The sequence below is a fragment of the Styela clava genome, chromosome 2 (genome assembly GCF_964204865.1).
Source record: "Styela clava chromosome 2, kaStyClav1.hap1.2, whole genome shotgun sequence".
Classification (NCBI taxonomy): domain Eukaryota; kingdom Metazoa; phylum Chordata; class Ascidiacea; order Stolidobranchia; family Styelidae; genus Styela; species Styela clava.
In genome coordinates, this window is record NC_135251.1 from 808,311 (window position 1) to 1,052,103 (window position 243,793).

A 243,793-nucleotide genomic window follows, 5' to 3' on the forward strand; every position below is an offset into this window, starting at 1 on the left:
TATTTTATATTTGTCCACCAAATTCACTGTATTAATGAATTGGATAAGAAAATATTATTTCCTGCATAAATGACGCTTTAACTGAGTTATATTGACAATTTCTTAAAAATTTTCCTTTAATTGGGGGGTATTTCCCAACTTTCCGCATAGTGGAATTGTTTTAAAATTTAATATATGTTTTATATATCTTCACCAAATTCACTGTATTAATGAATTGGATGAGAAAAAGTTATTTCTTGCATAAATTACGCTTCAACTCAGTTGAATTTTAGATTTTGTAGATAAATGAGCTTCTGAGCAATAATTCATTTTATCGAGGAAAAAATGTGTTGTTTCAATCCTTTTTGTTTTTTATTATGTTTCAGGTCTGTCGTCAGTTTCTAAAAGGGAGAATCACCTAATTTTTTGCATCCATGTAGCCGCAATTAAGTGAATTCGCGACAACTGTCGTGGAACATGGCGGGTTCAAATTTGGAAAAATTGGTAACTGTCCGCTGTAAGTGGCCGCTAGCTTTACCTAAGTCAGTTACCCCTAGTATGGCCTGACAAAAACGAGTGTGGGCTGGCGTTCTGACAATCTTATACGGTACGTTAAGGCATCCTGAACGTTCACAGATCACTAAATCACATATATATATATCCATGTTTAACTCAGCACCAGAACCTCTCAAAGTCCGGCAATTGATAGCACAAAATGGCCACAATCGCAGGGAAAATGAATCAAAATGGTTCCATTACATTTGAACCCACGTACATTTGAACCCATGACATTTTCACCTGTATGCTATTGCACCTATGGAATTTTTATTGTTTCACGGATAGTTAAACCCATACTAACCCTAACCCATGGGTTTTAGCACCCGCATATAGATTGAACCCGTGGATATACGCATGGGTTCAAATGTACGGTCACCAATCAAAATCATCTGAACAATAATATGTCTATACAGTGTTGCCAGATATGATGGTAAACAAGCATGAAATTCAACGTCGCGAAAACAAGAAAATTAAAATCTAAGCTAAATATCACAACTGTTCTTTTCATGAATAAAAAGTAAACCATATCTGATTTGCACGAATACATCATGTAAAATGAAATATAAACATGATAAAATTATTTCACCAGCGAGATACATTGTGGAAATTCAGGGATATACCCTAGAAAAAAAAACTAGACCTGATAGAGAAAAAGTAACATCATTTCTGAAATCAGCGTCCTCAAATTTGTTAAAAACGGTTAAAACATCTTAGGCATCATAAAAAAAAAAAATTGTCGGCCAGTGGTATTTTTCATGAATTTTGTGCAAAAACACAATTCCCTGCTGCTCCAGCCAGCCTCGATAATTTTTCTATTTTCTTTCACATTCTCGCTGAAATTATATCTCAACTCACTTCAATTTATTTATTAGTAGGGCTGGGTTTATTTTCCATTTTCAACTTCTTGCAACTTAGCTGCTGTTCTAAATTAGGCCGCAAGCCGAGGCCATTTATCTATCAGTTTCGTAGCGCACATAAGATAACTACCTGAAAATGATTTTAAAATGTTCCTTAGAAATTTAGTAACAAAAATTGCCTTGATCCCACTTCCAAAAGTTGTATGTTTTACAGAAAATACGCTTTTACTACAATAAATATGTGTTACCATCTGCTCTATTTTCTCTGCTTTTCCGGTATCATGGGCCAATGAACGCAGACTTCTGCATGACGTAACAATCAAATTAGTCAGCTGTAGGTGGATCCTCAGTGGTCGGATTAATATCAGACCTACTACTACTGCTCGCTTTTGAGTTGAGTAGCCTTTCCATATTTTTTTTTTTTTTCAGATACTATTAGTTCAGTTATTCTAAGGAGGTGTTGAAAAGTATACGTAAGTTATTAAACACTTGTATATGCTTACCATAAATAGCAATTTTAGTTGAGCACTAGCTCATAAGACGTTGTTAAATAGGTACGGTGCGGTAACTCCAAGGAAGGCTAGACCTAGAATAATATGTCACAAACAAAAATATTTTCTGGCTTGCATGAAATGTTTATGAATAATTTAATGGCTCTTCTTGACTATTCAGCAGACTTAAACTACTATATAGGCCACAGCATATTTTGAGATAGAAATTAATGGCTGTTTCTGTAATGCACGGTTGTGTGAAAGAGAAGAAAATAATCAATTTCACTAATGTCGGTTGGTCTAGATCTAAATTCATAGAGTCGACAAGAACCTGAGAAGCAATGATAAGTTATACCGGAGTGGAAAGAAAGTAGCATTGGAAACGATTGAGAGGTGAGAAATCAAGTTGTAGACAGACATTTGATGTTTTAAAATATAGTCTATACTCATACTGTTGAGACGACCACGTCTATAACTCTGTTTTGTTCTGTGTCCCCATATTTGTTCTTACCACTTGAGTCACTAGTGAGCAGCTGTGTAACTTTCTCTTTCAGCTGGTTTGTCAGACCAATGACATTAAACAACATGATGCGCAACTCCGCATTTTTGTCCGAAGATCGTATTCGATAGCACGCTCCAATGCACATACTTGACGAGACGAAAACGAGCGGATGTGTGCTGCTTTCAAGGCGTAGCACGAATGGTGTTCGTGCCTGCTTTGACAGTTGTTGTCGATTTTAATGATATTTTTGAAAGTTGGGGTAAAAAGAAATCGGTAAAAGGTAAGGTGAATACTATTGTTGAATATCACACCCGGGCATCGCACTGTTAAGTACATGTGTGGAAGCCAGCCTTTGTCAAATACTACGAAGTTATTAATTCAGTACGGTACGTAGTTGCCCATTTGCCGAAATTACATATTTACTTACCCCTTATGGTTTCAAATAGTTCATGTACCTCCAGTTAGATTTTTTTAACCAGTGAGGATATATACTCATTGTTGATTGCTGCTCATTGTAACATACTATTACGCATTCACTTTTATTTGCGTATTGAATCAAAGTGTTCAATCAAGTTCACCTAACATTTCACTCATACCGGTCTATATTGTATAGTCTGATTTCTCAAGTATTTGGAGCCACGAATGCTTGTAATTTTCTGACTAAAGCCTTTTATTAGTTGGTTTATATACCAAATTCAGTAAAATATTTTTTAAATAAAACATGAGATATTGGATTTATTAGCTTTTCCATTCTGAATCATATAGACTGCTTTATTTATTCTTAACGAAAATTAATAAATCTCCTCTCTTTCTTCAGATGTGAAAGTTGTGGACAAACCTGTCTAAGCATTGTGAGACTCTTGCAGCACAAGAGGCAATAGCAGAAATAGTAAGTATATCAATCAAGAAATTAAGCCGACATAAAGCAAAACTTTCAACTATTCGTCTAATCTCAATTTCCTATTATTTATTCACAAGACAACTATAGCAGACGGGGAGATATCAGAAGTCTGGCGACATATCAGTGACAGTGTGATTCCAAGAAATATAATGCAATTGAAAATAGAAATTGCAATAGAAAAACAACCTATGGAGGCATGCAAAGACATTTGACCCTCCGGTAGAGTTGTGTATGGCCCCCACATCCTGCAGGGCTTGAGGAAAATAACTAAAAATTCCAAAGCGTAAGATTGCATAAGCGGTCTTATTTGTAAAAAGGCACAAAACACGCCAGACATACTTAAAACAGCTTTGGAAATGAGGATTACGGGTACCTCACTGCACCTGTGTTATATTTGGTTCATCAACTTTTGGTAGTACTATAGAAGAAATTCCGGAAAGGGTATAATCATCATTCATGATAAAATACTATCATATATTTTTTGAACAACTTCAATCTAGACCAGGGATCTCAAACTCGCGGCCCCAGAGAACTTCCAGTGCGGCCCTCGAACGTTTAACAATAATTGTAATAGTATTTTGGAAGTTTTTTTTTTTTTTATCTAGATGTAATAGATTTTTCAAACCTTCTAAAGTGAAATTGATTATTCGCACAGAAAACAATTTACTGAAAGTAGTTTTGGAATATTGATTTTTTTTGTCCACATTTTGACCCAATTAAGAATACACATCAAGCTAGCAAAAGAATACTGAATAAAACACTTGAGTAATTAAATTAAACGCAAAGTACATGAAGATGGTGGCATTTTCGAAGAAAATGGGAGTTGTAACATTTCTGCTCTTCACAAAATTATGAAGTACATTGTTTAATTTGTCATATTTCCATCAATACAATCAAAAAACACAATAAGCTCAGCAGTCAATATGACAAATTCGAAGACCAACTTCGAACAGAAAATTTCCATGTGTTTGTATATTAATATAATTATACAACGACTTAGTTACTAAAAATCAATATCAATAATAATTCAAGCAATCCTATGCCACGCAATGTAGTGCGAAATGTCTCGTAAAGATCCAGATAAACCCATGATCATGTGGCCTCGTTAGTTAGAGTTGGTACTATAAAATCATTTCAGACTGGCCTTAGTATGCTGGTGACACAAAAAAGATGCCAAACGCCAGGACAAATGTAATTATTAAAACATTGAGTTTATACTGTAGTATTTTTGTTAATTTTAGGTTCATATATTTAGAATAAGTTATTTTTGGTGTATGTATTATTCTTTCCTTATTCAAAGCTTGTTCAAAAATGATTTTGATGGTTGTACATAGAATTTTACGATTTTTTATAATAAATACTGTAACTTGCAAATGTTGCAATAATAGTGGAATGCAAATATTAATATGTAATTGCATTTGAAATTGAAGAAAATAATAAAACTTAATCCAACTGTTTAGTTGCATCACAATATATGTCACAAACTAAAACTATCTTAAAAATATCTTTTAAGTATACATTATCAAAAACTGTTTGCGGCTCTTTTTACAATTTTCAAAATGCAATGCGGCTCTCGAAAACCCATGAGTTTGACACCACTGATCTATTCTAGACGATTCAAGCATTGCTTTGGGAAATTATATCACTTCAATTAAATTGAAATAATCTCGCTATATTAAATACAAAATCGTTGCTATCATAAAGGTAAACCAATTCAGCCACTCGAAATATACTGGCCTTCACAAAGCAATGGAGGCAAAATTGAGAGTTCATGAGCTATGAACATTTGTTCTTTTCTTTGTCTTGAACTTTCCATACTCCACAGCCCCTATTAATTTTTTTAATTTTAATTACCATGTGTTGGTCATACATATCTTTAACTTGTATTTTCTGTCATGATGTATTATCTCAATGTGCCAAACTATTAATTAGTGTGCATATTTTGCTTCCAGATGACATAAATGTATTGTCATGTTTATTACCTCAGCTTGGAGTATTGACAAGAAAAAGGTGCCAGTAAATTAGGTAAAAAATTTTCAACTCATTGTTATAATCAGAATTCACAATCAATAGGAATTATAAACAGCCAACAATCAGTGAGAATTATATGCGAAATCCCTCAGAATAAATTTGTCTAAAATCGGAGGAAGGCAAAAAATATAGGTAGTTTCCATCCACACAAGCATTTCAAGAAGACTTGCTCGAGCCAAACTAAATGAGCATCGTCAGGTGATCGGTAAGGCTGCAAGTTGAATTCAGCCCTGCAACCTCCTGCATAGAAGATAATATTAATTAGTGGGCTATGAGCTAAATTCCTAAATTTAAACAAACCTATCTACGATGCATTATGTACCAGCAATGTTACCTACGATTAACTGAATATGTAATATGTCTAATAAATTCACCTACAAAAGTAAGTTCGATAGGTGCAAACTTTGTGTTATGGAATTGTATCGCAGCACAGTTTTGTATGACACCCTCTTTAAATGAAGTTCAATGATTAAGCGCAAACAATGAAATTACTAACTTTGAACTTTGTCATTATCTGCAAAATGTTCCACACAAATCTTTCCGCTATCGCGTTTGTAATCTTCTCTGATAAAAAAAAAACGTCTATGATGTCCAGAATTGCTCTTTACAGCTTGCCAGTTATTCCAGCTTTCCAAGTAAGCAAAACTTCTTAGATATAGAGATTATTTTGTTTCGTTACAGGCGCAAAAAGGCAGGTACTATACGTAAAAAAGACGCCGAGTAGCAAGAGCGAGCGGAAAACGGACGCGAAAGGCGACGAGAAATATGTGCATTGGAGCGTATCATAAAATACAATGTTTTGCCTGTAGTCTTATGGAGTGACGTCAGAGTTGCCTATCATGTTGTTTAATGTCATTGGTCAGACTGCCGGCAGTGTAGATATTTCCTCTGTGTATTAGGTTAATATTATAGTGTTTTAATGCCGTAAATCTATGTAATTCTTGTTGTAAAATGATATTAGTAGTACAGGTTTACTATTTCTCCAGTTTGGCATAGCTCTGTTCACTAGTTAGCTTGTATTTAACACTTCCGTAACTATTCTATTTTCGCAGTTTATTTCCTGTGTGATTTCTATGCGTATTTCCATGTATATTACGTGTTTGTCGATAAGATAGGATTTGTGTTGTATCTTTAGTGTCATACTAGTTATTCCTATGTATATCTAGGTATGTTTTACCCGGTTTTTAGTATCCCATTATAAGTAAATAGTTAATGACTGTGACGTCATAGACCAATTCCGTATCTTGTGTTACGTATGTATCCTACGGTATTTGTATTGTGTTTTATTTGTTTATTGTATTTCTGATTGGAGTTTTTGGTTGTATTAAGGTGTATAATTAATCTAGTTAGTTAACTTAGTTACTCTGCTGTGGTTGGAACCGCAAGAAGATTATTTTGTGATCGACATCTATTGCAACTTCAGTGTCCAAGAAGCTGGCAGAAAGAACCTGAGTGGTGATATCAATTTTGGTACGCCACATATACGAATTTTTGGCGAGCACACGCCAGGATATATTATTTGACACAGGGACTATTAAGACTAAGCCGATTAGGTAGGCTAGTCTGTGACGGATAATATTTGGACAATATTGGACATTTGAGGTTGCCGAATTTTTTTTCAATTGCGGTTGCCTGATATTTTGGAAAAATGGTTAAGAGAAGAAAGATTGTACCGGCACCAAAGGAAGCCAAAGAGGAGAATGAACTTTTGCATCTGCAAATACAGGTATTGAAGGCGAAATTGAGGGAGTCAGAGGAAAAGCAAGAGGAGACTGACAGCCGTTTGCAACTGATAGACAGTCGTGTGCAACAGATTGGAAGTCAACTAGAATCAGTTGAACTCCAGAATGCGAAAATTGGCTCATCTTTTGAACATGTTTACAACATGCTGCAAGATATTTCTGGCGTGGTTAAAACAGGAAAAGTTGCTGATTCTGAAGAAACTCAGCCCATGTCACATGTCCCAGATGTCAGCTTGATCACTTCAACACCCGCAACGGTTGTTCCAAAAGCAGCGCCTGTTCTCAAGCATGATGAAATTTCTGATTTTGGATCAGAAGATGGACAGCCAGAAGGGAAGCGGAACGCGTTCTCACAGACATTAGAAGTGAAATTTTTGGAGAATGGTCATGTGAGTAACCTTGCACCTACAATTCCTTTTTTGAATGATAATGGTAATGAGGGCACAAATGTCAGAAGGCAACTTAGTACTAGGCCGAAAATGGTTACAGTGGCTACACAATCAGCTCCTCCAGTGAGCGCTAGTAGTGTCTCAAATGCCAATGTTAGCCGTAGTGTTCTCAATAGCACAGCTAATGCTACGATGATGGCAAGAAATGCCAAAAAGCCAATGTATTTCGATGGATCCACTGTCATGACGTGGCCCAGTTATTTATGCCATTTTGAATTGGTTACCAGTTATAATCAGTGGGATGACGACACTGCAGTATTAGAATTGGCTACTTGCATGACAGGTCAAGCTCTAAATGTGTTGAAAGATTTACCAGATATGAAACGTACTAGCTATCGTGATATTGTGGCTCATTTTAATCATTATTTCAAACCTGCCGGAAATGCGAGCTCATATCGTACTACATTTCATTGTCGTAGGATTAAGCCAAATGAAGCGCCACGGAATTATGGTGACAAATTGAAAGAGCTTGTTATTCTTGCTTACCCAAATCTTGATATTGCTGGTCAAGATGATATTTTGAAATCGCAGTTTCTCGCCGGTTTAACCGATGAAAGCATGATCAAACATGTTACCATGCAACAGCCTGATACTTTTGAAAGTGCACTGTCTCTTGCAACACTGTATTACTCTGTTGATACATACCACTCTGAGAGAAGAGACATGCCTAAACCCCGCATTGCCGCAGTGAAACAGAGTAACACTGGTGATGCAGCTAATCAGCAAACCGACCTTTTTCAGTTTCTCGAGAGCAGTTTTGAGCGACTTGTAGCCAAACTGGATGAGATCATAGGATATGTTAAGCCACGCGCTAACAACAATCGCAATTTTGATGGTGTACCACGCAACCCGTGTCCTCGATGTGGTAAACATGGTCATTGGGGCAGAGATTGCAAGGCATGTTTTAATTGCAAGCAGACTGGTCATCTTAAACGGGATTGTCCACATCTTCAGAATCCCGCTGATCCTGCAACAGCTGCTTCCTCTTCGACCGCAAATTTAAACGACACTCAGCGGGCTTGGGGTCCTCAGTGTCCGCTGAATTATTACTTGATGACGGACCAACGAACCAGAATATAGACCTGAATATTTGTTCCTTGCAATATGACAATAGTTGGCATGCGAAGGTACTTGTAAACAATCAACCGTTCAATTTTCTTGTAGATAGTGGTGCTATGACTACTCTGATCGACATTTCCATCTTTGAGGCTATAGGTGGGAAAGAAGCACAATTAGCACCGGTCGAAGAATCTCTTGTTGCAGTGGGAGGACATGATTTATTACCACTGGGTACTTTGGAAGTTGATTTGTCTATTGATTCTGTTGCATCGCGACGCACTGTTGTTGTTGCCAACCTAGGTATGTCTAATGGTATTTTGGGCATGGACTATCTCCAAGAACATGATTGCGTTCTTTACTTATCATCTGGACACATGATGATAGAGGGTCATGAAATCAAACTGTTTACTGAAAAGTCTGTACCGTGTTGTCGTGTAACTGTTCGAGAAGATATTACTATACCGCCATATTCTAAGGTTGTTATCCCTGCACAACTTAGTCGTCCTTGGCCGAAAAGCAATTTGTCTGACGTTGCTGCTCTTGTTGAACCGCTGAATTCTTCTTTCCTTGTTGATGGCGTTCAGCTGATTTCTTCTGTAGTGGATCCAGGAAAGTCCACTGTTCCTGTTCTAGCGGTGAACCAAAAAGGCAGACAACTTAAGATCAGGGCTGGATCTTTGATTGGTATTGCACATCCTCAACTTGTAGCACAAATTCAAGTTGACGAATCCGATAATCGGGTTATAGCTTCTGAATTACCAGAACATCTACATGACATGGTCAATTCCGTTGAGGATCTAACCCCGAGTCAACGTGAACAGTCGGTCAATTTGGTTTGTGAATTTCATGATGTATTTGTAGGACCAGATGGTGAACTTGGCCGTACTTCAGCAGCAAAGCATAGGATCATCACAACCACACCACAGCCGATTCGGCAGGCTCCTCGTCGAATGGGGTGGGCGCGTAGGAAGATAGCCGAAGAAGCTGTTGATAATATGCTGGCTCAGGGTGTCATAGAACCCAGCGATTCCCCATATTCTTCTCCCATTGTCCTAGTTCCCAAAACGGATGGTTCTACCAGATTTTGCGTGGATTTTAGATTGCTTAATGACGTCACATACAAGGACGCATATCCCTTGCCGCGTATTGAGGATATCATTGAGTCCTTAAACGGAGCACAATGGTTCTCAACTCTTGATCTCGCTAGCGGATATTGGCAAGTGGAGGTTGATCCTGCAGACCGTGAAAAGACAGCATTCAGCATCCCAGGCCGTGGTCATTTTCACTTTGTAGTGATGCCTTTCGGTTTGGCGAATGCTCCCGCAACATTCGAACGGATGATGGACAATATCCTTGGTGATCTCCTGTGGAACGGGTGTTTCAATTTTCTTGATGATGTTTTGGCTCATGGTAGTGATTTCTCAATGGCACTCTCCAATCTTCGGGAAGTTTTTATAAGACTTCGCCGTGCCGGTTTACGCTTGAAGCCCTCGAAATGTAAACTTTTCCGTCGAAGCACCTCTTATCTTGGTTATCTTATTTCATCTGACGGTGTCTGTTGCGACCCTGGAAATGTTGCGGCTATTAAAGAATGGAAGACGCCAAATTCTGTCAGCGATATTCGTAGTTTTCTAGGCACAGCGAACTACTACCGAAAGTTTGTTCAAGATTATTCAACAATTGCTGGACCTCTTATTCGATTGACCAGGAAGAATATTTCCTTTGTATGGAGTACTGAATGTCAAAAGGCTTTTGAAACTTTGAAGCATTGTCTGACATCTGCCCCAATTCTTAGCTTTCCGAGGACAATCGGCGAATTTGTATTGGATACTGATGCCAGTGGTTTTGGGATTGGTGCAGTGTTATCTCAAGTTCAGGACGACAATGAACGTGTACTTTCTTATGCCAGTAAGACTATGTCCAAGTCTCAACGTAGATACTGTGCTACACACAGAAAACTATTAGCTGTGGTGTGGGCTGTTCGTCACTTCAGTCATTTTCTTCTCGGGAGACCGTTCAGAATTCGCACAGATCATGCTGCTCTGAAATGGTTGATCAATTTTCGTGAACCTCAAGGAATGTTAGCAAGATGGATATTAACACTTGGCGCTTATGACTTTAAGATTGAACACAGACCTGGCGTGAAACATGGTAATGCTGATGGATTGTCACGCCAAGTTCGCAAATGCAAGCGAGAAGATTGTTCTGATTGTGGTACCAATGGTGATGTGGCTGTGAGTAATGTTATTGTAAGTGCAAAATCAAAACAGTCCGGTCAATCATCGTCAGACGGTTCCGATTGTAATTGGCTAAATACCTACACGGATGAGCAAATTAAATCTTGGCAAAGTGAAGATCCAGATATTTCTGCTGTTTTGAAATGGAAACAATTTACTGCTCAGAAACCTGACATTCAAGAATACATGCCTGAATCAACAGTGACCAAACGTTTAATGTCGCAGTGGGACTTGATTTTTGTAGATAATGGACTTCTCTATCGTCGTTGGATTCCTGATTGTAAATCGGAGGAATCGCATATCCAATTGATTGTTCCATCAAATTTGAGGCAGGATTTGTTCCATAAGCTACATTTTTTGCGCACTGCAGGTCATCTTGGTGCTAATCGGACTTTCAAGAGTATAAGGCGCAGATTTTATTGGCCCGGTTTCAAAAGGGACATTCTCAAATGGTGCAAATTTTGCAAGTCTTGTGCTTCGACCAAGATGCTTTACGGAAGAAGACAGGGAGATTTGAAACAACTTATATCTGGAGCTCCTATGGAAAGGATTGCCATTGATTTTCTTGGACCATTGCCTGTAACTGAAAATGGAAATGAACACATTTTGGTTTTGTCGGACTATTTCTCTAAATGGGTGGAATGTTTTGCTTTACCAAATCAGCGAGCTGACACCACTGCTGATGCATTGGTTACTCAATTCTTTTCGAGATTTGGAGTACCAAGAATTCTCCACTCAGATCAAGGAAGAGACTTTGAATCAAAATTATTTTCAGAAATGTGTCAATTGTACGGGATTCAAAAGACTCGAACAACTCCATATCATCCTCGTTCAGATGGACAAGTTGAACGTTTCAACAGGACCATACAGCAGATGTTGAAAGCTTTTGTAAATGAGAATCGAAATGATTGGGACGACCATCTCCCATATCTTTGCATGGCATATCGCTCCACTGTGCATGATAGTACAGGATATTCACCGAACAAGTTAATGCTTGGACGAGAGATCGAGATGCCTGTTGATGTTATGTTTGGCAAACCAGAGTCATCTACTCATTCTTGTTACACTGAGATTGTCGAATGGTTTTCCTGTGCAACCGAAAAAGCTTTTCTTCATGCTAGGCAACATCTAAATGCTGCTGCAACCAGACAAAAGCGAAATTTTGATCTGGGTGTTAAACCACTTACATTCCAGAGAGATGAATTGGTGTGGTACTATTACCCACCTAAGCTTCGCAAGCTGAGTATTCCTTGGATTGGACCTTATCGAATTGTGGATTGTTTACCTAATCACTTGTATAGGATTCAGAAGAATTCGGGGACACGTTCTCGAGTTGTACATGTTGACAAGTTAAGACCTTACCTTCATGAAGACGAAGAAGACAACGACATTGACTTAACCGGATTTGACATTTTACCTGATGTGGAACCTATTATGGAAAATAATGAGCAGGCTGCTCATGATATATTTGATGAATTACCTTTCTCTTCAAGGCCAGACACTGTACCAGAAGAAGTTACAGTTGATGCGAACTCTGATAATGGCCAACGTACTAGGCGAAGGCCTGGATATTTGGATGATTATATTTAATTTGACTTTGATAATGCTTTTATCAAGCTTTTACCAATTTATTGTTTTGATTTTAGATAGACATTTCATTTGAGTGTACAGTTCTTCACATTTTCTTCATATTTTTATGGATTTTCAATTTTGAAGATGGAAAATTTATTTGTCATTTCCCATCTGAAAAAGGGGGGAGTAATGAGACGACCACGTCTATAACTCTGTTTTGTTCTGTGGGCCCATATTCGTTCTTACCACTTGAGTCACTAGTGAGCAGCTGTGTAACTTTCTCTTTCAGCTGGTTTGTCAGACTGCCGGCAGTGTAGATATTTCCTCTGTGTATTAGGTTAATATTATAGTGTTTTAATGCCGTAAATCTATGTAATTCTTGTTGTAAAATGATATTAGTAGTACAGGTTTACTATTTCTCCAGTTTGGCATAGCTCTGTTCACTAGTTAGCTTGTATTTAACACTTCCGTAACTATTCTATTTTCGCAGTTTATTTCCTGTGTGATTTCTATGCGTATTTCCATGTATATTACGTGTTTGTCGATAAGATAGGATTTGTGTTGTATCTTTAGTGTCATACTAGTTATTCCTATGTATATCTAGGTATGTTTTACCCGGTTTTTAGTATCCCATTATAAGTAAATAGTTCATGACTGTGACGTCATAGACCAATTCCGTATCTTGTGTTACGTATGTATCCTACGGTATTTGTATTGTGTTTTATTTGTTTATTGTATTTCTGATTGGAGTATTTGGTTGTATTAAGGTGTATAATTAATCTAGTTAGTTAACTTAGTTACTCTGCTGTGGTTGGAACCGCAAGAAGATTATTTTGTGATCGACATCTATTGCAACTTCAGTGTCCAAGAAGCTGGCAGAAAGAACCTGAGTGGTGATATCAATTTTGGTACGCCACACTGTCATAGGGCATTTCAGACTGTGATATATCAAAATTTAGTGTAGATATAGTCTAGTAATGGTATGCAAACACTGCTGGACTGTAGTACATGCAATGAGCATATATACGCTCATTGAGTACATCAGATAAAATGCATTATGTATTCAAGGTATTAGTTAGTATTTAGTGGTATTTTTACACTCATGCTGTTCCAAATATGATTTTCCTCCTCATTTTAGATACTGTGCTACAAAAGAAAACGGCAATGTTCCGCCAATCCGACCTAACGCATGCTCTAATCCCTGCTGCTATCAGTGCTATAAAATGGATTAAACAAGAAGTCTTGAAGCGTAAAAATATATGTGAATAATAATAGTTGCAAACAGCTTAGATGGGCTATTCATATCGAAATACTTTAGCACTTTTCTGCAATTGGAACTGCTCATCAAACTCATGTTGGAGACTTCATTGAGGTTTTCAATTCATTTTTTTTTAAACTATGAAGATCTTTTGAGGTTAACAATGCAATAAATAAAGCTGAGGAATTTGTTTGTTCACTGTATGAAGAGGATATGAAGAATGTAAATGATACCAGGGCACGTCTATTTAACACTGGCAAACATAAGGATTATACTCTTCACACCCAACAATGATTCACTGAAGAAGCATGTGGCCCTCAAATATTCTTGAGTTGGCAAGTTGAGTTGAGTATAAAAAAAATAGCAAAAAATTTATGCAAGTGTGCCAAAATCAACTTAAATTGCACAGATTTTTGTATTGACTGCAAAAATCACAGTACACTTATAAAGGAAAAGTCGATTTCGAGATAGTGGATTTCGAAAACAATTAAGAAGAAAGTGAATTAGATATTGCAGTTGATTTATTAAGTATCATTTAATTGTTTTTTTTCGGACATTTGTTAGTGTCGTAGTCCTGTTTCTAGAAATAATATTGCCTTCGTTCAAATACATAACCACATAAACTAAGAAAAGACTAATTGTATTATTTCTGTTCACCATGTTATGTACATATTGTACATTCATTTAATTTTCTTGACTTTTCCGGTAAATTTCTAAGTGAGAAATAACTGATTTATTTGTGTTTTCGTGCTCACGATGTTAATTTGTGACTTCATTTCTTAAAAATAAATACGTTTGATAGCTTCTATAAAATGGATGTAGCTTTTTATGCTGTTCTTGTTGTAAACTGCTTGTGGTTATTACATAAAATTTATTTGCTAATGTGAATCAGCGTTGTTGGTGTCGCTGCTTTCGAGGTCACTCGCGACTCCTGTTACACAATTAAAGTATTTTTTGTTGTTGGTTACATGTATGCCATATTTTTCGTAATCTACCTAATAAATTATGATTGACTGAGGAAGTCCGGTTTGGTCAGGCAAAACATTACAGGAATACAATTGTGTTAGTGTGCTGTAGAGCTCTCGAATTGCATAGTTCTCATGTATGTGTTGTAAACTTATGGTTATTGAATTTCCGGGAACCTCTTATATTCAATTTCGTATCAGGATTGTGGAACAAGCTGTAATGCGTTCGGTATGTTCATTTTCACACAAAACTGAAGAATTTATTTAGTTACCAGATGTGCGCTACGAAACTCATTTTCTGGGCGTTTTTCAGGCCTCGGCTCGCGGCCTACATGGTTTTTCTATTTCATTTCATCTCTATTTTATATTCCCTTGACTTTCGTTTTCTATTCTCATTGAATCTTAATTTTGCTCCTGGCCTATTTTATTTTGCTTTTTTCATAATTCCTTTTTTTTTAGGTTTTTTAGCTCTTTCCTTTTTACAGACTTTTTTTTTACAATCCGATATTCACTCTCGCGCTCATTATCAACTTTTTCGCTATTTCCCGCTTCTATTCTTCTCTTTCCCTTGGGGCTTTCTCTCTCCTCTCGCCTGCCCCCTCTTTTCTGTGGGTGTTTGAAACACCTCTTCTTGTCTTAGCTTTTTTATATTGGCTGCTAGCTTAGTTAGCTTTTCTTTCTTTCTCTCTCGCCTTGCCCCCCTTTCTGTGATGTTTGAAACACCTCTCTTACACGCTCTCGTCTTAGCTGACAGCTGATATTTTATATTATCGATGCTGGCCTTTTTTCTTTACTCCCTTGGCTGCTTGCTTGCTGCTACTTGACAGCTGATATTATTTTGGCCTTTTTTTTTTATTTACTCTCTTGGGCTGCTTGCTGATATTAATATATATTTATATTATCGATGCTGCTGCACTGCTAGCTTAGCTCTTCTTTCTTGACATATTTTTTATCGATGCTGCTGCTAGCTTACTTAGTCCTCTCGCCTGCCCCCCTTTTTTGGTATTTTTTCTTTACTCCCTTGGCTGCTTGCTTGCTGCTAGCTGACAGCTGATATTATTATTTATAATATCGATGCTGGCCTTTTTCCTTTACTCCCTTAGCTGCTTCCTTGCGCTCTCTCCTCTCGCCTGCCCCCTTTCTGTGATGTTTGAAACACCTCTGGCACGTCACGCTGGCCTTTTTTCTTCAGTACCTTGGCTGCTTGCTGCTGCTCTCCCACGCTAATAATTTTCCTTTATATACTGCTGGCTTTTTGTGGTGTTTGAAACACCTCCTTCATTCTTTTAATCCGTTTCTGGTGTGTCTCCTCCCTTTATTCCTAATTTTCACTCTCGCACGTTATCTTAGCCTCGCTGATTTCACTGTCACTTGTCTACTCGCTTCATTTTTACCCCGCCCTGATCACTTGGCCTTCCCGCTGGTATATTTTTCGCTTACTCCCATGCTGGGTTCTTCCCATCTCTGCTCTCTTTGGCTGCTGCTTTCAACTGCCCCTACCCCCCTCTACCGTCTGCCCAGGTCAACATCTACGACTCAATCTACCATGTGGGATTCGAATCATGGTACTAATGTTTGACCATATCTCTACGCTTCCCCTGAGCTACAGCTACTGGCAAAGATCGGGTTGATTAGATTCTTACTTAATTAACGACGTCACGCTTGGCAGCCTATGACGAGGCTAGTTACTCTCGAAAAAATACATTAAACATGCTTCGTTGATTCGATGCAGGTGTATTCATAATTCAATTGAAAGCGTTCATCTGGGACTATGAGGTGCGTTGCTTTAACTATTTAGTGTGTGAATATCCGTTTTAAGGTTGTGGTTCATTTTGGTTTAGTTTTTAATGAAAATGCTAAGATAATTCAAATTAGTGAATGTGCAAACCAAATTTCTGACTCTCAGTGGAGGAATACGAATTTGATCCTTTTTGTCTCTTCTACTAACTGGCCATCGTATTTCTGGTTTACTTTTCTGAATTTATAAAACATCTCAAATCAAAATTGGCGCGACGTTATGCCCTGTTATACATTGAAATGGTATCATTCACACTGAAAAACACCGTAAATTTTGTCTGAAGAGCCCCGCAACAGGTAAAACGTGCTACCCCATGCACTAAAGATGAAATGTAGTAAACTGCGCGTGCTATGTATCTTTCTATTCATTCGAATCCGACGAAATATCAGCTAATCAATGTGAAGGCTGTGGTCAATTAGTCTTCCATTCTATTATAAATGCATTCATTGCGGTTCGTATATGGTAATTTCTGTAGTACCCCATTATCCTTGGTTTCTTGGGCACGTGCTTATTTTGCCTAATGGACAATCCAGCACATCACAAGTAACAATGTGTTGTTTTGCTTGTTTCATTTTTAAAATTTAATATGGGCTCCGTGAATAATAATCAACCTCTTCAACGGCTCTGTAACACCAAAAGTTTGAGAACCCCTGTCCTATATGATAAAATTCCTCATACGAAAATATCAGCCCCGAAAAAGAAAGCATTTATATTATTAAAGGATTTGGCATAAAAAATACGAGAAAAACTGCTGATTTAAATTAGCAGTCAGCAAATTTAAAGTCAAATAGAAATGCTTACACGAAAATAAGTCTACGAATTGAGGATGTTAAAAATCGATTTCTCTAATAATAGAACTAAAATGAGTAATGTCAAAATACAAACCTTGTCAACAATGCTTCCGCACAAGCGAATTAAAATTTTATTAGCGGAAATTAATCAGATATATCAACCAAACATATATACGAGATTCTGAGTTGTTGGAGATAAATGCAATTGGGTGTAACTGATTGTCGAAAATAATTAACATCATAAAACTCGGTATAAGCATATAATTTGCAAACCCCCAGCAGCAATTCCTCTCGATTAAAAGGAGAGCCACTCTCTCTTGACCCACTCGTTAGGACTTGTAGATGGGGTCCTATCTAGGCTTACCATAAATCTGAAACAAAAAACCGGGACGGAGCGATTTGGCAAACATTCGGTCAATTGCCAGTCTTGATAATATTGGAACGTCTACCATGCTATTGCGGATATATACGGCTGTAAATCTCTACTGATCATTGAATTAGAAAAAACACAAAAAATTAGTTTGTATTATTCATTTAGACCAAAAGTATTTGTCCGCAGATGGAACCTTTCTCAAAAATTCTTGTTTTGATTTTGTCATAAAACTGATAACAAGTGACATCACCATTAAATTTGCAGGTTACGGAGTGGTTTTATATTTTCTTCTGGCATTCTGCACCTGCTTTCGGACCAAAATTTTTTAACAATGAGAAAAATCCTTTCAACAGATGCCGATGTTCCGAAAAACAAAATCAACCAATTTGCTGCAAATTCGAAATGCTAATATTTCTGTTAGAAAAAACGTTAAACATCTCTGTCCACTTAATTTCAACCGGCAAAGTAAGTCAAATTGCATTTGAACCATGCTCAGATAAATATCTCTTTATCAGTATTCGTCGAAAAGTGCATCGCTATTCAAAACCTGATCAGCTAACCAAACATATCATTTATCAATTTTGCAGACCAAACACTTCAATCCAGTTTATTTCACTCTTCAAATTTGTCCATATGTGTGGCCTGGCACCATTGTAGGCTTCATCGTGCAGCTCTATATACGATAGACATTTCTCGTAAAAATCGCAAACATTCTTTTTAAATACAAATTTTTTCCCTGCAAATTTAGCTTCACCTCTGACAGAATATTTGCAACATCTACGGCAGGGATCGGCAACCTTTTGTCGCCCGCGGGCCAAAATTAAGGGTTGCGAGTCATTGGCGGGCCGCACATATTTTTAGAAAGTTGAAACTGAACGGATGATACTTTTTATATTAAAAATCAAGCAGTGATACATCTCTCGAATAGAATATAGATTTATTTCCTCATTGCATCTCAAAAAATTCCATTTGAATATTTTCAGCGCCATTGAACCCTTTGCACTTAGCATCAACTTTTCTGCGTTTTGTTGCCATTCGAGCTTGAAATAAATCATCATTAAATTCAGAGGAGAACAGCGGAGCAATGCACCAACTCTCATTTATTTCTGGCTAAACGTGCAAAATCAGCGAATCCGCTTATCAGACAGCGGAAATCAGAAATTCTAACTGTGTATATTTACAAGTTAATGCAAATTTAGCCTCAAAAAAATTTGAAATTAATTTAGAGGTGCAGTCAAAACTTTGGTCATGAATAGCAGTGTGATAGGTAAATGTCGGCTCCCAACGACACAGAATCATCCGAATTTGTTATCGCAAAATTGGTCAGTCGAGTCGATGCCTCAATGTTTTGTGCTTCCTGCTTTGGATATGATCATTGACATCTGAACGTCCGCCATGACTAATAGAAAATCAGATCTGCAATGCGTACAGTGTACCTTTCCTCCTTCAGTTTGCTTCAAATAAGGAAAATCTTTCTTCAACTCATCAGAAAACTTGTACTTTCTTTTTCTTAACGACATTGCAGTTAACGCCAGAAAACACATTAAGACATATACCAATTGTGACATACCAATAGAGCGATTTCTCTCTCTGAACTAGCAAAGTGTGTCGCAAAACAGTGGTAAATGGGCTGTCACCGTTAAAAAGAAATTTGTAATAATAATGAATTTGAATTTTTTACCCATGAAAACCGTGCTGACAAACCAGGACATTTGAGTCAACCGGCCGGGACGCCGGGACAGCTTGTCAAATCCGGGACTGTTCCGGCTAAACCGGGACGTATGGTAAGCCTAGACTCCTATCGAGCTCCAGAAAACTCTGAAACGCCCTATGCCCATTCTTTAGAGCCGAACAAATACAACTATCCTAGGGAATTTGGCAAGCAGGAATCTGGCAGTAAGAGCAGCCCGGATAATCAAAAAGTTTGATTGCCAACAAAAAGAGGCTGGTCAAATACGCCCTACAAATTTTGTTATATTTGAATTTGTACACGAAAAGACTATTCTCATGAATATAACAATTCGGATAGTAGATCGCAACAACATTTAATAACGAGAATATCGGTCAGAGACCGAAGACTTATCGATCGAAAGTTAGGGGATCCCCAAATTAGCGCTCTTACTCCATAGTGACACCTTGTGTCCCATCACTAATTGATTAATAACTCGCTAATTATACGACAATATGCTTCTGATCCGAGATAAAATGAATGCACATGCAAAATCTGGAGCAGATTCAATCTCGCTTTCGTGAGATATCGTGGCATCTAACAGACAGACAGACAAATACCTATATACTTACCGATTAAAATCGATAAGTAATCAGTATTAAAATTAAAACTATGAAAATACATTTTGATGAAATATTTTAGAAAATTAGATATCAAACAAGAGAGCTACGCACAAATATATGGACACGTTAGACCAGAGCGAATCAGTCTCTACCGGTACCTTTGACGCTACCGGTACCCTCAAAAAAGTTCTGGATTTCCAGTAGCAAGAATTTTGCAGAATCAAAACGTACAGCCAGTCATGACACTGACTAAAATCCGTGTTCCCATGGATAAAAAATAATACAGCAAAATTTTAGACGAAATATCAAATTTCATAGAATTCACGCAAAATTTTGAAATAAATAAAAGTAATAGCCTTCTAGCGAAGAAATTAATCTTTAACCACTGAAAATTTCAAAGCAATTGGTCCAGTATTCGAAGAGAAAAGCGATTTTTTAATAACGTGTTTTTGGTTTGGAATTTTGGTCATGTAAGTACAAAGCGCAAGGTAAAGCAAAATTTCTATAATGTCATCACTAGTCACTATCCAAGGTGATTTTTCATTCATCATGAATATGAAAAATGAGATCGCCTAATGGGAACAGCATATTATAGAAAATGGTTTCATTTTGAAAGCCAAACGAATGTTACTATTTTGGTAAATTTGGAGTTTAGGACCACAGAATTAGGGCAACCAACATGGAGAATCAAAAAGTTTAACAACCAACAACTAGCGGTTTGTCAAACACACCCTAGGAATTTAGATATATTGAAATTTGCATACGAAAAGAGCCTACTCTGGGAGATATAACACATCGGCAAGGTTGATTTAACATCAATTCACAATCAGAAATATTAACTTTATCCATATACATGGAGAGGATTCGCCAGAATAATAGTAATTGAATTAAAACCAAGACGAATTTTGGTCATGTAAGTACAAAACGCAACGTGGAGCAAAATTTCTAAAATGACATCACTAGTCACCGGCCGGGGTGGTTAATCATTCATCATGAATGTTACAAATGAGGGTGATATTTAACATCAATAGATAGCCTAATGTAGAAAGCATATTATAGGAAATTGTATCATTTTGAATGCCAAACGAATGTTCCTATTTCAGGGGATTTGGAATTTAGGACCGCAGCATTAGGGTAACCAACATGGAGAGTGAAAAACATCAACAACCAACAAATAGTGGTTTATCAAATACACCCTAAATATTTAGTTATATTGAAATTTGAATACGAAAAGAGCCTACTCTGGGAGATATAACACATCGGCAAGGTTGATTCAACATCATTTCACACGCAAAAATATAAACTTTGTGCATATATTTGGAGAGGATTTGATAGAAAAATGGTAATTGAATTGGAATCAAGACGAATTTTGGTCATGGAAGTACAAAGAGCAACATAAAGCAAAAGGTGATTAATCATTCATCATGAATATTAAAAGTGAGATAGCCAAATGGAGACAGCATAAAATAGAAATTTGTTTTATTTTGAGTGCCAAACGAAATTTTCTATTTTGGGTAATTTGAAATTTAGAACTGCAGCATTAGGGCTACCCACATGGAGAGTCAAAATGTTTAACAACCAACAAATAGTAGTTTGTCAAACACACCCTACAAATTTAGGTATATTTGAATTGGTACACAAAGAGACTAATCTGGGAGGTAGGCGAGGGTGATTTAACATCATCTTCACAATCAATATCAAAAATATAAACTCTGTGCATATATTTGGATAGAATTACGGTGACGTCATCATATTTTTTTTGTATAATTTTTATTTCGCTACAAGGTCAATTTTATTCGTATGAATATTTCAAAGCTTAAAAATAAACATAGAATCTGTTGCTAGTTGAAAACGAAGTATTTTGAACGCGCAAGCAACGTTCTCCGGCTCATAATGAACAAACAAACATACCAGACAGCACGCGATCAAATGCTTTTCGATAAAACGAATATCACTTCACTTCAAAATCCCACTCTTGTTTTATTTTGAAGGTGACGTGAAACTCGTCCAAAAGAAAACTCTTTCTCTCGCATATCAATCACGTGTTGACCACAGCGTTAAAGTGAGAAACTTTTTCCCGAAATTTTTTGAAATTTCTCTCTTCTTACCGGCACATGGTCGGACGCATTTACGCTACGTAATTTGGGCGCGTTTTAGTGGAAAGCGACGAAAATAAGCTTTTTAAAGATATATTGGGAAATGTACTAGCGTGTTTGATTAACTATTTATGTCATAATATAAAAGGAGTATAAAAAGTCGATTGGGACCAATGCATATAAAGGTTTTTAAGTAAAATGTATGTAATGACATTACTAGTCACTATCCAAGGTCAGAAATATAATCATGAATATGACGAATAGGATGGTCAAATGGAGACAGCATATTATAGATAATGGTTTCATTTTGAAAGCCAAACGAATGTTTCTATATTAGGCAATTTGGAATTTAGGACCGCAGCACTAGTGCTATCAACATGGAGATTCAAAAAGATCAACAATCAACAAATACTGGTTTGTCAAATACACCATACAAATTTAGATATATTGGAATTTGCATACGAAGAGAGACTACTCTGGGAAATATAACACATCGGCAAGGGTGATTCAACATCATTTCACACGCAAAAATATAAACTCTGTGCATAAACTTGGATAGGATTTGGCAGAATTATGATAATTGAATTAGAATCAATACGAATTTTGGTCATGGAGGTACAAAGGGCAACGTAGAGCAAAATTTCTACAATGACATTTCTAGTCACTGTCCGAGGGTATTTATCATTCATCAAAAATATGACGAATGAGGTAGCCAAATGTTTAAAGCATATTATTGAAAAATATTTCATTTCAAGTGCCATACGAATGTTCCTATTTTAGGCAATTTGGAATACATGAGTGCAGCGAAAGGAGAAAAAGACGATTGACAACCAACAATCAAACACACTCTACAAATTTATGTATATTCGTAATAATACACAAAAAAATATTACTCTGGGAGGTATGGAGGTTTTCATTAAATAAAATAATATATATGGGTGGGATTCGTCATAAAATTTGTTATCAAACAAGAATAAAGACAAATTTTGGCCATGGAAGTACAACGTGAAACAATATTTCTATTTGACAAAACTAGTCACGTTCCGAGAGGATTCATTATTCACCATAAATATGGCAAATGGGATAGCCAAATGTAGACAGCATATTATAGAAAAATGTTTCGTTTTTAGTGCCAAACGAATGTTCCCATTTTAGCCAATTTTGGATATATAACCGCAGCAGTAATGATACCAGCATGGAGAGTCAAAAAGATAGGCAATCAACAAATGGTGGCATGCCAAACAGATCCTACAAATTTGGTATAATCGAATTTGTACATGAAAAAAGAAATGTAACATCATTTCACGATTAGTAATAAAATAAAAAAATCTGCATATATTTCGGTAAGATTCGTTAGAAAACTAGTTATCAATTAAATGAACTTGGGGATGGTCATGGGAAGCGCACTTATCTGACATACTAGTCACTGTCCGAGAAGATTTGTCATTCATCATGAATATAGCAAATGGGATAGCCAAACTTAGACAGTATATTATTTATTTTGAGTGCCAAACGAATGTCTCGTTTTAGGCAATTTGGAATATAGGTCCATGGCAGTAATGCTACCAGCCAACAAATAGTGACTTGTCAAACACACCCTACAAATTAAGGTATATTCGAATTTGCCGAGGAAAAAGACTACTCTGTGAGCTATAACACGCAGCATATATATAATTATAACATTGCAGCATAATTATATTATCCGTGATGCAATCCAAGATAAAACAAGAACTATGTGTATATATTCTGGTAAAATTCGTCAAAGAGTAGTTATCAAATAATCAAATTACAATTTCTTTAACATGACTAGTTACTGTCTGAGGGGATGCATCATGAATATGGCAAATGGGATAGCCAAATGTGGAACTTTTTATAACTTTGGAAATCAGGAAGCTAAATTGATATATTCAAAGCGTTGGCAACACAAGTTATTAACATGTGAGACTTCAAATAACAATCAATTGCGCATAAAAGGTTTGTTTTAAAATCCAATGGTAGGTAAATTTTATATATTACTGGGCCAAATAAACATATATATTCACAGTAGCGTGCGGTCCCCATCAATTTTTGCCTCTAAACAATCGTCAAATTAGATTTCAAATTATGGCTGGTTTGACTGATCAAGCAAACAGGTTTTGAATAATTCTCACCAAAGAAATATTTCTCAAATCACCCATGACGGGAAGGTGATTTCGTTGTTTCAATAGTAAGAGTGTCACGGATAAAAACGCCTCCTCAACCATATTACAGGTCGAAAATAAGAGAATCCAGGGTTCTACCTCCTCACAAATCGTCGGGTACATGCCTGATCCGTTTTGTCGCTATGATTCAAGGAAGCGTCGCGGGCCGGATCATTTTACTCCGTGTGCCGCAGGTTGTTGACCCCTGGGCTACGCTAACTACCTTGCGCCGTGGAATCCTTCCACGTGTGATAACGCCCACAGCGTTCAAACCTGCATTAATTAGCGTATATTTTTCATAAGAATCTGAGGAAATGTGACGTATGGCTTAAGAATGAATAGAAAGGTACATCCCAGGCGCAATTTATTGTGTTTCATCTTTACTGGCTGCGGTAGCACCTTCACCTGTCGCGGAGCTTTTAAGACAAAATTTACGGTGTTTTTCGTTTTATTTCTAATGTGTATAATATTGTTTCAATGTGTAAAGGAGCATGACGCCGCGACAATTTCAAACTGAGATGTTAGTAAACCAGCGATCAGACAGAAAAGATCAAATTGATGAACCGTCTTCCGGTCTTATTATTCCTTCATTCAAAGTCAGAAATTTGGTTTGCGGATTTACAGTGTGTTCAATGTAATTTTCGCGGGACAGTCTAGTCGTGGGCTGCCAAGCGTGACGTCGTTAATTAAGTAATATTCCAATTAACGCGATCCTCGTCAGTAGCGGTGGCGCAGGGGAAGCGTAGGGACATGATCAAACACCAGGCCAGGGATTCGAATCTCACAAGGTAGACTGAGGTATGAGGATAAGTCAGCAGGCGAGCCAGGAGTTCTATAGATAAGCAAGCGGTTGAAGGGGGGATAGCGGCGGAAGAGCAAGTCAGAGAGTGCAGGAAAGGCAGTCGACGATCAAGTGAAGACCAGCCAACAGAGAGTAGTAAGCAGCAGACCGCTGAGCTGTAACGATGGGGCGTGGAGGGGGGAAAGGCAGACGGCTAGAGTGTGTGTGTGCAAGTTGAGAGTCGTGGAGGAGGATAAGCAAACGGCGGGCAAAGTTGAAAGTCGTGGAGAAAGGCAGACGGCGGGCAATGTGTGCAAAGTTGAAAGTCGTGGAGAAGGAACGGCGGGCAATGTTGTGGAAAGTTGAAGGTCGTGGAGAAGTAAATGAAAGTCGTGGAGAAGTGGAGGCAGACGGCGGGCAATGGTGTGCAGAGCTAAAGTCGTGGAAAGGCAGACGGCGGGCAATGTGTGCAAAGTGAAAGACGTGGAGAGGCAGACGGCGGGCAATGTGTGCAAAGTTAAAAACGTGGAGAAGGAAAGGCAGACGGCGTGCAAAGTTGATAAGTCGTTGAGAAGAAAAGGCAGACGGCGGGCAATGTGTGCAAAGTTAAAGTCGTGGAGAAGGAAAGGCAGACGGCGGGCCAATGTGTGCAAAGTTAAAGTCGTTGAGAAGGAAAGGCAGACGGCGGGCAATGTGTGCAAAGTTAAAGTCGTGGAGAAGGAAAGGCAGACGGCGGGCCAATATGTGCAAAGTGAAAGACGTGGAGAAGTAAAGGCAGACGGCGGGCAATGTGTGCAAAGTTAAAATCGTGGAGAAGGAAAGGCAGACGGCGGGCCAATGTGTGCAAAGTGAAAGACGTGGAGAAGTAAAGGCAGACGGCGGGCAATGTGTGCAAAGTTAAAGTCGTGGAGAAAGATAGGCGCAAAGTGAAAGTCGTGGAGAAAAAAGGAAAGACAGACGGCGGGCAATGTTGTGCAGAGTGGAAAGTCAGACGGCTGGCAATGTGTGCAAAGCATGGGGCGTGGCGGAGGGAAGCAAGTGAGACCAGCCAACAGTGCGAGTAGCTGGCAAGTAAACCAACCGCTGAGCTGTAATGAAATGGGGGTTTGTGGGTCGGCGAAAGTGCAGCAAGCAATCTTCAGTAGACCGCGCTATATGAGGATGGGGGCGCAGAGGGGCGAGCAAGTGAGATTTCAGCTGAGCACCAATAACACCAAAAAAAAAAAAATACCAACCAAAAAAAAAAAAAAGCCGTAGCGAGCAAGTGAAAACAACGTCGGCGAGCAAGCGAGGAGAAAGAAGCAAAAAGACTGAAAATTCTTGCCCCTTTCGTTGATAAACAAGCGCGTGGTTAATTCTGACACAGCCTTAACGCACAGGAGACGTAACTTCAGTAGACCGCGCTATATGAGGATGGGGGCGCAGAGGGGCGAGCAAGTGAGATTTCAGCTGAGCACCAAAAACACCAAAAAAAAAAAAAAACCAACAAAAAAAAAAAAAAAGCCGTAGCGAGCAAGTGAAAACAACGTCGGCGAGCAAGCGAGGAGAAAGAAGCAAAAAGACTGAAAATTCTTGCCCCTTTCGTTGATAAACAAGCGCGTGGTTAATTCTGACACAGCCTTAACGCACAGGAGACGTAACTTTTATTTCAAAAACTAATATATATTCATGAGAGAAATTCTTCGATATCCATGAAAGGTTTTTTTTGATATCCGAAGAGTAAGAATTTTGAAACTACTCGATACAAGTCAGAGAATGCAGGAAAAGCAGTCGACGAGCAAGTGAAGACCAGCCAACAGAGAGTAGTAAGCAGCAGACCGCTGAGCTGTAAAGATGGGGCGTGGAGGGGGGGAAGGCAGACGGCTAGAGTCGTGAAGGAGAGGATAGTCAGTCAGTCGGCAAGTAAAAGCAGTGTGCAAGTGAGAGTCGTTGAGAAGGAAAAGGCAGACGGCGAGCAGTGTGTGCAAAGTGAAAGACGTGGAGAAAGAAAGGCAGACGGCGAGCAGTGTGTGCAAAGTGAAAGACGTGGAGAAGGAAAGGCAGACGGCGAGCAGTGTGTGCAAGTGAGAGACGTGGAGGCAAAACGGCTAGCAGTAAGTGTGACTGACAGTAGTCAAGTGACTGAGAGACGTGGAAGGAGGAGAGAGGCAGGCGAACAGCAAGCAAGTTTGAAGGTCGTGGAGGAGGAAAAGGCAGACGGCGTGGATGAGGATAGGCAGTCAAGTCGGTAAGTGAAAGCTGAAACCATGTGAGTGCGTGCAGCTGAGTTCCGAAGAAGTAGACCGCTGCAACAGAATGAGCCCGTAGCGAGCAAGTAAGACCAGTGGGGCGTGGAGGAGGAAAGGCAAGTCCGATGAGCAAATGAGACCAGCCAACAGTGTGAATGCAGCTAGCAAGTAGACCTGCTGAACTGTAAAAAAATGGGGTTTGTGGGTCGCGCTAGCTAAAATGGGGTTTGTGGGTCGCGCTAGCTAGACCGCTGAAATGGGGTTGTGGGTCGGCGAGCAACCACATCCACCCACAGTGGAGGGGGGAAAGGCAAACAGACGGCTAGAGTGTGCGCAAGTTGAGAGTCGTGCAGGAGGATATAGGCAGAGTCGGCAAGTAAAGCAGTGTGTGCAAGAGACGAAGGAGGGGAAAGGCAGACAGGCGAGCAGTGTGTGCAGGTGAGAGACGTTGAGGAGGGTAGCCGCAAGACGACAGTCGTGAAAGAGGAAGAAGGCAAGTGAGAGGCGGCGAGCAGTGTGTGCAAGTGAAGAGTCGTGGAGTAAGAAAGGCAGGCGGCGAGCAATGTGTGCAAGTTGAAAGTCGTGGAGGAAGAAAGGCAGGCGGCGAGCAATGTGTGCAAGTTGAAAGTCGTGGAGGAGGAAAGGCAGACGGCGTTGAGAGTCGGAACAGGATAAGCCGTAGCGAGCAAGCAAGACCAATATGGGGCGTTGAGGAGGGAAGGCAGTCCGATGAGCAAGTTGAGACCAGCCAACAGTGTGAGTGCAGCTAGCAAGTAGACCGCTGAGCTGTAAAGAATGGGGCAAGCAACATCCCCCACAGTGTGTGTAAGTGAAAGTGCGACGAAGCCAGTAGAACCCGCTGTGCAAGGATGGGCCGTAGCGAGCAAGGAAGAAAGGGCGACATTCACAGTGTGTGAAGTTGCAGCGAAGGATGAGCCGTAGGAGGAAAGGCAGTCAGTCGGCGAGCAAGCGAAAACACAGTAGAACCGCTGAGCTGCAAGGATGGGCCGTAGCGAGCAAGGAGGAAGGGCAGTCGACGAGCAAGTGAGGAGAGAGTACAGCTGATTACCAAAGCAGTAGAACCGCTGAGCTGTAAGTATAATAAAGTTAAGTAAATATAAGTTTATTTCGACTCCATAATCAGCATAACAATAAAATGATTGGTAAAAAAAATAATAATAAAAACTGATTATGAAAAGGTAAGGTTTAAAACGTACAGAATGTTATTATACAAGATGGAAGGTTTTGCCAAGAAGAAGTGGTACGTGTTCACTCACCTAAAATAATGGAAATATCTCACACACGCACCCACACACACAGCCATACAGAAGTTATAAATTTCATACGGGTAGTTAAAAAATAATAAATAAATGAAAATTACTTGCCACGCCATATTAATAAATTTATAACGTTTGCCACTGCCGAATTGATAGATTTTATAAATGTAAGTGAACAGTAGAGATAAACTTTTATGAAAAATATATTGCCAAGCTGATTATAGTTGGAGTCAATTGCCAAAAATGCCCAACCAAAGTTGCCAGAATTGGGTGCATGAAGAGGTGGGCTAGACCACTTCATTCCCCAAACTAGAGCCTATTATTGCCAAATTATAGTCCAGATTGTAATAAGTATTTAAAGTCACAAGTAACAGTATAAGTAATTATAACTAATTAAGGTAGGACAACGGGCCGTAGCGAGCAAGGAGGAAAGGGCAACATCCACAGTGTGTGAAAGTGCAGCGAAGGATGGGCTGTAGGAGGAAAGGCAGTCGGCGAGCAAGCGAAAACACCACCGTGGAGCAGGAAAGGCGAGCAAGTGAGGAGAGTGCAGCTGTATGTATAGACCGGAAACCGCTGAGTTAGCTGTAAGGTATTTGAAAAAGGAAAAACAAGCGAATTACATTTACAATAAATATTTTGGCATAAAAGTAAGTATTCATATCCGAAGAGTTTGAATTTATCAGACGGATCTACTTGAAAGTGATGGTACTGCCAGACTGGATTCCTAAGCAATGGATTTTCTCATTGCACAGGAGTACACCGAGCACGCAACAGCAGACTGGCATGCAACAGAATTAAAAAAGAAACAGTTTCTTTATTCAAATTTGAACACAATAATATTTTGCTTCATTTAGAATTCCCAGCATATGTAGGTTCAAAATATATTGCAACAACATGAGAACATAATTCCCAACCAAGCATGCTTAGAAAGGGTACACTTTGTTTGAACTTTACCACAGCTCTTTTCGTGATTGTATCATAACCATCTGAAATATCTTGAGAAAAACATACATGATAAATAAAGTTCAATGCAAAGTTTTGAATATAATATCTATGTAGAACAGCGAACGACAGAAGATTTTAGAGTCGTGATGGACTGATTTTGCTCTATCAAATAGGATATACCTCAAGCAGCTCATTCTAAATTTTCTATCACTTATGTAATCACCTTTAGACTTATAAAGCTTGAATATGTTTCTGTTCCCTGGATTTTTGATGGCACGCAATGGCCCGGCTGACATTTGTTGGTAGGTGGCAATAAGTTCACTGAGACTATTTTCCTATTTTACAGTCAAATTTAAACCTCATCATAGTTTATGTTTTTAATGTAAATATTATATAGGTAATATATAAAATTAAAAACGGCAATGAACATTATATATGCTAGACAGCCATGTCATATCGGCATTAAAGAAACTTTGTGTCATTTCACCTTGCCATTGTACATATTGAAATATATACTATAATATATCTTATTTGTATCGCAACCACCGGAGTTAATGAATTTTATGGATAAAACATTTGATTTAAAGTTAAATGGTGAACGATCTGTTACGGATATATTGCGAGGTTTCGATCCTTTCATGAATCTAGTTGTGGATGATGTAACAGAGCGCAGAAAAGATGGGACCACTGCACCTGTTTGAATGGTGGTCGTTCGTGGAAATTCGATATTAATGTTGGAAGCATTGGAACGGATACAATGATTCTGCCCTGGGATAGTGGATTTCATTTTCTAAAATATGGTAGACCAGAAAATTCTTAAGATAGGACTCTTTCAATTCTTGATAATTTCAACTTCAGTGCAAGCAGGGCTGGAGAGCTGGTTCGAAACCATATTGGCTCCATCTCACATTATACTCAAACTGTTGCCCCAGTTCAGGCGCTTCATTTTTCTATGTTTAGATGCAGTGGCGGCGCGTGGTCATTTTGACAACCGGGGCAAGCTACTGCGGGACCAAGTCACCCCCATCTACGGGGGCAGGATGAGCGCTGTAAGTTCTCCCATCATTTTATGAGTATAAAAACCATTCCATCGGTAACAACCAATCGGCAAAAGCGACAATTTTTAACGATAAGAAAGTGTCTTTAAAACCGGTCCAAGTCAAGGGATTAATAAATATAAACATAGTTTATTTTATCCAAAAATACCCCTCTATTAGAAGAGCCAGCCCGTTCATCGTGCTCACGGAGGGACAGCTCGTGACAATCAATGAACTTCAAAACATCTATCAATCGAATCAATCGACCGAGAACATGGCGGTTTTTCTCGACGTTTTGGTTGTGCCGACGAATAGAAACCGCGCGTCCTTCATCCAACTGTGCTGCAATATTAACATTTCCGAATGTTCGGTATTTTACTGCATTGTCCAGATGCTCCATAGAAGATTGATGATCCCTGGCACGCTCGGAAAGATGTTTAAGATCTCCAAAACCAAATTTACACCAACGTGAGTCACGGGCGGTAGCAAAAAGTAGGCAATAAAAACAAAAAAGTGCATTTTTGTCCTCGCTGTAACACAACCATTCGTGTTTTTTATACCAAGTTTCTGCGCAGAATGTACGCCGACGCTTTCCTCCGTCATGGGATTGTTCCAGTGAACAATTTTTTGGTTGATAAGGCCCAAGACGTTGTACCTCTAATTTTTGTTCCAGCGGCAGCTGCGAAAACGGAGTGCGAAGTAGTGCATCAACCTTATTCATTATGAGGTCTAAGGCTAAGAAATGCGAAGCCGGAAAGAAGTGAGGAGCTCAAAAGGAATGTGGAAAATCGAAATGGACTAAAGGTCTCTAACTGATTCAAATAGCGAAACAAGCGACAAAAACGAAGGCGAGGAAACTATCAACTCTTCAAGCAACCAACGAACGAGAAGGAATGCGTGAATATGTCAACACGTTGTTGTAAGAACGTCGGCATTGTGTCGTCATAATTTCGGGGCTAGCCCCGATCGGCCCCGATGATTTAGTAAAAGAAACAGAAAACAAACGAGACAAACGCGGCGAGTGGAAGATAAAAGAGAAAATACGATATACAATGAGCAACCGGGGCAAAATCGGAGTCGCCCCGTCGACGTTCGGCGAAGGCTTTGCGAGCGAAAAATGAACCATGTCGGGAGAATATGGCTAGTGTAGACAGTCTGTGCAACCGATATTGAGGTATTTTTCGAATATTTTTTATTATACCGAAAAAACAACCGGGACAAGGCCCTATTGACGCGCCGCCACTGTTTAGATGACTCTTTAACATTAAAAGGATCCACTGAAAGGCACTGAATAGCTTTCCAGTTCGCCTAAGATTTTAACATAGTTTATTATAAACACCTGCCATCACAGCACTATTTTTTTAGTTGGTCAACACCCAAAAGCACCTCTTTCAACAATTTTTATCAGTCATTTAATGTTCGAACAAAGTCTTCATTCAAGCGGCCTGTTTATTCTAATCACAATTTTCCTTTACCATTTGCAGTGTTATTCCTACAATCACTTCATTTTCTTGTTACACATAAGGAGGATAGGAGGGATAGGATTTACATATTTATCCCGGGGGAGAGGAAAGCCGATAAGACGGCTTATCCATATGGCGAACCACAGCCTCTCGTCCGGTTACCATTCCAAGTCGGGTATGGGATTAGTTTTTTACTGTATTGTTTGTTTTTTTCGGACTTGTGAACGATGTTTTTTTTTATCTGTATGACCCCTCTTTAAAATAAATTCATTGTTGTCACTGTTATTCACAAATTTATTTATTTGAAGTTATTGCCCGATTTTGTATCGTGTATTTTTGTTTTATTGAGTTATTTGACTGTTTTTGGTGGACGGGCGCGTATTTTCACGTTTTTAACTTTTCTTTAAGTTATGCCCGTCCTCCAGGTTCTCTGTGTTTTGTGTTTGTTCGTTTGTTATTGTTTTTGTTGTGTTTTATACCAGAGCGACCGAAATAAAATTGATTGATTGATTGATTGAATATATGATTGTTTGAAATCAACATGTTTTGTTATCTCATCATTGGAGTCTTTTGGATTTCATCATTGGAGCCCAATGCTATATTTCAAAGGTTTGTCACACTCTATTTTGTGAGGTTTCCGATTACAATTTATATTCACCTTGTGTAGTCAGGTCAGCAACAGCAAAACACATGTCTTTCAGTCTGTGATTTTGCTCCACAAATTTGCCACCTAAGTTACAATCTCTTCTAATTTAGGCTATGGAGTATGGACTGATCCCATCTTAAAGGGATGGCTTATATTACAATAATTTTTCTAATTCAGACTAGGTCCTGTTTTCAGGGAAACGCGGTGGTGCCGGTACTGGATAGGATAGGATTTACATATTTATCCCGGGGGAGAGGAAAGCCAATAAGACGGCTTATCCATATGGCGAACCACGGCCTCTCGTCCGGTTACCATTCCAAGTCGGGTATGGGATTAGTTTTTACTGTATTGTTTGTTTTTGGAAGCATGGACTTGGTGGTGGAGGAAGCCGTAACCGACCAGCGGTTACGTGAACCACCCAACGACGGCGAGGAGTCCAGCAATCCTCTCGCACATAACCATCCCTGCATGGGATTCGAACATGCGAACCCACGCAGAGTAATTAGAGGTGCGGTGGCGAGCGTATTCCTAACGCTTAGCCTGTTGAGCCACACCGCCGCGCGGTACTGGTAGACAGACTAACTAACACAAATCAATCAATACCCAAGAATGAAAAACCTCACTTACACCCTTTGTAATCAATTTATTTCCACATCCTACTTTACTTAATTATAGTAATTTTACTGTTACCGGTCACTTTAATTACTTATTACAATCTGGACTATAATTTGGCAATAATAGGCTCTAATTTGGGGAATGAAATGGTCTCGCCCACCTCTCCATGCACCCAATTCTGGCAACTTGGCATTTGTCTCCAACTATAATCAGCTTGGCAATATGTTTTCAATAGAATCTTCCTTTTATATCTTAATTAACGATTAGAAGATCGATCAATTTGGATCGTTACCATTACAAAAATATCAATATGGTGTGGCAGATAATTTTCTTTTCTAGTATTTATTTATTTTTTTTTTGTTTACTGTATAGTATACCCTAAATTTATCGCGTTTTATTCTTACTTAAATAACTTCTCAGTGGTTGTGTGTGTGTGTGGCTGGTGGGTGCATGTGAGCGTGTGTGAAATAACTTAATAATTTTAGGTGAGTAAACACGTACCACTTCCTCTTGGCAAAACCTTCCATCTTATATTTTGTACGTTATAAACCTTATCTAAGGTTTTGTTTGCTCCCCTGATTTCATAATCAGTTTTTATTTATTTGTTTTTATCTGTCAAATGTATTGTTATGCTGATTATGGAGTCGAAATAAACTTATACTTATACTTATTATACAACTTGAAAAACTGTATGACTGTATCAGTGTACCTGATCCAGTACACTGCGGTGCAACATTGGCAATCAATGAAGCAACAGATCAAACTTGCGAATGAAAAGCGAAACCGACACGTCCCCTCAAAGTGAGGTAAAAATAGTGTCAGGCAGCAGCCGTCACGCTCCGATGGTTCGTATGAAAGTTGGTAATGGATTTTCTATTCGTTGTGAAGTGATCAATGCTTGCACATAACTGTCCCCCACGGGGTTCGAATCTGCAAACCCACACAGGGTAATCAGAGGCGCGATGGTATGCGTATCTAGCACGAAGCCTCATACCGCCGAGTCAACTCGGAGAAAATCGACAAATGGCGGGTTTGATTTTTGAAAAACGGGAAATTGTCCCCTGCTGCAACTGTCGCCAATGCTTTGCCCACATAGCGGTATAGGCAACGCGTATTTCTGTATTTAAAGCTTCGAATAGGTTAACACCACCAACATGTTGCATAATTTCATAAATATATTGGACCACCAGTTCCAAGTAAATATCATCTTGTTGGACTAGTCTTTGAATATTACAAAACATTGTAGTTTGATGAACAAACACCAAGGCAACACCCTTTCATTCAGATTGCAGGATTGTGACGTTTTAAACCTTACTTGAAGGTCTTTGCTTTCCTGATTCGCAATCCGTTTTTGTTTGTTTTAATCTAACGTTATTCAGTGTATGTCGTGCAGATTATGGAAGGAAAATTACCATGTTACTGCAAGTAATGTGCTGATAAAGATAAAAATCATTAAAGCTGGACTGGGTCCAGATTTTTTTCAATAAGGTCGGTCAATACAGCAGTCTTTATTAAGATTTTATCTTAAACTGAAAATAATATCCAAATTTCACAAGTTTTCACCTAAATCAGTAAAAGTAGGCAGATTAGTGAGAACCTTGAACAGTTGAAGCTCATTGCAGCTATTCCAGCAATATTCAGATATTAGAATAGATCAAAAACAAATATGAGAGTCCTGATTAGGTACCGGTACCAGTTACATTTCATACATGATACTGTTATACTTGAATGCTGGTCATCCATTGTGCATAAGTTTGCTTTATTTCAGAATTCAGTAATTATCATTAAACTTCAAATTTTGCATTTTCAGATCTTTGTAGCACATCAATTATAGGATACTACTAGTACTGTAAGCTGTTAGGCTAAAACCCAAAAAGACAAAGAACTGAAGATAAATTTCTTCTGGAAAATATTGCAGGATTATCTGAGCATACTTTTCAATTCAACTGTACAATGGGGAAACCAAGAAAAAGAACAACGGCTAAAGGTACGTTTAGTATAAGATTATTTCGATAATATAATAGAGTCCCCTCCCCGTTATGCGATCATTTATACCAAAATGCTTCTAATATGCTTTGTATTCACAGAAAACACTTCATTTTTTCATTAACATACTCTACAAATCCATCTCAATCACTTCCCTTAAAACCATGCCGGTACCGTGACCGGAAAACCGTTTATACCGCCTCTACTTTCACCATGTCAGTGGGGCAATTGCGATCAACAACGTATATTTGGGATCACTAAAAATCTCGCCAATCGGAGCGCCGACGTTCCTGTTTTAGACCCTACATAGGTATGGAAAATGTTGCGAAATCATCTTTTGGGTGTGCTAACGCGAATACTGTCATCCGACAAGCTTATTACAAACGTTTTTTTCAATCGAATCTCACCAACCCAACCCGATTACTGTATTTGATTCTACACGGGACAAATAAAATTGAATAGCATAGCGACTCAACCTTGTCCATTCGATAAACCGATAATAATACCCCTACTTTTTTTTATTAGTGATTACAATAGGTAGGTACTTAGGACGATGGTTTGTATTCAATCAACATGTGTATACATTAGCAGTATGGCGAATAGATTCCGTGGGTGACTGGAAAAACAGCCTTGTCTTGTCATATGATTAATTACGCACATCTCTTCACCCCATCACGGCGATGTGTACAAAAATCTTAATCTTTCGGTAGAAAGCCGGTATGTTTACATTGCAGATAACAATGTTATCAAATTTATTTCTGCGCTCAAAATTATCGCTTTACAAATGCCAAGAAGTAGTGTTTTTATACAATTCAATGTAATCAAAGCCACAAAGATATACTATTTTTGGCTCCGCCGGAAACGCATTGCTGTTCAATATAATGAGATGCAAAACCTATATTTTCGATGACTCCCAATGTGCTCTGCAAGTAGTCTATGTCAACTCCTAAACTGATGAATTTAAATAATTACAAATGGTGCTCGTAAAAAAATTAATAATTAATAATAAACAATAATAAAATTTGACATTGGCGCTAATACATTAAGAATCATGAGGTCGGTCAAAAACATTTAAATCAACAAGAAACATTCAGAGCAGACATTTCGGAAATCTACATGTCATGCAATATTTTTAAAACGAATAATGAGAAGAATAAGAGCTTTATTATATTTTGGAGTTTTCTTGATACGTTGTCTAGGCACACCATTCGAAGTAAATGGGCTTTCACTCGGGTCTCGATCTTACATTTTTACTTGATCGCAAATGTGACCAAAGTGGAAATCGCGAGCGCCCTTTTTCACACGTGGAATTATCTACGATGCAATAAAGATAGAGACTCATTACTCCGGCGACGAATAGGAGAGAATATAAGTTGTTCCCACTCCAATTTTCACGGCTCTATCTTTATTTTAACCTCCCCATATGCTTCCGTTCTTCCTGAAATAGAAAAAGAGGTTTCGTGCTCTAAAATTGGTCATTTTCGACCACTAGTGGCGTTTTGACCCAGAAAAATTTTGGACGAAATTTGACGAGAAGCAAGCTGTGGGTAGGCGAGTAGGTATGGATTATGTATACCGAGCGGGAATCTATCACTATTTCTAGTTTGGCCAAAAGGGTGCTGAAAGGTAGTGATCGTAAATGTGACGTGAACGCATATCGGGGAGGGGACTCTATAATGAGCATAGCAATAAAAAATGATTGATAAAAACTGATTATGAAATCAGGATAGAAAAAAAACCTTAGATAAGGTTCAGGACTTTATATTTTACCAGGTGGGATAGTATTTCAGTAGGGCACCGTTCTCCGATTCCAAGATGTCTCGACATTTGCTTCATGAAAACAGAACCCCTATTTGTCTCTGGAACAAGGGTGTCTGTCACGGCATGCATGACCAAAATTGCATTTCTTATCAAAAGGAATGCTACATTATTAAATCTTTTCCTCTGGTAAATTGGATTTTTTCCCCGAGAAATCCAATGATGGTGTTTTTATATTGCACTTCTTTTTATTTTATTGCACCATATATCAGCTTGCCAATTTTTGCTGTTATGGATGCATGTACTGTCATGTAAAGAAGGGTTTGCACTCACTGTTATATTTACTGTCCTTTATGTGGCGACTATTCTTTGAAATGGAAAACTGTATCGTACTGCTAGGACTGGTCCTAACATTGCAAGTCCCATTTCAAAATGCCATACCCAACTTAGACTGGTAAGCGAACTAGAGGTCGTGGTTTGCCGTATGACGGGCACACTATACAAATCGGGTGACATTGTCCCGTTTCAGAGAAACCCATTTTTCGGATGATCAGACACCTCTCCTTTGGGAGACGTCTGGACATTGTTGTCCCTCAATATCAGTTATTATTCCGGATAACGAAGTTGCGCAACCTACTACAAAAAAGCACAATCTAGTAACGTCATTATTGAATTCCTTGGGAAAAAATAATCGGATTTACCGAAGGAAAAAAATTTTACCATAGCAGTCGAGAGTTTTTAGCAAAAAACGGCAATTTTGGTCATGTGACCGCCGCGATTAACTCAGATTATTATTGAAACAAGCATGGCGTGATATGACGCATCTGACGTGGTCCCTGACGCCCCTCGTTTGTGAGACACGTAGAGTGTTTGTTTTATAGAGCCAAATGGAGGGGAATTCTTGGAATTTGGATAGTGTGTTTTACTCTATGATTAAGGTGCATTATCAGTTTTCCTCTCTCCGGGAATAAATATGTAAATCCCATCATATCACAGGTCCTAGTCCAATAGTCCTTGTAGTCTGGATTTAAATAAGCTTAATAACAAAATTAAGATTTTGGAATAGGAAATGAATTAATCTTTACATTGTATTAGTTTTCAACCCAGCACAAAATCATGACTGAATTTATTTGGGTATACAGAGTAAACTCACTGACCTTATGCACCATTATATTTAATATGATTAAATTGGGGTACAGGTTGCAGTAGCCAAAAGACAGCCTTGCATATAATATGATAATCAGTTTCGGAGGGGTAGGTTACCGTTGCTGTACCCTAATTTTATTTATAAGTCAACAGGCACAAGATTGTTTTGAAAATTTTTGAAAGCATTGAATGATTCGCAGCTTATTACTTATCGATTTTAATCTGTAAGTATGTTGATAGGTATTCGTATGTCTGTCTGTCTGTCTATCTGTCAGATGCACGCGATATTTCACGAAAGCGATGTTGAATCTGCTCCAGATTTTGCATGTGCATTCAACATATCGACACCTCAAAACCAAACAGTGCTAAGTCCACTTTTCCACAAAATGACATTTTTCAATTGCTGATTTTCCTGGACTTAGCTCTACATTTTGGTCTATTTGCCCTATCTCTAGGTGCTCTAGATCTCAAGACAGCTATGGACATAACCCTGCTTTTTTTAGGGCATTTGAGAACTAAACAGAGCTGTGTCTACTATAGTGGACTTAGTTCTGGATAACTGCATTGTAAGTTGGAGCTAAGTCCCTTTTTTGGACATAGCTCCTCTCAAAAAATATAATACAAAGCGCTAAGTTCATACCAGCCTCTATAATAACATAATAAAGGGGCCCTAAGTCCAATAAAATTTTTTCTGGTCCAGAAAATTGAGAGCCAAAAAGGGTCAAGTCCAAAAAAAACCCCCCCAAAAAAAATTGGGGCGGAGCACAAATTTTTTTATACCATCTAAATATGGCCTTCATTGTAACTTTGGTGGACCATAAAAACTAGACATCCTCGATGTAAGGTATTAGAGAAATAAAAAAAAGAAACAAAAAAAAAACGTTTTTTGCGTTTTTCTCAAAACTAGAAAAATGGACTTAGCCCAATTTGGATTTCATGCGTCGATATGTCGGACCAGACGCCTATTGATTTTGGATGAATTATGTCGTATAATTAGCGAGTTATTAATTAATTAGTGATGGGACACAAGGTGTCACTATGGAGTAAGAGCACTGTTTTGGGAGATCCCCTAACTTTGGATCGATAAGTCTTCGGTCTCTGACCGATATTCTCATTCTATTTTCGGTAACATTTTGTCTGTAAAACCAGGGCTGGCGAGCTGTGTCATTTTGTTGTACTGGTGCCAAGCTTCCCATACCGAATAGCGATGGAGCTACCAGAAATTTTGTTAGCCCAAGCCTCGCTCTTTCTCATTTTGTTTTCACATTTTTTATTTTCTAATATTTCATATGAATAATAATTCTGTCTAGCTTATATTTTAGTTATTTCAAGTTTTGAGTTAGATTTGAGATTAGTTTTAATATTTGTTCTTCATGTCTATTTGTTTTAGCATTGCTCTCCTATTTTTACAAGTTTCAGACAGAGAGCTGAGTGGGAAGATATTGTCAGTGAAACCTGAGTTAGTTTATGTCAAGTATTTCAGAAGGGAGACCATTTTTGATTGACAAGGGATAAACACCCTGGGAAAAAACATATCCGGCAATGAAACTAGGAGGAAAGGGAATTTTCTAGTGAAAGTCAAATCAGTGAGTGAGTGCCCGTAACTTTGCTCTGAGTTGAGTCTCCTGTACTTCTGAGTGAGTGCCTGTAACTTTGCTCAGAGTTGAGTCTCCTGTACTTCTGAGTGAGTGCTCGTAACTTTGCTCAGAGATGATTCTCCTTTACTTCTGAGTGAGTGCAACAGTGACCTTGTTTTGAGCAAATTTCCTTATTGAGAGAAGGCAACTATTGAGTTATACACAAATAAACAGGCATGAAGTACCTCAGCATATGCACAACATGGCCAATGTTCCCTTGGGAATCCTGGGAAAATTACAGAAGATATATATAATCTTCAGGGAGACGCTTACTTTTTTCTGTTTATACAACGCTCATTTGTGCCTTTTGATACGAAGAAAGCCATGTACAAGCCACTGAAATCTCACAATTTTAATTAGTATCTTTTGGGCAAATCGTTGTTCGCTTGTGTACCCCCATAATCACCTTGCGTGCTGTATTTATTAACACAAAATAAGACACAGGAACTGCAAATATGTACTGTAGTTGTAGTTAAAGCTTGAAAATGTCTCTTTCTAAAGAGTTTTAAACTAAGGTCTTCAAATTTAATTAACATCGAGGGAATATATTATTTCAAGGCAGATTTGAAGCTGTGAAAAGAATTTCTTTATTTAATCTAATGTACCCCTTGAAAAATTTGTACATGTACCTCAGTTTGGGAACACCCTCTCGGCACTATGCCATCATGTGCGTACCTTAACAAATGAATTTATATCAGACATCCCTCCTTAGTACTTACTGAACCTTCAATGCAAGTTAATGCTCATGGCATGCCTTTCTATTTCTGTTAATGACATCACACGTCTGCCTTCTCTCTCTCTCTGACGCGAGCGTGATTATCTTGAATAGCAATTAACCACTGCAGCTGTGTCAAATAATCCCCAGATCGTCTCTGTGCTTTCATCAACAAAGAAGTAGTTTTAGTATGAAGCTGGACGAGTTTATGAGCAGGGATGAACAAAGGAATATTTGAGCTGTGCAATATTTTAATAGTGGGGGGGGGGGGGTTGTTCAGGGCAGAAATACAGAAATATTATTATTCTTTAGTTATTTAGTACAGGGTGGTCCAAAATAAATAAAACTCAATAATTCAATTAGCAATTTTGTAGGGCTTCATTTAATTTGGGACAACTTTATTATCATAATATATAAAATGTACCGGTATAATATAAACTATCAAAAATGTGCTTACAAAGGGGGAATTTTGTTGTTTTTTGGAAGGAAATCTTTTGTTGTGGCACTAATAATATTGTTACTTATCTATTTTAATCGGTAAGTATGTTGATAGGTATTTGTCAGTTTGTCTTTCTGTTAGATGCACGCGATATCTCACGTAAGCGAGATTGGATCTGCTGCAGATTTTGTATGTGCATTCATCATATCTCGGACCAGAAGCCTATTAATTTTGGGCGAATTATGTCGTATAATTAGCGAGTTATCAATTAATTAGTGATGGGACACAAGGTGTCACTATGGAATAAGAGCGCTGTTTTGGGGGATCCCCTAACTTTCGATCGATAAGTCCTCGGCCTCTGACTGATATACTCGTTTCATAATTGTTATGTAATGAAATTGCCACAAATTCCCACAAAATTTTTTGTTGTGGCATTAATAATATTGTTTAGGTATTTGGTATGTTGTAATATATATTAATGTATACATTATACACGATCCAAACTTTGCTCTGTTTCTGGGTTACAAGGATGCTGAAGCAAAAGTACAGATACCTATTCTATTTAATTCTTGGGTCACAATAACACAATTATATTCCTGTAATGTTTTGTCTGAGAAAGGTCAATCCTCCTCGAAAGTAGAAATGCAATCTGTGCTCTAGTTAGGGTTCTTTCTAAGATTATACAAAATAATCGAAACATAGTTTTTCTAAACAAAGTAAGGTGGAATAAAGAACTACAAAATATGGTAAAAGGCTTTGAAAACTTAAATTATAAAGTTGGAATAAGTACAGAAGCTGGAATGGTCAGAACTGAGTAGTCTACTATTCTGAACACATATTTTAGAATTTGGAATACCAGATTTATTGAACATGAATTGTACATATTATGGATCATTATTACTTATCGATCTTTAGATCGGTATAGAGTCATGAATCGAAACCGCAGTTTCGATCGATAAGTATTTGGTCTCCGACCGATATTCTCGTTTTGTTGTTGTTGGAATTGTTATTGTTAAAAAGTCGCTTTTTCATTAACAACTGGACCAATTGCTTTGAAATTATCAGTGCTTAATAATATTTTTTGCTTGAAGGCTGTTTCCTTTGATATCAAAAATTCCAGTGAACTCTATGGGATTTGTTTTTTGTGTGCAATGACAATAAAATTGCGAACCATTTGGCATTTCTGTTGCTATCTTGCGATCAGTCGAAGTCATGAGGACTGCAGTACTTCGAGTTTGCCTTCATATTCATATATTTGAGCATCGCTTTCTTGTTTTAAAAATCGAATATCCCCCGCATATAACCCGAGCTCAAACTCAAAAAAAGGGGGTTGGCTTTTAACGCATAACTCTGATCGCACAATAGCAGCCATTTTCTGTGTTAGGTGTGCAGTGCGTGTTATGATTTGTAGGGTCGGCATATACGCAAATATTTCTGAATTCATCGTTTTAGGACCGTTTTCAGAGGAGGGGGGGTCATTTTTGCCTTGTATGAGAAATCGGCTTATATACATATGTAACTAAGAATTCCCAGAATCGAACAATTAGGGAATAGCTTTATGGTAGTGGCCAATCCGCTTCACCAGGTATCCCTATGGTCAAATAATTAACTTTCCGAATACAAACTGGAATAATGTTTTTGAATTCATCATGCTAAACAGAAAACATGTAGAAATTGATTACAGGGTGTCCATAAAGTCCCTTCATAATTTCAATTCTCTTATGAAGTCAGTTCTCAATATATCTTAACCAGGTTTGTTGTTTTTTAATCAGTAATTATTTAAGTATTTTTACTTCATTTAATACATTTGTGAAAGTCAAAACAATATATGGTATCAATAAATTCCCTTTGCAATTGGTCATAGCTTGGGGTTGATCTACATTTAATGAGTTTTAATTTTGAAATGTAAGTAAGTTGAAATAAACAGTGGCTTCATTGGTTTAGGGTTAATCCACATTTAATGAGTTTTAATTTTGAAATGTAAGTAAATTGAAATAAACATTGACTTCATTGGTTTTCTACTAGAAATTGAAACAAGTTATTTTTGATTATCTTTTTCGACTGCAATCCCAAATATGAAGTTTTGAATCGATTCTAATCCAGGAAAAACTAGAATAATTTCAGATTATTTTATTTTGACGGCGTAATTATACACCTTATTTTTTACTTCCTGGACAATCAGCTACTGTTCATTAACACAAATATTATATCTGTAACGTTTGGCTTTCCAAATTTGAAAGTTCATTATGTTCGTATGAGGAAGGTAACTATCTATAGTCAGACGAAACTTTACAAAAAAGTATTTATGTTAGTGTACGTACAGCAAAAGCAGATATTGCCAAAACCAAATATGGGATATTCGATGCATTCTAAATTTGGGTCACGTCACGTTCATGTGGAAAATTCATAAATCCCTATATAAACATAAAAACCCAAAAGTCATTTTTTCTCTTTGATTTTTGTCGTCAGCTGAGATATTGTACTTTTGACTTGCTTGTCTGACTGCTTGAAGTCTCTAGTTTTTGAATAAAAAAATAAAAACTTTCCATATCGAAAAAATGTATTCAAATATTCGACTCATTTTGGACATCCCTGCGCAAGACTTATTATGTAAATTAAAAAAATTATTTTACGAATTTTGTAGCTTACTTGATCCCCTCCCCTTACAGTTATTATTCACTTGTGCTTAAAATTTCCTCCCTCTGATTGGGAGATGGTTTTTAATATTATGACATAACAATGACTTCAATTCATCCTGGAAATCTTCACGGGACAGGGGATCGTACGAACAAGTCACGATACCACTATGCGCGCCAGAGAGTGCAAGGTTTGAAATAATTTTGATATGAAATATCTTTTAATTAAGGTAGACCCCCTTGGCAGGGTGAAGTTTTTCCGCGACCCAGCGGAACTAAAATTAAAATGAATTACCGTATTTCCCGGCGAATAAGTCGCTTTTCTAGACCCAAATTTTTGGCGAGTATGATCATTTTCATATGGTGGTGTTGGTGTCGCCTTATTATTGAATCCGGACAATAAAATACCTTCATTTTTTAGGCCTAAAAACGGGCCTTGTCTTATTCGCAGGGTAGACTTATTCGCCAGGAAATACGGTAAATTTGATAAAACGGAAAATATGGAATAAAACTTTGATTTTTGATCAAAAATACCGTAGTTTAAAATTTATTTGCAGAAGAATAAATAATTCCTGATCGTTGTCCATCTTTTATAAAAATTACATGAGAAATGCTACTGGAGGTAATTCAAATTATAGTGATGTATCACACGCACTGACTAAGAAGTAAAGTGGACTTATAAAGGAAGTAAAGTATCAGATGACCACTGTCGAGAGTTACTTCTGAGTCTATTTAAAACAGACATGGGCAAAGTACGGCCCACAAGCCGAATCCGACGCGTTGAGTAATTCAAGTTCGCCCACCTGATGCTGCCACAACCAAACTGAAATCAAATTTAGACATTTTAGCTAAAATTATCTCAAGCTATCCATTGAGATTGCAGTTAAATTTAAATTCGGCTTAAGGCTTATTGCTTTCCACTTCTGCTTTGTAATATTGTAAATATTCTTCATAAAATGTAACTTGTTACATCACACTTCATGGCCCGTTAGTCTTAAGTGGGCAAACATTTTGGCCCCCGGTTTGAAAACCCCTGTTTTAAAATAAACGCACAAGATTATGCGGCAGTAATGCCAATTGACGCAGAGGTTTTGGGCGAATCATGTCGATATGATCAAAATTTGTTTAAACTTTGTTTTCAGAAGCCCAGAAATCAAAGATGGAAGAGTCAGATGGTGCAAGAAGAGAGGAAACTGCGCGGAAGCAAACAAATAATGGATTGATTGTCATCCTCATATTAATGATTGTACTGACATGGGGCATCGCAGCAACTGCATATTTTGGAGTTATCGACTATAAAGGCTTAGTGGGTGAGTTACCGCTAGCTAGATAGGACTTGGATGAAATTTACAATTGTTTTTTTTGTTGTCTTAGAGTGGTTTATGCGCAGCCACGAGTCTGTTATGTTTTACTCAACCATTTAGTCCAGTGATTTACAAAGGGTGGGCCACGCCGCACAGGGGGGGAGGGATCATAGACAATATTTCGAGAGGGTGTGACGCTAAATTAAAATATAAGTTAGATTTAATCTTACTCGCCATATTTTGGATATTTACATTCCATCCACGTATTTTCAACGTGTTTTTGGAATAAAACATTTTTTCGCCTTACTAACTGTTATTTGTAGCTTATAGTTAGCTAGTTATTTTTGAAAGGGGCGTGAGACAAATTCTAAAAAGGGGCGTGGCTTAAAAAGTTTCAGATCCACTAATTTAGTCTTTTCTGTATCTGACTGGTAACTGAAAGAGAGGCCATGGTTTGATTATGATTAGGCCGTCGTATTGGTTTCTCACTCTCTCAGGATAATTATGAAAAGCATGATCTGATCTGTATTGCAGTTTAATTCAATCTAAACTGGGTAGGGAATACTGATTCTGTAAAATTCTGGTATTTTAAAACAAGGAATTCCCTCGAATACTGTGAGATATTCGTGACTGCTTGCATAGGTCCCTATTTTGAACGAAATACATAAACTAAGCCATACCAGTTCCGAGACTGTGCTATTTCTATGCGTTATTTTATCTTTATCTTATTTCTGAAGTCTTTTCTCTCTCTCTCTCTCTCTCAGTCCGGGGTTCTCGAATCAAAGTAACAGATGCTGCTGGATATGCATCAGCGCTCCATCCTTTCCAGTATGATTCTGCCAGACATTCGTTGAAAGGGTCCCTATTTTGAACGAAATACATAAACTAAGCCATACCAGTTCCAAGACTGTGCTATTTCCATGCGTTATTTTATCTTTATCTTATTTCTGAAGTCTTTTCTCTCTCTCTCTCTCTCTCTCTCAGTCCGGGGTTCTCGAATCAAAGTAACAGATGCTGCTGGATATGCATCAGCGCTCTATCCTTTCCAGTATGATTCTGCCAGACATCCGTTGAAAGCCATCGGAAAATTTTTAACAAGCATAGATGATTACATCACAAACTTCTTATTTTCATCTGAAGGTCAGAAAAGTCATTTGATCATTCTCAAGGTCGCTTAGCCTTTTCCAAGGTCGTTTGGCCATTTCCGAAGTCGAGTAACTATTCACAAAGTCACTTGACTGTTTTCAAGGTTACTTTCATTCTCTAAGTTGCTTCGCTATTCTCAATGTCACTTGGCCATTCTCAGGGTCATTTGGCTATTCTCAAGGTCGCTTCAATATTCCCAAGGTCACTTGGCCATTTTCAAGGGCATTTGATTCAAAGGTCATCTGGCCATATTCAAGGTCATTTTACTATTCTCAAAGTCACTGAAAATACATGGAAGGATTTATAAACTTTTGATAATTGTAAATCCCTAGATTATGCAACGCGAGGGAGCCAGGGTCATTTTGGAATGCCTTTGGTATTAACTCCCCAATCTCCACTCCTCTGGATAGCAATTGGCATTACTCCAGAAGTATATGCACCAAGAGAGCGGACACCAGAACGTAGTATGTGTACCAGGTTAGGGTTAGGCCATAATTTCAGGTACAAATACTACGGGAGTCACTTGGCTAGTCCCAAAACTCGTAATAAAACTAAGATAAAGAAAATTGAAATGAAATTTTGGCCTAATTGGCCAAACATACGATGGTACACATACAATGTTCCGGTGTCCGCCTTCTTGGTGCACATACTTCTAGAGTGCCCAATTGACTTGATACTATCCAACTCAATACTGTCAGGGAAACAGAATCCCACTTATTGATAGGTATTGAATTTCATCCTATTCTTCTAATTTCTTTTCTATTCTTTATTCTTCTCTTTCCTTCCTTCAGTTTCTACAAATTCTCTGAAAAAGCATCGGCCAATCGTGCGGACTATTCCTCTCAATAAAGAATCAAGTATGGAGTTATTGCTAAACGAAAATAGTTTCATAGACCAGGGGTGCACAACTCAAATAAAAACACGTGCCAAATTTCGCAAAATAATCTTGTCGAGTGCCACGCACAATCGTTGGTATTGCAACTCCCGTAAAACACACATCAAACAAATTTTAAAAATAATACATAATAATGAATATGTATTTATTGAAACAATTTAATGTCCTGAAAAACTGCTGATTTTGATATAAGCGTGAGATTTTAATAATGTATATCATAAAATTTTTTTTATACAAATCCGTTCGTGTGCCACGTTTGAGCATATGGCGTGCCAAATTTGGCACGCGTGCCCCGTGTTGTGCACTCCTGTCATAGACATTATCAAAATTAGCTTCATGTTTTTTTTCACTCTGAGCAGGGCTTTGTATAAACAGACAAGTAGCTAGTTGCCTCAAGTTTAGAACGGACTGGGCTTAACTAAGTTACATATCTCGGTTTTAAATCCCATTTTTTTGTCATTTTTTTTTTTCAAGAGTGACGCTGCTTGATTAGCTGTGTTGGTTTTCCTCCGCCTTTCACCCTGAAGTACTCACCTATTCGTGCATATTTTTAGCATGGTGAAAGCATAAACTAGTATTGATTACTGCAGTGGTTCCCAACATTTTTTGTTAAATTCCCCCCTTGTCTATTTTGGCACCCTTTATTTCTCCTTTGTTGCGCATGAAAAATACTTTATTTATTTACTCATTAAATCATTGATGGATCTTGAGTTATTGTCATGGGCAGGTTGCAATTCAGTTTTATGAGTTTATGATATGCGCACAAATAAGTATCAAAGTAATGTGTGATAAAAAATTTGAGAATATTAGTAATGCTACAGCAAATATGAAGCTGAACCCCCCAAAAAAAATCAAAAAAAATCTGGTACTTTCGAAGTATTTGAACCAAGGTTAGGTTTAGACCATGATTTTATTCCAATTTTCCTCATTTTGGTTCTATTACGAGTTCGGGGACTATCCAAGTAACTCACCTTGTATTTGTATCTTAATTTATGGCCAAATCCTAACCAGGTACACATAACACATTCCGGTGTTTGCCATCTTGGTGCACATACTTCTGGAGTACCAAATTTTGGATGCCCATTTTGAGATTCATTTTGGAGAATTCCACCCACGCCACTTCTGTGTTTGTACAGTTCCAGTAGTTAGGAGTTCTATTATTAATGAAGAATTAAATCATAATTACTGATACAGAGCAATATTTCTTTCCAAGAATGAAAAAGGTCCTCCCTTGTTTGGAAACGTGGAATTGGTTATATTTATTATTATTTTTTCTCTAGATATAGTGAAGCGAGATACATCGAAGTCAGAATCTGTCGTCTCAGATGATCCCAACCCCACAAAAAAGCCAGCGGAAGAAAAGGATGTAGGTAAGGCATGAAAGTATACATGTTCAATAATTTGTCAAGAAATGTTATTTTTTTGCTTGAAATTAATTCGAAGCAAGTTCACAATTAAAGTTACGGGCACTCACAGGATCACTTAGAAATAAAAGAGACTAATGTCCGAGTATAGTTATGGACACTTATTGAGAACTCACTCATAAGTGAATGAGACTCATCGATGGCGTCCATCGCGTCCGGCAATCCTTGTAGACACAAAACAATTATAGCTAATGTAAATTCACAAATGACGAGAGAAAATTTCAAAGTTCTCAATAATGTCTTTGCAATGAGGGCATGTCTTGTATGATAAGCATGTGTGCAACCACTTGCATGTGCGATATTTAGCATGACAACCATACCCAACGTCTTCTTACTCAGCTTTCTAGGGTTTCCATCCTGAACAAGGATCTGTACAGGCAGCCACTGATAATGTAGAGATTATTTGGAACAAAATCTTACTCGTTCAGCATTATCTGTTCAAATACTTTACACCCTGGTTGTGGTAGTGGGCACAGGATTTGGACCTAAGATTATTAGAATCGAAAGGGTGTTCGCGGGCCGGAAGAGTGTAGTGCCCGAAAGTGTGCAACGGTTTAGCTGGGGTTCTGTGGATTCACATTTGACATTTTTTTAAACAAGTTTGTTTGATTCATAATGGCGCTTTATGTCGTATTGTTTTATAACTTGAATAGTTCTTTGGCAAAGTGGACAAATCGCTGAAGTGTGATTCTTTTCAATACAGAAATACGAACGATGCCATTTATCGGAGTAACATCTGTTTTCAGAGTCTTGTATATTATTTGACATCTCTAACCTTACTTATACGGCTGATAACTAAATTACTGCCCTATGTAATCCTAATACGGTACGTATAATTGAGATACCGGCATAATCAAATTGTTACCATGAACACGAGCTTAAACTGCGATAATGACATAACAATTGGCGGTTTCTAGATTGTAAAAAGGTAGAAACAAAATATATTTCATTGTTTCACTTAAGCTTGGTGGGCCATTTTAAATCGTTACGCGGGCCGGAGTTGGGAACCCCTGATCTACAGGGTGTCCATAAAGTCCCTTTACAATTTCAATTGTGTTATGAAGTCAGTTCATAATATATCTTCACCAGGTTTGTTGTTTTTTAAAAAGTTAGTAGTTACTTCTGTTACCCACTAGGCCAAATGTATTCGGAACAGTAGAATATTCAGTTTTGGCTATATGGCATTTTACTCACAATCACCACAATTTATGTCATAAATTAACCCGTCATCCTTTTGTGAATCGTAAGCGTTTGGAAGTCACTCATCCATGACTTTTTATTCGAATAGCTCGTTAAAATTTTATGGTTTCCATTTGGCTGATTGGCCACGTCATTGAACCAATGAAATGTATAGTTCAGGCATGAGTGAAGCTGAAAATAAAAAAACAAACACGTTCAGAGAAAATTTTAACGAGTTTTATGAAATATAAACTGATATGTTCAAGTATGTGAACCAAGATGGCGGACACCTGAACATATTACGTTTACCAGGTTTAGAGTTACGCCATAATTTTATTCCAATTTTCCTTATTTTAGTTCTATTAAGAGTTCGGGGACTAGCTAGGTGACTTCCATAGTATTTGTACCTCAAATTATGGCCTAACCATGACCTGGTACACATACTACGTTCCGGTGTCCGCCATCTTGGTTCACATATTTTGGGAGCTCCCAAATTTATGTTTTGTCTTTCACTCTTAACAAGACTCATGCATGCATCATCTGATATTTAGGGTGGCTTTATTTTGGCAAAAAAATTCCCAAAATATTATATAATGACACCTATTTGGTATCTTGGTACGCATACTTCTGGAGGTCCAATGGGCCATATTACCAAATTCAGTCATCTAGCTGGGCCACACAAAAAATCTCAGTTTTTGGTACTTCCAACGTATGTGTACCAGGTTACGGTTAGGCCATAATTCCAGGTACAAATACTACGAGAGTCACTTGACTAGTCCCTGAACTCGTAATAGAACTGAAATAATGAAAATTGGAATAAAATTATGGCCTAACCCTAACCTGGTACACATACTTCGTTCCAGTGTCCGCCATCTTGGTACGCGTACTTCAGGAGCACCAAAAAACCTTATGTATTTTTATTCACGTGAACGCCTCTTTAAATATAAACTGTTGGATTGGGATTTTATGCTTGATGGGGAAACATTTAAGTGTTGACAAGGGTCACACTTGGTGAGAGCTGGTTGTGGCCCACTAGCACACCTCTGCACTAGATTATCACATATATTTTTCATATGGTGCTTATTCATGGCTTTTTAAAGAGTCAATATTAGAAATTTTTTGTTCCCTTTTCTATTTGAGAGCAATGCTGATGCATTGCCAGCAACCCTGCCCTATTCAAGGAAAAAACAGCATTATTACACTCAAGTACAAAATTAAACATTTCTACCCAAAAACAGTAAATTCCTAACTGGTTAGGAAACATCTGCAAACTGAATCTGTTTATATTTATCGCAGTTCACCATCCCACCCCTTCATAACTGACTGAAAGTGAAATATTTTCATTAATTTTATTCATTCGTTTTTCAGCCAAAGCAAGTGATCCATCTAACGATAAAGATAAACCAAGAAAAGCAAAGGTAAGGGATATGATTTTCATAATCAGAAGGTGGCAGTGTGGCTCAACGTGCTACGCTACGCGTTAGGAATACGTCACCACAACTCTGCATTGGTTCGCAGGTTCGAATATTGCTGGACTCCTCGCCACTGTAGGGTGATTCACGTAACCACTTGTCGGTTACGGCTTCATCCACCATCAAGTCCATGCTTCCGAAAACAAATACCTAATCCCAGGGTTGTCCAAAACGAATCGAATATTCGAATATCAAGGTATTCGAATACCTTTTCGGCTGATTTTCGAATAATTCCGAATAGTAGCCACTTTTCGCCGTAAACGTGGTGTTTCGTTTTTTTTTATTTTTTTTTTACGGGAATCTTTAAACGACTTTTTAAATCGGCACTTTGATTGTTTATATTCTGTGCGACCGTACGTCGCATAGTGTTGCGACACATTTGTACGTTTGCGTGGGTGGACATTGCCGACATTCGTGTACGAGGCTTTTAATTTACAAATTCATTTCCATTACGTCGAAAAATTGAGAAAGTATGTTTCTTTTATTTCTATGTGGCCTGCTTATTATTCGCACGAGTCTTCTCAAGCATGATTTGTGTAACTTTATATTTGGGTCTTAGGGTCTGCCAATCATGATATTTAATCGCAGGCTGGTTATCGTTACTTTAAAGAGGAACACGGCCACCAAGATAAAGTGATTTGTGACCCTTTCGTTTTGCCGATTCAGCAAAACACGACAGGGACAGGAAAACACAGCTGTGAAATAACCCGTGGACGTACAGTGTAGTACTTATCACATTCCAAAATTATTTCAACATTCGGGTTAATGGGTTGTCCAAAATGATTGCCGCTTTACAATTTAAATTTACCGCTCAATTGTTAAAAATAGTTAATTCTGTGAGTATGATTCTACCAAACTAACATGATCTGGTTCTAAACATATAAAATTATTAGCGAATTTTTCTACCCGGCTTATTGGAGGCCTATATGGAAAAACCCCTTTTTTGAGTGCTAAAAATAGACATCGTCCTATTTGCCATGTGGACTTATTAGCCGGGAAATACGGTATTCATAGCCGTAATTGTTACGATATCCAATAAATTGTCACAAGTTGGAAAAACAAGTCGATTTATTAGAAAATAATTTCTGGCAAATAATTCAGATAACGATAGTTAAAAGTATCGATCCTTTTCAGGATGATTTTTTATAGCGCAAAATAATCCAATCCATGACTGGTACCAGCATTTAAAATGTCATGCCGTATTAATTTAATTCTGTTCAACGTAACTCATGGTTGTATCGACAATCTGTGGACATAAAATGTGTAGTAAACTGACCGATATTATTAAATATTGATTCCTATTTTTATATTGATAAAATAATGAAAGTATTAATGCCAAATACAACGGGTATTTGTGGACATGAAATACGTGGTAAACTGCCCAATTATAATTAATTTCGGATTCGTGTTTACAAAATAATAAAACTAATAATTCTAAAATGCAACGGCGATCTGTGGCCTTCAAATGTGTGGTAAACTGCCCGATTTACCAACATTTGAGTTATGATAATAGAATTAAATTAACACGGTAAGGCATTTTAAGTAGTAGTGTCGGTCATGGATTCGAATATTTTGCGCAGCACAAAATCATCCTAGTAAAAAGTCCATACTTTTAAATACAAACCAATGGCAACCATTATACAAATTAGTTCCCAAGAGCGGGATGAAATATAAATTCTTTTTCCGACTTGTGACAATTTTTCGTGAGTACGAAAATAAGAATCAAAACTAATTATATTCGGCATAATATCACGGCAATCTGTGGACATAAATTGTGTGGCAAACTCGCGATTAATATTAATTTTTGATTCCTATTTTCGTATTTACAAAATACAAGGCGATCTGTGGACTTACAATGTGTGGTAAACTACCCGATTATAAATAGTTTCTGATTCCCATTTTCATATTTATGAAATAATAAAAGTATTATTACTCAAACATACAACGGCGATCTGCGGACTTAAAATGTGTGGTAAAGTTCCCAAATATAATTAATTTTTTATTCGTATTTTTGTACTCACGAAAAAATTGTCACAAGTCGGAAAAATACCTCATACTTTATCCGGCTTTTCGACAAATAATTTGGATAATAGTTGGTATTTAAAAGTATTGGCGTTTTACTAGGGTGATTTTGTGTTGCGCAAATATTCAAATCCATCATCGATACCACTATTGTCGTATTAATTTAATTCTGTTAACATGACTCATTGTATATAAAATATATACTGCAATAATCTGCAAATATGAAATGCCTGGTAATATAGCTAGGTTGTAACTTGTAGATAGCAGTTATTCCATTGCTTATTGTATGGAAATTCCTACATACATTTAGATAAGCTTCAATTAGTGGATTTTATTTTCGAAGTATTTGAAATTTCATATTCGAAAAAAATAATTTCGAATGTATTCGAAATAGTGAACTATTCGGTATTGGCCATCCCTGCAGGCATACCCGACATGGAATAGTAACCGGACAAGAGGCCGTGGTTTGCTATATGGTTGAGCGGTCGTATGGACTTTCCTCGCCCCCGGGATAAATATGTAAATCCTATTCTAAGTGAAAGGGACTCATCTCTAAAGTAGTCTCTTTCCTTAGCCGAAGTTGAAGAGACTCATCTCAAAGAAAAGTTATGGTATTCACTCAGGTGTAAAAGAGACTCATCTCTGAGCTAAGTTACAGCACTCACTCGGGGATAAAGAAGACTCATTCCTAAGCAAAGTGGTGGCCACTTGGGCGGAAAGAATTTTAGGGGTCTTGATACCAGGGATTGCACAAATTTATACACTGAGTACTATTTAGACCTCTGATTCGAAACACAATTATTAAAACTTATACAAAACATAAATTTCACGATTTCTAGAGAATACATAGAATTGGAAAAGCGATGCGCTTGCCTAATAATGCCGACGCAACAGGGGATCGTGGAAAATTTTAATATATTTTACGGGGTCGCGAGTTTAAGTTTGGGAAGCCCTGAGTTAGTGAACTCCATAACTGAAATTCTTGAAAAATTTTTACGTATCCCCCCATCTTTTATTTTTCTGAATAAAATATGGAGGATGGAAAGACGGACAACTTACCAGACCTCTCTGTATTCGAGTTGTCGGACTTTTATTTTCACCTGATTACTGTTAGACAAAGTGTATTTACATTATGGTGAAAAAATAAAATATTGATTACTGCCTCTGATGAGTTTTCGAGTTGTCCGTCAGCCCTAAAAACGCTTCAAATTTATCCCTAGAAAGCTTTAATTCTTCATGCATCCACTATTTTTTATTTTTCAGTCTCCCCAACCCAAGCAGCCTAAGGATTCAAGTACAAAGAAAACAAAACAAGAAACTGTAAAAACAAATGGTAAGCATTATTTTATACTTTTTTTACGCGAACACTGATTTTAACTTGTTTCAAGCGGTTCCACAATTAATAAATAAGACCGGATTGATGATATAATATTTTGTTTTGCCCTACATGTCCATATCGTATATTAAATGTAGTCTTAGTGACTTGTGGGCCACAATAACATGAAACCTTCATACTGAGGAGGGGGGAATGCACAAACTATCCGCAAATAATAGTCGACCTCGTCAAGGGCTCCATAGCAACAAATGATTAAGAACCCCTAGAGTGGAGAATTACTCCCAAATAGGTACTCCCGTAGTATGTGAACCAAGATGGCGGACACCGAAACGTAGTATGTGTACTAGGTTAGGGTTAGGCCATAATTTTATTCCAATTTTCCTTATTTTAGTTTTATTACAAGTTCGGAGACTAGCCAAGTGACTCCCGTAGTATTTGTACCTGAAATTAATGGCCTAACCCTAACCTGGTACACATGCTACGTTCCCGTGTCCCCCATCTTGGTTCACATACTACACGAGTACCGAGTTTCTACCTGTGTGCGTTGTCATTAGATACATGGTGACCACCAAAACTCCAACAAAAATGAAAGAGTTTTATTCAACACTTGAACTTCTGTTTGTGAATGATTGTACCCAGAAGTTCCAGTAATCTAGGCAGGGCAGGGCATTTGCGGATCGAATAGTAAATTATTGGAATCGGTTCAGAGCAAAGTTTTGAATCGCCGCTATCGTTTTTTTTCTTAACGACAATGGTCTAGGTGAATTTCCTAATTTTTTTTTGTTGAAGCTATATTTTTTCAATGCAATTCAGACATATGACTATTTTCTGTAGTGTGTTATTGATAAAATGTGTTTGTTATTCTGTGTGAACGCTCAGTAATCTATCTGTGTGATGTAATCTACGTTTTCAGTAATTCATTCGTTGAACGGACCAATTACAATAAAAAAATTGCATACCATCACCGTAAGTATTTGAGATTCGATTAGATTCTGAAATCATCAGGTATTCAAAAATGCCCAGCAGTAAATCTAGGAGAGTGTTTCCAAACCTATGGGTTGGCTCAAAATTTTTTTGGGTCGCTTGTCCAAGTAAAGCCAGGCCATGTTTTTAAAAATTCTTATGGCAAATAAGCGCAGCTTTCTCACCTAATTAAGGTTAATCATTGGAAGAATGAACTTTTGTAGAAATGGCTGTTTTATACTAGTCACTTAGTTAATTTTGTGATTTCATACCGCCTAGTATTTGAGCATATCATTGGGTCGCGAAATTTCACAAACTTTAATTTTCATAAAATTTGAACCTTTTCAAAAAAGATTGGGACACTGCTAGGACATTTTGAACAAAAGTTTGATCTAGGATAGCTCCGATGAGGGGTTGGGTCCTGTTTGGGGCGTCACCCCGTAGTTCTTGCACGAGAGTTGAAACAATTCAAATCATTACTGCCAGGAAAACAGTTATGTTGAACAATAATCTTTCTAACACTTCATTTTATTCTTATTTCTATTTTCTTTTTCATATTCTTCTCCTTGTGATGTCACAACTACATCCTGCTGTACTTTTTTCTACATTCTCTCCTTCTTGCTTGAATGTGATGTCACAATCCTTCTACTGAATGTTCTCTCCTTCGATGCTGAAATATCTCCTTATGATGCAACAATTCTAACACTTTCTTGTCTCCATCTCGTTGTTACACCACAGATGTCGCTATAACCCTAAATATCCAATTGTACGTCGGCGACCAACCGGCGTTCACGGAACGACATCTTATAGCTGACAACGGAACTACTTTGAGAATTGAACGAGTGATGAATGAAAATGAACAAAAAAATTCAAAAAACAAATGCATTTCGAAACCAGAAAAAGCATTTTTCTTATCAAATTTGCCCATAAATAAAGCGAAAACCCAATTTTCCGGCGCGAATCACGAGAAATCCCAGATTAAAAATTTGAAAAAAGTCAAAAGGTCTGAAGAGAAAATAACACCAGTAAAGGAAAACTCTAAATCAGGAAAAGATTCGAACTCTGCCAAGAAATCAAATTCTCCATCAAAACTGGACACAAAGGTAAATAAAAACCCCAACAATAATAAAGAAGATGGGTCTTCAGTAAGAAAGCACCAAGCTCCACATTCGCCACTTTCAGCAAGGAAAACTCTTCGAAGCATTACTGATGGTTATATCACAAATAACGGTGGCAAAAATGTTGCGGCTCGATTAAAGTTTTTAAGGAAACATATCATGAAAATTGATTTTCCACGAGACGAGGCGAAAAATAACAAAATGGAAAAGTTTGCGCGACTTACTTTCTTTTCAAAGTTTAATGCTCTCGAGAAAATAATCGCGGAAGAGAAATCAAAAATAAGGATTCTTTCACAAAAAATTGCTTTGACAACTCCGATACCAAAACATTCTGCAAATAATCAAAAAAATGACGAAGTTAAAACTTTCAAAACAAATACAAAAATTGTATTGCAACCTCCTAATAGTAAAGGAAATTCAGGAAAGAGAATGAATAAACAAAATAAGTTTGAAGTAAACAAAATTAAAAGTGAAGAAAAAATTCTGACACCTGTACCTATGGATAAAGCTTCTACTATCAATCGAGGGGATTCGACAGAGAAAATTTCAAAGGATGAGGGGAGGGGAAAGTTAAGCAGCAAAATTACAATTTTGAAGGTTCATGACAAAGAAGGCTTTAAAAGATTGAAGACAAATAACGAATTTCAAACGAATTCACAAACAGGGCGCAAAAATATCATCTCCGCTCCGTTGAATAAACCTACCAAAAGAGTTATAGTTTTTGGAAAATTGAATCGGGTCATTTTGAGGATAGCGCCAATAAACAAACAAAAGGAATTTGTGTATAAAAGAGAGGAACAGAGGAGTTCTAATAAGAATCTCTCGGATGGTGAAAAATCGGAATCGAAAAATAGAAAATTAGTTGAAGAAAAAATAGTTCGAAATGTGGACAAAATTCCTGTGGAAAAAGATAGCTTGTTGAAGTCGTCACATGAGAATGTCGTCCGAAAAACGAGAGAAACGTTTGTTCATGAGAAAATAGTTGTGAATTCACAATTCAATAAGCTGACTACAAAAAGTAGTCGTGTATCTGATGTGGAGACCGTCTCGAGAAACGATAAAGTGTCAAAGGTCAAATCTACCAGGAAGGATAGAGCTGTGGGGGCAAAGGTTGCAAAGCACAATAAAGTTATTAAAACTGCCCCAGTATGGAAACTATCCAAGCATGTCCGAGATGTAAAACAAGTGAGAAGAGATTCTGGTACGAGAAAACAGATTGCAAAACATAACAAAGGAATAAAAACTGCCCCGCTATCGAAAGTATTCAGAGATAGTCGAGATATTCATATGAAATCTCCAACGCCAAGTACTGCGATCGTCTCACACAAATCTCCAATGAATAAAAAAGAAGTGGAATTTGATTCGAAAAGGAAAATAATTTCCGATGATGAAGAACCAAGGACGCCAAAAGCAAAATTGAAGAAAAAGCTTTCTCGAATGTTCGATCGTACTTTCGATCTCATTTCTTTTGTCGGATCGTTTTTCCAGCGTTTCAAAATCACCGATGATTTTTATGAAAATTTACCGGAATCTGTGAAAAAATTCATCACTAAAGCTAAAAATACAAAAATTGGATCCAAAATCTTGGATGTTACTGTAAATACTACGTTATTCGATGCATATCAGTTTGCAAAACGAAACGGACTAAAAACTTTCCGCATTTGTAAGGAAAAGTGGAACAATTTCTACGAGTTCATCCAGAAAAAGCCGTCGTACAAAGCATTTATGAATAATATGTCAAAATTCAGTATAAAAATGCAGAAAAAATTTGACAAATTATCGACGCTGATCGAAAAACATTTCTTGAAATTGCAGGATAACCAGAAACTATTAACGTCCGTTTTGATAACTCTGTCTGTGATTGGCCTGTATTCTATATTGAGATCATGTTTTCATGCTGTTCTGCGCCCAAGAAGGTGATTTTACCGAAAGAAATCTGGACATTTTCCCTTTTTTCATGCGAATTCATCCACTTTCAGTAAATTTCTTTTTTAATTAAATTCCACCTTTTAAGCCAAGCCACCTTTTTCATGCCGTCCTGCGCCCAAGAAGATGATTTTGAAATAAACTGGAAATCCAAGGTTTCCTTTCTCGTTTCGGTTGAAGATCGCTCTCAGTTTTTTTTTTTTTTGATCAGATACATTCTTTGTATTTCAGCATTCATTCATGCATTTTCACTTATCAATTCAGTGAACTTCCGTCTTTTTGCGTCAAACTCCCAACTTTTCAGCGGAAAGTGGTCTTCAGTCTTATTGAACTTACTTTTTTCTCCTTTTCTTGTTAAATTTCCACTTCCATTGATAAATTATTTTCAGATTCAGATATTACTGATTTGAAAATTGAAATCTCACTTCATTTGAATTCATTCTCTTTCAGTTAAATTCCTTTCTCTTCAGTAAAATTATTCCTATTTCATCTGAATTTCTTTCTCATATTGCAACCATAGTTGTATGTTTTCTTGTTTTCTAGTGAAAATCCGTATTTTTCTGTCAAATTCTTTTCATTCAGCAGATTTTATCATCAAATTTAGCTCGATCATAATTTTTTTCGAAACTAAAAAGAAAAATCCTTTTTAGTTGAATTCATTCACTTTCAGTTAGTTTCTTCTCTTTTCAGCAAAATTCTTTTTTTCTCTCGTCTAAATTTATTTTCTGGTTTATTGTCTTGCAGGTATATCCCCTTTATCAGTTAAAATCTACCTTTCCTCTCAAATTCTCATCTTTCCAGCTAACTTTTTCCCCCTTTTCAGCATTAAATTTTTTTTTTGTTGAATTTTTTTTTATCGAGCATGCCTTGTTGCTAAAACCTCCTCATTATCATCAGATTAAGTCACCCTAGTTTACGTTCTGAAATATAAATTCATTTTCACTTTCAGTTAATTCTTTTCTTGTCAGCTAAATTCTTTTTATTCATGTTATAACGCTTTTATAAATAAAAATTTGGTGTAAATGTGGCATCCTTCACCACAAATCACCCTATTTCACAATATTATATAACTATTAATCTTTTGTTATATCACAAAAGTGTGATAAAAATATATGTTTATGTCATCATAAAATATATTTGCCAGCTGTTAATAATAGCTTGTTTTGTCACAATGTTTGATTTCCATTTGCTTGATAATTAATAAAACCTGAATATAGAAAAATTTATTAGTGAGAGAATATTCAACTTGATCCCCCTTCAGATTCTAAGTCAATTTGAAAATTTTAGGGCCTTTGTGGTCTGGGGCTATATCGCCCCCTAGAGTTGAAAAGATATATTAGAAGGGCAAAAACCAAGACTGGTGACTGAGGGGAATAGCGCGTTCTTGAAAAGTCAGAGTTGTCGCAAAACTTTGCTCTTCTCTGATTTTGAGTCAACCTATGGCCTTCAAGATCAAAGTCAGTCGTTTTCGAGTGGACAATATCGCCCCCTAGAGGACGAAAGATACATTATATTGGTAAAAAATCCAGAGGGTGGCAGGAAAGGAGTAGTGCATTTTTGAAAAAATCAGAGTTATCGCAAAACTTACTTTCGTCCAATTTTAAGGGCCTTCACGGTCAGGCAGTCGTTCTCAAAGTGGGCAATATCAATTCCTGTCGCAGTTTTTCTTGAATTTTTTTAGCTGCGCCCCCTTTTTAAAAGTTGTCAAGTCTCGCGCCCCACCTCAAAAATAACTAGCAAGCAATAAGTTACAAATAACAGATAGTAATGGAATGTGAATGGAATCCCAATCTCTAAACAATGAAAAAATGTAAATATACGAAAAAAGGGGGGAGTCAATTTTTAAATTAGCTTCACGCTTCTTAAAAAATTGTTTGCCCCCCCCCCCCCTTTGTGGGACTGCCCAACCATTTGAGAATCACGGCCCTAGAGGACAAAGCTGTATTATAGGCAGGGTTGCCATCTACCCAGAGCCAAAAATAAGCACGGGCGTAAAAATGTTATTTTTCAAGGGGAGGGGTCTTAACAACCGCAGAAACGCAGAATAAGAATGAGATCATACACGAGTCTCCTACTTTTTATCATTAGAAGTCGCTTCGAACATGGTTGTACGCAGCTCCAAAATTGCAAAAAGCTATGGAAAGACACGTAGTCACTGCAACACGCAATCTCTAAGACAAGGGTCGGCAACTTTTGTCGCTCCCGGGCCAAAACCAAGTGTTACGAATCTTGGCGGGTCGCACATATTTTTTCAAGAAAGTTAAAAACTGAACGGGTGGCTGATGAGCCATATTATTTATACAGATTAGAAATTCAAATTTCGGACTTTAATAGCGAGCGAACACTGCTACAACTCGTGGACTCAAGTCGTCGTGTTATACAAAATATTTACAAATAACATTTAATGCGACACTAGGTGACACACTAAATAAAATCAAAATTTTCTAAATGTCTATCACTAATCCTAGTTCTTCGCAAAGAAAATTTCATTTTGGTTAAGTAATGAAAACAAAAGCGATTTTTTTCATAAAGATTGGAAAACGAATTATTAATGAAGAACAAGAATAACATAATAACGATCCGTAGGTTTAAGTGAAGCACTGTGGGCCGGATTATTTTACTCCGTGTGCCGGATATGGCCCGCAGGTGGCCGACCTCTAATCTAAAGTCCTCATACTTTGGTTTCCCGCAATACTTATTGTGTTTTTATGGTAGTATTGTGGGCACCGATTACTGTTTTCCACCTTTCTCGATGTCGCAATAGCAGTAGTTAATAGAAAATTTCTTTTCATGTTCGAAACAGAACTCATGGTTACGCTTACTCTAAATTGCAGTTTGTCCCTAAAAACAGTATTCCTAAAAACTAGCAGCAACTATTGTGTGTGTCACAGTTTGCTTGGAAATATCGCAAGCCCCACCGTTGACAGAAAAAGTTCGTCCCTCGTTTCCACGCAAGCTTTGTACGCAAAGCAAGTACTGGTCATCCATGTTTCTAAGACCAAATAAGCACAAATCTTAGAAATAGGCACGGTATGGCAACCCTGATTATAGGACATTGATCTTCAAACCCTTTTCGAGACCGATTGAATCTTGGTTTTATTTCGGTTATTATGGTTCTCACTCCAAATCCTTTAAATTTGCTCAATTTTTAACTCCAGCTCAATAGATATAGCTAGTTCTGGCAATATTGGGATTCACGACCCCCACTTGAGAAATTTTGTAACCCGCCAGGGGATGGGGACCCCAGTTTGAAGACCCCTGTTATATTCGGTAAAAAAAACACAGGAGTGACAGGTGGGCAGTAGCGCATTCTTGGAAAATTCAGAATTAAGGAGTTATCGCAAAACTATCAACCCAAATCTTAGATCCTTATGATCTGAATCAGTTAGGTAGACAATATTGCCCTCTAGAGCAGACAACTTAACTGGCTGATAGCAGTCAGAATCACGATCTTGCGAGTGTTCGATTCGGAACGCACCTCTTTATGTTGGATCATTGTCCCTGATAACTTCGGATCTGTGGAGGTATCTTTTTATCAATAGTATTGTGTACATTTGTGCTTAACCATATACAAAAAGCTGTGGACATCGTTATGAATGAAACGTCCATTTTTCTGAATACTCGTTTTTGTGCTAACTCTTTCACCTCAAAGTTAGAGGCACTGTGAGGTACCGGGCCCAAGCAGTTGTCAAGTTTTTCATACAGATCTTTGATAAAAATAGTTTGAAGTTGATAGATATAAAACAGAGGCCGAAAAACTCAAGAGGGGTTGTGTTGCGCAGTGTTTTTCAACCTTTTCCGAGCCAAGGCACATTTTTTTTCAGTGAGGAAAACCCGCGGCACACCACCAGCTGAAAATGTGGGGAAAAAGACCTGATGTTCACAATATAAGTGTTATATTGTTAATATAAGCTTTCTTAACATTGAAGAAAGATGTTGAATCGGACATCTTGAATAGTAATCAAATAAAAACAAACAAAAAGGCAAATCGCCATTTGCTGCTGTCACCTTCTGGTATAGAACAGTACTACATGATTACTCTGCCGGGCGCTACACCGCATAGACATACAACTTGAAGAATTTTCCATGCTCCTGACAATATTTTACGGCACACCGGTGTGCTGCGGCACCCCGGTTGAAAAACACTGGTGTAGCGCATTCTCAAAAAAAGTCAGAATTATCACAAAACCAAAAAAATTCTATAAAAGATAAGCATGATATATTTTGGTGCAAGCCAGTACATGGAAATATTACGAGTTCCTCTTGCTTGGTTTTACAGAGTCTACCAAAAAGAAGAAACCTAGTACCGTCTCAGAGGAAGACAAAAAAATATTGAATAAATTGAAAGAAGGTGAGCGTTTACTAGAGAAGAAAAAAGGCACTGAAGCATGGAAATATTTCAAAAAATTATCCGCGGACTATCCGGAAAGTCCAAAAGCCAGGTGAGATAAATGTTTTTCGAAATGGACTATAAGGAGAGAAGGGTGGACCCATTACATTACGATGACAAAGTCGTCAAAGCCTTAGACTTAACTGCGTGGGCAATGGAAGTTAGGTTCTCCCGTAGTATGTGTACCGGGTTAAAGTTGGTCCATAATTTGATTCTGATTTCCCCTATTTTGGTTCTATTACGAGATCGGGCACTGTCTGTGTTAGCTAAGTGAATGTACGAATATGCGCCTATAGTTTCAGTCCCTTTACACAACTTGATGTAAAGTAGGCGAACAAAATTAGTTACCTCCATATTGGTACACATACTTCTGGAGTGCCACAAGGTAGCTATCACGTGGCCCCCATCTTACCCAGGACGTATAACCAGAAGTTAACAACAGGTTATTTTTGTACAGTGTTTCAAATTTATTTTGGTGCTTATGTCACATTATACTAGCAGTTCCCACAAATGGGCCAATATAGAGGTAACTAATTCTGTTCGTCTACTTTACATCAAGTTGTGTAAAGGGACTGAAACCTATGGGCAGAGGGTATATTCATTTTGCTAACACAAACAGTCAATGAACTCGTAATAGAACTAAAATAAGGAAAATCGGAATAAAATTATGGCCTAACCCTAACCTGATACACATTGCGTGAGTACCGACAAATATATAGACTGCACTGTGTGTAGCCATAATCCTTGCGCTGACTTGTAGTTCGTATTAATTTGCCCATCATATTAAGAGATCTGATTTGGTGATGCTTTGGTATGCGATTTCATCGTTTATGTGGTCTCAATGATTTTGGTATTAACCTATCCCTAACCCAGAAATAGCAGGGTAGAATCTTGTCTTTATGAGATTGTGATTAAGTTAGCAAGCAAGTTAGATCGCATAGCTAATGTCACCTTTGATACTTTACGCTTCCTACCTACATTGCTCGGAGCAAATTTTTACCATAAAAAAACTTTTACTTTAAGATTCTACAGAGGGAAATCGGAGGCAATGGTGGCTGAGCAGCAGAAAAGCAATCCAATGCTAACCCAGGCCATCACAACATTCACTGAGGTAGGTCATGGAATTTAGCAGAAAATATTGGTACTGCGATGTTGCGGTCTTAGATTAATTGTCTAGATCAGGGATGTGCAAACTGCGGCTTGAAAAAAAAGATTTTGCGACCCGCTGAGAAGTTCCAATTTTGAATGGTGTGCCCGTGAAACAAGTTTTTAGTCTAGTCAATCTAGTACGAGCGAGCAATTCTAATCTCTTTGCGTCGCAAAGCCTATTCCTGAGTGCCACTGTCATATTAGTAAAACTAGCTAGCAAAATCCACAAAAACGTGTTTCGAACTGAATTCGTCGGTGTGACAATAAATTTGAATAACAGTTTACTTCAAAATGCATGCGTTTAACCATTTCTGCAAAGAAACAATTTTTTTGTGCCTGTAACTACTAGAAATGCTATTTTAAATGAATGTGCGGCCTGCGGTTTCAGCCAGTCACTTGTATCTGAACCTCCTGTAATAAAGGTTGCACGCCCCTGGTCTACCAGCGCTTCCTGTCCAGTGGGTCACATCCCATAAGCCAGGGGTGTGCAACCTTTATTACAGGCGGGCCAAATACAAGTATCTGGGTGAAGTCGAGGGCCGCACCTTCATTTAAGATAGCCTTTCTAGTAGTTGTAGGCACAAAATATTGTTTCTTTTTATCATGTATCTTACGCTTTGTTAGGGTTAGGGGTCCTTGCGAAAATGGTGAGTAAAAACGTATAAATTTCTAAAGAAAACAGCTATCGAAATTTATTGCCACACCGACTTTAAACGAATTCAGTGAGAAACACGTTTTTATAACATTGTGTATTTTGCAAGCTAGTTCTGCTGATATGACAGTGGCACTGGGTGCGACGCAAAGGGATTGGAATTACTCTCACGTACCAAATTAACTAAACTAAAAAACGTTTCGCGGGCTCAACATTCAAAATTGGTCTCCGCGGGCCGCACAATTTTTCCTTGGGGGCCGCATTTGGCCCGCGGCCGCAGTTTGCACACCCCTGCCATAAGCTATTCAGGGCGGTCACAGAGTATTTTCAAATGTTTCCTACACATTTCGATTAGTTTGGGAAATTGTGGCATTATCATTACTTAACAATCATGAATCTAGATAGCAATCAGAAACCGCCGACTTATGGATCTGCAGTTCGATTCCTCTGCTCTGACTCAATAACGGCACCGCGTCTTCCATCACTAGTTAATTAATACCTCACTAATTATACGACATATTTTATTGAAAATCAATAGGCTTCTGATCCGAGCTATGAAGAATGCACATGCAAAATTTGGAGCAGATTCAACCTTGCTTTTCTGAGATATCGTTGTATTTGAAATATGTCGGTGGTGAAAGGAGTCAAACTATTTGATAAAAAAAAAGTCATTTTTAGAAGATTTACAATTATTATATTATACACTAGGTGTCAGAAATGAGCAACTGTCCGAAGGAACTTCAAAAACAAGCGCTGATCGCCAAAGGAGAAAGGGAGAGTTTTCTAGGTGCGTTGTTTGATAATTATTTAACGAAAACAGGAATTTACAGAAATGATTTGAAAACCACTATTTTATAGACCAATTCCTACATTGATGGAAGGTCGAATGAAACTTTTAACCTTGAGTAATTTTTTCAAGGTCGAATGAAACTTTCAACCTTGAGTAATCTTTTTAAGGTTGAATGAAACTTTTAACCTTGAGTAATCTTTTCAAGGTCGAATGAAACTTTCAACCTTGAGTAATCTTTTTAAGGTTGAATGAAACTTTTAACCTTGAGTAATCTTTTCAAGGTCGAATGAAACTTTCAACCTTGAGTAATCTTTTTAAGGTTGAATGAAACTTTTAACCTTGAGTAATCTTTTCAAGGTCGAATGAAACTTTCAACCTTGAGTAATCTTTTTAAGGTTGAATGAAACTTTTAACCTTGAGTAATTTTTTCAAGGTCGAATGAAACTTTCAACCTTGAGTAATCTTTTTAAGGTTGAATGAAACTTTTAACCTTGAGTAATCTTTTCAAGGTCGAATGAAACTTTTAACCTTGACTTATCTTTTCAAGGTCGAATAAAACTTTTAGCCTCGAGTAATCTTTCAAGGTCGAATGAAACTTTTAACCTTGAATAATCTTTTCCAGGTCGAATGAAACCAGCGTTACAAACGCAGATCGAGCTCGCCAAACTTTATCCGAAAGACATCGGAATCTTGAACAAACTCGGAGTTCGTTACTTGATGCTCGGAAAAAACACAGCTGCGAAGAAAGTTTATGCCGAAGTGAGATGGATTATATTATCACTTTTTTGTGAAATTAACAGGGCTCTGCACGAACTATCGCTATTATGTAAGAGTATATACACGAGTCTTTTTCACTCTGAACAAGTCTCTGTACAGGTGTGCTAAGTTATCAAATTATTACTTAGCGATTTTAATCGGTAAGTATGTTGATAGGTATTTGTCTGTCTGTCTGTTAGATGCACGCGATATCTCACGAAAGCGAGATTGAATCTGCTCCAGATTTTGCATGTGCATTCATCATATGTCGGACCAGAAGCCTATTGATTTTGGCGAATTATGTCGTATAATTAGCGAGTTATTAATTAATTGGTGATGGGACACAAGGTGTCACTATGTAAGTAAGGGTGCTGTTTTGGAGGATCCCCTAACTTTCGATCGATAAGTCTTCGGTCTCTGACCGATATTCTCGTTTTATAGTTTGCTCATATTTGACCTGACCATGTATGGAAAAAAACTGTAACACTGAGAAAGTGCGCGTCGAAATATAATTTCTGGAATGACTGTACCTCAGTAACTTTTGTTTACGGATCTTTGGTAAAAATAGTTGAGAAGCCCTGACTTATACCATGTCATACCACTCTCTTATCAGTGCATTGATCTCTTTCAATTGTGTGCTTGGGGCCTTGCTACTAACAAACTTATTTTTTAAGTTAATATTATTTGTTACAGGTGTTAAGGCTTTCACCTAACGATGGTTTTGCTTTGGTTCACATGGGATTTATCTTAAAGAACGCAGGAGAGTGGGCAGAGTCTGTCCCTTACCTGATGCGGGGAACGGAATCTAACGAGCAAGGCACTCAGGAAGGAAAGTTTTATTTCCATCTCGGGGATGCTTTGTACAGGACTAACCAAACTAAGGAAGTAAGTTTATGGCAAAAATGGTTTGATCATAGGATAGGTTTTCATATTTATCCCAGGGAGAGGGAAGCTGATAAGACGGCTTAATCATTATGGCGAACCACGGCCTCTCATCCGCTTACTGGTCGATGCCAGGTATGGGATTTGTAAGCCAGCTATTCGTTTCGGATGCATGGGGTTGATGGTGGAATAAGCCGTAACTACTATCGGTTACGTGAGCCACCCTACTACAGAGAGAAGTTCAGCAATTCTCTCGCACATGACTAACCATGCATGGTATTCGAACCTGCGCAGAGTAATCAGAGATGCAGCAAACCCATTTACCCCATTACGGGCCCATTTACCCCCAAAACAAGGCACATTTATCCCCAACCCGCATTCACCCCCAGGGATTCAGAATCCCAATTTCACTTTTATGAGTAGACAACATTTACTTTCAACTTTGAACTCCTGCATGATTAACTTCATCCCTCGGATTACGCTACGGTATTACATTTCATATTCCTTCACGCTAGGCTGAACAAGTTTATGAAAAAGCTGCCGCAAAAGGATTATTTCGTTCAAAATACCAGCGTTCATTATACAACGTAGATCGCCTACGAGGGAAACCTTTCTGGACCCCAGAGGAAGCCGGCGTGAAAGATTACGTCCGAGTGAGTTTTTTAATTTTACTTTTACGATGCTCCTGGAGTATGCGTACCAAGATGGCGGACACTGGAACAAAGTATGTGTACCAGGTTAGGGTTAGGCCATAATTTTATTTGAATTTTCCTTATTTTAGTTCTATTACGAGTTCAGGGACTGTCTGTGTTAGCCAAGTCAACCCCCTGCCCATAGGTTTCTTTCCATATTACACAACCTGATGTAAAATAGGCGAACAAAATTAGTTACCTCCATATTGGTACACACACTTCTGGAGCGCCCTATCATTAAACCATTTTATTTTTCAGAGACTCGAACTTAATTGGAAACTAATCAGGGATGAAGCAATGGCGATTCTAAACACAGATACAGGATTATTCGATGGTGAATCTGAAAGCTTGAGAGACACGGGAGAGTGGAAGCAGTTTCCTTTGTTCCAAAGAGGTAACATATTTTCAGACTCTAGGTAACATATTTTCAGACTCTAGGTAACATATTTTCAGACTCTAGGTAACATATTTTCAGACTCGAGGTAACATATTTTCAGACTCGAGGTAACATATTTTCAGACTCGAGGTAACATATTTTCAGACTCTAGGTAACATATTTTCAGACTCTAGGTAACATATTTTCAGACTCGAGGTAACATATTTTCAGACTCGAGGTAACATATTTTCAGACTCGAGGTAACATATTTTCAGACTCGAGGTAACATATTTTCAGACTCGAGGTAACATATTTTCAGACTCGAGGTAACATATTTTCAGACTCGAGGTAACATATTTCAGACTCGAGGTAACATATTTTCAGACTCGAGGTAACATATTTTCAGACTCGAGGTAACATATTTTCAGACTCGAGGTAACATATTTTCAGACTCGAGGTAACATATTTTCAGACTCGAGGTAACATATTTTCAGACTTGAGGTAACATATTTTCAGACTCGAGGTAACATATTTTCAGACTCGAGGTAACATATTTTCAGACTCGAGGTAACATATTTTCAGACTCGAGGTAACATATTTTCAGACTCGAGGTAACATATTTTCAGACTCGAGGTAACATATTTTCAGACTCGAGGTAACATATTTTCAGACTCGAGGTAACATATTTTCAGACTCGAGGTAACATATTTTCAGACTCGAGGTAACATATTTTCAGACTCGAGGTAACATATTTCAGACTCGAGGTAACATATTTTCAGACTCGAGGTAACATATTTTCAGACTCGAGGTAACATATTTTCAGACTCGAGGTAACATATTTTCAGACTCGAGGTAACATATTTTCAGACTCGAGGTAACATATTTTCAGACTTGAGGTAACATATTTTCAGACTCGAGGTAACATATTTTCAGACTCGAGGTAACATATTTTCAGACTCGAGGTAACATATTTTCAGACTCGAGGTAACATATTTTCAGACTCGAGGTAACATATTTTCAGACTCGAGGTAACATATTTTCAGACTCGAGGTAACATATTTTCAGACTTTAGGTTTTTAGCACTTAAGATAAAAGTTTTTCTATATTATCATCCAATGAGCCGAGGCCGGAAAATTGTGTTACTTTTTCATCACTTCCTCAGTTATGCACCAATGCAATCTCTCTCTTTGACTTGACTTGATAAATTCTCAAAAAAGCTTGCCTCTTATTCTGGTCCAAAGCTATAAATAGGCTGACCCCAGAAAATCGGATAAAAAATTGGGCCCAGAGAATTGGTTTATTTGCGGGATAATACGCCATTCCTTTTCCTGTTTTTTTCAATTTTAAATCTTATTTCAACTGTTTCCCACAGGCCGCAAAGAAGAAGCGAATTGCCGCCGAACCCCGAAAACTTGCAACATTTTGGAGAGAATGCCGAATGCGGCTGGATGCAGAAGAGGCCAGGTTAAATTTAGGTGCGTATTTTTTGTTGGGGGGGGGGGGGGGGCGTAAAATTAAACTTTTTCTACTTGTAAGGGTGTTTGGTAAATTCGCAATGATACTCACTTCCAATAATATATAACTATCGTATGCGATTGCTTTTTTATGATTGGAAAAATAAACTTTATTTATTCACTTCAGTGTGATGATGCCTGGTACCCATGTATGGCCGCACACGGGCCCGACCAACTGCCGACTCAGAATGCATCTAGGGTTGGTCATACCAACTACTGGTAGCGGAACAAGGCTTACCTGTGCCGGAGAAATGAGGTAATTTTATACCACGGAATATTGTGCGATGGTTGTTTGGTAGTATATGGGTCTGGCAGAGAGAAGAGATCCTAAGATGTTAATTACAGACGTATTGAGAGGGAGAGTAAAAGGATATCATGTGGTGCGGACTAGGACTGTTATCAACGCTTAGTATATTTGATTACCCGATTCAGCCAGAATTCATCCTGATTTAGTTAAAATTCATCCTAATTCAGCCAAGATTAATCTTAATTCAGTCAAAATTAATCCTGATTCAGCCAAAATTAATCCTGATTCAGCCAAAATTAATTCTGATTCAGCCAAAATTAATCCTGATTCAGCCAAAATTAATCCTGATTCAGCCAAAATTAATCTTAGTTCAGTCAAAATTAATCTTAGTTCAGTCAAAATTAATCCTGATTCAGCCAAAATTAATCCTGATTCAGTCAAAATTAATCTTAATTCAGTCAAACTTAATCCTGACTCAGCCAAAATTAATCCTGATTAAGCCAAAATTAATCCTGATTCAGCCAGAATTCATCCTGATTTAGTCAAAATTTGTCCTGATTCAGCCAAAATTAATCCTGATTCAGCCAGAATTTATCCTGATTTAGTCAAAATTCATCCTAATTCAGCCAAAATTAATCTTAATTCAGTCAAAATTAATCCTGATTCAGTCAAAATTAATCCTGATTCAGCCAAAATTAATCTTAGTTCAGTCAAAATTAATCCTGATTCAGCCAAAATTAATCCTGATTCAGCCAAAATTAATCCTGATTCAGTCAAAATTAATCTTACGGTAATTCAGTCAAAATTAATCCTGATTCAGCCAAAATTAATTTTTTTGCTGAATTATGAATTTTTCTATTTTCCAGTGAAATATTTTTCATGTTTTTCAGGACTTGGCAAGAAGGAAAAGTGTGGATTTTCGATGATTCCTTCGAACACGAGGTCTGGCAGCAAGCGGATAGTTTGAGGTTGATTCTGATTGTTGATATCTGGCATCCTGATATAACAGAACATGAAAAGAAAACTCTGACTGCAATTTAATGAATTTGACTGAATTAGGATGATTTTGACTGAATTAGGATGAATTTGGATGATTTTTGGCGTAATTAGGCTGGATTTGACTGTATTGAAAGAAATTGATTAGGGAAATATTTGTTATTTAGGATGAATTTGGGTGGAATTTGACTGAATTGGGAGGAATATATCTGAATTCCTACTCAATTAGGGGGATTTTGATGAAATTTTTAACAGTTTTGACTGAATTAGGGGGAATTCTACTGAATCAACGAGTGTTTTGCTGACTCAGGAAGAATTTTGATGAATTAGGAAGAATACCACTGAATAATCAAGAGTTATGATGAATTAGGTAGAATTACACTGAATTAGGTAAAATTTTACTGAATGACGCATTTTCCCCAATAAGTAGTGGTGCTATATTCAATGTTGTTAGCTTGAATGCATCATAGGCCATAGTTGAGACATGGATAAAATATGGCCCGCTGACTAAATCCGGCCCAGTCTGTTGGGTGATTCAGTCTAACCCACCTGATTATTGGGACCTTAACAAAAGTTCATTCATGTATTTTCGCTCACTCGATTCGGCGGCACAGTTTTTCGGACACTTCACAATCTCTCGCCTCGTGCGCTTGTCGTACGCGGTGATAAACAGCCTCGAGTTTCAATTTCGTGTCGATAGAATTTTGTTAACGTCCCCATGACGCTCTCTTAATGTTCTTTTTGGCTCACGTATTCTTGCCTTGCCGGTGGTGTTTAATAATCTAGTGCTGCCTCCCTTTTCTGCACCCTATTTCGTGAAGATAAGTAATTTGAACAAACAAATTTGATTTACATTACGGTGTGAAATTAGTAAAAAGAATTCCACTGAATTTGGTGCTATATTGAATTTTGTTGATTAGATGCGTAATCATGATCTGAGGAATTACACTGAATTAGCGCTGACTTTCATGAGTTTGTGATTTATCAATTTTTTTCTTTCTTTTCGAAAGGTAGATTGGTATCTTTTCCAGTTATCCCCTCCTTTCCCACTAATATATGAACATTCATATTCACTATTAAAAGTAATCTGGGTGCTCCCGAAGTATGCGAACCAAGATGGCGGACATCGGAACGTAACTGGTTAGGGTTAGGCGATAATTTTTTTACAATTTTCCTTATTTTAGTCCTATTATCAGTTCGAAGACTAGCCAAGAGCCTCCCGTAGTATTTATACCTAATATTATGGCCTAACCGTAACCTAGTACACATATTACATTCCGATGTCCGCCATCTTGGTTCGCATACTTCGGGAGCCCCGTATTTTGTTTATGAGGTCCATTTATCTCTATCAATGCATTCACTATTAGTTGGCTACATTTCAAAAATTCCCAACATTATCGAGCAAAATATGAAAATTATTGCTATTAATGGAGGGGGGTAACTGGAAAAGGCCTGAGAAATCAATACAGGAATAAAATCTTGTCCCTAATCCTAACCCCCCTATTAGAAAAACGCAGTTTAAAGAATTTTACTGAATTGAGATGAATTTTACTGAATCATGTGGAATTCCACATGAGTAAGTTGGATGTTACTGAATTAGTAAGAAGTAACGCTGGCTTTCGAGCACATATTCTGAGTTTGCAAATTGATCAAATTTTTTTGTGCAATGAATAATCGAGAGCATTTTTTAATACTTTTTTTTTTGTGCTTTCATTCAATTAAGTAGTTTAAATAAACAAAATTAGTTACCTTGTGGTATTCACTCATTCCTTATTTTATGGAATAATTCATAACGATTTAATGAATACCTGACACACTGATCCATCATTTATATTACTTTTGTTTTATAATCCCATAGATTAGGTAGTCTACAACAGTGGATCTCAAACTTTTTAGAATTTGTCAAGTCTCGTGGCACACATCAAAAATAACCACCGGTAACCAACAATAAGCTACAAAGAACAGATAGTAAGACGAAGGGGGGGTCCCGAAGTATGCGAACCAAGATGGCGGACATCGGAATGTAATATGTGTATAGGTTAGGGTTAGGCCATAATTTTAGGTATAAATACTACGGGAGGCTCTTGGCTAGTCTTCGAACTGATAATAGGACTAAAATAAGGAAAATTGGAAAAAAATTATCGCCTAACCCTAACCTGTTACCCATGTTACGTTCCGATGTCCGCCATCCTGGTTCGCATACTACGGGAGCACCGACGAAAGTATGGTTTATTCAAAAACTTGTTGAAAATATGTGGATGGAACGTAAATAATGAAATAAATGAAAAGTTTTAAAAACAAACAAGTCGGCCAAGATCGAATCTAACAAATATTTTTAATTCGCTTCGCAACTCCTCAAAAAATTTTCTTTCCCCCCTTATGGACCAGTACAAACTATCGCAACATAAACACTCTGCCATGTTCTGATATAATTACTTTTGCGTTCCAATGAAATCATTTTAGCTTTATATTTATATCGTAACCTTCATATCCGAATAGTTTGCTGATCTAAAGTTGTAGTTTGCAATTAATTTTGAATGCCCAAGTCGATTTATTTTGAAAGTGATCTCCTCATTCAAGATTCTTGCTGTACTCTAACACATTTTTTTAATGTTTTGACCAAAGTCAGATTAGACAAGCGTGTATCTACTATAGTTACAAAAATAGGTAGTATGTGTACCAGGTTATGGTTAGGCCATAATTTTATTTCAATTTTCCTTAATTTAGTTCTATTACAAGTTTGGGGACAAAATTATTAATTATTATTAATTTTTGAACTTTTCATAGAACTGATATCAAACACAAGTAATTTTGAATTCTTTTCATTTTCAATATTCTCCGTTACACAATTATTTCATTTTACCTGAGAGCAATTTTAATTAGGAAATGTATTATTTGCATTCATTTATTATCCAATCAATACATATATTTATTTCTGTAGTGCCTTTATGAAGCAATAATCAATTCTATATTGCATGTTATTTTTACTTTATTCAATATCATGTTGAATCATACCTTTTCATTTGATCTGTTTCCATACAATGTAGTTTTTTATTAATTCAAGTCCTATCAAACTGTCTAAAATGCATACTTTTATTCCTTTCTCTCTGAGCAAAGCTCTTGAAAAGCAGTGATGTGTTAGCTCAGTGGTTTTCATATTCTTTAAGCCGCGCCCCCTTTTTCAGAAATTGTCAAGTCTCGTGCCCCACCTCAAAAATAACTGGCTAACAATAGGCTATGAATAACAGATAGTACGGCAAAAGTATACTTTATTCAAAAAAACACGTTGAAAGTATGTGGTAGATAATGCGATAAGTGCAAATATCCAAAATAAGGCGACAAGGTCAACTCTAACAAATATTCTCATTTTTAATCAGCTTCGTGTCTTCTCAAAAAATTGTCTTTGCCCCGCTGGGACCTTGAGAACGACTGTGTTAATGTCTACTGTATTTTAATGAGAATCGCTATCTTTTCGATTTGGTTTTCCCTCCCTAATTTATTACACCCGGGGTAAGGGGGTAGCAAGTCCCTAAACCCCAGGGTATGGTCCATCCAAAATACATTTTTCATTCCAAAACTTATTTTTATCTATTGTCCCTGTCTTTACTCAGACTAGGCCCCATTTCTCCTAGATCACACAAAAGTCATAGCCAGTGCCCGTTTTATATACTATTTAGTTGAAATGTTCAAACCCAGGCTCACTGGACATATGTGACCTGCCGCTTCATTATCTGTGGCCGCGTCACATTCGGAGAGTAATCAAAAAATTGCATTTTGTGTTGTTTCGTCATAAAATTAATCAGAAAAATCTTTTGACTCATTGTCATCACTAATGTCACTGAATTAAATAATGTTATGGCTAGCTGGGGAAACTAGTAAAATTGAATGATGTGCTTGGCAGTCTAAATTGTTATCTGGCTTTCCATCTTTTTGGTCGGGAATATATGCTAACAATATAGACATCATAGAAAACTAAAAATTGAATGGGATTCTATTAGCCTAGAATGGCTAAGCCTGATAATTATGTGTTTGTTTGTTTTGTATTGCACTGTCTACCTATTCTTGGCACTATTGTGGCCCGCGAACAAAACAAAAATAATAGTGTGGCCCGCGGAGCCGACAACCTTGGACCACCCTGGTCTAGACGAATTCATTTTTCATTGCAAAAACTTAATTTTCAGTTATTCATCTCCATCCCCACTCAGACTAGGTTAATTTTGCTTAAATATATATATATATATCCACTAACACGAAATATATTATTCATACCGCTGCTTATGGTGCTTCATAACGGGTGCAAAAATGAAACGTCGACTAATTTTGTGTGTGTACAATCGAATGTGCTAGGCCTTTATTATTTTTGGTGCCACTATTTCGTGTGATCTACTGCCATAGGTTTCCTCCCACCTCCATCATGATGTTAGGATATATGAAAATTGGGTGCTCCCGTAGTATGTGTACCAGGTTATGGTTAAGGCCATGATTTTATTCACATTTTCCTCGTTTTAGTTCTATTACGAGTTCAGGACTGTCTGTGTTAGCCAAGTGAATATACCCTCTGCCATAGGTTTCAGTGCACTTTACACAACTTGATGTAAAGTAGGCGAACAAAATTAGTTATCTCCATATTGGTACACATACTTCTGGAGCGCCAAAATTGAGTGTTATCGCATACCTTATTTTACGGCCCATGAGGTGTTCTGTCATTCCTTTTTGTCCCTGAAAAATCGATTATGCGCCTCATACATTGATCATATTGCTTGCACTTGGAACCAGTACAGTTATTGCTTTAAAAACCGTTTCTCCTTATAACCCATTGTCTTATATTTGTATAGAAACTCATTCTAAGCAGTTTATTGACATTGCGCCTTATTGATGGATGGGTGCCAGCCATAACGTAAATCCATGCTTTATTCACTAAATTGAATGTATGGAAATAAATTATATATACGAAGGATGCAAGTACCATAGTATTGTGGAAAACAGCGCAAGTAACTCTTAATAATATATATGCTTATTATATCCATTACACATATTTTCTGTAGACTTCTAGTAAATTGAATGTTTTTTTATCGCAGTATATCCATGAAATGCATCTATCCAACTTATTAGCGTTTTGTTTTTAAATTTTTCTAATCCCGTGATCGGAAGGTATTAGTTTTTTTACTCTGACGTCCAAACCGAAATTTTTCGTTTCTGATTTAAAATTGAGTCGATAGCCACGATTCCCGACTAAAGCCAAAAAAATTAAGTTTTTGTCATTAAAATTGAATTTCCGGGGTGAAAGGCGTGAAGTTTAGGTAAAATTCGAAATCTTGTGGAAGTTACTTTTTTGGACTCCCTGACCCCAGATTCTGAATCGGAACACATTCGTCTCATATTCGGAATTTTGTCGGCAGCAACGACTCCCAACTGAAACCAAAATTAAGGGTGTAACCAGGAATTTTTAAGGGGGTTGTAGGCTGAAATTTCTAATCACCAAGTTAGACCAAATCAGCCAGCGGGAACGGTCGATGGCCAGAAAATGTGGGTTCCCAAGTCTTGAGGGCATAGAAAGCATTTCGACCTTTGAAAAATTATTATGTATGAAACAGGAACAGTTTTTTTTACATTTCAAAAAGGGGGGAAGGGGAATCCGGCCCTCATTCTTCCTACCCCAGCTCTGGTCGGGAATCTTCCAATTTAACCTATTTATGCTCCTCATATGCTTATTATATCCATTACACATATTATCTGTAAAATCCTAGTCAATTTAATGCTATTTTATCGCAGTATATACATGAGATGTTGTTTTCATTCATATATTATATCGTGCTAATATCAACTGCCAAAACGCGTGAATAAAATGTATTTTGCGACTAACTGCTTTGGGGAGACTGCTAGCGCATAATAGTTCCAGGGAAAGAAGACTGTTGACGTAACTGGCGGGCCGAATCCGACCCTTTCGAGTATTTGATTCGGACCGCACCTAATTCTTTATTTTGGATCATTAGCCCCACTTTTGAAGTTTCACTTCATGAAATGACTTTCATAGTTTTGAATATACATGAAAAGAATTATAACACCATAATAAACAAGAGAGCTGTGCTCAAATATATGGACACAAGGTGTCGCTAATTTTTAATCTGACACATAAAAAACGGATCTCTTGAAGTCCACAGAAATTTTTGAAAGAAGTAAAAGTAATAGCCTTCTGGCAAAAAAATCAATCTTCAACCACTGAAAATTTCAAAGCAACAGGTCCAGTATTCGAAGAGAAAAGCTATTTCATCATGACGAAAGAGAAAAAGAATACTAACAAGAACAACAACATAATATTGAAACGATCGTTATGTACACTGACGTGTCCAACAATCTTGATAATCATTAGCCGACCGAGGAAGTGAGTGTTTAAATATGTTGAAATATAATTTCTGGAAAGACCGGAATCAAAAGTTTTGTATGCGAATCTTCGATGAAAATAGTTGAGTAGCCCTGTTATATATAACCAACCCAGGAACGCCCGACATGGACTGTTAGCCAGACGAGAGACGAGTTTGCTATATGATAGGTCATAGTCAAGTTTTTTTTTCCCATTCAGTAAAAAATAACATAAGAAATTAACAAAATACAAAACTGAAAACACATTTTTACTGGGGAAGGGAAGTCGCGGGGAACCAGAAATGGTTATCGATCAGCGACACTTATGGTTCAATATATAATTTTTTTTTTTAAGGAAATTACGTTTTTAGAACACTTTTAATATGAATGAGCATGGCTTTGACAGCTGAGCCACATATAACATCCAGAGCCGCTATTATTCGCATTCCTTTCTCCACGGATAAATATATATGGAAAATCCGGGCTAACTAAGTGTAAAGATCAAAGAGTGTGGTGTTCCAGACTGGAATTCTAATCCGGAGGGGGGGGGGGGGGGCGATAAGACAGCTCAATGATGTAAAGCTTGGGACCGCAACTACGTTTTTGCGCGATCCAAATATTTTTTTCTAATTTCTCTCGACCCAAGTATTTGGTAAGTATGTAATTAGTCGATTTTTTTAGACTATTATACTAGCAATTTTCTTGCACAAAATTATATGAAACTCAGCACATAAAATCTCAGTATCTGTCAACAAAAGTGTCTAAGCGGCTGTTAAAACGTTTACAGTTGCGTCAAATTTTATAAGTATGCTGATTGGCCAATGTTACGGCAGTAAATACGGAAGTCGATGCTTAGGGGAACAATCACGATTAAAAGTTCATAAAGTTGTAAGACATAAATACGCAGACGCGATGCTTATATTTATGGAAAATTTAATTGTCGCGACCTTGTATTTGCGGATCCCCGATGCAGTACATGTCAGGTATGGGATTAGTTACAAGTTATTTTCGATGTTACGCGATCCTGTTACGTTGTCTGGACGTGGTTGCACGTTACCGACAAACGGTTACATTAACCATCCTATGACGACGGAAGAGTCCAGCAATCCCTTTTCACATAATTATCCGCCACATGATGCTCATCCGTGCCGGGTAATCAGAGCTGCGATGGCGAGCGTATTCCTTACACGCCTCTCTCGGGTTGGGCGAACTTCAGCCCACTGAGGCATTTTTGAAACCTTCTTGCTCTTGGAAATAATTGTGAACATTTCTTACAACCGCATGTAAAGTTTTTTTTAAATAGGATTTCTCGCCACAATTTGGTAAATTGCTGCGAATCGCTTTCCTAAAAAACTTTAGTTAACAATTTGTAGGAGAGGGCTTCGTTTACTAGTTACCACCTTAGTTTGCTATATGAGTAAATAAAAATAAATTCTATCCCAGGCAAATTACGTGTCCAAAAACGCACCGAAATTATTCTACATTATTGTTGTCTGGGAAAATCACATGTTGCAACGCTCGTCTGCTAGTTAATAATCAATAGCAGGCATATACGGACTTTGATCAATAGTAGGCGTAACTCGTCCTGCTCTGTGATTGGTCGATAAATAAAAACCGGTATTGTTACAACATAATCAATTTTGCAGAGAAAAATGCAACTATTTTAGAACAGGTTTACATGGAGTGAGATTGCGAGACATTGAATAAGTTTTCATATTTATCCCGGGGGAAAGGAAAGTTGATAAGACGGCCTAATCATATGGCGAACCACGGCCTCTCGTCCGGTTGGCGGTTGCCATGTCTGGTATGGGATTAGTCAGCTAGTTATTTGTTTCAGGTGCGTGAACTCGGATTAAAAATCGATAATTTGCAGTTAGAAAACCGAGCAACATCAGGCCTAGTAAGAGCTTTATATGGTGTATGGGTTTTTTAGTACACGTTTGCTGAAAGTAAGTTCAAACCTTCAATTAAAAGTGAACAGAGATTACATTTGGAGAGTTGTTAGCGGCCATTGCCACGCTAAAATATATACTATATAGGTTTATTCTTGCGAATGTGAATATAGCACAGCGACCCAGCCAGTGGCGTGCCTAGTTGAGGGCAACCGCCACGGGCAGCACATTGTAGGGGGCAGCAGAACCGAGCTGTAGAGTTTGCGTTATTACACATGCTCTTCTAGATGTGTTCTTATTTAATTGAAAGCTAACAGTATGTGTTATGTGGTGATGGTTATTCAACAAGGGTTGTTTCCGCGACGCTTGACCCCGGAAAAATGTTTCCTATATTTTACAATTGCAACATTTTTGATGCTCATTTTAATAAAACAAACGTTTCTTTCTTACTTGACTTTTATTTGATTTATTCTCGTGTATAACGACATATATAATCTGTTTATCACCCAAATTATTTTAGCAGTTAGGTATAAGGGGCAGCATTATCAGAAACTCTCCCCGGGCAGCTGACTAGTTTGGCACGCCCATGGGTACTACCCAGAGCCGACCTTCGCTATTGCGGAGCCCCTGCAAAATGACATGCACGGGGTCTACCTACCCTGACCTGATATATAAGTATTCGGTTCGTAGCCAGGAATTTTCAAAGTAAGGTCTAAAATTTCGAGTTGTCAAGTTAGACCGTAACAGTCAGCGGGTCCGTTTTGATTTTTAATTTCAAGGGAGGGTTCCGAACCTTAACTGAAGCGTAATGGAGCGTTACAGTCGCATGGGGTGGTATATTGTTTTTCTGAGCGTGCAAACCCAAACAGACTGTTTCGAAGCTTTCGATAGACGTCGATGGGTATTTGAAGTATGAATCTAGTTTTATTTTAGCACGTACGTGTGCAACAGGCTGCCCGCGGACCACAATCCGACCCGCTAAGCCTTTTAGTGTGACCCTTACCAATACTCTGATTTTTCCTCATCAAGCAGAAAATCGTAATCCGACAGTTCATTTTCGAAAAGGCGCTCACGTGGATAAAAATACATAATGATTTTTACTCTTGTCGCTGAGTTAAATCTTTCACCGGTCATTTTTGCCCGATGCATTTATTACTTTCATCTTTGCCCGGTGCATTTATTACTTTATGGCTAAGCGATAGCTGTTTTATTCATTTTGTGTTGCCCAGCTTAATCTCCGAAATTGGTTATATGGCCCACCTACAAAAAATGTTGCACACCGCTGCTTTAGCATACAGCGCATCATGTTGGCCTTAAAGGTCATCAGAGTATAATAAAATTGCTGGTTTACCGGCGGTGTCGTCATAATACTAATGTTTTATGGTGTCATAATATCGAAAGGCAACAAGCGTAACATGTGTATTTCTTCCGAGTTTTCGTAAAACTCGCATTAAAAATCGTTCAAATGCCGCTCAATACTTTGATAAAAAAGAGAGCATTTGTAAAACCATGAAACACAAATACATGAAATAAATAAACAGATGCTTTGGTATATGACTGTGAGACAACGATACGGCCTTCTGGGGTCATCAGAGTCTGTTAGGTTTTATTTTTGCGATGAACTTTAGCAATGTTGCAAGAATAGGCGTAATTGTTTGTACCTTTCTCATTGGTCGTAAATAATTGTCAATACCACGCCCATTATATTTTAATTATCAGTTAAAATTTAATCCCAGTCTACATCGGTACACTGTTAAAAAGCATGATAAATGCACTCGAATTTCGAAGTTATTCAAATTAACGCGAACTGTTTTTTCAAAGTTTTTTCTCCTTCTTTCCACATTAAAAAGGTTTCATATTGATTTTGATGGTAAACAAAGGTTCTATAGCAGGAACGGGCAAGGTTTTGGGACCAGGGGCCAAAAATGTTGCCCACCTAGACTGTCGGGCCATGTGAGTGTGACGTAAAAAGTCACATTTCATGAACAATATTTACAATGTTGCAAAAGTGGAAAACAATAGGCCTCGTGCTAAAACTAAATCGCAATCTCAACAAATTCTTTGGGATGTTTTAGCTTAAACATTAAAATTTGGTTGTGGCAGCATCAGGAGGGCCAGATTGAATCACCCAACAGACGGAATCTGGCCCGCAAACCGTAGCTTGCCCATGTAAGCTCTTTGGTATATATACAGGGACTTTTTATTCATTGCCTTGATAAAGTTTGTCTGTATATTTCGGTGTCATTTTAACCATTTCGGTGGAGCGTAATTTCAATGAAAGATTTCAGATGCTCGAGGAACCCCTGTGCGATAATTTAAGTGGCTGAAATGTATAAACTATAAATATACCTAATACGAACAAAATAAAATGATCTTTTCAAAGTGTAGCAAGCTAAATAATAGTGACAATCTGAAAGGTGCTAACTTGCAAAACCTCTTGACTGTATACTGACGAAACCGTAAAAACCCGTTTGAAAACCACCGGTATGGACACTTAAACGTCGATCTTAGAACCCGTTCTTGTTATTTGTTTCATACGTGGGACCTGTATGTTCTTCAGCTTTTTATTTTAAACTTGTAAAAATGTGTTATGTATTTGACTGACTATCTCCACCGCCATATGAGCCACTTCAAACACATTTTATTCACGTTGGGAATTGGAGTATAGTGTCACCCCTAGGGGGTAGAGGGTGTTTGCAATTTTAGAGGTCGTGTAGAGAAATCACTGCATGAGACAACCGCAGCAAATGGGTATCGTACACGATAGCAGACCGTATTTTTGAAGTTTTGAATGTTATTAGATTTATGCAAAGCGTGTCATGTTAAGGCAGCTTACGTAGTCACATACATTAGTAAATATGGCATTTGAGTTGTTTCCTACTACGTAATCCTTCGTTACGTTCTTGTATTGTTAAACAGCTTTAAGTTTTGCTTGCTTTCTGAAATGAGGGAACCTGTTATTAGTGAGTTCGTTACAAATGAAAAACCTGTTCTTAAAACTTTGAATTCCTTCATTGATTATAAATTTACCACCACCAAGCGTATACGGTAAGATACGCGGGAATTTTGTTGCTTATCTACTGGGGAATCACTACGAAATATCCGATTGAGGAAATTATTTACTTGATAACTTGCCCGGCGGGAATTCTTGTTCACGATTAGCTTAGTGACACATTTTATCTAAAAATTTATCACGTATAAGTTGTGCGATGGGACAGTTTTTCTCGCATCGCGTTTTGTTTTAAAGCCTAACCTGGTAGATCCCAACATAGAAAAAAGGTTGGGACATTTTCTGACGTGGTAATACAAGAATATATATATATATAGACGAAAATCTAGATGATTTACTCTTTAATCTTGCTTTAAAGCTTGTGAGCATTGTGGTTCCCGATCTTTGCAGTATTTAATGGATCTTTAAATAGATACGTACAACTCGCACTCTGGCTTTTGTATAGTGTGAATAGTTAGTAATGTGTACACGTAATGTGTAACTACGTATTGCAATAAATACTAAATAAGACAATAGACAATAAGTTTATTTTGTCATGCAAGGAATCACAAATAGTTTATATTCAGAGACGAAGTAATATACATTAGAAAACCAGATTTCATTGTAATTGTCAGGAAGTCGCGAGGGACCAGAACTGGTCATCATGAGTCTGCGAAGTGAAGGAATATTAGTAATACCAAACGCAAATACAAAGTAAAAACTTCCTTCTAAATCACTCCGAATCCTTTCCGGAGAAGGAAAGGCTGGGCTGAGATATTTCGAAATCTCGAACAAGTATTTGTGCCCAGTTGGGGAAGAAGAGCTAGTGCTCTGATGAGTTCTATTCAGGGTGCTCCCGAAGTATGTGCACCAAGGTGGCGCATAACCTGAACATAGTATATATGTTTACCAGGTTAGGGTTATAAGGTTTGCGCCATCTTGTTGCGCATACTTTTGGAGCGCCCTATAACCGCCCCTATTTAGCAATTAAATCCTGAGCTGAGGTATTTCGAAATCTCGAACGATACGGTTACGAATGTGAAGTGACGCCAAATCTCTCGGGTATTTCGCAATCAGTGCATTTAAGATATTAATAGAAGATTAGAAAAAGTCAATTTGCATTTAAGTAGTTTCGCGCGAAGTTATTGATCAGATCGCAATTTAGCAAATGTCTTTAAAAGCGAGTGTTTGACAACTTGTTTGCCAGATGAAATTTCGTTGGTAGGATAACGATATTTATTTTGAGAGAGAGACAGAGAGGAAAGCCGATAAGACGTAATATTTGTATAACAAACCAAGAGTTCAGTTGGCATAGGAAGGGATTTACATATTTATCCCGGGGGTGGAGAGCCTATAAGACGATTTAATCATATTAGTTAGCCAGTTATTTGTTTTCGAAAACATGTGCTTGACTTGGCATGTTTATATTCGTTCTCTGAAGTCTAAATGACGGTACTCAAATTGACGAAGTAACCAACCAATTTATATGTTAAAAATATCTTAAAATCAGTAATTTATATTTCCACCAATACTGAAAATATGCAACTTACATTATACGAGTAGAATAAAATAAGGAAAGTATTTACAAGGTGGATGGAGGCGCTGGAAACCAGTACTGAAATGTAATTGATTTTTTATTTTGAAAAACTGAAATAAAACATACGTGATTATACGCAGACTTGCTGATGACGCAATGTTTACATTTTGTTGTGCTCGTGATATCCGTTGCATATCAATGCAAAATTGTATGTGCAAAGAGAGAGAGAGAGAGAGATTTATTTCGGCAAACAATGTGAACATTGATAAAAAATGATGAGTAATAACAAACTACTGGTTTACATTTGATATGATATTCCTGGATTGGAATTCATGGTATTTGACCACGGCGCTTCTTGCAGCTGCCTGCTGGCTTTCCTGTGTCTGTCTGTGTGCTTTAGATCAGTGCTAATTTGTGGAGCTAAATTAGCATAGCCTACTGTTCTGGCGTTAAGAGTATTTATCAAGTTTTAAACATTGTAGATTTACGTTTTTATTTTTGAGTTTTGCTTGATATTGACGAAATGCCGTAAAAACTGAATTTACATTTAAGTCTTACTACTATTTAAGTCCGGGTCAATTTGACGGGTCACCTCAGTTTTGTTTTACTGACTGCTTTATTACTTTTAGTTGATATTAACTGAATCACCTGTACTGGCGCTGCTTTTCAAAGGTTATCAATATGCTTCCGTATTTCCGCAAAGTAATATGACTGTAAGCGGATTTAAAGCAATTAGTAGTAGAACAGTAGCAACAGTAGAAAATAGTATAATCAATCCAATAATACTTTATTACTGTTCAATAAGTCTGTAAGTTGACTAGTCACTAGAGTTTGAAAGTTGTATTGATTGAGAATACTTAAGTTGAGTCTGGTAACACAGTCAGGCAGTATAGTAACGTATGTATGTTTATTTGCCTCAGAAATATGATATCTGCATAATAATTAAACAGTAAAACAGAGACGGGAATACATGTTCAAGACCTTACTGACCTAAGACACAGATGTGCGACATGCACCTCTACTAACAATTATAACAGCAGTTTAGGACTGCTGGGTTATAATACAGTAATAGGACAACAGACATGATATAGGCTATACATATACAACTTGAGTAAAATAAACAAGACAATGAGGTACGACACGCTGACGATATGTACAATATAGTCAGTTAGTTTGAAATGTACAATATAGTCAGTTAGTTTATAGCACGTCCATGTCCTATGTGAGAAGAAGAAGATCGGTATGGTAGTTTATTCCCTCAAGGAGGTAAACTCCCTGTTTCTTCAAATTAGAAAAAATGTAATGACTGTGACTAGGCTGTAGCGAAGCTACCGTACCCAAGGTAATCAAGTCAGCTATGCAGCCCGTCGATAAAATTAACACTTAACCTAGTTAACAAGATTACTGGATTAAATGGAATATCGTCACCGGTATATAGTTATAAGTTGATTTAGACTCGATGGTCAGAGTAACCCAAGATCAAATAATATAAAAAGTTAATTTTGATTTTCCTGGAAAAAAAATTAATGTTTGCGCATTAGATTGGAAAATAGTGATTATAGAATTAGGAGTCTTTCCAATACAGTGTCATTAATGTTGCCAATTCAGTAATTTCCTTTATTGGCTGTTTTTACCAATTATTGTTCTTCAGTTTGTGTGTCACTGTATATAGTATTAGATTGAATCGCGCGGAACAATATACCCTATCTGGCATGGGCCATACCTGCTTGAGAATAGATTGAGTGGGATAGATTTTAACTGAACACGTCTGTCGAGAATTTCATCGCCAGACAATGAATAATAATGAGATAAATATTATTAATACATCAGTTGCATTGAAGTATTACAGATTTTTTCTAAAAAGTCATGAAAATTCCACATCACATTGCTGTTTGGCGATATTCAAGGAGTTGAGGCGTTTACTTCACTAGGCCCGCAAAAGTGGGAAACAGTCATGAGAATAGTGTTAGACTTTTTATATTTATCAGGGAAAGTTAACCAAAACAGTTTGTTTAGGCGAAACAGGAAACTACAGCCTCTCATTCGACTTCTTGTTTGTCTCTGGGATCAATATGAAAGTCCTATCTCAGGACCAGAGGTGATATAAACGAATATAAAATCCTTATCAGCGATGGTGCAGCAGCAGAAGTCTGATATAGCAAACTGGCATAAGAATAAAAGAAATAAAAATCTTTTTGTTAGATTGATATTTTTTTTAAAAATAACCTAATGCTCGTTTAAAAGGTTCATCTTTTTTGTTGAAAGTAGCAAAGCATTGTTTTTATGGTGAATAAAATCAACTTTGGTTCATTGTGTCCTCACTGTTTGAGGGAAATTGTTATCATTTCTTCAAGGCTCTTCACATATACCTATATTAAAAATGTCAGTAGTAAGTTGTCACATATATTTCTGTTGGCACGTGGAAAAATTTTATCATTAATTTTAGCTGATTTTGGCACACTAACTGAAAAAGGTTGCCCACCTCTTGAATAAATATGAAAATTATTTTTGTTGACAATTTCTGGTAGCCTATATTAATAAATTTGGTTTGTGATGTCATAGTGCACCATAATTTATGTTAAACTTTGTGAAATAAATAAAAGTAGTGTAGACAGGATAGATTAGAATTTTAGATTAGTCAATTTTTTTGCGAAAAAAAAATCGCAGTGTTTAGGATAGGTTTCTTTTATTCACTCAATTTGTAATGTTTGTGAACTGGTTTTAGAGGGCAATTATGAGTTCTAATGAAGATAGTAGTGTCGAGGAAAAGGAGGTAAGATAGGTTTTCTAATCTGGAAATTTTTAAGTTGAATGTAGTAGGAATATAGGAAAGGATTTACAAATTTATCCCGCAAAGGCGATAAGACGGCTTAACCATATGGCGAACCACGGCCTCTCGTCCGGTTACCATTCCATGTCGGGTATTGGATTAGTATTTAGTATAGTACGGTATTTGTATATCCACCCTACCCATAGGGTTCAGTCCCTTTACACAACTTTATGTAAAGTAGGCGAACAAACTTAGTTATCTCCACTTCTGGAGCGCCTTTTCTTATAATAAAATAAGCCTGATTTGACATGATATATGCCAGAATAATTGCTAGAATATTAGAATAGGAATATTCTGACAAGACATGATTCAATGACTCTTAGTGATAAAGGACACAAGATTATGTAAAAGTAGATCAGACATATCCTACTGTGTGTTGTCAAAACATTTATATTTATTCTGGCAACCACTTGAAACCCCAAACAAAAAGTTACGGAATTTCAGTCTTGTTATTCAAGTACCATTAATCCGCAACAAGTAGTCTATGTATTCACAATTCCGATTTGGCAAAATACGAAATCCCACAATATTCTTCACAAGGTGGGCTCGTAGCTTTGCTCAAAGATGAATTTTACTTCCGAGTGAGTGCCTGTAATTTTGCTCAGAAATGAATCTCTTTTACTTTAGAGTGAGTGTCCATAATTTGCTGATGAATTAGTCTATGTCACTTCTGAGTGAGTGCCTGTAACTTTGCTTCAAATGAGTCTCCTTTACTTTTGAGAGAGTGCCCATAACTTTGCTCAAAGATAAATCTCCTTTACTTCTGAGTGAGTGTGTGTAGCTTTGCTCAGAGATGAGTCTCCTTTTCGTCTGAGTGAGTGCACATAGCTTTGCTCAGAGATGAGCCTCCTTTACTTCCGAGTGAGTGTGTGTAACTTTACTCAGAGATGAGTGTCCTTTACTTTTGAGTGAGTGAACGTAACTTTACTCAGAGATGAGTGTTCTTTACTTTGAGTGAGTGTGTGTAACTTTACCCAGAGATGAGTCTCCTCTACTTTTGAGTGAGTGAACGTAACTTTGCTCAGAGATGAGTCTCTTTTACTTCCGAGTGAGTGTCATTAGCCTCCTTATTTCTGAGTGAGTACCCAGAACTTTCCTCAGAGAAGAGTCTTACTAACTTTGGAGTGGAGTATTGGACCATCATCATTCTGGTCGCCTCTAACTTTGCTCAGAAATGAGTCTCCTTTACTTCCGAGTGAATGCAAGTGACCTAGCTTCAAACAAATCCTCCTAAAAAATCCTAATATTATTGTATGCGGCTTTTCCAGAATCTAATTCAAATCTATTCTTCCATTTTTACAGCCAGATTAGAATCTCTAGGCCTTAAGTTTTAGGTAGAATTACCTAATTTTATTCCATTCTTTCTCCATATTTTATTTCTGGAAATTTATTGAAAATTAAATGGCAACTCATTTAAAGGTTGAAGGCAGAGGAACTTTCACAACAGAGTGAGTTGAAGTTATTTTTTGATTAAGATCAGAAGTGTTATATGTACAGAGTGATTAAAAAAACAGCTTTTGCAGTTGATGCTTCGTATTAAGCGTTATGAAACTTACCGAAGTAAGCGAAATTGTTTAACTCGTTCATGTCAGCAAAATTTTACCTGCCATTAGTTTTCAATTTGCTGCCGCGGTAACGGCTGCTCGTCATTGATTTGTGGCAGCTAAAAAGTCAGTCGCCATAGGTTTGGCCGTAGCGGCCATGGTATGGAAATATCACCATGGTTTTGTGGCAGCTGCAGACGCCACAGAATACTTAAAACTGCACTTGCAATTACAACCCATGTAGTGATTCAATATGGCCCATCAAACTTACCGAAGTAAGCGAAATTGTTTAACACTTTATATATTTTTCTTTGTTTGTTCCAGATAATTCCAAATATTACTTCATTATTACAATTTAAGCATGTGTGTGTTCAAAACAATTCATTTATACCGGCACGTTAATTATATGTACCGGAATCGGCTTCCTCCACAATCAGGTCCATGCATCCGTAAACAAATAACTGGCTAACTCAGTGGTTCCCAGACTGGGGCCCGCGGACCTTTTGGGGTTCGTGAAGCACTTTCGGAGGGTCCGCGAAACAGATGTGTAATACGGCTTATAGCCGGATAATACAAAAATTAAGTGCTTAAATTTGCAAATACACATTTGTCGCTTCTTGCTGCTTCGCAATCACCACTGAACCAACGTGTTCTTCACTTTCTGTTTTGATCACGCTGCCCCATTGTGATATCACAGAGCTGTGGGCCTGTGATATCACAGAGAGAGTTCAATTCATGCCATCATTAACTGCAGAGATGTAGCTGACGCTACCCTTTTGCACGTTTACCAAATATCAAAACAGACTGGATATCACACATTAGAGTTGCGCTTTATATATAAGGCTGGGAATCTTTAAAAAAAATTTCAAGGGGTCCGTCATGGAATTTTTTTACTGGGCTGACTAATCCCATACCCAACATGGACTGGTAACTGGACGAGAGGCTTTGGTTGGCCATATGATTAGTCCTACCTATCGGCTTTCCTCTCTCCCGGGATAAATATGTATAAATTCTAACCCTTTCTATTTCCTCAGATTACCAGCTCGTGTCCTGAACGGTGGAATCGCAGGTTTAACTGGTGTTACTTGTACCTTTCCGCTTGATCTGGTTAAAACCCGACTTCACGATCAGACTAAAGTAAATGGAGAAGTCCTCTATAAAAATACGTAAGTAATAAAAATTTCATTTTCATTTTTCAATAATTTTTTATGAAACAGATAAATTGTGTGGTGAGTTCACTATATTTTGTATTATATTAAATATTTTAATTGTAAATAGGTCAATTAATTTGGGCATTAATTTGGCTTCATAAGTAAGATATCTCAGAGCCGGTAATCACTCGCAGTTTTCGCAATTGTTGTGCTTAAAGTGAGTACCGATCGTATCCAATTCATGCGCATATTACTTTTGTTTTTCTTGGTATACAAGGTAATTTTCTATCAAATTTTCTGTGTATTTCCTGTGAAGTTATCTTGGTTCGTAATTATTGTCAAGGACTGCTTTATATCTTGTTCTGCACTTAATTTGTTTGAAGGCTGAATCTGACTGTGTTTTTCATGTTTCTCATCTCTTTACCTATTTGAAACTTTCGCTTTTGGCATGCTAGTAATTGGCGTTTCATAATCAGGTTCAGGGATTTATAAGAAAATGTATTTCATTATTCTTTGTTTTATTGTTTTACTTTATTTGTTCACAATATCGTTTTTCTTTGTCATGTAACAAAAGGCTTGTTTTTCAGAATGGACAATTTCAAAATGCGGACGGAATCTGTCAAAGACTAAACCTAACGTACAAATATTCGTATTAAATTTTCACGTTTTAGATATTAAACTAAAGTTTCTAAACCCTTTTGCATGTTGTTCATAAATAAATTAGTAGAATATTAATATCAAAAAGACTTTTTCTAGCTCTCATGCCACAAAATTGCCGATTTTTAGAGTTATCTGTACAGCTGTTAAAATATTGTAATGATATTTGATTTTGTAAGCATTAGGAAACTCCATAACTACTGAACTGCAGGTCCTTTCTGCTTGGTTACCTCCTGCTTCTGATCCGTGTATGTCAGTTGCCACAAGAATGCTTAATCGACATAGCTCTTATGCCATAAAATTGACCGGCTTTTAATAAGAGTTATTCGCATTGCTGTTTCAAAGATATTTAAAGTACTAGGACATTCTGTACTGAACTGCAGGCCCTTCCTCCTTGTCTATTTCCTACTTCGGATCCTTGCGTGGCCGTTGCTACAAGGATGCTTAAACGAGATATTATCGAATATCAAATCTGGCCCAAAAATCGTTTTTTCAAAATTTATTTAAAGTTCACTTATAAAAAATCGCAAATTTCAGATTAAATGGTGATATCTACAAATTGCATTATTTTGGATTGGAACAAATATAAATTCAGTGAAATAGCCCAATTCTATAATTTTAATTCTCGGCCGTTCTAAGAATGCCATTATGAACAAATTTAATTTAGAATGTCCTGAATTTGTCTATTCGGCAACAAAATTGTTACATACAGGACATTGTGCCATTTTGAGAATAAAATTGATGCCGAATCACCTAATATACCAAATTTCATGTAAATTCAAACAATAATTTGTTTTCTCCCCACGAAAATAAAAAATTTTACTTAAAAATAACCATTTATGTTTTCTGAATATTTCTCTGGACACACCTTTTACAGAACATCGTTTTTTTTGGGCTCATCATTAGATCTTCCAGAGTTCACATAATTCTTGAATTCTCTCTACAAATAACATGAAATAGTTTTGTTTTTTTCCTCAAAGCACGCCGTTTTACGAACATAGTTATTTTTAGACGTTGTTATTCCGGGATTAAATTTGTTGCAAGATCATCATATCTTCCAAATTTTGTGTAAATTCACATAATTCTTAAATTCTCTCTCCAAAAATAAGAAAAAATTTACATGAAAATGGTTATTGCGGTTCCTTTCTCAAAACACACCTTTTTCATAACATCCGTATTTTTGGGCGTTTTGTGCTAACTCATTATATCTTCCAAATTTTATGTAAAGTTTACCAAATTTTTAAATTCTCCAAAAATAAAAAAAATTACATAAAAATAGTTATTTTAGTTGTCTGAAAATTTATCAAAACACGCCTTTTCCAGAACATCTTTATTTGTAGTCGTTCTTATTTCGAGATTAAATTTAGTGCGAGATCATCAAATCTTCCAAATTTTATGAAAAATTCACATAAATTAATAATTAATGCTAAAAATTACGAATTTGAAAAAAATGATTACTGGTACTTTGATTTTCGGGTTCTGCGTTGCTTCTGAAATATTTTTAAATTGCACGACATCATTGAGCATATTTTCGAATAGCTGGATTCCCCAAATCCCCTTTCTCTGAGTAAATTCTTGTTCAAATATTCTAATAGATCATATTTATCAATAAATTCATTACATATGAAAAATTGTGGTATTTTGAAATATTGTATTAGGATTAAATTCCGTGAAAAATCAGAAAATATACCATATAAATATATAATTTTATATAAATGCCATATTAATATTAATCATTTATTCTCAAAAAATAAGGAATATTTCATAAAAATGATTATCTCCATTCTCAGATTTCTTCTCAAATCGTACTTTCAAAATCATTTTTTTTCCAAAAATAAATTACGATTAAATGTGGTGCCAAATCACCATAGAGGCCTATACCAATTTAATCAAAATTTGAATCATGCATATAAAAGGTTCTCTCGAAGTATGTGAACCAAGTTGGCGGACACCGGAACGTAGTATTGTACCAGGTTAGGGTTAGGCCATAATTTTATTACAATTTTCCTTAATTAGTTCTATTACGAGTTCAGGGACTAGCCAAGTGACTCCCGTAGTATTTGTACCTGGAATTATGGCCTAACCCTGACCTGGTACACATACTACGTTCCGGTGTAGGTCGTCTTGGTTCACATATTTCGGGAGTACCTAAAAAATTATTAGATTCTTCAAATTTTTCTCAAAACATGTTTTTTTGAATAACATTATATTAACATATCGTTTTGGGAATAAATTTGGCACAAATTCATCATATCTACCGATTTCTTTTTATAATTTACATATAAATCATGAATTCTCTCTAAAAAATAGAAAAATTCAATTTGGTAAAATTGCAAATTAGCTTCTAATATCTGTATTAAAATACTTTTTACATAGAATAGTTTTGATTTTCTTTTTTATATGGAACAATTTATTTAGACCCTAGTGAAAAAAACAGCATAATAAACACGGCGTTCGAATATTTCAAATGTAAAACATCTGTCCCCCACTTGATTTGTCCGAATCTCAATACCTTGTTTCTGAAACCCAATTTATTTTTCAGATTTGATTGCTTCGTTAAAGTTTTCAAAAATGAAGGATTCTTTGGGATGTACAGAGGTAACTTTATTTTCAAGGTGGTATGATTATGTTCTGAAAGGAGGTATTTCCCAAAGGAATCTATATATTAAATTGGCTTCACAGGTCCTGATAAAAACTCAGTTTATGAAATTGAATCAGTTTGTTTGTACTGAGATACATTTTTTGGAATGTGCGGGGGAGGGATGTTTGTGTTCCGACGAGTGCTGTGGTATAAAGCGACCATTTTGGGTGCTCCAATATGGAGGTAACTAGTTTTGTTCGTCTACTTTACATCAAGTTCTGTAAAGGGACTGAAACTTATGGGCAGGGGATATATTCACTTGGTTAACACAGACAGTCCCCGAACTCGTAATAAGACTAAAATAGGGAAAACCTGAATGAAATCATGGTCTAAACCTGGCCTGGTTAAAAACACTACGGGAGTACCCCATTTTGTAACTAGCTAATGGGGCTTATCAAAGACAAATCCCATGGAGACCACCACCCCACCCATGAGCAGTGTAATAGATTGCGTCTTTTACAAATGCACAGATAGATAATGATTTATTTCTGAATATTTCTTTAAAATACATATTGAAGTAAAATAAACAAGCAAACAATCATAAAATATAATCGCAAGGGCGGGCAATACTACAAGGTCAACAAGGTTGACCGACCGCCAAGGAGATTTCCTATCAGAAGTACTTTTAATTTATTCAGAAAGGAGGGGGAATCCCCTTACAAGGGTCTACATTTTTGTTTGAGAGATTAGATTCATTTTGGACATCTCAGGCACTCTCACCTACAAAATTTCTACCAAATGTCTATTTCCAAGCCCAGGGGCCATATGATCGATTCGTCTTATTAACTTTCTTCTCCTATGGGACGAGTATAAAAACCCTATCCTATGATTGATCTATCTTATAGGCTTTCCTCTCTTCGAAAATAATATGAAATTCATATCCTACTTCCAGGTTCAGGGGTCAATCTCCTCTTGATTATGCCTGAAAAGGCGATAAAATTAGCGGCCAACGATACGCTACGTCATTCCATGTCACAAGGTGGCCATCTTTCTCTAATGCAAGAGGTGGCGGCAGGGGCCGGGGCGGGGCTGTTCCAAGTTATTGTGACCACGCCCATGGAAATGTTGAAAATACATGGACAATTGGCAGGAAAATTAGGTAAGTTTGTGTTATTGTTGTAGGTGCCTACAATGATCTTTTGTTTCAAACCACATTTCAAGTTTTGACTTTCCTATCTGTCATGCTTCCCAGATTTTTATTTTAGGGGGGATGTTCCCATATTTAGGGGGCGGTGAATATTTTGTTATTAGTGATAAAACTATTTGTAGCTCATAACAATGTGTTTGGTGTTTGACTGGGCAGCTTCGCCAGCTTATGAGACAGTTTCTGAATATTCAAATACATTTTTACTTATGTTAAGATTTAAAGTATGGTGTCACACCTAAAAATTAAGGGGGTGTTTGGGATTTTAGGGGGCTGTAAGGAAATCACTGGTTGACGGTCTTTGTAAACCAATACCCATTTGCTGCAGTCATGTAATCTGTAAAACGAAAAAACTTCATCGCAGTTACCATGACATTTCAAGAACGGATTAAGGTATTAATTGTGAATCTTCACTGATATAGCCTTTGCTCGTGGCCCCCGTGGTACTGTTTTGTTGCCCTTATGAGGGTCGTGGGCCCAGTTTGAGTAAGCCTAATCTAGGGCATATTCATAAAAATAATATGAAAACTATCAAGTATAAAACATGTTAAAATTTTACATTTTCTCTGTCTTCTCTTTAGCTGCTCAGAGCACTGTAATTGGTCAGAAAGGAACATTAAGCATCCAATCAAAATCGACATTATCAGTAGCAAAAGGTCTTCTTCAAACTAAAGGAATCTCTGGATTGTACAAGGGACTTAGTGTTACTTTAATGAGGTGCGGATACTGGAATGGCTAATTCACAGTAGAAAAGAAAAGAAATTATTTTTGGACCTCCTGAAGTATCCGCACCAAGATGGCGCACAACCTGAACTCAGGTTGTGTACCAGGTTAGGGTTCAGGTTATGCGACATCTTGGTGCGCATACTTCAGTAGTACCTGTTTTTTTTATTTGTGTTGAGTAAACTTTGTTTTTTGACTGATTGTCTGCTGTCAAATGCTCTGAATGAAATTTTTTTTGGGAAAATAACTGAATTAATCTGGAAATCAAGAATATACTTCTCTGTAACTTCGCTCAGAGATGGATAGAATAGGATTTACATTCCCGGAGGGAGGAAAGCTGATAATAAAACTTAATCATATGACGAACCACAACCTTTAGTTTGGTCACTGAGTCAAGATGAGTCATTTACTACAGAGTGAGCGCGCATTTCAGTCAATTCACATTGTTATACTGGTACTCCTGTAGTATGTGAACCAAGATGGCAAACACCGGAACGAAGTATGTGTACCAGGGTTAGGCCATACTTTTATTCCAATTATCCTTATTTTAGTTCTATTACGAGTTCGGGTTCCAGCCAAGTACTATGTTGCGGTGTCCGGCCATGATGGTTCACATACTACGGTAGTACCGTTCTACCCAGCAATGAGTCCTTTGCCTAACCTGGCTTTGAGCAAAATGTCTTAAAAATTCATTTGTATTCTTGCGCAGGGACATTCCATTTTCTGTAATCTATTTCCCGTTATTCGCTCATCTTAATGCCATCGGCCTACGACGAAGAGACGACACCCGATCTCCTTTCTTTGTCTCGTTGTTTGCAGGAATGATTGCCGGGGCAACAGCTGCCGTGTCTGTTAATCCTATCGATGGTGAGTATCACTGTTCACTTTTATTAGTTTTTTCACAGACTGAGAAATCGTTTTTTTTATTTTTGATTAGAAAATTTTCAAGTTAACAAATAACCCATGCCGAGTAATTTTGTATTATATTGTCTTCGAAAATTTTAAAATTGCAAAGGAAATTTATCGATACTATAAAATGTTTGACTATGACATTAATTGCGGAGGTCAAAACATGCCTTACCCCTGCATATCGGCTTGTCTGAACCTTTCACAGACTAGAACTGTGAAATATTTTGTTAAAAATCGTATACTTTCATCTAGTTGTGAAGACAAGAATCCAAACGTTGGCTCCATCAACAAATAACAGAGAATATAAAGGCGTAAAGGATTGTGCAAGGTAGGTTGTTTGACATTAATTGCTAATTGTGTGGGTTGATACAAAGTATCTTATCGATCTTAAGATCGGTAAGTATGTTGATAGGTATTCGTCTGTCTGTATGTCTGTTAGATGAACGCGATATCTCAAAAAGGCGAGATTGAATTTGCTCCAAATTTTGCATGTGCATTCATCATATCTCAGACCAGAAGCCTATTGATTTTGGATGAATTATGTCGTATAATTAGCGAGTTATTAATTAATTAGTGATGGGACACGCGGTGTCACTATAGAGTCATGATTTGAAACCGCATAAGTCTTCGGTCTCTGATCGATATTCTCGTTTGTAAATTGGGAATGGGTCAAGATTCGGACACGTCTGGAATTGCGTGCAATTTATCGTGGTCAAATTGGTACTGCTGTAGTATACGAACCAAGATGGCAGACATCTTGGCTAGTCCCTCAAACTCCTAACAGAACTAAAATAAAGAAAATTGGAATAAAATTACGGCCTAACCCTAACCCGGCACATGTACTACGTTCCGGTATCCTCCATCTTGGTTTGCATACTACGGGGGTGCCATCAAAATTATGTTTAATGGATGTCGATGGGCATGAGAGTCAGCTGGCAATCAAAAAGAACACCACTCGTCATTCGTTTTTTTGTATTGTAGTTGTTGACAAGTTAAAACTCTGAATAGAGCTAATTTTTATGACAAAGGATTTTGTTTGTGCACGTAATAGAAAAAATAAATATGGGTGTGGTTACATGTAGACTAATATTTTGTCTTCGGCTCTCAACTACGGGTTGAGTTGACTCTCACTGACGCTGTATTTTCGTGGGTTTGCTTATGCCTGCAACAATAAAATGAAAACGAGATATGGATCAGAGACCGCCGACTTATCGATCTAGTAGTGTGTATCCTTCGCTCTCAATAGCGACACCCGTGTCCCATCACTAATTAAAGAATAACTCTCTAATTATACGACATAATTCATTCAAAATCAATAGGCTTCTGATCCGAACTATGGTGAATGCACATGCAAAATTTGGAGCAGATTCAACCTCGCTTTCGTGAGATATCGCGTGCATCTAACAGACAAACATACTTACCGATCAAGATCGATAAGTAACGAGTTTTGATACAGTGTTTGCGATTTTTTTCCGCAACCCTGTGCTGCAATTTATCTTTATTTTCAGACGAATTTACAAGGAAGAAGGCTTGAAAGCGTTTTTCAGAGGAGCACTGCCACGTGCGATGGTTATTGCACCGCTGTTCGGAATAGCTCAAGGTGTTTATTTCCTTGGAATAGGGGAATATATATTAGGTGTTAAGCAATTACGACCTGTGTGATGTCACAAACTATTTGTGATATAATAATTGCTCTAATGTGATCTAATAAAGAGTAAAAAGTTCCATTTGTTATTATTTTGTAATAATAGTACTGTGTTGTCTTTTCACTATATCTAGTATGATGCAATAGTGCCGGTTTTAAAACTTTTGTGATGTCACGCTTTTATGAATTTTGAAATTTCTTCATCTAACTGTGGTTCCTTCTAAACTTTTATTGAAAGTGTTGAATTATTGACTGATATTTGTATTTTCACGGTTTTCTAGTAAATTTCAAATTTGTCTGTTTTTTTGGACATTTGGCTCGTTTATCTCAAAAATTTGGCTTGTTTGTCTGAACATTTGTATCGTTTTCTGAACATTTGGCTCATTTATCTAAACATTTGGCTTATTTATCTGAACATTTGGCTCATTTATCTGAACATTTGGCTCGTTTATCTGAACATTTGTCTTGTTTAACTGACTCTTGGCTTGTATTTCACCAATTTTCCTAATATTTTAATTGCTATTATAATATCATTAGCATTAATTCTCAAATAAATCGTCTACTTGGCTTCTCTCCCATTGAAGCAATTGAATAGGTCACGGTGGTGAAGCGCTAGGTAAAATTTTCGCTTACATAGCTTGACACAATGACAAAAAATGTTATATTTTAATGAAGTTCCAGCAATTTCATAGCAACCTTGCCACTTTACAATTTACTCGTCTAATTTATTTTCATTTCTGCCTAATCCAACAAAAGGTAGCGGCATATTTACTTGCTATTTTGTATGTGTTTATTCTGTTTCGTTATGCTTCAATAAATCCTCTTAATCCCAAAAGCAGGCAGCATAAATACTTGTTATTGGACACGTAGTGGACATAGCGATCGTTTTGTTGGTATGTTGTTCTCATTCTTGTTGTTGTTCTTTGACATGTTTTGAAGGAATTGCTTTCCACTTTGATTTCTGGACCAATTGCTTTGAAATTTTTAAGTGGTTCAAGATAAAATTTTTCTCCAGAAGTCTATTACTTTTTTTTTCGCTACTACGTCATCAAAATTATGTGGCTCTATGTGTCCATATGTTCGAGCATAGCTCACTTGTTTTAAATGTGAATATTCTGATTAGTTACGCTTGAGCAATGCCCAATTCACTTCCATAAATGGCAGCAAAATTCTTAGTTATTTTGTATTTGATTATTCTGACTATTATCACTTCAAGAATTTCTGGAAGAGCAAATAGCGGCATAATTACTTGTTATTTTGTATGTGAATATTCCGTTGTGTTCCACTTGGGTTAATTCTGGTACTAAAATAGACTAGACTGAATTTTGTTTCTTCAATTATTGTCTACTTCTTGCTAAGGTTAAAAAAATGACATTTTTTTCCAAATATTTTCCCTGAATTACAAAAGCTTTGAGAATGTAATTGTTGCAAAAAATTCCAATTTTTCTTGTAAAATTTTTCATTTTTTGTTTCAATTTTCCAAATCCGATTTATTATCATCTTTTTAAAAAAAAAAAATTTATTTCTCTGGGGGGGGGGGGGGGGGGGGAATTATTCCATTCCTTATGAACATATGTTGGTAATTGTTGGCTGTAATAAGAAAAAAAAATTTGATGAGGGGCCATCCACCTGTAGCTATAATGCTTTTTGAATGGTATTACAACATACTATTATTTTTTTTTCTTTTTGAATTTTTGTGAACCAAGTTTGCTGTGATAATTCTGCCGTTAAAGAAGGAAACAATTGGCTAAAGATTATTTTATGGGACAAAGGCCTGTAGCTAGCCTATAACATTTTAAAATCTTATAGCAACATACATTTTTTATTGTCACATTGTATATTTGTTTAAGTTCCATTCCTTTTAAATCTGTGATAATTGTGGGATGAAGTAAGAAAAAAGGTTACTCCCGAAGCGACAAAAAATGTACAAAAATAAACGGTTCACTTGCTATAACTCTTTTAAAAAAATCGTCTAACAGCGTAAGATTATTTATTGTCACATTGTATTTTTGTGAATCACGCTACGTCAAGTTTCATTTCTTTAAAACATGTTATCGGCCCTGTGATAATAGTTGGGTGAAGTAAAATAGAGTATATTACCGTAATCTCTTGTGATAATTCTATTTGAGTTGTATAACAACATAAGATTACTTATCGCATTGTATTTTCGTTAAATCACGCTCCGCCAAGTTCCATTTAAAAATGTTATCAGCCCTGGGTGAAAGGAAAAAAAAATTTAAAAGTGTATAAATTAATCTCTTGATACAACTATTTGAATCGTATGATAATGAAAGATTACTTATCACTTTGTATTTTCGTTAAATAACGCCACGTCAAGTATCATTTTTTGAACTTGTGATAATTGTGGGGAAAAGGGGAAATAATGACTAAATAGATCTTATTGCTATATTGCTTTTGAATTGTATAATACTGTACTGTAAGATTATTTATCATCACAATGAATTTTTGAAAAAATTTAATCATCAAGTTTTTGACTACCTAGCGAGTGATAAAGGGTATAATTCAGGGAATGTGCGACATTTTTTGTGGGTGGGCCATATAAGTAAGACCTCTATCTGGGCCACACAAAATATATTAGGGTTTCCATGAGGGCAAGGCAAGAGAATGTGGCTATTGCTTAGCCGTCAGTAATAAAGACACCAGACAAAACGGCAAAATATCTAACGCAGCGACAAGAGCAAAAAAGATTATGTATTTTTAACCACGACAGTGACTTTTAAACATAAACTGTCGGATTTCATGCTTGATGGGGAAAAATCTGAGTGTTAACAAGGGCCACACTGACTTGCCGGGCCGGCATGCACATCCCTGGTCTTATTCATAAAAATATGTTGCAAGATCTGTGATATTTATGGAGCTAACTGAGCAAAAAAGTGTCACTTTCTTTTAATCCCAACTCTTTTGATTTGTATATTTGTGAGAATATTTTTTACATTGAAATTTTGTGCACCATGTTTACTGTGATAACTGTGGGCCTAGTGAGAAAAAAAAAATTGAGCAAAAAATAGTGTTTTTGAGAACATTGCTATTTAATTAACTTTAATGATTTCAAATTGTATAACAACGTAAGTTTGTTTATTATCGCATTGTATTTTTATGTATCACAGTATCTTCTGCCTAGTGTGAGAGGGGTATTATTCCATTCCCCAAAATCAGGGTGACCCAAAAAACACAACCCATAATTTTCTTAATTACATCTACAATAATGAAGAAAATTTGGAATCTCCTGAAGTATGCGTACCAAGATGGCGAACAACCTGAACTCAGGTTGTGTACCAGGTTAGGATTCAGGCTGTTCGACATTTTGGTGCGCATACTTCAGGAGTACCAACACTTGAACTTTTGCTTGTGTACGACCCGAAAATTAGGCCCCACAGCCTTGCCTATATAGTAAGCATTTATTGTTTTGTCATAATTTTTTCTTCGCTAGAAACGCTCGTTAATTGCTCCTTATACACACAATAAAGATATATGCTATTACATAGTGCTGAGTGTCATTATATGGAGCAGGGTGGAAGCCCAACCCTCACTTGAAGGCCATAAAAGCAGGGTCGGATCATAGCCTTTAGAGACCCCAAAGTCCTTGGTACCCTGTGAATATAAAGTTATAATAATAGGAAAGTAACTAGTGCAACAAGTTATTTGAAATTGAATAGGTAGGTTTCAGTATTTCTTACTAATTGGCCAAGTTATGATTAATTTTACTGAAATTTCCGTGGTGCATCCTTTTCCTCGACGTGTTTTGGCCGGCTGTGTGCTTGGTTGAAAAATAGTTGCATATGGAAAATTGCAAGGGGAATAGCGAATTGTGCAAAGCGTCAAGAGTACTCTTTATTACTGGTCTGAACCCGCCACCCCTCTTCCAGTATGATGTCATACACAGCAATCTTTCGTAACTTGAAACGCTTTTTAGACACGACGACTAACGAAAACACACGTATTTCGGCCGGACTCTCTAGCTCAGGGGTTCCCAAACTTTATTGGCCGCGGGCCAAAATTAGAATTGGAAAGATGTTCGCGGGCCGGAAGAATGTAGCGCCCAAAAGTGGATTCACTTTTATTTGACATTTTTTTGAACAAAACGGCGCTTAACGTTGTATTCCTTCAGAACTGAAATAGTTCGTTGGCAAAGAAGACAAATCTCTAAAGTTTGATACTTTTCAATGGAGAAATACGAACTCTGACATTTATCCAAGAAACGTTAGTTTTCTGAATCTAGTTTTCGTTTGATTTCTGACATCTTTAAGCTTTCCTATATGGCTGATAACTAAATTACTGTCTTATGTAATCCTAACACCGGTACATATAATTGATATACTGGTATAATTGAATTGTTACGATAAACACGTGCTTGAACTCTGATAATAACATAACTTAGCGCTATCTAGATCGCAAAAAGGTAGAAATAAAATCTGTTGAACGCTATTTCACGTAAGCTCGGCGGGCCATTTTAAATCGTTACGCGGGCCGGATTTGGCCCGCGGGCCGCGGTTTGGGAACCCCTGCTCTAGCTGTTTCGATCTAACTTGGCAAATAGGAATTTCAGAACCCACCTTCCCCTTTCAAACTTTCTGGCTGAATCTATGAACGTGCGTTGGGGGCAGTTCTGAATCCTGCAGTAGGATAATTAGAAGGTTATGAGAGTTCCAGGCTGAAGTAAATTTTTTCTTCGAGTCTTGAAGCTAGAAGTGCGGCGGTGTGGCTCAACGGGCTAAGCGTGGGATTACTCTGCGTGGGTTCGCAGGTTCGAATCTCATGCAGGGATGGTTTTGTGCGAGAGTATTGCTGGACTCCTCGCCGTCATTGGGTGGTTCATGCAACCGCTGGTCGGTTACGGCTTCCTCCACCACCAAGTCCATGCCTCTGAAAACAAACAATGTAACTAATCCCATACCAGACTTGGAATGGTAACCGGACGAGAGGCCGTGGTTCGCCATATGGATAAGCCGTCTTATCGACTTTCCTCGCCCCCGGGATAAATATGTAAATCCTAGAAGTTTAGAAGATTCTTTTGAAAGGTTGAGATCTCTAGTCTGATCATTAGGTTCTCCTCAAAGAAAAAGATTTGGTAGTGAAGAAAAAGGAAAACCCACATCTAAAACAGTGCCTTCACTATTATCTGTGGACAAAATGGAGGTTTGGATAGGATTTACATATTTATCCTGGGGGTGAGAAAAGCCGATAAGAGGGCTCAACCCTATGGCGAACCACGGCCTCTCGTCCTGTTACCAGTCCAGGTTGGTATGGGATTAGTTAGTTATTTGTTTTCGGAAGCATGGACTTGATGGTGGAGGAAGCCGTAACCGACCAGCGGTTACGTGAACCACTTTACGACGACGAGGAGTCCAGCAATCCTCTCGCACATAACCATCCCTGCATGGGATTTGAACCTGCGAACCCGCGCAGAGTAATATTGGTCTTCTTCTGAGCCAGGTATTTCCAATTCGGGCAAGCCTTAAAACACTGGAACAGGAATTTCATTGCAGTGTGAAATTGGCCTAATTGCAGACTCGAGGTTTGAATAAACCAACGATCTCCCGTTATTCCAATTAATTCCCTTCGTGTTTACTGCACAGAAGTAGCAGTTATCAAAATGATTTTTCGGTTCTGTCAGACCATTCTGTCAGTGTTATGTGCGAGAAGATTGCACGCTTCCGTATGGTAGTTCACGTTTAACGTCACTTTTTGCATCTTGCTGATTGGCCAATGTCATGAAGTAAACAAGGAAGTTGATGCTCGGGACAACATCCATTGCCATACCAGGCGAGAGCGAGGATTCGTGATTTATCATTATGCTGTCATATCGACTTTCTGCTCACCTGTGATGAATATGTAAATTTTATATTCATTCCATTCTCCAGTCTTCATTGGTATGCAGATATCCCAGTTAAACGAGTTTTGGTAATTCGGTGACAACTGCAATAAAATTCCAGATTTCGAAATTATTGACTCCTTACAACACAACCGGTTTGTTTTGGTTTCATATTTTACGAAGGTGTTACGTCGTTTCACTCTGTCTGGCTGTGAATCATCATTAGTTTTGGCAGTGCAGCTGGAATCAGAAAAGATGGATGCCGAATCAATCAAGAATTTCAGAGAGAAATTTACTTCTCAGTATATGGGTGAGTTAACAAATGACTGTTGATAGTCGATAAGGTGAATATTCTTGTAAAAAAAAGGGATTCGCTGGGGGAAAACAGATAAATCTTTTAATACTGTGGTACCGGTAATATCAGACATTTTTCGACTAATTGACTTGTATTGCCCACCACAACTAGGAGCATAAATTATGTATACATAACCTGGACCGTGAGATGCCGTTTGCACTTGCTGTATTGAAGGAGTGATTTTTACAAAGATGCTGTTTTGATTAAAAGTTAGGTATTTATTTATAAAAGAAAATGAGCCTTCACTCGCCAACTATTGTGCAGCAGAACAACATCACTTCAACTATGAGAAGAAGTACACTTACCAGTCCGACATCAGCAACAGGTTCTGCGTTTTTTGGGACTCCGATTTCATCTCTTCATGAAGTATGTCAGAGAATGGGGAAGACACCTCAATACGATCTGACAGGCTTACGAACCCCAATTTGTGTATCGATGCACAGTTGGTGATATCATGAAGTCTGGACAGGGTGGTAGTAAGGAAGCAGCTAAACATGCTGCTGCTGATGCCGTATTTAATTCACTGAAAAATGGTGGGGATGCTGATGAAGCTGAAGATGAATCGCAGAATCAACAGGAAGTTCTTGAACAGAATATTGAAGAAATATCTTCACAGGTGAGTACTAACCCTGTGGCTAGAGGGTTGGGTCTTCCAGTATACTCAATGTACGCAGAGTCTGGTCCTGCTCATAAAAAAGAATTCATCATGTGTTGTACAGTGGAATCATTTCAAGAATATGGCAATGGAACAGCGAAGAAGCATGCAAAAAGGACTGCAGCGACAAAAATGTATAACAAGATAATGGCATTACCCGCTGATGCTGAACCCCCTCCAGATCACGAGTGTTTTCGTAGGTTCAAATCCTCAATGATGATTTGAGCCTGGATGGATGATTATGTATGATAGAATTACTGTGATCTTAATGATCAACTCAACTATGATCCATTGCTATTATGACATGTACTTGAAATCTGACTAGAATCTGTTGTTAATATAATTGCCATACAAATAAAAAAAAAATGAAAAATTTTTTACAAGGATCCTTTTTTTTACAACAAACAGTCTTCGTGCCTTTTGCCATGAGAAAAGTTTGTGTGTGTTATATCAGTATACGGTATGCGTAGTTCAGGGGTATGTGAACAATGGCATGTGGTTCATAGTATCAAGCGTTAGGGCACATGCGAATCCACTATGCGAGTTCGAATACTGTGAGGAATAACTATGTACAAGAGGATTGCTCGAATTTCCATTGCCATAGGGGGATTAATGTAATTGCTGGTTGGTTATGGCTCCCTTCACCATCAAGTCCATGCATTGAAACAAATAACTGATAAATCCGACATGGTGACCGGACAAGAGGATGGGTTCGCGTTAAGTTCCCCTGAGAATAAATGATATATTATCCTTGAAACAGGAATCATTCTGGTTTAGCAATTTAACATCAGCAATATAATTTATTGCACTCTGCACTCATACCACTCTTACTTCTTAGTTGTTGTTTTCAGGAATAAAATTTAATTTCGTATTTGTATGAGGAATTTTTGGGTCTAGTTCACTAAACGCCATTAAGTACTTCTAGTTGGCATAGCATAACCATTTTCCCATATATCATTATTAACCCCTACCTGACTACGTCATCTGAAAATTAAGGCCCGTCAAAGTACACGTATTGTCGTCTAAAATGCGCAGCCGATCACCCGAAATCAAGCAAGCTATTTTTCTCGTTGTAGCGATCCCGATCTGATGAGGGATCGCTGGCTTTATCGTCGGCGGTGGGGGATCGTAGCTTCTTATTGGCAAGCTTCATGGTGTGATTGTGACGTCGTAGTGACATTATATTTGGACGGCGTAGTCAGGTGGGGGTTAGGATTGACATTGGAAAAAATCTTTATGCTACGCCCACTAGAAGTACGTTAGGTACAAATCTACACTAGACCGGGAAATTTAATTTCGTATTTATGCGAAGAATTTTTAGTGTCATATACTCATTTACTACTATCATTACTAGAACTGGGAAGTTGATTTCCTCAAAATATATTTACAGAAACTATAAAAAAAGAAAACTTTGATTCTCGTGACGTAACACGACTGTTGGATGACGATGCTTACGCTTCTGCATTTCTTATGTGGAAAAAGAATAACATATCAGATTCTGCCAAACTCGCAGCTGATGTTTTTGAATGGAGAAAGAAGAATAATGTGACAGGTGAGGCGTGTCGACAGAATCTTGTGGTACAATGTCTGGCACTCACTAATGGGGGGTCCAAATTTTTTTTTGTATTATGATGTAAAAATGGCGCTTACTCATGTCTTTTGAGCTGGATAAACATAGCCACTGATATCTTAAAGAATCGCTCTATGTACTTCGCTGTCAAAGTTATCCAAACCATTTACGCGCGCATTCTCCTCCATCTCTGTTAGTTCATTTGGTGAATGGATTATTGATAGCAAACCAGTACTTGTCCGTTTTTCGGTAAATCGTTCAGTAATAGAATAATTATGTTGGAAAAGGCATATGAATTTATGTTTTACTGCAAATGCCGCAAAATTGTATTTAAAAAAATATGACGAAAAATAAAAAAAATGGGGGTACACGACCCCTTCAGTATTGGAATTGTAAATCACTTATCTACTCTTATACTGGGTCATGGCTCTTGCTTTAATTTGAGTTATTTTTTTTACAACTAATTTGTTTTAAAAGCCTAATTTTTGGTTGCATATTCCGTTCCATAGTACAACTGGCTACTTCCTTTACATGAAATCTGACTCATCACACATTTCTATGGAATTAAACTATTTTTGAGGGGCATGAGTACTTTTATGATCATTTCAAGTTTGGGCCATGCTTGTTTACTACCGTGTGATCCCTTAGTTAAACTAATTAGTCATCTCATTAATTTAAAATTATTGACGCATGACATCACCTGACTTTAGTCACTGGTAACGTTTATTAGAGTTTGCTCACGGCCAAAGTATTTTTAACACAATATTTTTAATCCTTTTTCTCTGAACATGGCATCATTTTTTCTTTTCAAATTTTGTGTGAAACTTACCTTTTTTACTGGTTGGAAAAAATAAACTTGACTCGACTGTATAAGAATCCACTAATAATTTTTGAAGGACTGGAATAATTTGGGTTATTTTGACGCATGACTTTAATCAATGGACACACTAGTCCTCAACACAATTAACCTCCTGATGAAAGTTTTAGAGTAAAAATAAATGTCTTCGAATATAAGCTGACGGTAACGCCCTAAAAACGACGCTAACACGTTGAATTTATAAAAATTAGAATATAAGCTCATTCTTCAAATTGTATCACGCCGTACAAGTTGTAGCTGTTGGAATTTAGCTTAATTGATCTTTAATTCACCAACTCGATGGTGAAAACCCTAGGGTTAGGGTTAGGGCTGCATTACAAGTTACAGGATTCCTAACCCAACTTCTATAGAACACTAACACGTCACTAAAACAGAACGCTACAGCTTCGTCTAATGACATATTTTCATTTGTCTTGACAGATCTTTCAGCCTGTGACATAGATGAGGAATTCTACTCGAAGAAAAGTTTTTTCATCCGAGGGAAAGATCGTGATGGAAACAGGATTAGTGAGTTCTCGTATTGTATCCACTTAACAATAGGAAACCCCAAAAAGGCAAAATCGGAAGAAAAACACATTTTTTGATTTTCAAACCATTTTAACTTTTTATCAAAATACTTGGATTAATGTGGTCGAGAGACGGAATTCTTGTAACAATACCGGATAGCTCAAAAGGCATCGCCTGGCTTTGGAAAAAGGCGATGGCCTGGCTTTGGAAATTTTTTATTGGCATGGTGATGTTTTTTTTAGTCTAACACCAGCAGTTTAAACCAGTGCTTCCCAACTGGAGGCCTGTGGTCATGGAGAAAGCTGCAACCGACCAGCAGTTATGTGCCAACTAGCTTACAATGACAACAATCCGCACTCCCATTGTATTAGAATATATTAGGTAATTTCGTAGTATGTGTACCGGGTTAGGGGAAGGGTATAATTTCATTCCGATTTTCCTTATTTTAGTTTTATTACGATCTCGGGACTGCCTGTGTCAGCCAAGTGAATATATCCCCTGCCCATAAGTTTCAGTCCCGTTACACAACTTGATGTGAAGTGAGCAAACAAAATTAGTTACCGCCGTATTGGTACATACACTTCTTGAGCGCCATATATTTAACCATTGCTCTTTTTTTCAGTTTATTTTATCGGAAAACGGTTTTCTAAAGGAGACGAGGCTGAAGCAAAGAAGTTACTCATGTACCTGATGGAGAGATTGCAACGTAACGACCCAGGATCCAGAGTGATGTTCATCCTGGATGCAGGAGGATGCGGGATGAGTAACGTGGATCTTGGAGTCATCAAACTGATTGTAGATTCCTTCATGTATTATTTTCCAAGTTTATTGGGTAAGTAGCAGAATCACAGCGTCAAAAAAATTACTTTTCTACACAAGTTGCACATCAAGAATGATAAGTATGTTGATAGGTATTTGTCTGTTTATGTGTTTGTCTGTTAGATACACACGATATTTCACGAAAGCGAAGTTGCATCTGCTCCAAATTTTGCATGTGCATTCATCATATCTCGGACCAGAAGCCTATTGACTTTGGACGATTATGACTAAATGCTTTACTATTACGAGCCCAATTATCCCACCCAGCATTTTCCTTGTTTTCATTATATTCATATTGAAATCAGATACACTTCTCCTGACATTTGGCTAGAATTTTGCTGATCTTCCTGTGGCAAAAAATTGTCATTTACCCATGACCCCATGATCCCATTTACCCATAAATTGTCATTTACCCCCTTCAATTTGAGCATTACTCTTTTGTCTTTAAACCCGAAGAATTTTTTGAAATGAAATTCGAATTTTTGCTGTGAAATCTGCTCTCAAATAAGGTCACATTATCCTCCTAAAGGTATATTTAATCACATTTATTACAATTCTTTTAACTTTTAGTCTGGGGGGAACACTACTATATGATATCTGGCACAATTCATTCAATATTCTGCTGGAAGTTTGCAGTAGTTGTTCGAGTTACATGCTCATAAATTCCACCATTACTTTCTGGTTTAATTTTAAATTTTATTAAACTCTTTTCTTTTTTCAGGGAGAACGTTTGTTGTCGATTTGCCAGGAGTACTAACAGGTAAAAATAATTTTTGTTTGGAGGAGGGGGAAGTCCCCAGCGGGTGATTGGTCTAATAAAATTTTCTTTTCGACAAGTTTATAATGAGGGTTTCCAAATAATTTATTGTGACTGAAATCCATGATATTGTATATCAAAAAACGAAACAAAAAAGGTAAATACCTGTCACTGTTTTTTTCTGTAAAATCTTCCGTTATCAGCTAGAACACCAAATTAATCTGGAATTAGTATCGCTAGTATAACAGGTGACACAGACCCACTAAGAACATATTCTGTACTTTGTCCGGACATTCAGTGTTGTAGTAGGTGGAGCATAAAATCCCATAAATGCATAGAAAAATATATAAGATTTTGTATACTAGCAAACTGAGGGAATAGATAAGATGGCCTAACAATAAAGTGAGGAGCGGCCTCGGTACTCCTGAAGTATGCGCACCAAGATGTCACATAACCTGACCTATCAGACCATCAAGTTTATTTATCACCTTTCTTCTCCCTGGATAAATATGAAAATTCCTGAAATCAGACTTTTTATTTCAGCGATCTGGAACGTTGTCAAAGTATGGTTTGACGAAGAAATCAAGAATCGAACCCATCATTGTTCGAGGAAGGATTTAGAAAAGTATGTTGCACTGGAGCAGTTGCAGACAGTTCTGGGAGGAACGGTAAGCTCAGCAGACATGAATTCTATAAAAGTTTTTTTGTAAATTCTTCGACTTCCTGCTCATAAGTTTCACTTCGCACTATACTATCTCTCTCATATACTCCCTAAGCTCTGATATCAGTTATCTCTTCCGAATATTAGAAATTGGTCAATTAGTGTAAAATGTACCAGGGATGACTGAAGCGAATATAATATTCGATCATTTTTTTTAACAATATACAATCTTTGGACCTCCAGAAGTATGCGCACCAAGATGGCGCACAACCTGAACATAGTATGTGTGTACTGGTTAGGATTCAGGTTGTGTGACATCTTGGTGTGCATACTTCTGGAGCACCAAATCTTTATCCACTTGTCTCAAACAGTGTGTTTTTAAAAGGTTTCTTAACTAATCTTTTACTAACCGAGCCTAATACAGTGGTTCCCAATCTTTTTTGTTAATTTCCTCATTCGCTTATTTTGGGATCTTTTCTACCTCTTTAAAAAGTACTTTGTTCATTCAATCTTTAATGGAATCTTAGCAAGTCCTGCTTCTGCACAGTTTCAGTAGTTCACAGTGTGGCGTAGTAATAAAAAAGAACTTCAGAATATTGTTAACACTATGCCAAATAAAAAGCAAAATTCTTCTCCAAAAACGACATAATTCTTCCCTAGTAAGGAAATCGTCATTGTATGAGAAACAATGGCCTTGTGGTTAGGCAGTGGTTCCCAATCATTTCTGGCTCGTGTCACGTGGAGGCTTTTAGCTCTCCGTGGCTCCGTTGTGTTAAAAATGGATCACTAATTTTCAGAAATTAAATATCCCCAAATTACAAGGAAGTCTATGGTATTTTCGAATTGTGATGAAGTCAAACCGTCTCACCTACACTCATAACGCATTCATTTTACGAAGCGTTGTGGTGTGGCTCAACGGGCTAAGCATTAGGAATACGCTCGCCACCGCACCTCTAATTACTCTGCGTGGGTTCGCAGGTTCGAATCCCATGCAGGGATGGTTATGTGCGAGAGGATTGCTGGACTCCTCGCCGTCGTTGGGTGGTTCACGTAACCGCTGGTCCGTTACGGCTTGCTCCATCACCAAGTCCATGCTTCCGAAAAAACAAACAATATAACTAATCCCATACCCGACTTGGAATGGTAACCGGACGAGAGGCCGTGGTTCGCCATATGGATAAGCCGTCTTATCGGCTTTCCTCTCCCCCGGGATAAATATGTAAATCCTATCCGTTATAATAGTCTATTAGAGATGCCAAAAAATAATCCAATATGTCGCAAAGCGAATATTGAAAATTAGATTATTGCTCCAACATAACGAAATTTTAACAATACCTCTTCGACTTCAAGATCACAATGTCTCTTGAGAGTCTGGTATTGCGGCTGCAAGTCACGGAAAAGTCTTCCTCTTTTCGAGATTTTCAATTTGATGTCTTTGTTTCTTGGCTTGGCGATGTGGCGCATCGTGCTAACTGCTAGGAATACGCTCGCAACCACTTCTCTGATTACCATGTATGGGTACGCAGGTTCTAATTCTAGGGGATAAATATGTGCGCCGCATGGTGGTTCACGGCTTCCTCCACCACCAAGTCCATGCATCTGAAACTGTACTCTTGAAGTGTGCGTACCAAGATGGACGGACACAGGGATGTAGTATGTGCACCAGGTTAAGGTTAGGACATAATTTTATTCCAATTTACTTTATTTAATCCTGTTACGAGTTCGAGGACTAGCCAAGTGACTCTCGTACTATTTGTACCTGAAATTATGGCCTAACTCTAACCTGGTACACATACTATGTTACGGTGTCCGCCATAAGGTACACATACTTCAGGAGCGCCTCTGAAACAAATAACTGTCTATCCCTTGGTAAGAATATGTAAATCATATCCTTGTCTTATCTCTTACAGGATGAATGGGAACCAAGTACAAACGTCGGCTCAGACATTGAAGCTGAATTCACAAAGGAGGAGATTGAAACATTCACTGATGCCGTTGAAAACTTAGAAATTAAGGAATAAAGTGTACTTTTACAAGTGTACAAAATGGTTTTTAAATGGATTTTTTCTTTTGTGTTTCCCAGTAGTGTTGACTTGAATATTTCAAGCACACTTACACTCCAATTCAGTGGTTGCCAAACTTTTTAGCCCCCTTTTTAGAATTTGTCAAGTCTCGTGCCCACCTCGAAAATAACTAGATATCAATAATTTTTTTTTTATTGCCTCCTCAAAAAATTGTCTAATTGTTTTCACAAATAAAAACTAACTTCTTAAGTGTGGATAAGATCGTTTATAAATATTATTTTGCTTATCGATCAGAAATTTTAGGCAGGATCCTTTTATTCTGTCACTGCCGTTTTAGCTTGCGATTTTGCTACTGACAACATTTTACAAAACTTTTGGTTTTCATGGAAATGCCTGATCTTGCCTAACTTGTGAATATTTTTGAATCTTTCAACACATAGTACTAGCAACTCTCCCGCAGTATTTTTCTGACGTTCAGTTTTGGGCGACACGTTTGAGCAATCTTTCATTGAACTATAAAAAATGTGATAGTCAAGTAATTTTTACACTTTGAATTACTTATTCCATAAGTTCCATAACACAAATTTTTGCGATGATAAATATTTTTTAAGCTATCAACACATGAGTAGTACATGCAACTCTCCCATAGTATTTTTCCTACGTTCAGTTTTGGACTCATTTGAGCAAACTTTCATGAAGCTATAAAAAATGTGATAGTCAAATAATTTTTAAATTTCCACTTATTCCATATCACAAATTTTTGCAATGATAAATATTTTTGAAGCTATCAAAACAATCCTTTCCTGACAGTATTTTTCCTACTTTCAGTTGCCGACTCGCTCGCGGACTGTCACTGATCTATCGTATATCCTCATATATAAGTCGAGTTTAAATCTAAAAAAAGTTGCCAGACTAAAGAATCGACTTATATTCATTATACATCTAAAATTTGGCTTATTCTCGTATAACTCTGATCGCATTAAAAATTTGGCTTATTCCCGCATAACTTTGATAGCACTCTAACAAAAAAAGATAACGCTAACTTAATTCCAACAGCTACAACTCGAACTATGCTAAATTATCACGAAACTAGTGTGCACGCTCACACGCGAAGCAGCACTTGGTACGCTATGTCAGCGATAACAGTCTGTGATTGATGGTCATACACGTGATCGGCAGCGTTTTAGGGGTCGGCTTATATGTCAAGATATACATCCCTTATAATATTCTACCAATAATCAAATAATCATTTTTCTTTTTATTCAATAACGCTTATGCAGAAACTGTCTAGTTTTATTTACTTATGCAGCATATTTATTTTTATTTTTTTATTATACAGCTCCCATGGCAGAAATTTCAGCGCATGTTTACTAAACGCTGTAGGTACTTCTAATTGGCGAGCAACAAACATTTTTGCATACCTGGCTGTGTCATCTAAAAATTATGTCACTACGACGTCACAATCACGTCATAGAGCTTGCCAAAGAAAAGCTACGATCGCCCAAAATGGCATCACCGCCGGCCGCAACAAACTCGCTAATGCAAGCGATCTCTCTAATATTGGGATTGTTATGACAAGAAAACAAAAAATATAACTTAATTTTTGGATGACGTAGTCAGTAGAAATGACATATGCGAAAATGGTTATGACACGCGAACTAGAATTACTTGACAGTGTTTAGTGGACTAGCCCCGAAATTTCTCAGCTTAGCACTGCCATCACAAGTGTTTTAAATTTGAATTTATGTTCTGGTTTCAATTCCTTGAAATAATATTATATCATTGGCCACTGGTGTAAGGCATTGTTGAAAGTGAAAGGCTTATTGAGTGTCGAATATAAATATAGATCTCTCGCAAAAAGATCATTTTCGAATATTTTTTGACAGAATTGAATTTATTTAGATTTTTCTTAATAATTGCACTGCCCTAAAAACTCGTTAATTTCAAATTTTTATTTGAGATTTTATTCAGTATTTTTTTTATTATTACATTGCCTTAAAAACGTGTCAAAATTTGCGTGGAAAACAACATTTTGTTAAAGCTTACATGCCTAAATATGCTTGCCTATTTCAGATTCTTACATTTAATTTTCTTATTCAAATAAGAAATTGCAATATATACTATATTTGGCCCTGAATATGACTTTCAATGCAAAAATGGTTATTTTCGATCGTTCCAAATAAAAAGTAACTTCTTGAACGTCATTTTAAAAAAATTATTACAGCATAACGATCAAATAATCTTTGACTAATTCATTAGAAATTTTAGCGTCTATCTTGTCACTGCCTTTTTAACCTTTTAAACTTGCGATTTTGCTACTGACAATGTTTTACAAAATTTTAATTTTTATGAAAATGCCTAATCTTGCCTAATCCTAAGAGTGTTTGTTTATTTACTTTGTTACTGTTTGAAGCAACTCACAATCAAAAATCAACTTTAACCTGGGGTTGGAAGAGAGGGGTACGTCCTGGGAGCAGGGACCCCCCCCCCCCCTTTTCAAAAATTCCTCACTACGCTCCTGCTGGAAGAAGCCTTGGTGAAATATTTATAATCTAAGTCTGAGCAGATTTTTTAATTTCCCTTGTCCGCAAACTGCTATGGTGGCTAGCCATTCTATACTTAAGGTTCTAGGAAAATTCGCCGCAAGTGGACTTTGGGGTAAAACAAGTATTCGTAATAGAAACTGTTAGTTTTTGGAGTATCTTTTTATTCGTTGTTATTCAAGAGCATACCCCTATTGCGGTGATTTTTCATAAAAAAAAAAAGGTTAAATAAAATTTGTTAAATAAAAAAAAGGTACCTTAAACCCTAGCTGTTTTATCACAAATGCTTGTTTTACAGCATAATGCTCCTGTGGCAATTTTTCCTATGCGGAAAATTTCCTGCAGCGAATTTTTCTAGAACTGTCATACCCATTTGCTGAAGTCTTACAACGTCAAAAACAAACAAAAAACGATCACCATGACATTCCAAGAATATGCTGCGAACCCCTGAGTCTCACCACTGCTTAATATCAATAATTGAATCTCATTTGTTACCAGTGAATACCCATCCTTGTTGCAAAATATCCTATTTATTTTCCTATTAAACTGTCTATGCGGAATTTCTCCATTCAGAATAATTATGGTTGTCCATTACTGTCTGGTTATATTTGAGGTGAAAGGTCGGGTAGGGCTGGCATTTTCGAATACCTGATGATTTCAAAGTCTAATTTTTTTTCGAATCGAATCTCGAATACTTGGGAGCAGTGTTCCCTCTAAGGTGTGCGCGTGTGCGCGCGCACACAGCTTTCAGAGGGTGCGCACACGAATAGATTTACTGCGCACAAACCTATTTCGATGTAATGTAACAATGTGCTCGGTTGGCAGGTTGAGAAAGTTTGTTGTTGGCCCACTTATTACCCGGTTAGAACGCCGAAATTTCTTCATTGGTTTTTGCACAAATATCAGTCATTTCCAAAACACACTAAAATTTCTGCGCACACATACTACAAAAAATTAGAGGGAACATTGCTTGGGAGTTAATGGGAGATATGTAAGTGTATAGGACTTATTTATTGTAGTTGGTTCTGCCAACAAATAAATTACTGAAAATATAGAATACGTCACTAAGACAGATTAACACTAATTTATCAATAATTCACTGCAGAAATGGTAGTACGTCAGAATTGCATTGAAAAAAATATGGCTCCAATGATAAAAAATTGAGAAAGTACCTCGACCATTAGCAGAATGAAAATAAAACGAGAAGGCGACTATTTCAAATTTTGTTCTGAACCTATTCGAAGTGCTGGGTACCGCTGATTGATCGCTCCAATCGTTGAGAGAAGAAGTAACATCGATTCGGCGGCGCTCCCGTAGTATTCGTACCAAGATGGCGCACAACCTGCTAACCCTAACCTGGTACAATACTATGTTCAGGTTGTGCGTCATCTTAGTACAAAAACTACGGGAGCACCGATTCGGTATTCGGCGCGGGAGCTCAGCGGTTGAAGCATTCCGGGAAACGAAAATTTGATAGGTCGCCCGTCAAGTTACCAGTCCATGTATGATTAGAGACATCATTATCAGAAACTCGCCCGGGAAGCAGAAAAGACGGTGATTGTAACAATTGTGTGAGAAAAAGATTTATTATTCGCCAATCAGAAAAAAAAGTCTTGATATGATAATAGAAAAAACGAGAATATCGGTCAGAGACCGAAGACTTATCGATCGAAAGTTAGGGGACACCTTGTGTTAGACACCTTGTGTCCCATCACTAATTAATTAATAACTCGCTAATTATACGACATAATTCATCCAATTCAATCAATAGGCTTCTGGTCCGACATATGATGAATGCACATGCGAAATCTGGAGCAGATTCAATCTCGCTTTCGTGAGATATCGCGAGTGTCTAACAGACAGACAATACCTATCAACATACTTACCGATTAAAATCGATAAGTAATAAAGCACCCGCCATGTTCCCACCAATTGGAATAAGCTCACAGTGAAGTTATTATTATTATTATTATTGTAAAGGGGTTGGAGATCTAGAATTTTGCGTCTTGGAAGATTGAAAAGAGTAAGTGTTTGTGTTTTTTTTAATGCTGCCGTACAAGACGCAAGTATTTACAGGAGTCATCATTGCTGATTATCATCCTGATATCAGCATCTGTTGAAGTGATCTATGACGTTTGTTGAGATGCGGTCGAGGAAAAATCCTTCTGTCTACTCTATCAACCGGTTTCCGTACATTTGAACCCACGACAACTGCACCTGCATACCATTGCAGTTATGGAATTTTTTTACGGATATTTGAACCCATACGAACCCTAACTCAGATGTTTTAGCACCCGCATATAGATCGAACCCGCGGATATACGGATGGGTTTAAATGTACGGTCACCCTAGCAATCAATTCCATCAAGCGTGTTGTATTTCTGAATTACGGCTAGATGTTGAGCAAGTGTCGTTGCGGCAGCCACGTTAAGATGGAATAATTTGAGAATTTTGATTCGAAAGCGCGGTACATGAAGAAAATTGGGATCTTTTGTACAAATCCCGCGCTCAAAATAAGTAATAGGATAGGATTTACACATTTAGCCCGGGGGAGAGGAAAGCCGATAAGACGGCTTAAACATATGGCGAACCACGGCCTCTCGTCCGGTTACCAGTCCATGTCGGATATGGGATTAGTTTTACTGTATTGTTTGTTTTCGGAAGCATGGACTTGATGGTAGAAGAAGCCGTAACCGACCAGCGGTTACGTGAACCACCAAACGACGGCGAGGAGACCAGCAATCCTCTCGCACATAACCATCCCGCATGGGATTCGAACCTGCGATCCCACGAAGGGTAATCAGAGATGCGGTGGCGAGCGTATTCCTAACGCTTAGCACGATGCGCCACACCGCCGAGCCAATTAAGGTTAGGATTGCAGATCGCGCTGGAAAGTCAAATATTTTCTAACCCTAAGCGGAACTGGATAATTACAACTTGTTATTTTAGAACGCAGCGGGAGTGTTTTTCTGAAATCTCACATTTTTGCATTAGTGGCAAGGGCTTTGTACAAAAGATCCGAAATTTAAAAATAAAACATATATATATGTCATTTTTGAATACCTCCAACTTTTTATTAAAATATTTTGATGTCGTTTTGATTCTTCGTAATTTGGACCTCCAGAAGTATGTGCACCAAGATGGCACACAACCTGAACATAGTATGGGTACCAGGTTAGGGTTCAGGTTGTGCGCCATCTTGGTGTACATACTTTGCCGTTTTTCAATAAAAGTTTCTACGAAGATTCAACATTAGCTTTGTCTTAAATTCTCGAAATATTGAATACCAACGGTCAGATAGTAAAGCTGGTTTTGCTGACTCGTCTTTTGCTGGTTAATAAATTCTTAGGGACTTTATAGCGGACCACCGTAATCCGCGTTACCACTGATCGGTTGCGACTTTTCCCGCCATCAAGTTTATGCATCTGAAACAAATAACTGACTAACTATTTGCTGCCGCATTTGAAAAAAAAAAATATATATATATATATATATTAATTTAATAGAGCTGGGCATTTTCGAATACCTCGTGATTTCAGAATCGAATCGAATAATTTTTTCGAATCGAATCTCGAATACTTGAAAATATATAATTGTAAGCGACTTTATTATAGTAATTGGTCCTCTCAACAAATGAGTTACTGAAGACATAGAATAAATCACTCAGATTGATTACTGAGCGTTCACACAGAATACCAAACGCGTTTTATCAAGGATTCACTACAGAAAATAGTCATATGTTAGAATTTCGTTGAAAAAATATGACTCCAATGAAAAAAAAATTGGAGAATTTACCTCGACCATTAGCGGAAAGATAAAAACAAGATGGCGGCGATTCGAAATTTTGCTCTGAACTGATTCGAATAATTTATTTTTCGATTCGAATATTCAATTCGAAATGCCCAGCCTTAGCCACGATGTTGCGCTTCCGTACACATACACCTCTGCGCGTGGGCGTAGCCAGAAATTTCCAAAATTTCGAATCGCCGCCATCTTTTTTTCTTTCCGCCAATGGTCGAGGGGAATTCTCTAATTTTTTTTTTATTAAAGCCATATTTTTTCAACGAAATTCTAACATATGACTATTTTCTGTTGTGAGTTATTAATAAAACGTGTTTGTTATTGTGTGTGAACGCTCAGTAATCTATCTGAGTGATTTATTCTATGTTTTCGGTAATTCATTTGTGGAGAAGACCAATTACTATAATAAAGTCGCTTACAATTACATATTCCCAAGTATTCGAGATTCGATTCGATTCGAAAAAAATATTCGATTCGATGCTGAAATTACATGATATTCGAAAATGCCTAGCCCTTATCTAGGCCAAATATTCAAAGCAGTTTACTACCATAAGCTTTTTAACCGCTGTCGCTTAAAAACGAAAGCTACAAATTGACTGGGGGTGTTAATTTCAAAGTAAAAAAATTTTATCAGATTTTATTGGAAGATTTATTATGTGGGGAACGAAAACTCTGTCTTACTCGGGAGTGGGTGATTCATAATCGTGTGTATACCAGGTTGGGTTCGGCCATTAGTTTACTCCGCTTTTTTCCTCATTACTTATCGATATCGATAAGTATGTTGATAGGTATTTGTCTGTCTGTTTGTCTGTTAGATGCACTCGATATCTCACAAATGTGAAGTTGAATCTGCTCCAAATTTTGCATGTCTATTCATCATATCTCGGACCAGAAGCCTATTGATTTTGGATGAATTATGTCGTATAATTGGCGAGGTATTAATTAATTAGTGATGGGACACACGGTGTCGCCATGAAGTAAGAGCGGATGAATCGAAACCGCAGTATTTTTTTGGTGATCCCCTAACTTTCGATCGATAAGTCTTCGGTCTCTGACCGATATTCTCGTTTATTTATTGCAACATATACGCTAAGGTTCTCAAGCTTTTGGCTATTATTTACGGAACGATTAATATATAAAATTATCAAAAAAAAACATTGTTACTCAACGATTAATGTTCATGGGAAAATTAAAATTACTTGAAACTTAAATAAGAAATTCCTGCACGTTCAATAAAAAGTCAATTAAATAGCTATGATCATGATTGATGTCAATTCAACACTTCTTCCGCATAATTAATACGATGTAATAAATGATATGGAAATTTAGTGCCAAGTTTGTTTGGTCATTGGCATGGCATGGTCAAATGAGTTGTCTAGTCCAGGGTTATCAAACTTTCGTTGTTATGGAGCCCGTAAAAAAATTGGCTAATATTTACGAAGCCTCACAATAAATTTATGAACATGAAAACACATTGTTACTTACCGATTAATTAATGTCCATGGGTAAAATGTAATTACTTGGAACTTACAGGTAATGACATATGTAGCCCTCACAATACCGTCAGACAAATGTGTATTGTTATGTCATTAAACAGAGAAATACAAAAAACGGTAGAGCAGAAATACATAAAGCTATGAAGCTAGACCCAAACGTAGAAGTGTGAATATGTGAACTGCTCATTTATGCACTAAACACGATTAATTATAATTTAATAAGGCGATGACAGATAAATACTCCTGTTGCCAAACTATCGCGTGACAAAGTGAAATGTTTGGAATGAAAGTTTACCAGATGTGGAAAGTTCAAAACCTGTTTAATCACAATAACTTAAAATCAAATGTCGTCAATTTTGTGACAAATAAGAAAAATGGGGGAATATTTCTTGTATTTCTCACTGAAATTGAGAATTAATGTTCCTGGGTAAATTAAAATTTATTTATTTAATTACTCGGATGTATTTGCTGATTTGTATCAAAAAACATTACAATTTTGACAACGAGGCGATAATTGAATTATGGCATCATCTATTAGAAACTCTACCGGATAGTTGCCACATTTCAAATTTGATTATTTATGCCGTTATTGCTTCTTTAGAACGTTACAAAATGAGACAAGTCAGTGTCTTAATTAATAAGTAAACGAATAGCTGGGAGAGCCCCTAGGTTTCTCTCGCGGATTCCTGGGGATCCATATGAAGCACTTTAAGAACCTATGTGCTGAGGTCACACAATGTCTTATTCTTCGATAAAATAGTTTCGATAACGAGCGTTGATTTTTAATGAGACTCCTTATTCTTATCTACTTAGAAGCGGATCTTCTTGGACTAGCAGACACTAGATTAATGATTTCCCCACACCACATATAAGGGGGACACACACTCTATTCTGAGATGTGACACTACGCTTGGACCTCCAGAAGTGTGTGTATCAACATGGCGCACATCCTGAATATAGTATGTGTAACATGTTAAGGTTCAGGTTGTGCGACATCTTGATGCACATACTTCGGCAGCGCCGCACCTCCTAACTTGAATATCCAGAAAGTGGCTTATAGGTAGGGTTACCATATTTTTGTGACTTCAAATCGGGACGGACGCCTCGAAAGACAACGACCCCTTAGCTGTGATTTTATAACTTCACATTTTCCGATTTTACTACATAGGCTTACATTTAAAGCTGTCTCGGCTGTCTTTATTGGTCATATTGTTATCGAAATTTCATGCGCATATTCTCTGTCCAAATATCGGGTTCAGTTCGAAAAATAGGAAGGAATTGACGTTAACGATACCGGAACAAATAATTCGAATTCTGACTACCGTAATTAGTATTGGTTTAACATGCTATAGTCTGCCATCAATGTGAATCAGCGGGAAACGAACGCATTCACCTTCAGTAAGTAGGCTAGCGCTGCGCTACACAGAAACAACAGTAACGAGAACGTGTTTGTGTATTATGCTGGAAAAGCGTATTAAAAGTGTATTATGCTGGTTGACTTTTGGCTGACTTATCGGGATGGCGGGACAAAACTATGAAAAGCGGGACGTATGGTAAGCCTACTTATAGGCCGATGCAGATTATCAGTCGAGCCACAAGTTCGATCTACAACTCCATAAACTCGGACCCCCCAAATGACGGACGCCTTCGCTATCCTAAACCAGAGGTGTGCAACCTTTAATACAGGACAATATACATATAGCTGGTTAAAACCGCGGGGCTTTCAGTTGCAGGCACAGAAATTTTGGGTGTTGATCTTATGACATGCGTTGTTCGCTCCGTACAAACTAGCTGTTAGGGCATTGTAACGTCATAGCCATAGATCAGTGGTGCTCAAACTTTTCAGAGTTGCGACCCACTATTCATTACCACAGCCTATGGCGACCCATTTAACTTTAATAAAACATTGGAGGAAACAAATTTATTTTCATTTTCTCAAATTAAATTTTCAGTGAAGCTAGTGAGAAAGATGAGATTGTTTCTTGCTACTTTCCATAATAGACTTGACATTTATTTCAATTCAATTCCAGATAGTTTTAGACGTAAAGAATGCGAAAGTTGCAGTTTATTTCGAAACTTGCTTTCAATCCCAACCATTGCTGAAAATCCAGATTCACATTTATAAGACGAAGAGAATGGCATGCTGCTATGCGTAAAAAAAGCCACATGGTCATTCTTTGAGTAAAAAGCCACATGGTCATTCTTTGAGTAAAAAGCCACATGGTCATTCTTAGAGTAGCAAATTTTTGGTTCTTTGAGAAGATCGTAAAATGGAAACTTTCACAGATTAGTATTCGAGTCGCCACCGATCCTAATAACTAGCATAATTAATCAAAGCTTTCTACATCTTTCCACGACCCACTAAGATTCCTTTTGCGACCCATTGTTTGGGAACCGCTGCCACAGATAATAAATTTGACTTAGTTACAGGCTTTGCGACGCAGAGGGATTGGAATTACTCGCAACTACCAGATTAAAAGACTAAATTAAAGACAAGTTCGCGGGCCCCACAATTTTTCCCTGTGGGCTACATTCGGCTCTAGTGCCGCAGGTTGTGCACCCTTGTTCTACACCACATCAGCTTGTCTATAGCTGGTTCGGAGAGAATGTGCTTTTCCGTCAGGTCTAACACAAAACATTCATTTTTCCACCAAACTTTATTTATTGCAACATATCTGACGACACAATGTTTATTTTGAGAGGGAGTTTCAGGCACGCAATATAATTGAAACACTAGGTGGCAAATTATTTCAAATTCACCCCAACAAGAGCAGTTAGCAAACCATACTAGAATAAAGGCACCATAATCATGCTTAGCTCAAGCAGAGATAAAGCTGTTAAAATACTTTTAACCGCATAGAAAGGGTTTGATTTTTTTCCTTTTTTATTAAGGAAGTCTGATAAGACAATTGAATTATTAAAAATAGGGTACACCCGTTGTGTGTGAAACAAGATGGCGGACACCGGAACGTAGTATGTGTACCTGAAATTATGGCCCAACCCTAGCCTGGCACACATACTACGTTCCGGTGTCCGCCATCATGTTTCACATACTACAGGAGTACGAAAAATAGTCACGCTGCAATGATATCCACTAGTACAGAAAAGAAAGCTATATATTTTAAAACACCTTAAAATATTTGCCCAGTTTAAATTAAACTTCGTACGTTTTAACCCAAACGCAGCAAGTGGGCCAAAATTTCACCTTAGCACATAATTGGGAGGAAAACACAGTTTTTCAAAGACTTGAAGTGACTCAGACTCGAGTCTCAGGTCCCAACATTGCTTTAAGAAAGCGATAACGCTCAAATAAATTCTAAGAGTGGTAAAGTCGACAAAAAAAGCTTAATAGTAAAGATAAAAAATTTGGATGGAATAGCAAAGCATTTAATTTTGGCCATTTTGACATGAACACGATTTTCAAATATATTCCACTGTCGTTTCTGTTGTTTTTTCCAGAATTAGACGTTCTTGGTACTGGAATCAAACTAAAAGAAATAAAAATGTTAATTTTTAGAAAGTGAATAATTCGTTCGACCAAGATAAAAAAAAAGGGCTGGTTATAACTTGCTAATTGGCGCTCGCAAAGTATGTGCACCAAGATGGCGCACAACCTAAACATAGTGTGTGTACCAGGTTAGGGTTATCAGGTTGTGCGCCATCTTGGTGCACATACTTGCTAATTAATCACACTCCAGGCAAGACAGAATAGGATTTACATATTTATCCTGGGGTTGAAGAAAGCAGATAAGATGGCTTAATACTATTGTAAACCACGACCTCCTGTCCAGTTACCAGTCATGGAATTAGTCAGCTCGTTATTAGTGTCAGATACATGGATGATGGGGGAAGCCGCAACCGACCAGTCGTTATTTGAACCACTTTATCACATCGAGGAGTCCAGCAATCGTTTCGCACATCATTATCCCTGCATGGGATTCAAACCTACGCTTTTGAAACAATTGTCAACTAATATCATACCCAACATGGACTGCTAACTGGATCCCAAAGGATTCATGTATGTTTATCTCTGAGAGAGGGAAGCAGATAAGATGGCTTAATACTATTGTAAACAATACAATACAAAATCCCCCCAAGAATGACACAATTCCTCGCAACTGGAAAACGTGGTCCCCCCCCCCCCCCCAGTTAAAAATAATAAAAATTTCAATCCAACTTACTGCATTTATTGAAGATTGCTGAAATACTCTTGAATACGATATCTGGAGACTGTGAGGCGTCTACGAGTGAATGCAAGTTACGTTTTGAATAATAATCGACGAGAGGCCGGGTCATTTTGTGATACGCATCAAGTCGAGTCGTTAATGCCTTTTCATTGTCGTCTGAGCGACGTATTAGTGGTTCTCCAGTCACCTGTAAACAGACAAATATTTTAGTTCAATTTTCCTAGTTTTGATTCTGTCATTTTGACATTGAAAATTTTTGCAAAACTAGGTAATAAAAGCACCACAGATATCCGAAACAAATTAAACAAAGTTTGAGAAGACTATTTTTTTCTGTGTTCAGTTGGCATAGTGAACAATTAATACTGGTTTGACTAATCCAAGTTTATGTAAATTGGATTGAAAAATTATTTTTATGAAATTTGTCACACATTCATGCTGATCAAAAGCTTTGTAGAAGGGAAATACTGAATAAATTTGTGGTGCTCCTGAAGTATGTGAACCAAGACGGCGCACAACCTGAACATAGTATGTGTGCCATGTTAAGGTTCAGGTTGTGCGCCATCTCGGTGCACATACTTCGAGAGCACCGAATAAATTTATTACATCCTGGGTCATACGTCAGTAATAGTAATTGGACCAGACATTCTAGACTGCAGTGCCAACATGGTTGAGTCTAACGCTCTATCCACAGAGCTACTGCATGCACATATGTTGAAGGACTAGAATATTTCCCATACAACGTACCAACCAAATGTTAATTCAAAATAGCAGTCAATGGTAAATGGAGACTCCAATTTTTTACTCTATTAATTCTCTATTTCACCACTCCCCCCCCCCCACCCCCACTGGTTAAATAACATTATTAAACAAAAAAAACTCACATCATCTGTCATGTGTTTCTTAGGAGGATTGAATTCAGTGTGGTATGATCTTCCACTGGGTTTATGGATTAACCTGGAAAACACAGAGAAAAGAAATTTGAGCGAAGTTGAAAAAACTGACCAGGAGGAATCTGAAATATGGGGTTCAAGACCCTCACTGCGCACAGAATAGTCATGTTAGAGCAGTGCGTCTCAACCCACCCGATGAAGGTAGGTCTTGAAATATTTCCCAAATGTTACATGCCGTTTTCGTTTAGATCGAAAAATTGTGGCATTATCATTTCGTAACAACTAGAATTATGTGTCATTATTACCCTTAATCTGATAATATCCAATATGCAAAATCGAACTTCGCATTAATAGTAAATTGCATGGGAATTCATTGTTTCCTTTCTCATATATCACCATCACATTGTGGGTCGCACAGAAAAAATGGCAATATAAGTGGGTCGCGAAACTGAAAAGGTTAGGAAGCCACTGTCTTAGAGTATAACTGCATACACACCAGAACAACGGCATAGAAGAAAGATAAGTATATAGTCTTGCATCCGGAATGATAGACGCACAAAATTTATTCTATTTAGATGTTTCCCTAACAATGATGACTTGAAATATATCTTTGTAGTTCCCATATTTTTTCAACCCCCCCCCCCCCACAGATGACAGTCTGAAACCATGTTAGCACAGGGCTGTTACTGCCTTGATTGATATCGAACAGGCAGTATACAACCACTGTGACAATGAGGCCCAAATTTTTTCATTGTTAACCCCCCCTCCCCCCAAAAAATGAGAAAATTCAAATATTCTTCACTCAAGTGATTTTTGTTCTATTAACTTTGCAAGATTTCTCACGACCTGTTGATTGTAAGCAGCCACCATTTTCACAGTACTAGATGAAAGTACCTGTTTGTTCATACTTTCCTGTAGCACTGTGCAGTGGTGGCACTTTTCTTCACAATTAACTCGAAACAAAGCAGATGCTGGAAAACCTCTATAAACGAGGTTCAGGACAAACAGGCAGAGGCGCACGCAGGGGAGGTACGTGTCAGCTCAGAACTCCACTCTTTTTGTAATAAAATAAAGGCATCTTTCTGTATCATACAACTGATATGCATGGTGCTGTTTTTTTACAGCCTTACAGCGGTAGCTATATTTTGAGTGTGAAATGAGCTCGATAAACATTCAGCAATTACATTTTTAAAATACTTCATTGGTAAGTTTGAATTTGCTGATTGTTTATTACTAGGTCAAAATTGGCGCTCACGAAGTATGTTCGCCAAGATGGCGCACAACCTGAACATAGTAAGTGTACCAGGTTAGGTTTCAGGTAGTGCGCCATCTTGGTGCACATACTTCGGGTGCGCAAATTTTGACCTAGTAATGAACAATCAGCAACGGTTCCAACCAAAAAAAAATTAAAAAGCCTACATTACATGTTAAAAGAAATAGGTTGACCTAAATATACAGGATTGTTCAGTAAGTCCTAAAACTTTTTACTTATCGATCTTGATCGGTAAGTATGTTGATAGGTATTTGTCTGTCTGTATGTCTGTTAGATGGACGCGATATCTCACGAAAGCGAGGTTCAATCTGTTCCAAATTTTGCATGTGCATTCACCACAGCTCGGATCAGAAGCCTATTGATTTTGGATGGATTAATGTCGTATAATTAGCGAGTTATTAATTAATTAGTGATGGGACACACGGTGTCGCTATGGAGTAAGACCACTGTTTTGGGGGATCCCCTAACCTTCGATCGATAAGTCTTCGGTTTCCAATCGAATTCTAGTTTAAATTATCAAGGGAAATTCCTTACAGGTGCATTAAATGAAGTAAAAATAACTTATAAACCCCGATTAAAATAAAAACTGGTAAGATATATTAGGAACTAACTCCATAACAAAATTTCAAAATTGTAACTCTATATGAACACTATATATTATAAAAAAACGTTTTATCGTATGTCAAAAGTCGCTGATCTGACAAAAAAAAAAGTTCAAGCACAGGCGAGCGATGACAAAAATAGAAAGATATAAAAACCTTATTTACAGCTTACATGAGCCATAAACGAAAAGCTTCTATTGCGTCATAAAAATATTACTATTCTGTCATAAAGCCGGACACGCAACAATCACAAGACAATGCAGCACCTCTTCGACCATTGTAACATAATAATGTAACATTCCCGCGCTTTACAACGGGTTAAAAAACCGCGCCTTACCATTGCCGCGAGGGACATTTAGCAGACGAAAATACCTTAACCCTTTTACGGACACATGGTTTAAAATTGCCTTAAAACAGCAAAGTTTAAAAGCGCTGAACGGGTTAAAATGGTTTTGTATAGCATTTTAACAAGTAGTAGCTAAGTTAAGAGAATGGAATTTGTATCAAGCATGCTTTATAATGCCGCGTGTATGTAAAGGGTTAATCGCATCAAATTAACAGCGCATCCCCACGGCGCGGTCGGGAAGGAATTTTTTTTAAATGACCGTGTTTGAAACGGGTATAAACTCCCGCACGATTTAGTATGACCAATTATAATCCAAATTAAAATCGCACGTAATGCTACAATTTATCTCCGATCCATGCTAGATTGTACATATTTATTAACAAAAAATTTAATTCTTAAAATCTCTAGGGAGGGGGGTCTGTTAACAATGATAGCCATATCCGGTTAGATAATGATATCACTCGAATGCCGACCGAGAATATGATAAGATTTCAAGAGTACGACTGCGCGATAATTCGAAACACAGAGTGAGAGGAAAGCCGATACGGTGGCATTAAAATTAGACAGACACTCGGATAAGGGCCGATAAAGCGGCTTAGATAATAGGACGATATAATACCTTTCCACATTTACCTCAGGAGGAAAAAATAGTTTACGACGGTTTAAACAATGAAACGGATATTAATGCGGGCAATTTTTTTAATTTGCTCTCCACAGTTATTTCGGATGAGAGGAAAGCCGATATAAAGTCTTGAAATAATGAGACGATATAATACGTGCAGTTTCAATTCTTTTTTAATTCCCATTATGAGATGTTTGAATGTCAACAAATAATACGATATTAGCGAACAAAGCTAACGAAAGTTACGCCGAAGACCAGTAAAATAATACAGCACAACATTTTAAATATCGTTTCGGCCACTCGTTATCAGCTGTAAAGGTCGGGTGCCATAGTAAAGACGACTTTTCAGAAGCACAGGAATTTTCGATTCCGATCCTGAATTTTTCCCGGACTTATTGAAAATTCCCGCTGCGTCCCTGACTAAGGGGGTTTTTCAGGAGTCTTGCTGCACATTAACACGAAAGTATTTCTGTAACTTTTCGTTTAAACGATTTCAAAAAAGCATGTTCCAACTAAATGACAAGAAAAACGATATATATATACTGAAGACGACAAAATCATCAGATGACGGCATTACATTATTATGAATCATAATAAGACTGTTCTATAACAATGTGGTCATAATCCGGCTTATTATGACGCGACAAAATACTATTACACCGCAATTTAAATGCAGACGACAACGTTTAAACAGGCCCGTGGCGTCCTATGATGAAAGTTGTATCCAATTTATGTGATATTTAACGAACCGGTTCCGGTTTGACAAAGACTCCGACTACAGCTTTTTACTCCGTAGAGATGCGACGAAAATCTTTGCATTAGCTTTTTGATTATCTGACGTGCAAAGGCCAAGAAACCTAAAAAACTTTGCCGATCACAGTGATTGGACAATAACAGGATTTTAGAGAATTTTAACTCGACATTCACAAAACTGCACTTGGTTTAAAGATACAACTACAACACCATTTAAACTAAAAAACGTCTCTGTGGGTCACCTTAATTTCGCTAAATAATCCTGACACATAAAATGTTGCTATGCTCATTAAGAAAAGAAATTAATGGCGGATCAGTATCAGAATAGAACAAAATATCGAATTTCTGTCTCAAATTTTAGAACTTAATAAAAATGAAAATATAATGCCATTTCTGCTTAAAAATCGAGACGTCCATTTCCATTTCACTAAAAAATCCCAACACATGAACCGTCGCCATGTTTCTCAGCGAAGTAAAACGTGTTCTGATCAAACACACCTTGCGCAAGCCCCGCACACACACGCGTCACAAGATTTTCCCGCTCTTAAGTGAATTGATTATGACGACACAAATATATGTCAAGAACTTCCGTTTGTGCCGCCGAAAGACCGCTTGTATGCGTCATAATCGACATTTTTATGTCACAAATACCAGTATGACGAAAAAATTTCCAGAGCCCAGGCCAGATTCGTATATATTTTGTTTGCAGAGTCGAACTTTTTCGAATGGAACCCGAATCGTCTGTCAACTCTTAGAATTTCCAAATTAACCAATACTTGGGCTGAATTTCTGAAGATTACGAATTGTGACTTATCGACTGACGCGCGAATATGAAAACCAGACGAGTACACTAGTTATCAAGATGGCGGATGTAGTGGCCATCGAAAATAATGCAATTCTATTTACAAACGAGCACAATATTATTTACAGCAAATTTAAAATGTGTGTGTGTGTGTGTGGGGGGGGGGGGGGGGGGGGTGTTTGGGGATGCGAAAAGAAAACGTGTTTTACGACTTGACTTAGATAATAAAGGAGGCTGTAACAATCACCAGTTACGTGAACCATTGCATCATCAATCATATACGTCATGATTAATAGCCCTCAAAGACAAACGGAATGGCGGAGTACCGTGAGAGCCGTAAAGTCGAGACTTCATATAATTTATCATTATTCAGAGACGATAGCTATTAGAAAACAGAAAAATATAACAAAATTGCACAGTATTCAAGCCACCGACGTCGAAGCGATGGCGCAAAAAACTTTTTTTTCATTTTCTGCGAGACTCGTACGCTTTTGTCCCTAACAAGGATTTATGCAAGCGCCACTGATAAGTTGAGAGTCATTATTTTAGATCAGAGGCTCTCGAACTTTTGGTGTTATGGATCCCGTGAAGAATTATTTACGGAGCCCGAAAATTATGAAAATAAAAAAAAATTGTTATTTACCGATTGGTGTACGCGAGTAAATTACAATTGCTTTATTTAAATGACTCGGATGTATTTGTTGCTTTGTATTTGATAAATATTCAGCGTTTTAATAAGTAACCGAATAGCTCGCGGAGTGCCTTGATTCCTCTCGCGGAGCAAATTTTTGCGCTCGGCAAAAAAAGCAATTTCATGAATTTGGATAATTGCAAAATTACGGTTTCTCTCGGATCATCCGTTTTGCTCTGAAATCGCGTTTTTCCAAAAATTATGGAGTGAACTTTGAGAAACATTAGCATTTTAACGAAAAATCGAGACTGCAAAAAAGCACAGGAAAAGTGGGAGTGTGACGTTATAATATCATTTGCGCACGGCCTCTTAAACTTTCTATCTACGACTATTAAACGCAATATTTCCCTGTACTTACAATGCTCCGCTGCCTTCTAATTTGCTTTAAACAAGACCGTAAACCGCAGGAGATTACTGATAGAGAAATTACAAGCGATCGAGATAAAAGACGGTGATCTACGAGCCTCGACAGCAACCAACGCTTCGTGTAAAATTATGAATCCAAGAAATAAATTCACTCAGTCATTCGAGCCGCAGACAGACACTGATATGCAACAATCTAAAGTTTCTTGTGAAAATAGATAAGCCAGTCAATATCTAAATTTTGGAGATTTACTGACAGAAGAATTATAATCGATTGCGCTATACCGCGAGTTGTTTTACACTTAGCACTCTGTAGCTCCGAAGAAATCTGTGGAAACTCATACGCATACACAATTCAACTCGTAATAAAATGCGGTGCAATTCCAAGAGTTGCAATAGAGACATAAAAGGTGGACAACATGAAGCCTTAGGTATGGCTAAGTCTCTAAGCAGGTACTATAGCTATTATGAAATTATTATTTGCCGAACTCGAAACCTCGACGTATTAACCTGAACAAGCAATAAAAATTTACTGATAGAAGAGTAATAGGCGATCGCTAGCGCGATGAAAGGTACATTAGATTCACTGTTTCATGTCATATTCAAACTTGTTAAGTTATATCTTGTTTTGTCTGAAGAAGTTAGACTATAATGTAACGAAAGCTTACAAATACACTTGCTATTTCGTGGAAACAATTAAGATTAATTCTTATTTTTCGTTATAATACTATGTCATTCAAGCATCTTTGTGGCAACTGACACATTCGGATATTAAGTAGGAAAACAAGGAGAAAGGACTCACAGTTTAATACACAATATTACAATCCTGTCTATATGTACAAAAGGTCACCTTATTAGTAATTTACAAGTTAATATCAGGCAAATCGAAAAACAATCAAATCCAAAAACGATTTTACTCCATTACTAACAATTTTCCATGAATTTACGACAGTTATGGTATTACACAATACATATATCAGTACGCAAGGGAATGCGTTAGTCCCAGAATACCACCATAAACGCTAGAATACTATGTAACGTATGATATAAAGGGAAATCAAGAACAGCGCATAAATTTAGTATAATAACCCTTACCTTTTAGATATATCGGCGCCATTTTCATCAAACTTTCACAGCAGCTACGGAACCCAAATGCGGTCTGTCACCAGTTCCAGTACTTTGCGAAAAGAACGGCCATTTACGGCGACGCCCATAGCTCGTATGTAGCAGCCACGTAGCGGGCCGTGGAATTCTCTGTTTTATTATACAGCGCATGTAGAAGTAGAGTAATAGTACGCCCTAGGGTTTGAGTGTGCGCTCGCGCAGCGCATGTGTTAAGAATAAACAAATAAAATGTTGCGCGCGCTTTGGAGAGCTACATAACGCAGGTTAAATGGAGCGTAACTCTCTTCCATTATTTTATAACAAAGATCGTTTGTGACGTTTCGCTCTGCATGACTTATTCCCGGATCTAGAGCGAGATAAGCGCTGTTTAACCCTGTTACGCAACAATGGATTTTACCGCGCTTTCTTAACGCCCATTTTAGAAAGAATGTTGGCTATTGAGTGCGCGATTAGGGACACCCATTATGGTCTTTGAAGCAAGGAATTCTATATTCCCAACAAAAAAGAACCTAAATTTTCAATGATGTCAATTCAAAAATTAGATTATGATATTGAAGTATGTGTCTCAATATGAAGCAATAGCAAAAGCTGAATACCGACTATCATGCTATTATCAACCACTGATTCATTTTCTCTTTAATTCTGTTAATCTTGAGTGACACTAAGCTAGGTTAGGCCAATAATTCTCAACCTTTTTTTCAAGCGACCCAAATTTCTCAAAAATTATCAATTTCGTGAATCCTCGCGACCCAAGGATATGCTCAAATACCATAAACGCCATGCAATACGCTTATGGTCAAAAAATTAAATTAATAATACAAAATAATCATTATTTTTAAATAGCATTTATTTTACCATAAATTAATTCAAAGTGGGAAACCTGCGCTTATTTGCAATCAGTGACATTTAAAATTGTGGCGTAGCTTTACTTGAGCAAAACAGATGCTGCCAAATTTTACACTGTGATACTTCCCATAATGTGCAAATGTTGCAAGAAAAACAGGCGACCCAACATTGGGTCACAACCCATAGGTTGGAAAACACTGGGTGAGGCTATTGTCCCACTCAATCTACCTTTATATAAAATAAAAAAAATAAAAAAAAAATGAATAAAAAAAAAAACATTGGGTCACAACCCATAGGTTGGAAAACACTGGGTGAGGCTATTGTCCCACTCAATCTACCTTTATATAGAATAAAAAAAATAAAAAAAAAATAAAAAAAAAAATAAAAAAAAATGAATAAAAAAAAAAACATTGGGTCACAACCCATAGGTTGGAAAACACTGGGTGAGGCTATTGTCCCACTCAATCTACCCTTATATAAAATAAAAAAAATTGAAAATCAGAACAATTCTCTTGTACAACTGTCTGTATAAGCAACAATGTTATACCTATTTTATTTATCGCTTTTTCTTTCTCTAATATTTATCAAGAGGAGTGCATATCTTCAATATTAATATTTGTCAACATGTGTTTATTGCTTATCATTATGAGACGAGTGCACATACATATAGGCAGTGGTGGGATTCAAATCTTTTGTCAGCCAGTTCCTACACAAAAGTTATATTTTTCAGCTGGTTCTGTTACAAAAAGAACATTTACAGTAACCAGTAATGCTAACCGGTTTGCTGATCTCATAAAATTTCGTGTGACGGTTCTATAGAACCGGTGCGAACCGGCTGAATCCAACCACTGCATATAGGGGCGTAACCAATGGCTTGAGGTTGGAAGCCTTTTGAAATGTAAAAAAAAGCATATTTCTGTATTATATATAGTAATTTTTTTTAGCTTGAAACGCTTTTTATACACTCAAGACTTGTAAACCCACGCTTTCAGGCCTCCAGCCATCTCTTGGTACGCCACTGGTTATAAAAATGGAAGCACAAGAAAGAAATAACCTTATGTGCATTACCCAATGACCAGACATAATATAACATAAGGAGAATTGACTACCTTATGATGTGTACCAAGTAAATAAAATAATTGAAGAAAAAAATTTGCAAGTACAATAATTGGCTTTTTAAGCTATAATTTAAGCATTAGGCATCAGCAATATTGGGAGTTACCTGTTCAAGTATGGCTTGATCATAAACAGGCCTTTTTATGACAAATCACTCAAAGCAGCATCATGGGTGATAACTTCAGGAGTAAATGATATAAGTTGATATAAACCATACAAAATTATGGCGATGCACTCACATTATAAGTCAAGGAAAATGAACTCTGAGCAAAGTAGCTTCTAAAACAGATCTGAGACAGAACAGCTAGCTAATACGTCTAACTTGGCAATTATAAATTTCAGAATTCCTTAGCTTTAAACATTTCTGGCCACGCCCTGTTACAAACAATATTTCTTTAATGAACTGCTAAGAAGGCTTGGTACACTTGATGAGTTCTCCATTAGAAGTATGGAATTTCAACTTTTTCACCCCTCAAATTTAGAAGCTTGACTCAAGACTCTGGAGAGTTTGGACAGCGTAAAGACCAACACAAAAGTAAAAAAATGCCAGAAAAACAACTAGGAAGATTTTCCAAGTTTCTCGAATTTAGATTTCCGACACAAGCTCTGAAAAATTTGAAATTAGGATAGGAATATTTATCCCGGGGGAGAGGAAAGCCGATAAGACGGCTTATCCATATGGCGAACCACGGCCTCTTGTCCGGTTACCATTCCAAGTCGGGTATGGGATTAGTTTTACTGTATTGTTTGTTTTCGGAAGCATGGACTTGGTGGTGGAGGAAGTCGTAACCGACCAGCGGTTACGTGAACCACCCAACGACGGTGAGGAGTTCAGCAATCCTCTCGCACATAACCATCCCTGCATGGGATTCGAACCTGCGAACCCACGCAGAGTAATTAGAGGTGCGGTGGCGAGCGTATTCCTAACGCTTAGCCCGTTGAGCCAAATTGGGACTCCAGTGTAAGAATTCACACAAAACAAGTCAACAATGTCAGAAAAACAGTGAGGAAGGAGATTTTACAATTCAATAGTATTTGAAAAAAAGTGCTACCTTCCACAAATCCTTCGAACTAGTAATGAATCATCAATTCCGAATTCTACGACCGAATCTAATGCTTGATTTCGTTTGTCAAGTAGAACATCTAGCTGAAAAAAAAAAAGGAATTTTTTATGCCTTCACACACATTTCATGGCAACTGTAATGGTTACAAAAGTATGGTGATTCACACTGAAACACACAAAAGATCCAAATAGTTATTTGATGACTTTGAGCTCCAGAAGTGTGTAATATGGAGGTAACTAATTTTGTTCACCTACTTTACATCAAGTTGTGTGAAGGGACTGAAACCTATAGGCAGGTGATTTATTCACTTGGCTAACACAGACAGTCCCCGAATTTGCAATCGAACTAAAATAAGGAAAATCGGAATAAAGTATGGTCTAACCTGGTACACATACTACGGGATTACCCATTGCCCCATATACAGGGTGGGCTGTTAGTTTGCTATTTATTTTCACAAAGAAAAACTTTCACAAAGTTTTTTAAAAGGCATATGTTATATTACAATCATGGGTGCTCAAAAGTCGTTTGCGCACTTTAAAGCAGTGTCCTAGTCTAGAAGTCCAAGCTCGTGTAGCGTTTCAAAAGGTTAACTGTTAATAATATTGTTTCAATTCAACCTTTTTTTTGCGATCTTATCTGACTTCCAAATTTTCTGCTTTTCTAGCGAACACCCTGTATATTCCCCGCTATCAAATTTTTTATGACCGAAGATATTTTATAAAAACTTCAGTTATGTTGAATTCTCTATTTCAAGGTTTCCCAAACTGGGGCCCGGTGGGGGTCCCTGATGACTGTGCAGGGGTACGCAACGACATTAAAAGAGTCTGTTCGAACCAATAGGATGACAAAATACAGATCGAGACTTGCCGTAGAGCCAGACTTATGAGTTTGCTTGTCACAACTGCTACGAGAGCTGATAAATTGTGCAGTGAAAAGCAACCTCATACATCACATTAATATCGTTTGTGTTGTAAATGAAACATTATCTTTCCTTTTTGGTTAGGCACAGACATTGGTACTCCCGTAGTATGTGTACCAGATTAGGATTAGGCAATAATTTTATTCCGATTTTCCTTATTTTAGTTCTACTACGAGTTAGCCAAGTGAATATACCACCCCCTGCCCATAGGTTTCAGTCCCTTTACACAACTTGATGTAAAGTAGTTGAACAAAAATAGTTACCTCCATATTGATACACATACTTCTGAAGCGCACTCTTTATTGCTCAGTGAGTGCATTATGACCTTGTTTTGAGAAAATTCTATAAAAAAAATCAATGTTCTCTCAATAAGTCTAAAAATTACCTTTTCAGCTTGTACGACTGTCCGAGGGAAACCGTCCAATAAAAAACCTTTTCTACATTCTTTTTTATCGAGGTTTTGGTTGATCATTTCAACGACTAATTCATCTGATACGAGTTTGCCTTCATCCATCACCTGAGAGAGGAAATAAGTTTTTCATATTTATCCCAGAAGAAAACCGATGGAAACCCAAAATTTTTGAAAATCAATTTTATGAAATTTCACAAGTCACAACCCAGAAATATGTTCAAATACTAAACGGCATGTAGTGCTTTTATGATAAAAATATTAAATGATTGATACAGGAAAACAATATTTATTTTAGCGAAAATTACTTCAAAGTTGCGTTCATGAGAAAGCTGCATTTGTTTGCCGTCAACGAAATCATGGCGTTCTCACCTTTTTAACTTTCTTTCCCAAATCTGAACCCGACGAGACCATCGCCCTTAGCATGTCTCCGGTAGCAAGATGACACGCACAATATTTTTCAGCAAGCTTTGGTGCCTGCAATAATTAAAGATTTGCCATAATGGAGTTGGGTATTAAATTCAGGCCTGTGAAGTGTGAGATTGGGGTCTGCAGTATTTGAGTTTGAGTGAAAATTCATGCTGATAGAATAGTCGCAAAGAATCACTATGAGCTATATACAGTATATGAGTTTATCCTTTGCCTAATGCAGGGTGTTTATACACTCAAATACTTTAAATCAGGGGTGTGCAACATTTTTTATCGGCGGGCCATATAACCAACTTCAGACATCTAGTTGGACCACACGAAAATGAGGAAAGCGGCTATCGCTTAGCCTTACAAAAAACAGCAAAGATTTAACCCATCGACCAGAGCGAAAAAATTATGTATTCTTACCCATGTGAGCACCTTTTTAAACATAAACTGTCAGATTAGGATTTTATGCCTAATGGGTAAAATCTGAGAGATGACAAGGGCCACACTGATGGGCGGGTTGTGGCCCGCGGGCCACCTGGCATACAGATATAAGTTCCAGTCAGTTCCTCTCCTTAGGCAAGTCAGGATTTCATGTTCATGGCCTTTTTCCATGAAAAATCGGGCATGCAATCACAGATTCCAGTGTGTAAAACCAGAAATCCCGACATGGAGTCAGTGACGCGGCATGCCAAACATCTGAGCCTGCGTGCAAACTTACCGAAACTCCCCACGAATTGAATACATGAATACTCTCTGATAGGAGTATTTTGTAATAATAAGTATTTTGTTTAACTGTTTAGCCCCTCTTGTCAATTCCCGAATTTGTTTCGAGTTTATGAGTTAGTTATTGCATGTATAGGAAGGGATAACCTGTAAAAGTCCAAATAAAAAGCGAAAAAAAAATAAAAGAATACCTGTGTTCCCTTCCCAGCTCCTGGTGGGCCAAGTAATATTGCTCTGATGCCCGTACGTTTCTCTTCAGTGACTTTAGCAGAAGGAGCCATGATTGGACGATTTGATTAAAATAAATAAAAATAAAACTATGATTCGCTGAGAAATAAATAAAAATATTTCAATATGACGAAATTGGAGGTGATTTAAATATGATTCTGACCACTAAAAGGAAGTATTTATGAATGACTGATAATCTGATATGATTCTGTCACCATCGATCCAGAATTGGACTTCGCCATAACATGATTAAGCTGTCTTATCAGCTTTCCTCTCGCCCGGGATAAATATGTAAATCCTATACTAATCAACTTAGAGCAGTAGTGTTGCTTGACATTCTTTTGGTAACTTGACGACCGAGATTATTATCGAGACAAGCATGGTGCAATATGACGCATCTGCCGCTGTACCAGTCGCCCCTCGTTTGTGGGACACATGGATGTTTTTTTTATTGAACCAAATGACGAGACATTCTTGGAATTTGGCAAGTGTGTCCTACTGACATCCTTTCGCCCTGATATATCCACATACTCTTTACAGTAAGTACTGCAATAATGGCAGGTTTATTTTCTCTCCAAACTAAATACCAAGTTATTGATTAGCGCGGAATGTGCACGTTCACGATTAGGGAGTTTGTCGCTGTTTGCTCTGCTCTTTAAAAGTAATTGCTGTTTACTTTCCTCATTTGCTGACTCCGAAAAAGAGGCTGCGTTGAAGCCTAAAGGTAACATACCTTTACCAAGACCGGATTCTCATATTATTTGGAGTATTTGGTTGTATTAAGAATAATATGGGATTACTGCAATAAATCAAGAAACTCAAGCAACTGGATCATGAAAGTGAAAAAGACATTGTGATGAAAAATCAGTGTTGACGGTCACAGATTATCAAGTCCGGCTGCAGTATGAAACAAAACATTCATGAGATGTAAAGAGAGAAAAAAATTAACGGAAAGTTATTGTTGTATCGCAGACAACGGTCTACTGATGGGATCAACATACAACGGTCGTACAAGACATTCTTCCTATGGTAATTACAGGCAGACCGCATGTGGTTATGGAAACAAATTGAAAATATTTCGGTAAACACTAGACTAGACAGTTATTCATACGTACAGACATACTCGCACACAATTCAGCAATTTATTTTTTCAAAAGATATTCATTCTTCCGTTATGCTTATATTAAAACTATAGCGAGGTATAGCCAGTCTGCGGATGATTTCATTCAAACCGCTATAAAGCAAAAACCAATATTTCTGACCTGTAAATTTTTTCACCGTAGGTGCGTTGGCATTTATTCTACACGCTAAACCTCGAATTAACTTTCTACGACCAGGGGTTAAAGCTATACAAACCACCAAAATATGACACTCGGGAGACGTATTTGCGACCGAGAGACCAGTGTGCGCCCACAGATGCCAAGCCTTGGACATCGTTTCTGCTGCGTCGAGACTAGGGCATACGAAGCCATGCGTAAAAAAAAATTGTGATTCTAATTGCATTTCTGACCGTCATATATTTTAAGAACACGGTCATTTCGAACAAAACTCGTCAAATTATATACAAAGCACTGCATCACAGCAATCAAACAGACAAAAACATGGTGGTCGCAAATTGGTCGACAAAGATGTTATCGACGTATTGGAAATACTTTAAATTTAGAAACGTGAAAATTTAAAGATAGTTAAAAGAAACACAACTCTACCCACCTGCCAAGTTTCATCTTTTTATATCTGTATGGATTTTCAAGTTTTTTTTTAATGGGACAATGGGTAGTTGGCAACATGAAAAAATTGTCCGTTTTTTTTTCTCTGGACAGGTTTTTGGTCGTAACCTTTTGTTTGTAGCCGCATTTTAGTGTAATTTCGCAGAGATATGAGGGACAAGTGGACGATAACGTGTGAGAAATATCGCCGCGGTTCGTAAATTTTTTCGGCATTAATTGGATCGATGAAGTTGATGGCCGCAAATGGGTTGTGACCGCAAAGTGGGTAAGCCACCCTGGATGGAGTAATCTGGGATGATGAGAAAATAAATTACTGATTAACTGAAGAGGATAGGATAGGATTTACATATTTATCCCGGGGGAGAGGAAAGCCGATAAGACGGCTTATCCATATGGCGAACCACGGCCTCTCGTCCGGTTACCATTCCAAGTCGGGTATGGGATTAGTTTTACTGTATTGTTTGTTTTCGGAAGCATGGACTTGGTGGTGGAGGAGGCCGTAACCGACCAGCGGTTACCTGAACCACCCAACGACGGCGAGGAGTCCAGCAATCCTCTCGCACATAACCATCCCTGCATGGGATTCGAACCTGCGAACCCACGCAGAGTAATTAGAGGTGCGGTGGCGAGCGTATTCCCAACGCTTAGCGGTTGAGCCACACCGCCGCACCATGATGAGAAAATAAATTACTGATTAACTGAAGAGGATTCTTGAGTTTGGGCAGGTGGGGTATCTCTGTATCTAGTAATTACATACGGTAATGTTTATTTTGAAAACTCCATACTGACATAATACACACAAATTATAATGGAGAATTCTGAAGAGCGAGCAAAACCTTTGAAAAAATTTTGAGAAATATCCTGTGCCTGCTCACCAGCTCACACACAAAAAAAAATTAAAAAAAAACACAAACCCAGTTGAACGAAGCTAGGGGCAGAAATGAACAAAAAAAAAGTTACACAAATGTATGTATGTAGGCTCGTCGGTGTCTCAAAAATGTAACAGTATCTGCATAATAGTTAAACCTATGTATTGATGTATTAAATGTATTGAACTTTCTAGCCGTTTTACTTTTGAAGCATTCAAACTAATACAGTAATAATGACTAATTCAATCCTACATGATTTATCTGTATGACCTAATTTGAATGTCTTAAAAGGATGGAAATTTGAATTTAATTTTCAATCTTTTTGAAAATTACACTGACTGACTGATACAGCAATAGTAATGTTTATTTTTCCTAATTCCTAAGTGATATTGCAATAAACCAAAATCTTTGGCATCGAATGTAAGCCTTGATCAACGGATAATATTATTACAAGATAAAACCCTTAATACTAAAGGCACACTTGATATACAAATTGCAACAAGTAGGCTACCGGTAATTAAAAAGCATTTCCGGGTGAGGTGAGCTGCAAGAAACCAAATTTGGTTATAGAGCAGCGGCAGCCATAAGAAAGTCTGTACCGTATTTCACTTTATAAATGCTATAAAACCTAGCCTATTTGCCGTATCATAGACTGAAATTTGCTCATAGCAATAGCGGTAGCCTACCGGTAAGCGTCGATCATTTGCGCAAGAGCAAAGCTGCAATTACAGAATTACTAAATGCTCGCTTGTTTCAGCCTCTTTTTGACTCGGAATTACACAAAAAACGGCACATCACATCAGTGAGGTAGAATTACATATCATCATAAATTATTTTATTATCTACGCAATTAGCGAAATCGCCATTCATAAATGATATCGCTAACCTTTCACTCCCTAAGACGCAAAAAAAACTTGCTTGGCTTCCCCGCCCGGGGCTGTTACAGGCGTAGAGGTCACAAGTTCACAAACCACGTGGCAACGAGTTTATGAATCGACGAATTTGCAAATGCACCCGGAGAAGGATTTTCACAAGTCGAGGGTTTCAGTTTAAAAAAGAAAATAAGTATAAAGAAATGAATGATTTGCAAGTTGATTTTCTATTCAAAGTTTAAAGCGATATTCAGCGGTATCTCAATTAATAATCAGAGTAGTTTAAAATCTACAAAAATATAATATACCCAGTTTTCCTGATAATATATTTCAAGTTTCGCTTTTTTGTGCTGAAGCCGTCAATTTATCACTTGTTATCTGATACCTTGCAATAGCTGCATGTATGAAACTTCTGCGGATAAATGTTAAAACTGCCACAGTTCAAAAGCTTTTGGTGACCAGAAAAGCGTGGCCTCGAGATGGCGCTGTGACAAAATTTGAGTGGGACGTGGCACAATCCGTAATCAGTAATTCTGATTAATATTGTTTATTACAATGTTTTATTTTTTAAAAGAAGAAGATTTTTTCCAAGCTGAAAATTATTCACGACATACAAATTACAAAAAATTAAGTGCTCCCGAAGTATGTTACCAAAATGACGCACAACCTGAACATACTATGTGTACTCGGTCGGGGTTCAGGTTGTGCGTCATCTTAGTACGAATACTTCCGGAGCGCCAAAAATTATATATAGAGAAATTGCATTACAGTCAGGGGTTCCCAAACTTATTTAGTCGCGGGCCAAAATTTCAAGGCGAGGATACTCGCGGGCCAGTGAAGGGGAGTGACCAAAAGAGCGCGACGTAACGGCTGGCGTTTGAACGCGCCCTGAAAAAATTTTGAAAAATGGGCACCAAAATAGGCCGCAAGATTGATTTTAGATACACGCAGTATCGCAGTTTGTTATGTAATAAAATTAATAAGTATAATAGTTAGGTGATAGAATACCCGAGGAATAACAAGCACGACTTTCAACAAGGATTTGCAACTGATAGCTACTAATGAAGTTACTTGCTCATCTGAAATACGGCTTCGTATAAATTGCTACTTATATCATAGTCAAGTTTAATTTTCCATCCAATAAAAATAACAAACAAAATTATGAGAAAAGTAAAATTGACACACATTTTTACTGGGAAGCGAAGTCGCTGGGAACTGATTATTAAGCAGCGACACCCAAGGTTTGATATCTAATTAGGTTTGTAGTTGAAGTTTTTAGAACACTGGTATCTCTGGTGAGTACGGCTTAGGCAGCTGAACTACCAATATTATCCAATGACACAGAGATTGTACGAGATGACCCCAGATAGCGAATCATGGTTTGTTAGAAATGGCATCCTAAACTTGCAGCGTGCATTCGCGGAAAAATTCCCCTTCAACAAACGGACGATTCTTTTTTAGCGATGTTGTGGGCTACAATATATTATAACTGGTCAATAACGTGGATTCACTTTTATTTGACTTTTTTTGAACATGTTCGTTTGACTTTTGTATGGATCTAACAATGAATTAAATTTTGAAATACGCCGCTCACCCGTCAAATGATCGTAATTTGAAGAATGCTTCGTCTCATAATGGCGCTTGATGTTGTATTCTTTCAGAACAGGAATAGTTTGTTGGCAAGGAAGACAAATCGCTGAAGTTTGTTTCTTTTCAATAAAGAAATAAGAACGCTGCCATTTATCCAAAAAACGTCTGTTTTCAGTGTCTAGTTTTTGTTTTGTGACATCTTCAAGCTTTCTTAATATAGGACTGATAACTAAAATACTGCCGTACGTAATCCTATAATACCGGTACGTATACAAAGGTGCCGGTATAATTGAATTTTTATGATTATACACGGGCTTGAATTGTGGTAATGACGTAACAATTGACGGCATCTAACAATTGACGCAAAAAGATGAACACATTTAAATTGTTAAACGTATTAGTATTTATTCGCTTTATAGTTTCACTAATGTTCGGCGGGCCATTTGAAATCGTCTTGCGGGCCGTAATTGGCCCGCGGGCCGCGGTTTGGGAACCCCTGCATCACAGGGTGAAGGGAGACGCGGGAAGCATGACTGGTTATCGAGCATCGGCACCAGTGTTCCCTCTAAGGTGTGCGCGTGTGCGCGCGCACACAGCTTTCAGAGGCTGCGCACACGCATAGATTTACTGCGCACAGACGCATTTCGATGTAATGTAACAATGTGCTCGGTTGGCAGGTTGAGAAAGTTTGTTGTTGGCCAATTTATTACCGGGTTAGAACGCCAAAATTTCCTCATCGGTTTTTGCACAAATATTAGTCATTTCCAAAAAAGTGCGCACACACTGAAATTTCTGCGCACACATACTACAAAAAATTAGAGGGAACATTGATCGGCACCCATTAAAAGTCTAACAGAATATGATAAAGAAAGTGAAAAAGTCGAACCATATTCCTAATATTAGGGTCACAATATTTGAAAAAGCAGAATTCTGGACAGTTCTTGACTATTTTCATGACCTCGTAGTAAAAAATATGCGCACGGTACAAAATAACAATGTTCTGTATTAGCAGTGTGCACGGTACGAAATAACAATGTTCTATATTAGCAGTGTGATTGCAGATGCAGTAAAATTCCGGATTCCGGACATATCAGCATTTTTTTAAATCTTCCCGGACGCAAAACTTAACCCTCAATTCCGGACATGTCCGTAATTTTCCGGACGGTACGGCAACCCTACGTAATATGAAAAAGCACTACATACGTCTAACTCTAATACGTCTATGTGACCTGGTATATCTAGCAGTTGCAGATTCAATAACATTGAAACAGCATGTATCGAAGATATTAAATAAAAAATTATGTTATTAAAAGGGTAAAGTACCAGTGCAGTTGTATTTATGTGTTATCTATTGTGTCCATAAGAAGCTTCTGGGGAAGCCCTTTGCATAAAAGAATGTCGCATAATATACTTTTGCTCAAACGCATTACCACGTCATCAGATTCCAGCATTCTCAATAGGTAAACGACGCCTAAGATTTGGTTGGTGCATGGATTTGCTTCTTCTCTTCTTCTTCTAGTCTATTAATTAGGAATTCTCCTCAACGAAGGCGGGTTCACGTAATCGCGGCCGGTTGTGGCTACCTCCACCATCCTGGTCCATGCATCTTGAATAAATAACTGGCCAACTATTTCCATACCCGACATGGGCTGGTAACCGAGAAAGAGATCGTGGCACACTATACGATTGAACTGTCTTATCAGTTTTCATCTCCTCAGGACAAATTTGAAAACTTTCTCTCAAGAGCGTAGCAAACCCAATTTATTTATTTTGTCGGAGGGGCAATTTTTTTGTATTTTGATATAATACGACTCTTACTCGTGACTTTTGTGTGTCACTAGGTAATTACTTATCGATCTTGATCGGTAAGTATGTTGATAGGTATTTGTCTGTTTGATGCACGCAATATCTCACGAAAACGAGATGGAACCTGCTCCAAATTTTGCATGTGCATTCATCATATCTCAGACCAGAAACCTATTTACTTCGGATGAATGAATGAATCAAAACCGCAGTTTCTGTTTGGGGGTATTCCCTAACTTTCGATCGATAAGTCTTCGGTTACTGACCGATATTCTCGTTTATTAGTCGACGAATAAATACTACATTTACCCCTCTTTGCATTAGCCCGGCAAAGTAAAATGAATGTGCAGAAAATAGGGCTCAAAGTATGCAAAAGTGACCCAACCTTCCCCACTTTTTTCCCTGACTAACTTTTGGAAACCCAACTGATAATTGACGCACGAAAACCGGCTAAAACGAGGCAAGGTTCACAACCATGCTTGAATATCTGACTGGGCAAAAGGAGTGTATGAGCGACAGACAGATGGACGGTAACATTGTTGATTAGTCATTGTTAGGTCTGGGCATTTCGAATCAAATTGTAAATTATTCGAATCAATTACGAATCACCGCCATTTTTTTTTCTATCCGCCAATAGTCGAGGTGAATTCCTCAATTTTTTTTATTGAAGCCATATTTTCTACGCAATTCCGACATATGACTATTTTCTGAGGTGAGTTTTTGATAAAAACGTGTTTCGTATTGTGTGTGAACGCTCAGCAATCTGTCTGAGTGATGCATTCTATGTTTACAGTAGTTCATTTGATGAAAGGATGAATTATACTAAAAAAGTCGCGTACAATTATACAACTTCCAAGTATTCAAGATCCGATTCGAATCAATAGGCTTCTGGTCCGATATAAGATGAATGCACATGCAAAATTTGGAGCAGCCTCGCTTTCGTGAGATATCGCGTAACATACGAAAGTGTCTAACAGACAAACACCTATCAACATACTTACCAATCGAGATCGATAAGTAATAAGTCAGCTAAAACAATGAAAACCCTCCAAATAAAATATATATAAAATCTCATACACTGTGTTGTCTGGTTTATTATTTGAAACATATACATCACTGTTGCAAAAAATAAGTAAAATTACCAGGAATTTCATTTACATGCAAACTCCAAGTTAGTTCACTATTTTTCCAGCAGTATTTACTCCATATTGTTGACTAGAACTTCAGTTGAAGAAAAACAATTCGTTAGTGATCGTTTCTAACAATGTCCAATCATGCCCATAGGCAGATAGACAGGGGTTTCCCCCTCCCCCGCCGTTCTTAAAGGTATTTGATGATATGGGGAACATTGATTAATACAAATTCTCTTGCTTCAAAATTCCAAACACTGGAAATATGGTCACAAACTCAAAAAACCTGATGAAACCTGATTGGACATCACAGAAATACAGCCATTTAACCCAAAGTGCAGAATATCCAGGAAAAACAACCTAAACTTCAATGCCGAAATTTTCGTCTAAAAAAACAAGAAAACGGATTTTGAAGGTTGCGCAAGAAATTAATATTTTATTTTAAATGAAGGTTCTGTTTGAGCATTCATCGAATATACAATGAGCAACTGTTTCCAGAGTCTGAGAACATTATGAGAAACAAATTTTTGGGGGGCACAAAATGATGTGAGGTGTAGGGAGGGGTATTTCCCCTGAATATACCACACAATACAGCAACTCTGAAAGTGCAAAAAAGAAAAATCTTGAGTATGAGAAAAGCATTATGATGTCATATTTATAAAATTGTGAGGTCATAGCACTTCTTGTGACATCATTAATGGGTAACAATGTATCGTGTCATAACATGCAGTGTGACATCATAAAGAAAGAAATAGTGATATAATAACATAAGATTATGACATTGATGACAGTAGGTAATATGGTGTTCCGAGTCTGGTCTACTTTTTGTATCATTCAAATTTCTACAAAAATCATTCAAGCATGACTGGACAGAATAAATGCAACCTCAAAGGCACGATGCCGATGCTGCCAGCTCAGGCTGATATGAAAGTCATATCGAAGTAGAAGAGACTGATTATTTTGGTCGGATCTGATCGCAGTAACATTGAGTTTTGAGGTTATTGCTGTGTAAAGTATCTTATTTTCATTGAGGGGGGGGGCAAGTCGACGACTCTAATGCAAGACAAACCGGTCCAGGTCAGGCATAAAAAGTTTCGAAATAGGAAAATATCGCGTATATATGGTCCTAATCGACATTTGAATGATCCTCTCCTTAGAAAGATCTTGGGCTGCCATAAAGACAGAAGATTAGGAATAGATGATATATGTTAAAAATCACTTTGCAAGATAGCCGGGCAAAAATTTATTCAACTTAGAAAAAATTGTCATCTGCCATAATATTTTTACCCCATTCACGGAGCACGGCTGAGCAGTAATACAATGGACAGTAACATAATAGGCGTACATGAGAACACACACAAAATAATAACTTTGAATATTAGAAAGAGTATGAAAAAAACGCGAGCAAAAAAGAAGAAGAATACACATTTCAGACAGAATTTTCATCAACAAGTTATATTTGTCTGGTACTAATTATGGTATTACGGTATAAGTTATGGTATTCTGGTACCAGTCATGGTTGTATTGTACTAAATACGATATCACAGTACTAGTTATGGTTATCTGGTGCAGTGAATGGAATTACCAATCTTAATATTTTATTTCTGGTAGTCTGGTACCAGTAATGGTATTCCTGAATGGTTGTTTGGTAATTGTTTTAGTATTCCGGTATCGTTATGGTAAACCCAACTAGTGCAGTGAATGTTGCATACCAATCATAATATCCTAGTTCTGGTACTTCCTATGGTATTCTGGTATCAGCTATGGCAAGGCCAACTACAAATAGTACCAGTTGTGTTAATGCCAATTTTGACAGTGAACAACATACTGGTCAATAATAACATTGCCTGGTTTAACCAACCATACCATTTCGAATCTGGTAATATACCGATGCAAACAATAGAGAAAATGTTATTACATCTTTGGTTAAGAGGAAAATTTACTATTTTAACGACATAGCTCAATGGTATCTAACAGCCGTTGTCGCCTTGTTTAACCCCCTGGTAAATTAAAAAATTACTTTTTCAAGCGGGTCAAATCACCCCCCCCCCCCAAAGATAATAACTTGCTGAGAAAATTCTGTCTGAATCGAAGCAATTTTGATTTAAAAGTTTCACTCTTCTGAGCTTTGTTTTCTTATCTGTAATATATATTAAATCCCTGAGTATGTGAATGATACAGCGGGAAATTTCCCGTTTATGGGGAGGGGTATTCCCCATGTGTTAAGAGTAGGGAATAAATTCCTCAAAAAATTGGTTTCAATCATAATTATAGTAAAACATTAGTTGTAAAATTACCGATTCTAATGTGGCAGTAAAATTTGAAACGTAATGAGGGGGATTGAAGGATAGTCGTACAATCTTAATCGGTGTCCGAGAGAACACCAAAAATTAGGTTATTTAATATAAATTCTTGACTTTTAAGATTAATTAATGATATTTCCATTTGGTACTCCTGAAGTATGCGCACCAAGATGTCGCATAACCTGAGTACAGGTTGCGCGCCATCTTGGTGCGCATACTTCAGGAGGTCATCCATTTGAATAAAAATTCAAATTTCTTTCAATAAAATTACCTTTCTTTGCGACAAGAGATTGGGGATGATCAAATTGAATTTGAATATAGAGATATTTGGGTATTTAAAATGATTGTTTGTTTTAAATGCTCAACACAAATAAAAATTCAAATTTTTATTCATTTAAACTTTGGCGTTCCAGAAGTATGTATACCAAGATGGCGCACAACCTGAACCCTAACCTGATAAACATACTATGTTCAGGTTGTGCGTCATCTTGGTACGCCCAATTCGGAGGCATCCAAACTTTTGATGTTTTTTTTTTCAGAGAATATCCAGATCAAATTGGATAGATACATTCAAAATTTAGTTACTTTGTATAGACTTGTACCAAAATATTCGATTCGATTCTGAAATCATCAGGCATTCAAAATGCTCAGCCCTAAATATTCCAGAATGGAAGATAATTCAATTTGGCCATCCTTGGGTTCCACTGCACGATATAGCAATTCCAACATTTCTAAATTCCAAATATTTTCCCCAACACAGGCAGACACGATGTCTGTATATGTGCTTTTATCGGTACATTCTGCTTCTCATAGACTGACCGAGTTTCGAACCTGCGTTTCCCGTTTAATAAAGATATGATTTTAGGTCTCAAGGAATCTTTCTAAATAACCTCGGCCTAGTTTTAGTTTTATCAGATACATTGCACAGTGCTGGGGGGGATTTTAATTCCGTTTGAGATTTGGGGGGTGGAAAATTTATTTTAGGAAAATTTTGAATTTCGTTTCTATGTTTGTCTTTTGTTATCGTTGAATCTTTTTTGCTCGACTTCGGCGCATTTCTTGCAACCACTGAAGCGTTGTTGTTATGAAGAAGTAACTTCTGCCGTCGACTTTCTATCAGGTTTTTTGCAAAATCAGTATCGACAGCATCGTAGTTTCTGTTTAAATAAGAAAATATGGTTGAAATTATATTATTGTGCTGCCAAAAGGTGTTCTGCATGAATAACTATTTTCCCTCTTTTCTATGCTGCGTATAATGTAATTACACTGTAGCAAGAGTGAATATGACATTCTAAGTCTTAGGTGAGCAGCCTGGGGCCCACGGGCCAAATGGGGCCCACAAGAAAAAATTGTGCGGCCCGCGAAAAAAGGCGCATTTTGAATGGTTTGTGGCCCACAAAACAATTTTTTATTTAGTTTAATCTGATACATGCAAGTAATTTCAATTCCTTCGCATCGCATACTCAAGTCCAATTCATTCTCTATGATTATGATGTTACATTTTTCTAACGAACTTGTGCTTAACGAACAACGCATGTCATTAGATCAATATTTACAATTTTTTTTACCTGCACGTACTAGATAGCCTATGTTAAATAAAGGTGAGGTCCACGGTTTCACCCAATTATTTGTATCTGGCCCTCCTGTGTTAAAGGTAGCACACCCCTGTCTAAGTGATTTGAGAGTCTGGTGTTTCTGCGGAGCGCACACAACAAATATTCACAAAAGCACACATATCCTCACTTACCAAAAAAAACACTTACACACATATGTTGCCTTCAAATACACACACAACTGCTTCACATAGAAGCTATTAAAAATTCTCACATACACTGTGACACACACATCTTCAAATAAGTTATTAATACACATACTCACAGATCTTCAAATACTCACATACACTGTGACACACACATCCCCGAATATTCACATAAACTATGACACATACACATATCCTCAAATACTCACATAAATTATAACACATTCTCACTTTTTCAAATACTCTCATAAACTGTGACACACACATCCCCGAATATTCACATAAACTATGACACATACATACACACACACACATATCTCCAAATACTCACATAAACTGTGACACATAAACATATCCTCAAATACTCACATAAATTATAACGCATTCTCACGTTTTCAAATGCTCACAAACTGTAACACACACATATCTTCAAATAATCACATAAACTATGACACACACACATATCTTCAAACACTCACATAAACCGCAACACACACACATCCGCAAATCATAAATCATTACACATACACACAAGCTTTCAAATATTCTGTCACAATCAAATAAAAGTTCAAACCCCCCAAATAGAAAAAAAAATTATGTAAGGTGATCCCCCTACTTACTCATGCTCTAGCGTCACATTGTGACAGCATTTAAATACTTTATCCATCTCGTCTTGACCTTTCAACTTTTCTTCTAATATAGAATGCCAATATCGCAAGTTATCGGCCAGTTGTTCTCGAACCAAACTTCGACAATTGATTATCGTGTTTTCTTCAGTTGGTTCTAATATATTATCTTCCTCCCCTTTTTCTTAAAAAAAAAATCGAAAAATTTCACAGCCACCTACAACCTTACGGCAGCAAACTCAAACTCAAATAAGTAACAGAATAAATCTTCCCTTATGGGATAGGAAAGCCGATATGGCGGCCACTCGTCCGGTTACTAGTCCATGTCGAGCGTGGGATTAGTTAGCCAGTTATTTGTTTCAGATGCATGGTATTGATAGTGAAGAAAGCCATAACCAACAACCTATTATGTGAAATCCAAAACCTTGGGGGCAGCGAGAAGTTGATCAATCCTCTCGCATATGCGAACCTGCGCATGGTTATCGGAGGTGGACTAGCAAGTGTATTTTTAACGCTTAGAAGAGGTACATAATTATCCTATTGAAAAACGTTTAAAACCATCATTTAAAATTAAATTACAAGTAAACATTTTTTGGAACAAAATTATTTTATTAATTTAAACCAGTAATCAACAAACCATCGCCGTCTTCCACATATCCTGCTAGAATCCCTGCTTTATGCATTTTGCAAACAAGCGGTGCGATCAGATTCTTGATGAACGTTCGCTGAAGTTGGGCCACTTGAGGTTGCTCACGATCCATAAACGGGGAGACTGGGGAGTTAAGTTGCCGCTCTTCATCTCCCTGGAAATAGAACAAAGCGAATTGTTTGAATATGTGAACACAAACATTCAATTATTAAGTGCAGTACCGGCAGACTACGCGACTCCTAAGATAATGTGTTTAAACACAAAGTTCGCAAACGTTGCCTCCTAGCAACAACAACAAACCACTAAAATTCAAAGAAACTGGTCCTGTAGTTGAAGAGAAATGCGATTTTTTCGAACAAGAAAATAACTAAACTAAACACTACGTGTCCGATAAGAAAGAATTGTTTAAATATATTGAAGGTGAAATGACTGATAGGCCTATGGCCACTGTAACGCCGAGCAAAACTTGTTAAATACAGTGTTGACCAGTAAATTACATACGAATACTGAATAAATTGTGGCAGATGTCATATGAAGGTTTGTGCCAGATTTCATACAAGAGTGTTGCCATAGACATAAAACAAAACTGATGGTACAATATCGGCAAAATTCCAGACAAATGTTGATGTTAATTTGTACCAGATGTCATAAAAATTTTTCCCATGGACATAAAACAAAACTGATAAAGCAATATCAGTAAAATGTTAAAAGATTTGCGCTCATGGTAAAACTATAATAGACTCCCTCCCCCTCCCCCCCACCACAAAAAATAACTTCTCGCCTGAGTGAAAAATTCTTGACATATAGCTCTAGTCCATGTGACATGTAAGTCTCTGATCTTAGTTGGGCCACCGATGTCCGCAAGTTTGATGACCATTTGACAGACTAACAGTCGATCCTCGTCAGCTGTCCATGTCAGGCAACCTGGAATCAAGAATAAATTGTTTTTACTTATCGATCTCGATCAGTAAGATATTGATAGGTATTTTTCTGTTTGTTACTTATCGATCTTGATCATTAAGTATGTTGATATTTGTTTTTTTGTCTGTTAGACACTTTCGTATGTTGAGCGATATCTCACAAAAGCGATGTTGAATCTGCTCCAAATTTTGCATGTGCATTCATCATCGAACCAGAAACCTATTGATTTTGGATAAATTATGTCGTATAATTAGTGAATTATTAATTAATTAGTGATGGGACACACGGAGTCGCTATTAAGTCAGAACGAAGGAATCGAAATCACAGTTTGTTTTGGGGAATCCCCTAACTTTTGTCGCTGCGAACAAAAGATCAATCAGTCGGTGGTCTCCGATCGCTACCTAGTTTATAATGCTTATTCACCCATCTTACACACAGTTATGATCACTCTCTCAGCTACAATCTGGGTGGAGTCGTCAAACAAACCACGGCGCTCCGTAGTATGTGCATCAAGAAGACGCACAACCTGAACCCTAACCTGGTACACATACTATGTTCAGGTTGGTGCACATACTTCTGGAGCTCCCAAACTACTACATGGCAAGCACTGATCCGGGGATAAGGGATATCTGCCCCGAATGCGGAACCGGCCCGCATGACGTCCCACATCCGGCCAAACCAAGACACTTAACCACAGGGGACCTATGGGAGGAGTCGATCGAAGCCGCTGTGTTCCTTGGTCTTCAAGCACAGACGGACGAAGGATGTAAACAACAATAAGAACCTTATTGATCAGTTTTCATTTTCAATTTTTTTTTAACCCAGTTGTTCTCTCTTGCCAAATTCCTCTCTTTGCCTATCTTTGAACTCTCACTTCCTCCTATACCAAGTAGTAAGTATAAATTCTGACACTCCAGAAGTGTATGTACTATATAGAGGTAACTAATTTTGTTCGCCTACTTTACATCAAGTTGTGTAAAGGGACTGAAACCTATGGGCAGGGGGTATATTCACTTGGCTAACACAGACAGTCCCTGAACTTGTAATAGAACTAAAATAAGGAAATCGGAATAAAATTATGGCCTAACCCTAACCTAGTATACATACTTCGCAAGTACCAAAAAAATCCCATCCCTCTCTTGGAAGGAAGTCCGTTCCTAATTGGAAAAACTTCCTTTCCTAAACAAATCAAATCCCACCTTCATGTCTGCCAGGGTCAGCGACTTCTGAACTAGCGTCGTTTCGTCTTGAAATTTTCGACGAAAATCGAGACATTAATTCAAAATGTTTTTTGAGATCTGTCGCAAGGATCGCTTCAACGATTAAAAATCTCAATCGTTTCCACTCAGCGACGTCTAGATTTACTAGAAAGTCGTACGAAGGTTTTGAATGAAGTAATTCCCATGACGCTGATGCATGATGATTCTCAAGAACTGATCGGTCATTGTATAACATGGCCTGAAAAATAAGGAAACGATGTTCATATATATCTGACACGGGTAAAACTACAACCCACCGGGTCAAATCCGGCCCGTTGGGTAATCCAATCTGGCCCGTCTGATGCTGCCACAACCAAACTAAGACCAAATTTTGATGTTTTTAGCTTTACAATAGTTCAAGGAATTTCTTAAGATTGTGATTAGATTAAGTTTTGGCGCAAGGCTCATTGTTTTCCACCTTTGCTTTCGTAATACCGTAAATAAAATTTTGTTTCTAAACTTTTTGCGCAACACTCACATTGCCAATCTAGGTGCTTAAGATTTTTGACTCCTGATCCAAATCCTTACTCACCTCTGATATTTATGGATTCGAAAGTCATGAACTGGTACCGGTACGCGTTTAGGAAAATGGGAAAATTGTAATATATCTTACTATGGTACAAAAAAAAGTAAATTTTTAACAACTCTTAGAAAGACTTTAGTACATTAGTGATTCTTATTTCAACAAACTTCATGATGAAATAAATTCAAAAAATTTTGACTGTTATTTAGCTTAAAAAACAAAAAAAATATGAAAAATCCTACCAAAGGATGCCTTGTTTCGACCAAAAAAGCGTTGGTTCTGCCTGGGTGATCATAGTCATGCATGGCTGCAGCTAAATAGAGAGCCATAAGTTCGAGAGCTGGGATTGCCTGAGCTAACGAACCACTGCCTACAGTGTTAACTTGTGTGTGTGCCGCCGTACCACTGTCCGAATCTGAAACAATAAGATGTTTAGAGAAGTGAACCTTTTTACTGTAGCGAACTGACTGAACTTTACTGGCAAGTGACTGAATTATTTAGACTAAGAATGTGCAATGTTTAATACATGAGGGACAGATACAAATAACTGGTAGCAAGTCGCACCTTTATTGAACATAGGCTTTCTAGTAAGTTGCAGGAAAAAAAATTTTGGTTGTTGATCTTAAGACATGTGTTGTTCGTTTCACAAAAGCTAGCTGTTAGGAAATTGCACATCATTCAAAATTGGCCCTTTCTCCAAAGCGTACATTTTTTCCTTGTGGCTTGTGTGCCGTAGTTTGCGCACCCCTGTTCTTAAGGTTTGGGGAACCCCGTGCAGTAGTTCATTCATATTGTATTGTCTGAATTGCACAGAATATAAACATATATGCGAGCAAACTAAAGCAGGGCGGTTTTGAAATGCCTACTAGCGGGTCCGGTCAGAGACTGAAGAACCCTGGTTGAAAAAACTGGGAATGTCGTGTTGAATTGTTTCAAATCTTGTACATCAAAGTGAATTTTGGCTGAGTGGTGGGAGTGGGGCAAAAGCGGGCTTTATTACATTGGACATAGCAATTTTTAGTAGCCAGAAATGCTTTGTAATACCCTCACAACTCTTGAAAGCCCATGCTATAGAATTGTGAACTGTTGTGGTCGAACTTGGCAATTCCAGCACTGTTCCTTTGGAAATTCTTGTCTACGCCCCTGAACAGTGGAAGCATTGGACTGTGAAGGGCCTTGTTGGGGGGGGGGGGGAGAATGCGTGACACAAATTTTTTTTCGTTACCTGACGAATCTGAGCTGAATAGTGGAGACGTTTCAGAAAATCCCGGTATTTGTTGGGTTGTGAGATACCAACAACCATGAAGAACGTCAGATGCATGAATTCGATTGTGATCTGAAGAAAAATAGGAAAGCAAGATGTCATATAAAAGTGTTCCCAATGTCATATAAAGTGTTGCTGTTGTCATAGCTTTCTCTGGGGTCATTGTTCAAATACATCACATAAAGGTGTTCCCATACGTTACATAAAAGGTGTTCCCACTATCGTTTAAAGTGTTCTACAAAATGTCATAATAAGAGTTCCTATATGTCATACTGAACTGTTCCAAGATGTCATATGCAAGTGTTCCCATATGTCACATTGAATTTTCATAGATGTCATATCGAAGTGTTCCCTTGTGTCATATTAAAAGGTCCCAATCATTTAATATAGCTTGTTACCAGGTGTCATATTGAAGTGTTCCCTCACAATTTGCGTTCAATCAACCCTATGATACTTACATGGGATGTTCCTGTATCCGTTTTCCAGTGCACGCATGTAATCCACGAATGCTTTCCTCGGAATTTTGAAAGTTGCGAACAGACCAGTGTCATCAAATAATTTATAAGCCATCTGTAAGAAAGATTGGTATTTGTTAAATTGGGGGAGAGTAAAACTGATGAGTCAGCACTGAGAATTATTAGGAATGACATAGTCATTAGTTACAGCAGTTATTCCCCCCCTCAGTAATGACTAATTAATGCTGACATCTAGTGTTGGGGCCGCACTTCCACGTTCGCTTTTCTAAATTCCTAGTCAGCAACATAAACTCCGTCACAATTTCCCAGCATAACAAAAATCAGACCTCCAGACGTATGTGCACCAAGATGGCGCACAACCTGAACATAGTATGTGTACCAGGTTTGGGTTATCAGGTTGTACGCCATCTTGCTGCACATACTTCTGGGAGCGCTTAAAAATTCTACTGCCACCTAGTGTTCATACCTGGCTCAATACACAGTGCGTTTCATCGGCGAGTTCGAATATTGGAAAATTCCAGCTGTAGACTTTTTCCAACAAATCAGCTTTATAATCGTCGTCAGTAAATATCCTATGAAGCTCCTCTGGCGACACCCTGTGCGGAAAACAGCACAAATTAGACTCACGACCTGTTACTTTGTTTTTGAACACAATAGTCGAGTCAACAGCAGTTTGGATTTTTCGATACCAACCACTTAATTCTAACTTGATAGACCCGTATGCATATAATCCATCGCGCTCCCGTAGTATGTGTACCAGGTTAGGGTTAGGCCATAATTTTATTCCAATTTTCTTCATTTTAGTTCTATTACGAGTTCGGAGACTAGCCAAATGACTCCCGTAGTATTTGTACTTAAAATTATGGCCTAACCCTAACCTGGAACACATACTAATAATATCCGTTGTCTGCCATCTTGGCTCACATACTACGGGAGTACCTGACGCATAACTATTCATAGAACAGGCAAAGAATTCATTCACACATTATGAACAATTTAAACTGTACAAAAGCCAGATTGAAGGTCGAACATCTTACAAACGGAAAATAGCTAAAGAAGGAATTCTTCAAAAAAGGTTAAAAACCACCGTCTTAGAGCAAATGTTAGGGAAGTTAAGATGACTATCAATGATTAAACTGTTTGTGACAAATTATATATGCCGTAAAATGATATATTGACATTTTGCTACACGCTTCAAATTATCTCGCGAGGTACTAGTGCGTTGCAGCAATTATTTTGGGAACCACTGTGTTAAAGCAATAAAGGTAAGCAACACGCAATTTTTGATGCTCAATCTAGATTCTCAAAGACAATGCCCCCCAATCGAGTTGTTGCATTTATATTTTTACACCGAGGCTCTGGGATTTCTGTCATGTACTATCCGATCCTTATATGAAGCTTTTGGGATCCTTCGTTTCACCCAAGAAATTACTATTATGAAATTATCCCCGACTACTGATAGAGAATAAACCTATCAAGAGGATGTCAGCGGCGTGTTTTGAAATTTAATGAAAAGGCTCTTTTTGCAACATACATAGCAACATAGCCCCGACCAGCTATTTTGGTCTAACCTGGCAAATAGAAAGTTCATAAAACGATTTTTGAAATTCCTGGCTATGTCCATACAGTGAACACATTCAACCCAAAACCACTTTGGTACTCCTAACTCACCCATCCACAGTTAAATTCTCGGTATAAGATTCGCAATCGGATGATTTATGACTTGAAGCCTGCTCATCATCCGTACTCTCGTCGCTTGCTAATAGTCGTTCATCTTCTTCCTGTCATTGGATGTGATTTTAAAAATGAGAGGGAGGGGAAAACCCGAAAATATGCCTTAGGCATAGATTAGGATTATTAAAATGAAGAGCTGGGAGGCTGATAAGACCCATTACTAGGGCTGGGCATTTTCGAATACCTGATGATTTCAGAACCGAATCGAATAATTTTTTTCGAATTGAATCTCGAATACTTGGAAGGTTGAAATTGTATGTAAATTTCTTAGTATTTTAGGTCCTCCAGACACATAAATTACTGAAAACATAGAATGACTGACAATAAAAAAACACGTTTTCATCAATACCTCAATACAGAAAAGGGTCATATGTCAGAATTGTGTTGAAAAAATATGGCTTCAATGAAAAAAAATTTGAGAAATTTACCTCGACCATTGGCGGAAAGAGTAAAACAAGATGGCGGCCATTCGAAAAAATTTACTCTAAACCGATTCGAATAATTTACTATTCGATTCGAAATGCCCAGCCCTACCCATTACCATATATTATTTTGAGTTTATCAGGTTTTTCTAACTTATAATATCTCTTTGGTTGTGTGTGCACGTGTGTGTGTGAGTGGATAAATTTAACAATTTTAGATGGTGAACACGCGCCACTTCTTCTTGACAAAACCATCCATATTATATTCTGTACGTTTTAAACTTTATCTAAGATTTAGTTTGCTCTCCTGATTTCATAATCAGTTTTTATTTATTTGTTTTTACCATCTTTTTAGTGTTATGCTGATTATGGATTCGTAATAAACTTATACTTACGCTTCCTTCATCTATGGTCGGCTCAGTTATCAACATTCTAATCTTCGGACTTTGCTCATTGTCGTGCGATGATCCCTGAAAAAAAGAAAAAATTTCGTGTTTTGAAAAATTGAAATTAAGTATAAGCAGGGAATGAATTTATAGGGGGAAGGATACGCCAGACTGTCACTCCAATTCGTTCAAAAAACGACGCTGAAGAAATCAAATTTTAAAGTTGTTAAGAGTGAGAAATACAATAAATAATTGAAAAATTCTAGTTCATTTTTAGAATGAAGATTTAAAAATCGGGAATATTAATTTAATGTCAGATTGATTTGAGTATTCAATTTGTTTTGGCCATTTCTCTTATGAATACAATAAGAAAACAGAATTTGCTGTATCTGTATTGTATTTCTGGCAACTAGTACTTTCCCAGATGGCCATGCATGACCTGTGATGTCATAAGTCACAGATGACTGATCATGACCAACCAGCTTTGAAGGTGAAGTAGCCATGCGCTCTCTGTACCTGTACTGTATTCCTGTTGGTATGTCTTGGGAGTTAGTTTGGTTCTTGTTCCGAATATGAATTTTTAAATATACGTTTATATTTAGAGGTAAGACCGGGCCCAAAAAACTAGCCCGGCCCGACCCAGGCCCGTGGGTATTAAACCCGAGCCTGACTAATTAACTGGATTTGCAGGCCCGAGCCCGAAGCAAACCCGAAATTTCATATTTTATTCATGAGTTTTTTGAATCGTCACTGCAAGAGTTTAGTACAGTATGTGTCGTGTTGATGACGCAACTTCTGTTTTTTGCAGGCCACAGTCTCTCGTGGCCAAAACACGGCTGAAACGCCTCGTTTTTAAAAAAAGTCAGCAATAGAGAAGCCCAACCAAAACCAAACGTAATTATTGACATTTCAGGCCAAACCCGAATTTCGGGTTTCAGATCTTAGCTCTGTACTGAGTTAACATTCGCCAACCATTCAGATATATTACGCTTACTTCTAGTGTTCCCCTTCTTCCGGCTGAAGTTGGTTGTTGAAGATCTGGCATTTGTTTCACAGTTTCTCCTTCGCTTCCATCAGTTAGTAAGTTGTCACAACTTTCATAATCTGACGAAGTGAACACTGAAATAGATTAAGTTATTTAATACAATTGGAAAGAAACACAATTGAAAATCAAAATATTAAGGTGAACACTACAATGTGATTACAAAGTAAAGTGAACACTATTGATTTTTAAATGTTAACAAAAATAAAATCAAGTGATGACACCCAGGTGAGGTTATATTACTTGAAGTGAACACTGAATGAACTTGGTTAGATCAAGGTGAACACCAAATCTCAAAATCAGAGATAGAAATGAAAATATACAGCACCCCGTTTGTATTTTTTTTTTGATACTCCCGAAGTATGTGAACCAAGATGGCGGACACTGGAACGTAGTATGTGTACCAGATTAGGGTTGGGCCATAAATCCAGGTACAAATACTACGGGAGTTACTTGGCTAGTCCCCGAACTCGTACTAGAACAAGGAAAATTGGAAAAAATTATGACCTAAACCTAACATGGTACACATACTACGTTTCGATGTCTACCATCTGAACGTAGTATGTGTACCAGGTTAGGGTTAGGCCATAATTTGATTCCAATTTTCCTTGTTTTAGTTCTATTAAGAGTTCGATGACTAGCCAAGTGACTCCTGTAGTATTTGTACCTGAGAATACCTGCCTAACCCTAACCTTATACACATACTACAGGAGTACCAAAGATTTTTATTCTAAGTGATTCAACAGTCTTACTGCACGCTAACACAAATATATTTCTGTAACATTAAACATAGTTCTTTAATAGTTGATGTATGTCTGAGGAAGTTACGTTACAGAAATACATTTGTGTTAGTGTGCAGTAAGACTGTTGAATCACTTAGGATTGTTATCTCTACTCTTGCAACAGCATCCTTGCATTATACGCATACAGATCCGCCGGCAAAAAAGAAGCATAAGTAGTTAGCCCTGCAGAAACCAAATTATTAGCGTCGAAAGATTTTGCTGTTGGAATTGCTGCGCAGAAATCGGGAGTTAGAATCCGTTTTGTAGGCAAGAATTTGATAGTGACACAGAGTAAGGGCATTTCCAAAAACTCCAAGGAGCGCAGCCATTTTTTTTTACAGGGGGGATGGGGTTATGCTAGAATTGAAACAGAGCACTGAAGTGTTAAAAAGCTTGAAATTAGAGGCGTTTTAGTAAACACTGTGGCACAATTACACCTAAAATTTTGCGTTTAAGACAAAATTTTAGCACAAAATGATGTTAATAAAAGCGTGAAGAAAATAAATTGATGCAACAAAGCATGCTCATACGCGAAAATGATTTACTTCTTCGACCATCTTTCCCCTCCTTGTGTCCAGGGTTGCCAGATTCTTCTTGAGAAGAAAAAAATGTTTGAGACCGACCTGAAAGAAAGACTATTGTTATTGCCTGTTGGTGCCTTTTGCTCTGAACAAGGCCTTCACAAGCAACGATTGATATCTAATCGGCTTGGTGGTGTGGCGCATTGCGCTAAGCATTATGAATATGCTAGCCACCGCACCTCTGACTACTTTGCGTGGGTTCGCAGGTTCGAAACCCATGCGGGAATGGTTATGTGCGAGTGGATTGCTGAACTCTTCGACGTCGTAGGGTGGTTCACATACCCGCTGGTCGGTTACAGCTTCCGGTTATCGTTTAAGGGCCTTTTAAGGAGGTCAGCTTATATGCGAGGATTTACTTTATATACACAAAAAGTTCGCTAGGAACACAGCCAAACCAACACTACCCTACCTGGACTATAGGGTCCTATATTATGAATGGTTCGTCGTCTCGATAAACTTCCGACGTCTTTACCGCTGATAGGAGAACTGCATCGGGAATCGTGAGGCGTATTTCTGAAAATAAAAAAAGAAATTAAAACAGAAAGGTTCCAAGAAAGGGTGTATTCAATGGGGTTAGTCGGTCGGAACCCCCTTTTAAAATGTAACAAAAAAAATCATTTTTTTGCACCATATATAGCAATTTTTGGACCGCCTGAAGTATGTGCACCAAGATGACGCACAACCTGAACCTAGTAAGTGTACCAGGTTAGGGTTCAGGTTATGAGACATCTTGGTGCGCATACTTCGCGAGCACCAATTTTTTTTAGCCAAAAACTTTTTTAGACGTGTCGGAACCCCTTTTGAAATGTAAATAAAATAAACACTTTCCGTATCATACATGGCCTTCAGTTGAGCCTGATAGCTGTTACTAACTTGGCAATTAGAAATTTCAGATCCAACCAAGTCTAAGTGTTAATAAATGCATTTTTGGACACGATTAGTGGCCATAACGATCGTTTCAAAATTTTGTTGTTGTTGTTATTTTCTTTCGTCATTATCATTAAAAAATCGCTTTTCTCTTCGAATGCTGGACCAATTGCTTTGAAATTTTCAGTGGTTGAAGATAAAATTTTTCTCCAGAAGGCTATTACTATTTTTTTTCGCTATGACGTCATCAAAATTATTGTCATTGGGTGGCGCTACGTGTCCATATATTTGAGCATAGCTCTCTTGTCTTATTTGTATTTTTGTAACACTCAATTTTTTGATATAAAAGATAAATGTTTTTCAATAATTGTTTTCCGTTTTTTTTTGTCCAAATTTTGTGAGAATTTCATTTAGTTTGAAATTTCTCCTATAAAGGGGGTTTCTAGATAAAATACAGAACAAGAGTAATCCATTTAAATATGATTGAAATCTGTGATTGTGACGGAAGTAAAATATAGCGTGGGCGGTCGCAGATTAAAATATTACGTTAAATAAACAAAAACAATGCGTAAGAAAATTGGAAGACGTATAATACTGGATGTCATATGAAAAAGTGTCTAAATGTCATATGGAAGTGAGCCTATTGATAAAGAAAAATCAAAAAATTTGGGGTAAATGGTGGATTCCTATGGGAAATTTAGAAGAAAAACAATTTCAAGTATACGGGACCTCTGGCTGTAGTTTGCCCATGTCAGGGCTAAGAGATACATCTTGCATTATTGTGTGGCTCTGCTAAATGTCTGAAGTTGGTTATATGGCCCGGCAATAAAAATGTTGCGCACCCTTGATTTAGCCTAAGCAGAATTACAAATTACTCAGAATTCTGTATATGAGGTATTATTACAGATTATTGAAAATCTGTAAGGGGTTTCCCGAAAAAAACAAAAAAAAAAAAACATTTAAATATGATTAAAATCTGTGATTGTGACGGAAGTAAAATATTGCGAGGGAGGTCGCAGCTTAAGATATTACCTTAAATAAACAAAAACAATGTTCATATATTTGAGCAGGAAGGACAAATATGAAAAATCGTATAAGTATAATACTGGATGTCATAGGAAAAAGTTTCTGAATGTCATATGAAAGTGTGCTTATTGATAATAAAAAATCAAAAGATTTGGTGTAAAATAGTGGATCCTTTGAGATTCGAGTGAATTTTAGAAATCTAAAAAAATAAAAAGCCCTCTAGTGATCTCAACCAAATTTATATATTTAAAATCAGAAATCAGTTTGTCCATTAGACGAGAAAAATATATATACTTTTTAAATCCCGATCAATTATGGCCAGTTGTAACACACAACACGACAACAAATTTGAAACTCAAAAATTTGTTCAACTAGAGTTAGGATAGGATTTATATATTTATCCTGGGTAAGAGAAAAGCCAATGACAGAAATCCATTTAAATGTGATGATATCTTTCATTGTGACGGAAGAAAAAATACGTGGGAGGTTACAGAATAAGATATTACGTAAAATTAGCGAACAAAAATGAGTAACTGCCATTGTTATTACAAAATCTGCTCGTAACAATGATCAAGTATATGAACACTAAGATGACTAAAATGGGCAATGCAATGAAATTGTTGAAGGAAGTATAAATAACAGGTTTGAATTATCATTTGGTATTTGGTCTACATTACCATAGATTGTCATTTTTGTAATTCACATAATATCTTAATCTCCAAAATCCATCGCAACTTCTATTAAAATAACATCACATTCGGTGGATTTAAACTGTTTTTAATAAGCCAAATTTTGATGTTTTTTATAATCAAAGGGCACACCAGCGTCATAGCGATTAATAATCTTGAAGAACAGATAAAAGGGGAATCGAAAACAAATTCAAACCTAATGCATATCTTGGCCTAACACCCTCTACACATCCGAATTTCAAACAAAATTATTTATAATTTTTGGAGATGTTTTTGATATCTTGTGGAGGTGCCCAGCGTTTTGGAAAAGACACTCCAATACAGCTCGAAACCTAATTACCAAGTTAAAAAATTAAAGTTCAGGGAGACGCTTAATTTGACTGTCAATAGACACCCAATGGTCAAAATAATTTTGCTTTTCAAAAGTTTATTTCAAGCCAGAAGACATTGTCTGTACTTTAGGGGAGAGTTTGTGGAGCCCCCTCACCAAGACCCTAACCCCCATTCATGCAACATCCCAGTTTTGAAAAAAAACTGCCCAATAGTGAAAAAACTTTGGCATTTAAAGTATTTCCCAAGGCATGAGACATTTCCTGTATTTTGGAGAAGACTTTTGTACCCCCTACCTATGCACCCATCACTTCAAAAAAAAAAAACTTACGAGGGTGTTTTCTGTATCTTGGGTAGGCGTTTTGACTTAACAGGACCAGGTTCATGGGACGGCAATCCAGTGGCTGAAGTAGTCGTTGTCCAAACCCCGCCATCATTATTCGGCCAATCTTGACGGCGACTCGACGTTCTCTGGAAACAGAAATACAATATGTATTAGACCAGGGGTTCTCAAACTTTTGGTGTTGCGAAGCCCTTGAAAAGGTACTATTCACAGAGCCCCAAAATAAATGTTAAAGTACTTAATTTCAGATTAATATCCTTGAGCAAGTTAAAAGTACTTTACTTAATTTAAAAGCTGAACCTTTTTAATAGGGTTAATACAAGTCATGAATCTGCAACTACTGACAGAGCCGAATGCAATAAAATAAATTTCAATTGTTCGTATTTTGCCCAGACATTGTGATTATTTAAACGGCGCCATCTTAAAAACGAATCTTGAGTGCGAAAGAACAAATCAAGTTTGACAAATCCCAAGATCGCAAAAATACGACGGCAGTTTATCACATATTTTAAGTTATTTTAGAATAGTATTCTTTCATTTTAGTAATCCTAATAGTAATCTTGAATCAAACTAGAGTAACGATGAGCACGTCTTCTTTAATCTCACTACAGCATCCTTGCATTATATACATATGAATTCACAAACACAAGAGCATGGAGTAAGGATAAGTAGTTATTACTGTAGAAACCAAATTTATACAGCCAAGCCAGTAGCGAGAGTGTTCGAATTCGGCGTTCCAGAAGTATGTTATTCAATATAAAGGTAACTAATTTTGTTCGCCTACTTCACATCAAGTTGTGTAAAGGGACTGAAACCTATGGGCAGGGGGTTTATTATCTTGGCTAACACAGACAGTCCCCGAACTCGTAATAGAACTAAAATAAGGAAAATTGAAATAAAATTCAAAAAAAAAAATCATATTGGTACACACACTTCTGGAGCGCTGTTATTTCAGTGTTAAATTGAATCCAAAATCATTCAAACTTACCTTATTGAAGTTGGATCTATTCCCTCTTGCTATTTCTTCATCATCCGATCCATCGGAGGTGCTAGAGATCGAATCATGAAGCCAGACTACTTGACTTGGACACAAGTTTTCATTCTGAAATAAATAGATTTGTTTGATTATCATGCTTTGCAGATTTTCGCCAAGAGTACTTTTTATACATCAGCGGTGGCCAACCTGCTTTCGACCGCGATCAATTAAAATCACCAAAATAGCTAGCGATCGACTGATTGGTAATGAGGTCACACACAAAAACGAATGAATACTGAATGAACAGATAAACGAGAATACCGGTTGGAAACCCAAAACAGAAACTGCGGTTTCGATTCATCCGCTCTTGTAACTTGCGCACCGCACACACACACTCGGCGGGTCTCAAAATTCTCTCGCTTTACAAAAATCTAGATCACTATATCAATAATTGATTGATAACTCGCTAATTTTACGACATAATTCACCCAAAATCAATAGAGTTCTGGTCCGAGATAAGATGAATGCGCATGCAAAATCTGGAGCAGATTCAATCTCGCTTTCGTGAGATATCGCGTGCATCTAACAGACAAACAGACATACAAATACCTATCAACATACTTACCGATTAAAATCGATAAGTAATCATGCAATTCAAATCTAACATCTGCCTAATTTTTAGTCGCAAGTGCTGAGAATTCCTCAAAAAACATTGCTAAATAGTATTATTATTCCCGTTTTAAAACACACATGCTAGGAACTGGTTCAAGTCATTTTTGTGATGTAATATATTAAATTCACTCAACATCAGATGCGATCGACTACTCGGGACGCGTCGACATGTTGGCCACACTGTTAAACATAATTATCCCCTGTGACGTTAAAACAGAGGTGCGGTAAGTAAAGTGGCACCCATCTTTACTTATGCTAATAACTTACCCTGTATGGTTTTAAAAGTTTTTGCATACGACTCGCACATTTTTCAATGTCTGAATTTCCTGCACTGGAGGCAACAGAGAGCTCATTTAACGCTGTGTGCAAATCTGCAATCACGGAGGTTTCCACGAGTACTGAAGACATTACAGTCTGTAAAATAAAAAAAAATCATTATTTAACTCATTAGACATGCAGTGTACATACAGATCGCTTCGCTAAGTTGGTGTTGTTGTTGATAATGTGACCATAAATATTGTATCACACAAATACAAATAACTAAACCAATGGTTTCAAACCTATTATGGCTTGTGGCTCCTTTCCGGAGGTGTTTAGCACTCATAGAGCAAGCACCCTGTTTATTATTCCAGCGGTATTTATATGATTGGTAGATTCCAAATCCTATATGTTCAAGTATTTAATGCTCAACGAAGTGAAAACATCAAGTGAAATAGCCTTATCAAGCAATGAATGGATGAAAACCGAAAGTTTCTTAACGGAAAAGTAAAGTCAGTTTTGCAGCTAGTATTGTGGCACCCCACTGACTACTCCGAGTAGGAACCACTGACTACTATACCATATTAGTAAGAGTACCGATAAAAACAACAAAATGGCTACTTCATTAATAGTTTGAAAACACTAAGGTATGAGCTTGAAACGCCCCTACACGAATTCTGATATGTTCATTCTTGCGTATATGGTTATTGTATTGCATCATTTAAATTGCGTAAGCTAACAACTTGTACCACCAATTCGCACTTGTTCCAATTACCAATTATACGCCCTTTTGTAAGTTTATTACGTGATTAAATTTAAATTTTCCAATTAAATTGTTGGGCCTTCAAACGTTTTACTATTCGGGCTCCACTTCAAAAAAATTTTTCGACCACTGCTCTAAAGATACATCTGAACTCCTACTTCACCTATACTGACCGCCGCATATTCTACCCTATTTTATCTGAGACAGTGGTTCTGAAAAGCTGAAAACATTGTATTGCAAAATACCAGCAGTAAGTAAGATGTAACTGCACATACGTTTCCACAACATCGAAGGACAGGCGTTTATTTTATAATAGAGACAGATTTTGGATTGCGCAATAATATTCGATTATTCGGTTCGATTCGGCGAAAATATTCGATTCGAATCAAAAAAATCATTCGATTTTGGACAGCCCTACCGAGCACTGCTCGAAAGATACATCTAAATCCCTACTACACCTATACTGACCGCCGCACATTTTGGTTTTCGATCTTTTCAATCTTTCTTTCATGGCTCATTTACACAACGCAAAAATTTTGTGGCGCATCAAGTTTTTCATATATAGGGAAAAACTACAAAAAATTCTTTCTGCAAAAAGAGACAATTTCGCTTTATTATTTAGAATGAAAATTGCCGCCCTGTAGCAAAAAACAGCATCATCAATCATTGTTACTACCATCTAATACAGGGGTGGGCAACATACGGCCCGCAACGAGATTTTGACCGGCCCGCTGACTGTATCCAACTACACTCTGTAATGTGGTCCGACCCTTCATTTTTGAAAATTGCCGATCATTCTACTCTCACTGCACTGTCAGTGAGAGTTGGGGAAATAAACAATTGCCTTAATGAACAAACAATTGCGTTAGCACGCTTGTTAAACAAACAATATAAGGTCAAAGCAGAGAGCGCTGTAAACATTCCCCACTACTGTCATCAGTTCTAGATTCTAAATATAAATAGATTTTAGAAATAAGATTTCATATTAAGTTTTATTAACTATAGAATATCCCAGGAACGTAAAGTTGACAGACTGTCGAGCATTTAACAAAGATTGGATACAGAAGTATTTTTTGTAATAATCCGGCCCGACAAGGACTTCATTTTCCCACATCTGGCCTGCTGACTAAAGAAGTAGCCCACCCCTGATCTAATATAACTAAATTTATTAATAACATAGGTTTTCGGCCCATCTGGAAATGTTTCTGTGGCCCTGCAATGGCCCTCGGCCCACTGAGTAAGAACTTTATACTTTAACACAAGGGTGGGCAACGTTTTCGAACGAAGGGCCAAAAATTTTGCCCATCTAGACAGGCGGGCAATGTAAGTATGGAGTAAAAGTTACGTTTTATGGACAATATACAGTTTTACGAAAGCAAAAGTGGAAAATGATAAGCCTCATGCCAAAACTCTATTTGATCGCAATCCCAACAAATTCCTTGAGCTATTTTCGGCTAAAACAGCAAAATTTGGTTTTAGTTTAGTTGTGACAGCATCAGACGGGCCAGATTGAATTACCCAGCGGGCCGCATTTGGCCTGTGCCTGCTCTAACACATGCACACTACAGACAGATCACAATATTTATCTCGAACCGTATCCCACCTGAGACCTAAGAGAGTGTCTGCACTACCTTTCACAACTGAATCCCAACTAAGACCTAAGAGCCATAAAAATATTGAATCTTCAAATAAACATCAAAAACCCACAAATATTGACCAAGCAGTAAATGTCGGAAGCCAATAAATATATTGGAAGTTTTATAACTCTGGTTACGTTTAATAAAATAAGAATGCTTCTTTGGGAATATACAGTTTTAATAAAAAATTCATAAAATTTAAATACTATTCAATACTTGAAACTGTGCATATAAAATCCATATCTACATAAAAATATTAAACCATACATTCTGAAAGGCTTTTATATTTTATTAATGCTTAATATACATCTTTATTAAATTATGAATTTTTAGGAAATATCTAGAAATAAACGGTAGTTTAAAAAAAAGGGGAAAGTATGATGTGGCAGTGACAACCAAATGTTTACAGCGCAGGTCTTAATTATGTTTGTATCACAGGCTAAATAAGTTGATCAGGAGCCAAAATTAGAAGCGAAAGGATATTTGTGAGCCGAAAGAGTGGAGCGCCCGCACAGGGCCGATAAGTATATTGTTATAATTGAATTGTTACGAATATACACATGCTTAGAATGTGATGATGATGTAACAATTGTCGGTACCTAGATCGCAGAAGGAATAAAACAAAGAGTTAAGCGGTTTCGGAACAAATGAGCTAAATAATCCCATTTAGAGCCTGAAACAGGGCAAAGTAATAGGAGTCCAGAGATAAAGAGATAATTATCAGAAATTGTACCTGGCCCAATTGTTGGTCGTCCATAACTTCATATATCTTCATGATATAATAATGTATGAGAGAAATTTTTAAAAACACGATCCCACAATATCTTATCTCATGTGAAACTGTTATCTACTTTACATATCTAATCATTACTAATCTGTGAAATGATAATGATATAAGATAATTTATTGACTAGTTAGCATGAGACCCGCGGGTGTGGCACATCATGATAAGCGTTAAGAACAGGGGCGTAGACAGAAATTTTCAAAGGGGGGTTTCTAAAATTTTATTTTGCCGAGTTAGATCGAAACAGCTATCAGCTCCGATCGAACGCTGGAATATGCGCGTTTTTATTAGTCTTGGGGTCTAAAAAGCATTTCAAGTTACGGGAAATTGCTATCTATGATACAGAAAAATGATTTTATTTGCTTTACATTTCAAAAGGGGGGAGGGGGGGTCGACCCGCAAAACCACCCCCCTGGCTACGCCATTGGTTAAGAATATGTTTGCCAATGCAACTCAGATTACCCTGTGTGGGTTTGCAGGTTCGAGTATTACAATTAGCACTTATGGCTCTCCTGTTCATCATCCCAGTGTTATTTTGATTTGTAGATTCCAAATCCCATTATGTTCAAACAATTCATGCTCAACCAAGTGAAAACACCCTGTGAAATAACCTTATCAAGCAATGGAACTAAGAGGAACGGGAAGTTGTGTTGTCAAGTGGAAAGTAAAATCAGTTTTGCGCCTTGATTGTGGGCCATCAACGTGGGGGGCTGGCATAGATAGGAAGCAAGGTAAGTAGTTCGTCTCGCAGGAACCTAAAATATCAGGCAATACACAAGTACTTCTTTAACTGATCAATTTCCCCTACATTTAATGATATGTTCTTGTCATCCATTACCAAATCACCAATCTTGTGGGCTTGTGGCCCCAAGTTGGGAACTGCCGGCATAGAATAGAAGAAAGGTAAGTAGTTTGTCTCGCAGAAACCTTAATTATCAGCCAATTCACAAGTTGCTCCTTTTGTAGTCCGGGCCCATATTTTTTTCAACCAACTCACTAACCGGGCCTTTATTCAAGCACGGGCGCTTGTTATTTTTAAAGTAAAATTATGAACAAAATATATTGTCATTTCCAGTTCTCAAGTATGATTTAAACAAGAATAACAAAAATTTTGACTTTTGGACACCTAAGGCGCGAGTGTTATCTACCAGCGCTTAAAATTCAACAGTGCTGTGACAAAAGCGCTTCTTATTTCCTATTGTTCTCTACCACTGAAAAATCAGATTATTTATTTTTATGTTCAGTTCACACAGGCGGCTATTCAAACGGGCCCTTAACCAAGATCGGGCGGTGAAACGAGCATATACGGTACTTCTTTAATTGATCAATTCCCCTACATTTAATGATATGTTCTTGTTATCCATTACCAAATCACCAATCTTACTTACGAATTAATAATTATCATAGTAGGTGGTGTTTAGAGTAATAACTTGTATGCAACGCCTTGAATAAATATATGTTCTGGTCATTTATTAGGAAAATAGCTCGCGATTTAGAGGTGCAGGGACAACAATTAATTTAAACACATAAATGACAAGTCAACTACTCAAAAATAACACTACAATTTACCAAATAAACATATCGTCATGTTACTTAAACCCATCAAATCTCGTAAGAAATTAAACATAATATTAGCCAAGAGCCCAGAGTCAAAGATTGATCAATGCAACTGGTAGCTAGCATCAATTACCTGAGTGCAACAGTTTGAATAAATATATGTTGGGGTCATTTATTAGGGATTAGCTTGCGATGCATTAACTTGATAATTATAGGGATATGCCATTTCTGCCATCCTGTTTCTATGCCATTTCTCCTTACCTGTATCAAACATGTTTGTGTTATTTTCTATTTAACTGTTCTCTTTTCTAACAGTTAGACTTACATTAGGTTAAATGTGTTATGCTTCATTTACGAACATTGGATTTATACAAAGACACTCAAGTTGGTAATCTGTGAAGAATCTGCTCACCAGACTTCCCAACAATAATAGTTCAGAGATGCAGGAGTCAACAATTATTGAATATATAAGTGACGAGTCAATTACGCTACAATTCACCAAATAAAAATATGTCATGTTTCTTAAACCCAATCAAATCTAGTAATGCATTAAACATAATAATAATAATACAGGAGTGCAGAGGCCAATAACAATTGATGTGAGGAGGGTTAATTGCTTGAATGCAAGGCCGCAATTTACCAATTTACATAAGGACTGTCATCGATCAGACCAGTGGTTCCGGAGAGTGACGCAAGAAGCTGATACCGGTACGTATATTGACGACACCAAACTAAATTTTTATGAATACACACATGTTGTGATAATGACGCAAAAATAGTAAAAACATAAATTGCTAAAATACTTCACTCAAGTTCGGCGGGCCATATTTTAAATCGTTACGTTGGCCGTAATTAGCCCGTGAGTCGTGGTTCGGGAACCATTGAATTAGACAAACTACTTGATATTCCCGAAGTATGTGAACAAGATGGCGGCCACCAGAACGTAGTGTGTACAAGGTTAGCGTTAGGCCATAAGTTCAGGTACAAATACTACGGGAGTCACTTGGCTAGCCACAAACTCGTAATAGAACTGAAATAAGGAAAATTGAAATAAAATTATGGCCTAACCCTAACTTGGTACACATACTACGTCCCGATGTCTGCCATTTTGGTTCACATACTCCCGTAGCATGTGAATTGAATAATTTTAATTTTATTATTCAATTAATTTGAATAAATTTAGTTAAATGTAAATTTTGTTCATAAATAGTAATCCCTGCAAGAGATAAAAGCAAATATCCGACATCTTTTCAATCCAGCATTTCAAAATTTATTGATTAAAATCAAACATTATTATTACCACACAATGGTTTGAACCACATCACAATGCATTCAATTCAGTTCAAATCAATATTCTACAGATTATTATTCTGACATCACAATTATGTACAAATTCATTACAATGCTTTTCAGATAACAATGTTAATGTGTGTGACACCATAATGCCGGCAAACGACATCACAATGTAATCAAACAATGCCGCAAATCAAATAATCCTGAATGTCAGATGCTAAAAACAAATATTTGAAGCTAAATTGCAATCGATGAGCGTTTGGCAATACCCCAGGACCAGACATGTCACATATATAAATTATGTTGTAGGAATGTAATTTATATATGTATAAAGCGTGGACAAATGTAACGAATCTTTATTTGCTGATTTTCATTTGCTGTGACGTGAATGATGACTAATAGTAAATAGGAATGTTTGTGGTGTGCAGCTTGCAAATTCCGAATCCTCTTCTAAAATATGTGGTTTTTGTGGGACTAACAAATTATGCCTTTGCAGTAGTATTTATACATATTCCCATTTTGCCAATTTAGGACTCTTTACCCAGCTGATCTGAATGCTAACGGAGCTGTCAATTTCCATAATTGCTTTAGCAGCAAATAATCGAACGTAAGACCAGTAATAACGGTCGATATTGGTGGTTCTCATTTTTTCTACATATATTTCCCCTTTGTCTTTTTTGTATCTCTTTGGCGAGGACCATTTGAAATATGAAAAATAATCATTTTTCTGTGACATACATAGCAATTTTTCAGAGGTTGGAACGCTTTTTAGACCCTGCCGAAGGCTCTTAAAAACTCTTAAAACTTTCCAGCTTCCAGCTGCTACTTGTTTCAGTCTAACTTAGCAATTAGAGATTTCAGGACGCCCACCCCCTTTGAAAACTCGTGGCTGCCCCCCTTAACAGGGTGACCAGAAAAAACAAACCCATAAACTTCTTGTGTCTGATTTTTGTACTCAAAGGTTTAGTAATCTATGTCGCTTCGCACAAAAGTTACATCTCTCTAGAATAAGTTTCAAACTGATTCTATTTTTCGTTCACTTTGTATTCTTACGACATTTCATAACACCAGAGCCGCACTACCTCAGACAAACAATACAGTAGAAAGCTATTCATCATCAACATATAACTACGCCAGAAATTGGTTCAGAAAATAATAAAAAAAATGATTTTGATAAAACTCCTAAAAAACAATTTTTTCGGTCAAAAACTTTACTCTTTATGATATATATACTGTTACTCGGCCGATGAAAAATAGCATTTTTAAGCTTTATTTATATACTAACCATACTTAATCTAAGATAAAATCAAAACCGACATATTTGAGACATTTTTTACGTAAACTCGCAGATTATTTAGTGTTTTTATGTTTACGTTTATTTCAGGAGAAAAGCCTGATACAGTGGGCATTAAAAAGGTTTTTGAAGGATAAAACATCACATGCCAAGTGTGGGGAGTACATAATCTAATATTTTAAAGGTGGTTTTATGTACCGTACTATCCATGGCCGAAGAAAATTATATTTTTGATTGAATCTAGATACCTATTGAGACTTTTGTTTGACAATTTTTCAAGATAACAGATAACAATGATTACTTTGAAAATCGAACACGAGAGAAAACATAAAAATATGAAGAAAACAGGTACTCCCGAAGTATGTGAACCAAGATGGCGAACACCGAAACATAGTATGTATATCAGGTTAGGGTTAGGCCGTAATTTCATGTACAAATACTACGGGAGTCACTTGACTAGTCACCAAACTCGTAATAGAACTAAAACAAGGAAAATTGGAACAAAATTATGGTCTGAACCTGGTACAGCAGCAATGTTGCATTTTTATATAATCAACATGATGAACTATTTTTTTTCAAGTGACAGAAATTAAACTAAGTTTATTTCTTGCCTAACGATCAATTGTTAACAAAATTTTAAATTTATTTTAAAGATATTTTAAAATCACTCTGAAATTTAAAGTTGCATATTTCATGATGTTATGAAACCAGGTATATTCAAAACTGAATTTATTTATCATTTTGAGACATTCTAAAATAATATTTTTAAATATGGAATAGCAGATATATTGTCAAATCTGAAAATTTTCAACATAGAAATTGATAGTGCATGATTGGCACCAGGTAAACTCATGTTGTTAATAAATTACATCATTTTGCTAACACCGGTTGTGCTTCATTTATTATCAACATAGAAATTGATGGTATTATATTTTCCCAGATTTTTTGAGAAAAAAATTGTTTCGGCCGATGTTTGTTAAAACATTCTTTTTACAGCGTATGACTTACACTGAGTTTCTCTTTTATCTGACTATCAGATGTAAAATGCTCAAGATAATAAATTTTCGCAGAGTTTTGGAGGGAAACATTTTGAGCGACGATTATTGCAACATTCTTTTTACAGCATATAACGTAGCACTGAGTTTCTCTTTTATCTGACCATCAGATGTAAAATGCTAAAGATAATCAATTTTCTAATAAAAGAGTTTTGAATTATTTCGTAATAAATCATTTAAATGTCGAATATACCAATATTAAATGTATCTCAACATTTGATTTACTTTGCACAATCTAAAGAGTAAAGCCAGGAATGGCCATACATAATCTCATAAGAAATTCTGCTGCCACCATGAAACTTTGTTTACCATTAATTGATAAGCGTGGAATCAGATAACTGTCTATGATGTCACAAACGAGATTGTTTATGCATGATCGAGTATGGCCCATATTAAATATCACACTCAAAAATTTTCTCCTTAAGATAACAAAAGGTTAAATAACTTAACGAGGTCAAAAATGATTTTTTCTCAAAACAAGACCCAAGCCCTTGGATATTGGTAAGACAATTACAGAAATAAAAAATTACAAACAACCACTAAAAATATTTATATAAAATATTAAAAACAAGGCCTCAAATATGAGTATGATTACTGATTTGAAAATTGCATGCCACCACTGAAAATGATTTAAATAAATATTAAAAAGATTACCGAAACAAGTGAAAAAGAGGGTACTTCTGAAGTAAGCGTATCAAGATAGCAGACAACAGAACGTAGTTCAATATTCGTGGTGGTAATAAAGCCTCATTACAATTCCAATTTGTCATGGAGTCAGTACTCAATATATAATAACCAGATTTGTTTTATTTTAATCAGTTTTTATTCAAGTTTGTTTACCTCATTTATTAATAGACCTACAAACCGGGGCTCCCGAAGTATGCGAACCAAGATGGCGGACATCGGAATGTAATATGTGTACTAGGTTAGGGTTAGGCCATAATTTTAGGTATAAATACTACGGGAGGCTCTTGGCTAGTCTTCGAACTGATAATAGGACTTAAATAAGGAAAATTGGAAAAAAATTATCGCCTAACCCTAACCTGTTACCCATGTTACGTTCCGATGTCCGCCATCTTGGTTCGCATACTTCGGGAGCACCTACAAACCATATGTGGTATTGATGAATTTCCTTTGCAATTTAAACATTGAGGCTTTTTGAACACATCTATTTAACATGAGTCAATTGAGTATATAAATGTAAAAAAGGAATTATGTCATTCAAAAAAAATTACAGAAGTCTTTATCAAAGGGTTATTGATTGGATTTCTGTGGGACTATTTACTACTGTAATCCTTTTTGTATGTTTTTATTCTGGTGGATACATTGAATAATACAGTCCCTTCTATTGTTCTCTAATGAACGTGAACCATATCACATATTCGAAATTTAAGAAAGGAATTGTGTCAATTAAACCATTACGTAGTATATATACTAGGTTAGGGCTAGGCCATAATTCCAGGTACAAATACCACGGAAGGCACTTGACTAGTCCACGAACTCATAATAGAACTAAAATAAAGAAAATTGGGATAAAATTATGGCCTAACCTAACACAGACTATAAACGTGAAGCATATCACATATTCGAAATTTAAGAAAGGAATTGCGTCAATTAAAAGATTACAGAGATTTTTGTCAAATGGTTATCATTGGTTTCTGCGGGACTAACTACTTATCATTTTTATATGTTGGTGATTAGTGGTTACGTTGACTTCTAAGTGTTCTTTATTAAACATCGCTACTAAGTTGGAATATATTCGCTATTCCATATTCAAAATATTGTTTTAAAACTAAAACAGTGGTGCCCAACCTTCCAATACTTTTTCACATTTGCCTATATTGAATATACAAGCAAATTTGTGAAGGCTATGTGTCACAGGCCAGTAGCGTCTTGAAAATGTATCTTGTCCTTGTTATACTGTTTATTCGTTATTTCCGTAGTATGTGTACCAGATTAGGTCATAATTTTAGTCCGATTTTCCTTATTTTAGTTCTATTACGAGTTCGAGACTGTCTTTGTTAGCCAAGAGAATATTCCTCTGCTCATGGATTTCAGTCCCTTTACACAACTTGATGTGAAGTAGGCGAACAAAATTAGTTACCTCCATATTGGTACACATACTTCTGAAGCGCCGTTTATTCATTATGCAGATACTATAAATTTGAGGCACATACAAATAAATGTAAAATATTACTCCTCCCTTGAAACGAATTCCCCATTGGTTGAAAACAAGTTAAAAATAGATTATTCAATTTTGGTCAACCATGATGAGAATTATTTTTTCATACATCGATAATTCACACCTCATCTAGAGATATTTAAAGAGCTACCATTATTTTTCAAAAAAACGGGATTTTCTCGCTACGGCATCGCCTATCCACTTTATTACACCCTGGATAAGGAGGTGGGCGTGGGATTCATTTAACTCAGAAATGTGTTTCCTGCGATAACCGCACAACTAAGTATAACATTCTAGGTCATCGTGCTGTCCCAATTATTACAAAATGGCTTCTCAATTCATCACATTATCGTTCTTTCTGACGTAGGAAACGTCTGTAAATTTGTCATAAGACAGATAACACGTCCACTCACCCAAATCAAAATGCCAAGATAAGGTTGACGAATATGGTCTCAAATTTTTAGTATATTTATATACGAACAAGAATGGCCCACACAAACATATCAATAGGCCATACTTGATGAAGCGTTCCCTATATCACCAAAGTAAAATGGCTGCCAGAGACAACTATAGGTTGAGTTTATATACAAGATTAACTACTTTTATGTTTTTGTGATTTAAGAATGCTGTAGTAAAATTGAAAATGTCTCAAGAGTTTTTCTGTGAAATACCGCAAACACATTATATCATTCTATATGATTCAACAGTGTTATTGTGAATAAACACAAATATATATCATAACTATTTATTTTTTCTCTATACTTTTGTGCTGGGGGATATGTAAGTGTATAACGTGAGGATGCTGAAATACTAATCTATGTGATTTAAGAGTCGTGCTGTATAACAACACAAATATATTCATGTAAAGTTACGTTTAACCAAGGTCAGACTTCCTCAGACAAGCACAATTCCAACTTCAAATGGCAGTTGTGTGTAAGAGGTCTGGCTTGGATCAAACGAAAGGTGACGAAAACACACATTTGCGTAATCTGATCATAGAAATCTATTTTCCGATGCCGATAACTTCAAATTTTGTTCAAGCAGTTAAATATTTACCCTAATGCATAAATTTTTAAAATGATGATACTTGAAGCTTCGATTTCCTTACCCATTAGGGTAATATTTACTATTAACAAGTAAAAAGAATAAAAATGGCTATTCTAGGTGGTTCAAGAGTCTTGATTGACACTTTGAAAAAACTTTACAAAAATATTTTGTTTTTTAAATATCTAAATTCAAAAAATTCCGGCGGCGTATATTAAAAAAATGGACATCATTACTCAAATCGAAATATTTGAACCATATTTTGTCCTAACGCATGAATTTTTAAAATGAAAAAATGAAAAAGACAGAATATATATTTGTTTTTTGATCATCTTAATTCAAAAAAGTCCTTTTTCCTAACACAAATTTCAAATTTTGTTCAAGTCACAACTGCTTATATGTTCAGAAGAAACACCATATATTAAAAAAAAAAACATCCAAACATGAAACGTCCACATTCAAATCCATAAAACGAAATTTTCAAACCAAATTTTATCCTAATGCATAAACATTTAAAATACCAAAATGAAAAAGTTTTCGTTATGTTTACTACAAACAAATTGTCAAAGTAATTGATACAAATGCACACTTTGACAGCTGAAATAAATGACTCTCTCAATTTGTCCTCTAAACGAGGATATCAGTGACAGATCTTGATGGAAAGAGGCGAGTAATCTTTTAAACGGTAAACCTGTACGAACGCGTCCGGAAAATTCGCCGTTGGAAATTTCACCACATAGGAAAAATTGAGCACTTTGCTGTAAAACAAGTATTTGTGATTAAAACAGTTAAGTTTATAGGGCTAGTGTATGCTCTTAAATAACGAATCTTTTTTTAAATAAGGCGAATACGGCGATTTTTCCTGTGTGGTGAAAAATTTCCTGCTGCGAATTTTCTTTGAATCCTGTACATGAGCGTTGTATGTTGTAAACAAGGATGATACAGTTCCCAAACAACAATCCGAGAGCCAAATATAGCCCGCGTAACGATTTATTATGGCCCCCCAAACTTCATAGAAATAGGTTAACACTTTAGGTTTTTACCTTTTCGCGTTCTAGATATCGTCAATTGTTAAACTATTATCACAGTTAAAAAGCATGTGTATCTTCGTGACAATTCAATAATGCCGGTATCTTGATAAATATATGTACCTGACTACATTCTAATCAAGGAATTCAAGACAAAGAACATGAAAATTCACAAAAATTCAGTTTGAAAATATTACAAAAAAAATGGGTGCTCTTTGATCTCATCATAGTTTGGAGCAATAATCCTAAAAAAAGTTACGAAAGTTTAAAAGTCAAAAATATACGCGTTTGAATTTTTATTAAAGTTTTGTGGATCCAAGATTTCTTTTGGCACTGAAAATGATGGAGGTTGAGAACTGCTGGTATAAAGCGTTGCTTGATTCAAAGATGCAAATATGGGATTCAAATGTTGAAACGCTTGACTAAATTATGTCCCAATAAAAAGTAACGATAGTTTATTCATCGAAAACATATGTTTAGTTATTTTCCTAAAATACCTTTTACAAGTTTAGCCCTTTTAAGTTGAAGCTCTCGATTGTATAATTCTGTACATACACAAATGGTAGGTACAAGCAATATCAGTTTCAAGTAAGGTTTTAAATATGGTCATTTGAAATTTTTTTCTAAAATAATCATATTCAGAAAAGAATAGGAAAAAATGAAAACCAGCTGATGACGTAACTTAGGCAACCTTTCGACATTCCCACGTAATTTGATTAGTGTACTGGCAGGTACAAGCAATACCAATTTCAAGTAGGGTTTTGAATATGGTTATTTAAAATTTTTTTCATAAATTAATCATTTTTAGAAAACTAACTGGAAGCTAATGATACAGTTTAGCCAATGTTTCGACTATAATTTTGGTCATGCTGTGAGACTTCAATTGCTACAAATGAATATTTTTTCAAATAACTTTTTAAAAAAAATATCCCTATTATCAAGAATTTGAGACTTGATTAGATTAGTGGCGGTTAATGGGACTATCAAACCATAATCATGTGCATCATGCACATGATTGGGAAGTAGCAAACAGGGATGGCTGTAAGCGAACAATAACCATTCCAAAACGCTGTAAATTACATACTTGTGTATATGGATATGAATAAAATGCGTAAATAAAGTCATAAAAAATTTTGAAATTGCGAAGAAAATTTATCGATACCATATATTTGTTTTTTAAATGAAGTAAAAATACAATTACTGAATAAAAAACAATAAACCTGGTTAAGATATATTGAGAACTGACTTCATAACAAAATTGAAACTGTAAAGGAACTTTATGGACACCCTGTATATTATAAATTGAGTGATGTTCATGAAAGATCCTAATGTATATCCAATATGTTTAAATTTGAAATTTCAAAACTAAAGGCATTTTCGGTCAAGATATACAACCGTGCGCGGACTTGTAACAGTAAATTAGAGAAAGAAAGTAAGAGTCATCAGCCGTAGCGAATACTATAAGACTTAAATTGTAAAAACGATAACTTTCTAATAACTATTTGCAAACATTTTGGGAAATAAAACTTTTTTAATTTGGCATTTTTAAAATCAAGAATTTGAGACCTGATTAGATGAGTGACAGTTAATGATCTTCTTTAAACCATAACCATGTGTGAGCGAAATCAGGAAGCAGCATACAAGGATGGCATAAGCAAATAATTAACTGTACTGAATACATTCTAAAGTAATAACTAAAAAAAAAAACTTGGCATATTCCATATATAAATCCAAATATTAAATAAAATAGATTAAATTTTGACACAAAAATTGGCAAATGTTGCAGTTTTTGCTGCTTTGTGTCAACCACTGTTTTTCTAAAGATAAAAATATTTGAAATTTTGGAAAAAAAGCAATTTTTATCAAAAGTCAGCAAATGCCATACTGACTAAAGAAAACCGCTAAAGTACAAAATTAAGCTCAAAGGCTTGACATTCAGAAATGTTAACACTTCGTTCAACCCATCCATCATTATTTGTGACATCACAGAAACCTCAAAAAGTTTGAATGTTACGCAAGAAAGAGTCAGATTCCACAATAGACCCAGACTGTCATTGTTTTGTCACAATTGATACTACACATATGATAACAATAAAAAAACAGCTACGCATTGTGATGAAACACTCACTAATTACATAAGCAATTAGGAAGTCTCACCCACAAAACGAACTCTTTTCTGAAAGTCCAAACAAATGGTTTCCAACCTTTTCAATAAATTCATTCGTGAGTTTATTTTGGATATTTTTATTGCTCCCCTGTTATGTGTGAAATGTCGGTACTCCTGTAGTATGCGAACACCGGAACTTAGTGTGTGTATCAGTTTAGGGTTAGGCCATAATTTTATTCCATTTTTTACCTATTTTAGTTCTATTACGAGTTCGGGGACTAACCAAGTGACCCCTGTGGTATTTGTACCTGAAATTATTGCCTAACCCTAACCTGGTACACATACTACGTTCCGGTGTCCGCCATCTTGGTTCACATACTACAGGAGAACCAAAATGTCCGTTTGCGTTATTAGTTCAATCTTTAATTAATGGATTCAAATCTTGTGTTACACACAACTTCCACTATGGTTTTTGTACAATTGGGAACAATATAATGGGTGCATGAATAGGTCATCCCGTAGTATGTGAACCAAGATGGCTGACACCGGAATGTAGTATGTGTACCAGGTTGAGGTTAGGCCATAATTTTAGGTACAAATACTACGGGAGTCACTTGGCTAGTCCCAGAATTGGAATAAAATTATGGCCTAACCCAATAACAATACCATTAAATACCTAAAGAATACAACTAAAACCAAATATGAAGTAATATTTTCTGTATTTCCCCCCAGTTGGAAAAGCTGGCCTAAACAAATAACTTCATGCTCTGCGAAAATGCTGCTGATAAAAATGCCCAGTGCAGAGGTTCCAAGCTTTTCACACAGTTTTACCAGACACATTGTACAATTGACAGACATTTTGTACAATTGGGAACAATATATAATGGGTGCATAATTAGGTACTCCTGCAGTATGTGAACCAAGATGGCGGACACCGGAACATAGTATGTGTGAATTCATTTAACAAACATTAAAATACTACAAAGAAGTATTATAATATATGCACATTTGATCATAGGGGACAAAGGGAGAAATTTAATGAAAAATGCAACTTTCAACTCTCAGAGTCCAGATTTATTTTTCGTAATACAAATCCTGATACTACTGATTCTAGCTACTACATACTACTGATTCTAGCTTATACAGCAATTTCAAAAACACCTCAATCCTCAAAATAAAACGCCATTCATTCAGAAAAAAAGTGTACTGGTAGTGGAATTGCAAGCAACTTCTGACTCATTCAATAAATATTTCTAACATCTATTTATTTCAGAAATTAGCATCTCTATTGGTAGAATAGTAGTTATGAGGTCATAATGACTCATAGTCTTTGTCATTATTAGTCATAAACAATATAGGTGTCACTTCCTTATGACAAAATGCTTCTACTAAAACGTTTGTACAATTTTGCATGTCCCAGCAGTTGCGTATTGGGTCTGATGTACCTCCATTATTCTCTATAACTTTAGTAGCTGTTGGCACTTTAGTGGCCACCCAACACTTTGTTGTGAGTCTCATTTACTTCTGAGGAATATGACCCGATATGACGTAATCTGCGACGTCAACACAATTAAGTTTGATGATTTAACCGGTTATAGTGTCATTGCTCCTTTTCTCTTTTTTTTTCACCCTCCCCCCCCCCCCCCTTATTCGGCGCTCCCGTAGTATGTGAACCAAGATGGCAGCTACCGGAATATAGTATGTGTACCAGGTTAGGATTAGGCCATAATTTTATTTCAATTTTCTTTCTTTTACAGTTCTATAACGAGTTCGGGGACTTGCCAAGTGACTCCCGTAGTATTTGGACCTAAAATAATGGCTTAAACCTAATCTGGTACACACACTACATTCTAGTATTTGCCATCTTGGTTCACATACTACCGGAGTACTCCCCTTTTATCTTAATAATTTGCCGATTACTGAATCAATTTATACAAGTTGGCTGATATAGATATTTAAAGTTTCTTTATTTTGTAACAGTTATTGATCAACAGCCTCAATGATCGATTAAGGTTTTTTCTCATCCCCTTTCTCCATGATGATCCATTTTTAGTTCATTTTCACACTCTGCATCCACAATGCACATTTTCAGTTTGGTGAAAGTCACGGATTATTGATAAAATACACAGAATGGCACATCAATCAGTTTTCACCATTCCTTATTGAAGGTAAGAGAACCGGATTATACCAGTTTCAACCAGTCGAAACCAGATATCACAAAGAATTAGATTTCAACGATGTTCAGATCTTCAAAAAGGTTTTTATTAATAATTTAGAGGTTTGTTTTATCAGAAAAACGTTCCAAATTCCAGAGATTATGTTTCAACACATAGTGGTAAAATTTTGTCGAAAAATTTGTCCCAGAGATGCTTGTAAAAAAATTGAATATTCGCTTGGAATCGGAATTACCCAATATGCAATATTTAAATTTCCTAATTACGGTCTTACAGTATGATTAAAAAGTTCTAAAAACTAATTGGGGACAGCCAACAGCGAAGTTATATTCTGTGAAATATTATTAGAGTATGCAGCAATGACATAGCCAGAGGGGAGTCTGACCCCCCCCCCCCCTTTAAAAGTGTAAAAAAAAATTCTGTAACATACATTTTTCCTAGCTTGAAGAGCTTTTTAGCCCCTCAAGACCCACGTTCCAAGTCTGACCCACAAACTGTTATAGTCTGACTTGGCATTTACAACTTTCAGGACCCCTCCCTCTTTGAAAAATTTCTCACTACGCCCCTGGTGTTCAGTAAGACACTTGTAGTAATTATAAAATCTGGTTTAAATCCCACTCCCACAGCCTAACCCAGTAATAAATTAATTGACTATGCAATGCAGAGCCGGAACAATTTTAGACCTTCTTGGCTTCCAATCTCTACCCTCCCAACAAAAAACAGCTCAATAAAGGACCTCAGCTTCTCTGATCGGATACATCCTACAATCATTCAAAACATAAAAAATCGAGTCTTACGTCGTTAGAAACGACACCCCGCGTTTCATTACCGAAGCACTAATATTTCAAAATGAAGAATCTAAGTCACGCTTGACTAAGCATGACCAATTATAAAACCAAAATTTTTCAATTTATAGACAACGTGGCCCGTGTATGTAGAAGTGTAAATCAATATCACTCAGAAGAGAGTACGACAGCAAAACCACTATTGCGTCACAAAACAGCTACACACCCACGTTTATGACCTCAAAATGACAATGTGGGGGGCAATGTAAATACTACTGTGATATAATAACAGTAAAAACTAACAAATTGAGTTCTTACATGTATGAGAACACAATGACAATGTGGAAAATCAAAACTTTGACATCCAATAATTATTTAGGTACGCGTCTGAAACCTCTCAATTCATAACAGTAGAGAAATGCACAAGTACACGAGCACAGAGCGTTACCGTTCTATTTGCTTAGGACCTTTTACTGACTGCGTACGCTCGTAGTGTTTCTCACTCGCCGTGTACCACCGAGAAAGCGCCCTTTTTTGGAATGGGGATCAATGTACAAGAAACGCGTTATGGGAGTATTTTTTAATGTCACACTATATCAATAAAACTTTGTGCAAACTATTAACTATACGCAGTAACAACATAATAATTGCGTGCATAATTGTGAGAGAATTTATATCGTCTACCGTAAAAGCTATATCACCAGTGGCACACGTACCATAGGTTAAAAACCATTGCCTTAGGAAGTCCCTGGCTGTAAGATTTATAAATAAAATTCATTTCCTAAATTAAAAACATACCGTATCAACCGTAACACTAGTAGGACACCTATCATCAGATTAAAGCGGTTATAATAACATTTATAAAAATCAAGTCCTAAATTCTAAAATTAATAAAAAATAACTAATTTTGGACAGTCATTTAGAGCAAATGGTAGTCACATATTTATCGTATCTTACAAAATAAAGCAACAGCTTTTTAAGAAGAAATTAAGCTATTTTGAAAATTCCGAATTTCATCAAATATACAGGTTTTAAGTCAAAAAAAGCTCATTTTCCCATCTTGGTCATAGTGTAATAGTTCAAATGATAGTTTTTAAATAGTCTATTCTGAGTTCCCGTAAATCAAAAATTAAAACTATTTAATTTTACACACAATCAAATAAACCATCCATTTATAACTTCCCTGCCTAGAGCCAATCCAAACACTAATTCCCTTCTCTATCAATTGACCTGAAATTAACATTTGGAAATAGGTCAACCATTCAGCTTTTGTTATTATCTGTTCTGCCTGCTCAGTGTTTCTCAAAATTTCACCAATGATGACCCTCTTACAAAGACTCTTGAACCAGTGGTTCTGAACCTTTTTTCTTTTGTGGCCCATTTTCGTTGCCCATTAACTTTTAATGCAAAGGAAAAAAAAACTATAAAAAGAATCCAAATATTTCCATGAAAATGGACACTTTTCCTTCAATAATTAGAATAAAAATTACCAGTTAGTAGCAGAAAACAGCATCGTCAATCATTGGTAGTACGATAAAGAATTATGTTACATTAAAGATAGTGATACAAATAAAACTTGCATTTTTCAATATTTCTGCGCCCACCTCAAAATCTTTCCGTGGCTTACCAGTGGGCCATGGCCCATTGGCTGAGAACCAGTGCTCTGAGCCAATGGTTCCCAACCGGGATCCATGGCCCAGCATAGCAGTTGAAGGGGGGCCACCATGCTAGGAACGATACTGATTTTACATTTCCATTTACAAGAGAACTCCCTCCATTTTTTCTAGTTACTCATCGATCTTAAGATCGGTAAGTATGTTGATAGGTATTTGTCTGTCTGTCTGTTAGATGAACGCGATATCTCAAGAAAGCGAGATTGAATCTGATACAAATTTTGCATGTGCATTTATCATATCTCGGACCAGAACCCTATTGATTTTGGGCGAATTATGTCGTATAATTAGCGAGTTATTAGTTAATTAGTGATGGGACACGTGGTGTCACTATAGAGTCATGAATCGAAACCGCAGTTTCGATCGATAAGTCTTCGGTCTCCAACCGATATTCTCGTTTATTGTTTGATAAGGTTATTTCACAGGGTGTTTTCACTTTGTTGAGCATAAATTGTTTGAACATGATGGGATATAAAAACCACCAATCAAAATAACACCATAAATACCACTGTACTGACAAACATGGGGGCGCCAAAAAGAACCAGCCACGAGCCATAAAAAGTTGGGAAGCACTGCTCTAAGTAATTGTGCCCCCCCTCAGCTATTTTGAAAATACCTAGTTCCGATTTGTCCTGCCTAGCTCAGTGATTCTCATACTTTTTTGGCCATCTTCCAATGACTCTAATCCTGTGATTCTCAACTTTTTTTTTTCTAGCCCATTCCGTAGTCCAACTATCTCATGTAAGGAAAACACAACGAAAATAACAAAAAATTCTTTATGCAAAATTAGACTTATGTTTCTAAGTTTGACCCCTGGTCAATAGGCTTTAGGAACCACTGGTTTAACCATTACTCTTAAACCTTATCAACTTTCCTCTCCTCCAGGATGAATAATAAAACTCTATTCTGACCAGGGACGTGGCCAGAGGTTGGAACTCCCCCGTTTGAAATGAGAAAAAGGCATTTCGTGGCAATTTTTTGTGGCTTGAAACGCACTTTAGACCTTTAATAAGACTCTTGAAAACCAACGATTTCCAGCAGACAAACCAACGTTTTCCGGCTGTCTGCTGGATTCGCTACGTGTTGCGGTCTAACTTAGCAATTAAAAATTTCGGAAACCCCCTTCAAAAATATCTGGCTACATCTCTGATTCTGACTCTGACAGTAAAAAATCAAGCTCCAAATTATGATTAACACTTTACCAAAACTGTACATTTTACCTGTTTTCTTGAGCTATGAAAAGTAGTTGGAAGAGACGTCCTTCTACGTTGAGATAGTCGCGCCCATGTGGCTTCTTCTCCCCCTGTGCCACGCTCTTTTATGACACCCAGTGATGCTCGTCTATGCGTATGTCTCGGTGGGTGATGTTGCTGGAATAATAATAATGAAGGGTTTGTATGTAAAATTGTGAATTGGAAAGTTATCATAGATATCGAAACTGGGCGAAGTATGTGTACCAATACGAGTGTAACTAATTTAGTTCGCCTACTTTACATCAAGTTGTGTAAAGGGACTGAAAGCTATGAGCAGGGGGTATATTCACTTGGCTAATACAGACAGTCCTTGAACTCATAATAGAACTAGAATAAGGAAAATCGGAATGAAATTATGGCCTAACCCTAACCTGGTACACATACTACAGGAGTACCCGGAACTGGGTCGAAATTATTAAATTCCAAAGTTTGAATTTCAAATTCTCTGGAGTCAGAGTTCCCATCTTACAATGTTGACAATCAAAGTAAAAATTTTGCATCCTTTGTACAAAGCCACTCATGCTAAAAGGTGAGATTTGAGAAAATACCCCTGCCGAGTTTTTAAATAACAAATTAGTAATCATCAAGTTGCAGTCAGGAATGATTTGAAAATTTGAATTCCCAGCGCAATCTGCATTCCCAACCCTAATTGGATAATTACTAGTTATCTTCGATTTTATTTTAATCGGTAAGTATGTTGATAGGTATTTGTCTGTCTGTTAGATGCACGCGATATCTCACGAACGTGAGATTGAATTTTGCATGTGCTTTCATCATATCTCGGACCAGAAGCCTATTAATTTTGAATGAATTATGTCGTATAATTAGCAAGTTATTAATTAATTAGTGATGGGACACAAGGTGTCACTATGGAGTAAGAGTGTTGTTTTGGGGGATCCCCTAACTTTCTATCGATAAGTCTACGGTCTCTGACCGATATTCTCGTTTTAGGTGTTGGCGGGGATGGTTTTTGTGACAGAGGCTTTTGAGACCCTCATCTGACCAGGGCAAAGCTTCCTCAAACAAATATAATACAGAGAGTCCTCGACTTACGACGTTGTTCCGTTCTCGAGACGTGGTGCGCGTTCGTAACCCGAAGACTCCCTGTATATTAGGTAAAAGCGGAATTGATACTAATTATCAAACACCTTTGATGTTTCCCCAGTGGTCACATACGAAACAAGAAATGAAATTAGCTCATTTTTTATCATAATATAAATCTAGACCAGACTATTTCTAACATCTTTATACCTTTTAAGTTGTTGCTTACAAAACAAAAAACGAAGTCAAAATGATTGACATAGTAAAATTCAAATCTAAATATTGCTACTGTCTCCATGCCCTCAAAAGTGATTCTAAATTAGTTGACATATAATTCTAGAATTAATTATTTCTGATGTTTCCATACCTTAGCAGTAGTTGCACTCAGTCCTATATTCGATACATTTACAGCAACAGGAGGGGACGTTCGACCCTTTTTCTTCATTAGAACAACGCACGGTAAGAAAGAATCAGTCCCAAATCGTGACGATAAAGGATGTTTTTTGCGGCTCCATCGATATTTAGGTGAAAACTGAAACGCCTGCAAAATATAACGATTAATAATTTAGCTCTCTATAAAAGAGGAAGACTATATTTTTTCATACAAAACATATTCAAGCCTTACCCTATCAAGTCTCGATACAACCAGCCAAGTTGCGACTAATATACATGGCTACTATGTTACTTGTCGAGAAGGTAGCCTACCAACCTGGAGCGGCAACAGCTTTGGTGAATACAATGCTGCCATTTTGGCATGCAACCTCACTTGCTAATAAGAACTCAATGGCATACCAAAATGGTACCAATTGTGGTAACATTTGGGTATGCATTTAACCTCGTAAAGAGGGAAAACTTCAAAATTGACTAGCCTATGAATATTATTTCAATTTCACCTTTTCTTTATATCTTGGACTTTCATCTTCAAAATGTTCTTTCTCTTCATTATGTTTGGAAAGTTCGCTCAGCCGCTGCTTACTCTGATTATCCGTGTTCATGCTTGCAATAAGAGATGATGAAGATTCAAAGTCTGGAAACATCAGAGTAAATATTTACTTTACACCCCTTTTTTCTCAAAAGTCAATCTAGGATAGAGGAAAGCCAATAAGATGGCCTAATTAAATGGCAAACCATGACCTGTCCATGTCGGGTATGGGATTAATTAGCGAGTTATTTGTTTCAGAGGCATGAAATTGATGGTGGAGGAAGCCGTAACTGACCAGCAGTCATGTGAACCTCTAGGTGGTGGCAGGGAGTCCAGCGATCCTCTCTCACAAAATTTGAAAAGCTACCTAATGCTTAGCACGATGCGCCACACCGCCAGTCCATGCTGGGTATGGAAATAGTTAAAGTATAGTACATACTGAAGAATATATTGAAGTATTTAGTCACACTGTGATTCTTCAATTGCACATAATTTTAAAAAAATTGAGAAATACTCACAAAATCGAGGATTAAAATATTGGTTATTCAAATATTCAATTCAGTTCATATATCCTTGAGATGTAAGATATACCCTTGCTCACCTATTTGAGGTAATTTATCGTTAAATGAAGCTTGGAGACCAGCGTCAGTGCGTTGTGTATATCCCAAGTTTTTAGTAAATTGTGATGTCCCTGGTATATTGGCAATGTACATAACAAATATCCGGGTAACCTGGAAAAAATCGTTGAAGTTCAAGTTACATAAATGTACAATTTTATTCTGTGGATGAGATTGGTTTTTGAAGTAGTAGCGTCGGCACTCCAGAAGTGTGTGTACCAATATGGGGATCTCTAATTTGGTTCGCCTACTTTACATCAAGTTGTATAAAGAGACTGAAACCTATGGGCAGGGGATATATTCATTTGGCTATCACAGACAGTCCCCGAACTCGAAATAGAACTAAAAAAGGGTAAAGTAGGAATGAAATTATGGCCTAACCCTAACCTGGTACACATACTACAGTTCTGTAGTGTCAAATTTTGGACAACTAGTAATATTATTTTTGGATATATTTTGAATAGTAAACTATTTAGTTAATACCATATCATGTGTGAATATATTCTGATAATATTTAAAAAAATCAGTGATGCGTGAATGGTCAGAATAAATATCTCAGACAACAAATTGCTGTTATTATACATTTTAATGATTTTAGGTTAAATTACAAAGTAACGCCCTCTCTATAGTGATGAATAACTTTTTAATACCAATCAAACTAAAAGATAACAAAGATAAAAATTCAATAAGTCGCAAATTTAACACAATAAAACTTTATTGCATCACAATTATTGGGAAAACCCACATTGTTTGTAACAAACCACAAAGTCACAAATATTTAAACAATTGTTACCTAACAATCCATTCTCAATGAATTAGAACTTCGCTAAACAGCATTGTCGCCTCTAGGCTATTAAAACTTGCGTCATTCACGTTAAGACATAAACAACTAATATAATTGTCTTAAAGCTGGAAATGAAAAAGACTTTTAAATCTCCTTGTTAGTAAAGATAATCTTGATGGATACAAATGAATTGGGATATTGGCCAGTATGGCTTAGTGCATGGATGTGCAACCTGCGGGACAAGTAATGCCCACAAGAAAAATTTGTGCCACCCACGAAGCGAGTTTTCTAATTTAGTTCAATCTGGTACGCGCGAGTAATTCTAAGACTATACCCAAGTCCAATTTTTTTTTATCTATGTCCATGGCGTTACAATGGCCTAATAGCTAGCTTGAGGGAATCAAAAACCCATAGAAGATGAATACCAAAATTTTTGTGCCTGCAACTACTAGAGAGTCTATGTTAAACAAAGGTCCGGCCTGTAGTTTCACCGAGTTATTCGTATCTGGTCCTCCTGCATCAAAGGTTGCACGCCCCAGGTCTAGTGGTTAACCCTTACCGTGCAGTGGGCACGTATACGTACCAACAACAAAACTCGCTACATCGCGGCGGGTACTTTAAGTTACCCATTGTTTTATTTAGCAATCGGTCGCAAACTGTTGGTCTAGTTTTTCCGGGTTTTAGTTTATTGATTAGAAGTCTTCTTTGAGAAAATGCCTTTTTTCTATCCGGTTTGTGACTCAGACCACCACTTTTAAAAAAACTTTTTTTTTTTATTCGCCAATTGCAAGCTCTTTAAAAGCTTTCCAACGAGCCGTCAGTGGGCAGCAGAGGATCATTAGTTTAGTCGATCGATTAGTTGTGGGGGTACAAATGCATAAAATCGGCGTAGCAAATACGGTTATTTACCATGGTGATATCGCAGACTAATAAATTAGGTTCAAATCCTAATCCCACCACCTCACTAACGGTGTGACAAATTTGGGTGGGGGGGGCAATGCAGATACCAAGTTCCTCCCAGGTTGGGAGACGTTGGAACGTTGGAATAGTAGAATACATTAGATATCAATTCAATATGCCAACTCCTAGTAAAACCTCAAAACATTCCAAATAAGTTATCTAATAGTTTCTCAGACCTGGCATTGGCTCTAATTTGGGGACTGAAGTGCTCTAGCCCCGGACTTCCCAGACTGGGGGACGAAGACACGCAACGAACTTTAGAGGTCACAAAGAGTACATAAATTTCACACAAAGTACTCTACAAAGTATCTATTGCACTTTCGATATGAAATACAACCATCAAAACTAGTGCAAAACAAAAATATCACCATTTCCAAAGAATAGATAGGATCAAAAAGCGGTGCGCTTGCATAACAATGACGATGCAGAAAAATTTTAATATATTAGAAAAGATTTGGACCGGGAATTTTTTCACCCATCCAAATAAATCAGCTTTTAAAATAGAATTGGCTATACTACAACGCCTTGTTAAGACAGTGACATGGCCACCAATACGTCATGAGATCATTTCGAGCAAGTCGTAGTTTAAGTAAATTTTATAAAGAGAGAACAGCTTAAATATAAGGAATACGGATTTAATATAACAGCAAAAGTGTGCACAAAACACCAGGCCACATAGGTCTCAAAATATCCTTCTAGTAAATTCTTCCATTCTAAGTAACGAAAAGTCTATAGGCCCATTAAATGCAAAAAAGAGCAGTTTTTTATAACAAAAATATAGAAACCTGTTCCATATGTCCACTGCCCGTCCGATATAAGTAAAAATGAAACGAATAAATGCGAATTAATGCTGAGAGACGTGTGAAAGCTGTGATATGAACGTACTAGGGGCCTGAGATTTGGATTCGGACTCGGGTTCGAGTCGAATCCATACAATTTTAAGACTCGAGTCTTCAAGTCCATGCTATTTTTGCAGAGTCCTTAATTAATTGTGATTTTACTAATTGACGTCTACATTGTGTTATTCAACTATTATAGATATCTAGTTGAAATTATGTGATAGATTGAAACAAAACTGGGTTATGTATCGTCTTGTTACAACCATCCAACTGTTTAGAAATGCGTTCCATATGTCCACTGCGTGTCCGATATAAGTGAAAAACAAACGATTAAATTCCGATAATGTTAAGACCGAATATACGCACAAAATAACTTTTCATTGACATAATTTAATGATGATTAGTGTAATTTCCTTTCCAATGCGTCATGATTTGTACCACCAAATGTAAAACGATAAAAAGATCATTCTGAAAATATATGTAACGTGTGTTTTCCAGCTGATGAGTCAACTCGAAAAACAAGACAAGAACTGGTACGTTCTGGTCCAAAGCGATAATGAGACTAAAAATCGACCTAATAGCTGAAAAATTCGGTAACTAAAATTACCATTTTTTCGGAAATTTTTACAATTATCAAATTAAACAATTGATACTTGTCCAATTGCAATTCTATATATATATTCGCAAAATTTTCCGCATCTGAATCCATGAAAAAAAATCACTATCTCCTCAAATTTCGTCTTCAGTACATTAAAAATAATTATTTTTCAGAAAATATTTCAGAAAAAAATCGAAACTCAATATTTGTTTACCCCAAATTCATTACCCTCCAATTATAGTCCAATGTTTCAGCCCCGTGTCCGGAAAATTCGCCGCATAGGTACTTGAATAGGTACTACGTCGCAATAAAAGAACACTTCAAAAACTTAACTGTTATCACAAATACTTGTTTAACAGTAAAATGCTCTTGTGGCAACTTTTCCTATGCGGCGAATTTTTCTAGGCAAAATTTTCTGTGCTGAGACTTCCTAGAATTGTTGCAGCACAAACCAGAATTGAATGAGAACTGTATAAAAATGCTGTGGACATCAATATTAAATAAGAGTTCTGAAAATAAGTGATTTTGACCCTAATCAAAGCTTCAATCTTAATCCTTATTTTCAGCATTCTTCGGGGTAGAAAATTTCATAAGAAAAACAGTTCCTCAGGAGTGGACGTGTTATACTTGTGGATTAGCAAATAATTTGAGAGGCAAAACTATTTTTAACTCTTAAAAAATTAAATTCATTATGAGCAATTTCCTATACAAACAATGCTCGACATTCTCTAGCACTTTATCATATTTAGCAATGCAAGACATTTGAATGACTGAACAGTCGTTTTGTCGTGAAATAGTCGTTTTGATTCATGCCACAGTATTTTTGCGGGAGCTGCATATGGAAACAATAACACAATAGCAGAGAGCAAGGATAAGTAGTCAGGTATGCGCTACTCCAATCAACAAAAAACAAAGTAAAGTAGTGGACGCTCACTCCATAAATAATGACAAACAAAAATGAAGTTACAGCTGAAACTGCTTAAATAACGCCAAACAGATGAGACATGTGACGTGGAATTTTTATAAATTCAAAAAATAATTGTCTGGCGCGGAATGAAACTCTAGACAGGTTTGTTTAGTTAAAATCAAACACAATCAATCTCTAATTAAGCAGGAATAGGGTATAGCGTTCAGCGCGAAACTGCCTTCTATCTAAAAAATTAAAATTTTGGTACATTTTTGTTTGGTGTTATTTAAGCAAAGACTAAAAAAGGATTAGAATTGCAATTCTTTCTGCATATATGTCTAGTAATAGGCTGTCCTTGTTTGTACATTATGGCATTGCATATTTCAAGAAATCATGTCGCGACAATTGAGAAATTGAAACTTTTAAGTAAGTAAGTTAATTTAGACTCCAAAATTGCCAGTGCACTCTGGAGGGATAATTATGTACGAACAGTTTGCTTAACACCTCAACGTCGTAGGGTGGTTTTCATACGGTCATAACTCAGTAACTACTGGTCATTTGTGGCTTCCCCCACCAGTAGGGAACAGTTCGCCGATTCCGATTCCAAGATGTCCCGACATTTGGTTCACTAAAACAAACACTCAATATGTCTCTGAAACAAGGGCATCAGGCCGACGGCAGATCGCAGCATGCTTGTCTCAATATTAATCTGAATCAATCGTGACGTGCGTCTGCCATCATATAACCAAAACTCTCAAATGCTCCAATGAAAAAATTTTCCTTCAGTAAATTAAATTTTTTTTTTTAAGGAATTCAGTGGAGACGATTTCAGATTGTGCTTCCTTTTAGTTTGTAGCGCAGTGTCAGTTACCGACTTTTGCCAGTATCAAGGCCCAGACTGTCTCATAAAGGGGGAGTTTACAATAACCCCTATATTTGTTTTTTTTTCAATGTCGGAGCTGTGTTGTACTGCGCACTATAAAGACAGAGCATTTGAAAAGAGTATTTAATCATCTATTCTAATGGCGGTAAGGTTAACATGTACAAGCATCGGGACAACAAGCAATGATTTGTCTTAGGACTAAGCCGTCTCATCCGCTTGCAGGCTTGCCACTGTCTTAACATCAACAGTCCAGGAATGCAAGATAAATACTGGAATATGGAAAATATCATTTCCTAACATCTGAACATCCCAATACAGCAATACCAGAATAATATCCAGAATCAAAAACCAAAATAATCAGATAGGATAGGTCATTTCAAACTACAGAACTATGGCTGGAAATAATAAGCTAAGACAGGTACAGGTATTCATTAGAAACAGCAGTTAAGTTACCGGTACGCCTACCATCCTTTACCGTGGCGGTAAAAGCGTTGCCTACCGGTACGGTAACATTAGAAAAAGGGCTCAAACAACGATCGAAACACTACAGTAAAGTCACAACTCAACAAGTTACACAAAACCTACTTATTCCTTAATTTCTCATCAAAAACGACCGGTATTTCATAAATAAAACAACAAAAAACAGCTAATACTAAAAGCGAACGGAGAATCAGCCAGATGGCAAATCCTTCCGGAGAAAAGCTCAATGCGCATGCGCGATCGTCATTGCCGAGTAGTACTTTGGTGCCACCTAGCGTATAACGAGATTTGGTTAGATTCATTGATGTTGTGAGATTATTTTTTTTTATCTTCATACCAGGGAGAGGAAAGTCGATAGAACGACTTGATCAAATGGCAAGCCAAGGTTTAATATTCGGTTACCGGTTCAAGTCAGGTATAAAAAGTTGTATTGTATTAAATCGTATTAGTATATATTTACAATAAACTGTATTATTTGTTGTTTTATTATTATCATTATTCGTATCATCATTATGTTCTTTAGTTTGACAAAAAAAAATTCTTTTTGATCACCTTTTATATCCTCGGCTCACTGCCCCATCCCCGGTGCCCTAAATCTCCCAGTCTACCTATCCTCGACCTATCTTCCTATTCAATTCACTGCCATATCTTCCTCAGCCTTTCTATTCTCGACCCACTGCCCTATCTCCCTCAGCCTTCCTATCATCGATCCTTGTTCTCTACATCTTTACCATTACCCCTACCCCGACTAACTCCCTTATCTCTCTCAGCATTCCTATCCCCGACCTAATGATATATCTCCCTCGGCCTATCCGTCTCCGCTTTACCACTCACTAGTTGACTACTACTTTTTTTTTATGCGGATCAGAAATTTTTTCAAACTCGGATCAGTGTCTTAAAGACAGTCATATCCGAGCCATAAAGGTATATCGCCTCGTAAGCACGTTACTGCATGCAGTAGCCATCTACTTCTGGAGGGTTCGGTATGCGCCATGTACCAACAGAGCACATACTTTCGCCCCGGGCTTTCGTATATGCTATGTGTAACACAGCATAACTTTTACCCAAGGCTTCCGCCTATGCCATACGGGGCACAACACAACTTCCGCCACCCGGTTTCCGTAGCTACCGCGTATAAGACGCAGCATGACCTCCACCGCTAAGCTTTCGATTCATCACATCCGTTTTTTTTTTAATTTTTGACGAATCAGAGTACGATCTGTTTCGGATCAATGCTACATTAGCACGTTATATTCGAGTCGTATCGATACTAAGCTCCTTAAACATGTTTCTGGGTAGACATTCATAAATATAGGGCTTTTGTATAAGAGATGCGAGACACCACATTACTTCCACCCAGGGCTTCCGTGTATGCTAACCATGACGAAGCACAACTTCCACCCTGGGCCTCCGCATACGCCATGCCTATACATAACACAACTTCCACCCTGGACTTTCGTATATGCTACGTATAATCCGTATATTCCGTCTTGAAGCTTTGGTTCATCATTCTCGTCTGAAGGATTATCACATCCGCTTATATTGGACGGTATTAACAAGGTTAAAAATAGGTGTTTTTCGGGCGGTTTTGCCATTGTGTCCGGCCTACCACTTGTGGTGGCTGGAGAAAAGTCATCATTATTTAAAATGTTATGTCGGGGAATACCCGTTTAGTATTTCTTTATAATTTGTCCCGGGTCCGAGAAATTGTATATCTGTGAATTTGTTCTCCATTTTAAAAATGGATTCTGCAATTTTTAGTGTTACCGCTGTTACTATATTTTTATCAGTGGGGGCCGAACACCTGTTCCCTATGTCTAACTGGACTTTAACTACTACTCCGTCCCGAATCACCTACGTCCCGCTCATCGACCCAATCCTAACCTGTTAGCGATTTTGTAAATTTTCGGGCATTGTACGGCTCAAGTATGCCAATGATATTATAGGAGCGTACGTCGAGGAAACATTTGTAAGCTTTATATGGGTATGCTTAAGTATGAAGCAAGTTCCAGTGAGTGTAAATGACCACGAAAATATTTTAATTCTTGGAATGGCGTCTCACTTATATAATTCATCAGGTCATTTAATTTAGGATTATTATCGGGATTCTGAAATTGTAATCAACCATTATAACTGGTAGTCTAAAAATGCGCTACTTTTTTTTTTGCGCACGTATGCCTACTACACGTAGCAGTCTCTGACTTAATCCCGTGGACCGCTATTCACCTGAAACAAATAACCGGAAGCAGTTTCATACGTGACTTGAACCGGATTTTAGACAATGGCTCGTGATTTAATTAAGTCGTTTTGCTGGCTTCGCTCTCCTTGACCGGGTATTAATATTGTTATGCTTAAGTATGAAGCAAATATAAAGCTCCAGTGAGTATAAATTATCAAAAAATGATCCTTTATTCAAATTTTTCGAAGTTGGATAGCACATGCGATGTATATACATATACATACACGATACTTATTGACGCCTTTCGCCCGGCTTATTGTCTGGGATCTGTAACGGTAATCAACCACCATAATTAGTAGTTTAAAAATCTGCTACTTTAACTTTCATATGTTACTCCTACTAGGCAACTTCTTTCTATTTAAAGCTTCCAACGCGGGAGGGCTATGTAGCTACAAAATTGTCCAAAACGGGTACTTCTTTGGAATCGTCGCAAAGGCACCTCACTTTGCCGTGATCGTTTTGGGAAAATTAGGATTTTAAACCTAAATTTTGAAAGCGATAACACTATAACATGGACATGGGTAAAGCACGGCCCGCGAGCCAAATCCGGTCCGTTGGGCAATTCAATCTGGCCTGCCTGATGCAGCCACAACCAAACCAAAATCGAATTTTGATGTTTTGGCTAAAAATACATCAAGAAATTTGTTGAGATTGCGATTAAATTTAGTTTCGGCGCGAGGCTCGTCGTCCTCCACCTTTGCTTTGTAACACTGTAAATATTAGGATAGGATAGGATTTACATATTTATCCCGGGGGAGAGGAAAGCCGATAAGACGGCTTATCCATATGGCGAACCACGGCCTCTCGTCCGGTTACCATTCCAAGTCGGGTATTCGATTAGTTATATTGTTTTTTTTTTCGGAAGCATGGACTTGGTGGTGGAGGAAGCCGTAACCGACCAGCGGTTACGTAAACCACCCAACGACGGCGAGGAGTCCAGCAATCCTCTCGCACATAACCATCCCTGCATGGGATTCGAACCTGCGAACCCACGCAGAGTAATTAGAGTTGCGGTGGCGAGCGTATTCCTAACGCTCAGTCCGTTGAGCCACACCGCCACACTGTTCTTAACATGTAACTTTTTACGTCACACTTATATGGCCCGCCAGTTAAGGTGAGCAAAATTTTGAGTCCCTGGTTCAAAAACTGTGTCCACCCCTGGTATAACACGTATTCGCGACCACATCTTATAGCAACAAACAAACTATTTGCGATAAACAATAAAACTGAAAATAAAAGAAGAGAGCTGTGCTCAAATGTATGAACACATCACGAGGTGTCGCTATTTTTTATTCTGACACATAAAAACGGATCTCTTGAAGTCCACAGAAAGCCTTCTGGCAAAAAAATCAATCTTTAACCACTGAAAATTTCAAAGCAACAGGTCCAGTATTCGAAGAGAAAAGCAATTTCATCATAACGAAAGAGAAGAATAATACTAACAAGAACAACAACATAATATTGAAACGATCGTTATGTACACTGACGTGTCCAATAGACATAGAAACCCGATACTGGTAATATATGGCCCTTTTGATATTGACATAACAACAGCCACAATCAAAAAGTACAAAGAATTTCTGAGCATTATTGAAAATAAATAAGCTTGGTATATGATAATAACAAGAGAGCTATGCTCAAATATATGGACACGTAGCGCCACCCAATGGCAATAATTTTGATGACGTCATAGCAAAAAAAAAGTAATAGCCTTCTGGAGAAAAATTTTATCTTTAACCACTGAAAATTTCAAAGCAATTGGTCCAGTATTCGAAGAGAAAAGCGATTTTTTAATGATAATGACGAAAGAAAATAACAATAACAAAACTTTGAAACGATCGTTATGGCCACTAAACGTGCCCAATAAGACGTCACTCCAAGACTTGGAAAATTTTTATTTCTTGTTAGTTTATAGAAGAGGAAAGCTCGAGGGCTGCGGAAATAAGCCAATGGCTATTGGCAAGAAGTGGATACTAAATTAGAAGTGTAAAGTTTTAAAACACGAAGACTACTAGCAACCCCAGCAAGATAAAAGTAGCGCATTTTTAGACTACCAATTATGGGGGTTGATTACAATTGCAGATTCCAAATAATAAGCCTACGTTGAACGGCTTGTTAAATGATGTAAACAAGACGCCATTTCAAGTTTTGTAGCATTTTTGTCATCATCTTACACTCACTAGAGCTTTATAGTTGTTTCACACTTATTTTACCAATGTGTGTTTCCTCGGCGTACGCTCCTAATCTACGATTGGTATACTACTGCCGTATAATGCATGCAAGTTTGCGTAGTTGCAGACAAATAAGGTTGATTTTGATGATCAGGGCGTAGGTGAGGCGCAAGTAGCAAGAGAGTGGTAAAGTTGAGGAAGTGGGATGGAAAGACTGCGGGAAAGAGGGCAGTCGGTCGAGGATATGAAGGCTGAGGGAGATAGGGCAGTGGGTCGAGGATAGGAAGGTTGAGGGAGATAGGGCAGTGGGTCGAGGATAGGAAGGTTGAGGGAGATAGGGCAGTGGGTCGAGGATAGGAAGGTTGAGGGAGATAGGGCAGTGGGTCGAGGATAGGAAGGCTGAGGGAGATAGGGCAGGGGGTCGAGAATAGGAAGGCTGAGGGAGATAGGGCAGTGGGTCGAAGATAGGAAGGCAGAGAGAGATTGCGCAGTAGGTTGAGGGAGACAGTGCAGTGAGTCGAGGATAGGAAGGCTGAGGGAAATAGGGCAGTGGGTCGAGGATAGGAAGGCTGAGGGAGATAGGGCAGTGGGTCGAAGATAGGAAGGCTGAGGGGGATAAGGCGGTGGGTCGAGGATAGGAAGGCTGAGGGAAATAGGGCAGTGGGTCGAGGATAGGAAGGCTGAGGGAAATAGGGCAGTGGGTCGAGGATAGGAAGGCTGAGGGAGACAGTGCGGTGAGTCGAGGATAGGAAGGCTGAGGGAGATAGGGCAGTGGGTCGAAGATGGGAAGGCAGAGAGAGATTGCGCAGTAGGTTGAGGGAGACAGTGCAGTGAGTCGAGGATAGGAAGGCTGAGGGAAATAGGGCAGTGGGTCGAGGCTAGGAAGGCTGAGGGAGATAGGGCAGTGGGTCGAAGATAGGAAGGCTGAGGGGGATAAGGCGGTGGGTCGAGGATAGGAAGGCTGAGGGAAATAGGGCAGTGGGTCGAGGATAGGAAGGCTGAGGGAAATAGGGCAGTGGGTCGAGGATAGGAAGGCTGAGGGAGACAGTGCGGTGAGTCGAGGATAGGAAGGCTGAGGGAGATAGGGCAGTGGGTCGAAGATAGGAAGGCAGAGAGAGATTGCGCAGTAGGTTGAGGGAGACAGTGCAGTGAGTCGAGGATAGGAAGGCTGAGGGAAATAGGGCAGTGGGTCGAGGATAGGAAGGCTGAGGGAGATAGGGCAGTGGGTCGAAGATAGGAAGGCTGAGGGGGATAAGGCGGTGGGTCGAGGATAGGAAGGCTGAGGGAAATAGGGCAGTGGGTCGAGGATAGGAAGGCTGAGGGAAATAGGGCAGTGGGTCGAGGATAGGAAGGCTGAGGAAGACAGTGCGGTGAGTCGAGGATAGGAAGGCTGAGGGAGATAGGGCAGTGGGTCGAAGATGGGAAGGCAGAGAGAGATTGCGCAGTAGGTTGAGGGAGACAGTGCAGTGAGTCGAGGATAGGAAGGCTGAGGGAAATAGGGCAGTGGGTCGAGGCTAGGAAGGCTGAGGGAGATAGGGCAGTGGGTCGAAGATAGGAAGGCTGAGGGGGATAAGGCGGTGGGTCGAGGATAGGAAGGCTGAGGGAAATAGGGCAGTGGGTCGAGGATAGGAAGGCTGAGGGAAATAGGGCAGTGGGTCGAGGATAGGAAGGCTGAGGGAGACAGTGCGGTGAGTCGAGGATAGGAAGGCTGAGGGAGATAGGGCAGTGGGTCGAAGATAGGAAGGCAGAGAGAGATTGCGCAGTAGGTTGAGGGAGACAGTGCAGTGAGTCGAGGATAGGAAGGCTGAGGGAAATAGGGCAGTGGGTCGAGGCTAGGAAGGCTGAGGGAGATAGGGCAGTGGGTCGAAGATAGGAAGGCTGAGGGGGATAAGGCGGTGGGTCGAGGATAGGAAGGCTGAGGGAAATAGGGCAGTGGGTCGAGGATAGGAAGGCTGAGGGAGACAGTGCGGTGAGTCGAGGATAGGAAGGCTGAGGGAGATAGGGCAGTGGGTCGAGGATAGGAAGGCGGAGGGAAATAGGGCAGTGGGTCGAGAATAGGTAGGCTGAAAGAGATGGGGCAGTAGGTCGAGGGAGATAGGGCAGTGGATTGAGGTCCCATTCCATCAGCACGTATATTGATTTTTTTTTTTCATATTTCGAATTTAGTTGTTAATTCGAAACTTTAGGAAATGTGTCACAGTGTACTTCGCTGAAATTTTCCGTGTCGTGGTCTCACCGAATGTTGGTTTTTGGCTCCTTAATGTCCCGAACGGCGCTCCCGTGGTATTCGTAGCAAGATGGCGCACGCGCTGCTAACACTAACCTGGTACACATACTATGTTCAGGTTGTGCGCCATTTTGGTACGAATACTACGGCAGCACCTCCCAAACAGATCTTTACTTGTTTCGTAAGATTTTTTGTAGAAACATATCAATGGCGATTTATACCTTAGCGGTTCCCAAACATTTTGTTCGCGCGGCGCCAGATTATCAATAAAAAAACGGACCTCCTGAAGTATGCGCACCAAGATGGCGCACAACCTGGACTCAGGTTGTTTCCCAGGATTGGATTCAGGTTGTGCGACATCTTGGTGCGCTTACTTCAAGAGTGCCAAAAAAACTCACGGCGCACTCACAAAAAAAATTGCTGCCTTTAAATAAAACTCAATTGTGTGATCGGTAATGGGTACCTTATGCGTTTCAAAGTTTGTACACATGTAGGCCTGGGGAATGAAGGCCCAAAGGTCAATCCTTTCTCCTCATCTCCGCCCGTTTTTTAATTGAAATACTAAAAAAATTACTCATGTTTGCTAAGCTTGGCTTGGTCAATAAATTAACTGCAGCTCACGAAAATGCAGCAAGTAGTGTATACCTCCAGTCTAGTGTTACGTAACAGGTGCGTAACCATTGATTCAAACAAACTTCGTAAGAAAAGTAAACATAATAGAAAGGTAAAAAGAATTGTTTGGTTCATACACGCAGTATTCGAACTAACAAACAATAAAATATTTGTAACTACTGTATAATGTTCCAACTTACACTGAAATTCGAGTTACACCGCGTCTCGAGAACGGAGCAACGTCCAGTACTCCCCGTAATACATTATGTAAAACATCAAAGCATATATTGAACTACCGGGAATGTGAAAGAAACCAAAGCAGCTGCTAAGGTCAATAACAAACAGGAGCAAAAATTGTAACTGGAAGCATCTAGCGCCCATCAACAGCCTAAACCTAAAAATGAACTATTGCATATTGGACTAATCTCTCTGGACATTTATGCCGTCACTGTTATAGTGTTTAATTATGTTATAATTATTATGTTCTGAGGCAAATAAACAAAAATTTAGCAAAGTTATGTATGAATATCAATGCACGTTCCCAGCGCTCTCGGTTGCAACAGAGTGGCGCCAACGTTATGACTTGGAGTGAATTTCAGCGTCTCTGCTTTACTGAATCTCTGTTTTAGGTGTGCTTAGGTGATAAAATGTAAGTCAATGTGTTGCACACACTATAAGAATGTATCGGTATACTATATTGTATATATGTACGTTGCCCCCTTCGCCCCCTCTAGGCACGCCACTGCCTGTACGTATATTTGAGCATCGTTCCCTTGGTAAATTTTACCATTATTACTTATTGTCGGGAATATATCAACGCGCTTATTGGACACGTCAGTGTACATAACGATCGTTTCAATATTATGTTGTTGTTCTTGTTGGTATTCTTCTTCCCTTTCGTCATGGTGAAATCGCTTTTCTCTTCGAATACTGGACCAATTGCTTTGAAATTTTTAGTGGTTAAAGATTGATTTTTTTGCCAGAAGGCTATTACTTTACCAATTTAAAATTTCTGGGAACTTCAAGAGATTTGTTTTTCATGTGTCAGATTAAAAAATAGCAACATCTTGTGACGTGTCCATATATTTGAGCACAGCTCTCTTGTTCTGTATATATACAAGTGCCTCTTGAAGTTGCATTAATCATGTTTTTGTCCTCAGTTAATGTGGCAAAGCGAATTTCCATCGTAAAATCCTAATTTCAGTTTCTACCGTTATTTTTACCAGACCTTGCAACACGTAATCTCTTTTGCATCGGGAAATCCTTTGACCGTAATATCTTCACCACCCCGTCTTTTACCGAAAATTTGTCTTTTTTTTTTTGGTTTGACAAGCGAGTTAATACTCTCCCTTCCACCTAAAATGAATCGATGGCGAACATACTGGCTCCTTATTGGAAATTTATTCTGGTTTCTGTTGTTTGGGCCACTGGCTGTCTGTTTTAGGTCTTGCTTCAATCAATTACAGTTTGTAATACAATATACAGTATTTTGTTACATCGGGGTGATGTGGCGAACAAGGGTGAGACCTTCAATCTGTAACACAAAATAGCTATAGTTCATCCTATGTCTGTACTTTCATAATGTAATAGAAGTAATGAAACAGTAAGATTTAGATTTTACATACTGTATATATTTCATCTAATAAAGGTGAATCTTATGCATTACAGTGAATATGGGGGAGCTAACTCTATTGACTTGTATGATCTTATCACACCGCTCATACCAAAAAATCATTGTGTCTGTTACCATTCTCCTCGTGTTTGTTTATTAATGTTTTGGGTTGATGAATCAATAAATTTATCTATCGCTGTGTTGTACTAATACCTGGTCGATATCTCTTTCAACCATTCAATCAATTAATCAATCATAACTGTCTTGTCGTCCTATAACAGGTCGAAGCGAAGCAAATCAATAAAAGCAGAACAAGCCAAGCTTTGGAATTCCACTTTATTGTTTATTCTGTTCGTTTTAAAAAGTAATGTGGAGAAGACGGCAGAGCATTTAAGTTTTAAGTATGTCGGTAAGAGTTTGGGGTAGATCAGGATTTTCATATTTATTCAATGGGAGAAGGAAGATTATAAGACGGTAAACCACAGCCTCTCGTCCAGTTACCAATCCGTGTCTTTCATGAAAATAATTACCCAATTACTTTTTTCAGATACATCAGCTATTTCGTGGTGCAATAAACGGTTTTGGGAATGCTTGGTAAGTATTATTACCGAGTCCACAGGACCATTGTAATTGAGTTAAGAGGAGACCTGCTAAAATACACAAGCACCCGGCCGTTATCGCATTAAATGTTCATGAAGATCATTTTCGCTTGGGTTCGAGTCTCTTGGGGGATTATGTAATTCAGCAATACCAAACGGTATTCACCGCTAATAACAGTATTTCTATAATGACGTTACCCGAACTTTTTAACTTTACTAGAACTTTGGGTGTCGCTGTTCGATAGCCAGCTTTGTTTCCCCTCGGCTTCCCCTTCAAAGTAAAATTGTACGATTACCTCCTTTTTGATTATTGTATGTGGTTGTTTCTTACTGGTTGGATAAAATAAACTTCACATGATTATGTTCGAGGGGATTCTTGGACTTCTCACTCATTTTCTGTAACACAATGCTCATTCGCGCTTTTTTCTCCGAACAATGCCAGGTCCAAACAGCGATTGATATACTAATGAAGCTCTCTCCACAGACTTGCCTTGCTGTCAAAGTTATCCAAGTTTTACAAATGGGCCATTTGAACTGTCTCGGTTGATTCGTCTGTAAAAGGATTGATTGCCAAACCCAAAAATGTCGGTTTATCAGTATATAACCTGTGTCTTGTTTATTGTACTGAGTTTCATTTGTATATGGCCTACTATAACGCATCAGTGCGAAAATGCAGTTATATTTGTTGAGGTGCATGTCGCACATCGGTGTTTTAGGCCAGTGAGGTCTTGAACATGTATCCTGTCTTTGTTATACTTTTTATTTATTGTGTAGATACTGTCACATTTTTGAAGCAAATAAACATAGACACTTATAGGGCGCGCTGCTCTACAACTAATATTGGTTTTCCGCGTCTCTCTACAACAATGGACCTTTCCCCGAGCATCGACTTCCTTGTTTACTTCGTGACATAGGCCAATCAGCAAAATGCAAAAAGTGACGTAACAATGCCCCCTTTTCGCAGCCGCCCAGACACTTTTCTCACCCAGACAGATTTTCAAGCATGGTTGTAAACATTACCTCGTTTTCGCGTTTTTGAACTCCATTCGTTAGTTTTCAGTTGTGTTTCGGAAACTTAAGTATAAATCAGGTAATTCAATGATCACTCTGTCTTCCTAGGAGTTTTAAATTAATTGCAGTAATAAAAATTAGTGTAGAAATAGCTGTGATAGATCAGCCTGAAATTCTTTACCTGTATTTTTAAAATACAGATTGTTGTATGCGATGAATCATAATGATGGTTCGAAACATATACCCCATTTTACAGGCGCCAACTCGCAAAAGCACTCTTAAAATATCCCCGAAAATTTTTCAATGGTAAAGTATAGAAAGAATTTTTCTGGGGGTCAAAGGTCAGGGAAAGGCCCATACAGTAAAGTAGCCTACTCCCTTCACCCTAGAATGCGATTTTTTTGGTTTATTTTTTTAAAATCTGTTTCTGTTTGGTACATATTTTTAGCATAGTGAAAAATAAAGTACTAATGTTTGGTTTAGTCGCATTGAGTTAGTTGATGGTGGAGAATAAAAGTGATTGATCGATAAAGTCCAAGTCCATGCTTCCGAAAACTAACAATATAACTAATTGCATACCCGACTTGAAACGGTAACCGTACGAGAAGCCGTGGTTCGTCATATGGCTAAGCCGTCTTATCGGCTTTCCTGTCCCCCGGGATAAATATGTAAATCCTATCCTATCCTATAAAGCTGTAGTAGACCAATGGTGACTTTCAGTGGACGTTAGAAGGCGCTGTAGAGCAACTTTATCACTGACAAACAATTTACTAATTTGCGGTCAGGCGGTGGTTTGCCCTTGTTTGTCTATGAGCAAAACCGGTAGCGCAGCTTGGTATCTTTGTGGTCGTTGCATTTTTAGGGTGGATCATTGTCTTATTGTAAATTGTCATTTTCTCGTTCTTTAATCGGTATTCTCGCCTGGAGAAAGAGATTTAATATTTCGTGTCGACGATTGTCGAACTTGGACAGGACACAGAAAAAACCGTAAGCTGGTATGACGCACTAACAGACCAAAATTAGCTGTGGAATCAATTAACTTCTGAACTTGGTTAATTGTAACAGTGGAATAGTCTACTAGTAATAAAGTAACAAAGTGAAGGCTCTTTTTCATGTATAGCTTCCTATGCTCAGGTATGCTCATCACAGGGGTGTAGACAAATATTTTTTATTTGCGAAGTTAGATCGAAACAGCAAGCTTGTCCGACCGAAGGCTGGAATACGCATGTTTTTATTAGTCTTGGGGTCTAAAAAGCATTTCAAGCTGCAGAAAATGGCTATCTGTGATACAGAAAGTTGATTTGATTTTCACATTTTAAAAGGGGGGGGGGGGTGCAACCCTGGCTACACCTCTGGCTCATCACCCCTGATTACCCAAGCTTTCAACTTTCTGATGCCAATTCTATATGTTTGTTTTTGTTTATTGCAATTACTGCATTTGTTTCCAGGTTGGATGGCAGTCATCTTTTTTTACAACTGTACAAGGAACACCTTGTCCTTTTTTAGGATGTGATAAGAATTTTTATATTTATCCCAGGAAAGTGGAAAGCCATTGAGACTGCTTAATTATATGACAAACCACAGTCTTTCGTCAGGTTACCAGTCCATGTCGCTTATGTGATTAGTTTATTGGTTACTTGACCTACGGCTACGGTACCTGAAGTACCCTATGGTAGTGAGAAATCCAGCAATCATTTCGCATATAATTAAATTATCAAGGACCATTTGTCGTGACATAAGATGAGAAGGAATATTCTTTACTATCAATATATCAGGAAGAGAGGAATCAGGGAGGGAGGAGAGGGAAGCTGATACTTGTAATAATACAGCAGATCAGAACTGCTAGTCTGTGTCATGAATAAAAATAGCTAGCCAATGAATGCGAGAAAGTTGAGAAGAACAGTGATTTTATTGGGCTCTCTTTTATATCAGATTCCATTATTGAATGAAAGCCAGTCAGATTTTAATTGCTCATTTTTATATAAACCTATTCTAAATTGTTACTGAAAATCAAGAATCAAAAATATTGAAAATACTCATCCGTAAGTCGATCCCCTAAAGACGGCCCTAAAACAGTGAATTTATAAAAATTTGCATATAAGCTGACCCTACAAATTGTAACACGCCGTACATATCACAGCAAATTAGGCGAATTATTGTTTATGTTCGTATAGGCCAAATTTTTAGTGCGATCTAATTTAGTATCTTTTATTTTAGTTTTAAACTCGGCTGATTTGCGAAAATATTTGGTAATTTTGAGTCTATTTAAATATTTAATTTGTTTTTGACTATTGTGCGTTTGACGGTCTGAGGCCTTGCACAAAACGAAGATTTAAAAAAAATAATTTTATTCTCAGATCTGTCTTATATACACTGTCATAGATTTAATTGTGCTATTATTACTTCACAATGGAAAGTATGGAGAGGTCATCAAGGTCACCAGTTCATGCCGAGACAGGATATTCTCGTCCTACGCCATACGATCATATCATTTCATACGTTCCTACCGAGCAAGACAACGAGCTATTAATTATGCCGAAGAAAATTCCGAACCCCGTCATGAATTCATCTACTCACATGAATATGCAACGAGAGTTGAAAATTAACAACAAGCTCGGAATTAATGTCCTCGGCCAGAAGGGGGAGCTAGATCGCGTATTTCGTGACAAAAAGCGGGAGGAGTTCGGTAAATCCCTCCCTGAAGAAAAAAAATCTGATTTTCAGTTGATGCTTGAAAAACGCCGCAAGGCACAGGATGACCAGGAAAGAGATGTTAAGTCTGAACAGCAGACGCCTGAATTCTTGAAAATAAGGAATCGCCTCGTTAAATCCGACACTGCAGAATAAATCGCAAATGAAACGACTTTATGCATGCTGCTTTAGGATGAAACAAAGACTATTGTTACTGCATTGTTCTGTCACTATATTATTCAAGACCTCTTTGTCCACTGAATCCAACACAAAATGCTGCCCAAGGATACACCATCGTTAATTTATGCCATTTAGTGTCCAAACACGGGCCGTTTTTTCACCATTGTGTGTCCAAAAAGTGTTTGACACAATCATAATTCTATTACTCAAGTGTATCAAATTCATTAAGCTATTCACAAATTATGGTGTTCACTATTTTGAGTACAAATAGAATTTTGTTAATACTATTTGTCTTTCGAAACATGTTCCAGAGGATCGCACAAAATTAATTGTATTGGTGTGACTTCTACCTGCCTATCCAGAACTTCTAAATAATGAAGCGATTGAACAACTCATAGTTAAAAAACTTAATTTCAATAACCAGAACAGGTGTTATCTAGTTGAGTAGTGGTTTATATTTTGTATTGCCCTTATGAAGTATGTCTCTACAGACATTAGAAGCTTAGTTGTACATGTGATATAAACATGGATTTCCTCAAATTTATAATAAATTTTTATATAGAGATGTTCAGAATTTTTTTAAATTAATGACACACTATATGGCAGTGGTTCTCAACCTTCTATGTCTCGTGGCCCCCTTCCAGAGACTTTTAGCACTTACGGCACCTTTTTATCATTCCAGTTGTATTTATAGTGTGTTACTTTGTTTGGTAGAATCCCATTATGTTCAAACAATTCATGCTCTACAAAGTGAGAACACTCTGTGAAATAACCTTATCAAGCAGAAGAATGTGGTGTTCACCTGTAGATGGAAAAGTAATATCAGTTTTGCATCTGGCATTGTGCCCCCCTCGAACTTCTATGGGGCCCCTTTGGTGGGCCAAGGGCACTCGGTTGGGAACGATTGCTATATGGAATATAACTCATCGTAAATGAATTTGAATAACCCCTGATTCTAACTTTTACTATTTTTCTTGTTGTATTTAATTAACCTTTCAGGCAAGGCAACCTGTCTGCCGTCAACATTAAATATTAATTTTATAATAATCGTTAATTTTTAATTGATGTAATTTTCTCATGTAGTATATGCATTGAAGCCATTCGCACTTTTTTTGGTTTCGCGATATTCGTTTTTTTAATTAAACTAAAACACTGTATAGGAGGTGATTAAGAGTTAAGATTATTAACCCTTTGGTGTCGTTTGATCAAATTTTTTGCCTTGTTCTTGCGTTATTCATGAATTCGGTCACGGTTCGTTACAATGCTGTGAATGTCTGGTGTGAATTTTGCTCAGAGATGAGTCTCCATTACTTCAGAGTGAGTGCCGTAACTTTGCTCAGAGATGAGTCTCCATTACTTCTGAGTGAGTGCCCGTAACTTTGCTCAGAGATGAGTCTCCTTCGCTTCTGAGTGAGTGCCCGTAACTTTGCTCAGAGATGAGTCTCTTTAACTTCTAATTAGCATCTGTAACTCTTTTTTTTGCGTCCGAGTTTGGCGTAATTTACAAAAATAAATTTCACAATTTTAGAATTACCAGACTATTTATATCTGGACTTCCCTGTTTATCATAAATAACTTCTTATTCAGAATAAAATTATATTCTGAAAATTATTTTGCATGTGAATCATTTTGTAGAATTCTAAATCCCCCTATCCAAGACACATTAAGCGCTGCTATTTTTATCTGGTTACATGATTCAAAATTTAATGATTCTAAAATTAAAATATTTCTAGAATCAAGAATTATAATCGTAACTAATCAACTAAAATGTATTTTATTAAATAATTACTTTAAATTTGCATATTGATCGTATTTACGAAGTGTTTTTGCATTAAAAAGAAAACTATCCTGAAAAGGGAAATATATTGCTCTGTTTTTCATACATCGCTTCATATTGATTCAAGCTGACATTATTATGTCGGAAAGCTAGATTCGTAATCTTTTGGATTTAGCTTTTCCCATCTGTGTGCTACTCATCAAATACGACCAGCGTAGCTATTCAATATGGCCGCTGAACTTGAGCGAAATAGTTTAACCTGTTGTTATCACAGTTTAAGCATGTTCGTAACAATTTGACTACTGTGTTGATTACGGGCTCGTTTGAATAACCGCCCGTGTGAACAGAACATAAAATTAAATAAGGACCGGTGCTCGAATACCCGCCCGATGTAAAAGCTGATTGTTCAGTGATAGAAAACAAAAGGAAATAAGAAGCATTTTTGTCACACTGCTGTTGAATTTTAAGCGCTGGTAGATAACACTCACGCCTTAGGCGTCCAAAAGTCAAAATTTTCGTTATTCTCGTTTGAATCATACTTGAGAACTGGAAATGACAATATATTTCGTGTATAATTTTACTTTAAAAATAACAAGCGCCCGTGCTTGAATAAGGGCCCGTTTAGTGAGTTTGGTTAAAAAAATATGGGCCCGGGCTACAAAACGAGCAAATTCGGTATACGAACTGGTATCGTCCCCTTGCATGCGCTCCCCACCATTGGCCTGCGTATATCCTTTCACTTCTAATTTTGAACCTGGTTTAGTATAATCTAATATTCAATCTTTTCGAAATATTTCAATTTATGGAAAAATTAAGAAAAGTTGAATTTTAACTTTCATAACAGAACGATGAGATACATTATCTCTATTTCATTCTAATCTGGTGGCTTTGGTTGGGTCACGCATGATTGCTTAAATTGGGTGATTTGTCAATTTTATTTGTGCTGTTTTTTCATGCTTGACTGGATGAGTTGCCGTACCTCAGAATAGTTTTGTGATCGCCCCACCACTACTTTTTATTTTGTTATCCTATGGCAGGATAAGTTGGAACAATAACTTAACTTATTCAACTTAAGATAAAATGAAAAAGGTGGATAAACGATTGGCCGGCCAGTGATAGAAATATATTGTTTATCATACAGGGTGTCCATAAAATCCTAAAAAATTTTCAAATCAATGATGGGAATTTATTGGAACTATGGGATGGAATTACCATATATTGTTTTGGCCCTCGCAGATAAATGAAGTAAAAATACTTAAACAATTTCTGATTAAAAAACAACAAACGTGGTTAAGATATATTGAGAACTGATTTCATAACAAAATTGAAATTGTAAAGGGACTTTATGGACATACTGTAATACTGTATTTTTAAATAATAAAGATTTAAGAGTTTTCACTTTGAAATATTTATAATGAAGCCATATGTTCCCATCCATGACTCGCTTGCTAGTATATACATATCATGCCACGCTTCTATATAAATTCATTTTATATCTATGGTTTATATAAAGTTTATACATGGTAAATTATTGATAAATAATTGTTATTTATCTCAAAATGAATTATCTTAACCTGACGAGACCCCGTTTCCACTGTTTTACCAAGAAAATTGTGTGTGTGTTGCTTTATTTATTCAAGTTCTACTAATATACTTTTATGATAAATGTGTATTTACTATTCTATGTTAATGTTTGATTACCGAAGCAATATGAAACAGGTCCTACCACTATTTATTGACATAGGTTATATGGAAACCAAAAGCTTCCAACCCTTCAAAAAGCGTTATACGGGGCGAAAAGGCGAAAAATATGTCTTGACAAAATAAGAAAAACACATATTTTTGATTTTTAAATTCCTAATATTGAATTCACTCCAATAAGAAAAGGGTATAATTCTCGCCCCTTTTTCAAAATTTATCTTAAAAACAGTTAAAAAAAATGTGGGCTGTTCGAATTGAATATCGTGTATTTCATAAATCACTTTTTTATAATCAGTTCTTTTGTCTTGAGACCTCCATCTAGCTGCCAGAGAGTCAGTTGATATCCAGATGTTGATTATTCAAACCTAAAGCCATTGTTAATTCAATTTGTGGAATGCTATATTTTACTGAAAAGATTGCAATTCTTTTATAAGCACAATATCTTCCTTAGTTTGAGGAATGGCATTGTCATTGTCATAGTTTTGTTTAAAGTCATCTATTAACCAAATTGAAAGTACCACATCCCCCACCTTTCTGTTGCTTAGAGCTCTAGTTGGTAACAATATAAAAATTTACCAAAAACACCAAATTTCTTCGGTTGGAAAAATAATCTCAATAAATTCAAATAGATTACATTGAGAAGGGAAGCTGCAGGGAACCAAAGCTGGTTTTTGAGCAGCGACACCCATTTTATAAATTCCCTCAACATCCTGCCATATTAGTATATTACTAACTCTTAACAATTTATGAGCAAATGCTTTTTAATATTGTAATATTTTTGATTTATATTGTTGTTGTTTTAATGAAATATTTCGGTGACTCTGTATTTACTCAGAGCAGTGACTGAGAGACTGCGTTTCGCCATATGGTTAAGTTGTATTTTCAGCTTTCCTCTCCCCCCCGTTGGTTCTGCTCTTGTTCATTCATCTGAAACAAATAACTGGCTAACTAATCCCATACTCGACATGGACTGGTAACCGGACGATACGCCACGTGATTCAGCTATATAAAAATCAGACTTGATTTGGAAGAAAATTTTCATGGCCTGTTTGGTCTGACTTGTTAATCTTTGATTGCTAAAAATGTTTATTTTTATCAAATAAAATTATTTATATGATCAAGAATTTGTGATATTAAATATAATTGAATACTCGAATCACTTTGAATATCTTTGTATTAGACATGGTCCTCACTTAATTCAAACCTCAGTTATCAGTTTTATCTTTTAACCATGCTTGGTTGAGGATATTACTTCGTTTTAAACTTTTGTGAAAAATCATACTTTCGTCGTTTGTTTTTGTTAATAAATTCTGGTGACCAATCTGATGCTTTGTGTTTTTTCAGAATATAATCCAGGTATTTAATAATTTCACTGTAAGATAAATAAGTGGGGTGTTAAAGAAGGATACTTTCCGCTGCAAATGACAAAAGATGGTTTGTTGCAGTAGTCTTAGCAACGACATATTGTAGACCGGCAAAAGGCGATTGAAGCAGGTTAGGTTTACTGACTTATATTTCTAGATGAGTAGTTCTTAAGAACAAAGTTGAAGGTTGCGGCGCATGGTGCCGGAAATACAATTGCCACTGCACCTCTGGTTACCCTGCGTGAGTTTGAAGGTTTGAATCTCATGGGTGGGGTTAATTATATGTGTGAGAGGATTGCTGGACTCCTTGCCACTGTAGGGTAGTTCACGTAACCATTGATCGTTTACGGCTTCGTCTACCATCAAGTCCGTGCTTCCGAAAACAAATAACTAACTAATCCCATACCCGATATGGAACGGTAACTGGATGAGAGGCCGTGGTTTGCCATATGGCTAAGCCATCTTATCCGCTTTCCCCTCCCCTGGCCCGGATAAATATGTAAGTCCTGTTCTAAGTTATTGCTAAACATTCGGTCGACTCACCTCAGTTTGAACCAACAAATTTTTTGCAGTTGCAAAATTTCTTAGTAGCCAGCACAACCTTAATATTTTTGAGAAAGTGGAAATGTCAGAAGTTAACTTGGTTTGATTAGTTCTGGAAATATGGTTAGTTATTTGTAATGCAATCTAAGTTACTTTGTGTATAAAGAAGAGACAATAGGTAAACTTGAAATTGCATGAAGATTAATAATCGACTGTTTATTGTACCATGTGTAAAATAGTTTGCGTGAAGTTTTATATTTGAATTATTCATTTAGTAAAAACATCATATTATTCCCATAAATGTCAGTGTCTCTCTAGAATGAAACGTGATTTTCAAATAATTTAAAAAAAAATTTCGAATACAATTGTGAAATTTATTTTGATAAATTGAAGTAAGGCATGATTAATCGCACAGGTCTTAAAATATTTGAATGAAATATTCCGAACATTTCTATTTTAAGTTTAATTATCATCATTCGGTAACTAGCGCACAATTATAGCCTAATTCTTTTTAGTCTCAGTAGCTGTTGGTTTAGTGGTCGTCAGAAATGAGTCTCCTTCACTTCTGAGTGAGTGCCATAACTTTTCTCGGAGTTGAGTCTTTTTTACTTCTGAGTGAGTGCCTATAACTTTACACTCAGAGATAGATAAGTCTTCTTCACTTCTGAGTGAGTGTCATAACTTTTCTCAGAGTTGAGTCTTTTTTACTTATGAGTGAGTGCTTATAACTTTACACTCAGAGATAGATAAGTCTTCTTCACTTCTGAGTGAGTGCCCATAACATTGCTCTGAAAAGAGTCTTTTAATTCAGAGTTAGCGTAACTTCACTCAGAAATGAGTCTCCTTTACTTCTGAGTGAATGTGTGTGATCTTGTAAGATATCTGTACAGTGGACCAAAAATTTGGCTAAATAACTCTTTTTACTTTTTTGAATTTGATTGTGAAATTGTGAAATTTTTTCCGTGATAAATTGAAATGAGGCGTGATTGATTACACCGGAAGTGCGTGCCAGAAAATGTTAAATTTTGACGTAAAGCGACATCATTTGAACGTAATAAATGTTGTTAGATTTATTCTCCTGAATGTTCTATATCACGTAACACAGCAGGAAGCGAAACCTGAAGCTCAGCGTTATAGTTATTGAAATTTCTTGAAAATTATCTTTTCTTAGGCCCATGCATGATTAGGGATATATCGCAGTATAAATAGTACTTTTCATGCATGTTCGTTATTTTCAAATTAATTGAATTACGTCAGGAGGTGTATGACTTTAATCATGATTTATGATGTCATAATCATGCAACAATCACGCTATAATGATTTTTCACAGAAAACAAAAAGTTCAACTAAATTTGCAGGGTTCAAAATAAACTTTTCACACAAAAATCTAGTTTTATATTATAAATCAAATTTCTGGATTTATAATAAGGAGATAATGTTTTAAAAGTTTGAAAAATAAGCTAAAATTTTGGTACTCCCGTAGTATGTGTACCAGGTTAGGGTTAGGCCATAATTTTATTCCAATTTCCCTTATTTTAGTTTCATTGCGAGTTCGGTGATTAGCCAAGTGACTCCCATAGTATTTGTACCTAACCCTAAACTGGTACACATACTACCGGTTCCAGTGTCCGCCATGTTGATTCACATACTACGGTAGTACCAACATTTTTTCTTGTTGTTTTCAGTGTTTTAGGTCTTGTGCGTCATGCCTATAAGTATTTACTGACATGCAATTCTTCTTGCACTGGCACTTCATTCAATTTTTGAAAACTGATAGTTAATAAAAAAAATCCATTTCACCAAATCACTATTTATTTTAACTTTTCTGCCGTTTTAAATTTAAACAAATTCAATATAAATAGACTTCTACGTGTTCTTAATTTAGAATATATCCGACATACCATATATAGCATTGTAGAAGACTAGCCATGGAGTACTATATATTCAAGTACTCGGAAAAGACCTTTGAAATGGGATTTCCATGTTTATTATGGGTAGAAGGAAAATGATAAGACGGCCTTTCCATATGACAAAGTATGGCCTATCATGCAGTTGCCAGTCCATGCCGGATATGGGAATAATAACCTAAAGGACTTCAACCCAAAAATACAAATTTTGTAAGTAAATTTGTTTTGAAAAATGAGGGAAAACTGATAACTTTTCTGTCAAATCTGAACTCAAATTGACTTTTACGTGTTCTTAATTTAGGATATATCCGACGCACCTTATATAAATTTATCGAAGTTATCGGAAGACACCTTTGGAATAGGATTTCCATATTTATTCCAGGTAGGGGAATAGCTAATGAGAGGGCCTAACCATATGGCGAACTACAGTATGTTGTCTGGTTACTAGTCCATATTCAGGTATGGGAATAAATGATCATAAATGGCTTCAATCTAAAAAGGTGAAAATTGTAAGAAAAGCTGCTTTGAAAAATGAGGAAAACTGATATTTTTGATTTTTAAATTTCTGTAAATTTTATCTAAATACTTTGGTAAATATTGTTTCAAACTATTATTAGATAGTACCAGCTTAATAAGCACCCAATTCTTTGTAATATTTTCATATAAAATTTTTTTTTAATATTGCTTGTCTTTAGAACATTTTTATATTAATTTAAAATACATGGACTGTAATATTTCAATTTTACCAAGTCATTTGCGGCACAAAGTATACCAGTTCATACATATTTCATCATCTACTGACTTATTTATATTCCGTCTGTAAATAAACTGTCTGTGCGAGCCTTAAATGTGGTAACCGTTATCTATTTGCGGTGCCGACCAGAAATAGTAAATAATGCATATGGGATGTCATGAATATTTCTATCAAACTCTTGTCTGAAATGAATTGACAAACAGAATACATTAGAACAAATTTTTTTGGCCACGTACCCCTGTTTTCGAATCTTATTTTTATTTCTGTGTCTAACCAACGAGGAGGGATGCTGTTTTCTTCGAGGGAATAAAACTCATGAAAAACGAAGTCAATACATACTAACGTTCAATACTAGCAAGCTAACGCATTTCGGACCTCCTGAAGTATGTGCACCAAGATGGTGCACAACCTGAACTCACGTTGTGTACCAGGTTAGGGTTCAGGTTATGCGACATCTTGGTGCGCATACTTCAGAAGCACCCGCAATTCAATGAAATTAAGTTCTATTTGTATATGTTTGTGACTCTTTTCATATTGTTACAGTCTGCGGACCCAACCTTGGAAGACCCTGCATTAAAATATCAATCAAAATAATGTTTTTCTTAACTTTTAACAGGGAAAAGAGATTCCTCAACCCAATGGGTCTCAAAGTTAATTGACCGCGGGCCAGGAGAGAGGAGCGCCTGCAAGGGAGCAATACTGGTACGTATAATTAAGATATCAAACTAAATTGTTACGGATATACACATGCTCAAACTGTGATGATGATGTAACAATTGGTGGTATCTAAAACACAAAAAACATTAAGTATTAAACTATTTCACTTAAGTTGGGCTTGGCGTTGATGGTTGGCGCTGTTGGCACTTAAGTTCGTTATGTGGGTCGTATTTGGCCCTCGGGCCGCGGTTTTGGAAGAACTGCTTCTGTTGAGTAGACAGAGTTTAACAGGGTTTCATTCTTAACTAAAAGTCGCGGGCGCTCCTGTAGTATGTGAACCAAGATGGCGAACAACAGAACGCAGTATGTGTACCAGGTTAGGGTTAGGCCATAATTTTATTCCAATTTTCCCTATTTTAGTTCTGTTAGGAGTTCGGGGACTAGCTAAGTGACTCCTGTAATAATTGTAACTAAAATTATGGCCCAACCCTAACCTGGTACACATAGCCTACTACGTTCCGGTATCGACCGTCTTGGTTCACATACTACGAGAGTACCAAGTCAAGTAGTAATGTTCATTTCGTTCAAACTCAGGCTACGCCAAAATATATAGAAAAGTGGAATACATGCAAAATTAATTAAATATACTGTTGTTTGATTTTAGGTTTACTCAAATAGATTAAATCAGGGTTGTGCAACATTTTTTGTCCGCCGGTGGATTATACAAACAACTTCAGACATCTAGCTGACCGCACAAAAAATTTACCGATAGTTTTTCCGTGTCCATAACAAATTAAAAAATTCTCACAATGCTAAATTTATTTAGTTAACATTTTAATGGGATAATTTGAGTTATTGCATAGTTTGCTAACATCAACTTTGAAAGCCTTATAGTACTAAAGGCACAGGGCAAAACGGCTAAATATTAAACACAGCGGCAAGAGCAAAATATAATTTTGTATTTTTATCCATGTAAAAGCCTTTTTGAAAATAAATTGATGAATTAGGATTTCATGCTCGAAATGGAGAAATATTTAAGTAATGACGAGGGCCATAACAAATGGCGTGGCGAGCCAGGTAGTGGCCAAAGGGCCACATGTTGCACATCCATGGTTCAAAACATCTGTTTTTTAGCTTTTCACATTTCTTTAAAATCATCAATCTTACGTTATCATTTTAGAATTGCTGAAAAATAATAATCCATTACACTAGCAAATAAGTAATTTGCAGTAACACATTCCCATTTTTTTCATACTAGATAGTAGCTTACTTGAATTTGGCAGACCTGGTTTTCTAAGTGGTGAATGGCAGCTATTCTTTCAATTTCCTATTTCTAGACCATATGTTCATTGTTGTAATCAGCTTTCCGGAAGAAGACTCAGGTTACAGAATAAAACCTGTGAAACGCTAAATATTGAACGGTAATGCCATACTTCTGCATTAATATTTAATCATATCATGTTTTAGATCAGCGGCCTCCTTCCGGAGGCTTTAAGCACTCATGGCCCCCTGTTTATTATTCCAGTGGTATTCAAGTGTTATTTTGATTGGTAGATTCCAAATCCCATTATGATTAAACAATTCATGCTCAACAAAGTGGAAACACCTTGTGAAATAAACTTAACAACCAATGAAAATAGGAAGAATGGGAAATTCTCTAGTAAAAGTAAAATCAGTCTTGCGCTTAGCATTGTGCCCCCCCCCCCCCCTCCAACTGCTGTTAGGAACCATTGGGTTATACCAGAGGTGGGCAAGTGGGCAAGCAACTCTGGAAAACAATAAGCCTCGTGCCAAAACTAAATTTAATCGCAATCTCAACAAATTCTTGAGCTATTTTTAGCTAAAACATCAAAATTTGGTTTCAGTTTAGTTGTGGCAGCATCGGCCAGATTGAATCGCCTACCAGGCCGGATTTAGCCCGCAGTCCGTACTTTGCCAATGTCTGGGTTCGATTTTCTAAAAAGTAATGGCAATTCTGTGTTATTTCTTAACATTAACAATAATACCATATGTTCTGTTTGTCTGAGGAAGTCTGACTTGCAGAATAAAATTGGTGAAACACTGAATATTGAATGGTAATGCTGTACCTCTGCATCAATATTTAATAACCTCATGTTTTGAGCATTAGTCATATTTATTTATTTAAGATTGGTATGCCGTGCGCACAGTTTACATGAAATTATTATCTCGCTCAAAGTACGTCAATTATATTGAAATGTTATCTTGTTTTAGGTAAATATTACCTTGGTTAGTCAAAACTAAATATTGCCGCAGTAGAACCAAATTAATATTTTAGTCACATTTCAAGATTTTAGAAAAATCGCTTGGGCAAACTCAACTTGTCAAATAAAATATAATTGAAAAAAAAAACACAGTAAATAATTATGGCATACTTTGAACCGGGCTTTAAGCTTGGGAGCATTGTGATACTACATGAGTATTTAGGCGATAATACACCTTTTTCTAATCTGGCTCAACTTGTTTAAATGTGGTATGTCCAAAATGAATCAAATATTCAATTACATTAGGCATATAGATAGTTATAATAAAGAAAAGATAGGGTGTGCAATGCTTTTTATTGACAAAGTTATTAAACGGATATTACATTGTAAACATAGACTGAGTGTTTTATACCAGAGTCACAGATATTTGAAAAACTTCTATCACACCAAATAAATAATGCTTTGGTATGTTGGAATTTTATTTGATATAATATAAAATCCGATACTGTATTGTAGACATAGGCTGGATGCTTTGTACATGATTCATTTGTACTGGTTTATGTCTGGCCACACTTGTTATAATTCAATTTGGGACTACTTTAGCAAGCAATATACACAGATACACGTAGATAGCAAATTCTGAAGTTTAAATAAAAAAGGCTTTCCATGTCCCATATTGAACAAAAACAAATTTGAAATATAATTGATATCACATATTAAAAATTATATCATTTCAAAATAAATTTAACACCAATTTAAAATGCAGAGTAAGATAAATAAGGCTTTTAATGTAGAAATTTTAATCAATAGGATATAATTCTGATATTATATTGTAGACATAGGCTGGATGCTTTATTATGAATCATATTATTGTTACTGGTTTATGCGTGGCCACACTTGTTATAATTCAACCAGAGTAATAGAAACTTCATTGCGGATTTAGAAAAATACTTTAACAAGCAATATCTACAGTTACATATAAAATTGCAAAATCCATATGTAAAAAGATAAGAAATGTACCTAATGTATTTCTTTGACAAGATTATGAAACCGATATTACATTGTAAACATGGGCAAAGTGTTTTATGCCAGAATCGTGGATATTCGGTAACCTACTATCATACACCAACTTAAAATGTAGAGTAAAGCTTTCAATGTTTGATCAATAGAATATAAAATCCTAAAATCTTCATAGTTGGCCACACTTGCTCAGTTACTAATGATTTAAGTTTGGCCAAGCTTCCCACCAGTTAACATAAGTATAAGAATTGATTTGATGTATTCTTATATTCACCTTGCTCACCCGAATTAATTAACTCTGGTGATTGGAACTGGATTATTGATATTGATTTATATTTGATGGTTGGCGTAGTAACTGGTTAATGACAGGGATAAGTGTTGTCTATATACAGGTGGTCACTAGAAAAGCAGAAAATTTGAAAGTCAAATAAGATCACAAACAAATTGCGTATACCGTTAGTATAGGTTGAATTGAAACGATATCCCACAAGTTAACCTTCGAAACGCTACAAGGGCGTGAGGGTTAGGACACTGCTCTGAGTGCATCGACGACATTTTGAGCATTTATGAATGCAATATAACATACCGGTATGCCTTGTAAAAGTTATTCTCCGTAAAATTAAATAGCTGTTTGACAAATTTTCTGTTTTTCTTGCGTCTACCCTGTATATGAACTTGGTAAATCAAAAACGAGAATATCGTTCAGAGACTTATCGATCGAAAGTTAGGGGATCCCCCAAAACAGCGCTCTTAATCCATAGTGACACCTTGTGTCCAAACTCTAATTAATTAATAACTCGCTAATTATACTACATAATTCATCCAAAATCAATAGGCTTCTGTTACGACATATGATGAATGCACATGCAAAATCTGGAGCAGATTCAATCTCGCTTTCGTAAGATATCGCGTGCATCTAACAGACAGACAAATACCTATCAACATACTTACCGATTAAAATCGATAAGTAATAATAAAAAGTCATGTCTCTTGTGTAATATTAACAACTTTTTGGACATGGAGTGGACCTCTGGGTGGTTTTGATAAGTTGTTGCTTTGACTGTTTCTGCAAACTGCTTTATATTTGGTCACGCTTGTTTTGGTTGTTGTGGCCAATCTATGGTTTTAATCTGGAAAACTGGTATGCGGACTTATGGATTTATTTTATGTGTTTGAATTTTTTTTCTGCAAATAATGAAACGAGTTTATCAAATTGAAAATGAAGGTAGTTTTTGGAAAGCTATTACTTTCATTTTTGTTTGTTAAAATAGTCACATGGGTCCATTCTCACCCAAAGTACACTGTTGTTTTAATTTCATGATGTCGCTTTTATATGACATTTTGACCTTCATGATCATATATTTGAGCATTGCTCTTGTTTACTGAGATGAATAAACATGGTAGGGTCAAAGGTCAAACATTTAAAGAATTTGTGTAAAACATGCTTCCATACATTTACGGAATGCTTTGATGTTTTAGCAAACAGCAAATACTGGATTTAGCGTGAGGTCAAAATTTTGTGACTTTGAGCTCAGACTATTTTTGGGAGCAAAATGGTGATGGTTAAACAAAGTGTGGTGTCACAATCAGTGGCGTCAATTGATGCCCTTGGCAAAGTTTAAAAATGCCAGGTCATACAAAATGTTGATCAATGGTTGACAGTTTATGACTTTTATTAAAAGGAAATTATTATTTGCTTAAAGGTTTGAGTTTTGAGTTTCACTTTTATTGAAATGAAATTATTATTTGCATAAAGGTTTGAGTTTTATTATATTTGAATATTTTTCGGTTAAAACTATTCGCTTTTTTGTGGCCTCATCCACACTTGAGCCACTGCCACACCGTAGATAGGCTTCTGGTCATAATCATGGATGTATAAAAGGAATCGTTTTGTTAAAAATTGATGACTGGTTCAGAAAATATATGATTTTAGGAAAGAACTTAAAACTTTCAATATCTGAAAAATTACATTTGTAATGTAAAGTTTCAAAAAAACAGAATCTCTAGAGTTCAGCATGAGGACCATAGCCAGGAATTTTTAGAGAAGAGGGGAGGTGATCCTAAAACTTCTAATTGCCAATTTCACTCGTAAAAGCCTGAAAACGTGTGTTATTGAGAGTCTTAAGTCTCTAAAGAGCGTTTCAATTTACGGAAAATTTCTATGTATGACGAAGAAAATTTTTTTTTCATTTTAGAATGGAGGGTTACAGGCCTCCCTAAACGACACGCCCCCCCTCACCCTCAACCCCCTCCTCCCTGGATGTGCCCCTGATCAGCATATCTTATCCAATTTATTACCTCCCTGATCAGCAAGGATGAGGGTGAGCATTGAGCTTGTGATGCACACAAAGTTTATTTTAACTCTTGAACCATACACCATTGTCCCCATGGAAAGGAGGAATTTCATTTATTTTGCCAGGGTTGGATCTACGATTTTCAAACTTACAGTTTTTAAACATGATTCGAACAAAGTCTGTATTCTCAACTATTTCTATCCATGCCACAAAGTTGGTAAATATGCTTATATCAACTATCAACACTATTCAAAACCTCCATCAATCAAATTTTACAACGAGCTATTAAAAATCTGTTAGTGTTTATGGCATCCCATAAACGTGTTATGAAACTTATTTGTTTGCTATTCTTCTATCAATATTTAGAGAGTATGAAAGTTGAAAAGTTTTTACATTCCAATTGTTGGGTTGGAGTCATTTTTTTTAAACCTAGCAAAACCACAAAAATAAAATAAGATGTTAAAAAAATGAGTATAAATAAATGAAAAAACACCAGAAATGCACAAATATTCTTGTAAACTTCTCATATTAAATTAGATTCCAAAATTAGGATTTTAATCCAACAATTTGATCAATTTGTCTTTTGCAAAGTTTTATTTTTGTCCCGAAAAAGTTAAACATATTAGGTAAAAACAAGCTGTCAGTGCGTACCCAGGGGGTGTTTGTGGGTCGGAACCCCTTCCCCCCCAATTGAAATGTAAAAAAAAATATTTTACTCAGGCTCTCCGTAAATGAATGAGGTTCAGTTGAAAGTGGTCCCACAATGAAGAGTCCCCTTTTTAAAAGGCAAAAAAAGCATTATTCTGTATCATCCGTACACCCAAAAGAATATTTAGTAGCCCCAGTTTTGTGTCGCAACCCATATGTTGCAAAACGCTGTATTACACCATGGATGAATTAGTGGAATTTCAACCAGAGATTTTAAACTGTGATCCCAATATAGTTAATTCTAACACAAATGGACAGCCTATCGCCCCCTTTTCCTGTTGATATTTTATTGACGACCTATTTCAATCGAATACTTGGTTTGAGGGCTTCACTTCAGGCTGATACTTAAACATAAGTGCCCATCTCTTGACCTCAATTGCTTTAATAAGAGACGCTTCCAAAGACTTCAAACAACGACAACTTTGCGATCATTGATTTTGTTTGGAGATTCATTGGCAACAGAAAAACAAAACAAAAATTTGAATAGTCGAGGTACGGTAGTCTACTTTTACAATACCCTTCGGACTAACACTAAATGGACGTACTGTATACATTGTTTTGTTATTATGTTGTTGTTACGAAAAATCGTTTTTCTATCCACCAATTGCTTTGAAATTTCCAGTAAAAGTTTGTTGTTTTCGCCAGAAAGCTCTTACTTTTATGTACTTCATAAATATTTGTGAGCTGTGTGTAATTTGTTTTTGTATGAGATGACGTCATCAAAATTAAAAATTGTGCCATGCCGTAGTTCCGTGAGCACATTTCAGTGATCTGATGGTCAGACTACCGGTACTGTAGAAAGATATATATCCCTATTACTTCATTTTGGCCTGTGTTCTCATGCATTTGAAAGCAAATAAGTCGCTAATTAATTCCATACCAGACATGGACTGGTAACCAGATGAAAGTCCGTGGTTTGCCATATGATTAAGCCATCTTGTCGATTTTCCTTTCCCTTGGGATAAGTATTTAAATCCTATCCAAATATTTGAGATTGCCATTTTGTTTTTTTATCACATCAAGTTTCTGGTTTCAAAAATTTGTACGGCATATTATTTTGTTGTTGCATATTTTACTATTAATAAGTTAGTTGCGAATGACGTAGCGTTAGTCATCCATTACACTTAGTCATGCTTCCTGGTAGCTTGCAACAAAGTGCGAAACACAGGGCAATAAGGGCAGATATCTTTTTGAAATTCATTTTTAAACAAGTGTTTTATAATTTTTACACTGAACAGGGCTCTTTATAAGACCAGTGATTGCCGGGAAATACTAATTAACATATTATATCAACATAACTCTGTGCTCCCGAAGTATGTGTATCAAGATGGGGCACAACCTGAACCCTGACTGGTACACATACTATGTTCAGGTTGTGCGCCAATTTGGTGCACATACTCCGGGAGCTCCCATAACAGTATGAGTAAAGTAAATAGGGGATACCTCTTGTTTGCTTATCAAACAGAAGTCACTGTTAGTGTGATGTCTGGCAACTGGTTTCTTTGAGGGTGTAAGCCAATGCTCATACATCAATGTCCAAATAATATTTTCATGATATGAAGCATGTCGCATGGTTTCGATTGGTTTATTATCAGGATGGCAGCCGTATAAAAATAGAAACAAAGATTTATTTCCTGGTTTATGTCAGTACTTAGTGGCGTTTCACCCATAAAAGCTGCAATTATACAATTATTAAATTATGATTTAATGTATAGGGTGTTCATGAAGTCTCAAAATTTTTCAAAATTGAAAGGGAATTTATCGATACCATATATTGTTTTGGCTCTTGCAGATGTATTAAATGAAGTAAAAATACTAAAAGCAATTACTGATTAGAAAACAACTAATCTGGTTAAGATATATTGAGAACTGACAAAATTGAAATTGTAAAAGAACTTTATAGACACCATGTATAATAAATATATACGTTGTTCCAAATATGAATAGCTGGATATTGAACATTAACACGCTGAAATATGTGGATACAAAAGGCCAAAACGAAGCAGTAGTCCTTACCCTATACCAGGAGTCGGGAACCCATGGCTCGCGAGCCATATATGGCTCTTTTGGTGACGGCATATGGCTCCCAGAAAAATCTGATATTCGAAGGCTAAGCTTACTATAGTTATATAGATTTCAAACCATATAGTTATTGCCAAATTTGGCAGAACATTTGCCGATACGTTTGAGAACACGCGCATAGCGCCTATCTAAGTTATATGCGAGAAGTCCCAGACATACATTGTGACTAAATAGGGGATTTTGGAACATATTTTGTGACATCACGAAGGAATAAAGTTTGCCTTCCGTCCGTTTGTACTGTTTATTTGTTATATTATTTAATACACTGTGGAAATAATTAGGCAAAGAAAAATGCGGTATGGCTCGCACAGAAATGAAATTGAAAATATGTACCTTTTATGGCTCTCTTGGTCAAAAAAGTTCCCGACCTTATACAGTACCAAATCTATGTTACAGTCCAAAAATTTAAAACTTTTGTGTAGCAGGATAGAGGCCACAGAACCGTTACAAATATTTTTTATTAATTTTGAAGAAGTCATCACACAAAATTTTGAAATGAAAAATGAATCGCATAGAGCCCACAGAAGGTTTGAAATAAGTGAAAATAATAGTCTTATAGAGAAAAATTCAATCTTTAACCACTGAAAATTTCAAAGCAATTGGTCCGGCAATTAAGGAGAAGCGATTTTTTAATAACAAGAAGATAAAACACCAACAAGAACAACAACATAATAACAAAACGATCCTTATGTATACTTTGTGTCCAATAAACATGAGTAAAATTTTGAACCTATTGATATTCCATATTCAACAGTATAAGTGATATAATAACGAGAATATCGGTCAGAGAAGACTTATCGATAGAAAGTTAGGGGATCCCCCAAAACAGCGCTCTTTCTCCATAGTGACACCTTGTGTCCCATCACTAATTAATCAATAACTCGCTAATTATACGACATAATTCATCCAAAATCAATAGGCTTCTGGTACGACATATGATGAATGCACATGCAAGATTCAGAGCAGATTCAATCTCGCGTTCGTGAGATATCGCGTGCATCTAACATACAGACAGACAAACAAACAGACAGACAAATACCTATCAACATACTTACCGAGTAAAATCGATAAGTAATTACCGATAGGTAACAGCTTATCGTTTTCAGATGGTTAACGATTGCAATTTAGTCTAGCTGTTACCTGTCATATCACTACCCCTTTATTTTATGTTGAATTTAACTAATAAAGTATAAATTCAGGCGCTCCAGAAGCATATGTACCAATATGGCGGTAACTAATTTTGTTTGCCTATTTTATATCAAGTTGTGTAAAGGGACTGAAAGCTATGGGCAGGGGTATATTCACTCGGCTAACACAGACTAGTCTCAGAACTCGTAATAGAACTAAAATAAGGAAAATCTGAACAAAATTATGTCCTAACCTGGTACACATACTATGGGAGTAACAAAATTTGTGCATATTTTCATTTTAACAATATATTTTATTTTTGACTATATGAGTGATAATTTTTTTTATCATTTCAGAGCTTTGTACTTCAAAAAAGCAACGGGTTATTGGCCACCACACGTCGGTGAAGATTCATCAGATGTTTCAAAATGGAGCACTCGAAGAAGTTCTCAATGAAGTAAGGATATTCAACATATATCATTTCTAGTTTTATGTTGCAGGTTCACTAGCTGTTGACCCTTGACCTGTTGACCCTCATTGTTGCCGATACCTTTCTCAGAGTGGATTCCATTTTTGAATGAGTGAATAGAAAATGACCTTCATATTTATCTCGGAGCAGAGGGAAGCCAAAAGACGGCACATTCATATAGCGAATCCTCTCGTCCACTTACCAGTTCATGTTGGGTGTAGGATTAGTTAGCCAGTCATTTGTTTCAGATGCATAATGTGACCTTGGTTTGAGCAATTTTTTTTTCAAAAACTCATGCTTATCAGAAAGTATTGGATCTTTCCCCCTTGTGTTTTTAGAGAAAATGAAACAGATTTACAAGTAATACAATGTTTCTGTATTTTCCAGAAAGTTCCGTTGACTAACCTATTCGGAAAAGGTGACTCTGTTAACTGAAAATCTGAAGAATCCAGCACTTCTAGGAAGATCTAAAAGATCGTCTGAAGTAACAACTTCTCTTATTTCTCTTTTTTCCATTCAAATTACCCGATGAATTCGGAAAATTTATTTGCTTTGTGTGAACTTGATTCGTATTTTTAAATTTTCTGGGATTGGTTATTTGAATTAGAATTGCCTGGACAATAGGGGAATTACTACAAGTTATCTGGTGGGTTGGAGATGTTGCCATGTAGTATTTATGGTTTGATGGTCGTCTCGTATAACTTCTCTGTCTAGGTGCAGGGGCGTAGAAAAGAATTTTCGAAGGGGGGGGGGATTTCTAATTGTCAAGTTAGACCATATAAGTGGGTTGGCCGTGCTCAAGACTTGAGAGTCTAAAAATCATTTCAAGCCACAGAAACTTGCTAAGCATGATACTGAAAAATATTTTTTATTTACAATTCAAAAAGGGGGGTTTCAAAAAGTACCCCCTCCCTCCTCAAAGGGTACGCCCCTGTCTAAGTGGCCCAGCTGCCAAAGCCATGCTCACCAAGGATAACAGTGTTCTAAAAACTTAGTTTCCGAATTTAAAAATTTAATTAGATGTTGAACCTTAGGTTTCGCTGCTCGATAACCAGTTGCCATCTGCTTCCCCAGTGAAATGCGTGTTCAATTTTATTCCCAATTTTGTATGTTATTTTTCACTGGATGAAAAAAATGAACTCGACTATGACTATTTCACTACGAAATTCAATTTATGCTTCTTTCTGTGTACAATATTCAACAATACAAGTAATTTTTAATTTTTTTCACTAATCTTCTCAGGGCTTCGAAAAAGCAACTGGTTATTGAATACCACCTGATGCACATGCTGGTGAAAATATATCAGATGTTTCAAAGTCGGGCATTCCAAGAAATCCTCAAAGAAATCAATGTAAGTGAGGATATTCAACATATTATAATTTCTATATTTATGTTGCGGGTTTCAGTAGCTTATGGCGTTTCTGTTGTTCCCATAACTTGTTCAGAGATGGATGGATCACATTTCTGGATGAGTCAATAGAAAAGGATTTTTATATTTTTCCCATAGGAGTGATAGTCAGTAAGACGGATTAATTATATAGCGACCACGCTTCTCATCCGGTCCATGTTGGGCATGGGATTAATTCGCCAGTCGTTTGTTTGACAGGTACTCCCGAAGTATGCGAACCAAGATGGCGAACACCGGTACATAGTATGTGTACCAGGTTAGGTGCAAATACTACGGGAGTCACTTGGCTCTCGAACTCGAAATAGAACTGAAATAAGGAAAATTGGAATAAAATTATGGCCTAACCCTAACCTGGTACACATACTACAATTTTATACCTGACGATAAAAGCAATTAATATTTTTTTTTATCTTCTTAGATCTTCGTACTTCGAAAAAGCAACTGGTTATTGAATACCACCTAATGCACATGCCGGTGAAAATATATCAGATGTTTCAAAATGGAGCATTCCAAGAAATCCTCAAAGAAGTCAATGTAAGTGAGGATATTCAACATAATATAATTTCTAGATTTATGTTGAGGATTTCAGTAGCTTATGGCGTTTCCCTTGTTTCCCATAACTTGCTCAGAGATGAGTGGATTACATTTTTGGATGAGTCAATAGAAAAGGATTTTCATATTTTTCCCATCAGTAATCAGTAGTTTTCTGGCCATACTGAGATCACACTTGATGTACAAATTGCAATAAACGTTTAAAAAACATTCCAGGGTGAGGGGAGCCGTGAGAAACCAAATTTGGTTATCGAACAGTGGCACCCAGTTCATAGGGGTGAAAGTCAATAAGACGGATTAATCATGTGGAGAACCACGGCCTCTCGTCCGGTTACCAGTCCAGGTCGGGTATGGGATTAGTTAGCCAGGTATTTGTTTCAGATGTAAGAAATGACCTTGGTTTGAGCAAATTCTTGAAAAAAAAACCTTCTTATTAGAACTTTTTTGAGCATTCAACAGTATGGCTCTTTCTACCTTGTGATTTAAAATTAAAATTGAGCATGATTTATAAGTAATACAACGTTTTGTATTTTTCAGAAAGTTTCATTAACCTAAAAGGCGACTTTTGACCTCCGACCTCTGCCCACTGAAATTGTAACTAATCCAGCACTCCCAGGAGCTCTTGAAGATTGTTCGAAGTAAGAAATTCTCACATTCCTCTTAAGTATTTTTTTTTGGTTACACCAAATGGGCACAGGTAAATTCATTTGCTTGCGTGGACTTGATGTTTTTGGAATCTGGAGTTTTCAACTCTTCTGGGTTAAAATATTTGAATTTGAATGAAATTTACATTGAATATTTGAAAATATCTATGCGGCTTACCAGCCTGTAGTAAGCGCTGTGTGCTGCTGTTATCATGCATAGGATAGGATTTACATATTTATCAAGAGGAGAGGAAAGCGGTTTAATGATATGGCGAATCACTGCCTTTCGTCCAGTTACTTGGATTAATATTTTGAAATAGCCGTACGGCTTAGCAGCCCATGCGCCTGCATCGGTAGTTGCTATCTCTCTGCTGCTGTTGCCATGGTTAGCTTGCTGTGGTTGTTCAGTCTATTTCCTTTTGGTAAAGCAAGCAACTCGGGGTGTCATAAACTTTTTTTCTAATAGATATATTGATTTTCATTTAGCATAGTATAATACCATTAGGACTTCACACGAAAGATGTGGCCGCTCCAATATTCAGATTATTCATGTCTTCTTTCAGTACAGTTCATTAGTAAGGTTCATTTCTGAAGTTCATTTGCCTGTCCAATCAGGAAATCCCCAAAATGCTATCTGGGGATACAGTTCGATGCTTATTATGGATTACGTATATAGGTTGTCCATAAAGTTTTAAAATAGTTTAAAGTTGCAAAGGGAATTTATGGATTTCATATATTGTTCCGATCCTCACAGATGTATTGAATGAAGTAAAAATCAACAAGCCTGGTTAAGATATAGTGAGAACTGACTTCATAACAAAATTGGATGCTCCAGAAGTATGTGTACCAATATGGATGTAACTAATTTTGTTCGCCTACTTTACATCAAGTTGTGTAAATGGACTGAAACTTGTGAGTAAGGATTGATAATAATTTTGCTAACACAGACAGTCCCGAACTCGTGATAGAACTAAAATGAGGAAAATCGGAATAAAATTATGGCCGAACCCTAACCTGGTACACATACTTCGGGAGTACCTAAAATTGAGGTTGTAAAGGGACTTTATGAACACTTTGTATATCTCTAAGTATGATATAAAACATATCGCTTAAACATCCACTTTCCTCTCCTCTCGAATGAGTAGTAGAGATCTAACTAACAGCACAAGCAAACCTATTTATTTCTTTTTTGTCTTTCCAGCAGCAAAAGACAGGACATGAAAACCTGTCAAGTGAACACTACGGTACTTCACGATGGAAATCAAGATCAGAGGTTCGGCAATTTGAAAAATAAATAACTGTCATGCTGTTGGGGCCGTTGCTGTTGGGGGAATTACTGTGACCGCTGGTACCAGAGAGAGAGAGAGAGAGAGATTTATTGCTCTTGTCAACCAGAAAACAAACAATGGTATATGATAAAATATATACAATATACACAAAGTTGATTTGGTATAGACTGGGGGGGAGCGATACGACCATGAGGACCAGACTTGCCCTCCAATGGATAATCATTTCAGGCCTCGTTAGAGCCTTTATTGTTATTTTTGTCGCTACCTCCCTGTGTCGGGAATGGATAATTTGCGCGTTGAGGTATACCTGAATACATGTTGGCACATGGCAGTAGGTGTCAAACTTTTATGACCCGTGCTCCTTACTCTTCTATAAAAATACCCAGTGGGTGTCGCTGATCGATAACCAGTAATGGTGTCTCGTGCCTCGCTTCACCCTGAAGTACCCTTTTACTTATTTTATTTTTATGTTTATTCACAAATGTGTACTTTAGTATTGTGGAAAAATAAGTTACTGATTGCTGATAGTGTGATTTCACCATGTCCCTGGATATCGTTTTTTTCCTAATTTATCATATTGGTACATACACTTATGGAGCGCCCCTTTCTCTTTATTTTTTTGACCATTTTCCGATCTTTCAGTCGTCATTATCTGTGTTATAGACCAGGGGTTCCAAAGGTTTTTCCAGGATGACCCTAAAAACAACTTTTAAGTGTCCAGTGCGACCCTAGGTCAATATATATATTTTTCATGAAACTTTACAACCTTTTTCACTGGACTTTTGAGATTGGTCATGTGATGGTATTAAGTAAAATAAGCTAAAACCAAACAGTGATGTCACAATTGGCACTAACATTTTCTATAGCATAAGCATAGAGCGATGCCTATGGGCCTGTTTTACAGTAAGCCATGGTACAAACTGCTAAATTTAACATGGTTTGTCAAATCTTAGATGTTTTGTACATCCATCCGCTACCAAACCTCAGCGACCTGTTTAGGTCCCTACCTACTTATCACTCTGACCCAATTTGGGGTCGCGACCCCTGGTTTGGAAACACCTGTTCTAGACGAAAGATCGAAATAAAATTGTATTGTATATTTGTATTTACTTGTACATGTCTGTTTTCCTACTATAGCACAGCAGTTATATTTGTTGGGGGTGCATGACGGACATTCCCGTGTCTTAGTGTCTTGAACATATATCCCATCTCTGTTACACAATTTAATTATCATACAGAAACGGGTGCGCGAATACCCTGACTTGCGCCATTGTGTTTATGGGTATTTGCTTGACAACCTTCAATTCACAAAAGAATGGGTGTTACCGGGGTGTGTTGTCTATTCATTGTAACGCAAAAGTTCTGCTTTTGTGTAGAGAAGTTGTATCTGGTGACACGTATGCTGTGTTGAATAAAAATGACAAAGGTTGAAGATATCTTGTCTTTTTAACCAGTGTTGGAGGGGGGGGGGGGGGGTAGTTCTTGGACTATCGGGATAATGAGCGAAAAAGTTCTTGTTTTAGACATTAGTAACCGCAGCAAGTGGGTTACATGCATTAGTGTTGTATTTGACTTTTCTGGAGATGGATATTAGATTTATGTAAAGTGTGTCATGTAGCTTTAGTAGTGACATACATTTTCTAAAAAGAGAGAAGCGTTGTTAATGAGTTTGATAAGAAGAGAGCCCGTTCTAATTTTTTTAATAATTGGATTTTCTGCTTTTGTGTTGAAAGAGGTTGTAGCTGCTAACTGGTACGCTTCAATATTGTTGAATAATAGGTTGGAGATATTTAATACTGGTATTCTATATTATTGTATTTTCGTAGTCGATAGAGCAGGGGTGGGCAATTACTTTTTTGAGTAGGAAAGTTACGGAAAACAGACTTGATTACTGGGCCAGATTCGAAACTCATGAATAAAAATACAGTTTATTTACAAATACCTATCGTACCAGCTAATGCACAATAGACAACTAGTGCACCGAGTGGCACAGTGATCAATGGGAATGATAGGCACATTCCAGGGGTTTCGCTAGTTTCCATTCAAGTCGTGAGTCTATATCAGTGGTTCCTAATCTTTTATGGCCTCGTTTGGAAACCGCTGGTCTATATTATTATACAGGGGGGCCCAAAAGTAGGTATACAGTTATTAAACTATTTTATATGCTTTGAAGCTACTTGCAGTTCACTTTATGTTACTTGTTAAGTACCACAAAAATGGCTTATTTCTATATAATAAATCTAGTGTGAATTAACATTAGTTTTCTAGCTGCTTGGAAGGTAATAAAAAATAACTGTATACCTATATTTGGGCCACCCGGTATATGCTGTTTGAATATGCTCAAATACCTACTATGTTTGATTTGATACTATTATTAAACTCTGAGGATCATTTTGTTTTGCCAGTAAGAAGTTTGCTTTATACATATTTATAATTTATGTAATTCAGACCATAAAACTATTTCACAGAGCATACTCGAGCCTCTGGGACGTTTTATTTGGGTTCAAATCCACCCAAAAGTTTTAGGTTGTAATATCTGGAGAAAATGGGTAATTATTTGGGAATTTGTTGGCAATATATTTGGGAACATCCATGGGCATCTGTCATAGTTGGAATCATAACTGCAGGTAAGGAATCTATCTCTTCATTTTGTAAATATGAAGCTTTTGTGCTAATTAAACAGTTTGTAAGGTGTACACATATGAGTGGTATAGTAATACCGGTAATTAAAAACTAAAGAATAGTAGTGACACTACAGCAAATACAAATCAAATTTTTCTCCCAAGAATGAGAAAGTTTCTCATCGGTTCGGAAACGTGGTATTACTCCAAAACTGTTTAATGAAATACTAATGTGAATATAGCTGAACACTAATATTAGAGATCAGGTCATCATTTCTTTTTAATTTTTCCAAAAAGTTAAACATTTGTCATTTTTTTTGAAACCCTCCATATATTAACAATGAAATTCGTATCCAAACCAGCTTTCACGCCGCCGATAAAAAAAATTTGGACGAAAATTGTCGTCAAGCTTCTGGAAAATTGGTTAACGCGCATTATGACATGGTGGAGAGGGAATTCAAGCGAGTCGAATTCTGACACGAACAACGATCAAGGTAAGAATTAAATTGTAACGAGTTCGTTCTTAATAACCGCAACTACTTTAATTAACTAACACGCATCCATTGATAATTTGGAAGCTACCAATAAAGAACGGATCGAACTCCATTGCTTAGCCAATTTATTATAAAATGGGTAAAGTGGGGACATGACAAAAACATAACTGCTCCATAATTTAAGTGTTGCATTGACGTTTTGAGGTGAAGTGATAGAACACACGCCGCATGTGAATAATGCTGAGGCAGGACCCGATGGAAGGAATACAACCCGTTGCAGGCGTAAGGAAGACCTTGATGACAGACCAGCAGGTGAGATGAATCAGCACAGAGTAATACATTTTTGAATAAATATATTTAATTTTTTCCTACAATTAATTTGAAGCAACATTTTTTAAACTAGTTAAACAATTACATACAAATTAGGATAAAAGTTTAATCACACAGTTCTACAGGAGGGAAGCCACAGGCAATCATAACTGGTTATTGAGCTGCGACACCTAAACTATATATCAGGGCTACTCAACTGGCGGACCGCGGCCCGAATCTGACTCATTGGAGTGGATTCGGACCGCACCTATTTTTTTTATTTCGGATTATTGACCCTACTTTGGGAGTTTCCTTTTATGAGAGGACTTTTATAAATATAAAGGCTATTTTGTGATTTGCACCTGAATATATATGAAAGGAACTGTATGGCCATAATAAACAATCTTGATTAGCAAATAATCATTAGCCGCATTGGTGCGTGTTTAAAGATGTCGACCCGAATAAGTTTGAAGTTTTGTATGTGTATCTCTGGAAAAATAATTGAGTAGTCCTGCTATTGACTACATTCAATAGGCACAAGACCACCTATTGGCTTTATACCTATTATTTGCTAAGATCACAATATACAGGCCTAAATAAACTCTCCTACTCAAAAATTAAGATTCTGGAAGTCGCAGTTCAGTAAAATTTCTTGCAAAAGTTAAAGCCAGGAATTTCATGGTGGATGTGAATGAGGTCACTATTGATAACAGAGAAATTGACAATGATGAAGAAATCTCAAGGGATAAGGGTGGGTTAATTCAGGCTGTAACTAGTGCATTTAACTCTATCTTGGGTGACGCGATGGCCTAGCTGTGAAAGTGTTGGACTCAACTGTGTTGCTATCACAGATTACATATCGTGGGTTCCCATCAATCAGGGTTCCTAAACCTTTTGTTCGTGCGGCACCAAATCATCCAGTAAAAAATCTCGTTGACACCTACGGGAAAACATGGTACCTTTAACTAGTGCCCCACGGCGCACCCTTTGGGAACTGCTGGCACAAGCAAGGCCGAACCGAAAAAAATCGGGGCTGAGGAGTGTAATACGAGAGCAAGCGTTGCATAGGATAGGATATTGATTTCAGCGTGGCTCGTGGTTTACCGACTTCCACCAAACACTAGTATATTTGATGATATTTTTTGATATAAATATTAGCTCTTTAAAAAATTTACATTTTAGAAAAGATGGCAGAAAAGAAAATAGCTTACCGGGAAGCAAGAAAACCCAAAAAAGTGAATGCCAAACAAAAAGGTAAGAGACGCTCCATATGACAAGTAGGGTAAGAAATGCTCCACAGACGCTCCTTTTTCGTCAAATTCCCAATTTCGCTTATTTTGTAAGTCTTTATCCCCCTCGCTCATTATACATCAGGTTGGCAAACACCGACCGGTCGATCGCCATGCCTTGACTGATCGATCGCATGTGATGAGTGAATTTAATAACATACCCCCCAACCTACGTCCATTGAACCAGTTTCACGCAGCGCGTGTCGTATGTTATAAAATAACAGCACTGTCACAAAATACATCATCTACTCTAGTCACAATTACATTACTAACAAATTGAATTGAACATAGAAAATACAAATTTATTGTCACGAGTCGAGCTTATTGTCACCGGAAGAATTTTTGGGTGCACCCGAAGTATGCGAACCAATATGGCGGACATCGGAACGTAACATGGGTAATAGGTTAGGGTTAGGCGATAATTTTTTTCCAATTTTCCTTATTTTAGCCCTATTATCAGTTCGAAGACTAGCCAAGAGCCTCCCGTAGTATTTATACCTAAAATTATGGCCTAACCGTAACCTAGTACACATATTACATTCCGATGTCCGCCATCTTGGTTCGCATACTTCGGGAGCCCTGATTTTTGTGTACTTATGCGTGCAGTTATCTGCATTTTCAATACTCATTCGCTTTTATGTATGACTTTATCACCAATCAATCGATCGCGAGCTATTTGGAACATTTTAGTGGCGCGATGGACTAGCGCAGAAATGGGCAATTACTTTGGGCCAGTTACAAGTAATAGACTTGGTTACTGGGCCGGAAAAACTCGGTTATTAGAAACTATGAATAAAAACAGTTTATTCACAACAGCTAGGCTAACGTTTATATAATAATAAGAAGCACGAAGTAACACGTTTAATACGTTATAAACTTATTTTTAGGTTTTGTTCACTTCCCAGATTATTCGCCTTTCTCTTTTTTGTGTATTGTTTTATTTTTTGCCAATGAATCGAAATAAATCTATCTATCTATCTAAAAATTGAGGTCAATATGACATTATTTTGGTAAACATTGTCAACGGAAATTTATATCCATAAGAACTATAGTTGTGATTTCAGCAGACACAAGTAGGCCGATGAAATACTTCGGTTGGCCAAATCAGGCCCGCTGGTCGTAATTTGCCTACCGCTGGTCTAGAAGGTTGAAGCGCTGGACTTAACTACGTTGGCATTAAAAGTAAAGATCTTGGGTCGACAATATCACTCAGTGTGTAATATATTGGCTGGGAAATGCCACGATTCCGGTTTTTCAAATAATAGTAGCTCTTCTAGGGCCTTGTTCGAAGCAGAAGCCTCGAATAAGCGTCGTATAAACGGAACGGAAACATACAAACTTTATTTGCAGTGGAAGATGGCCTAATAGCTTCGTTTCAGAATAGCAAACATGTCAACTTTAATTTTTTTTTTCACATGTGCAAAAGGGGAGAGAACTGTCGTCGTCGAATTTCATGATAAGGTTGAAACTGACAATATGATAGCGCATGCAGAGAAGGTTAAAATCGGCAGAAGGAAGGTCAAAGGAAAAAAAGAACAAACAACTGGGTGCGTTCAATCTGCCAGAAGTGTCGAGGAAGTTAACAAAGTTTGTTTCTTTTTATTTTTTCAAGATATTATTTTATTGCAGAATTTGAGCGAACTCGTTCTTAGTATATCGAAATATCAGCGAACCCATTGTTCTTGTTTTAAACTACAGGCGCAGCAAATAGATTACGTGCACAGCAGCTGACTAGCGTTATATTTGGCGTTTTCATGTTACGTTTGATCTACTCAAAGCATTGATTCAAGATTTTAAGAAGAGCGCGACGGTATGGCTCATTGTGCTAAGCGTTAGGAATACGCTCACAACCGCATCTCTAATTACTCTGCGTGGGTTCGCAGGTTCGAATTCCATGCGGGATAGTTATGAGCGACAGGATTGCTGGACTCCTCGCCGTCATAGGGTGGTGCACGTAACCGCTGGTCAGTTACGGCTTCCTCCACCATCAAGCCCATGCATCTGAGAACAAATAACTAACTAATTCCATTCCCGACATGGACGGGTAACCGGACAAGAGACAGTGGTTCACCATATGGTTGAGCCGTCTTATCGGCTTTCTTCTACCAGGATAAATATGTAAATCCTATCCTATCCTTTCGTACCGAACTCATTAACAACAGGGTTCGCGCAAATCCCCTGATTTCAACGACTGCTCACAACCTAATGCATTAAGCATAGGATAGGATTTACATATTATTGGTTATTGGTTGGTTATTTGTTTTCAGATGCAAGGGCTTGATGGTGGAGGAAGTCGTAACTGATCAGAGGTTATGTGAACCACCCTACGGCAACGAAAAATCAGTCCAGCAATCCTCTCTATGGTCCAAATGCCTCTGGCTAAAAACTTGTGTTGTTTTCTAGGATACGCTCGCATCAACAGTGCAGAGACATGGTGGACAACCTAAGAAATTTGGGACGAATCAGTCAACATTAGGAGGTAAAAATTTCATCTGGTAATCTGTTAAGACAATAAATAGCAATTAGCCAGTGCTATTAAACTTATTTTATAGGGGTGAACCCCAAATTAACTCTCTCAGAAATCAATTTTGTATTTTGTAAAGTTGCACGATCGAATTGCATTGTTATAAATAACCTTCATTGAATACAGGCCGCTTGTTTGTGTCGGGTATGAGATTAGTTGGCTAGTCATTCGTTCTCGCCCTCGGGTACATGGTCTATAAGAAACAATAGATTTTGATATTATGAGAAATGTGATTGTACTCAACCCCTCATTTTTTGTATAAATTACAGAAATCACTCAGGAGAAAACAGTGATATTTATTGGGGGCTGCAGGTTAAAACTCTCGGCACATTCCGTCAAAGAACCAACAATGCATGATATCAAGTACAATATCGTTCCAGTAGCGTCACCAGGTGGCCATATTCATGCGAGCTCAACACTGACCTTTAACTCACCTTTCCAAGGTAAGTAGCCCACCATTGAATAGCCCCACGGGGAGGAATATATGGTACTTCCGTAGTGTGTGTACCAGGTTAGGGTTAGGTCATAATTTTATTTCGATTTTCCTTATATTAGTTCTATTTATTGTTCGAGGACTGTCTGTGTTAGCCAAGTGAATATACCCCCTATCCATAGGTTTCAGTCCCTTTCCATAAAATGTTTCGTATCCATCCTCTTTTATGAACAAATCTAAGAGGGCAATGTTTTTTGAAACTTTAAACGCTGTTCTTGAATGTCGCCCTTTGTAACAAGCACAAGAACGAGTAGAGGGATAAAAGAGAGTAAGGTCGCCTTCGATTAAATAGAACGGTTTGTGACAACGAGGAGAGTTTCCGTTTATTTCACGCTCCCATTAGAAAATTTATTTAGGGAAATTTGTGTCAGCTGAGATTTCACGTTAAAAGTTTTTTCTGAAAACATTTAATTCGTCGCTTTTTCTCGACCATTTTGGTAGAGAATTTTATCTAGAAATTTTGCAAGTCTTCTATTAGAAATCTTTCCACAAAGAGTAAAGAGCTTGTGACCTCGTTTTGTGCAAATTTCTATAAAATTTTGGTGTACAACCAGAACATAGTATGTGTACCATATTAGAGCATAATTTTATTCAGATTTTCCCTTATTTTAGTCCTCTTACTTGTTCAAGGACTGTCTGTGTTAGCCTAGTGAATATGCCCACTGTCCATAGTTTTCAGTCCCTTTACACAACTCGATGTAAAGGAGGCGAATAAAATTACCGGTAGGGACTTCCATACTGGTACACACACTTCTGGAGCGCCGGATATTTTACTTTGTATTTGTGTGTATTGCTAATATTTTATACTTATTTTGTATTATTGCAATACATATATATATACATATATTTTAAACTATTCAAACTGTGGAAAATCCAGAATACAAGTTACATTTATCGCAAGCAAATGTTCCGTTAAAGATTGAATAATAAATGCACAAATCAAAAAATCCAAGCATAATAATTATTATAATCTATTAATCATCATTTTTTTCGTCAGCAAAAATAAACGTATCATAAGAAAAAAACATTTCAAACACAATAGGAACTTAACTTAAGTTGTGTGACAGGAGTTGCGAGGGACCTCATAAGGTCTTCAGGCAGCGACACCTAAAAAGTTCGCAGTACCAAAACACTCCGAATTGTTATATTGTTTTATTGGGATGTGATTGTGGAGAGTTTTGGGGTAGGCATGCACATTGCTCTAAAAAGGGGTTTACAAACGAATTTTTTCAAGATTTAACCCAAAAAGACGAAACATCGATAAAGATGCGAAAACGCATGTGCACTGTTTTGTATTCTAGTAACTTTCTATTCAAATACTTGGTCAATATTGCTTCAAACATCATTAGATACCATCTTAAATGCACCTTAATTTTTTGTAATATTTTCAAATAAGTATATTTTGAAATTTCGACAATATCCCTTTGTCCTGAAATCCTCAAACCCATGTAATATATTTTTCTAAGGTCGGAAGAGCCTGAAGATCTTGCTCCCAACATGGTGCTCATCAGAAGCTTCTGTTCTTGTTGGAATCTTTACTGAAACAGAAGAAGGTACAAATTTATATACGAGATAGGATATGATTTACATATTTATCCCAGGGGGTGGAAATCTGATAGGACGGCTCACCCATATGGAGAACCACGGCCTCTCGTCCGGTTACCATTCCATGTCGGGTATGGGATTAGGTATTTGTTTTCGGAAGCATGGACTTGATGGTGGAGAAAGCCTTAACCGACCAGTGGTTACTTGAATCACCCAAGCACATGACTATCTCCGCAGTGGATTCGAACCCGCGAATCCACGCGGAGTATTTAGAGGTAATGCCGAATCGGGACGATTCTGCGCCTTGTATGTATGTATGTTTATTTGCCTCAAAAATGTAACAGTATCTGCATAATAATTAAATAATATTAGCTTCTCGCGTACCAATGTATTTGTATATGCTCTTGTTCGGAACGAAAAGCGTGAACAAGCGCTTTATTGGCAAAAAGGAACCTTAATGAAACATTCCAGAGGCTCGAGGAACCCCAGTGCAATTGTTTAATTCTCTTGTATTGTCTGAATTGTGTTTGAATTATGCGCAAGAATTACTGGACTCCTATCCCAGTAATAAATATGAAAATCTTGAATTCAAGGTGAATGGAAAGAGCTGGACCGTCCGAATCTGACACACGAAGGGCATTTGGAGCTTCATTATCGTTACCTTAGCAACATAACAGCATTCCTACCTCGAGATAGGTTGCCAGATATCAATTTCAAAATATCTTGCTTTCTGTACAATAATGCGGATTGGAAATTTGCAATGGGATTCTGTCTTGCTGATGAAGCCATTGAAAATATGTTTCAGGACCGGTTAGTTACTTTATTTATTCAATCTCGAATGGATAGTTCATACTTTGAAAACAAATATCTGGCTAACTAATTCCATACCCGACCTGACCAGATGAGAGGCCTCGGTTTGTCATATGATTAAGCTGTCTTATCGACTTTTCTCTCCTCCAGGATAAATATGTAAATCCTACCCTATGGGATACCTAGCTAGTGTTATGCTCAAGATTGCACTCCTGCTATTGAACAGTTTAAGTCGGGGTGTGCAACAGGCGACCCGCGGGCCACAACCCCGACCGCCAAGCCACTCAGATTTTTCCCCATCGAGCATAAAATTCTAACTTGACAGTTTATGATTAAGAAAGGCGCTCACATGGATAAAATACTTAATCCTTCCCGCGATACTCTAGTGAAATAACTAGGCGAAACTGCGGGACGCACCTTAACATGGCTTTTTAGTTGTTGCAGACCCAAATGAGTCATTTCAACGTCATGTGCATTGGTAATAAATTAGACTGAAATATAGCTTTGCAAAGCAAAGGTATTAGAATTACTCGCACGTACCAGATTAAAAACTCGTGTCGCGGGTCGCACACCATTCAAAATTGGTACTTCTCCAAGGGCCATACAAATTGTCCGAGAGTGCGGTACATAAAAATTTTAGAATCATTATCCCATTTCACACTTCTTGTCTAAATACTGTGGGTACCTTCACAGAACATAGGCTTTCTAGTAGTTACAGACACAATTAAATTATTGATCTTGTGAAATGTGTTGTTCGCTTTGCACAAGATCAGGAATTGCAACGCAAAGAGAATTAATGAATTGGAATTACTCGCACATACGAGATTAAATTAAAAACTTGTTCCGCGGAACGCACACCTTTCAAAATTGGCACTTCTCTGCAGAATGCACAAGTTTCCTTGTGGGTCGCATTTGGCCTGCAGGCCGCAGGTTGCACACTCCTGATAGGAAGTTCAGAATCATTATCCTGGTTCAAGCTTCTTGTGCAACTACGCATTGTAACATTTCACAAAATATTGTTATTTTTGTGTTCTAACAGACTTGAAGCGGAAGGCTTTGTTCCTGCTATCAAGACACTGGAACCACTTATGGCATCGTTTGAGGATGAGATTGAGTTCAAGATTATTCCTGGGCAGCGGATGACAAACATACAGTTCAATGTGGATGAACAATTTCTGTCTTCACATCAGGGTGGGTAGGAATACAAGATCAGACGCTTAATCAAGCTTTTCGCTCTGAACAAAGCTCTATACAAGCAGCAGGGTTGGATTAACCATTAAGCACGGCGTGTGGCTCATCGTGCTAAGCATTAGGAATACGCTCGCCACCGCATCTCTGATTACCCTGTATGAGTTTGCAAATTCGAATCTGTCCAGGATTGCTGGACTCCTCGCCGCCGTAGGGTGGTCCACGTAACCGCTGGTCGGTTACGGCTTCCTCTACCATCAAGTCCGAAAACAAATAACTAAATATTCCCATATCCGACATGGACTGGTAACCGGACGAGAAGCCATATTTCGCCAAATGGTTAAGCCCTCCTATCCGTTTTCCTCTCCCCCGGGATAAATATGTAAATCTTATCCTATAAGCACGTGCTTTGGGCATCAAGAGAAAGAGGGCACCGCAGGGGGGCATCTTTAAATCCAGCAACGCTTTATACCAGTGGTTTTCAACCTTTATGCTCTTGTGTTCCATTTTTGGTGTCAAAGAAAAGCTTAGGCCAACAAAACCAAATATGGCTTTGAAAGAGTATATTTCAAAACTATCGTAACTTTTGATTAGGGATGGGCAATGTAGAATAATTTACTATTCTAGAATATTCTAGAATAGTTAAATCGAATCCAGAATACCGAATCCTATTCTATTTTCATACTTATTCAAATAGTGAGAATTTCCACATTGCTGGATTTAGATGTTGTAAAATTGCAAATGTATTACTTACTATGAATGCATTATTTATTTGGAAATGTCCTGAACATTGGATTTCATTTGATACTAAACAGGCATTTCCCAGGACAATAAAATTGAGAAATATTACAATCTTTTTTGCCTCCAATTGTTCCAAATGTATGTAATCCCTAAATACTAATAAATACTGATATCCTAAATTAAGACACGCTTTACACACTTTAATAGTAAGCGGTTAAATACAAAAATAGTCATGAAACGGCGTTAAATCATTATTAATGTAAGTCTGCCGAGTGTACTGAAACACACCCGCTGAGAATTAATTAGATGCAGAACCAGCGTGTGGCCACTGCAACCTATGCGCCGTTGTAAAATATTAGATTTAACCGCTATCAATTAAAATCAACTTTTTATTCTGTGCGAGCAAGACACATAAAACCAAGTTCCCGTAAACGCGATTTCGTATTTAGTTATCAGGTAATAACATCTAAAGACTAATTCATTTTCTATGATTATCGTTACATATCATTATCTACCCAGACTTGGCCCTACTCAAATTCAATACGTCACTAGCTTCGCCAGATGCGGCAACTTTTTTTTAAATTTATCGGCGACTAAAATATTACAGACACTCGATTAAACGTGCGTCTATCTTGAACGATAAAAACGTTATCATTAATCATTATCTACACAGACTTAGTTCTACTCAAATTCAATATGTCACTATCTTCGCCAGACGCGGCACCTCTTTTTAAAGTTTATCAGCGACTAAAATACTAAAGACACTCGATCAAACGTGCGTCTATCTTGAACGATAGAAACGGACTGGGAAATATGTTCTCTTTTGAGAGTGAAATTTAAATGTGACAGATGTTCGCGTTTTGCGATATAACTTTGTATTTCGGAAAATCGTATGATAAAATTATTCGTAACTAATATTTGATCTAAATCAATCGCAAGTAATGTTATAACATTTAATGCCTGGCTTTTGGTAAGGCACGTCTGTAAACAATTAAAGATTGTTGCATTCAGATTATCGGAATATCACCAGTAAGTCGGCACAAATAATTATTATTATTATACGCTAGCTAGATAGCAAAGCGGGAAAACGGAAAAATGGTGCAATAACGAGTCTTCGCCGTGAGGTTATATTGCCGACATCTTGTCCTTAATATGCCGATTGAAATTACAGTGTCTGATGTTCACCGATTTACGGGTTCTTTGCGAGCAGACACAAGTTTAATTGAACGAGAGAGATTTCCACGCGAGAAAAACGCTCGTCTATGATTGATAAATTAGAAAGCCGAAATACAAAAATTGGCGCATGGCGCCGGAGAGGCGGAAACCGAATCCTGTTATCGAATCCCGTTGGATTCGAATACTTTGGGATTCGAATCCTCCGGATTCGGTATTCTATATTGCCCATCCCTACTTTTGATGATGATTATTTTTTGTTCTGTTTTCAAATATATATATATTTCCCACATTTGGCCCTTTTGTTGCAACTCTCATGTTATGGAATGTTAAAAATATATTCAAAAAATGGAAAATTATGAGTTTTTTCAAGTTCTTTCATTTTTCACTTTCTAGGCTACATATCCTACTGCAACACAAACGCTGACACTTGCGAATATAAAATCACTCAGAAGAGGAAACTCGATTTAGCTGTTGGAAATCAAGCTGGCGTTGAACAAATCATCGATCAAAAAACCTACAGCATGATAAAGAAATAATAATTATTGACAGTGTACCTAACCAAATGCTATTATAATTTTTTTCCCACTAGTTTCCTTATACAGCGACTGTTTTTGTTCCAATAAGAAAAAAAAGCAATGTGGTACCAAAAGTGATATATCTGGGGGAACGCCTGATAAAGTACATTATATTGTCTCCTCTGTGGAGTAATAAATTTCGTTCGCACATTACCAGTGAAACCAAGATATCATTCAAAATGTTAATGCAAGTCCATGCAACTCGAACAAAGAACTGGCTAAATAATCACATGGACTGGTAACTGGGCGAGAGGCCTAGTATAGTTTTCCTCTCCTCCGAGATAAATATGTAAATCCTACTAATCGATATGGATTGTTAGTTTTTATTCGTTTCTGTGTGTGGCTTTATTATCGAACAGTTGATTGCTCTGTATCATGAAGACAGGTTGGTATGATGGGTTCTAATTGGTGGTGCCAGATTTTTTCAAGTGTGCATTCATAATGAATGTCACAATGCAATTGTTTATTACAACAGCGAGCAGTTGACCCCATCTAATTTTCAGCTGTGACACCATACTTTGCTTCTTATCATAACTTTTAAACAAAAATGTATTTAGATATTCAGAAAGTGGTCCAATCAGTCAAATACATACCACATTTTTACACGGTACAAATAGTTTTATCCCTAATAACTAAATATCCAACACCCCCGAAATTTTGTAAACACCCACCCCAAAATTAAAGCTGGGGAACATACTGGACCCGCGTACACGTATCACAGCTTTTGTCAACAGCTTCCAATCAAAATCTGTACGTTTTAAATCTTAAAGTTTTGTTCGCATTCCTGATTTTGTAATCAGTTTGATTTGATCAATAATTTTATTGTCTTTTCATGCTGATTATAGAGTCTGAATATTATTTTCGATATCTTTCTCCATTTTGCCTGTGTCTTTTGGGCGCTCTAGAAGTGTATGTACCAATATGGAGGTAACTAATTTTGTTCGCCTACTTTACATCAAGTTGTGTGAAGGAACTGGAACCTATGGGCAGTTGGTATATTCACTTGGCTAACACAGACAGTCCCCGAACTCGTGATAAACTTAAAATAAGGAAAATCGGAATAAAATTATGCCCTAACACACACTCTGCCTTTTGGATCTCTGTAATCTTGAGTCACTACTAGGGCTGGGCGTTTTCGAATACCTGATGATTTCAGAATCGAATATTTTTTTCGAATCGAATCTTTAATACTTGGGAGATATATAATTGTATGCAATTTTTCGTCATACAAGGTGTCGTTGACTGGATGACTCTTATCGTTTAGTTCTACAGCATATATGTCATTAGTGTTGTTTACATGTGCAGTTAGCGAAGAGTTTATTTCCTCCGCTTTGTTTGGACATTTTTCGAATTTTGCATCGTCAAATAAAAGTGTATAACTACCAATTTGGCAGGAAGATTGATTTACATTAAGTCTTTCGCGATCCCTCGTCTATTGCAACAAGCCGATATCCGTTTTTTTCATATCGTATATTGGTTTTGCATGACGAAAATGAATATTGGAATCTGAATGAAAATAGAAGACCCCAAAATATTACTCCGTGAAAATTGTTTTAAACTAATATAATAAAATCAGCCTAAAGAGCATCTTATTCTTTATAAAAATTGAAATCGCGATTTTGTGTTATTCAATTATTAGTTCTGAAAAAATCGCGATAAA

At 37.1% G+C, this 243,793-nt stretch overlaps 7 protein-coding genes and 1 pseudogene across 18 annotated transcripts; 6 read left to right on the top strand and 2 right to left on the bottom strand.

Moving 5' to 3' along the window:
• Positions 1 to 13,124: 13,124 nt before the first annotated feature.
• LOC144411850 (protein FAM107B-like) lies at positions 13,125 to 208,805 on the top strand. Its single transcript, XM_078109472.1, has 2 exons — positions 13,125 to 13,145; positions 205,336 to 208,805. The coding sequence occupies exon 2, from the start codon at positions 205,388 to 205,390 to the stop codon at positions 205,823 to 205,825; it is 438 nt and encodes a 145-aa protein (XP_077965598.1). The 5' UTR covers positions 13,125 to 13,145; positions 205,336 to 205,387; the 3' UTR covers positions 205,826 to 208,805.
• LOC120335740 (aspartyl/asparaginyl beta-hydroxylase-like) lies at positions 34,938 to 76,534 on the top strand. Of its 6 annotated transcripts, XM_039403349.2 has the most exons (17): positions 43,452 to 43,634; positions 44,586 to 44,753; positions 45,732 to 45,887; positions 46,685 to 46,750; positions 48,069 to 48,158; positions 50,760 to 50,809; positions 54,149 to 54,218; positions 62,508 to 62,670; positions 63,642 to 63,729; positions 65,128 to 65,206; positions 65,832 to 65,968; positions 66,659 to 66,850; positions 67,363 to 67,500; positions 67,798 to 67,933; positions 69,288 to 69,390; positions 69,557 to 69,685; positions 70,567 to 76,534. In XM_039403349.2, exons 1-17 carry the CDS (start codon positions 43,547 to 43,549, stop codon positions 70,715 to 70,717), a joined length of 2,004 nt encoding a protein of 667 aa, XP_039259283.2. In that variant the 5' UTR covers positions 43,452 to 43,546; the 3' UTR covers positions 70,718 to 76,534. The 6 variants fall into 6 exon arrangements, with proteins under 6 accessions (XP_077965543.1, XP_039259283.2, XP_077965538.1 ...); XM_078109412.1 differs by lacking the exons at positions 62,508 to 62,670; positions 63,642 to 63,729; positions 65,128 to 65,206; ... (5 more) ...; positions 69,557 to 69,685; positions 70,567 to 76,534 and adding exons at positions 55,923 to 58,218; positions 58,355 to 59,484; XM_078109417.1 differs by lacking the exons at positions 43,452 to 43,634; positions 62,508 to 62,670; positions 63,642 to 63,729; ... (6 more) ...; positions 69,557 to 69,685; positions 70,567 to 76,534 and adding exons at positions 34,938 to 35,113; positions 55,923 to 59,484.
• LOC120335769 (mitochondrial glutamate carrier 1-like) lies at positions 86,061 to 96,776 on the top strand. Its single transcript, XM_039403387.2, has 9 exons — positions 86,061 to 86,223; positions 87,700 to 87,728; positions 88,859 to 88,990; positions 92,175 to 92,230; positions 93,166 to 93,372; positions 93,999 to 94,134; positions 94,850 to 95,007; positions 95,302 to 95,377; positions 96,558 to 96,776. Exons 1-9 carry the CDS (start codon positions 86,185 to 86,187, stop codon positions 96,709 to 96,711), a joined length of 987 nt encoding a protein of 328 aa, XP_039259321.2. The 5' UTR covers positions 86,061 to 86,184; the 3' UTR covers positions 96,712 to 96,776.
• LOC120335779 (motile sperm domain-containing protein 2-like) lies at positions 102,681 to 113,889 on the top strand. 2 transcript variants are annotated; one of them, XM_039403400.2, is made up of 7 exons: positions 102,681 to 102,837; positions 104,928 to 105,089; positions 106,405 to 106,491; positions 107,114 to 107,323; positions 108,032 to 108,070; positions 108,611 to 108,735; positions 110,639 to 113,889. In XM_039403400.2, exons 1-7 carry the CDS (start codon positions 102,783 to 102,785, stop codon positions 110,747 to 110,749), a joined length of 789 nt encoding a protein of 262 aa, XP_039259334.2. In that variant the 5' UTR covers positions 102,681 to 102,782; the 3' UTR covers positions 110,750 to 113,889. The 2 variants fall into 2 exon arrangements, with proteins under 2 accessions (XP_039259334.2, XP_077965807.1); XM_078109681.1 differs by lacking the exon at positions 102,681 to 102,837 and adding an exon at positions 103,358 to 103,498.
• Positions 102,854 to 103,920, top strand: LOC144413894 (RISC-loading complex subunit tarbp2-like; annotated as a pseudogene).
• Positions 121,235 to 136,088, bottom strand: LOC120335782 (adenylate kinase 2, mitochondrial-like). The gene is made up of 7 exons (XM_039403402.2): positions 135,932 to 136,088; positions 134,973 to 135,077; positions 134,577 to 134,708; positions 133,261 to 133,355; positions 123,661 to 123,733; positions 122,774 to 122,966; positions 121,235 to 122,080 (listed from the first exon to the last, which is right to left on the bottom strand). Exons 1-7 carry the CDS (start codon positions 136,019 to 136,021, stop codon positions 122,076 to 122,078), a joined length of 693 nt encoding a protein of 230 aa, XP_039259336.1. The 5' UTR covers positions 136,022 to 136,088; the 3' UTR covers positions 121,235 to 122,075.
• LOC120335727 (cGMP-inhibited 3',5'-cyclic phosphodiesterase 3A-like) lies at positions 146,445 to 188,007 on the bottom strand. Of its 3 annotated transcripts, none has more exons than XM_039403326.2 (22): positions 187,850 to 188,007; positions 187,041 to 187,170; positions 186,411 to 186,544; positions 185,885 to 186,058; positions 184,444 to 184,593; positions 163,857 to 164,003; positions 162,930 to 163,043; positions 161,930 to 162,069; positions 159,096 to 159,199; positions 158,651 to 158,728; positions 157,276 to 157,400; positions 156,291 to 156,365; positions 155,411 to 155,520; positions 154,206 to 154,335; positions 153,722 to 153,833; positions 153,225 to 153,335; positions 152,242 to 152,414; positions 151,417 to 151,675; positions 150,078 to 150,220; positions 149,285 to 149,450; positions 148,642 to 148,831; positions 146,445 to 147,419 (listed from the first exon to the last, which is right to left on the bottom strand). In XM_039403326.2, exons 2-22 carry the CDS (start codon positions 187,150 to 187,152, stop codon positions 147,131 to 147,133), a joined length of 3,036 nt encoding a protein of 1,011 aa, XP_039259260.2. In that variant the 5' UTR covers positions 187,153 to 187,170; positions 187,850 to 188,007; the 3' UTR covers positions 146,445 to 147,130. The 3 variants fall into 3 exon arrangements, with proteins under 3 accessions (XP_039259260.2, XP_039259259.2, XP_039259262.2); XM_039403325.2 differs by having other exon boundaries at positions 158,636 to 158,728; XM_039403328.2 differs by lacking the exons at positions 184,444 to 184,593; positions 185,885 to 186,058; positions 186,411 to 186,544; positions 187,041 to 187,170; positions 187,850 to 188,007 and adding an exon at positions 166,981 to 167,109 and having other exon boundaries at positions 158,636 to 158,728.
• A 3,196-nt stretch (positions 208,806 to 212,001) lies between the features above and the next one.
• Positions 212,002 to 243,549, top strand: LOC120335751 (uncharacterized). Of its 4 annotated transcripts, XM_078109445.1 has the most exons (21): positions 212,002 to 213,351; positions 213,443 to 213,523; positions 214,512 to 214,597; positions 224,363 to 224,463; positions 224,863 to 225,121; positions 225,718 to 225,826; positions 226,302 to 226,417; positions 226,973 to 227,073; positions 228,281 to 228,487; positions 230,837 to 230,995; positions 231,352 to 231,483; positions 231,688 to 231,795; positions 232,415 to 232,543; positions 232,975 to 233,046; positions 234,508 to 234,668; positions 235,485 to 235,560; positions 235,875 to 236,048; positions 237,565 to 237,651; positions 238,237 to 238,453; positions 239,493 to 239,644; positions 241,952 to 243,549. In XM_078109445.1, the coding sequence occupies exons 10-21, from the start codon at positions 230,914 to 230,916 to the stop codon at positions 242,092 to 242,094; spliced, it is 1,533 nt and encodes a 510-aa protein (XP_077965571.1). In that variant the 5' UTR covers positions 212,002 to 213,351; positions 213,443 to 213,523; positions 214,512 to 214,597; positions 224,363 to 224,463; positions 224,863 to 225,121; positions 225,718 to 225,826; positions 226,302 to 226,417; positions 226,973 to 227,073; positions 228,281 to 228,487; positions 230,837 to 230,913; the 3' UTR covers positions 242,095 to 243,549. The 4 variants fall into 4 exon arrangements, with proteins under 4 accessions (XP_077965571.1, XP_077965565.1, XP_077965574.1 ...); XM_078109439.1 differs by lacking the exon at positions 226,973 to 227,073 and having other exon boundaries at positions 224,863 to 224,959; XM_078109448.1 differs by lacking the exons at positions 225,718 to 225,826; positions 226,973 to 227,073 and having other exon boundaries at positions 224,863 to 224,959.
• Positions 243,550 to 243,793: the final 244 nt, after the last annotated feature.

Bases quoted from the DNA above. Each gene is read 5' to 3' on its own strand.
- LOC120335769 (XM_039403387.2), top strand. From the start codon at position 86,185: ATGAGTTCTAATGAAGATAGTAGTGTCGAGGAAAAGGAG. The intron at 87,729-88,858 runs GTGAGTTGAAGT...CTATTTCCTCAG, and splicing joins AGAGGAACTTTCACAACAGA to ATTACCAGCTCGTGTCCTGA. The intron at 93,373-93,998 runs GTAAGTTTGTGT...TCTTCTCTTTAG, and splicing joins ACAATTGGCAGGAAAATTAG to CTGCTCAGAGCACTGTAATT.
- LOC144411850 (XM_078109472.1), top strand. From the start codon at position 205,388: ATGGAAAGTATGGAGAGGTCATCAAGGTCACCAGTTCATGCCGAGACA.
- LOC120335779 (XM_039403400.2), top strand. From the start codon at position 102,783: ATGGATGCCGAATCAATCAAGAATTTCAGAGAGAAATTTACTTCTCAG. The intron at 102,838-104,927 runs GTGAGTTAACAA...ATATATTTACAG, and splicing joins ATTTACTTCTCAGTATATGG to AAACTATAAAAAAAGAAAAC. The intron at 107,324-108,031 runs GTAAGTAGCAGA...TTCTTTTTTCAG, and splicing joins TTATTTTCCAAGTTTATTGG to GGAGAACGTTTGTTGTCGAT.
- LOC120335727 (XM_039403325.2), bottom strand. From the start codon at position 187,152: ATGTACATTGCCAATATACCAGGGACATCACAATTTACTAAAAACTTG. The intron at 159,200-161,929 runs GTAAGTTTTTTT...TTTTATTTTCAG, and splicing joins AAGATACAGAAAACACCCTC to AAATACGCCTCACGATTCCC. The intron at 147,420-148,641 runs GTAAGTAGGGGG...TTATTTAAACAG, and splicing joins AATGTGACGCTAGAGCATGA to AAACTACGATGCTGTCGATA.
- LOC120335740 (XM_078109412.1), top strand. From the start codon at position 43,547: ATGACTTCAATTCATCCTGGAAATCTTCACGGGACAGGGGATCGTACG. The intron at 43,635-44,585 runs GTTTGAAATAAT...CTTTGTTTTCAG, and splicing joins TGCGCGCCAGAGAGTGCAAG to AAGCCCAGAAATCAAAGATG. The intron at 44,754-45,731 runs GTGAGTTACCGC...TCTCTCTCTCAG, and splicing joins CGACTATAAAGGCTTAGTGG to TCCGGGGTTCTCGAATCAAA.
- LOC120335782 (XM_039403402.2), bottom strand. From the start codon at position 136,021: ATGGCTCCTTCTGCTAAAGTCACTGAAGAGAAACGTACGGGCATCAGA. The intron at 123,734-133,260 runs GTAGCACTTTTT...TGTGTTTTCCAG, and splicing joins GTTCGAAGGATTTGTGGAAG to GTTAATCCATAAACCCAGTG. The intron at 122,967-123,660 runs GTGAGTTTTTTT...GTCTGTTTACAG, and splicing joins AGAAACACATGACAGATGAT to GTGACTGGAGAACCACTAAT.
- LOC120335751 (XM_078109445.1), top strand. From the start codon at position 230,914: ATGGGTAATTATTTGGGAATTTGTTGGCAATATATTTGGGAACATCCA. The intron at 231,796-232,414 runs GTGAGATGAATC...TCAAAAATTAAG, and splicing joins CCTTGATGACAGACCAGCAG to ATTCTGGAAGTCGCAGTTCA. The intron at 235,561-235,874 runs GTAAAAATTTCA...TATAAATTACAG, and splicing joins GAATCAGTCAACATTAGGAG to AAATCACTCAGGAGAAAACA.